The 247617-nt window shown below is 53.0% G+C and overlaps 25 protein-coding genes and 1 long non-coding RNA gene across 49 annotated transcripts; 15 read left to right on the forward strand and 11 right to left on the reverse strand.

Moving 5' to 3' along the window:
* Window positions 1-1519: 1519 nt before the first annotated feature.
* Window positions 1520-13307, forward strand: RNF19B (ring finger protein 19B; the record flags this gene model as incomplete). Its single annotated transcript, XM_083879661.1, has 9 exons — window positions 1520-2079; window positions 6934-7139; window positions 8735-8879; window positions 9284-9446; window positions 9896-10010; window positions 10467-10607; window positions 10769-10976; window positions 11947-12078; window positions 12512-13307. The coding sequence occupies 9 exons, from the start codon at window positions 1520-1522 to the stop codon at window positions 12993-12995; spliced, it is 2154 nt and encodes a 717-aa protein (XP_083735787.1). The 3' UTR covers window positions 12996-13307.
* Window positions 13308-16850: 3543 nt separating this feature from the next.
* HPCA (hippocalcin) lies at window positions 16851-18302 on the reverse strand (the record flags this gene model as incomplete). Its single annotated transcript, XM_083879612.1, has 3 exons — window positions 17853-18302; window positions 17177-17282; window positions 16851-16948 (listed from the first exon to the last, which is right to left on the reverse strand). Exons 1-3 carry the CDS (start codon window positions 18228-18230, stop codon window positions 16851-16853), a joined length of 582 nt encoding a protein of 193 aa, XP_083735738.1. The 5' UTR covers window positions 18231-18302.
* An 8552-nt stretch (window positions 18303-26854) lies between these two features.
* Window positions 26855-41155, forward strand: FNDC5 (fibronectin type III domain containing 5; the record flags this gene model as incomplete). 3 transcript variants are annotated; one of them, XM_083879559.1, is made up of 6 exons in its annotated part: window positions 26855-26933; window positions 35221-35336; window positions 35654-35852; window positions 37351-37443; window positions 39393-39526; window positions 40159-41155. In XM_083879559.1, 6 exons carry the CDS (start codon window positions 26855-26857, stop codon window positions 40198-40200), a joined length of 663 nt encoding a protein of 220 aa, XP_083735685.1. In that variant the 3' UTR covers window positions 40201-41155. The 3 variants fall into 3 exon arrangements, with proteins under 3 accessions (XP_083735685.1, XP_083735684.1, XP_083735686.1); XM_083879558.1 differs by lacking the exon at window positions 40159-41155 and having other exon boundaries at window positions 39393-39659; XM_083879560.1 differs by lacking the exons at window positions 26855-26933; window positions 40159-41155 and adding an exon at window positions 28206-28261 and having other exon boundaries at window positions 39393-39659.
* On the reverse strand, window positions 31627-54397 carry S100PBP (S100P binding protein). Of its 7 annotated transcripts, none has more exons than XM_083879551.1 (6): window positions 54294-54397; window positions 52721-53854; window positions 52433-52530; window positions 51643-51747; window positions 39666-39732; window positions 39239-39408 (listed from the first exon to the last, which is right to left on the reverse strand). In XM_083879551.1, exons 2-6 carry the CDS (start codon window positions 53744-53746, stop codon window positions 39352-39354), a joined length of 1353 nt encoding a protein of 450 aa, XP_083735677.1. In that variant the 5' UTR covers window positions 53747-53854; window positions 54294-54397; the 3' UTR covers window positions 39239-39351. The 7 variants fall into 7 exon arrangements, with proteins under 7 accessions (XP_083735678.1, XP_083735676.1, XP_083735677.1 ...); XM_083879554.1 differs by having other exon boundaries at window positions 39312-39443; XM_083879552.1 differs by lacking the exons at window positions 39239-39408; window positions 39666-39732 and adding an exon at window positions 31627-31811.
* A 1192-nt stretch (window positions 54398-55589) lies between these two features.
* YARS1 (tyrosyl-tRNA synthetase 1) lies at window positions 55590-60507 on the forward strand. The gene is made up of 14 exons (XM_083879324.1): window positions 55590-55637; window positions 55723-55787; window positions 56235-56381; window positions 56471-56646; window positions 56805-56934; window positions 57197-57277; window positions 57559-57651; window positions 57853-57988; window positions 58150-58235; window positions 58604-58739; window positions 59042-59136; window positions 59246-59439; window positions 59551-59692; window positions 59827-60507. The coding sequence occupies exons 1-14, from the start codon at window positions 55622-55624 to the stop codon at window positions 59935-59937; spliced, it is 1608 nt and encodes a 535-aa protein (XP_083735450.1). The 5' UTR covers window positions 55590-55621; the 3' UTR covers window positions 59938-60507.
* Window positions 60508-60674: 167 nt separating this feature from the next.
* On the reverse strand, window positions 60675-83400 carry NHSL3 (NHS like 3). 2 transcript variants are annotated; one of them, XM_083879584.1, is made up of 7 exons: window positions 82650-83400; window positions 66601-66756; window positions 66347-66402; window positions 65118-65235; window positions 64649-64765; window positions 61709-64561; window positions 60675-61490 (listed from the first exon to the last, which is right to left on the reverse strand). In XM_083879584.1, exons 1-7 carry the CDS (start codon window positions 83332-83334, stop codon window positions 61468-61470), a joined length of 4008 nt encoding a protein of 1335 aa, XP_083735710.1. In that variant the 5' UTR covers window positions 83335-83400; the 3' UTR covers window positions 60675-61467. The 2 variants fall into 2 exon arrangements, with proteins under 2 accessions (XP_083735710.1, XP_083735711.1); XM_083879585.1 differs by lacking the exon at window positions 82650-83400 and adding an exon at window positions 75744-75842.
* A 5427-nt stretch (window positions 83401-88827) lies between these two features.
* SYNC (syncoilin, intermediate filament protein) lies at window positions 88828-94479 on the forward strand. 6 transcript variants are annotated; one of them, XM_083879662.1, is made up of 5 exons: window positions 88828-88984; window positions 89363-89572; window positions 90263-91535; window positions 92726-92850; window positions 93906-94479. In XM_083879662.1, the coding sequence occupies exons 1-5, from the start codon at window positions 88941-88943 to the stop codon at window positions 93967-93969; spliced, it is 1716 nt and encodes a 571-aa protein (XP_083735788.1). In that variant the 5' UTR covers window positions 88828-88940; the 3' UTR covers window positions 93970-94479. The 6 variants fall into 6 exon arrangements, with proteins under 6 accessions (XP_083735788.1, XP_083735791.1, XP_083735793.1 ...); XM_083879665.1 differs by having other exon boundaries at window positions 90263-91440; XM_083879667.1 differs by having other exon boundaries at window positions 90263-91046.
* Window positions 94480-94871: 392 nt separating this feature from the next.
* RBBP4 (RB binding protein 4, chromatin remodeling factor) lies at window positions 94872-103101 on the reverse strand. Of its 2 annotated transcripts, none has more exons than XM_083879377.1 (12): window positions 102991-103101; window positions 101742-101889; window positions 101311-101456; window positions 100197-100370; window positions 99446-99561; window positions 99148-99308; window positions 98600-98726; window positions 98427-98504; window positions 97166-97242; window positions 96992-97049; window positions 96768-96878; window positions 94872-96012 (listed from the first exon to the last, which is right to left on the reverse strand). In XM_083879377.1, the coding sequence occupies exons 1-12, from the start codon at window positions 103004-103006 to the stop codon at window positions 95947-95949; spliced, it is 1278 nt and encodes a 425-aa protein (XP_083735503.1). In that variant the 5' UTR covers window positions 103007-103101; the 3' UTR covers window positions 94872-95946. The 2 variants fall into 2 exon arrangements, with proteins under 2 accessions (XP_083735503.1, XP_083735504.1); XM_083879378.1 differs by having other exon boundaries at window positions 101742-101886; window positions 102991-103081.
* A 195-nt stretch (window positions 103102-103296) lies between these two features.
* Window positions 103297-109342, forward strand: ZBTB8OS (zinc finger and BTB domain containing 8 opposite strand). Of its 3 annotated transcripts, none has more exons than XM_083879389.1 (8): window positions 103297-103687; window positions 104644-104826; window positions 106023-106047; window positions 106595-106716; window positions 106900-106982; window positions 107241-107293; window positions 107465-107501; window positions 108139-109342. In XM_083879389.1, the coding sequence occupies exons 2-8, from the start codon at window positions 104739-104741 to the stop codon at window positions 108223-108225; spliced, it is 495 nt and encodes a 164-aa protein (XP_083735515.1). In that variant the 5' UTR covers window positions 103297-103687; window positions 104644-104738; the 3' UTR covers window positions 108226-109342. The 3 variants fall into 3 exon arrangements, with proteins under 3 accessions (XP_083735515.1, XP_083735514.1, XP_083735516.1); XM_083879388.1 differs by having other exon boundaries at window positions 103297-103599; XM_083879390.1 differs by having other exon boundaries at window positions 103297-103529.
* Window positions 109343-110809: 1467 nt separating this feature from the next.
* On the reverse strand, window positions 110810-117034 carry LOC310919879 (zinc finger and BTB domain-containing protein 8A-like). 2 transcript variants are annotated; one of them, XM_083879458.1, is made up of 4 exons: window positions 116979-117034; window positions 114991-115982; window positions 113755-113924; window positions 110810-112216 (listed from the first exon to the last, which is right to left on the reverse strand). In XM_083879458.1, exons 2-4 carry the CDS (start codon window positions 115952-115954, stop codon window positions 111884-111886), a joined length of 1467 nt encoding a protein of 488 aa, XP_083735584.1. In that variant the 5' UTR covers window positions 115955-115982; window positions 116979-117034; the 3' UTR covers window positions 110810-111883. The 2 variants fall into 2 exon arrangements, with proteins under 2 accessions (XP_083735584.1, XP_083735585.1); XM_083879459.1 differs by lacking the exon at window positions 116979-117034 and adding an exon at window positions 116223-116317.
* An 18-nt stretch (window positions 117035-117052) lies between these two features.
* Window positions 117053-120722, forward strand: LOC310919882. Its single transcript, XR_014591871.1, has 3 exons — window positions 117053-117136; window positions 118350-118462; window positions 120615-120722. It is a non-coding gene; the product is annotated as an uncharacterized lncRNA (long non-coding RNA).
* Window positions 119217-125301, reverse strand: LOC310919880 (zinc finger and BTB domain-containing protein 8A-like). 2 transcript variants are annotated; one of them, XM_083879460.1, is made up of 4 exons: window positions 125261-125301; window positions 123270-124237; window positions 122483-122652; window positions 119217-122105 (listed from the first exon to the last, which is right to left on the reverse strand). In XM_083879460.1, the coding sequence occupies exons 2-4, from the start codon at window positions 124207-124209 to the stop codon at window positions 121773-121775; spliced, it is 1443 nt and encodes a 480-aa protein (XP_083735586.1). In that variant the 5' UTR covers window positions 124210-124237; window positions 125261-125301; the 3' UTR covers window positions 119217-121772. The 2 variants fall into 2 exon arrangements, with proteins under 2 accessions (XP_083735586.1, XP_083735587.1); XM_083879461.1 differs by having other exon boundaries at window positions 125237-125276.
* Window positions 125302-129939: 4638 nt separating this feature from the next.
* ZBTB8B (zinc finger and BTB domain containing 8B) lies at window positions 129940-138274 on the reverse strand. Of its 2 annotated transcripts, XM_083879325.1 has the most exons (4): window positions 138221-138274; window positions 136669-137586; window positions 134161-134339; window positions 129940-132768 (listed from the first exon to the last, which is right to left on the reverse strand). In XM_083879325.1, the coding sequence occupies exons 2-4, from the start codon at window positions 137582-137584 to the stop codon at window positions 132457-132459; spliced, it is 1407 nt and encodes a 468-aa protein (XP_083735451.1). In that variant the 5' UTR covers window positions 137585-137586; window positions 138221-138274; the 3' UTR covers window positions 129940-132456. The 2 variants fall into 2 exon arrangements, with proteins under 2 accessions (XP_083735451.1, XP_083735452.1); XM_083879326.1 differs by lacking the exons at window positions 129940-132768; window positions 134161-134339 and having other exon boundaries at window positions 136465-137586.
* A 73-nt stretch (window positions 138275-138347) lies between these two features.
* On the forward strand, window positions 138348-145065 carry BSDC1 (BSD domain containing 1). Its single transcript, XM_083879589.1, has 11 exons — window positions 138348-138393; window positions 138923-138983; window positions 139502-139618; window positions 140212-140382; window positions 140483-140537; window positions 140849-140964; window positions 141190-141258; window positions 141407-141488; window positions 141937-142467; window positions 142985-143088; window positions 143340-145065. The coding sequence occupies exons 1-11, from the start codon at window positions 138383-138385 to the stop codon at window positions 143370-143372; spliced, it is 1350 nt and encodes a 449-aa protein (XP_083735715.1). The 5' UTR covers window positions 138348-138382; the 3' UTR covers window positions 143373-145065.
* Window positions 145066-145682: 617 nt separating this feature from the next.
* KPNA6 (karyopherin subunit alpha 6) lies at window positions 145683-160462 on the forward strand. Its single transcript, XM_083879399.1, has 14 exons — window positions 145683-145742; window positions 151960-152069; window positions 152798-152893; window positions 153564-153663; window positions 153923-154017; window positions 155015-155146; window positions 155342-155430; window positions 155994-156093; window positions 156957-157120; window positions 157787-157865; window positions 157948-158073; window positions 158613-158740; window positions 159228-159406; window positions 160233-160462. Exons 1-14 carry the CDS (start codon window positions 145739-145741, stop codon window positions 160415-160417), a joined length of 1587 nt encoding a protein of 528 aa, XP_083735525.1. The 5' UTR covers window positions 145683-145738; the 3' UTR covers window positions 160418-160462.
* Window positions 160463-162357: 1895 nt separating this feature from the next.
* Window positions 162358-170572, forward strand: TXLNA (taxilin alpha). The gene is made up of 11 exons (XM_083879422.1): window positions 162358-162603; window positions 163582-163715; window positions 164442-164768; window positions 165503-165594; window positions 166206-166376; window positions 166795-166989; window positions 167068-167187; window positions 167348-167422; window positions 167766-167858; window positions 168097-168192; window positions 168650-170572. Exons 2-11 carry the CDS (start codon window positions 163607-163609, stop codon window positions 168926-168928), a joined length of 1557 nt encoding a protein of 518 aa, XP_083735548.1. The 5' UTR covers window positions 162358-162603; window positions 163582-163606; the 3' UTR covers window positions 168929-170572.
* A 194-nt stretch (window positions 170573-170766) lies between these two features.
* Window positions 170767-174063, forward strand: CCDC28B (coiled-coil domain containing 28B). Its single transcript, XM_083879495.1, has 5 exons — window positions 170767-171394; window positions 172032-172427; window positions 173299-173453; window positions 173565-173587; window positions 173885-174063. Exons 2-5 carry the CDS (start codon window positions 172049-172051, stop codon window positions 173934-173936), a joined length of 609 nt encoding a protein of 202 aa, XP_083735621.1. The 5' UTR covers window positions 170767-171394; window positions 172032-172048; the 3' UTR covers window positions 173937-174063.
* Window positions 174046-176134, forward strand: IQCC (IQ motif containing C). Its single transcript, XM_083879492.1, has 6 exons — window positions 174046-174135; window positions 174414-174557; window positions 174640-174708; window positions 175101-175386; window positions 175489-175598; window positions 176017-176134. Exons 1-6 carry the CDS (start codon window positions 174061-174063, stop codon window positions 176119-176121), a joined length of 789 nt encoding a protein of 262 aa, XP_083735618.1. The 5' UTR covers window positions 174046-174060; the 3' UTR covers window positions 176122-176134.
* Window positions 176135-177481: 1347 nt separating this feature from the next.
* Window positions 177482-181341, reverse strand: TMEM234 (transmembrane protein 234). Of its 2 annotated transcripts, none has more exons than XM_083879493.1 (4): window positions 180010-181341; window positions 178633-178699; window positions 178392-178484; window positions 177482-177614 (listed from the first exon to the last, which is right to left on the reverse strand). In XM_083879493.1, the coding sequence occupies exons 1-4, from the start codon at window positions 180253-180255 to the stop codon at window positions 177553-177555; spliced, it is 468 nt and encodes a 155-aa protein (XP_083735619.1). In that variant the 5' UTR covers window positions 180256-181341; the 3' UTR covers window positions 177482-177552. The 2 variants fall into 2 exon arrangements, with proteins under 2 accessions (XP_083735619.1, XP_083735620.1); XM_083879494.1 differs by lacking the exon at window positions 177482-177614 and adding an exon at window positions 177642-177909.
* A 178-nt stretch (window positions 181342-181519) lies between these two features.
* EIF3I (eukaryotic translation initiation factor 3 subunit I) lies at window positions 181520-187144 on the forward strand. The gene is made up of 11 exons (XM_083879561.1): window positions 181520-181584; window positions 181736-181828; window positions 181912-181999; window positions 182763-182828; window positions 183406-183555; window positions 184394-184521; window positions 185213-185323; window positions 185621-185710; window positions 186127-186200; window positions 186422-186514; window positions 186791-187144. Exons 1-11 carry the CDS (start codon window positions 181582-181584, stop codon window positions 186870-186872), a joined length of 978 nt encoding a protein of 325 aa, XP_083735687.1. The 5' UTR covers window positions 181520-181581; the 3' UTR covers window positions 186873-187144.
* Window positions 187145-187261: 117 nt separating this feature from the next.
* LOC310919817 (myotubularin-related protein 9-like) lies at window positions 187262-192703 on the reverse strand (the record flags this gene model as incomplete). The annotated part of the gene is made up of 10 exons (XM_083879363.1): window positions 187262-188121; window positions 188252-188403; window positions 188493-188713; window positions 188790-188931; window positions 189012-189173; window positions 190649-190866; window positions 191460-191633; window positions 191711-191836; window positions 192007-192442; window positions 192519-192703. 10 exons carry the CDS (start codon window positions 192701-192703, stop codon window positions 187958-187960), a joined length of 1980 nt encoding a protein of 659 aa, XP_083735489.1. The 3' UTR covers window positions 187262-187957.
* Window positions 192704-193935: 1232 nt separating this feature from the next.
* On the forward strand, window positions 193936-195571 carry FAM167B (family with sequence similarity 167 member B). The gene is made up of 2 exons (XM_083879327.1): window positions 193936-194646; window positions 195071-195571. Exons 1-2 carry the CDS (start codon window positions 194356-194358, stop codon window positions 195332-195334), a joined length of 555 nt encoding a protein of 184 aa, XP_083735453.1. The 5' UTR covers window positions 193936-194355; the 3' UTR covers window positions 195335-195571.
* A 772-nt stretch (window positions 195572-196343) lies between these two features.
* On the forward strand, window positions 196344-206157 carry LCK (LCK proto-oncogene, Src family tyrosine kinase). 2 transcript variants are annotated; one of them, XM_083879703.1, is made up of 13 exons: window positions 196344-196605; window positions 200417-200523; window positions 200635-200716; window positions 200801-200891; window positions 200978-201076; window positions 201199-201302; window positions 201379-201528; window positions 202234-202386; window positions 203409-203588; window positions 204023-204099; window positions 204200-204353; window positions 204696-204827; window positions 205478-206157. In XM_083879703.1, the coding sequence occupies exons 2-13, from the start codon at window positions 200422-200424 to the stop codon at window positions 205678-205680; spliced, it is 1527 nt and encodes a 508-aa protein (XP_083735829.1). In that variant the 5' UTR covers window positions 196344-196605; window positions 200417-200421; the 3' UTR covers window positions 205681-206157. The 2 variants fall into 2 exon arrangements, with proteins under 2 accessions (XP_083735829.1, XP_083735828.1); XM_083879702.1 differs by having other exon boundaries at window positions 200635-200891.
* A 428-nt stretch (window positions 206158-206585) lies between these two features.
* Window positions 206586-221513, forward strand: HDAC1 (histone deacetylase 1). The gene is made up of 14 exons (XM_083879423.1): window positions 206586-206680; window positions 209937-210049; window positions 210447-210564; window positions 211985-212059; window positions 213046-213184; window positions 213911-214052; window positions 214917-215009; window positions 215296-215404; window positions 215486-215626; window positions 215804-215912; window positions 216002-216132; window positions 216840-216986; window positions 217097-217172; window positions 217443-221513. The coding sequence occupies exons 1-14, from the start codon at window positions 206632-206634 to the stop codon at window positions 217468-217470; spliced, it is 1470 nt and encodes a 489-aa protein (XP_083735549.1). The 5' UTR covers window positions 206586-206631; the 3' UTR covers window positions 217471-221513.
* Window positions 221514-221748: 235 nt separating this feature from the next.
* MARCKSL1 (MARCKS like 1) lies at window positions 221749-223300 on the reverse strand. Its single transcript, XM_083879424.1, has 2 exons — window positions 223197-223300; window positions 221749-222633 (listed from the first exon to the last, which is right to left on the reverse strand). The coding sequence occupies exons 1-2, from the start codon at window positions 223257-223259 to the stop codon at window positions 222064-222066; spliced, it is 633 nt and encodes a 210-aa protein (XP_083735550.1). The 5' UTR covers window positions 223260-223300; the 3' UTR covers window positions 221749-222063.
* Window positions 223301-237916: 14616 nt separating this feature from the next.
* Window positions 237917-246466, reverse strand: TMEM39B (transmembrane protein 39B). 2 transcript variants are annotated; one of them, XM_083879624.1, is made up of 9 exons: window positions 246423-246466; window positions 244431-244618; window positions 242091-242310; window positions 241775-241858; window positions 240967-241121; window positions 239950-240286; window positions 238978-239165; window positions 238442-238562; window positions 237917-238243 (listed from the first exon to the last, which is right to left on the reverse strand). In XM_083879624.1, exons 2-9 carry the CDS (start codon window positions 244556-244558, stop codon window positions 238007-238009), a joined length of 1470 nt encoding a protein of 489 aa, XP_083735750.1. In that variant the 5' UTR covers window positions 244559-244618; window positions 246423-246466; the 3' UTR covers window positions 237917-238006. The 2 variants fall into 2 exon arrangements, with proteins under 2 accessions (XP_083735750.1, XP_083735749.1); XM_083879623.1 differs by lacking the exon at window positions 246423-246466 and having other exon boundaries at window positions 244431-246152.
* Window positions 246467-247617: the final 1151 nt, after the last annotated feature.

The raw sequence follows: 247617 nt of genomic DNA on the forward strand, positions 1-247617 counted from the left end.
CTGGCTCCTTGTCCCTTGTTCCCATCCCAGCTCTTGGAAGAATCTGGGTAACAATAATCATGCAAGCAGGCTTTGCTGAGAGAGATGATTTCAGGAATGGTGATAGCTGGGAGACAGTGATGGAGCCACACATGTCACATGAATAACCACAGTCTGTCCAGTCAGAGCTGACAGTCTAAGGCAAGGCAGCTCCTTCTGTGCTTATTTAAGAGGCTCTTCGTAGACACAGCAGATCTTTCTGCTTCACCTCCCCTGCATAATAAGAAGCAACGCCTTTCCTGTTAGTTTATCTGCCTTTGGATGGGATATGAGGCTGGCAGACCCCTCTGGGCACGGGGGAACCCTGGAAGGAAGTGGAGGCTTTTAACTTTCTGCATGAGTGCAGTGAGAATGTGGGTTGTAGTTTCAGTGCCTCTAAACCTGGCACTCGGGGAGGAGTTCCCAGCTGAGTAAATCTTTACCTGATCTTCAGAAACGTTATCAAGGAGCGACACAAAGTGAGGGACAAGGTCCTCCACTGGAGATGGATGGATTTAGAGGGGGCTCCTGAGGTTATAGACACCCCTCTCCAACAAGAGATATTAAAAAGCAAACTGCCCCAGGGTTGCGTTGGGTTTTTTAAAATAGAAACCTTTTTTTCTTGCACAATCCAGACAGAAGATTCACCCCATTCCAGGCCTTCCATGAAGCAGCCATGGCAGTGCTGAGTGAGGGATGTTGAGGAGAAGATGTAAAGCTGAAAGGAGAATAAGAGAATAAGAGAAGGAACCCATCAGGATCATCAAGTCAAACTCCTGGCCTTATGCAGGACACTCCATGAATGCCACCATGTGCCTGAGAGTGTTGTTCGAACAGTGAGGGAATGAGGGTGCTGAGGGGAAAACGGGAGCACTGAGGGGACCCAGGGACTGAGGAGAGCCAAGTGTTGAGAGGAGCCAGGAGGCTGAGGGGAAATAGGGAGCTGAAGGGAGACAGGGGGGTACTGAGGGAAGCCAGGGGTACTGACAGAACAGGGATGCTGAGGAGAGTTGAATGCTGAGGGGAGCTGTGGTGCTGAGGGGAGGTGCAGGCGCTGAGGGGAGCAGTGGCACCGAGAGGAGATGGAGGCACTGAGGGGAGATGGAGGTGCAGGCGCTGAGGGGAGCAATGGCGCTGAGGACCGGGGGGCACTAAGGGGAGCCCAGAAGCAGAGCGGAGGCTCAGCTCTACCTTGCTGAGATGCTTGAGAGACACAGGCACCGCAGCGGCGGGACAGGGACAGAGAAAGGAACAGGGACACGGGCGGGCTCCGCGGCTGCCCGGGGGCGTTGCCCACAACCGAAATGGCGACGGCGACGGCCGCGCCCGGTGCGGGGCGGGACGAGGCGGGGCTGCTCTCACCCGGCCCCGGCGCCGCTTTCGTTACAGCGCGGCCGAGGCAGCGCCCGGCGGGACGCGGCGCCCGGAGCCCCCCGGACTGATCCGCTGCCTCCACCTCGGACCCCGCCGCCGGTGACACCGCCGGGCCAACCTCGCCGCCATGGGCTCCGAGCGGGACTCCGAATCGCCGCGCTCCTCATCCATCCACTCGGCCGCCGCCAAGTGCCCCAAGCCCGGCCGCCGCCGCCGCCTCTCCTTCCAGAGCGTCTTCTCCGCCGCCGCCGCCTCCGCCGCGGGCGGCCGCCGCCGTGCCAAGGCCGAGCCGCCCCCGGCCGCCCCGCCGCCGCCCCCCGCCGCCCCGCCGGCCCCGCCGCCGCCGCCGCCGCCGCCTCCCGAGGAGGCTCCGGTGGTCCCGGAGGGCGAGGAGGAGCTGGAATGTCCGCTGTGCCTGGTGCGGCAGCCGGCGGAGAACGCACCGCGGCTGCTGTCGTGCCCGCACCGGTCGTGCGGGGCCTGCCTGCGGCAGTACCTGCGCATCGAGATCACCGAGTCCCGCGTCAACATCTGCTGCCCCGAGTGCAGCGAGCGCCTCAACCCCGCCGACATCCGCCGGCTGCTCCGCGACTCCCCGCACCTCGTCGCCAAGTACGAGGAGTTCATGCTGCGCCGCTGCCTGGCCGCCGACCCCGACTGCCGCTGGTGTCCGGCCCCCGACTGCGGGTGAGTGCTGGGGAGGGACAAGGGCTGGCGGTGGGATGCTGCCACTCCTTCCTGGGACAGCCTAGGCAAGGGGGGACCTGCTCGTGTCTCCATCCTGGGACACCTTGGGGAGGGGGAAAACCGCTGTCCTCTCCATCCTGGGACAGCGTGACTCCTGTCCCATCTATCGTGAGACAGCTTGTCAGGGGAAAGCTGCTGTCTCTTTAGGGTGCTGCCACATCTGTCTGTCCTGTCTTGGGGATGGTAGATTCCCACCCTGGAGGGATGCTGCCTATCGTCAACACGTGCTGGGATAGCCGGGTGAAGTGGAACCCGCTGTGGGCTGCTGCCTATCCCCAGCAGGTCCTGTGGATGGCATCCCAGCTGGGATGGCCCTGAGACTCGCTTGGGTCCCACGACAGCACAGGGAGAGGTGACTCACCCTCAGTGGGGTACTGCTGCTGATACACTTCTGGTCCCGCTGTGTCCCATGAGGAACCCTCACTGCAGAGCTTCTTTGCTTATCGGCAGTCTGTTCAGGATAGGTCTGGGGTACCAAAATTACATCTATCCTTATCATCTCTCTAGAGCACCAGGATTTGACCTTGGGGATTGTAAAAACACAGAGGAATCGAGTAGGAGTGGTATGACTTGAAGGGGGTTTTAGCAGAGCCATAGTTTCCCTAATTTAACAGAAACCTTTTTTTCTGCGCAAATGGTAAGTGTGGACTTTCCCAGCTGTGTGTTTCGCTGCCAGTCCCGGGGACAGTGCATGGGGACGACGTTGCAGCCTCCAGTAGTGGGGAAGAAGGAGCCGTAACCAGTCACTTTTTCCCAATGAGGACGTGAAAACACGGCAGAGAGGAGTGATGTTGACTCACTGTCTGTTGCCCAAGTGAGGAAACGTCTCTGTCCAGAAGTCAGCCCAGCCAAGCCTGATGACTGTGTAGTTATGGACGTGTTGCTTTCATTTTCTCTTCCCTTTTCTTTTAAACGAACTCTGTTAGGTTTCTGTTTTGGGCGTGACCAAAGCTGCCTGGAAAAGGGCTGTGTCGGGGAACTTAAGAGAAGTGCTGTGAAGTTGAGCTACAACTTAGCTTGGATGACAATTCTGGGTAGCAAGAACATGAAAGGAAAGTCTGACCTAGTAGTCAGAATGGAAAAGATGGTGGGAGGATTGTGAAGATTTAATCAGAGCCTTGTAATAGGCATCCTATGCAAAACAGTGAACCTAGCTCCGGTTACCCATTTCACGGCCTCTTGAGCATCCTGTATAAGGGTTTGTTCCTTCAGAGGGTGAAGTTAACAGCAAACAACACCTTTGCTCCTTTCTGAAGCCAAATCAAGTGCAAGATCTCGGTATTTCAGCAGCGCTGGGGATAAGATCAGGAAGATAGAGCAGGTTGTGCTGCCACGGAGGGAATGCCTCTGCTGGTTAGTGGCTAGAGAAAATCCGGTTCCTGCTCAGCGAATCTCAGCTCCTTGACTATTGTGATGTTATCTGTGCCCAGGATAAGGTGTACAAACAGCGACGTCACCCGGGCTGGCTGGTTGGAAGGAGCCAGCTCCAGCTCGGGGCCCGGAGGGCGTTTCCTCTGTGACAGCAACGAAGCCTGAGCCTGATCTCTTCCTCTGGGGGGGTTTGGGCAGGCTGGTGGCACACACGGCTCTTTCTCCGAGCTAAAGCATCTTCCCTGGTTAGTCAGTGAGCAGGATGAGCCAGGTGACAGTGCTGGCATCCTCCTCCCAGCTGCCCAGAAGAGCAAGAAGCGACCCTGAGGCTGTTGGAGAGGTTGGAGACAGCTCTTGTGGACCAGCGCTGCTGGTGTGTCTGTGGCGCTCGAACAAAGGCTGTTGGAATCAGCCCTCCGGCAGGGAGAGGAATTAATCACCCTATTCATTCTTCCCGGCAGAGCTTGTGTGGCTGTGCTTATGTAAAATCAGGGTATGAATTATTTACAGAGGGCTTTCCCCGCTGTAGTAGTGCCGAGTACGCGAGCGTAGGGCTGGGGGCACCGCAGAGTGATGCTTATCACTGGATGTCACCCACCACTGTCACCCGAATTAAAACTCTCCAACAACGTTATTTCAGTGTCAGGGAATCAAGGCGTTACTTTATTCTGGCCAGGATGTGCAACAGAAATCTTTTCATCCACACATGCCTGGCTTGTGCAGTGAAAATCCTTCCATCCCACCTGGTTCTTTACCAGACTTTTCACATATATGTTAAAAAACCCCAAAGAAATTGACATTCATTGCTCTTAAATTACACCACGATTTGATCTATTGGTTATTGATCCCTTTGATGCTAATTTGGCCCTCATTCTTTGGTTCTCTTATTGATCTTTTCCCAGACCTGGTGTCTCCAGCCTCACCAGGGGGTGGTGTTTGTTGATGTCCATTTATCTCCTCTTTTTCTTCTGGCTCCTCTCTATCTGTTGATATTCAGCTCATGAGGCCTCACCCGGGCTTTTGAAGAGAAACTTCAATTCCCCTCCCCCTGGGCAAAGGCGAACAAAACCCCTGAGTGAAATTACAACAAAAATTCTGAAAGTTGTATCATTTTCAACCGCACCAAGGTGGGCAGGGCTGGGGTATGGCCCTGGGTGTCACCCCCACCGAGGTGGTGGCATCAAGGGGCTGCAGGGCTGTGACAGGACCCTAAAAATATCCTGTGCCTTCTTCACACCCTGCAATGTTTCCTAAATGAAAGAGCCTGGCTGTGCTGCCCGGGAGGAGGAGGAGGACAACACAACACCGGTGCATGTTGCCAAGGAAACCCTGGTCAATTGATGCGCCATCAATCGCAAAACAAATCATTTTCTGTGTTTGCAGCTCCGGGTTTTTCCCCCCCACCCTCGCTACAATCAGGTGGTATTGCTGTCTAGTGTTTGTCACACTGCAGCATTCTCAAAAGCTTGGGAGAAAAACAGAACCTTTAAAGAAAACAGAGCTGTGTGGGCTGAGATCCATGAATGGGCAGGAGGAGGGATGGAGGAAACTCGTGGCCATCCAAGGAGGGGGCTGGAAGCTGAGCTGTGCCTTTCCTGGGGTCTCAGGAAGACACTCACATTGCTTTGTGGGGAAAGTCAGGGAGGAGAACTCAGTTTCCCTTCTTACCTGCTGGGGTTGAGCCTGAAAATGGCTGTATAAGCCAGCAATGTGTCAGGAGTCAGTGGAAGAGTAGAACCACTGTCCATCCAGGTCCTGCTATGACTATTCCTCAGCATTTCACTTCAAAACCCACTTTCTAGTTGACCTTGAGGTGGAGATGTGTTATTTCTTTCCCCACTAGACAAGTCCTGGAGCTTCTTTCCCCACAGCTGTGGGCTTGTGCATATTTCAGCTCCAGCAACAAAATATAAATGCTGATGATTTTAATTTCTTGAGTGTTTAAAAAAACCCAACGTTTTGAGTGAGGAGTTAATTTAGAGTGTGGGGTTGCTTAATATATTACACTGAGCTCTCCTAGGCTGTTATGGTTTGAAATAGCAGTGTCACAACACAGCTGGGCAGATGAAGGTTTTCTGTTCTACCAAGGGCAGGCCGGAGGGTAGTGGCAGGGGGAGGATATTTAGTGGGATATTCCTTAGACAAGGTGCAGAGGAATCAAATTCATCCCTCCCAACCCCCTGGGCCATCTGCATCACAGAATTATCATATTGGAACAGAGTGGTTTGAGTTGAAAGGGACCTTTAAAATTCATCCAGTCATGGGCTGGGACATTTCCAGGGATAGGGTTTTCCTGTCTGTCCTCCTGCTGGGGTCAGGTACAGGTGTGTGGATGCATAGGTAGAGCTGCAGTTGTGCCTGCCAGCCCTCAGATGCTGTTTCTTTGGCGATGCTGTCGTAGCCTGGCAGGATGAAGTTGCTCAAACTCCCACGGGATATGAATCATTGTGGTATGACACATTCAGTGGTTCTCACGCTGCTGCCTCGGAGAAGAAGAGGCAAATACAACTCCAGCCACACAAGCTCTAAATATGAAACCTTAAATAGGAGTTATTCTCCTCTGACCACTAACAGAAATACTGAGGATGAGCAACAAAAATACCCTTTTGCCATATGGATGTTGCAGGACTGGGAAGGCACTTCTGGAATTGCTCATGGCAGTCCCTGCCAATGGAAACAGCCTCATCCTCAGTGGCTGTCAGTCACATTTCTGCAGCACTGCTTGGTGATGCTGCTTAGGCTTCTGTGTACATAGGACACTTCCTTCTGGGCATGTGACACCACTGTCACAGTCAGTTGATGGAGCTTGGCCTCCCTCTCTTGCACAGTTGATCACTTTACTCCAATTTTGGCTTGTTCCAAAGGCAGGGCATTGTTCTTCACCACTCTTTGGAAAAGGAAGCTCCGTGGAGATCATCAGGAGCTCACTTGTTGGCTTAGCTACATATGGAACTGTTACTCCACTTTTTTAGAATCATTCAGTTGATAGAAGTGCCCGGGTCAAGCTCAGCTTTCCTAGACTCCTCTAGACCATAGAGCATCCACACATAGATCTGTCCTAAGGAAATGAGGGATGTGTGTGCCTGGAAAGAGCAGCCAGAGCCCGTCCTGGGAGGAAACAGCAAGGAGTCAGCTGGGCACACTGGGCCAGACAAATCTGGCCTCTGTGAATTGCCAGTGAGAACCACCAGCAGTTACTGGGGAAAGAACAACTCAGCATCTCAAGCTGCCTGCGTGAAAGGTCCCTGCCCTGAGTAACCCAATTAGCACTGCTTAATTTCAGGCCCTGCAGAGCTCAGGAATGTGTCTGGTATGGAGGCTGCTATGCCAGTGATCAGGAATGAGCTGGGGAGGTGGCCTGGTGGCTCTGGGTGTCCTGTCCTGCTCAAGCCAGGTAACTTTGTGTTTTAATTCTCCTCGCAGGTATGCAGTGATCGCCTATGGCTGTGCCAGCTGCCCCAAGCTGACCTGCGAGAGGGAGGGCTGCCAGACAGAGTTCTGCTACCACTGCAAGCAGATATGGCACCCCAACCAAACGTGCGACATGGCCCGGCAGCAGCGGGCACAGACCCTGCGGGTACGGACCAAGCACACCTCGGGCCTCAGCTACGGACAGGAGTCTGGGCCGGGTATGGATTCACCCATTTCTCATAAAATATCCCAAGTTGGATACACCCCCTAGGTTCCTTGCCTTGCACAGGACAGCTCCAAGAGTTACACCCTGATTTTTTAGTTGCTCAGCTGTTTGTGTGTGTGTGTGCTGAGAAAGAAGCACCTCTGTGCAAACCTCCTCCCCTCAAAGCCTGAGTGTGTCTCCAGCAGCTGTGAAACTCAAAGAGTCATTTCCCCTCCTCCTGTGTATTAGAGCACATCTGATCCCTTCCAGCAGCACGAAACAGATCAGTAGGTGATGATGTGCTTTGGGTCCTTTTGTGTCACAGCAACTCCCCTCATCCGCCTTGGCTCTGCTTGTGGCTCTTTTGATCTTGGATGTTCTTGCTTTTTTTGCTGATCTAAACCCTGAACAACAGTAAAAAAGCAGCCACTTCTTTACTGTTGCAGCTTCAAAGTTGCCTGGTGTGGTCTTGAAGAGCAGCATTCATGGCCAGCTGAGTGTGGGGAGCTCTGCTCTTGTGCTCTGTTAGGTCTTGGTAATGGCAGGTACCAAAAAAATGCCAACCCACAGAACTCCTGTGCTGCCTGGCAGGAGCTGCTGTGTCCGCTGAGTTTGTGTTCCTTAAAAATAACTGTATTGACTCTGGAAGTGGGCAGTGAGGCCATTTTTTTAAAGCCCTGTCCTACCCCCAAACAAAATACCCTGTTTTTCCTTCTGTGTGAGGAGTTTAAATATTAATTTGCTCAGTGTGGAGCTGCCGTGGGTGGTTCTGAGGTGGCTTAGTGGTGTGATGAGGTCCAACATGCCCCAGTTTGGAGAACCCTAAGAATGGACAGCATAGATACTGCCCCAACCAGCAGAAAAACACAGTGTATTAGTTTTTCTATCCTGTTAAAGAGATCCCTGCCAGGAAGGGCACTTGGCCATGGGAAGGGAGGTTTTTGAGACAGTGGTTTCTCCCCACCCCACCATGCTGGATCCAGCCTGGTGATTAATAAGGTGTGAGCCGGGCTCACAGCTGGATTTCATCTTGCTGAGCTTTGCAGAGGCCAGCAGAGCCCCGAACCACGGCACAGCCATTGCATAACCACGATCAGATGACGCCTGAATTAAGGAAGGGATGAAAGCCCCTTATCCTGCTCTGCCAGCAGCAGGCTGGGGCCTGGGAAACCTCTACAGCCGTGTGTGGCTGCAGCCCCATGTCCCCTAAAGGCCAGGTTTGGGGTTTCTCCAGTGCCTGTTCTCCCAGTTGTTGTGTTGTTCTTGGCCCATGAATCACCTCCGTGGAGCAATTCAGTAATGGCTTGTTGTGCTGGGCAGGTATGACTTGTTCCCTGTGTTTGAGCATGAATTCTGGAATACATCCCGTTCAAGATTAGAACAAGCTTTTAAAAGTGGCTGTTGTTCCCAGTCCCTGCTATTGGTGGGGTCTATCACATCCAAATTATCTTCTCTGAGATAAACTAAACACACTGCTCACCTTGGGAGCAGCAAAGGTGTTCTGCTGCACAGAAAACAAGGATTTCAATCCTTAATGAGAACTCCCCTGGTTGATTCTTCACTCTCCCAGCAGAGATCCCATCTGAATCCCTTGTTTCCTCCCCTCAGCTGATGACATCAAGCCGTGCCCACGCTGCAGTGCTTACATCATCAAGATGAACGATGGCAGCTGCAACCACATGACGTGTGCCGTGTGTGGCTGCGAGTTCTGCTGGCTATGCATGAAGGAGATCTCGGACCTGCATTACCTCAGGTGAGCAGGGCAGCAGCACGTGCCTCTCTCAGGCTGCCTGGAGGAGTTCACTGCCCCTGCTGGACTTTCACCCCCTTGCTTCAATGATCAGCCAGCAGGATTTTATTGTTTCAGAGTTCTGATAAACTCTGTCCCCACTTTACAGCATTCAGATGCTCTTTCCACACCAAACAAAGCTTCTGGTACAATTTTTTTTTGAGAGCTCTTGGTATACTGTGTATTAAACATAGACCCTATAGTGTGATATTCACCTTTTTGGGGGAAAAAAGACAGAAAACTTATTTGTGTTATCTACCTGCTTCCTAAGTTCTGGGTTTTATTCATGAGCAAGTTGAACATGGGGTTCTCAGGAGCTTATAGGAATTGCTGGAGTGCTAATGTCAGTTTTTTTCCCTTCCATGAAGTCCTTCTGGCTGTACATTCTGGGGCAAAAAGCCATGGAGTCGTAAAAAGAAGATTCTCTGGCAGCTGGGCACGTTGATCGGGGCTCCTGTGGGCATTTCCCTCATCGCTGGCATTGCCATTCCTGCCATGGTGATTGGCATCCCTGTGTATGTTGGGAGGAAGGTGAGTGTGGGGGACAGGAGGGTTTAGGGTGTTCTCTGTGCTGTCCAGAAATTTAGAGCTGATAGGAAGGGTGGATCTTGTCATAGAACCCAAATTCAGTTTTCTCTTCTAAAGCTTCTCTTATCTCCTGGGCTTTGTGTGGGAAGGTGGTGGCTGATAGCCCTGGTAGCCCTTCAGGCTCAGGTGCTCCCAAATGCATTTTGCATTTCTCTTGTGCCTCTTCCTTGACTAAGGAGCACTCAGGGGGTCCCTTTTGAGCCCATCAGTCCTGTACTTGTGGTTACTTCTTTTTCTTCAACACAAACCTTCCTGCTAGGTCTGCTCTCTGAGGAGATCTGTGTTCAAACTTAGTTTCTTCAGGGTTTCATGCAGCTGGCAAGGCTGTAAAATCACTTCTTCATGTCCTCTGGGTGTCTGCTGTTCTCACCCGGTGCTTTTCCTTCCATCAGATCCACAGCAGGTACGAGGGGAAGAAAACCTCCAAGCACAAGAGGAACTTGGCCATTACTGGTGGGGTCACCTTGTCTGTCATTGCCTCCCCAGTCATTGCTGCTGTCAGTGTTGGTAAGTGGGCTCAACCCTGTCCCTTCTGCTGGCCCACTGAGACAAGTGGGTAGCCCAGCCCTGTGCCATGGGGGAGGCCAAAGGACAATCTCCAGAGTGCAGCTGTGTATGGGTTTGGGCACAATGCTCTGTCTCACATCCTGATGTGCTCGAGCTGGCCCAGAGCCAACACAGGGCTCATCTGTAGCACCAGTTGGCTGTGCCACAGCCCATCCTGGAGTTCCTTGTCACACAGAGCTGTCTCCTGTCATGGTTTGGTGGCTGATGTCTTGGGGGTTCAATGCTCTTGGAGCTCCCCCACTCAGCACAAAGGGCTCCACCATTGTCTGTCTCCAAAACTGTGAACTGGGACCTTTAAAAGCAACAAAATCATGATAAAGAAGTCTTTAAAAAATCTTTTCTGTCTGCCCAACAAATCTTTAAGCTTCTCTTAACCCAGCTCATCCTCCTCTCCAGGAATTGGGGTCCCCATCATGCTGGCCTACGTCTATGGGGTCGTGCCCATCTCGCTGTGCCGAGGTGGTGGCTGTGGGGTCAGCACAGCCAATGGAAAGGGGGTGAAAATCGAGTTTGATGAAGATGATGGACCTATCACAGGTAATAACTGGTTTTGGGAAGGGGGTGAAGCAAAATGCTCATGTTGTTGCCTCTTGTAATGAAATGGTTTGAGGTCCTGATGTCTCCCAAATCTGAGATGAGACATCGCAGCTGAGCACTCCCACTGCAAATTCCAACCCTTGTTCTCTCCTTCCCCACAGTGGCTGATGCCTGGAGAGCCCTGAAGAACCCCAGCATTGGAGAGAGCAGCATTGAGGGGCTGACCAGTGTCCTGAGCACCAGTGGCAGCCCCACAGATGGGCTCAGTGTCATCCAGGGCAACTACAGCGAGACCGCTAGCTTCGCCGCCCTGTCTGGGGGCACCCTGAGTGGAGGAGTCCTCTCGGGGAGCAAGGGGAAGTACAGCAGGTAACTGCACTGTAGGAAAAGCAGAGAGGTACCCAAGGCCTGAGTGGGTTGGGTGGGTTTATTTTGGGGAGCTTTCCCAGGAATGTGAGTGAAGCTGTTTTGATCTAGGGGTTGTGTCGTGGTATTTTTGTGCCTTGGTCTGCTGGAGAATAAGCAGGTCTAGGAGATCACCTGGCATGATCTGGAACCCAAAGCCACCCAGGGTGGGAAGGCACTGGCACAGATTTCCCAGAGGGGTTGTGGGGTCCCCATCCTTGGAAGTGTTCCAAGACCAGGTTGGACAGGGCTCTGAGCAGCCTGGTCTAGGAGAAGGTGTCCCTGCCAATGGCAGGGGGTTGGAACTAGATGATCTTTAAGGTCCTTTCCAACCCAAACTATTCCATGATTCTGCTTCTGGAGTCAGTGCCAGTCTAGTTCTTGCAAGGAGGACAGATCCCCTGCTGAGCTCCTTGAGACCACAGAGCTGATACTTCAGCTTAATTTGGAACAGCATGGAGCTCCTGCCTGCCCTGCTTAGAGCTATTCCAGCCCTGTTATCCCAGCCTGGAGGCTTTGATGCTTCCTGTTCTGCAAGCAGCATCATGGCTCTCCAAGTCAGGAGGTTACAACACAGTTTTCCTCCCAACTTTGCCTGTGAGTCAGTTTGCTGGGTAATTAGAGCCACGTGTTGATGTGGCAGCCAGGATGTAATCAGGGCTCTGTGCGAGATCCATGGAAATCAGCTCTTCGCAGGAACCGTGTGAGTCATGGATGTAAACACAGCTTTATCTTCGTCATGGAAAACAGAATGGATTTGCCTAAATGGAGCCAAAAATGAGAGTAAACGAGAGCAACCACTGGGGTTAAACTCCTGCCACGCTCAGTTGTGCCAGCTCACAGGGATTCATGCTTTCCTGTGAGGAGCAAGGATGGGTTGATGCTCTTTGGGGGCATCTAACACATTTCTGAGGAATCCTCTTCTTTCCTGCAGGCTGGAAGTCCAGGCAGATGTCCAGAAGGAGATTTTCCCCAAAGACTCAGTCAGTTTAGGGGCGATCAGTGACAATGCCAGCACCCGAGCCATGGCTGGTTCCATCATCAGCTCCTATAACCCCCAGGACAGGTAGGAGGATGTGGAATGCTGAGAGAATTGTTGGTGGAGGGCGTCCTGGAAAAACACACGCTCTGTGAGCGCTGCTGTGGGTGGTGGGATGGCTGTGCTGGCACCAGGGATTCATCCTTCCCTATCTCCTTCTCTTAAGGAGGAGGGCTGGGGACAATTTGGGAGCAGTCTCCATGTGTGATGTGGAGGCTGCGGAAGGGATCTGCAGCCCAGCTCCCTCAGGGTCTGTTCTGGCAGTTTGAGAGGGCTCTGGAGCATTCCCAGCTCAGCCCCTGGCTCAGATCTTGTCTCTGTTAGGAGGATTCAAGGAGAGCAGCGAGTTGTGGGGTGACGAGCAGCATCTTACTCATGTTTGGGAGGTGTGATCCTCCCAGTACAGCCCAGTTGTACCCAGTAACTGCTCCCAGTAACGAGAGGCTGGTTGTTCTTGCAGGGAATGCAATAACATGGAGATCCAGGTGGACATTGAAGCCAAACCCAGTCACTACCAGCTGACCAGCGGCAGCAGCACAGAGGACTCCCTGCACGTCCACACCCAGATGGCAGAGAACGAGGAAGAAGAGGAGGAGGAGGAAGAGGAAGAGGAGGAAGAGGACGACAAGCAGGAGCAGACATGCAAACACCAAAACTGGGAGCAAAAGGACTGCATTGGCAGCCAGACGTGGGACATCACCCTGGCCCAGCCCGAGAGCATCCGCAGCGACCTGGAGAGCTCGGACAGCCAGTCGGACGACGTGCCGGACATTACCTCGGACGAGTGCGAGTCCCCCCACTGTCAGACTGCTGCAGGCTGCCCACAGACCCCCAGAGCAAGAGGTGCCCAGAGCCCAAGTGCCCACCTGAGCCACTGTGCCCAAGCCGAGGGCTGCCGGCTGGATGAGATGGTCCAGCTGGAATGCATCGAAGCCAGAGTGTGACCTGAGCACCACTCCTTGTCACCTGCAGCTTCTGGGCCAGGGTTGTGTCCCTGTTGGCTTCTCTTTGCTGTCCTCCAGCTGGCTCCCCCAGCCTCGCCTCGGGGAGTTGTTGTTTCTTACGTGAAAGGAAAAAAAAAAACAAACAGAAAAAAAGAAAAAAAAAAAGAAATCCCCACCCCAACACCCTCTTTTTGTTTTAATTTATTGGTTCAGACTCTGTGAGATGTGTAAGAGTGTAAATATGTATGTGTGTCTGTTTGTCTGCAACCATCCTAAGGGACTCTTGGAATAAAGACTCTCATTCGACCTGAATCCAGCTCGTCCTTTCCAAAGCTGCAGGGAAATCTTCCAGCTGCCTTTGCCCACGTGAATACTGTTCCCAAAGGCTTGGGAAGAGGAGAGGCGTCTCTTCTCCCTCTCCCTGTGCAGCAGGGCAGGGTATAGGTGAAAGGAGGGGAAGAATGGGACAAAAAGGCAATTTTCCAGCACTTTGGGGTATGTGGGAGCTGAGGATGATGATGAGAGCCATAGCTCAGGTGGGATGTTGGGGACAGTGCCTTTGCCCAGAGCAGTCCCAGGAACCAGGGCTGTCCTTGTAATTAAATTGTTGGACCCCACAGCCACCCCAGCAAGCCCCTGTCCCCATTCCAGTCCCTGGAACTTCCCTGGAAGCTCCCTGAGGGCGATGGCCACCAAACCAGCTCCTCTGAGTTATCTTTTGGCCAAGTCACCACCCACCCTGACCCTTCTGCTCTTCCCTCTCCCTGCAGGTCAGTCCCTGGCACCTGGCAGTGCTGCTGCCCTGTGGTCCTGCAGTGTCCCACCCCAGGGAGTGCCCCTTCCCCTCATCTGTGGCCTGGGACCTGCCTGGCTGGACTCCAGCCTGCTGCCATGGTTTTGGGGAGGTGGGAATTGATGGGGAGGGGGATGAGGAAGCGTGGGATGGTGTCTGGGCATGGCATGGCATGGCACAGCATGTCACAGCACGGCTCTGGCTTGGCAGCAAGGGGAGCACAGGGGTGGGACACGCAGGAGAAGGTGGAGTTATCCCTTTGTCCCGGGGAGCTGGTCTGACAGGAATTGGAGCAGCAGGCGGGTGGCTCCGGGTTGTTCCAGTGTCCTGGTCCCGCCCCGTCCCAGCCCTGCTCCCACCCAGACCCCGATGGATCCGACTGCGCCGGGGCTGAGCGCAGGGCGGGCCCCCGGGGCATCCAGGGGCTCTGCTGGTCTGATCCTGGCTCGGTGAAGATGTGCCGAGTGGGTGAGTCTGGCTCTGGCATGGAGATCACAACAGGAGGGATCCATCTCTGCCCTCCTGCAGGGGAAACTGAGGCAGGGAGGGAGAGGAGCTGAGGGACTCAGATGGGGTCAGAGAAGGAGCTGGGTTGAGCACTGGGTGGTGATGGGTGTGTAAGGGAGGGTTCCAGAGGGGGAACAGCCCACAGTCACTCCTCCAAGTGCGGGGTGCCGGTACCCAGCCCTGGAGCTGCCACCTGGGGACAGCTGCTCTCCCAGAGCTTCCTCATCACTCCAAGGAGCCCCAGCTCTTCCCAGCCCTACAGGGACCCTATCCCCATGGCTACTGGCCCTACACCTTTGCTCCAGTCCCACGAGAGCTGGCTGGACCAGTGGTTTGCATACCTGGGCTACCGGTGGCTTCCACATCATCTCCTGCCTCATTCCCCTGCCAGCACGGGGTACGTCCTCTGGGGCTGTCTCCAAATGCCCCATCCCTGTGCCAGGTAGGGACAGCTCACCCCACACCCTCCTCTCCCCTCGTCTCAGGCCACCTCGATCCCAGCAGCCACCGAAAGGTGCTGATGAAAACGGGGCTCATCCTCCTCATCCTCGGGCACCTAAACTTCATCACCGGGTCCCTCGTCCACGGCACCGTCCTGCGCTTTGTGCTCACCGCCCGCGATGCCACCTCCCTGCACTACGGTGTCACCAACAGCGCCTCTGTCGTTGCTGCACTGCTGGTACCGCTGGGAGCGGGGCTGGGGACACGGGGGGGACGTGGGGAGGGGCTGGGATGAGGGAGGGGTGGGATGGGGATGCAGGATGGGAAGGGGATGGGATGCAGGATGGACACTGCTCTGTCTCCACTTCCTCGCTCCAAACAAGCACAAACCCAGGGAATTAAACACTCGGGGACTTGTTACTGGGTTAGGCTGTGAGAGTTGAAGCACTGCCCCCTGGATGAGCTTCTAGGGACAATGCTAGCAGGGAAAGGGCACCGGTGTCCCTGGGGCAGGTGCTGCTCCTCGCTGACCTCCCTGTGCCTCCTCGCAGACCATCTCCTGTGGAGTCTCTGCCCTGCTGCTGTCCCGTTACCTCGGCCGTGCTGCCTTTGTAAGTACCCCCAGCCCCTCTCTCAGCACCCAGGGGGCTGCACCCCTTCCATCCCCCACAACCCCTCTTTGGGGTCCATCCTGGAAAGGGGACATCCCTGAGTCCCCGCTCTGCCTCTTCCCTCCCTCCTGCAGAAATGGGCTCTGCTCTGCCTGAGTGCCTGCAGCAGCCTGTGCTGCCTGTGCTGCCTGCTTGGGCTGCTCGTGGCCATCGGGCTGACCCTGGGCAACCAGGGCCGGGTGTTGCTGGCCCCGTGCTCCGTCACCAGCATCGCCCCCGCCCCGGGCTCCCGTGAGTGCCCCTTTGATCCGACCCGTGTCTACGTGAGTCCCCTGTGGGCTGGGCATGGGGATGTGCCGGGGATGGGGAGGATGTGCAGGGTGCTGATGGTCCCCCTGTCTCCCAGAGCTCCACGCTATCCCTCTGGGCCATCTCCTTCCTGCTCGAGGCCATGGAGATCTTCTTCAGCATCCACTGCCTCCTGCTCACCCTCGAGCTCCTCCGCCTGGGCCGCTGCTGCCGTGGGATGCTCCGGATGAAGGTGATTTCTGATTCCTGGGCTCAGCTCCAGCCCCTCCCCTGCAGGGCTGGGACAGACCTGCCTGGGCTCAGGGGTGACTTGTGTATCCAAAGCTTTCACCTCTCTGGTCCCATTCTCATCATCCTGTCTGGCTTCCAGGTCTCTTTGCAGGCAGCATCTGTGGAGAGCCCCAGCCCCGGGCAGTGGCTGGGCTTGCTGAGACTGGACAGTGTGGAAATTGCCCGGCTCTGAGGGATAAATGACCCTGTGGATGTGTCCTGGCCATTCCTGCCCCATTCCAGCACCACCCCAGGACCCAGCTGCCTCCCAGGATGTGTGGACGCATCCCCTGGAACACAAGCTCATCCCATGGCCTCGGCTTGCCTGGGGCTGCAGCGAGGGAGGAAACTGGGCTGGATCCAGATTCTGCAGGGAGGAACTTTCCTCAGAGGTTCCGTGTCCCCTTTCCCAGCACGAATTGCACTGACACAAACTTTATTCTTCAGGTATTAAAGACCAGAAGCACAGCCCCTCCTGCGGCCCCACCCCCTGCACTGGCCGTGGGCAGGGGGCTGACCCAGCCCTGCCCGTGAGGGTGTCTTCATGCAGGGCTGAGTGCTGGGCACCCCCAGCCACCGGGGCTTTGTCCCCTGGGTTGTATCCCCACAACTGCCAGAGATGCATCAGCGGCTTGGCCACCAGGCTGGGCTGTCCCCCTGCTCCAAACCCCGGGGCTGGGGGGGACTGTGCTCACTCAGGGCAGACTCTGCCTCCATCTCCCACCAGTCAAACCAGTGCAGGAGCCCCCCTCAGGGCTGGGGAGTGTCCCCTGGGCTCCCCTCACCCCAATATCAGCTGGTCTCCAGCTCTCATCCCACGAGGAGCTGTGGGGGCACAGCAGGGACTGCAGGGGCCGGGCAAGGGACAGTGACCATCTGCAGGGTCGGGGTCGGCAGAGGGGGGGCTCTGGGGGTCCGTGGGGCTCAGAACTGCATGGCCCCGCTGGGGTCACACTGCAGCAGGCGCACAATGGACGGGTCGCTCTTGGCCCCTCGGATGAACTCCTCCAGCGAGAGCTTCCCTGCAGGGAAGGGGACACGGCTCAGCCACCCCCCAGCACCAGAGACCACCCAGAGCAGCCCATGGACATCCCCCCACCCGGGAGGAGCACCCTGGGGTGCTCTGCACCCTGAGCCCCTCCACACTAGCAGACATGAGCTGTTTAATCAGCGTGCGTGCGGCTCCTTGTAAGAGCCCTGGATTTATCCATGAGACCTTTCCCTAATCCCCTGCAGCTCCTCTCATTTACCATCGTTATTAGTATCCATCTGTCGGAAGATTTTGTCCGTCCTTTGCTCCGGGGTGGATTCGTCTTCAGGCATGTTCATCACAGAGGAGACCATTTTGTAGATGGCCTGGGACAAGGAGAGGGGGTGAGGGGGTATGGGGTGGGCTCCTGGCATTGCCCACCTGGGACAGGGACAGAGCTCTGGGCTTTGCTTCCCTGGGAATGTGGCTGGTGGTTAACACTCTTCCATGGGATCAGGCTGTGGGGGGCTTCAGCTCCCAGCACAGCCAGGGGTGTAGCTGCTCCTGCAGGGAGGATTTGGCCACTGGGATGCCACAAGAACCACCAGCTTGGGATTTGGGCAAGGAGAGGATCTCCTGCCCATTTGCCAACACCACCAGGAATGCTGGGTGACAACTGCCAGCCCTGGAAGCACGGGAAGAGTCCCGGGATGGGGTAACAAGTGGACATCCCCAGGAAGAACTCTGGATAAAACTCAGGATAAAACGATCCCTGCAGCCAGAGCTACAAGCGGCAACGAGTTCATCCCTGTTACTGCAAAATCCTGTCTGGAGGGTCCCAGAGGGTGAAATCCTCAACCCACCCGCACCCAAGGGAGGTGACAGCCACCGTGGCCACCGCGGTGACACTCGGGAGCACTCAGCAGGAGCGGCGGCGGGGCGGGGCCGCCCGGTACCTGCACGATCTCCAGCATCTCCTCCCGGCTGATGTAGCCGTTGCCATCCAGGTCGTACATGCTGAAGGCCCACATGAGCTTCTGCTCCAGCTTCCCGCGGGAGGTGACGCTCAGGGCGATGATGAACTCCCTGAAGTCGATGGTGCCGTCGCCGTTGGTGTCGAAGGTGCGGAAAACATGCTCGGCGAACTTGGAGGCGTCGCCGTAAGGGAAGAAGTTGGCGTAGATCTTCTTGAACTCCTCCACGTCCAGCATACCCGAGGGACAGTCCTTCAGGAAACCCTTGTACCAGCCCTGCAGCTCCAGGTCGGAGAACTCCGTGTTTTCCCGCAGGTCCTGGAGCATCTCCGGGCGGAGTTTGCTGTTCTGCTTCCCCATTTCGCTGGGACTCGCCCCGAGGGGAACGAGCGCTGCAGGGGCAGAGGCCTGGCCGGGCTCGGGGGGTCCCTCTGCGCTACAGGAGGGAAGAGGGACGGGGCAGAGCTCCCTGGCAGCCCCCGGACACGGGGCCGGACGACGATGCTGCTCCCTCCATCCCCTCTGGCCGCTCTGAGCCGTCAGGGCCAGCCCCGGGGACCACCCAGCGCTAGGCAGCGCCAGCCCCCTCCTGTTTGCGTAATAAGGCCCTTATAGCTCATTTGCATAATATATAGGTGATATATAGGTGGGATCAGCAGGGCAGAGCGGCCCGGAGGAGGGGACGGGGATGGATTCGGCCCCGGCAGAGCCATGCCTGCGGTTCTGGGTGCAGCCCAGCTTTGGGGCTGGCCGGATCTGGGTCAGATCCCTCGGAGGAGGGTTATTTTCAGCTCCTCCGCTGTCTCGGTGAATATTTTATGGCTCCGGCGGGCACTGGAGCCCCAGGAAGGGCTGGGAGTGGCTCGGGGCTCTGTCCCTGCCCCAGGGTGTCCCCAGCCCGGCCAGGCGACCCAGCGGACCCCAGCAGGATCAGCCCCGAGGAGCTCAGAGGGGATGGTGTTCAACACCCGGGCACGCACCCCAGATCCCCACCCTGGGCACTCTGTGGTGACCTTGACCCACTGCCACCGTCCTGCGGTGTCCCCCAGGCTGTGTCGTGACCCCTCCATGGGAGAGGATGGGCTCGGGGGAATTCAGGAGTGCAGTGGGGGCTTCAGTGCCTGGAACTGCCTTATCCAGGGTAAGGACAAGCCGCAGCACTCCCAAACTCCCCAAAGATCCCTTTGGATCTTAGAGCAAACGGGACTCCAAGAGGAGCAGCCAGGTAGGGCTGGACCCCCCAGTTACAGGGGGATGGGACCCCACAAAATCTCTCCATCACCCTCCACCACAGCTCCCCGCCTCACTGCTCGGGGCTGGGGAAGGAACCCGTGGGGGGCTCGGCACCCCGAAAGAACCCCCCCCCCCCCCCCCCAAAGCGGACACCTCGACAAAGGTGGTTGGGCACCCCCAGGGAATCCTCTCCGGGGGTTGGGACGGGACTACAGGGGATTCCCCCAAACCGGACACCCCCGGATTGCCGGGGACACACCCAGGGGAAGACCCTCCCGTGGAGAGGCATTACCGGGGACCCCCGAAAGCAGCGTGGGAAACACCGAGCACCCCCGAAAGATGCGGCAGGGCGGGAGTGGCTCTGCAGCCGCCGGTGGGGACAGAGGTGTCCGGGGCTGGGTCCGTGCCGGTGCCCCGGGGCTCTCCGGTTCTTCAGTGCCCCCCGCTTCGGTGTGTGCGTGTCCCCCCCGGGTCCCTTGTCCCCTCCACCTCCTCCTACCTGCCCGGAGACGCCGCTGTCGCCGCTGCCACCGCCACCGCAGTCCGGGAGCTCCCTTCGCAGCGCCGGGAGGCGGCGGGGTGGGGGTGGGGGGGGGGCACCGGCATCGGGGGCAGCACCGGCAGCGTCACCCGGGACCCCCCACCCGCCCCGGGACACCGCGAACCCCCCAGGGCATTGTCCCAGGGAGGAGAGCTCAGGGTGTGGCCCCTGGTGCCCCCCGAGAAGGGGCTGGGGAGAGAGGGAGGGCTGAGGGGGCTCTGGGAGCACTGGAAGGTTTTCAGGCACTGGGAACACTGGGAGTGCTGGGAACACTGGGGACACTGGGAACACTGGAAACACTGGGAACACTGGAAACACTGGGGACACTGGGAGGTTTTCAGGCACTTGAACACTGGAAGGTCTTGGGGAATGGGAAGACTGGGAAGACTGGGAGCACTTAGAGCACTGGTAAGTATTCAATGCAATGGGAACACTGAGAAGGAGCACTGGAAGCACTGGGTGGACTGGAAGGTCTTTGGGCACCTGGAACACTGAGAAGTCTTGGGGGACTGAGAGTTCTGGGAGCTCTGGGAGCACTGGGAGCACTGGGACAGGCTGTCTCCACTGGCCCAAGAAGGTGCCAAGCCAGGCTTTTTGGGGCTAGAAAGGGTCATTTTAAGTTGAGTGTCCCCAGGACTCAGATGAGGGTAGCAAAGCATCCCCAGTCACTCCAGCAAGGAGCAAAGTGGCTTCCAGAGCACTGGGAAAAGGCTCCAGTGGAGACAGATGCTCGCTATAAGGAGGTGCCATTCCCAGCAGGTTTTCCAGGGCCCAGGATGGCCATGGGGAGCAGATGGCAGGGGCAGATGGGACCAAGAGCCACTCTCCTTGGAATTACACAGACAAAAATGCATCAAGTGATTAAATCCACGGCTCCACCCCTGGCCTGGGGGGAACAGGAATGCTCTGGGGTGGCTGTTCCAGGATGGGGAACTGGGGGAAGGAGCCAGTATGAGGTTACTTCATCCTAAAATCTCCTGGGTGTTAAAAACTATGTCTGCCCCCTCCCTGGAAGCGTCCAAGGCCAGGGTGGACGGGGCTTGGAGCAGCCTTGGACAGCAGAATGTGTCCCTTCCCATGGCAAGGGTGGCACTGGGTGAGTTTAAGGTCCCTTCCAACCTAAACCAGTCCCTGATCAGTGAGGGCGAGGGGTTTCAGGCACCCACTGAGGGAAACCTGGCACCTCCAGGCCTAAAACTCCAGGCTGAAGCAGGGCAGGAGACAGGGACCACTCCTGGCAAAACATCCAAAATCCAGAGGTGTGTTTGGGAATACCACTGGGCAGCTCTTGACCAAACAGAGCTGGAGAACAGGAGCAGCCCAGGCCCTGAGGACCTGGGCTTGACATACCACAGGAATGAGCAACTCCTATTAACAAACCTGGGAAGCCTCCCTGAGCTCCAGGTAGAGGGTTTGTGCATGGATATCAAGCTCAGTGGAGAGTTTTGGGAATGGGATTGGACTGGAAACATGGGAACTGGAGAGGGGAGATGCTGCAGTGGGGTTTTCTCATCTCACTTTTAAGAAAGAGATTGGGAAAGGGGGATGGGATGGGATTTGAGCAGAAAGGTGAGGAAAAGTGAGATGTTTGTGCCTTTGGGAAGATGTTCTGGAGGGCTGGAGCTGAACACCCCACAGGCAACAGAGCCAGGGCTGGGGGAGAGCAGGGGGCCCCAAGGTGGGGGTGCCACCTGCCCTCATATAATCTTCATATCTATTTTAATCCCCCTGGGCATGAGTTACTGAGGCACAACTGACGCAGGCTGATTTGAAAGCATCCCATTTCCGATCCAACCCAACCCTAAACCCACCTAATCCCCGTGCTGGAAGGGATTGTGGGAGGGAGAGGAGGATAATGCCTGTGAGGGGGGCAGGGGCAGGGACACCAAACCCCCAGTGATCCACAGGGTCCCTGGCACTGGGGGTAAACACCCCCCAGCTCATCCTGCCTGAGTCCCACCCCCTCCACCCCAAAATCTTGTGATTTTATGGCTGGAGCCCCTCCAGCACACCTTGCCATGGGGGTGAGCACCACAGCTTGTGCTCCCAGGGATCAGGATATTCTTGTGGTGCCAGGGCAGGTCCGGGGCGGGTCCCTCTGGCCCTCAGGTGCTGAAATAGCCACAAGAGCCGTTGTGGCATCATCCCAAAGCTGCTGGGGACAGACCTGGGGTGCCTGCCTGGGAGTTCCCCCTCGTTTTCCTCCTCTTCTTTCTCCTCCTCCTCCCTGCAGAGTTTTCTGTGGGAATTTCCTGCGTTGTCATGGCAGCCGTGAAGCCCCCGAGGCTTGGCTGCGGCAGAGCACGGTGGGGTGAGGCTGTAGGTGACACCTCGGGAGGGGAGGGGAGGGGACCCCGCGGTGTCCCCTGTGCCCCAGGGCGGGGGTTCAGGGCTGGTAGCCCCCCCACACACACACCTCTGTGTGTCCCAGGCAGTGTGTGATGGCCTCGGAGTGGTCCCCAAGCTGATGGGGCTCGATGATGCTCAGGGTGCCTCGAGCTCGGTGGTCTGGGGTCCAGCATCAGCCTCACCTCCCTCATCAGCCCCGAGTGCCCATGGGCGCACCCACACAGCCAGGGTGGCACGGAAGGAGCCCAGGTGTGTCCAGGATAGATGTGAGTGTGTCCGGGGAGGTTTGGTGCCCAGCACACAACAGGCACCACCCCTAAAACCTTCTGGGATACTGGGACAAACTGGGAGAGGGCAAAGCAAGAGGATCTCAGCCCAAGTGAACACAACCAGGGTGTCCCTAATACCCCACAGACCCCTCCCCGCTGGTCCACGCTGACCCCAAAGCATGTCCTTGTCCCCAGAGGGTGTCTCTGTCCCCACGCCCCGGCCCGCCGGAGGACACGGGGAAGGTGAGCGGGCCAGGGTGGGGCAGGGGCTGAGGGAATAGCCGAGGATTAAAAGCAAATACCCAGATAATGAGGATCTTTGGTAAAAAGCCCATTTGTATAATTTAAACCTCTAATAGGCTTCCTGGAATACAAAGTCCTTTGTGATGCCCCATCACATGTGGATCAGGAGCCACTCTCGCTAAATCTTGATTCTGCAGCGCGGGGATGCGGGGACGTTTCATAACGGAGCTGCTCCATCCCGTGTCCCAGTGTTTCCGTGTGCCCGTGTCCCCGCGTCCCCGTGTCCCCGTGTCCCCACGTGTGGTGCCGCCCCGCAGCACGTCCCCCTCACCTCGCCCCGCCAGCCAAGGTCGGGGCTCCTGGGGACACCGTGCCCGGTCCCCGTGGGGCGCTGGCACCTGGACACGTGTGCTCAGCACAGTGACGCCGCACTGGGAACGGGTTTTGGGGCACTTTGGGTACAGGCGTGACCCTGAGCCGAGCCCAGCCCTCGGCCAGGCTGTGCCTCAGTTTCCCCAGTTTGGGAGCCCAGCTTGGCTCTGCTGGGGGGGGGGGGGGCGGGTCGGGGCATGCCCAGGGTGGGCTGGAGGCTGCAGGTCTTCCCTGTTGTGTCCCAGCCTGGGGACTGAGGTAACACTGCCATCCTGGGAAGGTCATGGCTCGGCAGGAACGGATTAGACTGGGCGGGTCTGGAGCTGAGAGGGCGCCCAGAGGGGTCTGGACCCAGGCTTGTCCCTTGTTTCCCCGCTCTTCTTAAGGAACGGAGGGGTTAAACGCCATCATCGGTGCCACCAGTGCCACCTCTATCCCAGTGCAGCGGGCCCCGGGCTCCCTCTCGCGGCTTCTCGCCCCATCTCACGGGGCGGCAGCGGGACCTTCGGGCACGCGGCGGGGCAGCGGTGGCCGGGACAGCGGGGTCTGGGGGCCTGGGCGGGGGTCTCCGAGCCGGGGGATTCCGAGCGGGGGGACCCCAATATCCCCCTGGCCCACCCCGGCTGCCCCCAGTCCCCTGTGGCAGACCCCCCTGGGACGCACCTGGGCGCGGGGCCGGAGTGCGGATGCTGTCCCGGAGGAACAGGGGGGATGTTGGGGGTCCCGGGCTGTGCCCCCCATCCTCTCCCGGCGCTCCGCGGGGGCGGACCCGGCGCAGTGTCGGCAGATGGCAGCAGCGGCTTTCGGCAGCGCCGGGATGCGAGAGCTCTTCCCACTCCCTGAACCTCCTGAACCCCTGAATCCCGCATTCCTGGCACCTCCCGAACCCCCTACATCCCCTGTAGCCATGAATCCCGGATTCCTGTGACCTCCTGCACCTCCTGAACCCTGTACACCCCCTGTACCCCTGAATCCAGATTCCTGGCACCTCCTGCACCTCCTGAACCCCCTACACCCCCTGGATCTCACACCCTTTTCACCCCTTGAACTCCCTGTTCATTCCACACCCTACATCCCCAGCATTCCCTGTATTCTGCACCCCACATCACCCTGTCAGAGTGGCTCTCAGCACCCCCTGCACCCTGCCAGCACCCCCCGGGCAGGACCCCACACCCAGCACCAAAATTTGCGGGGTACCAAGACCTGAGAGAAGCTCCCAGTGGGTGCCCACGCAGGTGATGAGCTGCAGGGAGCCTTCCCCCCGAGGGTTTGGGGTGTCACAGGGTGACAGAGGAGGGAGGGGGGTGACCCAAGGGCACCTGGGGAGCAGCAGCAGATCTGCCAACATGCCTCTGCGCCACCACGACCCGCCCAGGGCCGGGACTGTCCCTCTTGAGGGACATCCAGAGCATCTCTGCACGCACCCGTTTCCCTCATGGGCTGCACGGAAAGGCCCCACACCATAACAATGATTCAGGGACGATTTTTTTGGTGTTGCAGAGCTGTGGGCTCGGTGCTCGGCTCCTGCCAGAGCCCAGCGCGGTGAGGGTGAGGTGGGGCAGGGCTGGGTGTGAGGGGTGGGACAGCTGGCGGCCTCCCAGGTGTCCGTCTGGTGCCGGGAGAGGGAAGAGGAGCGTCTGCCTGAGCGCGTAATTAGAGCTGGGACTTAATTGGCAGACGGGGGGACGCGTGATGGGCGTCGTGTGACTTGAATAGTGATGGGCTGGGGAGGTGCGGGAGGCTCCGCACTGCAAGGAGAGCCCAGAGGGGACCAGGACACCCAAAAAAAGCTTTGTCCAGTGGTGGGAAAGGAGAGGGGACAGGGAAAGGACAAGAACAGCATGAGCTGTCCCAGAGGCAGCCAGGACCTGAGCCCCTGGAGGGGACCTCAGTGAGGTGGTGACATCCCAGGGCACCTGCTGATGTCATAGGGTTGGAAAAGAGCAATGTTCCTCCTTTACTTGGAAAGGAGGGAAGGAAAAAGCCAAGGAATTGTGGTGTTAGCTGTGTTCAGCCTCTGGAAAAATACCAGGACACAGCCAAAACCCTCCTGGGAGGCAACAGGATGACAGGGACCAGGTTTGTCACATCTGCCAGGAGCCACTGGGACAAAACACTGCCCATCCCTTGTGCTGGGCCCCTGTTGGGGCAGGATGGGGTCCAGGCAGGCAGGGAATCCTTAGGTTTGTGTGCCAATCCCTCCATCTCACTGTTGGAGGACTTGGAATTCCCTCTGCAGAGATGGGAAAGTGCTGCTGCTGGCATGAAGGCTTTGCCTTCCTGGAACTGTTCTGGCATCACTGGTATCAGAATTTGGGGTTTGTGATGCTGCTCCAGGTGTGCAAGCCACGGAGGAAGCACCATCAGGAGCCTGAGCCCAGGATTGTCTCCTACCCAGCCTCATGTTCTGGTGAAGAAAGGCCCAGAAGAAGCAGCCCAGCCTGGAACCACCTCACTGTACCCAAATCCTGCTCCTTCCAGCCCAACCACTCTTGCATGGCTGTGCCCAAATCCTGCTCCTTCCAGCCCAGCCACCCCTGCAGGGTTGTGCCCAAATCCTGCTCCTTCCAGCCCAGCCACGTCTGGCTGGATTTGGGGGGCCCCCAACCCAGTGCAGGCAGCTCCAGTGAGGGGTTGAACCTCTGAGCTCCATCCCTGGGCTCCCACTCCTCCCCTGCACCTTCTCCAGTGCTGAAGTGATGAAATTTTAATCTGCTGCCAGGCAGGAGATGAAAGGGAGGCCCCAGAGGCATTTCTCTGGGATGAAGCATGGACACTGTGCTGGGAATTGTCATCATCCGGGCTCAGGTTTGGCAGCACAGGGCTGTCCCCTGGCTCTGGCAGAGGCTTTTTCGTTCACCCTTGGGTGCCCGTCACTTGTTCAGGAAAGATTTTTTGGGATTTTTTGAGGGGACTCCTCAGCTGAGAGATCTCTCACTGTGTCCCCCAAGCAGCAGTGAGGGAGGGTGGCAAGGGGATGGTGGCAGAGGCTGCCAAAACCCCTCACACATAATTCACTCCCTTCTTCACCCAGCTGGACGGATGAGCAGAGAAAAACCATCAGTCCAGAAACCAAACCCTAGGGACCAGGATTGCCATCAATGTGAGGACGCCACTGACTCTTCTGGGAGTCCCCAGCACACCCGGGTAGGTGACAGACAGTGAGGGACACACAGCCCTGCCCCCAGCACCTCCCCCCCCACGGCACAGCCGGGTGCTCCCAGTCAGAGCTGGCCATGGGTGCTAGAATCTGACACCCATGCCCAGTGCCGCCCACCCCATGTCCCCTCACAGGGCCAGGGAAGAGCAGGGTCCCCCCCTCCACTGTTGCATGATTTGGCAGCCGAACTGAGGACTTCTATTCCCATCACCAGCGAGCATCAATCAGAGGGTGCGGGTTAATTAACCTGGAGGCACGGCTAATTCCAGAGCCTCCTCGTATCCTCTGGCCACGGAATTTAGCGCCTGGTGGTGACACCCCGGCGGTGACACGTCCCCACTGCTGTGCCCCAGGGCTGCTCTCGGTTGTGCCCCCGGTGGTCCGAGCAGCCCCCGGGAGGGCTGTGCTGGGACTCCGGCGGGGGCGGGAGGAGCGGGACGGGGAAACTGAGGCAAAGAGCGGAGTCGTGCTGGGCGGGGGGCCCGAGCCGCCCCCGTCCCGCCGCCCTCGGGGCCGGGGGAGGGACCGGAGCGGGGCTGCCCGGCGCTGCAGCGGGCGGAGCCGGGGCTCGGCGGGGCCGCCTCCCGGTCGAACCCAGCCGTACCGTACCGAACCGAGCTGAGGCGAGCCGAGAGCTGCCGGGCTGAGCGGAGCTCCGCCGAGCCGCGCCGCACCGGGCGGCACCGGCGGTACCGGCGGCACCGACCCCGCCGCTCTCCGCGGTGCTGAACGGCTCCGCCGAGTCCGCAGGACGCGCCGCCGGCGGGGCCCGGCCCGGCCCGGAGCGGCTCGGCCCGGCCCCGAGCGGCCGCGGGGGATGGAGCCTTTCCTCGGCTGCACCGGCGCCGCGCTCCTGCTCTGCTTCAGCTACGCCGGTCTGCGCCCAGCGGAGGCAGGTACGGGCGGCCGGGCCCCTGGAGCGGCTGCCGGGGCTCTGGGGAAGGGGTTCGGTGCCAGGAGACACCCCAAGGGGGGAGCAGCGTGAGAGGGCAAGGCTGCGCCGAAGGGACGGAGTTTGGGGGCGCCGGGACTTTGGCAGGATTTGGGCGCGGAAGAGGAGGCGATTGGGGACACGCAGCCCCGCGGCATCGGGGCTCGAGCAGCGCCAGGCACTCGCCCCCGCCAGGTCCCAGCTGTGGGCGCTCGCAGCCAGGCATCCCTGGAGAGGGCGGCTCGTGGAGATGTGGAAACGGGGAGAGGGACAGGAGCCCCTCGTCCTGTGCTAGGGGAGGTTTTGGGCACCTGAGTAGCGGCCCCCATTCGTGTCATGAGGCTGAACTGGAGTGGAGGGGGCAAAGCCAGGTCTGCTCTGCCAATGCCTCTTCCCAGCTGTCCAGGGCCCAGCCAGGCTCTGCTGGGAGCTCTGTGAAGGCTGGGGAACCACCATGGCGCCAGAGGAACCATGGTGGCTCCAGAGGAACCAGGGTGGCCCCAGAGGAACCACCTCTCCAGGGGCAGTGCACATGCTGGCCATGAAAACCAGCCCCCTCTGAGCTGAGCAGGTCACCTGCAGTGGGGGATCTGTGGTGAAGGCAGAGGTCCCTTAAGCTGGACTTAATTTTGGAGCCACCAGGATGGACCCAAGTCCACTCTTGCCTTCATTGGCATCAGCACCCCCTGTGTGGGTGTGAATCAGGCACTGCTGGTGGAGCTCCCCAGTCCAAACCAGTCACCCTCCCAAGCAGTCCAGGGCTGTCTTCTTTGTTGGCTGCAAGACATTGGTGGAACAGCTGCTTTGATTCCCAGACTGCTGATTGCCAGGATATCTTGCATTCCAGGAGGCTGGGGGTGATTATTAGGGATGCAGAGCTCCAGGGAGTGGAAATGCCTTCGCTCCAGCCATCCCTGGAAGTTGCTGGAGTTACATTTGGCCTCTGTCAGGGCTGCAGCAACCCCCAAATGCTTTCAGCTCTGCCGCCCGTCCTTGGGCAGGCGTCGCCTTCTGAAGTTGCTGTTTCACAACTGCCAGATCCGGAGAGATTAATGAAACATTCCCAAAGGGAGGGAGCGATGAGGAAAACACCGAGGCACAATGGAGGCGTCTGCAATTGTGACAGCACTCGGGGTTTTCCGTAAATTAGGCCACTTCCCTGCTCTTCCCTTATCCTTGGATCACCTCGGCTGGCATCTCAGAGTAAACAGGGAGTTTTGTCCCTGCCCATAAACCACCTCCTGCTCCTGCCTGGGCCGGGAGGTGTCTGTGCCATGTTCCTGGGAGCTCACGGTGAGTTGTGTGACTTCGGTGTGGTGCTGCATACCCCCCACTGCCTCCTCCTTCTGTGTCACCCATGCCAAGGGTCCTGACAAGTTCTCCCTGCACGCAGGTGAGGCAGAGAACTTGTGCTGTCCCTGTTCTCCACAGCAGGAGCAGAGGGATGAGGGCACAGAGTGATTTTGCCAAGGTCACACAGAGGTAGTGGCAGCGTCACCACCAGCTCCGTGTCCCCAGCCCTGCCTGATGATGTGACCACCAGGCCACCAAGGCACTCAAGCCAAGAGTCATTGAAAAAGCCTGTGGGGAGAAAATCATTCCCAGGCAGGGATGGAAGCTCCAGGGTCCTTCCCCTTCAGACCCAGAGCTCATGTGAGTGAGTTTAAAATAATTCCTTTCATGAAAGATTAAAGCTGTCATTCTCAGGAGGGGAGTGGTGCAAATTCTTCCCTGGCAATGCCAGGGCAAGGGCTGGTGAGTGGCACTGAGCACAGGCCCTGCTCTGAATTCAGGGATTTTGGCCAGGCAGGGATTTTTTGCCAAGGTGATGCCAAGGTGAGTGAGGAGGGGAAGCAGGAGCAAGAGGATGAGGTGGCTGAGAATAATCTTCACACCAAAGCTCTTTGGCAACCCCCAAACCCTACCTGGCTGGGTGATCCCCTCTCATCATTCCCACTGCTTCAGAAGGTCCCTAAGGAAACACTCAGGATGGTTAGCAAGTCAGGAATAGGATTTAATTTTACCCTTGCTCTGCCAGCAGTCCTCTCCTTGTTAGGCTGAGCTAATGAAGAGAGGGGAGCTGGGCTGGGCTTGGGGCACTGCTCAGGACTCAAAGAGTAGTGGGGTGATGATGGAAGACCACAAAATAGGCCACGGCCCCTGTGACTTGCAAAGAGCCTCACTGTGAGGTGCCAGCCCATAGAGTAGCTCAGGTCAGGTTTATTTTTGGGAGATGGAGAGCAGAGGTGACAACACTGCTCAGGTAAAACCTCCCCTGCCAGCACAGCTCAGGACCAGCTCTCAGGACCTGCACAAGCTCCAGTTTGAAGAGCCCTTTCACAGCTCCCCCAGCTCAGCTGCCCAAAAAGCTGCCAAACCCTCTTGGCTGGATTCTGGTCTCTGCTCAGCTCTGAAGTGTGTTCTCACCCCCTGAGCCACAGCAAACCACCCTCACCCCCTCCCTAGGCAGCCTCCCAGCCTTGAAGTGGGAAAGAGAGCAAAGCAAAGGTGACAATCTGACTCCAGGGGCTGATTCCCAGCTTGTCCAAGCTCAGGGAGCTGGGATCACCCATGGATCAGGGTGAACAACAACCTCAGCATGCTCAAGAGAGCAGCAAAAGGTCTTTCAGCTATTTGGAAACAACAAACCAACCCATTCCAGCCCTTTCTCTCCATCCCAGAGGCCGGGGAGATTCCTGGCTGGCTGATGTGTGGCGTAAGCACTTTATTGATTTCTGCGTTGGGCGTAGGAGGGATTTAATTGGGATGTGGAGGTTTCTCACCCTAGTGTCAGGCTCTCAGCAGGGATTGTGCTGTGAGAGGCAGCCAAGGTTGAGCCATCCTCTTCCAAACTCTGTCTCCTGCTGGGAATGTGCTCGTGGAAAAGGGAGATTCCTCCCAGAGACGTGTGCTTGCAGTTATTAACCACTCACTCTGTGGCAGTGCCATCCATGTGCTGGTCCTGGATCCATCCTCACCCTTTGAATGTTCATTGCTAAACAAACTCTTGCTGGTTTATGAAGTGCCCAGAGGCTGAATTAAGGCCTGGATCAAGCATAATTCAGTTAAAAGCAGAAATGTATTGAGCAATGAAGCGGCAAACCTTGATGTGTGCAGTAAAAAACAGGATACAAGAGCAGAGCTGGGCTGGGAACACCAGCAAAATCCAGGGAAAGGTCTGGTGTCAGCACCCAGCACTGCCCAGGAAATTCCCAACCTTCAACCTCTCTGATTGCTCTGAGGTGTGGGATAAGAGGAGGCAGAAAAGCCCCTGTTCTCTGTGGATATTTGGATCCTGGATAAAACATGCCATGATGGGAATGACTCTGCTCTGAGTTGGCAGCATTTAAACCCAAATTGTGGCACTGGGGAGACCTGAGAGAATCCTGCATGTCTCTGGGACTCTCAAGGGTAGAAATATTCCTTCCTTCTGCCCAGAATTCCCAATGGCTGGCTGGCCACAGTCTCTGTGCTCCCTGAAAAGACTCCATGCTCCCTTGCAGCATTTCCAGCACATTTGGGCAGCTGCTCCCTGGAGAATCAGCCACAAAGCCAAGGGGTGGGCAGGAGGGGGCTGGTGGCCTATTAATATCCCATTTTTATAGGGAAGTGAGAGGCCAGCAGGAAATAATTGCCTCTTTCCCAGCTGAAGAACCACCAGTTGGCCTCTCTGCTCTTTGAAATCGCTGGATCTCAGAACACAGCTCCACTTCCTGTGGGGCTGGGAATGATCCTTGCTCCCACACGTTCCCCTGGGGCTCCCTTCATTAAAACCCTCGGGAATGCTGAGCAATGTGCCAGCCCTTCCTACATATCCCATAAAACCCACAAACAATTACATCCACGGATGGGATCCCTGCTGGGAGGGCACAGAGAAAGCAGCAAAAGCAGCTCTGTGTGAATCCACACTCGGGGAAAGGGTGGGCAGGAAACATCACATGGATTTTAAGGGATGCTCCTTTCAAGTTGTGTCCTTTCATCTCCTGCATCCCCAGGGAAGGTTGTGGTGCAGAAATCAAGAGCTACTAGGAATTAAGGCTGGAATTCACTGCTTCCTGCAGGAAAGGGCAGCTGGAAAGCAAGGAACGAGCTGCTTCAGAGCCTCAGCTCACCAGACTGTGTCCCTGGGACTCTGAGGCAGCTCAAGCCCTTCCAGCAGGGAAGAAGCTGCTTGGGAGAGGAGTTGAGTGAATTGGAAAGCGCTGGGAACACAGCACAGCCTCAGGATGCAATTCCAGGCACCTCCATGGAAGAGGTGAATTCAGGGGGTTGTGAGGGCCCCTTGGCTGGAGAGATAAAACCAGAAATACACTTTCATTTCAGACCTATGGCCTGGACTCAGCTGGCCTGAGGTGACCCCAAGGATGTGACCTTTCCACAGGTTCCTCCTCTCCTTTAGTGACACCTTTGTGGCCCAAGTACCTCCCTGATCCTACAAGACACCCCAGGGTTTGGACACCCCAATGTTCAGTATCCCCCCCAATTCCCAGGTGACAGCAGCAGTGGGATGGAACAAAACTTTTTTCCCTGCTCTTTCCCACCCCTCCCATCCATTCCACAGCTCCCATGGGGAATCCCCTTCCTAGAGCCCATACAAAGCCAAGAATTGTAAAGTGTGTATGTGGGGCTCCTCTCTCTCTCCAATTAAACTCCAACAATAACGAGGAAAACATTTAATGGAGGGCAGGGAGGAGTTCTCAGCATCGGGAAGGGATTAAGGATCATTTCCAGGGCTCAGGATTTTTTGGTGCACAGCGGAGGCTCCGACCTGCTCCTGCCAAAAGGGCCCCAGGTGCGGCGGAATCGGGGTGGGCTGGGCCTGGGGGATGGGACATTTCGGAGTCTGTGGGAAGCAAACGAGACGGGATTTTAGAAAGCCTCAGTTTTTAAGCTGCTACTCATGTTTAAAAGTCCTGATTTCAGCTGAAATCATCAGGGTTTCCCTTAATGAGAGGTGGGGCGATTTCTGTTGACATGAAAATGAGGGTGTTTTTCCATCTCAATTTGGGCAAATATCCTCTGCTAGTTTGCAAAGTGGGATTTGCTCCAGCATCCTGCACTGGGATGAAGTTAAAGTGCTAAAGCAGGAATCTTGCACCATCCCCTTATGGAACAGATAGGGAATGTGCTGCCCTCAGCAGCTCTGGAATTAACAGGCACAAAAAACCCCCTCTCGATCCACAACCCATTCCCTGCTATCCCTGCAGCATTCCCACCCTCTGTGCCTGCTCCCAGAACACCAGCAGCTTTCCCGGCTGCCATAGGCACAGAAGCAAAGTTTCCAGGAGTTGCACATGACTTTAGAAGGAAAGAAAAATTTGCATTTGGCACCTCGAAGCCCTGCTTGAGCTGCCGACCCCCTGCAGCCAGCTGGGAAATTACAGGAATTACACCTTTTCCCCTTGATCTCAGCCAGGCTGGGACTAATAAAGAGCTGCAACAGGGCCAGAGAGCCAAAAGTCATGTGGAATATCTTGGAACAGTGTTATAAGTCTTAGGAAGTCGTGATCTCATCATTTAATCTCCTGGGAATAGGGAGAAAACAACCTCATGGATGAAAAATTTGGTTCCAAATTATTCCCGCAGCTCTGAGAGCAGGAAATTAATTTTTCCTGGGTTTGTATTTCTGTCAAACACAGTTTAATTCTCTTTTTAGTGTTTTTATGCTGGTTTGGCACCACTTGGGTGTAGCAGTGCAAGGGAAGGCACATTGGGATCTGCTGTCCTGGGATTCCTGGTTTTAGAGCTGCTGACTTCACTACCCCATCCCTCTCTCAGGTATTCCTCCAAAGAAAGGTTCTAGAATGTTCCTGACCACCCACTCCAGGTGATTTCTCCCTCACCTCCATCCAGATTCCAGTTTTGGAAGCTTCAAGCTCTGGGTTTCAGCTTTGCTGAGTGCTTCCCTCCTGCCTCACAGCTCTCCACCCTCTCCCAACACTTCCCAGAAGAGTTTTTTGCTCTCCTCCAGCTCTTCAAGGTCTTCCCAACTCCCCCATATCTTATGCCATCAGGAAACTCAGACACTTTTTATGCTGTGCCTCCCTCAAGGTCACAAATTTCAAAGGGGACCTGAACACTCCAAGTGTTGTTCCCTTTTCCAAGCTTTTTTTCCCCGTGATCTCTGCTCTATGTTCCTGTGGGGTTAACTCATCTCTTTACAAAGCCCTTCTCCAACTGAATCTGGCTAAGTCAGTGGTAGCTCCTAAAAAAAAAGAAAAAAATTATATATATATATATATATATATATATATATTTAGCTCCTAAAAATACCCAGGGAAGACAACCACGCCAGGATTGAGCGGTGCAGCCAGGAAGGGTGAAGTGCTTGGCTGCAGCTGGAGACTGTTTTGTCTCCCATCCCTCAACTCCGTCATGTCCTCCGTATGTTCCAGCAAATTCATCAGGCATGACTCACAGACCTTCTCCGTGCACATTCCTGTCTGCTGACTGCCCCTTCCTAAAATTAGACTCGACTTTTGTTGCTTCAGTCACGGGGGAAGGTGAAGAGCTGCAGACCCACGTCCCTTCCTCGTGTCACAGCCGGCTTTGGAAAGGACTTTTATTCCAGGATGATCTGTCTCCCTCCTCGGCTTGTCATTGGCACTGCTGCTGCAGGGAGGGTGAGGATGGTGAGGGATTCCATCCTTCAAGAGGATGGCTGAGGAATTCTCCCTCATTCCATGAGGGCCAGGCCCTGGGAGATGAGAATGCTCTGGCTCAACACCATCTGTGTTGTTACTCCAGAAAGGAATGACATCCCTCGGTGGAATCACAGAGACTTGCTGCTCCTCCTAAAGTCCTAAATTTGTGTGAATTCAGCCACTCAGTGACTTTTTTTTTCTCACTGAGGGATTCACTAGATTCAGTCTGGCTTGAATTTTATTCCTGAGGGTCTCTCTGCTGGCTGTGAAAGGAATGAGGGATCACTATGCCAAGTGACCTTCAGCTGGGGAATTCTGTACTCCTGTTCTCAGGGGAACATTCACCAGGAGTGATGTCAGATCACAGCTTGAATATTTTCAGTCCCATCCAGGCGGCTGGGAATGACCATAAATCCAAAAAGTGTCACTGGAGATGGGCACAAGTGCACCTCTCTTATACTGGTGGTGACCTGTCCCAGCCCCAAAGGAGTGGTTATAATGAAATAAAAGTATTAATTTATCATAAAAGTTAGAATAAAATGACTCTTCCTCACCCTACTGACCTCCTGGGACTACTCAGAGAAAAACTGAAGATTGTGAATTAAATTTGACCAGAGGAGTGAGAACAGAGTCCAGCTGGAAGAGCTGTGCCAAGCCCAGGAGGTAAAACCTTCCCTCAAGATGCCAGGAAAGGTTTTTGACTGAGCAGTTCCCTTGGGAAGAGGCTCCTGGGGAGGTTGTGCAGGAACCTAGCTGTCCTTGGCAAGGCTGGGAGGATCCTGCTGGAAATTCAGCTGTGCTCTGGAACTGGGAATAAATGCAAAGCCTCAGGCTCCTGCTTTCCTGGCCTGCCCTTGTCACATTACAATATCCACTGTGTCCTGGCAGCTCCAAGTGGCTGCTCACTGGCTGTGCTCTGACACCAGCCACAGAACATTGTAAGGAAACATTTTTTTGCCAGGAAAAAGCAAAAGAAACTCTCTCAGTTACTCCACTCCTGGGTTTCAAACCTCAGAATGCTCATCAAAGCATTCGGTGTCTACACTTCCATGGCAGAGCTGGAAATTCCTCCCAGCTGTCACTGTCAGGGAACAACAGGGGAAACGGTGGCTGGGGAAGCTAGGATGAATGAGCTGCTCAGGGCTCAGATGTGGTGTTCAAGAAATTCTTCCCGAGGGTCAGATATTTCACACACAGAATCATGGAATGGTTTGAGTTGGAAGGGACAGGAAGATCAGTCAGTCCTACCGCTTGCCATGGGCAGGGACATTTTGCACTGGCCCAGGTTGCTCCAGTCTGGCCTTGGACACTTACAGGGATGGGGCAGCCACAGCTTCTCTGGGCAACCACCACCACCCTCCCAGGGAAGGATTTATTCCCTCTATGTAACGTAAATTTCCCTTCTATCAGTTTGAACCCATGTTGAATGTAACTCATATTCTCAGGTGAGATCTCCTAGCTCCGCCGTGGGAATTGAGACCTGGAGTAGATGCAATTTCCAGGTCACATATCCAAAATGGATCCTGAGGAATGGATCCTTTTGCACTCCTTTCCTTACCCTCACTGTGTCTCCTGCCCCTGTAAAGGTTCTGTTCTCCCTCCTTGCAGACAGCCCCTCAGCTCCAGTAAATGTCACGGTCAAACACCTGAAAGCCAACTCAGCTGTGGTCACTTGGGATGTCCTGGAAGACGAAGTTGTCATTGGATTTGCAATTTCCCAACAGGTACTGTGCCTAGAATTACCCAATTTCAGCCATGTCCATCTCCCCCTCAGGTCCCTTCAGTTCCCAAATCCTCTTGCTGCAGTTTAAGCCCATTCCTTCCCATCTCGTCCCTCGTGCTGCCGGAGGGGATTTGGCTCCCCTATCCCCTTTGCAGTGGCACTTTGAGCATTGGTGGCTGCAGAGAGGGAAGGATCCCGATGGTTTCTCCACATCCATGTGGTGGGCAGGGCAGGAATCAATGGCCTTAGGTGGCAGAAGATGCACACATGGCGGGGAGGCCTCTCCACCACTCTGTGCTCTCCTCTCTCGGCTTCCAGAAGAAGGATGTGCGGATGCTGCGCTTCATCCAGGAGGTGAACACCACCACCCGCTCCTGTGCCCTCTGGGACCTAGAGGAGGACACTGAGTACATTGTGCATGTCCAGGCCATCAGCATCCAAGGCCAGAGCCCTGCCAGTGAGCCAGTCCTCTTCAAGACCCCCAGGGAAGCTGAGAAACTAGCCTCTAAAAATAAAGGCAAGTGTGGGTGAGTTCCTACATGGCCCCTGGGACACAGGACTCTGCAGAGAAGAACCAGGATCCTGTGTGGTGAGAGGAGCTGGGAGAAACCCTGTGGGATAGACAGGATCAACCCTGTGGGATAAACACTCATGGGGCTGAGTGTCCTCACAGGATGTGCTGGAGAGGGCACAAAATGACAGGGAGATATCTGCTGCTGGAGGTGGCTGCTCCTTTTCCCCATTTCAGATGAGATTTAAGGAAGTGAGGAGGAAGTTTGCAGCTCTGTGTCCTGTCCCTACAAGTGGAGAATGCCAGGGGATATTCCAGGGCTGAACTCATGTGGAACCAGCCCCTCTGGATGGCACTGGGCACACCACTGCCCACAGGGCACTTGTGGCATTTATGGGGCCTCCTGTGCTTGGATTTCAGGGAAAAAAAAATACCCAGAGGCTCCCACTTTTCTTCCATTTTCACTATTTCTGCCAAATCACAGAGAGCTGAGGTTGGAAGATCTCTTGAGATCACCTAGGGAGGGTCAAGCAGAGCAGGTTGCCCACAATCACATCCAGCTGGGTTTTCAGTATCTCCATGGAGAAAATCAGGTACTTCCTCACTGGCAACTCCTTCACTTGTTCCTCTTTAGCCAAACCAGGGTATTGAGGGTTTTCTGTCAGCAAGAATCCTGCTCCAAAGAGGGTCTGGCAGTGCAGGGCTGTGGGGACACCTAGGTCCTTCCCTGCCAGCTGAGGGCCCAGCCTGTTCCCGGGCTTTTGGCCGTGGTTCTGAGGATGCAAGTCCTTGACTCTGTTTATTAAACTGATTTGGAGGCTGTAAATCCTGAATTGCTGTTTATCTGGAAGCACTAAGAGGAGCACTGTTCCTTTCCTGGGGGCCTGAATTGTAATCTCCTTAATGCTTTGAAGCCAAGGAGGCGAATTACACCCTGCAAAAAAGGCTCTGCTCCTTTCTGAATCCCAAGGCTCTGCTGAAAAACATCCTGCCAGGCTCTCCACGCTGCTAAGCTGGAACTGCTGGAGCATGCAAGGCTTTGTGACAGGTGCAGATGGCACTAACAGGGGACAAGGACAGCAGAGAGAGCAGCCATGGGGACAGATAACATTGCCCTGTCCCCTGCTCCTCCTTTCCCCGTCCCCTCAGGATGTCACAGCATGAATTCTGGAACTCCAGACTGGTTTGGGTTGGAAGGGACAGAAAGCTTATCCTGTTCCATCCTCTGCCATGGGTAGGGACACTTCCACTATCCCAGGTTGCTCCAAGCTGGCCTTGGTCATTTCCAGGGATGGAGCAGCCACAGCTTCTCAGGGAAATCCATTCCAGCCCCTAACCACCCTCGCAGGGAGGAATTCCTTCCTAAATCCTAATCCAAGCACCCTATCAGGACTTCCCCCCTGCTGGCTCTGCCCCTCACACACTGATTGGGGTCAGGGACACTCCTAAACCAGGCTCTGAGCTGGGTTTTGGGGTCTCACGGTGTCTCTTTGCCCTTGTGCAGATGAGGTGACGATGAAGGAGATGGCAAAGAAGAACCAACAGCTGCGAGCGGGGGAAATTCTCATCATTGTTGTGGTGTTGTTTATGTGGGCAGGTCAGTCTTAACTCTCCGTCAAAAGTAATATCCATGAGATATCCTTAGGAATGCCTGGGTGCACGTGGAACCATGGAAGAAACCTTTCCTCCCACAAAAAATACAGAGTTCTCAGCTGTAAGGGCATCTCAAGTTGGGCTTTGCAGCTCGAGTTTGGTCCAGTGGGAAGCAGAAAATGGATTTGATGGAAGCAATTGCCTATGGCTAATCCTGTAATCTCATTTTTTTTTCCAGACTGCCCTGATTATGATGCCCTCAGCCACAGAATCATGGAATGGTTTGGGTTGGAAGGGACATAAAGATCACTTTGTTGCACCCAACCTTCCACCAGAGCAGGTTGCTCCAAGCCCTGTCCTGGAATGTTTCCAGGGATCCAAATATCCAACAGGATATGCCTTAAGTACTTCAGATATTACAGGTTGCAGTAATTTTCTGGATATTATATGACTCCAATGCTCAGGCAAAATGGAGATTTAAGCGTCCTGCTCTCTACACCCACATATTTATATTTATTTATATTTCCCACAGAAATTTCCCCATCACAGAAGGGGATAGAAGAATCCAGGTGACACTGAATCAAATCAATGCATAATAATTTTCCCCCCCTTATTTGCATCTCCAGAGACTGGACAGCAAATATTCCTAAAGCCAAGAATCACATGAATACCAAAACGAATTTAGAAGATTTCCAGAACCTCTAGGCCATTATTTTTTCAGCATTTATGCCATGTTTTAGTTGTACACATCCCACTTCTAATGCTCTGCCAGGGAAAATAATCATGAATATATATAATTACATGGGGTGATTGAACAACTGATTCATCTCCCCGCTGTAGAATAATCTGAGACTTGGATCAGCTGGGAACAAAGAATTTGCTAATCCCACAATTTCCATTCCAGACAAATTACTTACATTTAAAAAACAAAAGGGGTGTGGGGAGAATCTCTCTACATCAAATGGGTCCTTTAAGAAGCCTCAATACACAAAAACCTCCTTCCAGCTTTTAACCCATCCTGTAGGACAATATTTGGGAAAATCCAAACGGAACCAATCCATGTCCAGGGCTCTGGACTGAGCCAAACCCCAGCTCTTGTGTTTCTGGGATTTTTTTCATGGCATTTTCCTTCTCTGTGTCAGTTTTACCCGCGGAAATCACACAAGGAGTGGCTCTGGCAGATGTTAACGCCTTTTCTCCTGGAATCAGCCATTTACCCACATTCCCAAAGAAAGAATTTGGGCCACTGTGTTTATCAGGAAAGCCTAGGGGCAACTGCCCAACTCGTTTTATAGAGCAGCTGATGATGTGATGCTGGAAGATTTAAATATAGTTGGCTATTAAGGAAGATTTTTTTTCTTCAGGGAGGGAAAAGCAGCATCTGCCTGGATCCACTTCACCTACGTGTCTGGAATCTGCAGGCAGAGACGTTATTTGGTGGAAACATCACATAAAAGCTGCTCAGACAGACATTTGCAGTCATCTTACGTGCCACGGCTGCCCCTGCTTCCCTCTCCACGTGCCTGGGTGTGTGTGGGAGGAAATTTCCACTCGCAGCTTTGTGCTGGTGCCTATTTGCAGGTGCTGGCAGGTTCAGAACCTCTCCTCTGCCAGCTCCAGCTCCAGAGGACAAGGGAGCAGAGGACACATTTTCACCAGGCAGAAATTCCAGGAGCTCCAGTGCTCGCTGAACCGCGGGGCTTGGTGTTGGTCCAGGTCCAAACGCAGGGCTTAAAACACTTCATAAGAGAGAGGCTGGAATATAATTAATCTTCTGTCGTCCTGTCTAACTAGTTTAGCGTGGAATCAAGGGAGGGAAGAGCCAGAGGGCTGCCCGGCTGTGCTCTGGGAGGAACTGGGAATGCAGCCGAGGCTGGCCAGAAGGGATCTGTGATCTCTGCGGGCTGCTGAGCTAGTTGGTGTGATCGCTGATGATGCTCTCTCTCCCGGCAGGGGTGATCGCCCTCTTCTGCAGACAGTACGATATCATCAAAGATAACGAGCCTAACAACAGCAAGGAGAAAGCCAAGAGCGCCTCGGAGAACAGCACACCCGAGCACCAGGGGGGGGGCCTCCTGCGGAGCAAAGTGAGTGCCCGCAACCGATTTGTGCTAAATCACCCCCCAAAAAAGCCTCTGTTAAAAATCCTTCCCCCTCCATAGCCGGGATGAGGGAAGGGAACACCCTCCACACCCACGGCTCTGCTGATCAGAGCTTTACTCCCACCTCCTGGATCCTGCGTGGCCGCCAGAAATCAGATTTCAAGCCACGTTTCTGGATGATCTGAGCATCTCTGGAGGAAAAAAAAAATTAGTTCCTTGGGTCCTCCCACAGCAGCACGTGGCAAAGAGGACACTGCTTCAAGTAATTAACTGGAGAGTTAATCAGCAGGAGCAAAGATGGTGACACACACGATGTCGACACATAAATAGGTCAAGCCTTTAATTTATCCCAACTTATTTCAATTAATTTAACTCCCTCGTGTTTCTGTTCACATCCGCACCCTATTTATTTAGTATTTTAAATCGTTATTATGGTTTACGATGGTTCAGAAGCAGTGATGAACCCTACAAGCCTAAAACCTCAACTCTGACCCTTTTTCATCATCATGAAGGGGTGGGAACGAGAATTCTCACACAACACGACCTGCGGAGTGCCCTGAGCTCTGATGTGATTTTTCCCTTCCACACATCCGTTTTTCCTTTGTTTTCTCTCCTAGTTTCCAAAAAACAAGCCTTCAGTGAACATCATTGAAGCATGACAACCTGACACCTGAGAGATGGACTCCATCCCTCACTCTCACTCTGCCTCTGAGCCGTGATGACTGGGGAGGTGAAACATTGTCTGAGCGATTTGCAAAACATGGCCTCGTGATTGTCACTTCGCTGGCATCCACCTCCTCATCCGTGTTCTGCAAAACATCTGGCCAGGAAGGGAAATCCTGCAAAAAAAACCAACAACAAAAAAACCCCGAACCAAACCCAAACAAACCCTGACACTCAAACAAAGAAGATGTAAAAGAATCAGTGACGCTGGAGCGATCCATGAATCACCTGGGTTGGAGCAATGCTTCCTTTCCACCCTCACGCTCCATCTTCTGAGACAGTTTTCCTGTTTTTATGGGAATGCACAAGGTTTTGTTGTGTCTTTCTCTGGTCTCACTGGCACTCCATCCCAGCAGTATTCCCAGGCATCAGGCACATCCCTCTCCAAGCAGGAATGGAGGGAAGTTCATGGCAAACACCACCGAGAAGCCAAATTTTGGCTCCTATGTGCTCGGGCATTGCTTCGTTCATTGATGTGTGTTGTGTAACACGTCTTGCAGGTGGGTTTTTCAAACAAAACAAAACAAAACAAAACAAAACAAAACAAAACAAAACAAAACAAAACAAAACAAAACGGCATCCCCCAGTTTTCATTCCCACCAGGAGAACTCCCCTGGTTGTTCTCCAGCCAGGCTGCAGCACATTCTCCACTGCTGCTGTCTCTCCTCTCTCACACTGGTGCTCTTCACCTCAGAAAAATTGGGGAACACTGAGGCATAGACCATAGACCAACACGAGGGGACACCAGAAGCTGTTATTTAGCTTCCAGGATAATTTCAACCATTTTCTTCGTGGTATTTTCAGCCTGGGCCTGAGTCCACCACCAATGGGATAAAAGGTCCATAAAAATGTAGCCAGTCAGAAAAAAAAAAAAAAAAAAAAAAACAAAAACCCACAAAAAAAAAACACCCACCTGATGATACCGGTTGCTATGCAAGGTCTCCAGGGGCAAGGGCTGTTTATTGTGGAAGGCTCTGGCCTGAGGAGCCTTTTCCTGAGGGCTTAAGTTCTTAAAATCCTTCTTTTAGTGAAGTTTCTGTGTAGGAAGGGCTGGTTGGAATGGCGGAATCTGCTGGAGACAGCCCTTCCCAAAAAGGGATGAGGATGGATGGGAAAGGGGCTGGGCTCCTCCTCTCTCTTAGGAAATGCTGGATATTTGTAAGCTGACAGGATCCCTGGGGATTGCTGGTGCTCTGGAAAGCTGGGAGATGCAGGACCATGACATGAAAAAGATTTACTCTTTGTAATGTGCCATGGGGTATCTGTATTTATTTAATTCCTCCACAAGACCACTCCCTATGCACTATGGGGATGAGGCAGGATCCGACTTGTTCCGTCAAATGCCAACAGGGGCTGGCCTGAGAAAGGTTTGGAGGACCTGGGGTGGGCATCCCTGAAAAGAACCAGGCTGGCAGTGAGGAGCTGCCATCTCTCCTCTTCCCCTGTCACCAGCTTTTCCCAAAGAGCTGGTTTGGGAGAAAAGCACTGGGAAGTTCTCCTGCAGATGTGCTAGTTCCAGCCTGGCCAACCCCAAAGGTGTCTCCAGGATCCTTTGCCTGAACATACTCTTCCATCACCAAGAAGGAGAGGTCGCGACCTCTGATACAGACAGAGCAATAAACATTTTATAATGTACAATAAAATATTAAAGGCATCTCTTGTGTCCTTCTAATGCCTGGATTTAATTATTTCATAATTCACCTGCTTTTAGCAGTACACACCCCCTAGAAATGGGGGTATTTTGTATTTCCCAGACCTAAAACCTAAACAGACCTACAACTTAAATATTTTTCTTAGCGTCTGGTGGAGAAATCCAAGGAGGTTCAGAGTTGGTTCTGGCTGCAGGACAAAAAAATAATTTGCACCATAAATAACACCCCAGCCCTACCTAGCAAAATTCTTCAGCCACGTCTGTTATCTCCTAAGGAAGAAATAGCATTTGGAATCCACAGCCCTACAAAGGGAGATTTAGGACAGATGGTACAGCATGTGCAAAATGATAAGGGAGATGCTCTCTCCTAATCCTGGAGCAGACAGCCAAGCAAGCAGCCCTCGGAGAGCTGCTCCAGAGGAAAACCAGCTTGGTAATTTGGCAGCCTGGGGGGGTGGGGGGGTGGTGGCTGTTTTTAAAGCCAGTTGTCCCTGGGAATTCAGACCATATCCCTTTTTTTCCCCCCACAGTTGTTGTTCCCTAGGGACAGGTTGAAGCTATTTTTTTCCATACATGGAGATGTGATCATTCATTTGGTAGAACAGAATTAAATTTAAAATGTCAGTTTGGGGCAGAGTTCAATATTCACATGTGGCAGGAGGTGTCAGGGTTATTTTGATAACCTGCATTTGATAATCCATAACTGCAGGCTTGAAGAGTATGGAAATGTTGTTTGTGAGGAGAAATAAATGGGGGGTGGCAGAATTCAGCCCATTCAGGGACTCCAAACGACTCAGTTCAAGTGATTCCCTTCAAGGAAAATTTTCAACCACTCTGAATTGAGGTGAAGGAGTAAATCCACACTTTAAGAAAAGGTTATACGAGAAGAAAGTTACTTATAATGCTGCTGTTCTGAGGGTCATAAACATCAAAGCTTTAAGTGCTGTCTGGGTATTAAATCCCACTGTAACCCATGAGAGTCAGCCCCTGCGTGAGCTCAATCCTAAACCCATCTTTAGAACAGAGACCTCGTTCCCATCAGCAGCTGCCAAAAGAGACTCCTGAGGTGTTTTACAGTCAATAAAGGCAGGAGATCAAGCAAAAATAAACTCAAGCCACACTGAGGGAAGTCATGCTGGGCCACAGCACAACACACCCTACAGCCCACCCACGTCCCCCCACGTGTTTTTGCCCTGACTGCTGATTTTGACTCATTGTTGGAAGCGGGAGCTGCAAAAGGGAGGTTTCAATAAATCCTAAAAAGCAGCAAGTGGGAGTGGGGCTGCTGTGCCAGGGATCCCAGAGAGGCTAATTCCCTGCTGATCTCTGGAAGCAAAGCCCTCCTAGCTGGTTCGGGATAAAACCCACTGATTTCCAAGAACCAACTGAGCAGAGATTCGGGGCACAATAGGAGCAGAGGGAGCTGCAAACAAAACCCTTTTGCCAGCACACCCAGGGCGTGTTTGGAGTTAAGCACCGCTCTTCTCCCTCCTTTCCCAGCACTGTAATATTATGCCTACAAGTACAATTTAACCAATAGATTCCTCCCCCACGAGTTTAGCAAAGAGGAGCCGCGGGAGGAAGTGTGGAGCAAACAAATCCTGCACAGCGTGTCCTTCCAACTCACAACACAGCCCCAGCCACTTGTCACCCCCTCCCCCGGGCCACCAGGCACAGGCACAGGCTCAGTGCTCCGAGGAAAATGAGAACACGAGGCGCTGTTTTTATTATTTTGATTCCCTGCCACTTCAATAGAAGCCGAGGAGGAAACACCTACACGGAGGGAAAAGTGTTAGCACAATCTCAGCTGGTAATGGCTTTACTGGAGGAGATGCCAAGGGAGAGAGGAACAGGCACAGCGTTTGCCAAAGACGTGAGAGGTGACATCACTCCAAAGCCAATGCCACAGCCGCCACATCTATTTTCCCCCAGCAAAAACACGGCACCTCTGCGAGGCCTGCGCTTCCCGAGGAGAGCTATGAAGATGACACCATATGTTCTCCACCAAATGTAATTTCCCCCAGATTTGCAGGGAAAAAAAAAAAAAAAAAAAAAAAAAAAAAAAAAAAAAAAAAAAAAAAAAAAAAAAAAAAAAAGGCGGCTTCCTAACGATGTGTAATGGGCTATTACAGCCTCGTCTGGAAGCGGAGCTGACCAAATTCAATTCTTCCCCAGTGTTTGTTAAAAAGCTGCCCGATCAACACACGCTTGTTATGTTAAAATATCTTCTGTTTCCTCCACAAATCTGGTATTGAATTGTTTGGTGACCTCAGGCATTAAAATGATGCGGTTCCCCCTCGGTGGTGCTGCAGCCCACACGTCTTGAGGAAGAAAAAAAAAAAAAAAAAAAAAAAAAAAGAACTGGATTCTCCTTCAGCCTCAATTTTGGTTAAGCCAGGAAAGGCACAGCTTGAATTTCAGATTCCCAGATGGAGGCAGCAAAGCTGGCAGCCAGAAAAATCCTCTTTTTCCTTGGAATCTGGACGTGCTGGAAGCAGAACCGTTGAGTGGCAATAACGACAGAGCTCCACGGTGCCATTTGACACTTTGCAGCATCGTTGTCCTTTTGAACTCACAAAACCCCCACCTTTAATGCCACCAACTGCTGAATAAAACCTATTTATACCATCCAGACCTGCTCTGCACCTAAATATCCTCTCAAACCAAAGGGAGAATATAATCAGCTTCCACTATTTCCCATTTCAGGATGTAATTTCTTCCTCCTTACAGGGAAGAGCTGGTTAGTTTTTGAGAGGAAGGCAGAAAAAAAAACCCCACATAGTGGTTTCATTTCAGTCTTGTTGTTTTCCAGCTGCTGTTGGCTGGCTGAAATACATTGATGAACACAAATTTTTAATTGTGAGGCATTTCATCAGTGCTCGCGCAGGGCTTGCACAAAGCCAGTTTTATTCCAGTTTTTATTGATATTACTGGGTTTTGTAACAGCAAAAATCATCAGCAGGGCCCTTGACTACTCTCTTACAGCAAACACACAGCAAAACACCCTGTCCTGCCATGAAAGCTTAATCCACAATCCCTCCCTCCTCTCTCCACCATTCAGATGTGAATCATTTGCAATGTCAAAGAGGGAAATTTGCAGCACTAAAACTGCCCAGAAGCCTCAATCCACCCCAAAGGGCAGAGCTGTGTCATGGCAGAGATTTACACTCACAAAGAACACAAAGCCCCTCCTGCCCGAGGGGTGGAAACACCATCAGCACCTCCCTGGTGTGGTCAGGAGCTGCTTGCTGAGAATTTCCATCCCTGGAAGTGCCCAAGGCCAGGTTGGACAGGGATTGGAACAGCCTGGGACAGTGGAAGGTGTTCCTGCCCTGACTGAGATGATTTGAATGATCATTATGTCCCTTCCAGCCCAAACCATGCTGGGATTCCATGGATATCAGGTGAAATTGTCCCCAGGGCATAGGTAAACGATTCTGTAGAAGCATCCGTGACTTACAGGGACAAGGTACTCTACAAACCTGAGATGTTCTAGAATATGTGGTTTTATTGCAAGGGTCGTGGGTAGAAAGGGCCTTCCCTTCAGCCACCAGCCTCGGCTGAAGGGAAGTCCCAGAGAGAGATTGAGAGAGAGCAAGAGGGTATGGGCTAAGAAGAGGAGAGAGAGAGAGCAAGAGGGTAGGGGTCAGAGCGCAGGGGGAAGAGAGCAGAGGTAAGAGCAGGGAAAGGAGAGCGAGGTCCAGAGAGAGAGAGAGCCAAGAGAGCGAGGTCTTGGTTACAATACATTATATCTCCTTTTGTGATGAATATTCTAATTTACAGTGACCAACCAATACAAGACACAAAATCCTATAGAATCTACATACAGCCTATAAGAACTACTACCTTAGCATGTGTTATATTTTAAACTCTAAAAACTACTCTTTAGACTTTTCTGTTTTGCTACATTGACCTTTGAATCCTTTAGCCAGCAGAAAGGTATTGTTCAATCAAAAGGGATTCTCCTTCAGCTGCCCAGGCTGTTGTTTTTAGGTTATAGAGTAACTAAGACTCGGTATCCTACAACTCAAAGTGAGCTTCCATTTCTATTTCGATTACAGGTTTCATATTTTCAGAATCTTTTGCTAAGCAATCATATTTATAAGGTTTCCCCGATTAATCTTTCCCAACATGATTCCTTTTTCAAAAAACCTAATTAGTGGGGTTCACTGGTTTAAAAGCCATGACCACCACATGCTGACAACTCTCATGTTCTTCCAAGGGATTTCTCCTCCTCCTCCAATGCAGAGCTCTCTGTAAACAAAATTTACAGAGGTAAAAATCACCTGAGAGGCTCTGGTGGCACCAAGGACCTGACACATCACAAAGCCCTGACACCAGCCATGCCCCAGCCCCAAAAGTGCTGTCCATGGCTTCCTTCTTCGATTCTGTGACATCTGGGCGTTTGTGCAGTCAGGTTCTGCTACAAGCTTCACTGCTGATCCTTTGGACAAATTATTTCCATTCTCCCTGTCTCAGTCCCTGCAAGTTCAGGGCAGGGAAAAACTTTGCCTGGTTTCCAAAGTCCTGTCCCACTCTGGGTGCCACAGAATAGAATCTATGAACCACTTAAAAAATCATCAGTACTGAGCGAAAAATTTGATTTCTTTAAGAACACATGAACCAAAAGCATCCCCAAAAATAGTCAGATTGTGATGATAAAAATATGAGACGATTTGCTGCCTGAATAAACTTAATTTGCTCTCCAAAATTCCACCTATAAATACCTAAAGGAGTCACAAGGCCCTGCTGGCACCCCTGGGAAGAACATTGGGAAGATCAACCTATCCACCTCCAACTCATTTGGAGCTGATCAGCAGCACAGGAAAGAAGAAAATGACATGTAAAAGCTGCAAAAAATATTTATAAACTCGAGTGCAAATCTCCTGAAACGCTTTTGCAGAAGAAGTTACAAATGAAACTTAAAACCACTGAAAACCAGACCAATTAACACCTCTAAATTCAGAACAAGAACCAGCACAAAAAGCAGCAAAATCCAATGGAGTTGCACTGGAAGTGTTCAGGAATTCTCTAGAAATCCTGGTGTTTGGCCAAGTTCTTGCTCACCCACTGGATATGGGTTAGAATTTGGGGAATTTCTGCAAAAAAAGTCAATCTAAAAGTTAAACACGAGAGGAGCATTTGGATGAGGCTGGAGCAGCAGCATCTCTGAAAAACAAATCTCCATTTCCTTGGTGCTTGCAGCTGGTACCTGATGTTCTTGGTAGGAGGTTTTCAAAGTGAAACCACATCCCAAGAAGGCAACTTTGAGAAGTGAGAACATCAAAGTTCCTTTCAGGAATTCTGCCTGGTGCTTCATCACTTCCTTTGCAAAGCTCCTTCTGCCTGGCCCACCACAAAGGCTGAAGGTTCAACTTCAAACAAAAAGTAAATTTTCCTCACAAAGTACTGTGCCCTCCTTAAATCCTCTCATTTGCACTTTCTGAAACAGCAAGACAAAACTCCACAAACTTTTAAGGCAGCCTCAGAAAAGCAAGATTAAAACCCAAACTACTTCAAGGGGCTTGGCTATCTGCAGGCCTCAGAGTGCTACAAAGCTTTGCCCCATCTGTGTTTCAAAAAAAAAAAAAAATCAACTTTGCTGTCTTATTTTGATCTTATTTATACACAGGGATGAGCCTAACTCAAGAAATCACATTTTTGAACTGCAAAACCATCTAGTTTTCAAAGCAAAATCCAACCATGGGGGTCACTCCTGCAAAACCACTGTCCAAACATCTGGTTTGGAGCAAAAACATCTGCCTGGCATAGGGTTGTCACCTCTGTCACAGCACAGAGAGTTTTCTTTTCACTGCTCAGCAAGAACAGGCAGTGACCAGAAAGGCTCCAGCTAAAGCAGCTTGGTCTGGATTCCACTCAGAGCTCAGGGAAAGGCCAATTCCTTGGAATTTTGCCCTTCCCAGGGTAAAATTCAGCACAGTACAGAGCCCAGGCCAAACTCCAAGGTTTTTCCATGCTGCAGGTCTCTGAAGAAGATCTGGGAAGGAGCTGTGATGGATGTGAACCACAGCTCCTTCCCAGGGAACACACAGTCTCCCCAGCAATCCCAGGTCTCCTTCAGACACTGCAGGATCAGCTCCTACTTACTCAAAGGAAAAACTTCTTGCCAAAAAATTTTGATACTTCTAGAAGGGATTTTGAGAAGTTTTCCTTGAGAAATCCATGGGTTGTTTGGGAGAAAGGGAGGTTCTCCAAGGCAAACTCTCACCATACACAGCAGTTCCCATTGTCTGCAACAAGTGTAGAAGAAAACACGATTTTTTTTACAGATTCTGAGCCTTCCTACATCTCAGTTCTATCCCTCGGCCTTCTGAGTCAGAGGTGAAATGGGTCATAAAAACAGAGGGAACATTTCCTACTGCCAGGGGTGCACTTTTCACCCCTGAGGAGAGACAAGGACTCGGACAAACTTTCACCCTGACTCACTCCAGGAAAAGATTGGAGCTCCTCTCCAAGAGGGGAAGTCCCAGAGGCAGATTAATCCCACCAAATATTTGGAGTGACTCACCATCCATCCCAGGGCTCAGAGGCCTTTTGGCCTGAGGAAAGGGGGCTGGATAAACTCAACTACCATGGAACAGTGCTTAAAACCTTTGGAGTTCTTTCTCCTTGGGCACATCCTCATTCCTTCCACAACAGTTCAGCCCAAACTAGAGATTTGGGATGAGGTTTTCAGGCAAGTTCCACTCATTTAAAAACCAGGAGCTTGGATTATTTTAGATTTGCTACTAGAGAAGCCCCTGGACCAGGAGCATCACACTCTGAACCCAGGTAACTTCTCACTCCCCTCACCATAAACTTAGAAATCCACTTTATCAATCCCTACCCCATCTCACATCTCTTGAAATTTAGGGTTTGGAGGTGGATTTCATTTGCTTTGAAGTGAAATCTCCCTCCTTAGCTCAGCCACTAAATGGAATTCTCCCTTTATGTCAGCACAGCCCTAGCTCTGCAACTTCCCTGCCTGCTCTCCAGCCAAGCAAAATTAATTTGGGCAGGTAAAAACTGCTTCAAGATTAAGGATTTTTCTTCCCCCAGCCAGCTCGGCATCAATCAAGAGACCAGAGTCTTTCAAGGCAGAGTCTGCTGGCAAAGAGTTCATTTGTATTTCACAGATTTGTTTCTCCATCTGTTCCCTGACACTGCTCTCCCTTTCCATCACCTTAAACACACTGTCTGTTTTTTTAAGATATTGATCTTTGTTATTACAGTAAAACCAGATGGTCTGTGCCTCTTTATAAGGTATTTCCTCCTCCTCTCCCTTTGATTCCAGGGACATCCAAGGAAATAATTTATCAGGTTTCTGCCAGGTTGTGAGAAGTCTGATAAAAATTTTAAAAGCATCAAAAACCTCTAGCAAGCATACCAAGCCTCAAGGAGAGCTCCTGATGGAATCTTGGTTGGGAAAAAAACGAATGGAGGTCAGGCAGGAGCCAGCTCAGCTTCCCAGAGGTGCCTGGAGCAGTGGAAGGTTCCCTGCTCATTGCAGGGGGTAGAACAGGACGATCTTTAAGGTCCTTTCCAACTCAACCCTTTCTGTGATTCTGCTCCAAATGACACAGTTTTAGGAGCCTCAGTATTTGTGTAGCTGATCCAGCCCCAGAATTCCCAAGGAGGATCTCATCAGGAAGGAAATAATTCCATTCACTGCTGGATAAAGGGCAATAACAAAGTGCAAACGCTGACAAATGGTCAGCTGGCAGAAATCTTGTGTGGTCAATTATCAGCCCCCCCCCATTGCCAAGCAGATGCTCAAATCACAGCTCATTTTTACATCTGCTCCAGCACAGCCTCAACAGCATTTAAATTCTTAAGGGAAGCTGCAAATAAATGAATATATTAGGATTTAACAGCATCTAGAAAGCAGAATGAGAGGAAGCACAAGTAGAGCCATGAGGTTGTCTCCCAACACACTGGAGATAGCTCAATGTGAGAAGTTTATTCTGAATAATCCTGAAAAGGATTTTTTTCCCAACTAGGCAGCATGACTTTTAGCATTCAACCACCCAACATAAGAACATAGATGAGATATATGCAGATATAAAAGTTATATACATGAAAAATGGATTTTATATACATGGAGGATGCATTTCTTGTATACATTTATATATATGAAAATTTTAAGTGCAAGCCACCGTGCAGATGAGGGAAAAGGAAATCTCTCCTGGAGCCAGCTTGGAATTCCCTTAGACAGCACAGCAGCAGGATCCAAGGAAGAACAGACAGATTACGTAAAAGATGGGATAGCAAAGCAAACACTACCCTGAGACAAATGCCAGGAGATTTGCAACTCAAAGCAGAGCTGAAGATTTGTAGCAGCAATATATTAGCAACTGCTTCCCAGAAGGAATTCCCTTGCTGGCTCTAAACCTGCTGATTTTTTCCTTCATGAATTCCTTGGGATCACTCAGCATTTCCTATGCAAATGACACACCCAGGACACTGCTGCAGCCGCAGGTGCAGAGGGACAGTACACAGGGCACTGCCAGCCCACCCAGCAGCTTTTCATCTGGGACAAACTGGCAGAACCCACGCTGTCTGTCAGGCTGGATTCCAAGCCTACAGCTATTTGGAATAAGAAAGGTTTGCACTAATAAGAAAATCAAATTGTGTGCATCACAGACAATGTTCCTCCCCAGAATAAGGGAGCTCGATTTCAACTTGCCAGCCTCACTCGTTTAGAGCTCCTGCCTGATTTTTTGTGACTCACAACATACGTCTTGCATTTTTAATTTGAAAGCAAGAGAAAACAGGCCATTTTAGCTTTCCCCGCCTCGTCCCCTCTGCATTACTTATGCTGGATTCATCTTCTGGAAGCAGCCCTGTGGCGATGCAGCTGTTCCTGCTGCCTGCCTAAGTGCAGGCTCCATACACACAACTGTCAGCTTCTTGTGACTCGCAAGAAATGGCAATTATTGCACCCATTAACACTCAAAATAACCACGGGGAGCCGTGGCTGGAAGCTACCAGAATATTTTGCCTCTCAGAACATCCAAGTCCTACCCATCAGCTGCCACCCATGAGCTGAAATCCAAACCTGCTCTTTGCAACACCTTCCTTTCCACACCCCCGCAGTCGGTGGCTCTTGGATGGCAACACACAGAGAAGGTGTCAAAAAATAAACCCAAATTTCAGCATTTGAGCTGAAGATTTACCCCAGTCTGAGCCCAAATTTCAGCATTTGAGGTCAAGATTTTCCCCCAGTGTGATTTCACAGGTTTCAAGGAGATGTTGGAGTCCTGGAGGTTTCAAGGAAGGACTGGATGTGGCACTCAGTGCTCTGGGCTGGTGATAAGGTGAGAACTCGATGTTCTGGGAGGTCTTTTCCAATTTTGATTATTCTGGGATAGTTGTGAACTGACAGGATCAAGTTAATCCCCAACAGAACAAGCCAGAGCTCAGCTCTGCTTTTCCCAATGAATACAAACCTGCTTTGGGAGCATCCCTGATTTTCCACACCAAACCCCCTTCACAATATTTCATAATATTTCATATATCTCTAAAACTCCTCTGAGCTAGCCCTGGAGCCAGGCTGATTCCTGTGCAGAAATTTAGTATATGGCAGTGCACAAAAGTGTCACAGGTGCTTTTTATTCCCCTCTGAAAACAAACACACTCCAAACAAAGAATTCAAGTCCAGCCAGCCAGCCAGGAGACCAATTTTTCCCTCCCCACCAGCCTCATGTCATCCCCACCTGGGGGTTACCTGAGGAAATAGCCACACTTTTCCTCACTTGGATAGGCACAACCTGGAGAGAAACGTTTCTTTTGCTCAGGCTGAGCTTCTGAAATGCAGAACCGTTGTTTCGACCTTGAAAATAACAAATCGTGTTAATTATTTCTAAGGTTATTTGTTAAATTAGGTTACAGCTGACAGAGAGGGCAAAGAGCCCTGCAGAACTGTGGCAGATTTGACATTCTTGTAGCACCGTTCTGGGATTGAAGGGAAAAAAAAAAAAAAAAAAAAAAAAAAAAAAAAAAAAAAAAGCATTTATTTGAGTAAAGCTGCAAAGATCAAACACGCCGAGAGCAAAGCAGCTGAGCCACCCAACCTCTCAGTGCCCCGCTGACCACAACGGGAACCCGCAGGGAGCTCTCAAAAAGCAGCTTTTTCACACAACAGCAACGCCCAGAATGGGGGGAAAAGCCCCGATGTGCCGCCTCCAGGAGCGGGGAAGAGCAGGACCGACATCGCGACCCGCTCAGCTGCTGCCACCTGCAGGGAACGGCCCCGGGAGGTGCAGCCAGGGAGCCAGAGCGGCACAAACATCCCTTCTCCTGCCTGCAGACCACGGCCCAAATCTGCCTGGCACACCTCCTTTCCCATTTCCCGACATTCTTCCCCCTTTTCCAGTATCTTACAGGGTGAAATGTTTATTGTTTCCCCACTATTTTCAGTGCAATTGAATTTTAAAAAATAGGAATAAACCCAGCAACGAAGTGGTGGAGGCAACAGCTGGGATGGTTTTAAAAGTGCAGATTTCCTAAGAATTTACCTTTCTTCTTCCTCCTGTGGGACTGGAATTACTCTGCCACTTTTCTGCCCACTGGGTGGCTCTTCCTGCCCAGTCTGGCCTACAGCTGTGCCACTTAACTGGAAAAGGAAGGGAAAAGGGGATTAATGTGGAATAAAACTTTTCCATGTAAGTTTTGCTTACAGAGTTATATAAAGATCCACTTGAAAAACCTCCCCTGTATAAACCCAACACTTGTGTGCACATGGACAAATCCAAAGGGATGGGATTAAAAACATTTGAGTGACAAGAATGAAGATGTGAGTTTACTTTAGTGCTGTCTGATGGCTGCTCAGCTCCTGTAGATTCCCTTTCAGCATCCTCTGGAGAGCCTGATTTCCTCGAGGAACAGCTCATGGCTGCTTTGGGAAGTTCTTTTTTTGGTGGCAACACAAATGCTGAGCCCTCATCCCCCACGCTCTGGCCACAGGGAAGGTTGGATTTTCCTGGGCAATCCTGACTTTCCCGGCCTTTAGGCATCACCTCTTCTGTGGGTTTTTCAGGAATGCAGCTCCCAGCAGCTGTGGAATACCCCAAGCAATCATCTATCATTGCATCCAAAGTTTCTCCTTCCAGGTTATTCTCCTCCAGAGCCTCATTGGTGCAGGCAGCGGTGAACGGGCTCAGGCTCAGCAGCTCCTGCAAGTCAAGGTCCAGCTCCTGCTGCAGCTGGGTCCCATCCAGAGTTAAAAAACCAGGATCACACCCAGAGCTGCCTGAGAGAGGCTCCTGGGCTTCCTTTGGTTCCTCTGTGACCTCTGAGGCCAATTCACTGACTGATGTCCCTGGGGTGCAGTTGCTCTCCGCCTTGTCACTCTCTCCGCTGGCACTTTGACTCAGGTGGCTTTCACCAGTGAGGTGCTGCTGCTGCTCAGCTTCCATGGAATCCTCAGCCAAGATCTCCTGGATCTCTTCCTCAGTATAATCAAAGGGAGAACTCCCTTTCTCGCTGCCTGACAGCTCCAGCAGAGAATCATCCAGCTCGCTGTCATCAAAGCACCTGCTGATGTCCAGGGAAATGGCCACGTCATTGTACTTGGACATGGAAAAACTGGCACCAAGCTCCTCCTGGCCACTCTCATCCAGGAAAAGGGAGCAGCCAGAGCCTGGGGAAGGGAAGAGAGGATGCCCTGCTGGATCTGGAGTGCTGCAGCCACGCCTCAGCACACAGGCTTTCTTAGCTGACTGCAGGGCCTGCACCTGCACTGCAGAATCCGACAGCCTCTTGGCCCTGGGGACTGGCTCCTGTTTGAACCCCTCACAGAGCCCAGGAGAAGGGGGGGAACTGTCTCCCATGGCTCTGTGGCTTCCTGCAGCTCTGCTTGCAGCTTTAGAGGCTCATCTGCTGCTGGTGGCCTTTGATCAGCCCTTGCACAGGAGGTATCAGCAGGAGTCAGCTCCAACCTGCCAGCAAAAGCAACATCCTCAGTGAAAGGGATTCAGCTGGATCCTCAAAATGCTGGGATTTAACAGAGAAGGCAAAACCACCACAATTTGATCTCTGTTCTTGGCTGGTTTAAGTCCCAACCAACCCTTCATCCCTGAGTGTTCCCTCAAACAGCACCAGTGGAAACCCCAATGATTGGAAACCCCCTCAGGCTGTGGCCTCTCCTCCCAAACTGCTGCCAGTCCCCCACAGCAGACCTCAGGAATCCCAAATGCCTTAAATTGCAGAACATGCCTGAGGCATTAAATAAAACCTCCAAGTGTCTCAACCTCCACCTCTGCCCTCCAGAGATAAATAAACACATCTAAAAAAATAAATAAATCTTTTTTTGGGGTTGGGAAAAACTGAGCAAAGGAAGAGGAACTCTGTCAGGAAATTAGTCACTGATACACTCACACAAAATCCTCATTATTATCCAAGATGACCAGATAAGGAACCTTCCTGTGAAATTCAATAGTTCCAAAGTATTCACACACAAACTCTGTTTTCCCCCAGTGAGGACTCATCTCAAAAGGGATCTTTGGACCTGAAAGCCCTGCATTTCACTCTCACCCAGCAGGAGAATTTGGACTAAGGAAAGGTATTTCCTGTCCTCTTGGAGCAAGGATTTAAAGGAATGTCTTTTATCTTTCCCTGTCTTTGATTGTTGCTTTAAAACAGGGAGGATTACACACTCCAGGAATGAAACCTGGGCAATTCTGCTGCTTCTTCTTGTCATTCTGCCTGAATAATGAAAATGCACACTTTCAGAATTGTGCTGTGGGAAAAAAAACCTCAGGAATCAGCTATGTGTGCACAAAACCCACACAAGAACACGGCTGGATTTAGTCCTGTGGAGTGTGGTAGTCTGATAATTCAGCTCCTAACCATGGAATCCCCGAATGGCTTGGGTTGGAAAGGACATAAAGCTGTGCCAGTGCCACTCCCTGTCAGGGCAGGGACACCTCCCACTGTCACAGGGTGCTCCAACCTGGCCTTGAACACTTCCAGGGATGGAGCAGCCACATCTTCTGTGTGCCAGGGCTTCCCCACCCTCACACAGAGGAATTTTTTCCCAGTACCCCATCTCCCTCTGGCAGTGGGAAGCCATTCACCCTCGCCCTGTCTCTCCAAGGCCTTTATCCCACGTCCCTTTCCAGCTCTCTCGGAGCCCCTTTAGGCACTAAAAACCTGCACTTGGGTCACCCTGGAGCCTTTCCCTCTCCAGATAAAAACCTCAGGAGGCGGCTCGCCCCGCCCGCCCCTCACCGAGAGCATCGAAGCCAACACCGACCCCACCTCCCTCCGTCAGGGACCGCCCGTCCCTTAGCGGGGACCGCCCAACCGGCGCCTCAACGGCACCGCCCCAAGGCGGGGCTAAACCCACCCCGTCCCCGGCTCCGCCTCCCTGCCCAGCCCAACACTGGGAGCTCCCCGAGCCCCGGGAAAAAAAGGGATAAAATCCCGCAAAATAAAGGAGGAAAAATTAGGTTTCGCTGAGACAAAGCAGCGGCCGCGGCCCGGTTGGGCCTGGCGGGAAGGGCGCTCACCCGCCGCCATCTTAACGGCGCTAAGGCCACGCCCCCACGAGCGTGAGGCGCCCTCTGATTGGCGGAGCGAGGGCTCCTCGCAGCTCGAGGCGCTCTCTGATTGGAGGAGCGCGCCCCCCGTTCCTCCCTCTCATTGCATCGGCAGCTCGGCGTTCGGCAGGCCCAGGAGTGGCAGACGAGCGCCGAGCGGGGCTGATGCAACCCGAGGCAGGTCGGTGGGACCGGGCGGGGGGACTGGGCGGGTTCGGGTACCGGGGGGCCCCGGGGCTCCGCTAACGGCATGTCCTACCCTATAGCCGCCGCTATGGAGCCCGCACCCGGCCCGCAGGAGAAGTATCAGCTCATCACGCGGAATCTGCAGGTACCGGGAGGCGGATGGGGCCGGGGCGGCGGGGTCAGGGCTCGGCCCGCGGCGACGAGCGGGGATATCTGGGCTGGATGTCAGGGATGAGCGGGGCTGGATCGGGGTCGGGAGGAGGAACTGGGGCTGGGCGGATTGATGGGAGGCTGGATCGTGGCCGGGGCGGGGGCGATTTGGGCAGGATGGGGTGCAGGTACCGGGAAGATCAGGGCTGGATCGAGGGGAATATGGCAGGATTGGGGTTCGAGAGGGGGAACAGGGCAGGATCAGGGCATGAGGAGGCCGGGATGAGGGGATCTGAGCCAGAGCAAGCCCCGGGGATCAGCGCCGGGACACGCCGTCTGTGAAGCCCCAGCGCCCAGCGGGATTTGTCCTGCCCAGCTCCCTCCCGGTGAGTTCCCGGCGAGGCCCGGCCCTGCCAGCTCTGTGTGTTCTGGCCCCTAACAGGAAGTGCTGGGCGAGGACAAGCTCATGGCCATCCTGAAAGAACGAGAGCTGAAGATTTACTGGGGAACCGCCACCACGGGCAAGCCCCACGTGGCCTATTTCGTGCCCATGTCCAAGATCGCCGATTTCCTGAAGGCTGGCTGTGAGGTGGGGCATTGTCACCGTGCTGGGTGACACCTGCAGTGAGCAGGGGCACTTCCCTTCACCCAGGTGACACCGCCTGTCCCCTGTGCTAGGTGACAATCCTCTTTGCTGACCTCCATGCCTACCTGGACAACATGAAGGCTCCCTGGGAGCTGCTGGAGCTGCGCACCCGTTACTACGAGCATGTCATCAAAGCCATGCTGGAGAGCATCGGGGTGCCCCTGGAGAAGCTCAGATTCGTCCGGGGCACTGATTACCAGCTCAGCAAGTGAGTCTTGCTCATCCAGGGAGAGCCTCAGCTTGGGCTCTGCTGATCCTGAGTCACTCCAGGAGGTGCCTCCAGGCTTTTTCCTCTCTCAGTGTGGCCAGGAGCAGCTGTCAGAGCTGTCCCCATGCCCCGTGGTGACAGTGCTGTCCCTCCCACAGAGAGTACACGCTGGATGTGTACCGGCTCTCCTCCGTGGTGACACAGCACGACGCCAAGAAGGCAGGGGCAGAGGTGGTGAAGCAGGTGGAGCATCCCTTGCTGAGTGGTTTGCTCTACCCAGGCCTGCAGGTGAGGCAGGTGTGGTGTTCAGGGAGGTGCTGGCAGAGCCGGGGCCACCCTGGGGTGTTTGGGGCTGCGTCAAGGTCATTGTTGTCCACCCCAATGTCACACCCGGCGGTGGCACAAAGCCTGGCCTGAGCACAGAGCTGCTGTTCCAGCAAACAGTCTGGAATGTTCCCATCCTTGCCTGGCTGGGAGTGCCCCAGGAGAGGCTGAAGGACAGGCCAGGACTGTTTTGGGTCTAGCCTCAAGGCTCTGTGTCTCTCCACAGGCACTGGATGAGGAATATCTCAAGGTGGATGCACAGTTTGGAGGGGTGGATCAGAGGAAGATCTTCACCTTTGCAGAGAAGGTCAGGAATGGGGGGATTTCTGCCAGACTGAGGCCTGAGGGAGGGCTTGGCCACTCCCAAACCCCTTGAGAGAAGTGTGTGGGATTTTGGTTGACGTCACAGCTCTCTGTGCTGCTGCTGCTGCTGCTGAGCTCTGTGCAGCCACACATTCCTGGCTGCAACTCTGCCCTTCCTGGGTGCTATCCCAGATCCCAAAGTTGCCTGGAGCCAGGAGCAAACAGGGATTGTGAGTTGAAGCTGAATGAGTCTTGTCTCTGATTTGCCTCTTTGTGTTTTCCCAGTACCTCCCTTCCCTGGGCTATGGCAAACGTGTCCATTTGATGAACCCAATGGTTCCTGGGCTGACAGGCAGCAAAATGAGCTCATCAGAAGAGGTTGGTCCTGGATGTGGCTGTGCTCAGGGGGCTCTGGGGGGACAGGTTGGTGGCTGGGAGCTGAGAGGGAGCCACCCCAGGGAAGGTGAGCTCTCCCTCCCCACTCTCATGGGGTTCTAAGAAGGTGCAGCAACTCCAGCATTTTCCAGAGTTTTCTGGGCAAAAGCTTGGGTGAAGGGCTGAGGGAATCTCTTGCTGCAGGACTCTAAGATTGATCTTCTGGACCGCAAGGAGGACGTGAAGAAGAAGCTGAAGAAGGCTTTCTGTGAGCCAGGGAACGTGGAGAACAATGGTGTCCTCTCCTTCATCAAGCATGTCCTCTTCCCCCTCAAGTCAGGTGAGGGCCTCGCCATACTTGGGTGTGGAGAAGAGGAGGGGACAGGAGTGTGTCCCCTGCTCTGAGTGCCACCTGCCCAGCCCCTGCTCGTGGGCAGAGTGGGGTGGGTGGTTTATCTGACCCTGGAGTTAATCTGAGCTTTAAAACCTGTTTTGTCTCAGAGTTTGTGGTCCTGCGAGAGGAAAAGTGGGGAGGAAACAAAACCTACACAGCCTATGAAGTCCTGGAGAAGGACTTTGCTGAGCAGGTGAGTCCTGGGAGGGACTGAACCTTCTGCCTGAAGTTCCTGTGAGTGCTGGGAAATGGAAATCTGCACTGGGAAGAGGTGTGGAGTGTGGCCTGGTAGTGTGGGATGCTCCCAGCCAGAAAAGCCCAGGGGAGAGAGGATGGGCGAAGGATGTGAGGTCAGGACAGCACCACATCAGCCAAATCTGGAGCAGAGCAACAGTTTAACCCTTCCCAGCTGTTCCCAGCAAAGGCTGGAGGCAGAAGTGTCCAGAAACTTCTGATGTCCAAGAGGAATCAGGTCAAGGGTTTGGGATTCATCTTCCCACTGTGTCTGGTCTCCAGTTCCCACCTGTGACCTCAGACAGGAACATCTTTGTCCTGACACAGGTTGTGCACCCTGGAGACCTGAAGAACTCTGTGGAAGTGGCCCTGAACAAACTGCTTGACCCCATCAGAGAGAAATTCAACTGCCCAGAGCTGAAGAAGCTGAGCAGTGCTGCATATCCCACCCCATCCAAAGCCAGTAAGGAGGGACTGGGAGCCTGGGGAAGTGGGGCCTTGGGGGCTCAGAAAAATGGGGCCGTGGCCATGCAGGGCTGAGTGGGACAGAGTCTCTCCAGGAGCTGAGGTCAGAAAAATTCTGAAGCTCCAGACTCAAAAACAGCCAGGGAGAACATTGGGAAAGGTGAGGAAAGCCAGCACAGGAGAGACTCTGCTCTCTGGTATGGAATTCCACGAAGGGAATTCCCCCCAGGGCCTGCATTTGGAGCTGACCACCTCCCTGGGTTTATGCTGAGTGTTGTGACCATTCCATTCACCCTGCAGAGCCTGCAGAGAAGGGCACTAAGAACTCAGAGCCCGAGGATGTGATCCCATCCCGGCTGGACATCCGCGTCGGCAAAGTGATCAGCGTGGAAAAGGTATGGAGACGGGAGCATCCTTCCCACGTGGTGGTGACATTTGGGGTGTGCCTGGAGGGTCTGCCACCCTTCTGTGCCACCCCATTCCCATCCCTGCTCCCCCTGGCAGCACCCAGATGCTGACAGCCTGTACGTGGAGAAGATCGACGTGGGCGAGGCCGAGCCCCGCACTGTGGTCAGCGGCCTGGTGCACTTTGTCCCCAAGGAGCAGCTGCAGGACAGGCTCGTGGTGCTGCTCTGCAACCTCAAACCCCAGAAGATGAGAGGGGTGGAGTCGCAGGGCATGGTGCTGTGTGCCTCCAGGTGAGGGACAGAAGGGACAGCAGGGCTGGACCACCCCTCCTGCCTCAGGGTGCTGAGGGGCAGCTGGGCAGCACTCTGGGATGACTCTGGTGTCTCCACACTTCTCCTTAGCGTGGGGGAGCCCCGTCAAGTGGAGCCCCTGGACCCCCCAGCTGGGTGCTGCGCCGGGGAGCGTGTCTATGTGGAGGGCTATGAGGGTGGGGAGCCCGACGAGGAGCTCAAGCCCAAGAAGAAGGTCTTTGAGAAGCTGCAGGTGAGGACTGGGAACAGCTGGGAGTGGCTGGAGTTCCATCCAGCAGGGCCACACTGTCCCCACCTCTGATTTGCCCCCTCGGTGTGAGATGAACCATTCCAGGGCTGACCCTGCCTTCCTGTTCTGCTCCCCAGGCCGATTTCCGTATCTCTGAGGATTGTGTCGCGCAGTGGAAGCAGAGAAACTTCCTGACCAAGCTGGGGACAGTCTCCTGTAAAAGCCTGAAGGGTGGCAGCATCAGCTAACAAGTGCCAGGGCTGCTCTGGTGCTTCCTGCCTGACTCCTGCACCTCAGCCAGGCTCCTCCCAGTCATCACCCCACCAGTGCCTCGAGTCTGGGGGCTCAGCCCTGGGGGCTCTGGGACTGGACTTGCAGCCTCTCACCTGGGGAGCTGCCTCCAGCATCCCCCTGGGCCTCATCTGTGCCAGCACTGGGGACTGGAGGTGCCACCACACCCAAAGGACCCATGTGACTCATCCCCATGGCCTTGGGGCCACACCTCACTCGCAGCTGTGCCACGGACTGCACTCCCTGCCCGCTGGGGTGGCATGTGTGGCTGCTGTGCTGAGGGCAGAAGGGAGAAGCTGCTTCTCCAACCTTGTGTTGCTGCTACCAGAGCTGGGGACAGCCTGGCAGGCCCTGTCCCCTGCTCCACCCCCAGCCCACCAAACGCTGTGGCCACTGGTGCTGCTCTTTGGCCAGGAGCCAGCCCAGGCAGTACTTGTGGGGCTGTCCTGAGCCCGTGCGGGGATGTGGGCCTTCAACACTGACTCGGGAACCATCTGTCTGTCATAAACCCAATAAAATGTCGAGCTGACTGCACATGGCTGTGCCCATCTGTTCAGGGGAGCTGGCAGCCAGCCCTGCCCCAGAGTTTTACTGGGCAGTTGTGCTGGGAGCCAGCCCAAGGGTGTCCCTGGAGCTCAGCACCACCCAGAAAGGACCTGCAACCATAAACCAGGAAGAACAGGAGGCAGCAAGCTTCGGTCATCATTTTTACCAGCCAGGTACAGAGCTCTGAGCAGCTACTCGGCGGCAGAGGGTTGGTTGCTTTTGGTTCAGTTTGGTTTGTTTTGGTTGGGTTTGTTGCTTTGTTTGGTTTTCGTTTTGTGGTTTTTTTTACAATCAAAGAAATCAAAATGTGACCCGAGGTTACAGAAACAGAATCAAGGCTCTACCCCAGAGCCCAGGGCCAGCTCGAGGGGCAGCCAGACCCTTCCTCCTGCCAGGCAGTGGCAAGGGGCCGAGGCCAGTGATGGCCACAAGCCCCTCTTGTCTTTCCATCAAGAGCCAAAAGCCCTGGTCCCTCCCAACCAGCACCTCCATCCCTTCCTGTTCCTGTTTGCATCTTCCCAGGCGCTGTTGTGGCCAAAGCTTTCCCATTCCCTTGTCAAAAGTGCTTCCATTCCTCCTGGGCCTGTCCGGCCGGCAGCAGTGGCTCTAGCTCCCGTGTCTTCGGTCCCCAAACTCCTCTGGGTGTGGCTGCTCAGCTCCACACACCCAGACCAAGCATCGGCTTGGCAGGGAGGAGGTGCTGGCTCTGGGCACGGGCCTCGATTCCAGTAAAAAAAAAAAAAGCAAAATAAAGCTGTAGTACTTAGGAAAGTGAAACCAACACCATTTTTGCATAAATATCATCAAGGCCGTGGAGGCTAAGGCTGTTTGCTTCCTGTATTAAGTTAGTTGCCAGTTCCACACTCGTCTGTTGACCTGCCCAGGTCCCTGAGAGATTTGGATTCCTGTCCTTGGGGGCTTCAGTCCTGCAGCGTTGTCCTTCAGGCCGTTTCTCCCCGTCCGTCTGCAAGGCAGGAGGGAAGAGCCCATCAGCCACCCTGAATCCCAGCTTCCCTCTGCCCTTCCAGGCTCCCTCCCTGCTGTCTCAGCTGTAACACAGCCCAGGAGCCGTGCTGGCTGTCTAACTTGGGAAGTTTATCACTTGGGGATATACAGTTTAGGATCCTGAGCAGCAAGCCTGAACCTCCAGCAGCATCACCCCATGGCTCCCAGCCCACGTACCTTGTGCAGGGAGGCTCTGAGCCGGCGGCTCCGTGGCGTTCCTGCCCTCCGTCCTCGCCAGCTCGCTCTTAGTCCTGTTCTCCTCCACGCTGGCATCCCCGTCAGGGTCAGGCACCGGGGAGCCCAACGCCTCTGCCCCCGGTGCCTTCGGGGCAGGAGCCGGCCCCGAGCTGAGCGAAGGCTTCTTGGCCACCGGAGGGGGGATCTTGCCGGGTTTTCGCTGGGTTTGTGCCTTCCCGGGACCCTGCGGGGCGGCAGCAGCTGGGGCTGCCGAGCGCTGCCCCGAGAAATTCATCAGCTCGGCCACCAAGTTCCTCTTCAGGTCGGCCTGTGCCTCGGGGGACGAGGCCGTCTCGATCACCAGCTTCCTGGAGCTCTTGGCGAAGATGAAGCTGGCGGTGGAGGCCGGCGATTTGTTCCTGGGGGAGAGCTGCCCATCCCCGGGCGGCCCCTCGGGGCCGGGCTGGGCCGCTCGGCCGCTCGGCGGCTTCTCCGCGGCCTCTCCGGAGGCCAAGGCGGCGGCCTTGAGGTGCACGGCGTGGTGGAGCTGGTTAGAAGGCACCGCGTCTTGGGCAGGAGGAGGCGGCTGCCGTGTGGACAGGGAGCGGCGGACGGGCTTCTGTGGGGCCGACCGCTCCTCGGGCCCGGCGCCAGCCCCGGCCCCGGGCTCCACGCTGACTGAGCGCAGCCTCACCATCTGCAGCAGCGAGGGGGTGACGATGGGCAGGCTGGCGTCCTCCTTGGCCGCGGGGCCGCTCTTGCTCCGCGACACCTGCTCCTTCTTCGCCTCTGCCCGCGGGCCGTTGGCCGCCTTCTTAAGGCTGATTTGGGGCGGCAGGGCCGGAGCCGAGGGCGGCGGCAGAGGCGGCGGTGGCGGGGGCAGGGCGGCCGTGGGAAGGGGCTCGGCGGGGCATGGAGGCTGTGGAGCCCCGCTGGGTGGGTCTTGATGCTGAGATGAAGATGCAGCCCCCGGACTCGCTGTGGCTGTCTGCCCGTCCACCGGGGCCGAGGGGGCATCGGGCAGGCTGCAGAGATAGGATTCGTCCGGAGGGGGGAAGTCCGCCATGGACAGGTCGTGTTCCTCGGGGGTCGGTGGCGGTGGCGGGGGCCAGGCGGTGTCGGTGAGGGGCTCGCCGCTGCTCTGAGGACTGCCCTCCACCTTCTTGGCCGGCGGGGGAGGCGGGTGGTAGGCAGGTGGCGGTGATGGAGGTGGGGACTTGCCGCTGGGCTTGGCCGAGGGCTCCTGGCCGGCAGTGCTAGGCAGTGCTGGGGGAGATTGTGAGGGCTGGAGGGGGCCGGCGGGGGCCGGGGGCTGCTGGGGCTTGGTGGGTGGCGGAGAGAAGGGAGCAGGAACCTTGGGGTGAGGCGGGATGATGAACCGGTCTGAGCGACTGGTCAGCACCTCAGGGGGAGTCGGGTCCGAGGCCGAGGAGGAGATGGAGGTGAGGGAGGAGGACACGGAGAGTGCAGGCGACTGCAGGGAGCAGACCCGATCCGGCTTCTGGGGCTGAGACTTGCCCGGGGACACAGCTGGGGGTCCCAACCCCTTGGTGGGCAGTGTGGGCGTCCCACTCTGGCTGGAGTAGCCGCTGGAGGGGGACATGGTGCGGTCAGAGCCATCGGGGCAGCTCCACTTGGCCTGAGCTTGGGGCTCCCTCAGCACCACCGTCACCCCGGGGCGGCCCCGCGAGGCCTCGGGGGAGCTGGTGCCGGCCAGGCTCTCCGAGCGGAGGCTGCTGGTCTCGCTCAGCGGTGGGGAGAACACCTCATCCTCACCCGTGGGGCTGAAGGGCACGGGGTGCGGGGACCAGGGCGCACTGCTCTCCCGCTGGAACCGCCGGTCGGGCCTGGGGGGCAGCCCCAGCACCTTGGGCTCCCCGTCAGCCTTCTGGTGCAGCGAGTAGGTCCTGCGGGGAGGGGCCGGGGGCTTCTTCATCTTCCTGAGGGAGACGCTGCGGGCGGAGGAGCGCTCGCTGGCCAGGCTGGCCGTGTCCGAGCCATCCGCCTGGCTGCTCGTGCTGTAGGCGGGGGATGTGCGGCCACTGCCCACGGCCAGGAGTCCGGGGGCCACAGGAGTGAGGCCGGCAGCGGGCTTGGAGCAGGAGCTGGCGAAGCTGGTGGAGCTGTAGATGCTGATTTGGTCGGTGTCGGAGCGAGCTGCCACATCTGCCTCACTGTGCGGCCCCGCCTCGGGCTGCCGGTGGTCACAGCCACCCTGGGAGGAGATGGTGGAGCTGTTGGACACGATGGTCTCCGTGGACTGTGAGTGGCTCCAGTTGTCACTGGAGGAGGAGGGCTCGCGGCTGCGGGTGCTGCGCTCCGAGAAGCGGGACAGGGAGCGCACCGAGGCCGGGCTGGATGACACAAGGCTGCAGCGGCTCAGCGTCCGCACACTGCTCCTCGTCAGGGCCACCACATCCACCATGGGTGGCAGGATGGCATTGGGGATGATCTTGGACATGTAGGTGCCCTGGGGCGAGATGGACATGACAGGGCCCACCAGCATCTCCGGGGGGTTGGTGTAGGTGGTCATGCCTGGCACGGCCAGCGACTTTGGCCTCACCATGGGTGACAGCTTGGCTGCTGTCTTCCTCCCCAGCAAGCTGTCGTCATAGTAAACCCTGTTGATGTGCTTCTGCAGGGCTGAATCTGCCTCCTCCAGCACTCCCAGGCAGACGCGGGCACCGCCGGCCACGGGCAGGGGCTGCAGCTTCCCGTCGATGGTGGGGATGCGGACGGCATCCCCGGACACCTGCCCCCCATTCAGCAGGGGCTGTGCTGCCTGGCTGTCCCCCCAGCCCGCTGGCCCATCTGCCTCGGGATGTCCCTTGGCTCCATGGCTGTTCCTGAGACCTGGGAGCAGGGAGAGGTGACCTCAGCATGATCCCAAGGCAAGGCAAACAGAAATCCTAAAAATCTCCCCTTGCCCCCAAAGCTTACCCAGCTCTTTATGGACGTGCTGGGGGATGCCCAGCACTGTTGTCCTCCTGTCCTTCCTCTTCTTGCCAGCCCTCTCTGACGATTTGGAAAAGGAGTCATGTGGTCGGAAGGTGGAACCTGCAAGAGGTGTGAGAGCGTCCAGACGGTGTGAGGGGCACCCTGGCGAGGGTGTCCCCATTATCCCCAGCACTTCCCACTGCCAGAGGTGCTCTGGGACAAGCCAGGTTCAGGCACTGGAACAGCCCAGAGAGGCACCAACCGAGCAGTCTGAGCAGGGAGGAGATGCTGTCTGTCTGTCCATCCCCCTTGCCCAGTCCAATGCTCTGACTCAGCCAGAGCTGCTCTCATCTCTCCCAAGGGCCCTGAAAGCCTTGCGCTGGCTCGTGGCCACACGAAGGCAGAGCTCAGCTCCATACCATACTCCCCAAGCCCCTTCTCGAGCCCCATGCCACAGCCTCCAACCGGGTACCTTTGCGCTGGATCATCTCAGAGCGGATGGACAGGGCATCCTCAGAGGTGCTGTCTGTGGCACAGGAGGCTGCCCGGCTCCGGAAGGACAGGCTGTCATCCTCCAAGGATGCACAGGACTGTAGGGACACAGTGGGCTCAGCAGACCCCGGGCTGAGGGGACAGAACTCCCCCAGCCCCGGCCAGGCCCCTTCCCGCCGCGAACTGACTCTGCAGCTGAGACAAAGCTTTTCCGAGGGCCAAAGGCTGAGTCAGCCACACCGGCATCCAGAGTCCTCCCACCAGGAGCAGGGCTGGGAGCAGCCCCTGGGACCCTGCATGGCTCTGCAGCCCCCCAGAGAGCAGGAGAAACGGGCTCTGGTGCATGCAAGGAGCACCTGAAGGAACTGCCAGGCTCGCCCCCATGCCAAGCCCAAAACGAGTCCATGGGTGTTCCCAGCCCTGCTGGGAGCCCGGGGCTGGAGGGCTGCCATGGCTGGGAGAGGGGTGTGGGACAGGGACAGGCAGGATCTCCAGCACTCCCTGGACACAGCCAGTGGCACAGCCCCATGCTGGTCACGCCTTCCAGTGTCCCCATCCCTCCAAACCATCCCTGGCACGGGCAGAGGTTGGGGATGAGAAAATTCAGAGTTAACCTGACTCCTCCACCTCACTGCCCCCTTGGTTCTGCCCATCCTGCGGGTTCCAGTCCCCCAGTTCCAAGGGGTTAAAGGGGCTGAGAGCCAACAGAGACAACAGCTTGAGCAAACACAGGTGGGCGAGGCACTGGCAGCAGGGTCAGGGATTGCCAAAGCAGAGCTTGGCCAAAAGAGGAGGAGTTTCTGCTCGTCAGCAGCCAGGGAGGGGCACAGACACTGGGACTGGATATGGCCAACAGTCCTCATCAATCCACCACGTCACCCCTCTTCCGTCAAGGCTCCCAGGGAACACCAGTGAGGGTGGGACAGGGGGACAGAGGGATGCAGGCACAGGGGGGACCTCGGCAGAGCCCCGCAAGGTAGAGCAGGACATGCCAAGGCTGAGGGTAGGGAGAATGGCTTGTCATGGGGCAAAGGGGACAACACCAAGGGACATACAGCCAGTTCCAACCCCACAACCCCCCTGGACATGGTCCTGCCACCTCGGCAGGTTGTTTGTCTGCCCCCAAACACCACCCAGGGAGGACAGAAGAGCCACCCTGTGTCCCCTCATCCCCAGGGCACCCCAAGAGCAGCACTTGACAGGGCTCACCTGGAGGCTGCTGGTGTCTCCGTGGTCCCAGGCACTTTTGGTCTGTTTCTGCTTCTCTGTGGAGGGAAGACAGAAGGTAAATGCCTCCAGGGGCGCTGGGGGAAGAAGCTGCCGAGCTGCCCCCTGCACAGCCCAGCCACCAGCACTGGGCTCCGGTCAGCCCCGTGCACCGCCCACACCGCCTGGCCAGCCAGGAGCTGGGGACAGCCCTTCCACCGTGTCCCCAAGGCCACCCTGGGGCTGGGGACACCTACCCTGGTGCTGCAGGGACTTCAGCCCCTGCTGGGCCTGGTTGTGCAGCTCCTCCAGGTGCGGGGGCCGTGTGCTGGGGAAGAAGACGTTGTCGGGACATTCCTCGCCTGCCGTGTACTGCACACTCAGCCGCTTCTCACCCTCGCCCTTGGCAGCACCTGCGGGGACAGCGGGGTCAGCTGGGCTGGGGGCACACGGCCACGCTGTGTCCCAGCCCACAGGGGATGAGTGCTGGGTGGTGACAGCCACCCTGGGATGACGTTATTCCGCTCAGCTCCGAACCGGGTGCTGGAAACACCCAGAGAAATCCCATCCTGGCCGGTCGATATTCCGGAGTCAGGATGTCTCCACTGGTTTTCTCCCCACCACCAGAGCGGTGCTGGGATGTGGGACTACTCTCCTTCCCCAGCACCTTCGTTAGGAGCTAATGAGGTGGTGAATTGTGTGGGGCTCAGGGCAGCTGAGCAGAGAATGGTCAGCACAGCAGGGGATTAAATGTGGATGGAACAAGCATGACTTTCCCTTCGGAGCATTGCGTCATTCCAGGCTTTGCTCATCACCCCGACAGCAGAGACTCCCCCCATGCCCAGGCAGGCTGGGAACTGCACAGAAGAGGGAAACTGAGGCACATCCAGCGGCAGAGATCCCAAAGGACTCAAATGCTTGCTCTAAACCCCATTGGATGTTGAAAACCCCCTCTGCCACCCGTGGGGCAGCACAGAGCCTTCACTCCCTGCCTTACAGCCCCCTCCTCACAGCCACCACTACCAGCACCCTGCGGTGCCCACGGCCAGGGGCTACCCTGGCATCACCCAGCCCGGGGACTGCAGCACGGTGCCACAGCCCTGCCCTCTCCTGCCCACACGCCTGAGAGAAGCCTCAAACTCTTCCTGCCCAGAAAAAAAAACAAACACAATTTTGAGGAAGGGAAGGGTGAACGCAGGAAACCGTCGGGGCTGACAGCGGCACCCCGGGGCCACGAGCACCTGCTGCTCAGCATGACCAGCACCACACAGCACCCCTTGTCCTCCGTGTTCCCCGTGTCCCCGGTCCTCTCAGGGTCAGCCCAGCCAGGCAGCGAGGCAGCCGTGCTCCGACTCCAGCACACAAAGGAGCGGGCCTGGAACAATGGAGCCTCCCGCCCTGCCGCCATGCCGGCCTCTGCCTCCGCCAGCACCCGCGGTATGAGCGGCCACCGGGACACGGCCAGCCCAGCACAGCGGGTGCTGCCACTCGGGTCCCCTGTGCTGCTGCAAAATCCCTGCAGGGGACACAAGACACCCACAGCCCCCCGCAGCATCATGTTACTAATCCCCTTTTCTCCCCCGGTTTTGGCAGCCCCTCGCCTGACACCCCCCCAAACACGCTCGGAGCTGCCTTGCGGAGACAAGAGCGCAGTGATTTATTCCAGGAACTTCGCGGCGGGAGGGGCCAGAGCTGGGGTGACCTTCCCTGCCCTCCCCCGGGGATGGCAGCCCCCCTGCTCGCCGCGGGTGGGTGAGCACCCCGGGCCGGCCCAGGAGGGGGGGTCTCGGCAGGCAGGGGTTGTGTAAGGACAAGGCTCTGTTCCCTGTCTCCCTCCCTGCCCGCTGCTCACTCACCCTTCTTCTTGAAGAAAGCCAGAAGCGAGGAGAGGTTCCTGCCCATGAAAACCACCATGGTGGCCAGGGAGAGGGTCCGGTCCCCAGGAAAGGGGGGCTCTGCAGCCCCCCGAGGAGGCTCAGCCTATTGTGCCCAGGCTGCTCTCACCCGGCGTGTGCCAGCGGGGCGGATGCCGGCAGCCCCCAGCTCCCTCCCTCCGTCCTCATCCGCACGGGCGGGAGGATGCTCGGCCAGGCGAAGATGCTCCGGCGCAGCTGTTTGCGAGCAGGGATCAGCCTGAGCCGGGGACGGCTGCGCGGTGGCAGGAGAGGACAGTCCCAGCTGCACCCACTCCGCTCCTCGACCGCGGCAGAAGGAAAGAAGGGGCCCCTCCTCTGGCCTCCGGCTCGCTCCCCCTGGCCCTCCCGCCTCCTCCCACGCACGGCACAGACCACGGGGATCTGTTCTTCCAGGCTCAGGGCCAGCATTTCCCCTACTCCTCCCTCTTGGACCCCTGGGACCCCCCAGGACCCTGCTGGGCACAGCACCACTGCAAACCAGTTGCTCGTTTCCACAATAGGGTGGCCAAATGGGAGGAACTGAGAGGCTTTTCCACCTTGGGCTATGACACAGCACAGGTAGCAGTGTCACACTCCCCATCCTAGCCTGTCCCCAGTGTCCCCCCCAGGGCCATGCCCCATTCCTGGCAGGGAACACACGGGGCAAAGGGTGTTTGTCCTTAGGGACGAGGCCACGTCACGGTCACAAGGGCTGGCAGCACTGGGGGAAAACCAGGTCTGGGACCAGTCTAACCAGTAGCTCCAGCTGCTGGTGCGGAGGCAGGTGAAAGCAGGGGCAGAAATGTCAAGCAATCACAGAGTGGCACTGCCCTGGCACTGTCCTCACCATGGAGGTGCTCCCAGGGCAGTGGGTGGCTCTGGGAGCTCCATCCCCCCTATTTACAGGTGTTTTACCCCAAAGGGTGAACAGCACCCGGTTTTTACCCAGCAGGCAGCCCTGTCCTTGTGCCAACCCATCTGCCCCTGCCCTGCATCTCCCCACAGGCTGTGCCCAGGATTTATGCCAGCACGACACAGCGTGAGCTGCAGACAGAGCAGAGTCACCCAACACAGGGTCCCAACAGGCCTTGGGCAGTGACTGAGCAGCCTAAGGGACACTTTGACCTTGTGAAGGGCATCTCTGTGTCCCCAGCCAGGCAGCTCTGGGCTCAGGCAGGATTTCTTCCCTGGAATTCCAACACGGCCATGGCCCCAAACACCAGCAGCTCCCTGGCTGTGCCTGGCCCTGCAGCTGCTCCAGCACGGACAGGATGGGCCCTGCTGCCCAGACACTCCCCCAGAAGGTGCCGATGGCCATGGGCAGATGTTCCCCAGCTCTTTCCACAGCCCAAGTGGGAAAAGGACATAATGAAAGGGCTGAGGATGCACAAAGCAGGCAGCCACATGCTGCGCTGAGCACTGCCCTCTGCTCTGGGCAGCCTGTCATGAGCCCAGAAAGGGCCACAGGTGGTGACAGCCGAGAGGGACACTGCTCCTGGCTCCACAGGGAGGGGTCCAGCCTTTCAGCTCTGCCCACAGAGATGGGGCTGCAACAGGCCCTCCCTTCATGGCACCAGGAGCTTCCCCAGCAAAGGGAGACAGCCCCTCCTGTGCTGCTGGTGCAGGGCCCAGGCACGGCAGAGTTTGGCCCTGAAGGTCTGCTGATGGCAGTGCACATGGAAGCTGCTTCCAGGGCTGTGAAGACATTCCCAGGTGCTGGCAGACAGCCTGGCCCTGCTCCACCTTCCTGCCTGTGGCCCACTGCCCACACTAAGGACCTGGAAAACATCCCTCACTGAGGGAGACGTGTCCCTCTCCCGAGTGTCACACCGCTGTGGAGGAGCTCAGCATGGGTGTCTGCAAAGTCCCAAAGGATAACCCAGGGCTGAGCCAGGGAAGGCCACAAAGAGCAGCCTCCCCTTCTCCCACTCCCTGTGACCTTCGCTACCTCATCATCCTCACCCGGCCGGCCTCACCCCGGCTCTGTCAACACAAGGTGAAACCTGCTGGAAACAGGAGGGGGAATCCAAGAGGGAGAGAGCCCCGATCCTGCAGCAGAGGCTGCAGGTCCCGGTGGGCTGGGGAAGCCGCTGCAGCTGCAGCCTCTGCCGGTAGCAACACGCCCAGTTGGAGTCGGTGTCCCGGGCCCTGCGCATTCTTTGCGGTGCATCCTGGATCACCCCGTGCCCTCGGGGCTCAGCTGACACACGTGCCTTGGCCACACGTGGCAGCGGGATTCTTCCAGATAAGGAGCCAAGGAGCCGGAGGGTTCTCAGCAATGGGATCTCACCCTCTCAAGAATGGGCTTGGAGCTGGTACCTGCTGCTGCCAGGACCAGGGATGGTCGGGAAGGAGCAGAGCATCCCTGGAGCAAGGCATGATGACAGGAAGGGCAGGGAATCTCAGGCCTTCAGCTCGGCCTGAGACAGGTACCAGAGTGGGAATGGGAAGGGCTGCACAAGGGCTGAGATCCCACAGGAACACGGCCAGGGCCCCCCTGCCCAATGCTGCAAACAGAACTCACACAGAATCACAGAATTTCTAGGTTGGAAGAGACCTTCAAGATCATCGAGTCCAACCCATGCCCTAACACCTCAACTAAACCATGGCACTGAGTGTCACATCCAGTCTTTTTTTAAACAGCTCTCATGCTGCTGCTCTTCACCTGGAGAGAGCCAGGGGAGAAAATCCCAGCTCAGCTCCTGTCCCCGTCCTCGCCAGGCACAGCAGGTTTGGTCGGGCTCGGAGGCGAACATCCATCTCTGCCTGCTCGGCACTGCCCCGACTTGCCTGCTCCCCGCACGGCGCGGGTCCTGCGGCGGTAGCGGCTCCCTGCCCGCCCCTCCACCGCCACTGACTCATCGCACAAAAATGGGGAGGAGGGGGAGCTGCCAGGCGGGCGGGAAGGGGCTGCGAGGTCCCCAGGGGAGCCCTCCTGCGTCCTGCTGCTCAGAGGGATGGAGCCTTTGCCTCCCTTCTCCTGGCAGAGAGCCTCCCTGCCCACGGGCTTGGTGCTCTCCAACCACTCTGGGGGACCCTGCCAGCACCATCCACGCCTGGGGGCTGCTCTGCTCCCCAGCTGCCTGCAGAAGCCACGGGCATGGATAACACCAGTGGGGTGCACCATGAACCCCATTCCTGAGAGCTCCACGGAGCTGTCAGGACATGGATGGACCCTGACACAGCTGTGCTCCAGTATCACAGAATATTCTGATTTGGAAGGGACCCTATCCAGCCCCTCTGCTCCAGCATCCTGTCCCTCCCCTCCCTTTGCAACCTTCAGCTCTTTAGGGTGTCTGGGAGCCCCTAAAGACAACCAACCAGTTCCCCAAATCCTTGTCTCAGCACAGGATCCATGCTCTGGGACACACCACGGGGCCCTGGGCACTCCAGGCAGGGCAGGAACACAATAATATTTACGGTGGCTCTGGCCACACAGCCCCTGCTGCCAGCTTGCCCCGGGCCACACCTGGGGGACTGCTCCAGCCAGGAAAACATCTCCACCAAGCAAATAAACACCACCCAGTCCACGCGGCTGGCTCGCCTCTCAAACACATTCCCACGCAGAGGCTGAACTAAAACTAATTTCAACTGGGAAAACAAACTTGGATCGGTATTTTTTTTTCCTTCCTCTAAATCACAGCGGGGAAAGCTGCCCGGTATCACCTCGGTGAGCCAGCAGGGCCTGGCCAAGGAGCTGCTGCAGGGTGAAATCCTGCTTAGAGTAGAGCCGTGGCTCCAGTCGCCTCCAGCCACGGCTGCTGTGATGACAGGAGCATACGGGGTTGTGCAACGGGCCCTGACCTCACTGCTGGCCCTACAGCCAACCCTAAGGTGACACAGAGTGTCTCCTGCTCCCTGAGTTATCCCAGATCAGGCTGGCTGCACACCAGAGGGGGTCCCGGGGCAGGACCACCCCAATGCCCGGCTGTGCCTCATTCCCGGCCCCTGCAACAGCCCAGAGAGCCTCCAGCCCACCACGTCCCCACCCCACGCTCGTCCCCTCCCCGGGAGAAGCCACCAAACAGGTTTGAAGGTAAATAACAGCCTTCCCCAGCCAGGAGCCGGATCCAGGCGGGAACATCCCAGCTGGGGAGCAGAGCCGCGGGCAGGGAGGGAGAGGGCCGCGGGCAGAGCCTGGAAAGACACAGAGGGTGACACCCACGTGTGACCATGAATGGGCCACCAACATCTCCTTCCATACTCCAGAGCTTTGTCACTCCTGATGCCCGTCCCTCGGTGTCCTGCAGCTCTCACGGCGCTCGGGGCTGGCTGTCCCCGGCCCGTGCCGTCATGCCCGGCGTTGTTTGCAGGGCATCCAGGTGCTCTTGCCGCGGCAGAGGCGTTGCCTGTCACAGCAGGCACCTGACTCCACGCAGGAGCAAACCCAGCACAGACGGATTAAGGGCAAGACGTTGCAGGTTTTTTTCCGTGCACGGATCTCCCGTCCTTGCAAGCAGCACCCAAGCCCGCGGGGCTTTTCCAAGGAAACAATGCGGAGGTGCCGATCCTCCCTTTGACATGGACACGACCGTGTGGGAGCAGGGAGAAGAGCTGCCACCGAGATGGGGTGGGGGATAACCCAGAGCCACAGGGCAGGTCCCATCCCTGCCTGTCGGTGACGGGAGCGTGCCAAGCTGGCACGGCATGGCACGGCACGCCAGAGCCCAGAGCTGCGGCAGCTGCCTGCCGGGGACACCCGCGGATCGCCTCCTCCCCTGCTCCGGGAGCAGGAGGGGGCACCGGGAAGGGCTCAGATGTCCCGGGCACAGCGGGATGCTGGCTGGTGCCTGGAGAAAGCGCCTGTGTAAATCTCGGCGTGTCCCCCGCCGGGATCGGCCTCTGCCCTCATCCGCCTCCGCGGGTGTTTGTGGAGCCAGCCCAGCGTGTGTCTGGCACGGAGAGAGGCTGAGAAGGAGCCCAGAGCTGCTCAGCCCACACCGGAGCTGCCCCGCAGGAGCCGGGACTGCCGAGGGGCTCCGTGGCTGCTGCTGCTGCTGGGGCCGCTCACAGCCACAGCTCATCCCTGGGGCATCACCCCATCCCTTCGAGAGTTCCAGGCCAGGTTGGAGCAGCCTGGGATAGTGGAAGGTGTCTCTGCCCATGGTGGTCCCTTCAAGGTCCCTTCCAAATCAAACCATTCCATGATTTTTTATTTTTTTTTTCCCCCATGGGCCACCGAGGGTGACCCCGCACCCAGAGCTCCGCGTCGGCCGCAGCCTCATCCCCGCTGACTCCGCGGGGCGCAGCCTGGCCAGCAGCCACGTTCCTGCGCCCTGACTCAGCAGGGCCCGGCGGGGAGTCCCGATAAGGAGGCGATAAGAGGCTTCGGTTCTCCCTGAGGCTCAAGGACCTTCCCCGGCATGGACGAGCCCAGGAGAGGCTGGAGGTGCCCCCCGGATCGAGCCAGACCCTACTCCGGCATGGGGAAGTGGGCACGGGGTGCGTGGGTTTGGCACTGGTGGGGCAGAGTGGGTGGGCTCGGGCAGGGAGCAGCGGCAGAGCCACCCCGGAGCCCTCAGCTGTGCCCACCCTGTCCCTGGGGACCCCTGCTCTGTCCCCTCAGCACCCAAAGGCGCTGCCCACTCTGCTGCACACATGGCACAGGCACAAAACCCTCTGCCAGTGCCTGGCGCACCAACAACGGGCGCGGCAGGACCAAATTAAACTTCCAGTCACCAAAGAGACAGCGACACTGGGGACACTGGTACAGCTACCTGCAATTCTCCTCCAGCCCCAAATCCAGAGGCACCCAGGGTCTTGCAGGGGGAGACGGGAGGGCCCGGAGGGTGCCGGCACACCCTGCCCCCAGCCGGTGATCCCGGCTGCACCCTCCCAAATGCTGAAGCGACACAATGCAAATTCTTTGGCTTTGTGGCCGCCGCGCCGTTGCCATGGAGCCGTCGCAGAGAACAAACACAACTCGCCCCATGTTTTCTCAGCACCTTCCACCCCACGGCCTTCGGCCCCAGCACCAGAGCTCACCTCCCGGGATCTGCCCTGGCTGTGCCAGTCCCACATCCCGCCCATTCCAGGGAATCCGAGATGGAGCAGGGCTTGTCTCAGCCGACCCTGGGGAAGGGCGGCACGGTCCTGGTTCAGGGGATTGACAAGGGACACTCAAGGCTGGCAGGGGATAGAGAGAAGACGGAGGTTTGGACAGGAATGCCACATGGAAAGGTGAGGATGTGCTGAGGATTGCACTACAGCCAAGCCTGGCCAGTGACACCCAGCCCTTCCTGCATGGAGACCTTGACAAGAGGACAAGTACATCAGAGAGGAGCCTGCAGCCACCCGGGGAGGAGAGGTGGATGGTGGAGGGCCTGCAGTGAAGGATATGCTGTCCCTGCACGGCCATGGGTGATGTGTGACCCTCCTGCCTCAGTTTCCCCAGGCACTGAGTGGATGTTCTCAGCCAGGACATTCTGGAACTCTCTCCCTGTCCACCTGTGGGGTCTCTCCATCCCAGGCCCCACCTCTGGGATGGTTTTGCTCCGAGTGGTGTCCCCCAGCCTGGGCAGAGTTGACTCCAGACCGTGTTTACCCTGAGGACAGCTGGGCTTACACACCTGGGGGGCTGCTGCCTGTGAGGACCGAGGGAAACAGGGGAGAAGGGACAGGAGGATCCCACAGGGCTGGTGTGGGAAAACCTCCCAGTTACCACCCCTTGGTCCTGCTAACCCTGTTCCTGTGATCCTGCCCACGCTCCTGCCAGGTCTCCTCCTTGGCTCAGGCTGGGCTGGGGACACAGGGGCAGTTTAATGACCTCAGTGGGGGAGTCAGCAACCCCGGGATGGAGACGATGGCACTGCGAGAGACCTCCCCTGCTGGCATCACCCTGCTCTGATGGAGGAGCCACGGAGGGAGCTCACGGCATCCCACGGGGCTCATTGTTCTGCCGGTGGGTCTGGGCTGCCGTGGGACCTTTTCCCTGCTCCTCATCCCTGCAGGAAAGATCTCGGCCTCTGCTTCCTCCTGGGCTTTTCAGTGGCATCCATGGAGACGGAGCATAAAGCAGCGGAGCAATTGGTGTGCAGACAGACAGACAGACAGACGCGCAGAGCGAGGGGACGGCGGCGGGGAGGGAGCGGGGAGCAGCCCCTGCAAACACTCCCAGATCCCCGCGGCACAGCCAGAGAAACCGAGGCACGCCATGGGAGAGCAGGGGGCCAGGGAGGAAAGCGACGCTGGCAGCGCTGGGATCCCACTTGGAAAACAAATCAGTAACTAATTCAGCTGATCCCGTCCTGATAACGCGGCCAGCCCATGGGGCTGCTCCCCGGCACAGCCCTGCCTGCAGCCAGGGGAGGCTCCCCCAGCTCCCACCCTGGAATCGGGGGCTCATCCTGCCCCCCTAGCACAAGGAGGACAGAGAACGAAGCCTCCCCCTCATCCCCCGCTCCTACCCAGCCCGGCTGAACACAAGCAGCGAACTTTCCCTTCAAACTCCCCCCACGCTGGGACCACCCCGTTCCCCATCCCCGGGGCATCCCCAGGGCTCCTACCTGCCCGGGGCTTCCCGGCTCGGCCGAAGGGCCAGGAGGAGCCGGGCTTGGTGCCCGCCGGGCTCCTCTTGCGGTGCGCGTTGCCCATGAGGCCGCTGTTGCCTCCACCGCGGCCGGGTGGAGGTCACCGCGGTGCTACATGGCCGAACCGAGCGGGCTCCGGCGTGGCCCGAGCGGCCCCGGCAGACGACGGCGACGACGGATCTCAGCCGCCGGTTCCCATCCCTCCGGCCCCGGCGGAGCTGAGCGCTCGCAAACCGGCCGTGCCGGAGCCAATGGTACGGGCAGAGAGGAGGGGCCTGCCGGGATCCCACAGCACCCTCCCAGCCCCATCCCTCCGCCGGGGATGCCTGGGTGATACACAGAGGCTGAGCGGGCTAAAAGGAGACGCCCCGGTGACCAAACATCCCCGAGCGCTGGTGGAGCAGGGCAGGGATCTCCCCTCCGCACCTCCCGGGAGTTTGCCATCACTTCTGGCTGGCCCCAGCTCCAAAAACCGCGGCTACAACCCTCCCCTCTTGGCGGGTTTTGGGGAGGGGGACACCACACCCAGCCCGGCCGAGGTTAGGACAGGGTTACCAAGGCTGGAGCAAAGCGCCTGAGGCCACGGGCTGGGTCCGGCTGCTGCCCAAAGTCAGGGCGAGCACCCACACGCCAGCGCCACGCAGCCCGGGGTGGGAGGGAGCCCCTGGCCGCCCTCCCCGCGGCCACTCCTGGCACTGGGGCGAGTCACGAGCACCTTGCTCACACTGCCGGCACCTTCCCGTGCCCTCCCCGGCTGAACCTCGGCCTCTCCTGCCTCCAGCCCCTGCTCCACCAGCAGCAATTCTGCACCAAAAGCTGCCCACACCGCCTGGACAGGCCCCTCCACGGCCCCTTCCCGAAGGCCACTTTTCCCTGCTAATTTTTAATTAGAACATTAAATGCTACGAGGGCAGGGAGGGGTCAGCCAGGCAGGCAGTGGTGGGCAATTCCTGCTGGCAATGTTTATGTTCCTTAGGTGATTCGTCAAAGGCTTCGATAAATAGGAAGGAGGGTTTTGTGGGAAAGGCACAAAACCGGGGAGGTGGTGCAAGAAAGAAAGGGAAAAAAAAATAAAGATCAACCACCAGCTTTGTCCTGACCTCCCGAGGTGATCACACTGAATTAATCTTTGGACTTCAGTCTTCTCCTCAGCATTGGAAATATTGATGGTTCAGCTCCTCACCAGCTTGGTAGGGTGCCCAGGGCACGCTCAGCTGGGCAGGGATTGTCCTTGTGGCTTTGCTGCCCCATCTGCTGTGGGAGCTATTAAGGAGATGAGGGGATCCAATGGGAAAATATTCCATTTTTGGATGTGCGCCATTCACAGGACAGCCCTTCTACCTTGGGACAGCCGGGATGAGACAAGGGATGGCCACAAGAGCAGCAGATCAGAGGTCTCTCAGTGACTGTGGGACATGTTTTCTCCTCTGCTCAGCCAGGGGCATCTCCAGGCTGGGGGTGAAGCTTCCTTCCACTGCCCAGCAGCTTCCATCATTCCTGGGATGTCCATCCCAAAACATGGAAAACCCCCTTGTGCCATCCAGACCCCTCTGCAGTGCCCCAGGGGACTCCTCTGCAGCCACACAGGACAAATCTCGTGGTGCAGCTCTTGTGTTTCTCTCCCTGGGAGGATCAGAGAGGCTGGAGCCTGCCCCAGATCCAGGGAGACACTTCCCCTCCACTCCCAAAACAGATGCCCTCCGTGCCAGCACTTGCTCAGCGAACGCGGCCACCGCCAGCACCGAGGCGTCACCGCCCCCAGGCACCGCCTGGGATGTGCCGGCAGAGCTGCGGGAGGGAGCCGAGCCCTGGCACCCCGCGGGGCCCACGTGTGCCAAAAATACCCAGTGTGGCTCCTCGGAGCTGCAACAACTGTGATGGGGGAACTCACAGCCACGCCGAGCTAAGCTCCACCTTCTCCTGGGCTGAATTTTGGGGAGGCTGAGAGCAGCATGGGGGGCTCCAGCAGCCCCACAGACCCCACTGAGCTGCCCCATTGCTGCTTCAGGGCACAAGCCCCGCTGAAATCTGCAGGCAGGCCTGCTCTCATCCTGCATCCCAGACATGGATTTTGTTGCTGTGAGCAGAAATCCAGCTCAGGGAGCCTGGGGAGTGGGGACAGCTGAGCACCCCAATTCTTTGTTCTGTGTTAAAACCTCAGTGCAGCCTAAACGGGAGGGGAGGAAAAGGAGGGGAAGAATTTGCAGCCACCCCAGCACACGAGGGATGTGTGAGAATAGGGACCTGGGGGCCAGAGATGCTGATTTCCAGGCAGAATCTCTTCTCCAGGCCAGAAATCCCCAGTTTTATTCACTGAGAGAACTCCTGATAAGAGCTTGGAGCAGCATAGAAGCTGTTCATGAGATACAGATCTGGTCAGCACAGCGTGACTGCCCCAAGCACATCTGATCTGCCCAAAGTCACACATTCCCTTGGTCAGAGCAGCCAGTCCAGGCATGGGGACGTCTCTGTGCTGTCACAGGGGACAGATCTGTCCCTCCTGGTGCTCTATCCATCCCCCCTGGTGTTTCACCCATTCCTTCTGGTGATTTCTAAACCCAATACCATCTCCAAGCAAACACAGAGCAGGAGCTGAGCAGCCTGAATGAGAAAGGAATTCAGCCCTTGTTCCCTTCACGGGGAAGTAAAGCTCAGCGAGGCAAAGGTAACACAAAAACCCCACTTGAGATCCCCAATCATTAACAGAAATACATAACCAGGAGGGTTTCAAATGATTTCCTGCTCCAGCCGGAGTCCAGGCCGGCTCTGCTGATGACAGGTCCAGCTCCAGCCCACAGAGGTGGAGGGAGCTCAGCTCCCTGCTCAGGGTGAGGTGGATTTTATCCCAGCAGAGCAGCCCAAGGCTCCTGCTCCTGCTGCTTGGCAGGGAAATGGTTTTTCACTTCATCCTTGCCCAGCTCTTCACCTTCCAGCGGGTTGTGTTCCCATCACTGCCGGAGTCAGAGTCAATGATGATATTGTCTTATGAAATCAGAGCTCCCTTCCAGGGGGAAATATGACCCCACTGAAATCGTTTTATCGGATCTTATGGAACGTTATTCTCAGGAGTAATTCTCCCAGTTGTCTCCAGGTGGAATAGCTGTGGTTGCAGACACACCTCTCTTTGTTCACCGGTGCCAGGCCAGGCCAGCCAGGGGATTCCTGCTGCTCACATTTTCTAAGTGTCACTCTCTGCCTCTGGCAGATTAACAAACTCATTCCCACACACACACAGAGAGGAACAATCCCCGTGCCTCTCCCCTCTCCTTTGAGCTGAGAAACTCAAGGCTAAACTCAAGCCCTGTGTTTACACTAAACCGTGTGTGGCAGCAGAGGATGGAGGAAATAATTGTCCAGGGAGATTCCACAGCTCAGCCCCACATTTCTTTGAGGGCTCACGCACACCCTGTGGCATCAAGTGTCACCAGCACAGAATCACAGAATTATTGAGGTTGGAAAAACCCTCCAAGATCATCAAGGCCAATCTGTGATCAAACCCCACCTTGTCAACCTGCCCAGAGCACTGAGTGCCACGTCCAGTTGTTTCTTGAACACCTCCCAGTGCTTAAAAACCCTTTCCATGAAGGAACTGAGCACGATCCCCACCACAGCCCAGTCCCTCCACCCTCTGCTCACCCTGCACATGGCAAATCCCCAGTCCCAACAAGCCCTCGCTGCTGTTACAAAGCAGCTGTGAGCATTGAAAGCTTTATTTTTAACATCACTATCCCTCTGCCTCAGTCAGGAAATCACTGCTGCCGGACTAAGCTGGCATAAAAAAAAAGAAGCCAATCCTAATTTAATATTTCTGGAACATCAATTCCTTTACTTCATCAAGGAATTAAGAAGAACGTTGCGAAAGCTGGATAAAGCAGCAGCCAAAAAAAAACAGACTAAAACCACTGGACCCCAGCACCAGCTCATCTTTCATCCCAGAGCTGTGTTTACATCTCTGCACCCAAAAGTCCAGCCCAGGCAGTGGGAATAGACAGACACCCCAAATCCTTGCTCTGTGTCTGACCTTTGGCACGACCCAGCTGCTCAGCTCCCATTCCAGGCCTTAATCACTCCTCTGCCTCCAAAGGTTATTGTGGAAATAACCACACTTGGAATGGCGAGGAGCTGGGATCCCACCTGCAGCCAGCAGGGCCCATCCACCCAAACAGGGCCGAGCATCCCAAGGATGCAATTCCAGCTGGGATCAGCCATCCTCCCAATTCCAGAGCTGTCCCCTGCAGAGGTGGTTGATGCTGGCCCAGGAGTGGGATTATAAAGCCTTTCCTCTACACAGCTCAGCTGTTTGGGCAGCCAGAGATGGGCTGGCTGATAGCTGGACCCACGGGATTGATCCAAAGTGGAAATGCTCTCATCCTCCCGCTGCCGTGATTTCAGTGCTGAGCAATGCCGACCTCACCAGCACTCACAGCTCAGGAACCAGCCCTGATCCACATGCCCTGTGATGAATTCCCTCTCTCCCATCTCTTGGAGCCATTCTACTCCCCCTCCCCATCACCAGGATGGTCTGACATGCCCTGTCCCAAATCCATGTCCAAATCCACCTGCAGGGAGGGCAGGGTGATGGGGAACTGCCAGGTCACGGGCCTGAGCTAAAATCCCCCACACAGGGAAAGCTGAGGGCACTCAGAGCCTGCTGCAGCTCTCCCCTCTCCCCCTCCCACAGCCCCCAGCTGATGTTTGGAAAAATTCCCAGCTGGTCCTGCTGCACGAAGGCTCGTGATGCCGGGACCAGCGCTGCCTCCAGGCAGGTCAGAGCCGCGTGTGGCGCAGCAGTAAAATACCCGGAAAACCCCAGGGGCTGACACTCCTTCCCTTCCCACAGCTCAGCCCAGGATCTTGAGGCGTCCCGACCCTCATCCTCCAGGGAAACGTTATCCCCCATCCCACAGGGATGGATGGTGCTAACCCCGAGGATGCAGCAGAGCTGGAGGCACTGAAGCAGGGAGAGGTTCCTGGTGTGCTCTCCCTGCTGGAATTGCATGGGGAGGGTGATTCAGTCATGCAGGCAAGCTGCAACCACTGCACAACTGCACTGCTTCTCCAGGTGCACTAGTGGAGAGGTGAGGGAATTCAGGGAAGCTCCCATCCCATGGGATGGCAGCAGGGAAGAGTCCCCCCGGCTGGGGCACTGAACAGCCCCTCCATCACCATCACGAGCTGTGGGCACTCAGAACAGCTCTTCTGGACATATCTGATGGGACAGCAGGGTGGCTAGTGCAGTGACAGAGCCCTGGCTAGCACAGGGAGCAGCACAGCGAGCAAGCAGGAGGTCCCCAAGATTTGACCCTGACAGGCCGTGACTTGGCATTTTGAGGATTAGCTGGTGAATGGTACAACTTCAGGGAAAGGAAAAAAAAAAAAAAAGGAAAAAAAGGGCTGGCAGAGCTGCTGGGGGCGTTTCTGCCGTGGAGAGGAACATCACATGCTCCAGCACATCTCGTTTTTTCTGCTCAGGTTTCAGTGCTGGGCTGTGGCAGCAGCGTCCACACACGGAGGGCCGGGAAGGAGCCACCAGCAGGGAGCTCAGCTCTTCCCAAGCCTCTTTTCCCTTTCCTGTCCTATTACAGATCTCTGTGTGCTTCTCCATACAGCAAATGTGCCTGTGTGCGGGCTTGGATGCCTGGAAATTCACTCCCTGGAGCAAACTGAGGCAGAAAGTCCCAGCTGACAGCATCCTGGTGTGCTTGGGTGCCACAGAAGAGGCCTTTCCCTTGGCAAAAGAGCCAAAACATCCTTGCCAGAGGTGCCTGCAGGGCGGGCAGGGGTGTGACACAGACAGTGTCACCGACAGTGTGGGGTGGGAGAGGCTTTTGGGGTGATACCTGCCTTGTTGGGACATCTACTACTGCCAAAAAAGCGCCAAGGAGAGGAGCATGACCAGACAAGCCGGCACCCATGGCTCTGCCAAAGCTCCCTGAGCCTGTGGATCCCCAAAACATGGCTCCAGGATGGTGAAGAGAGGGGACCCAGAGCAGCTTCCCCTGAAGGATTGTCCGGGTCAGGGTGGCAGGGACGTGACAGGGCCATGGAGACAGCACCCATGAACGGGCCGGGGTGAGGGCCATATCTGGGACAGGAAGGGCCACACCTGGAGCACGCAAACACCCAGCCCAGGAGGAGGAGGAGGAGGAGGAGGCAGTGGTTGGCACCCCTCCAGATTTCCCTCAGCCCCAGTGACCTTCTGACTCAGCGCAGGGAGAACCTACCCAGTGAAGCAGCACCAGCCCTCGGGGCCAGGGCGAGATTGTGCCAAGGACTGCTGGATCCATCCTGCTGCCACCACGGCCACCATGGCCACCACAGCCATCATGGCTGCCACCTCCTTCCCCTGCAGCCACCTCTGCTGCCACCATGGCCAGCAACTCCACCCCACCTGGCCACCACCATGACCAGTACCTCTGTGTCCCCTTTTTAGCCACGTCCATGGCCACCACCACTTCAGCCACCATGGTGACTCCTCTTTGGCCACCTCCAGGGTCAGCACCCTGACCCTCCCTGGCTTCCACTGTAATACCTCCATGGCCACCACCTTGACCTCTCCTTCACCACCTCCGTGGCCAATGCCACAACCCCTCAGCCTCCACCCTGAGCCCTCCACAGCCACCAACCTTATCCCTCCTTGCCCACTACCTCGGCCATCATTGTGAACACCACCCCAACACCTCCCTGCCCACTCCCGCAGCCACCACTCAATGCTTTGCCATCACTCCAACACCACCGTGGTTACCACCGTGAGCCCTCCTCAGCCACCACCGTGGTCACCACCTCGACACCTCCCTGAAATTCCTCGCTCACCTCCACTGCGGCCACCACCGTGACCCCTCCTTAAGTGCCACCGTGGCCACCTCCCCGCCCGCTCCTCACCTGTTCCCTCCGTCCCTCCCGAGGTGCTGCCGTCCTTGGGCGGCCTCCGCCGGCCCCGGAGCCAGCTGAATGCCCGGCGCAGCGAGTTCGCCCGGGCCTTCTTCCTCCGGGGGGGAGCCCCGGTAACCCCCGCCGAGCCGCCGCCGCCCCGCTCCGGGTCCCGTTCGCCGCCCGCCGCAGGTGCAGCCCCGGCGGACATGGCCGCGGCGGGCAGCGCCCCGCACCGCCCCGCACCGCCGGGCAGCCGCTGCCCATAGGGCCGGGCCCGCCCGGCACGGCTCGGCTCGGCTCGGCTCGGCTCCGACTGCAGCCGCGGCCCCGCTCCGGGCTCCCGCCGAGCGCCCGGCGCCGACGGAAAGTTTCTGTGCGAGGCGGGGCCGGGCTGCGGGAGCTCCGCCCGCACCGTCCTCCGCCCCCGTGGCCCGCAGGTGGCCCCGGAGGCGTGGGGACAGGGGACCCTCCCCTTGGTGCCACCGGCGTCACCCCCGCTGCTGCCAGGGTTCCTCGAGATGTTCTTGGCGTTCCCGGGTGGGTCCCGTCTTTGTCCCCTCAGAGCGCGCTCTCGGGGGTCGATCTGGGAGCCTCTTTTTCCCTGCTCGAGGTGCTGAGCATCAGCGGGAGGAAAGTGGAGGAAAACAGGGAAACACACGAGGGGGAGTGGAGCGCGGAATTCCAGCACGGTCATGGCCGGGGCGGCGTCCCGCACATCCCCGGGAAGCTGTCCTTGTCCCCTGTCCCTTGTCCCTATCCCTGTCCCCTGTCCCTGCCCCTGTCCCTTGTACATGCCCCTGCCCCTGTCCCTGTCCCTTGTCCCTGTCCCTATCCCTGTCCCTGTCCCCATCCCCAGGGAGAGAAGCCAGAGCTGGCAGCTGTGTCCTGCCCTCCCATCCCGCAGCCACCACCTGACAGCCCCGGGGGTGACACTCACCCTTGTCACTGCCAATGGCAGCACCCAGGGGGACACGGGCACACCTGAGGCCGCCAAGACGCTGCCTGCAGCTTGTGCCACGCTGCTGCTTGTTGCTAATAACGAATCAGCTCCTGAAAACGGAATGACCCGGGGCGAGGGGGGAATGCCTGAGGCCGGGAGAGCAGCAGGAGCTGCAAGGAAGGGCAATGGCTCTCGGGAAGGATTTCACCACACAGTACAAGCTGGCCTTGCTCAGGAGCATGACCACACGGATCTGATTTAGATTAGATTTCAGGAAGAAATCCTTCCCTGGGAGAGTGGGGAGGCCCTGGCACAGGGTGCTCAGAGAAGCTGTGCTTGCCCCATCCCTGGAAATGTCCTAGGCCAGCTTGGACAGGGCTTGGAGCAACCTGGGATAGTGGGAGGTGTCCCTGCCCATGGCAGGGGGTGGCAACAAGATGAGTTTTAATTTCCCTTCCAACACAAACCATTCCACGATTCTGTGATCCAGCTGAGAGGGGACAACAGGATGCACAAGGACTAGGCTGGAGCAGCAGCAGGTTGGTGACAAAGCCAAAAGGATGATTCTAAAAAGAACACGGGTGGTTTCTGCTGCATTTCCACACTCCTGGCTCCCAGGGGTTTGGGTCCCTGCATTTCCTGCTGGTTGTGTTGGAGCTGCATCCTTCCCGGATGCTCCCAGGGCTTGGCTGCATGCCTGGAGGAGTTTGCCAGCTGCTGGAAATGGCTGGAAGGATTTATAAAACAAGGAGCCTGTCCATCCCTCAGGCTTCCCAGCACATCAGCGTCTCCTGTGGGATTCAGGCACTAGCACTTGTATCTTGTGGGTGGTGCAAACCTGAGCATCCCGCTGCCTTCCAGCAGCACCAGTGACCAGGGATGGGGGCCAGGGATGGGGAATTCAGCTCCAAACCCAGGGTGACACCTGCAGAAAGGCCAGGAATTGCTCTGCTTTTGTGTCTCTGCCTCACATCCCCCCTTCCTTCACCTGTCTGAACCCAAACTCGAGGTTGAAATGAGCACTGGAAGGAATTAGGCAGAACTTTCCTGGCACTTCTGTTTCCCTCCATGTTCCCAGGGGATTGATTCCTTTCCAGGATGAAGGTGGAGCATGTCACTGCTCTCCTGGGCTTTGCTGACCCGTTGAGCTGAACCACGCTGAGGAGATTCTAATCCCCAATTAAGGTGTTTGTGTTGACTTTCTGCTGCCGGCGCAGACTTCCGAGTCATTACCCTCAAAAAAAAAAAAAAAAAAAAAAAAAAAAAAAAAAAAAAAAAAGTCCCATTTTTCTTCTTTCCCTTCCTCATGTGGCAGCAGAACCAATTTGAAAAATATTTTTGCACAGGGTAATGGAACATTGTCTAAATAATCACAATGGGAGAGGGGAAGAATATTGGTTACACTGCAGGGAGAGGTCCCATCAGAGGGGAGAGGGAAGCAGAGGAGGAAGGTGAAGAGGAAGGATTCCAGGAGCTCCCTAAAGCATGAGTACTTTGTGGAGGACCCCAGAAAACCCTCAGAGAGCTGCAGGGCCTGTGGGGTTCCCATCTGGGTAACTCATTTCCACCTGCAGGGCCAGGATGATCACAGGATACCTGGATTCTCTTGGGGACAGCAGCTCCCACAAGAGCTCAACTCCCACAAGACCCAGGCCCAGGGAAGGGGAGGCAGAGGCTCTGCCACGTCCCCAAGAGCTGGAGAAGTGAAATCCAAAATAAAGAAGCCAAACCATCGGCTGCCAGCCATGGCATCACACACTCAAATAGCCACAGCAGCTCCTGCTGCCCTGCCAGGGTGCAGCCGGTGCCTTGGGCTGTGCTCATCCTGTCCCCTGCCCCCATTTTCGTCCCCTCGCGGGGACACGGAGCCCTGGCTGCTCCCTCATTACTCATTAACGCCTCCGTCACGCACAAGCGGCCGGGACAAGGTCCTCCTGCATCCCTTTGAGCCCTGTGAGTGTCGCTTCCCACCCCGAGCAGGAGCTGCTGGCCCAAAACCCCTCCTGCAGTTTTTCCTCGCTGTTGCTTGCCCCAGGGTATGGAAAAAGCCAGCGCGGAGCCCGGGCCGCGGTGACCCCGCCGGAGATCGTTGGGACGCGGGGACTGTCGGTCGTGGTGCTGAAAATCAGCTCAGTTGTAAAAATGGGTTTGAAAAGAGCTTCTGGACCACAAATGGGAAGAGGGAGGCACTGATCTTGCTCAGGCACGTGGGATGGGATGGATAAAGAGCAGTGGTCTCTCCCTTCTCAGCTCTCTCATGCTGGAAGGGACAGCTCTGTCACAGCCCAGGAGCATCACCCATGTGGTGGTGACAGGGACAGGTGGCCACAAGAGGCATCTCCTGCTGCTGTGTGAGCATCCCGAACCTTTCCTGAAAGAGAAAAAAGCCTGTGGGAATGTCAGCACAGCCTCGGTGCTGTGTGGGATGTCAGGAACACATCAGAGCTGCCCCCAAGGGTTGGCACAGGCATGATGGGGCTGACAGTAAGTGCCAGCCCTGGCTGTGGGGTGTGAAATCCCCCTGGGGGTGACACAGGTGACACCCCGGGGAGCTGAGGGAGCTGCAGGGACAGGCAGCCTTGAGGCAGATGTTTAATCCAAATTTCTGGGCCGGAAGAGCGGGATGTGGGAGCGGACACACTCCAAGAATCCCCACAGCTGGAACTGCTGCTCAATCCCTCTGCTCCCCGGGCTGTTTCTCCCTCAAGAGTCGCTGGGATGTTTCCTCATCCTCCTCCCCGCAGGGAAAGCCGGACCCAGCGCCCAGATAAACGGGAGCCGCTGGCCCTTGTGGCACCGGGACACGGTCTGGCTCTGCTCCCGCAGAGATCCCAATGTCCCCGCGGGGCAGACGGCGCCTTCGGGCTCCCCTTTCATCCCTGCCCCACCTGGGCTCATGCCCACCTTTCACTCTTCTTCCTCTTCCTCCTCCTCCTCCTCCTCCTCCATCCCTGCTGGGCAACCTCCCCTCCTTCTCCAGGGGCTACCCCTGCTCTCAGCTGAGGAAACTGAGGCAGGAGGCGGAGTCATGCAGGGACCCCTCACCCGGCCAGGGCGGGGCAGGGCAGGAGTGGGCGCTGCCCTCAGAGCCGGGATCCTTCCTTGGGTGCGCTCCCAGCCAGGGATGAATCACACATTCCCCCTGGGATCAGATTGCAGCTCCTACTCTCGAGGGGCCGGATCTGGCAGCGCTGTCCCCGGCACAGCCCCGCGCCCTCGGCAAACAGACCGAGCGAGGCCACAGCGCCGGCAGCGCTGCCCGGGATCGCCGCTCCTAAATCCCGTCTACGCTGGTGTGGGGACTGCATGGGGCTGGCAGGGCCAGGCTGGTGGCAGTGGTGCCACGCTGGGTCCCTGCCCTTGGGGCAGACCTGCGTGCGTGACGGGAAGGAAAAACCCACCAGGAAGTTTGACACAACCCCAGGGCACCAGAGAGAGTGTGAAGAGCCCCACAAGCTGCTCTTTGCTCCCCACGACCCCTCTCAGCCGTGTCTCAGCCGCTCATCCCGACAGCCCGATCTCCAACGCTCCGTCTCTCCAAATCTCTCCTGCCCCTTCCCTTGCCTCTGGCAGCGCCGGTAACACCCCGCCGGTTCTGTTTACCGGAGCAAAGTCCACGTTGTTGGCTGCCGGCGGCGTCTCCCTGCGCGGCCCGGCCCCGGCTGTGCCCAGGCTGTACCGGGGACACCGGAGCCGGCTGTTGCCTGGTTATATCCACAAAACATCCCTGTACCGGGGCCTGGGCCGGGGTATCCGCTTACGGAGAGGGGGAACAGCTGAGTCTCCTCACTCCCCACCCCGCCTTTGGCAGCTCATCACATAAACCCCAGCCCGAGCTCGCGGCTGTCATTGTCCCCCCCAGGCCCTACAAAGGCTGTTGGGATCCGCAGGTTTCTCCCCTTGGCAGCTCTGGATAGATACTTATACACCCAACTTGTGCGAATTAACAGCATTCCTCTCTGATTGAGTCAAAAATAAAGGCGCTTCATGGAAAAAAAAAAAAAAAAAAAAAAAAAAAAAAAAAAAAAAAAAAAAAAAAAAAAAAAAGAGGTGTGTCTAGCTGAAAAAAGTAACGAGATCCCAAAAAAGAGAGAGAGAAAAAAAACCCCACTCAAATCTCCCTTTTCCTTTTAAAGCTCTGTTACCGAACGATGAACCCATCGCCGTTATTTTAAACTTGATTTCTGCAGCCCCGTGGCCAGCGAGCCATGGGCAAGGTGACGGTGATGGTGACAGTGGCGGGGTGGCACCGGGCGGTGTCGCAGGCTGTGGTATGCTCCGCTGGCTGCTTTTGGGGCACCTAAAGCAGAGACTTCCTGAGAGGCGAGTGCCGACTTCCTGGGCACGGCAGGAGCAGGAGCGGGCTGAGGTAGGCTCGGGAGGCACCACACCAGGGGTGGCCAGGCCAAACGGTGACCCTGGAATGATCCACCCATGCCCAGGTGGCAAAATATATCTAAAACTGGAATTTTATATAGATATTTGTTGGTGATGTGATGGGCAAATGTGGGTTTAGGATCCACGGAGTGAAAAGAATGAGGATGGGCACCGCGGGAGGGATGAGCTGTGGGTGGTCAGAGATGGGGAACCAGGTGGGTGAGGGCAGTGTGGCTGTAGGACAGCCAGGAGTGTGACCACGGCCACCACGGGGCTTTGCAGAGAGAAACGTCAGCTTCTCCATCCCCAGAACAGAGGGAAAAGGGTGGCAGGGGTGGGTTATGGGCGGAAGAGGAAGCAGAGGCTGTGCTCTGCCATTACTGGGGTTTGTGGGTTTGTGGGCCGTGGAAAGGCCCCCGAGATATTGGTGTTTAAGTCGATGATAATCAGTGCAGCACTGTGTTACCAGCACCCTCACAAATCCCATTCCATCCTCGGGATGAGGCCGTGGCATTTGGGGGCATGTTCTGGCATTGCCCCTCCCATCACAACCAAACCCCACAGCCCCAGGGGGACCCCACCGAGGCACCTCATTATCCCCATCCCAGCCCTGCCCAGAACCCCGGCGGGATGGGGACCTGTGGATCCAGGGAAGGAGCCTCCAGCGGTACGGGAAAGGGACCACAAAACAAAATAAATCGCCCATAAATCAGGTTTGGGAACAGCCGGGGGCCGCGATGGGGATTGATCCCCAGGGATATGGGCTGGCTGCGGCCCGTCCCTGCGGCTGCCTCTGCCAGGGATGCAGAGAGCCGAGCCTTCCCCGCCCTCCTCCTCCTCCTCCTCCTCCTCCTCCCCGGGGCGGAGGAAGGCAGCGCCCGCAGCTGGCACTGCGGGCGGTGGCCGGGGGGAAGCGGCTGCTCCGGGGAGTCTGATTTCCAGCCCTGTTTATTAATAACCCCTCTCCGCCCCATGCTAAGCCCATGTGCAGCGCAGAGCCGGCGGCGCTGGGCTCCAGGGGAGGAAGGTAAGAGCCCACCCGGGCCAGCAGGGCTGGGCAGGAAGCGGTTGAGGTCCCCCAGGGGGGTCCCGTGGGTGCGGGATCCTCGGCGAGCTGGGGAAGGCGAGAGGGCAGGGATGGGATAGGGGGATGTGAGGATCAGCATTCCTGGACTCTCAGGAACGATCAGGTGCGGGGGGGGGAATGTCCCCGTGGGGCACGTAGGAGTTTTGGGGGGCCCTGGGGTGGGAGAGACCCCCCCCCGCCCCGCTGGGGAGGCAACACGGAGCCCTCCCTTCCCGTGCTGCCCATGCCAGGCGGATCCAAGAACTTTGAAAAACAAGCACTGGCAGAGGGGAGGGCATGGAAAAACGGGGCAGAGGAACCCTTTCCCCACCTTTCCAGGGGCTGCCCCTTCTCCAGCCGCCCGCCGTGGAGTCCGAGGCTGCGATGTGTCAGCAGTGCCGAAAACTGCCTTATTAGGAGAGAAAGTATCGGTGAAAATCAGTTCTTTGCTGAAAGCCGTTGCTCCGAGCCGAGGGCTGCCTGTGAGTGCCAGCCTGCGCTCATTCCTTCGGGAATGACTAGACATGAGATCAGCAGCGTGGCCGAGAGGTGAGAGCATCCTCCCAGCGATCCACCGAGCTCCTGGCAGCATCAGGAAAAGCCCCGGCTCGTCCCCGAGTGTTTTTGTCTCCATCCTACCCCAAAAAAGCAGCCGGGAGAAGGCGAGAGCCGGGGTTTGGTGGTGACAGCCGCAGGTGCCGTGGCTGAGGGACAATGAGGGATCGGATGACTCTGCAAAGCGCGGAGCTCGCCGGCTCCTGCTGCAGACGCTGCCGGCTCGGCTCGCCCCGGGGCTCTGCGTGTGGCGTTCGCTCCATCTCAGTCACCCCCGAGGCTGTCTGTGCTTTCCAGCAGCGCATTCCCTTGCCGTGAGGTTATGCCACACCGCTAAAATCCCAGCGAGTTTTCCAGGGAGTGCTCACACCACACGGGGCAGGTCAGTGTCTCCGGGGAGACACTGGCAGGTTGGCACTGGAGCAGCTCTTGTGTTTGGGGTCTGCGTTTGTATCACTCACTCCTCCTCCATGGCGGTCAGACACTTTAATAGGGTTTTAATAGGGTTTTCTTTCCTTATTTTGGACAGTCTGGGCCTAAGTTGTCACCAGAGCGTTGAGCCCTGTGGGTGACACAGGCATGGTCACAGCGGGACCCCCCTGGCTCTGGGGTCTCACCAGGTGGGGAGAAAGGCTGAGACCTGTTACACTCATTGCTCTGCTTTATATCCCCTCTCCTTTCCAGGGACCTGATGGCACAGCCTGAGCCCTCTCCAGAGCTGCAGCTAGATGAAGCTGGAGCATCCCCAGCCCCACAGGGAGCAGCTCCACACCCAGAATGTCCCCACACTCCACTGGAGCCAGCGGGGAATGGATCTAAACCCCTGCACAGGGGTAGCCCAGACCCCAGCCAGGAGCTGCAGACTGCCAGCAGAGATCCGTCCTTGGAGAAAAACACACCAGGGATGAACACCCAACTGGATGAAAATGTAGCTGGGACTGGGATCCCTCTGGATGTGGATGTGGCAGGAATCCCGCTGGACGTGGAGGCAGATGGAGTAGAGATTCCATTGGATGTGGATGAAGGGGGGACAGGGATTCCACTGGATGAGGATGCAGATGGAGCAGAGATTCCACTGGATGTGGATGAAGGTGGGACAGGGATCCCACTGGCCATGGATACAGACAGGGCAGCGATCCCAGACAATGCAGACGGGGCAGGGATCCCACTGGACATGGACACAGAGGGAGCAGGCAGCCCTCTGGATGCCGACGCCACAGAGCACCAGTGTCTGACCCTGGAAGAGCTGGGGAATTATTTCCAGGAGTGCATCGAGATCGTGGAGCAGCTGGAGAGGGAGAGGGACAGCCTGATCGCTGAGCTGGCCCAGTTGCGGGAACCGGCACTGCAGGAGATCCGCCATGCCCACGAGGAGATCCAGGCAGCCTGCAGGCTGCTGGCCAAGGTGGAGCTGGAGAGGGACAACCTGCGGGACGAGATCCGACAGATCAAGCAGAAACTCTTCAAGGTGACCAAGGAATGCGTGGCCTGCCAGTACCAGCTGGAGAGCCGCCGGCACGACCTCTCCCAGCATGCCGCCTACCAGGGCGAGCTGGAGAGCCAGGCCGGGCAGCTCTCAGGGGAGCTGTCCCAGCTGAAAGAGACCTGTGAGAAGGAGAAGGAAGCCCTGAGGCAGCGCCTGGAGGCTCCTCCCTGCCGCCAGGACAACCTGTACCTGCAGGAGAGCCGCCGGCTTTCCGTGGAGTTTGAGAGTTTCGTGGCTGAGAGCCGGCGGGGGCTGGAGGAGCACTATGAGCCCCAGCTGCTGCGGCTGCTGGAGAGGAGAGAGGCCGGGGCCAAGGCGCTGCAGGAGATGCAGGGAGAGATCCAGGGCATGAAGGAAGCCCTGAGGCCCTTGCAGGGTGAGGTCAGCCGGCTGAGGCTGCAAAACCGCAGCCTGGAGGAGCAGATCGTGCTGGTCAAGCAGAAAAGGGATGAGGAGGTCGGGCAGTACCGGGTACGTGCCCTCAAAGGGCACCACTCTGCCCTCTTTTGAGAGTGGGAGTTATGTTCTGTGTCCAAGGGAGTGTGGATGCTGCAGGATTTGCTTCTAGTGCCTGGAGAAGGAGTGGGGTGGGTGAGGATGGGGAAGATGATGTGGAATATCTCCTGCTGGTTGGAGTTAAAATTATCCCACACCCTGGCTTGGGCCAGGTGAAACAGCAGCCCCTGGGCATAAGGCAAACCCAGAGAGGTGGGGGGAAAGCTTAGGGCTTCACCCAGCTTGGAAAATAGGATTCTCCTGAATATTTTCACTTGGTTTTGGCCCCTCAGAAATGGCTCTAGGGATGAGGTGGAAGGGATGGGGGATTTCCTTCCCAAAGCTCAGATGAGCACAGGCACCATGCACCCACAGCTCCTCCAAGCACAGGACTGAGCCAAGACATTTGGAAAAGCCAGTTTTAAATACAGGTGGCTTTTCTTTCAAATCTCTCTCCTGCTGGAGCAGGTTCTGCCCTTCCTGCTGCCAGGAAGGGTCTCACCCATGTCCCCACAGCTCCGGGGCCAGGCCAGGCTGCCTCCTGGGAGGGTTATTTCTGGCTGGGCTAGGCATCCCCTCGGCCTGAGGGACAAGGCAATTCAATATCTCCAAGAGCACATTTGGCAAAGAGGCTCCACAATTAATCTCCCCCCTTTCAACAGCCTCTGTTCTCGGCTCGCAATCGCTGCCTCCGCCCAGCAGTTTCTGGAAGCTGCCATTCCCCTTCCATCACGGGCTCCTCCCTGCTGGGATGGGGATCAGAAGCACCAACATCCATGCCATGGCTTGTCCCAGATTTTCAGGGTCTCTTGGACCCCTGGTGTGCTTCCACATTTTCCTTTTCCCAAATTCCTTATTTATCTCCCTCTGACTCATGGGTTTCTACAGCTCTGGCAGCTTCTCAAAACACACACGAAGATGTTTAGGGGACAAAACCAAGCACCCAGGAGAAGCCTAAGGACAAAAGGCAGCCCCAGCCCAGCCCAAATTCCCACCTTTGTATTAAAACCACGCTTTTTTTTGCAGAGGTTTTTAAAGAGGGTAGTTGGGCAGGGAGAGCCTTGCTGTGCTTGTCCCGACCAGCACCATCCACAGGGAGATCCCTGAGGAGAGTGAGGGGCACTGCTCATCCTCCCTCAGCTGATCCACTCATTTTGTCCCTGCAGGAGCAGGTGGAGGAGCTGGAGGACAGGCTGAAGGAGCTCAAGAACGGGGTCCAGCTCCAGCAGCGCAAGAACCAGGAGCTGGAGGAGCTCAGGACCAGCCTCCACCGGGAGCTCTCCATCTACAAGTGGGTCTGGGTCTCACCCCTGCAGGGCAGAGGGGCTGGGAGGAGGAAAGGGATGGTGGGGAAGAGCCCACAGTGGGGTCGCACAGCTGGGGGACAGCACTGGGTTTCCTTCCTGGTAGCACAGCAGGATTTCCAGCTCCTTTGCCCAACAGCAAAGACAGATTTGCTGGGAACTCCTGCAGTGGCTTCCCAAGAAGCAGGTGTGGCAATTTAAGTGGTGGTTTCCTTAAGAATATGTGGAAAGGAGCTGAGGTTTGGCTTTGGGAAGCCACACTGGGGGTGTTGGAACTGTCCTCTCCTGGTTTCACTCAGCTCTTCATTGCACATGAATTTCCAAAGCTCCAGAAAATATCCATGAGTTTGTGGATTGTTTTACTCACTCAAGTTGGAGCTGTTGTTATTCCAGCCTCAGCTGGACACTCTCCTTAACATTTTCTGCAGCCTCACTGCTTCTTTAGCATTCTTTTTTCCCCTTCTCCACCCAAACCTCCTCATTCAAACACACCTCAGGAGGACATTCCCTACCCCAAAGTTTTTTGTTTGGTGGTTTTTTTTTTTTTTTTTTTTTTTTTTTTTTTTTAAATCCAAGCACAATGATGAGCTCTCAGGGGACAAACTGCAGTTAGGATTCAGCCCAGATCCCAATACCACCCTGGGGTTCTCCTATACCACAGCCCAACATTTAATCCCAAATACAGCACTGGAGTCTCTTAACTCTTGGAATATACAAATTACCATCCATGGGAGTGAGTTTCACTCACTTCAAATGAGTTTTCACATTTGCTCCGGGGAGCTCAGAGTTAAGTGCAGCTCTGAGCTGCCTTTTCCAGAAGCTCCCACCAAAAAATGACATTCCCTTCTGTTAAATTCTGTTTGCCAAGGGCTCTGGAAGGGCTGGGCTGCGCCCACACTTTCAACACTATGGACTGAGCTTCTTGAAGTGTTTCCCTATTCCTTTTTCTTCCATTCTACAAAGACATTTTTTTCCTTCTTTTCTCCAGCCAAAGCATTGCTGTAAATATTCCATAGCCTAAATTTCCTTTCTCCCTTCACAGGAGCTGCTTAGAAATCTACGGCCACCTCTGTAAATCAGAAGAAAAAGCAGAGCAGGACTGTTAGAACCACAGAATTTTCCTCTTTGTAGCAAAAACCGGAGGACAGGGGACACAACGGATGTCTCCTCATGCTGCTTTAACCCTGCCTGATGGGCAGCAGCTGCCTGGAGCTGGGAATACCAGACAATCCTTTTCCCTGGGTATTTCCCCAGGTGCTGCTGCTGCTCTTGCAGTAAAAAAACCTGCTTTTCCCCAGAGGAGCAGAACTAATCATCTTTGTACTAAACAATGGATATGGGCGAGGAGTAACTGATTGATGTTTTGCTGTGTTTGGAAAAATGTTGTCTTGTTCCACATTGTTTAAGCCTGCACAGAAAGTTCTGGAAGCTGTTGTTAAGGGGGGAAGGATTGACTTTTAAAGTTTACATGCAAGAGAAGCTTTCTCCTTTGAAGAGGATTTTCTTTTGTATTTCAAGAGTTTCTGCTGTACTGGGACATGCTCCACAGAAAGGAGGTGGTGGGGAAGAGGTTTCCACTTTATATCGAGTCTCACACTGAAAATAAAAGGTCAGAGTTTAAGGAGCCTTTTCACTCTCAGAGCTGCGTCTCAAAAGCCCAAATTCGTCTGCCAAACCGAGGTGTTTGTATCAAATTCATGCTGCAGGATAACAACAAAACCATTGTGGAGAGGGCTAAAGGCAGAGTTAAAATGCAGACAGCAGCAGGGCTTGAGGGGAAGGACAATTCAGTGATTTGGTGGCTGCTTGAGGGCTCAAGTGCTCATTAATTTATTTCACAAAGCAGAAATGAGAGGGGGAGAAATACCCAATTTGATGTCTTAAAATTTTTTTAAAAAATCTCTACCAGCACTTCATAGACACACATAGGTAGAAACCACATTCAGCTCCCTGAAAATACCCTCAACAAAGTAGTAAAAATGCAGAAACAGCACAAAATTCCCCAAACTTGGCAGCGTTTACGTAGAAAAACTTTATTCCAACTGAAGAACTTACACGCAATTAGTCATGAGGAGATGGAGAGTAACAGGCTGCTGGTGGCACTGGACACCCGAGTGGAAGACGTGCAGGACCTTGTGGTCAAGGACTAAACTCCTAAAAAAAGTAGTCCCATCCATATTTTCATTTGTTTTCCACCAGCTGCCAAGGCTGTTCAGGGCACCGGGGTCATCCGTTGGTACAAACACCTTTTAACAACTTGAGGGCTCCCTCGAGTTTTTAAAAAACCATTTCACAGAAAGGAAAGAAACATTATGTGAAAACACAGCTCAAGAAACACACAATAGAGCAAAAAACATGGGAAGTGAAGGAGGCTCTGCAGGAATAGCTAATGAATCCAAACCAGCAGGAGGGAGGAAAGGGAAAGGAAGGAATGAAAAACCCAGAACTGCCAGGACAGACAGAAAAAAAAAAAAAAAAAAAAAAAAAAAAAAAAAAAAAAAAAAAAAAAAAAAAAAAAAAAAAAAAGAGAAACTTCAGTTCAAGTTAGAACTTGCAAGTCTTCTATCTGCAAAGGCAGAAAAAAGCCACAAGGTACAGATAACTAAAAGAATTCCAAGGCTTCTGAGTTGTACTGAGGAGGACAAGATCTTCCACACCATTTCGGAGCTGTCAGGGGATTAACACTTGGATCATCTCTGTTGGCTCAAGCCCACTTGGGCAGCTCTGCCAATTTAACTTTTGTTTAAATTAGGTAAAAGCCTGTGGCTGGAGCAATAGAAAGAGAGAGAAAAAAAACTAATCCCCAGCTTGCTGTGTGATGAAGGCAGTTAAAAAGGGACAGCAAGACCAATAAAGGTGGCTCCTGTAGGAATTCTGTCAAGGAGACACAGCAGGGACCTGGCTGAGGGGGGCTGAGCCCTTTTAGTTTTTGGGCGCTGGTTCTCAGTGTGTGGGTGGAAAAGCCTACAGGAGGATGGCTGAACACAAAGTCTACATGTGTGTCTCAAAACCAGTGTTAAGTCAATATCAGGGCTGAGAGGGAAGAGAAGGAGAAAAGACTATAAACAGGGAGAAGTTGCCATCTAGGATCCTTGACCTTCTGGATCCACGCTTCCTTCAGGATCTTCATCGTTGTAGATGTTCTCTGCCTGCAAGACAGGGATGGAGACACTGAGGGAGCATTTTGCACCCCTCTGGACAGATTCCACCCCCAAGAAGTGCTGCTCATTTTTATTATTTGCAGATATGGATCACCCATCCCTGATCCCATTAATATTAAAGCAGCAACACAACCTTATACATAAATCCAAGTCTCAAAAAACATCCTGTAAAAAGGAATCTGCTAAAGGAGAGTCCACTGCAAGACTGAAAAAAGCTTTTCAAGTATTTATTTTGTAGATCCTCTACTCAGCAGCACTTTCTAAAAGAACTACAGAGAAAGCTGCCAAGAACAAAACTTAGAGATAAACAAACAAACAAACAATTTAAGAAAATGGTCTTGTAGAAGGTCAAGATTGTTTTCCAAAACCTCCAACAGCTGGAAATGTAGGGGTCAGCAAACTGCTCCTGTTTAGCAGCACCCTTTTCATCTTTGGAGTATGAAATCTCAAATATTCTTTAAGACAATAATACAGAAACCTCAATTTCATCCTTGGTTCTCAAACACAGAAGGGAAAAATTTCCTTCTGCACCAGCACTTCCACGTTTTGGTTTTTTTTTAATACAAAACATCTGAGAATTTGGAAACAATTGCCCTGGCCAAAGCTAAATGGGATTTCACTGCCTCTTCAAGATTTCAGTAGTGCTTCAAACCTGGGTAATTCTGAGGGCTGTAAATAAAAGCAGGAATGCTGAAATCCAGGAATTTCAACACCATCACCCACCTGCACCTCCCCAAACTCACCATTTGCCAGACTTGCATGATATTATCTTCTGATACAGAACAAATGACCCAGGGCTCATTGGGATTCCAGGAGAAATCCGAGATCTTTGCAGTATGACCACCATGGATAAACTGGGATTGGCAAAAAAAAAAAAAAAAAAAAAAAAAAAAAGATGAATGGTTTGAAATTTGCACTGCAGGGTGAGTAATAGGTGAAAATAATTAGTGAGAGTGAAAAGACTCACCAACAGCTCTGGGGGACCATCCTCAGCATCTTCAGGGGATTGCTCCTCTCCAATTTTACTGAAAAAAAAAAAGTGGGGATTGGTTTGGTTGTTTGATTTGTTTTTTGGGTTTTTTTTTAGGTGTGATGAAATTAACCAGTAATTTAGTAATTTTTTGAGGAATTTGGGATTTACCTCAAGTCCCAAACATTTAGCCTGCGGTCTGTGCCACTGGAGGCCAGGATGGTTTCATTATGGGGAGACCACTGAACCTGCAGACAGGGATAAATTTAAAAGTGGGTTTTGAGGAGCTTTATAACATTCCCAACACTTCACTTTGTACCCTGAAAGAACCCAACCTTCATTTTGTACACAAAACCTCAAATTGATAACAAAGCAAATATGCGTAAATAACATTTATCACAGGAAGAACTGTGAATGTTCGAACACACAAAAACAAGAGACATTTCACCAAAAAGGTGCCACCTGGAACTTTCCCTCTAACAAAACCCACGTGTTTCCAAGTGCAAACAGCTCCCAAGGGTACTGGCTGCTCCTTATCTTAATAAGGATTGCACAAATAGAACCCACGGATTCCTTCAGCAGTAGGCACAGCTCTCACATGAAAAGAAATCACTGTAATTAAGCTTAACTGCCCAAAAGCTCACATTTACTGCTTCTGCTGGAGATAAAGCTCTCCAGAACACACCACTTATAATAGGATCACAGGATTAGGAAGGAACACAGAATTCTGCACACTAAGGTGGTATTTCAGGATTCCAAAATTTTATTTAGACATAACACAGTCTGAACTGATAATCCCTCCACCAAAAAAAACCAAAACAAAAAAAACAAAAAAAAACCAAAAAAAACCCAAAAAAAAACCAAAAAAAAAAAAAAAAAAAAAAAAAAACACCAAAAAAACACCAAAAAAAAAAACCACCAAACAAACAAACAAACAAAAAACACCACCTCTACATATTTTTCCTCTTATTAAGGCACAAGTTGGAGATGGAAATATTTAATCTGCTAAGCAGGTGCTGCCCATGATGTGAACATTCTCTATTTACAGCAGTAAAATCAGCAATTATCTTTTGTCAGAGAGTGTTAAAAGCTTCCTGCAGGACCAAGCTGAGGAGATGGAAACACTGCAGCCATTTCCCTGGGCCTCCTGCTTCAATGTGCTGTCATGAATAATTTAATGGACTCTGCACTGCTACCATTTCATCCTTCTACTGTGGTTAAAGCTCCGGAGCATTTCCCTGATCCTTTTCTGGAGTCTCTTTCTGTACTGGAGCTCTGCAGCCCCACAACAACACACAGAGAAGTTTAAGCAGATAAAAGAATAGAACATGAGTCTAAGTGCAGAAACATTGTGGAAAAATTACTTTTCTATTCCAGGCTACTGACTAGAACTAAGTCTGTGAGGATAAAAGATAACAACTTTTTTTTATACCTGAAATATTTCATCTTTATGGGATTCGAAGGAGTGCAGCTTCAGTTTTAGGTTCCTCAAGTCCCATAGAGCAACAGTCTAGGGAAAAAAAAAAAAAAAATTTGTTAAAGTAACCAGTATCTACATCACCCCAGAAGGTGAGCAAGGACCTTCCAAGAGGCAGGCAGAGATACCTTATCAGCTGATCCTGTGGCCAAGATGAACTCACTGTAGGGGTTGAAAGAGAGGCAGTTCACCTCAGCTGTGTGAGCATCCACGGAATGACTGGGTTTGGAGGTGTTGTTTGACCTGGTGTCCCAGCTGAGAAGGGAAAACATGGAATTAAAAAAGGTTTATCGGTCGCCCTGATCTTTTTCAGCCTTCTGATGTTTGTATTTTTTTTTTGTACTGAAGTTTTTTGGGGACTTTAAGATAAACAAAAAGTGATGTTTAGAAAATTGTGCATTCTTCTTTGAAAGAAGGACAATTGATAGAATTCTAGTTTGACCAGTGGAGCTGGAGAGGTGGCAACCTTCATTCTCTAATCCCAGGCCATTGTCCAGGGTCTATATAAACCAGAGGAAAAAATAAATCCTCTCCTTTTTTTTTCTCTTACAACCTGGCTGTATGAGTGTAGTTCTCTCATGTCCATCTAGTGACAGTTTATATCCCATTTCACTTACTGTGGAGATGAGAAAGTCTGAGGGGCACAAACAATTTGTGAAAGGGTTCCTACACTTACATCATGAGCTTCTGGTCATCAGCAACAGATCCAAATAGGGATTCATGGAGCAGGTGCCAGGATACATCCTCCACCACTGCTGTGTGTCCCGTGAAGATGGTCTTGGCATCCACCACTTTGCCTTCTTTGGGAACAGCGCTGATATCCCACAAGCAAATGGTCTTTAAAACACCAAAAATGCCAAAAAGTTACATCTTTAGACTCTCTTTCCCTCCTCTCCCCTCAAAGCAAGGATGTTTTTAATCTTCCCAAGGCACAGCAAGTGCAGGTTTAGCCCAGCTGTGCTCCAAGCACTCACATGATCATCAGAAGCACTCAGCAAGTGCCCACTGAGGTTTGGGTTCCAGGACAGCCCATATCCCTCCTTCTGGTGCCCACGGAGACGCAGGTCCGGGTTGCACTCTCCAGAAGGATCTGGAACAAGGCAGGGCAAGGATTCCAGTGGCTGGAATCATTCCCAGCACATCCTGCAATAGCTGGCATTAAGTTTATTTAACTTTAGTTTAACCCAGTTGCCATTTCCACGCTTTGGCCTGAGTTGCAGCTGGAGGGAGGAACAGCAGCTCAGCTGTTACTGCTTAAAAAACTCCTGAACACCCAGAAACAGAAGGTGGGATATTTTTCTTCCTCTCATCAACTCCCAGCTGCACTTTTAAAGCGAGGAAGGCGCTCCTGGTCCTCCTCATGAGTGGCAAAAGGAGTTACTTTAAACAATCTCGAGGAGTTCATAGGTAAATGACTGTTAATATATTTACAGGGTATCAGGGGAATAGCTCAGCTACCCACCAAATCAATCCTAGTTTCCAAAAAATCCATCTTCTACCACCTCAAACACCTCACAGTGAGCTGACAAAACAAGCAGTGGAAATACAGGAAAAGGTTTCCTTCTCCAAGGATGCATTTGGACACACCTGTTTAAACTTCATACAAAACAACCTCTTGAATAAACACCCACTTGGCCCTAAAATCCCAAATAAGGGGCAACCCGCACCATTTTTTAACCTCTTTAACCCTTGGGGAATGAGCTGGGTGGTCTCTGAGGCACAGACCTGGTTTGGAGGGGTGTTTGGTGTAATCAAAGACCAGGACGTCGCTGGACGGAGTCTTGGTGGCGATGATGCAGGGGTTCTGGGGCATGTAACGGGCTCTGTTCACCTCTCCCTCGTGGTTTATCTTGATTTCAATTTCAATTTTTCCACTTACTGAGCCAAAGCCTCCAAACTCTAGGAATAAGAGAGTTGTGAATGATAAGTCAGTTTCAGAACAAGGCACAAAGAGTTGTTTCAAGCTTTGCTAAAAAGCTCTCAGAATAGACCAAGTTGTGGTAAAAATTCCAATTTTAGGATTGTGACACAGCTTGTCCTCTATTTTCATACATAAAATAACTGAATAATTCATAAAACTGCAAATTTGGGGGAAAAAAAAGAGTTCTGGATTATTTTAAAATTAATTTAAAATCTTTTTGAGAATTACTAAAAGAGAATAGAAACAAGTATTTATTAGACAGCCCTGTGCTCATAAATAACTTTACAAAGCCCAAAGATCAGAATACTCATTGCACAATCCAAACTTCCTGTAAAATGAAGAGCAAACATTGGATCATGAAGGACTTTCACCAGGTGGAAAGACTGATTCAGCCAAGCAAACAGGAGAAATGTCTAACTTGAGACAGCCACAATGATTACCAAGCATCAAATTCTAGTCTGATACATGGAATAAAACACAATTTCACCCCAATCAGGCAGCAGAACTCAGAGACAAATGAAGAATGTTTGAAATGTTACACTCCTCTTATAGAAAAAACATTCTTTACACTTGCGTAAAAAATTTTTGCATGACTTTACCAATGTGGTAATAAAAATACCAAATAAAAGCACTGCTGGGAATCCTTTGGGATTCAAGGTCAGTTCCTGAGAAATAGGGAAGGGAGAGGTTTTCCCACACAAAAATATTTTTGCAATTAACCTCCACCTTCTGTTTCTATCATTAGATTATCAAGACATTCAAGAAACAGACTATTTGTCTATTAAGGAGGCTCCATTTAGAAATAAATTATTTTAGAAGTAAAAACTCAACTTTGCTGCCTGAACTTTAGGGAAAGACAAATTTTCTGTTGAGAAAGGATGGGAAAAAAGGTTAAAATCCCCTTTTTTAGGCTCTCACCTCCTTTCTCACTGTCATAGTGGGAAGCATCAAACTGGGCATCGTCATTGGGCAGCTGCACACTCGCAATCACCAGATGGTTTTGTTCATCTGAGGTGTGGGTGCCCAGCACCAACCTGTGGATGCTGAAATCTTTGCCTTCAGGTCTGCAGAGGAAGAGAAACAAAACAAAGATCACAAAATTTCTTCCCTGTGAGGATGGGGAGGTCCTGGCACAGGAGAAGTTGGCAGCTGCCACATCTCTGGAAGTGTCCCAGGTTGGACAGGAATTGGAGCAGCCTGGGATAGTGGAAGGTGGCCCTGGATGAGATTTCAGGTCCCTTTGTGCCCAAACCAGTTTGGGATTCTGTGATCTCAACCTAAAAGGCTCAGCATAATCCTGGATTTGCTGTTTATTCTGCTTTAAAAAGAGAGCAAAAGGGTCCCTTTACCTTGTGACATCAGGAAGCCACTGAGCAGTCAAGCTGGGCCACTCCAGGGCATGGGTCATCACCAAATCATACAGGAAGGGGGTGTTCTTTTTCCATATTTTATATTCCTCGTTGATCACGCGCTCTTCCACTGCATCATCAAAGGCTGCTGAAATGTTGTTTTTTTGTTTGGTTGGTTTGTTTTTAAGAAATACACACAATTAATTATTTATAAATGTATTCACAGACACACAGCACTGTGGGCAGGGAATGGATTAGAGTCAAGTGCATCAATCACACCCCAGTTTGCTACTTGCTCTATTTGAATAGTTATTAAATAGTTTTAAAAAATCTCCTGTTGCACATGTTAATCCTTTTCTCTGGATATTAATATTAACTATGTCAAACTTCATCCCTGGAAGTGTTCCAAGGCAGGCTGGACAGGGCTTGGAGCAGCCTGGGATAGTGGAAGGTGTCCCTGACCATGGCAGGGGTGAAATGGGATGAGTTTAAGGCTCCTTCCAGCCCCCAATCCATTCTGAGATTATTTGATGATGATATTGTTAGACAGCACAATAAAATTTGAAGACTTAGTGCACAGGGAGGTAAAACTCGGACCTGTAATGATGTTTAAACGCAGGAGATCCAGCAATTGCCGTTTAACAGACCGGTCTGGGTGCAGCCTTGAACTACTTGCTCCCAGAATCCAGTTTTCCAAGGCTCCTTATGCTGCCGTGTCGTTCTTAAACACTTTCTCGGCCCATCTGTCACCAGCCTCCGGTGTAGAGGAGAAGGCGACGGGCAGACGTGGGGGAGCTCACCCACGGAAACGGGACGCCCCCATGGAACGAGGACACCTCTAGGGAACGGGGACACCCCAAAGGAACAGGAGCTCGCCCACGGAAGGGGAGAAGCCCCACGGAACGGGAGCTCACCCACGAAACGGAGGCGCCCCACCAAACCGGGGGCACCCTCAGGGCAGCGGCCGGTAACACCTCTTTGTCTGCCCGCTCCCCTCGCAGGGCACGACCCGGGCCTCCCAAACCCCCTCCTAAGGCTACAGGACCGGGCAGAGGGTCCCGGCCCGGGCCGCTCTCCCCGATTGGTGCCGCGGGCACGGGGAGGCAGCGGCGGCCATAACCGGGGGGGGCCCTCAGGCCCCGCGCGCCCCCTGGCGGCACCGCCCCGCTCCCCTCACGCCGTAACGGGGGGGGGAGGGGGCACCCCGCGCCTCACGGCGGAGGCCGCGCCGCCCATACAGAGCCTTTACCTTCCTTGTCCGCCATGGCGAGGCGGGGGGAGCGCGGCGGCCACGGGGAGCGAGGCGGGGCGGGCTGGGCGAGGCGGACGGACGATTCCTGCGCTCGCTGCTCCGACCCCTCCGGCCGCAGCTCCCGTCTATTGTTTCCTGCCCCCGCTGCGTGCGGCTGCCGGCGCCGCGCACCCCTTCGCGCGCCAACGCCGCCCAATCAGCGCCCGCCGTCGGGAGGAGGCGGCCAATCGGCGGAGGGCAAGGGGGCAGGGATGGGAGCGCGCGCCGTAGTCACGTGGGCAGGTTCCCCCCCCCCGGAGCCGCCATTTTCCGGAGCACCCTCAACGCGCTCTTAAAGGGGCCGCGCCCCGCTCGGAGGGGCGGCGGATTCGGGGTCCGTTCCTGGTCTTTGCTCCCGGTCCCTGATTTGGAAGAACCGGTGGTTGCGGTTCCTCTTGTCACCACAGCTGTGGGCAAGGCGTATGGGGGCGGGACCGGACCGGACCGGTGCATGTGTGGGCCGAGGTCTTCTTCCAGGGCCGCCCTGACACCATCGGGTATCCTCGGCGTGTTATTAATTATCTGTAATCACGAATATATTCCCTTTTTCCACAATCCAGTGCCGCGGTGAGTTTTAGAGGCCGAATGTTTGCTGGTTCTGGTCGGCTGCTGAGGGTAACCTGGGACCTGACTGTCCACAATTGAGGCTTAACAGGTTTAAAATCAAATATCAAATCAATATTTGAGTTTATTCCTCAAGAGGTACCCCTAGTTCTCAATTTCAGATTTCTCTTTGCAATACGCCCCGATATTTACCTGAAATTACAAACTGGAAATGTTTTGTTTCTAAGCCTTGGAGTAAGAAACAACTCTGTAAAAATTAAAGGACACCTTTAAATTATTTGCATTGTTTGGGGAAACGTTGGGTTCAGCTGTGGATAAGTCTCATAATGCACAAAAAATATTGAGGAATGGTTATGATGTCTGGAAATCTGGAGAGGAAAATTAATTAGCCTGAAGTTGATTGGGTTCTTCAGTTTGTGTCTGTTGGATTTACAAATGAACAGGAAAACAGTAATTTACAAGATCGGGTGTGAGAATCTGACTTTTAAATGGGGGAGTTAATACAATTCTTTAGGGGTTTATTTTTTATTGTTTTATTTTAAAAATCAGCCAGAAAAGGACCACAAGACCCCCCTTGCACTCAGGTGACAGCTGGATTTGCCCCATACTTGCTTTGATGTCTGGAGGTTTAAATGTAATCTTTGTCCTGAGAGAATACAAGCTTTTTCCTGAAAAAAATCCTTTCTAAGGTCATATCAGGGGTTTTTGGGAGCAGTGACACTTCAGATGGATGGTGTACCCTCAAAAAATAATTAGAAAATTCAAATTAACTTAAAGGATGGGAATTTAATTCACTCTACAGCTGTTCCCATCAGGGCTGTGTTTGATTATTTGTGAATTAACAGAATGCTCAGTGTATACAAGGAAGAAGAAACACAGTTCCTCCCAGAAAAGGCCAAAGTCCACAATTCCCATAAGGAATATTTTCCCTTGGGTCTGCTGGCTGTGGGATTGAACTCCCAACTTCCTCATCTCCCAGTTTGACACAAAACAATTGAAACTACACGAATTTTTAGCACTGAGAGGAATCCTCCCTGTTCTCCACAGGTTGAATCACTCCGTGGGGAAACCAGGAAGTGAGGGAGAATTCCCGGATCGTCCCCAGCACCGGGAAGGGAGGGATTCCTGTGGAGCCCTCAGCGATGGCAGCCGAGGACAGGGATTACAACCTGACTGAGGAGCAGAAGGCTGTGAAAGCCAAGTACCCCCCTCTCTGCAAGAAATATGAATGTGAGTATTTTTAATATTTTTTAATGTTACCATGATGGTTGTGATAGTGCCGTTGTGAGGGCAAGGAAGGTAACAGGAAATAGAGAAATGAGAAACCAATTTTGTTCATCATTCTGAAAAAAAATCATGATGGAAATTAATTATTTAAGTCTCACCCTGAAAACATTTCCTCTTCTGAGCCATTTCTTAGCAATTTTTCTGCCTCTCATGCAGGAAGAGACATTCAAAAGTGTGCTGGTCTTGTATGTGGTGTTTTTACTCTACTTAAAGATGATGATCTCTACCTTTCCCCACCCCTGGAATGTCTCCTAAGAGGATGTGGGGGCCAGTTTTTGTGTCACTGGGGTCTGTCTGGAGGGACTGTGTCTGTTATCTCTGTTAGAATTAATATTTTCAGGCTGTGTTCAGATCTTTATTTGGTAGAAGTGCAGTAATAAGGTGACACACCACAACAGCCATGCAGTTTGCAGAACTGGAGGAGGTTTTATCCCTCTTTTGCATCCAAAGGAATTTGTTTGCTTTAGAGACCGTTGTTGAGAACCCTTTAATAGTCTGTGATCTCGTTAAAAAGCACCAGAACAAATTTTCAGTTGAAGTGAGCATTTATTTCACATCCCAACTTAGTTCTGCTGGAATTTTGCATCGCTTTCATTCCTCTGAATAAATATAAATGAGGTTCATGTACAACCGGATAAATGGGATGTTAATCATGCTTCAGGAGTAAAGTTTGCCTTCTATTTTATATTCCATCCTATGTTTTAAATTCTTCTCTTTGCATAATGGCTGCTTTTGGGTGTGGACAGGTAGATTTCCTCACTGAGCTGGAAGTATTTGCAAATCTCATCTTCTGCATGAATAATTTTCAGTCCTGCAGACTTCAGCACAAATTCTTTACTCCTGGTGAAAGTTTCTTTTTATTGCTGTTAACTTGTGGAAGCCTGTTGGGTTACAACAGCCAAACCCTGCACTGACATAATCACATCAAACAGGGGATTTTTGGGGGGGGGGGCAGAAATAATCCAAAATTTCACTTGTGCCAAGTTTTTTTAATATACAACAAAATTGATTTATCACTTCTGCACATGAATGCAAAAATGTTTTGTTAGAAAATCAGATATTTATGTTATCTTTTTTTCAATCCTCATGTTATAAATACTTTTGGTGACATCATTCCTTTTCTTCTCGCTTCCCCTCAGATTTGGATCACACAGCAGACGTGCAGTAAGTGTGGGCAGCTGGGATTTCTCAGGGTGACAAATTGGTTATTTCTTACACTGCTTTAAGCCTGGGGTAACAGCCAGGGATACTTTGCAGCTGTAACACCTTGTGGAGCTCTGAAATGTCACTCACTGAGTGCTTTGGTGGTGAATTTTGTTCCTGCTTTTGGGACACCATAGAATTATGTTTAGTTTCCTTTTTAGTATTTCTGTAGTGCTTCTGACTAAGCCCCTGTGTTACTTGGAAATGTCTTTTGAAATCTCCTTTTAATCGCATCCTTTTAAACAAAATTTCTTCTGTGTGGTTTACTTTTATAGACACCAATTAACCAAGTTAGGAAAGAACTTTCTTGCTGGCTGGTAAAACATTTAATTTTCCACATTCTCCCACAAAACTCTTCTGACAAACTTCTCCTAGAAAAACCAAGTGTTTTTTGCTTGTTCACCTCCTCTGCCTGAACTCCCATCTTCTGATTGCTCACCTGCATGTGGCTGTTTCTTTTTGTTGTGATCCAGTATTACATTCCAGTGATTATTTCATGTGTTTTTAGGCTCCATGCCTGGGGAGACACGTTGGAAGAAGCCTTTGAGCAATGTGCCATGGCCATGTTTGGCTACATGACGGACACAGGCACTGTGGAACCTGTGGATACAGTGGAGGTACAGGCAGAAGGTGAGGACTACACTTCTGTGGAGTGTTATGAGGGGGAGAAATATACAAAAAATCTCAATCTTTAGACCCTGCCTTAGTGCAGTTAATTAAAATATAATTAGGCATCATTACCTGAATCTCCTGTACATCTGAGGTGTTCTTAAAAATGTTTTTGTTGAGACAATCTCTGATTCTGCCACACAGGGCATGACCTGTTGTCTCTTCTCTTCCACTTTCTGGATGAATGGCTGTATAAATTCAGTGCTGATGAGTTTTTTATACCCAGGGTAAGTGTTCTGGTTTCAACTTTTTCCATTTGTAGGACAGAGCTGTTCCCTGATAATCCCAGCTCTGAATGCAATGGTATTTTAGGGGAAAAAGGAACACAAAATATACAAGGCCAGGTTGAACAGGGTTTGGGACAACCTGAGCTGGTGGAAAGTGTCTAAACAGTGGAAAATAATCTTTGTAAGTGGGATTTACTGGGAATTTCTGCCTGAAGGTAGAAGGTGTGACTGACACATTCCTCTTCCCACTCTCTGCAGGAAGTGAAAGTGCTTCACATTGACCGAATGCAGTTCAAAATAAGATCCATTGGGTGAGCCCAAACTATTGTCTGAAAATGGATTCTGCAGTTTTCTTGCTTCCTTTGAGGCTTTAAAAGAAAACCTCACTGTTCTGTGCTCCTCACTGAAACTAATTATAGCATTTGGTAAATATTACCAAAATTACAACACCTCTTCTATTTTTTTTTTTTTTTACTTTATAGGTGGGGAGAAGAGTTCTCTTTAAATAAGCATCCACAGGTAGGCAGTGGTTCCTCTTTTCCATTTTAGGGGGAGGTGTTGTGTCCTTTAAATGAGACCTCTGAGTTCTGCAGGGATCAAAATATAAACGTAGCTGAAGTACCACTGAACTCAAAATCTCATTTCTTGCTCGGTTGTCTGAATGTGTCCCTGAAACTGTTGGCCTGAGCATGACATTTCCTCAGCACTAGCAAAACTCAACAAAGTAACTCAATTGGCTTCATTTTTGTGATGTTGACAACACAATCAATCTATATTCAAAATTTGTGTTTGGGTTTCTCACTATTGGTACAGATTTCTGCTTAGTCAGTTTTTGCTTTTTTCTTCTTTCTTTTTTTCCTAAAGAACTGCTAGAAGCAAAAACTGATGTCTTGATTTGTGTCATTTTTAGCATAGCAAATGTTGATGGTCTGTGAGAGATAAGAGGAGGAATTGTGGTATTAAGGGAAGAGTTCCCTTTTCACTATTTGGCCTGGCCATTAGTGTGGCAGCTTCCTTATTCATCAGAACAAATATAGTTACAGCTTTTTTGGGGAAAAAAATGGACAGCATTTGAGGAAAGTGATGAGAACTGTGGGTTCTGAACTGGTCGAAGAGATATAATTTAGAAAATCTATGGCTTGTGTCTCTTTTCTAGGGCACAGAGGTCAAAGCCATAACTTACTCAGCAATGCAGATCTGTGAAGATGAAAAGCCAGAAGTCTTTGTTATCATTGATATTTAAAACAAGAAGAGTGTGGTCAAGTGGATATTGGTCATCATCTGGTGAAAGCCCCTTAAAACTAATCCCTATGGAAAAACTAAGGAATTAGTTAAAATCAGAAATTGAAGGGAGAAATTGCAGGGAATGTCAGACTGTTTTCACTGAGACAGAGAATAAGAAGAATTAATTGGGGTTTTGAGGGATATGGAGAAGGAGAGGTTTATACAGGTTGGAAGAAATGCTGGCAGTGAGCTTTTAAGGCTGATACACGTGCTAGGGGCTGTAAGAAATACAGAAATTTGAACTGTTAACTAAAATACTCCCTTTTTGCAGCATGGCAGGAGATAATGTTCATCTGGATTGATTTCATTTGCATATTTCATGTTCTAATTCTGAGCTGATGTTCCTCCTCCATATTACATAAACCCAAAATAGCTGCAGTGGCTCAGATGCAATGTGGGAGAGAAATCTGAGTGTTTAAAATTAGACACCTAAAAATTATGCTATTTAAGCAAACAAACCACCACATCTTTTAAACTACTTAAAAAAGAAGTCATGCCAGCAGGTGGTGCTGAGTTGCTGTAAATAAATTGCCACGTGAAATCCTAAAGCATGTGATTGTCTATCTGGAATCCTCTTATCACCTATAATAACTCTAAAAAGTTGGCAGCTTTGCTGCTGTGGTAGAAGGGAATCGAAAGGCCCCAGGTTCTCCCTGGGTTCACTCCCAACTGTATCATATGAAAACTAAGTCTTTTTTAAAAAGCATTGGTTGGATCAACCTAATTGTCTTTTTAAAAGAACAATACAGACAATCCTTAAACATCAAAGGATTGTAGACTTGACTGAATCAAAAGTAATCAAAAATAATCAAAAGTGTGTGTTTGGGTTTTTTTAATCACAGGATGGAAATTGTGCATTACCTGCTGTTTTAATTTAATTTAAACATGAGGAGCATAGGCCTGGCCTGCTCTGTTACTGTAAATGCTCCAAATGCCTCACTGTGGTGTCTCATCAAGTCATCTTAAATAGTTATGGTTTTATTTCCTTGTTGTAAAGACTGAGGGATAAAACCCCTCTTATTTTTTAAGCAAGCCTCAATGCTAAAATAAAACTTGGACTGAAACAATGGCTTTGTGAGTGGTCTTGACCGGTCAATTTGGACATAAATGAATTGTGCTTGTACTTTGTTCCAGGCTAAGGAGAACAGACTGTCTTTTTATCCGTAAGAATTGCAACATGCCAGTTTAACGGTACAAAATAATGTGATTTTGACAACTTGGGATTTCTTTATCTCAGGTAGGGCCCAAAGGCAGGGACGGCACCGCCATTGCAGCCCCTTAGAGCCCACTCTGGGACATCATTGGCTGGCTGGGTCACGTGTCTGCGGTCATCCAATGGGGCATCGAGTTGGTGTGGCATTTGTTCTCCACGGCCTGATGGGAGGTGGGTCAGTGGCTGTGGGGAGATGGACACTGAGGGACTGAGCTGTGGGTCAGTGGCTGTGGGGAGATGGACACTGAGGGACTGAGCTGTGGGTCAGTGGCTGTGGGGAGATGGACACTGACTGAGGGACTGAGCTGTGGGTCAGTGGCTGTGGGGAGATGGACACTGAGGGACTGACCTAGGGCTGTGGGGAGATGGGTATGGGTGCTGAGGGGTTGTGGGGAGGTGGGTTCTGGGGCTTAGGGACAGTTTTGGGGAGTTGAGCAGCATGTGGGGACTGTGAGGAGGTTAGTGAGCGGCTGGGCCTGTGGGGAGGATTGATGTAGGAACTGAGGGCAGCCTTTCTTTAGCCCAGCTCTCTAAAAGATGAGAAAATAAATTTATGTGGTTAAATTTTAACTTTGCAGGCAAATGCTGAATTATCAGTCTCAGGCTATAGTAACACACTGAAGTGCTCTACTTATTGAAATGCTGACAGGAGTTTGCTAGGAAAACATTTGGAATTAACTAAGTGTTAACTCATCTATTTTTTTTTTCAATATTTATTAAGTACTTACTATAAAACAGGCCTTAAATTCACCTTGTTCCATTTGCACAGCTGTGGCAGTGGCAGGTCTCAGCTCACACTGCTGCTCTCCCAGGGCTTTACAGGAGGCCACTGAGAGCTGAAAGAGGGTAATTAAAAAACACCCTCAGACTGCAAACCCTTCTGGGAGTGCCAAATGATCCTGTTGATGTAGGAAGTTTAGGGACTTTGGAAAAAACCTGCATTGGTGGTTAGTAAATGTACAAACCTCAACAAGAATTGAAAAAGGCTGGAGATTGGGAGAGCATTAGGGAATTATTACAGAAGCTTGCTCTGTTCTCACTTTTGCCGAGTTTAATGGCAGCTGTTGGAGGCAGAACCTGGATGTGGATCAATATGGCTGTTCTCAAATTCTCTGTGGGGAATTTCTGCTTTCTTGGCAGGAACCTCAGACTACAGATGCTGCTAACAGGAAAGGAAGCACAGCATCAAATGAGACATGAGACCAAACAGTGGTTCTTTATCAGGAGTACTGACTGGGAATGCCATTCTCTGCTCTCAGGCAGAAGGTTTCTTCTATGCACTCCTTGAGCTTTTCTTTTTTAATCATTTTATACTGAGCATTTTTAGTTTCTCTACCAAGTACAGGTCCCTCCTGACTAGGGAAATAAATATGACTAAAAAAGCTTAAGAGACTCCAGAATTACAAAGGTTGCTTAACCTCTGAGAGAAATTGTGCTCATAAAAAAAGTTTTTATGCTGTCAGGCACCCTAAAGTTACACAAGCAGGAGAGCCTTTCTAAAGTAGCTCCATGATCTTAAGTCACAAATGTCCCACTGAAATTCAAGAGACTTGGCCTCTTTATTCCTAGAGTAATACAGATGGGTTTAAGCAAATCTTGCATCAGTCCTAGGAAAAAAAAAATAGAAAAAAACTGACAAATGTACTTCCAGTGATTGCACTTTTATTTCCTTGGAACCACGTTGGTGTATCTTTCTATAAAATTCACAGTACAAAAAAAAAAAAATAAAAAGGCAAATTCATACTATCCAAGTGCACTACAGACTCTACTCTGGCTGTGGGAGTTCCTAAATCATGCTTTTCTCAACTACAAGAAGCTGTAAATTCACTGAGAAAACAAAGCTCTGGTAAAAAGTTTCTTCAGTGAGTAGAACTCCACTTGTTTCCTTCTCTCCTTTCGTAGGAAGTTTCTGATGTGTTATGTACAAATTAATTACAATATCAAAAAAAAAAAAGTGGTTTAACATTTCTCAGCTGTTCACCTCAGAGTTCTTCCAAAGCAAATTAGCAATATTTGGTTTTTAAAAATCTGTATCGTACCTTTGTAGAACTGTAAACTTCTTCACACTTTCACAACGAGCAGGAACTCTGAGCATGTCTTTGATAAAATATAAAACAATTCTCCAAAATAGTTTCCAGATAATAAGTGAGCAGTTGGACTTTGATGTTCCTTGTGAGTCCCTTCCAACTCAGGCTGTTTTATGATCCTCAGTACTTTCTGGATGACATTTGGAAGCAATTACACTGCTCCATGTGGGCAAAACAACTTGTTCTAGTCCAAATTTTGCTTCTCAGAACAGAATTTTAGCAATACTTCATTTTATTAAAAGTAATAAAACCAGCATTAGTTGGTAGGACATGAGCCATTTAATCTTGAACGGAACAATAACATATACACAAAAGCTCTACCTAAGATTTGGCTTCACCTTTTCCTTCACCTCATCTGGAGCATCATCGTTACTGTGCCGAACAACCAAATTATAGGGCTCCTCCTCCACTGTCTCTCCATCTGATTTCTGCTCCTCCTCCAAAGCCCTTTTAGGGCGTTTGTTCCCCAAGGAGGAGACAGGAGAATGTTCAGGTGCATTGAAATCCTCTGGGATGCTGTCAAAGTTGGCTTCTGCCAAGCACTTGTGGCACAGTCTGTAGCGCCGCGTCCCCTGCTGCACCACGCAGCCCGTCAGCTCCGTCACGTGTCGCTTGCACTTCCTGCAGATCAGTTTGCCAGCTTGGTGTATCTGAAAGGGTTTAAAAATTTTTTAAAATTTAAAAATTCAGCTGTTGCCAGACGGATACGAAAAGAAGGACGCTTGTCGCTCTGATTTTCAGCCTTCTGATCATTTTTATTCTTGGACTGGAGAGTTCTCATGCATTGCAACATAAACAAAGTAGATTGGTTTCACATTCCTCTCTGTGATGGACTGCTGGTTTGACCACTGGGGTCAGAGGAGTGTTCCTCTCGTCCCCTAATCCTTGATCAAATCCCAAAAACTATATAAATTGAGATTCCCAGATAAACTTCCCTTTTTTCCTTTTCATCTCACAACCTGACAGGTGAGTGTGGTTCTTTCGTGTCCTCTTGCGACAGACACTCACACAGCCAGCATTAGGGCAGAAAATAAGAAAAAGAAGAAAGATTATTTTGATATCAGGGTTTAAATAGTTTTTGGGGTTTGATCAGGGATTGGGGGATGAGGTTGACACCTCTCTGACCCTAGTGGTCGAACCAGAAGTCTATCGATTTGTCCTTCCTTGTGGAAGGAATGTATGATTTACAAAACATCACTCTTTGTTTATATTACAATGTGTGAGAAAGCTCCAGTACAGAACATAAACATCAGAAGGCTGAAAAATCAGAGCGCATTCAGCCTTTGTCCGTTTTTTTTTTTTTTAAGACAAAAAAATGTGCTAAAAAATTTAATTTTAAATATAGTTTGCTGCACTGAATAATGAATAGTTCAAGCTAATGCACTGCTTTTCTGATGTTGGGTTTGGAGATGCCTCTCAGGGTTTTTACTCAAGATTCAGGTGGTTTTGTTTTCTAAAAGGCCCCATGCCAGACGCAAGAATGGACTCTTTAAGTTCTTGTTTCTCAAGGTTTCTTGCTTTGTTTATTATTTCTGATCAGAAATTGTGATTCTGATCACAATTTTCTCTGTGCCCGGCTGAGGTTTGTTCAGCAGCGCGGACACAAGGCAACTCCCCCCAGATGGGGAATCGCTATCCTCTTACACAGATAATTAAGTGTCTCTTACTTACAATTACATGCTAATACTTATCATTTATACTAAAAAGGTCACCCCTACTCTGACCTAATCTCCTTGAACTACTTTGTGCCACCATCACAGCAGAAGATGGAGACCAAAGGAGAAGAACTCAGGGTACCGCCCTAAATCTTCTATCTTGTCCCCATTCATCTCTATTCTAAAAACCCAAAATTATATAATTTTCCACCCTGTGTTAAGCTAAACTACTGGCTCTTACACTTTTGTGACTTGTAATTCCTCTCTCAGTGTTGGAAGCCTTTTCCATGGGCTGAAATCAAAGCCAGTGTCTTCCTGGGCTCTGTGCCAGGGTCTCCAACCCCCCTGGACAGGTTCCAGACTACCCTGTCCAGGATTCAAACCCTCTTATTCAGGTCCCAGGGCACCCAAAGGGATGCTCTGGACTCCGACAGCTGCCCACGCAGCAAATTGGTTCACAACGAGCAGCAGCTCTGAGCAAGCCTTTAATAAAATACAAACCAATCCTTCTAACCCCTGGGGGGTTTTCCTACCGTTTGGAAGTGGTTACGGAGGTGCTCCAGGCGGGTGAACCTCTTCCCGCAGGCCTCGCAGGGGTAGGGCCGCTCCCCGGTGTGACACCGCAGGTGGCGCTTCAGGTCTGCCCGGCGCTTCACCGTGTGAGTGCAGAACGGGCACTTGAAACGCATCCGGGGCAGGTCACCTGGCAGAGACAGGGCACACGGCACAGCTTTTGTTGCTGCACTTTCATCAGTTTTCAGCTTAAAACGCGTGACAGCTCGAGTTTTCATTAAATAGGAAAAATCCCCAGTATCTGGGATATTTGGATATAATACTATATATAAGTATATAATGATACATAAAATACAGGCTTTGGGGGATGTAGGTTTGTTAAATTTATATATCTCTCTCTATATATATCTATATATCTATATATAGATATATGTACATATAGCTGTATCTTCCCCACCTTGGATTTTTATTCTTATTTAATAAATAAGAATATTTATAGATAGACAGATAGATTTAGATATATATCTGTATGTATCTGTATCTTCCCCAGCTTGTGTTTTTATTCTTATTTAACATGTTAACTGACCACTTGATAGTGTTTTCTTACTGACAGCACTTTTTAGATATAAAGGTGATCATAAATATGCGGCTGTTTATATATAGCCATCATATCTGACTCCTTCACCAGCTAATGGTTCATAGTTTTGACATTTATAATCTCTGTGTGATATATAAAAGCGTCTTTAGAATATTCAGTTATGATCTACAGATATGTTCGTTTCCAAAGGAATGCACATGGGAATAAACCTGTCACCTCCCAGGCAGGTGATGTCAGAAGTTTGGGCTGGTTGGACCCCAAAATGCAGCGTCCCAGGACCTCTCATGTCCTGGCAATCTCACTTGGATTGGGTTGAGGTTGAACACCTCTGTTATTGCCAGGTATTGGAGAAACACAGTCCTTCAGGTCCCCAAGTCAATTACAGCCCTTAAAGGCTTCATTAAACTCCACTTGGGCCCAAATAATCAGGCATGTTTTGGTTGAACTTTACAGAATACCTGGGTGAGTCCCATTCCAATTCCCATGCCCTGTTCTGGCTTCAAAATCTTAATGTTAGCAATAAAATTGAGTAGATAAAATCATCTATAATTCCAGGCACTTTTTTTGGTTTCCATGCAGCAATACAAACTCCTTCCAAAGCATCACCTGAATTCTCCTAAATAAAACCTAACTTTTCCAAGCACTTTATATTATTTACCTTCATTCCAGCTGCTCATTACCCCTAAAATTGTGGGCATTGAGGTATACAGTTCTTCTGCCTTTAACTCCATGAACTCGGGATTTCTGGAAAGTTCTTGTTCTAGCTCAGTAACCGACCACCTCTTGCGTCCAGCCTCTGCTCCGGGATGAAATCCAAAATCATCCTGATCCACGTCGTTCTCAGCATCAAACTCTGTCTCAGACTCGGCCTCCTCTCCCCCGCGAGAAATGTGAGCGGGGTCCGAGGCTCCGGCTCGTTCCGCCCTATCCGATTTGCACCCTCCCAGCTCCCGGCTCTGCGACAGCCCCAGGTGCTTGCGGCGTTTCCTCGTGGAGGAGCTCTGTTTCCTGCCTCTTTTGGACAGCTGGGTCTCTGCCCGCTGCAGGATCACCTCTGAGGACAGGCAGCTGCTGTAGCTGCTCCAGGAGTTTTCATTCCCGTTGGGTTTTTCATCCGGGATCGAGTAGGAACGCCGGGGGTTGCTCTTTGCTTTCCTTCTGGAGCGGTAAAGAGCCGGGCGGGCAGGGGTAGGCTCAGTGCTCGCACTTTTGGCCGAGAGGCTGAGGTAATGATCCTTTTCCTTTTCATTAATATCCAGTGAGGACTTAATGAAGGTCTTGCAGACGTTTAGGATATCTGTCATCTGCAAATAGCTGGCGGCTGACATGACTTCGATGACATTCTGACCCGTTAAAGACAATATCCCTGAATACACAAAGTCGAGGATAACCATGAACGTCTCTGGAGAGAAGACCTCAAACGTGGCTATTGTTGGCTGACTCGTCTCCTTCGAGCTCTGCGAAAGGAGCATTTTGAAGTAGCCACTGCTGGCGAACAGCACATTGCGATGGGCTTTGAAGACCTTGCCCTCCACCAGGATATTGCAGTCACAGAACAAGTCCTGCTTCCGCTGCTCGTTCAGCTGCTCGAGGAGGTGAGACTGGTGGGAAGAAATCTCCATTCCAGGCGGGGAGTAAGAGGAAGATTTGCTGTAAAGGAAAAAAAAAACATCCTCATGACAATCTAAATCAATGATGCTGAATCCTAATTTAAAAAGACGAGCCCTCGTTTTAAAAAGCGCTGTCACATTCCCAGTGTATCTCCAATCTCCCTGCGGCTGCTACTCTACATAACAAGAGAGAAGAAACTTAACAACTCTGAAAGAGGTGAAAAGATGTCCCAGCGGGATCGCTCCGTATTCCAAAAGAACGAAAATTATGTCGACCAACCCATGATGGTTCTCAGCCTCTGGAAGAGAACTTGGCCCTCCCGCCGTGGGCAGAGCCGCGGCTGACGCGGGTCCGCGGTGGGCGCAGCCTCTGCCCCGGCGCATCGGGGCCGCTCGAATGCGGCGGCAGCGCCCCGGGGCCGCCGCCCTCTCGGCCCTGGCCCCCCGGCATTGGCTACGGCCGCCGTCACTCACCCGCTAACCCGGCCGAATTGGCCACCCGGTCCCCAGCAGCCCGGGACGCCCGACGGCGCCGGAGCCGCTCCGCCGGCGCGGAGGCGTCTCCCAGTCCCGCTCCTGGTGCCGGTCCCTCCGCGGGGACTGCAGCGCCCGCCAGTCCCGGCCGGCTGCGCGCTCCCCTCCGCCCGCACGGACCGCCCCGGGCCGGGCGTGCCGCCCGCGGGAACGGAGCCGGGGCTGCCGCTCCGCCAGAGCCCCCCGTGTCCCCGCCCGGTGCCCGACGGCCGTAGTTACCCCGGCCTGTTCCGCTCCCGTCCCGCCGCCCGCGCCCCCTCCTCCGGCAGCGCCCCCGCCTCCCCCGCTCCCGCCGCCCGCCCCGCGCAGCCCCTTTGTGTCCGCGCCCGGGGCTGCAAATGGCGCCCGCCGGGGACGCGGCACCGAGCGGCTCCGGGCGGCCCGAGGCGCCCGCGGCCGCTGCAGAGCCCCGCGCCCTCCTCGCCGCCTCCCGCTCGCAGCCGCGCCGGCCCCGACGCCCGCCCGGTCCTTCCCATCGGCGCAGAGCAGAACGGCCACTCACCGGCGGGGTGCTGCGGGCGGCTGCCGCCGAGCCGGGGGGAGCGGGCGGTGGCTGCGGGATCCCCGGCCCCGCCTCGGGGCTCGCCGTGCCTGGAGGCGACGCGCCGCTGCTCCCGCAGCCCCGAGCCCTGCGAGCCCGAACCGGGAGAGAAACAAAAGGTATTTGCTGACGTGGGCGTTGGACACAGACGCCCGAGGGCTGGGGACACAATTAAAGGGGCAACGCACCGATTGCAGCCGCAGCCCAGCGCCTGCCTCGGCCCCAGCGCCCCGCGGCCGCCGCCGCTCGCCGCTCCCCACACCCACATGCTGCCCGGGACCGCTGCCCTGCTCACACAAGGCTTTGTTGTCGCTACCTTTGTGTGTGTGGAGGGAAAGCGCCACCTGAACGGTGGACGGCAGAGATCTGGAGCTCCGCGGTGTAGGATTAATGATACTAACTCGATACAGCAGCATTTTTATAACGGGATTTTTTTTTTTTTTTTTTTATAATTCGAACAATGAGGATAATCCCAAAGCAAAGCGTTGCACGTAGTGGTGCAATACACAGATTGTCCTGTTTTCCTTTCTGGGTGGAAAATGGAATCAGGATGCCTGGTAGAAGACAAGACACTTTCAAATTCGTGCCTGTTAGATGAGATTCTTTCAGTCTTATTCCTCGAGATCATGAAATGATTTGGAGAAGGAAGCTCTGCAGTCATCGGTACAATCCCCTCCTCAGGGCAGGCTGCAGGAACCTGGCCAAGAACAGTTCCCATTTCCACAGTCAAGCGTCGAGTGAGATCTTCAATAGTGTTTAATTTATTCCATCAGCTAAGCCAAGATAGGGAAGGTTCTTTCCAGCCACTCCTCCCAATTTTCCTTACAAAATCTCTTGTTCTATGTTCTTGTTCTGTTTAAAATTCTTGATGCATCGAATAAGCCTCCTCTTTACATTTCATGAGTTAAATAGGATGAAAGGTTACGCCTCCAATGTAGAAAGGTTTTAAGTTAAACAGTATAGAAAATATTTAACTAAATGCTATTATAAGCTTTTCTTAGTAGCCTATCAACTTATACCCAGCACTCAACAGACAGTGTTGGCACGGATTTAAACGTAACGGAAAAATTCTGCAGGCAAGGGCTGGAGGGTTAGAACATCCTTTTTTTCAAAACTCAGTCTTTTGGACAAAATTGGAGATTTTTTTTTTTCCTTCTATTTCATTTTTGTACTTGTTGCCTCCAACCCACAGTGATTAAAATATAAGAAAGGTAGACATTGGCGTGGCTCTGTAATGGGATGACACTGACAGTGACCAGATGCTTCAGGGAAGAAATGTATATTCCATCATTTTATATCCAACAGAGTGTTTTGTGGTTTTTTTCCTTGAAGTTATCATTGAAAACTTCAGATGGATCCCAAAATCCTGGTGGATGGAACATTCTGCAGAGCCAGGAGTAAGGGAAGGATACCTGGAGCAGACTCAGCTCTCTGTGAGCTTTCAGGTATTTTCAAAGCCACCCTAAATCAATATATTTGCTTTTTTCCCTTATGTCAATTCTTTAGAACTGGAATAGAATCCAAATTACAAAAAGTTGGAAAGGGAGATTCATTCTGAAGTCAGTTTTTGGGGTCTTTTTTTGTTTAAGAAGATCTACTCAACCATTTAACCTTTAAAATAAGGACAAAGTGACTTTTTTGCATAGTAAATAGGGATGTTTAGGTAATTTAATGGCAAACAAAAAAAAAAAAAAAAGGGAAATTATGTTAAAGAACTAATCAAGCATCACACAAGTCATAGTTTTTTTGGGACAGAGATAATTCTGTAAGAAACACCTGAAAAGTGGGATTTTTTAAATTGAGTATTTCAGCCTTTGAAAGGATGGGAAGATATTGTCAGAAAATAAGGATAGTTAAAAGGTGAGACATTAATCAGAGGATGATGAACTTTGTCTTCACTCTTGACTGTGGTTTTGTAAACACAAACAAAGCAAAAAAAAATCACAGAATTCTTGGAAAAGACCTTTAAGATCAAATCTGGCACTCAACCTTGTCCTTAAGAGACATAAAGATGAAAGAAATACAAGAAAATAAATCAATTCAGTGGGAATATCCCTATATGGTCTTTACTTTCCTCCTTGAAAAGAAAGGAAATGTTCCTTGTGCTGATGAGGGGCATGTGATCCTCACAGAAATATGTAGAAGACAATCAGAGGCAATGGAAGGAGAGAAAAAGAAAACAAATACTTTCATTTAGAGAAAAAAAAAAAAAAAAAAAAAAAAAAAAAAAAAACCAAACCAAACAAGGAAAATACGTGACTGTAAAATGAAGGACGTGGAAAACAGAAGGCACTTAACATTTATCTCATCTTGCAATACAAAAATAAGGAAACAACGACCAAAATTAAGGCAACAAATGTAAAAACGATAACTTTTTAAAAAACAGAAAAAACACCATTGACCTGTGGGAATTGCAGCCTTGAGCTAAACCTCCAAGCTTAACGAGATACTTTAAAAATGACTACAGGTATCTAGTTATGGTACTGAGAAAAACAACATATAAATCCAGAAAAAAGCGCCCTTATTTCCCCAGGAAATCAACAATTAATCTGCCTGTGTTTAAAAAGTAAAAGTCTTCCTACGGACAGATTGTTCCATTTGCCCATTTAGAGCCACTTCAGATCTGGTTCTGAAGCATCTGGTCCTAAATATTGTTGGATTTATGATCTCTAATTAAATTGAGTATTGATCCAAAAATCCCTTTGCTTCTAAAAACACCCCCACTATTAAGAAACACTTAATAGTCTGACCTTTTCAATTGGCAGTTAAGATTTCAGGCTTGGAGAGAACGCTTTATTTTCCCGTCTCCTTCATCCATCCCCAAACACACCCAGACCAATTCCAGCCACTTCTTATCCTGGGACAGCAGGCACTGATACCTGAGATTTGTTGTCAAACTGTTTAATGGAAAAGGAAACATCGATGAACTTCGAACAAAGTTACTCCATATTCTTTCAAATATTTGTTGTTCTGTGTATTTGATTTAGTCCATTTTGCTCAGGAATATTTCTTAGCCATTTAATAACAGGCATTTTAGGAGTTTAAAAGCACCAAGAAATTAAATGTCTGTTGTCACATCAAGCCCATTTTTGGGCTGCTGCCCAAGTATCCCATAAAATAGAGTGTAAGTCTTGTTTAAGATGTTTTCATCTGGGTCATCACAAAGATTTTTAAGTCACCCCCTCCCTAAATCTAAAGCAATAAATTATAATTTTTGTAGGAACAATAAAACACCATTTCTTGTGTCCTTGGGATGCCTCCAATGGAGAGGACGGTGCTTAATGCTTACACTGAATTTAGCATAAAGTTCTCAAGTTGTCATTTGTTGGTCAAGTTGGTCACCTGCAGCCTGGAATGAAAATGCTGCAGTCCCTGGTCATGATGATACAAGAAAGTTATACAGTTTTTATACAACTAAAAATAAAATAGTGACTTTTTAGCTGTCCCTGTGAAAGATTATATAGTTTATATATACATACATATATATATATATATATATATATATATATGTGGGATTGTTGTGTAAGAAACCCCAGGGTTCAGCCAAACATGCTTACAAAGCTGTAAAAAAGAAAAAAAAATATATACTTTTCTAAGTCTACAGCCATTGAGTTCCATGATCCCAAGAATTAGAGTAACACTCCAGTCTGTCCAAGGAATACAGAGCAACAGGACCCCAGGAGCATCTCCTGCTGACAGTGCTGGGTAAGAGAAACTCACTAAGCAACAAAACGAGTAGCTCTTTGTTAGAGAAGTAGAATTTTTTTTATCCTTACGCATCTCTGTAGCCTAATTGTGGGTGAAATGACCCAAATACAGTGTCTAGAACTTCAGTACATCTTGGTCTCACTGGTACAGACTGGAAAAGGTACACAGAATTCAATATCCTGAGCTGGAGGAGACCCACAAGGATCATCCAAGTCCAACTCCTGCTCCTGCACCCCAACAATCTCACCATGTCTGGGCACTTTTGAGAGGTTTCAAAATATAAAAAAAGTATTTTAATAGTGCTAATTAAAACAGCCCAGTCTGAGATCCTAATTTTGAGACTAAAACATCTACTGGCATCAATTAATGATCCAAATTTTTAATCATTTTGTCAGATGTGTTAAGCATTTATGTGCTCATTTTCTTTTAAAGAAATAGGTCTTGAACATATGATCTACTAAAGATTTACCTCATCCTAATAAATTTTACAGAAGTCCTTTTCCAGACAAAAGTGCCAAAACATTTTAAATGCTCTTTCTTAATTAGCTGCCTTTTTCCTTATCATAACATGAAGATTTCATGAAATTTCATGGAAGATTCTCTTCACTTCTGAACACTCAAGAGAGGTTGTCTGGTGTGGGGGTTCTTTATACTTTGCTTATTGCCCAGTGATATAAACCCCACCTCTCTAAAAGTGTAAAAAATGGGCAATTTACAATAATCTCCAACTAAATAATAAGTATTTAGACCTCATTCCCTTGCAAGAGGCTTTGAGATATGCCCCATTGCCTGCTACAAAAATTATCCACGTAATATTGCAGTTTCCTTGTTTATCCACAATTTCAGGATGGATTCTTTTTAACAAAACAACATACAGGGGTTCTGCTAACAAACCAGCACGGCCTCAATGATGTGTTCATAAATACATGCAAGTCTGGACCTGTTCAACCACATGTCTCTGTGTAGGATCACCACCAGCTGGCAGAGGGCATTTGGTCCCAGTACATTCTCCCTCTTCCATGGAATTCCCAATCCCTCGTCTTCCAACTACCTAATATTCGGTTTCACTTCCTTCTCCTCCGCTTCATCCTCACTGTCATCCACTTGCTGGATGACCAAGTCGGTCGAGCCGTCCTCCACGATCTCCACATCGGACCTGTTGTCCTCCCCGTAGTGCCACCTGGAATCCTTGTCCCCATCCTGCGGGAACTCCAGAGGCGCCTCAGCCTCCAAGTCAATGCGGATACTGTCAATTCCAGCCTCGGCCAGGCACTCATTGCAGAGTCTGTAGCGCCGGGTCCCCTCCTGCACCACTTGTCCCGTCAGCTCGGTCACATGGCGCTTGCACTTCCTGCAGATGGGCTTGCATGCCTGGTGGATCTGGGAAAATAGGAAGAGATGGATTTGTAAAGCATCCACCAATTTTTTGGGAGATGACAAAAAAGCAGCGTAGAATGGCAGCGTTGCCTCGATTTGGGAAACATCAAACGCTGAACTGCACCTGCCCAGGCACGGTAATTGCCCACTGGAGCTCTCACAGGCTGCAGACAGCAGAACCTCTGCAAGCCATCATTTACCCAACAAATTCCTCCCCTTGCCTGCAAATTATCCTTCAGTTCGACTGCAACCAAACCCAATTAATTTTCTCTTCCTCTCTTCTTTACAGGAGTCATTAGATCAACCAGATACACTCACACTGTGTTTAATTAGCCAGATTTACACGTTAAATAAATCATGTCGTTGCTAAAAATACTCACAGTTCGAAAATGGCTGCTGAGGTGATCCAGCCTGCTGAATCTCTTCCCACATGCCTCACAGGGGTATGGCCGCTCTCCTGTGTGACAGCGAAGGTGACGCTTGAGGTCAGCTTTTCTCTTCACCACATGGCTGCAGAATGGACACTTGAACCTCATCCTGGCCAGGTCATCTGTCAGAAAATAATGGGATTAAAAAAAAAAAGAAATCAAAGTTGTGTCACGTAACGTAATGCTCTAGGAAAAAGTGTTTTATGAGAAGAACGGCACGTCGCTTTTATTAAAACAGTATTCATGGGTTGTTTCAAGCACAAAGATTTTATGTTTTCCTGTAGATTACATGGGAGTGCAACAAAGGAGGAGTGGACCATTGGCTGTATTAACACAGTCCTGGCAAAGCCAGCTTGTACAGGACTTGGAGCAACCTGGGATAGTGTGAGGTGCCCCTGCCCATGGCAGGCAGTGGAGCAAAATGAGCTTTAAGGTCCTTTCCAACCACAGAAACCATTCTGTGATTTAATGAAAAATGAACTTAAAAATATCCCAACTTACATTTATTTTTAAATTTAATACCTCAGGTACTTCAAGAACTCAAAATCATTTAAAAATCAAGAGTTAAACTTTCCAAACATCCATTTCTGGAGGATATGTCTGTCTTTTTGGCAGTTGTGCTTTACTCTTGAGTAAGACCCATTTTCTCAGGAGGATTCACAGGTGTCTGGGAATCAGAATTCAGACACAGAATCATCCTGATTCTGTAAATCAGAATTCAGCACTAAACCCCACTCACCTTCAGCCCAGCTCCCCATGACTCCCAGGATGGAGGGCATGCTCCCGTACTGCTCCTCAGCTTTGGAGGACTTCGATTTACTGGAGGAGCGGGGTGACTCGTGCTCCTGCTGGGACACTGCCAAGCCCCTGGGCATCACCTCAGCCCCTTGGCCAAACTGGAAGCCCACGTGAGGAGCTTCAACCTCCGTGTCGATGTGAACTTGCTCCTCGGCCGGCACGGTGTGGCCAGCGGGCTCGGCAGCCCTGTCCTCCAGCTTGCTTGATTTATAGTGGGGGATGTCAGAAGGCTGCTGCAGCCCCAAGTGCCGGGATTTCTTGATGGAATCCTGCCTCTGCTCGTGTTTGGACAGCTGCTGCTGGGGATTTCTTTGAGAGGTGGGGTAATAGTTGAAATTGCTCCAAGCATTCCCACCCATCATACAAGTCCCAGGGTCTGGGCTCGAGTGGGAATGCGGGGGGCTGCTCTCTGCCCTCCAGCCTCCACTGTACACACAGGATCGGTCCACGCCGTTGGAACTCACATCTTTGTCTGACAGGCTGAAGTAGCGATCCTTCTCCTTCTCACTAATGTCCAGCGATGACTTTATGAAGGTTTTACACACGCTGATCACATCGGTCATCTGCAGGTAGCTGGCGGCCGACATGACTTCGATGACATTCTGACCAGTGAGGGACAGTTTGCCTGAATACACAAAATCCAGGATAACTGTGAAGGTGTCAGGAGAAAAGGCCTGGAAAGTGGCTGTCGTGGATTGACTCGTCTCCTTCGAGCTCTGCGAAAGGAGCATTTTGAAGTAGCCACTGCTGGCGAACAGCACATTGCGATGGGCTTTGAAGACCTTGCCCTCCACCAGGATGTTGCAGTCACAGAACAAGTCCTGCCTGCGCTGCTCATTTAGTTGCTGCAAGAGGTGAAACTGGTGAGAAGAAATCTCCATCCCAGAAAAGGTGAAATGAAACGTTCCTCTAAAAAAAGGAAGAAAAATTGTTACACTCTAGACTTCAATGCCAAGTGTAACTCAGCCAAAGATGTCAGACCAAATTTTACGGCTATCTTTACAAATAATCTCATTTCTTTAAATCTATAAATATATTTAAACCACGATATGCTCAACCACAGATTCATTTTCCAACAGGACGAGGGATGACAAAGCCAAGACCACGTTATTTGGCAGAGACGGGTGTGCTACAGCCGAAAACATCTCCATCCCCAGGCTGCGGGGCAGGATGCGGGGCCGGACTCGTGCCGCCCGCTGGAGCTGCGCAGCCCCCACGCAGCTCCGGGAGGACGAGGAGCCAACAGCAGCTGCGGCTGCGACCGCGGCCGTGCCTCGAACCGGCGATTCCACCTCGCCCCGTTCCGCCTGAGCTCCAGCCCCGCCGCCGCCGAAGTCTCCGGGAGCGAGACTCGGCGGCAGCGCCCCGACCCCCCCGGCACTGGCCACGGCCGCCGTCACTCACCGGCCCGCCCGGTCCCCGGCGGTCAGGGACGCCCGACGGCATCGGCGCCGCCCGGTCCCGCTCCCGTTCCGACCGCGGAGAGCGCGGCGCCCGCCAGTCCCGGCCGGCTGCGCGCTCCCCTCCGCCCGCACGGACCGCCCCGGGCCGGGCGTGCCGCCCGCGGGAACGGAGCCGGGGCTGCCGCTCCGCCAGAGCCCCCCGTGTCCCCGCCCGGTGCCCGGTGCCCAACGCCCGGTTCCGCTCCCGTCCCGCCGCCCGCGCCCCCTCCTCCGGCAGCGCCCCCGCCTCCCCCGCTCCCGCCGCCCGCCCCGCGCAGCCCCTTTGTGTCCGCGCCCGGGGCTGCAAATGGCGCCCGCCGGGGACGCGGCACCGAGCGGCTCCGGGCGGCCCGAGGCGCCCGCGGCCGCTGCAGAGCCCCGCGCCCTCCTCGCCGCCTCCCGCTCGCGGCTGCGCCGGCTGCGAGGCCCTTCCGCCGCCCCAAAGCCAGCGCCCTGCCCGGCCTACCGGCGTGCGGGAGCCGCCACTCACCGGCGGGGTGCTGCGGGCGGCTGCCGCCGAGCCGGGGGGAGCGGGCGGTGGCTGCGGGATCCCCGGCCCCGCCTCGGGGCTCGCCGTGCCTGGAGGCGACGCGCCGCTGCTCCCGCAGCCCCGAGCCCTGCGAGCCCGAACCGGGAGAGAAACAAAAGGTATTTGCTGACGTGGGCGTTGGACACAGACGCCCGAGGGCTGGGGACACAATTAAAGGGGCAACGCACCGATTGCAGCCGCAGCCCAGCGCCTGCCTCGGCCCCAGCGCCCCGCGGCCGCCGCCGCTCGCCGCTCCCCACACCCACATGCTGCCCGGGAGGGGATGGGATGCCCTAGATGCCTCCTTTTCCCACCTTTATCTATAGCAGGGGCCTCGATGACCCAAATCCTTCTCCTTTCTCTTGCAGCATCCTCCAAAGGAGATGTGACATCTTCTTTTCTCTGTTGGTATCTGTTATCTTCTGAGGAAAGCATGGCTGAAAGCGAAACCTGAACCTCTCACCTTCTCTCCCTCGAAGTTTAGTATTTTTCTCCTTCCTATTCTTACCACCAGGGTCTTTTCTGTGATTTTGACGCCCCAGTTATTTTTCATAAATATTTATTTTCCCATGGAAACCATTCTTCCTTAACTGAGCCCTTTGTGTCATTTTTGGCCTTCCCTTCTCTTACTTCAGACGTTCCACCTTGAAACAATTCATCTTTCTTTCCCCACTGTAGCAAAATTGACTAAAGACTTTATCTAGAAGATAACAATCCAGCGACTCTTTCCTTTGATCATTAGAGCCATTCTCCCACTAATTCATATATGTTTATTCATCTCTGATTTATATCCATTCATATTTTGTATATATAGATATATATAAAACAATATTTTTTCCAGCTTAATTCCCCCTTTTTCATAAACTTTCTTAGGTTTGTAGATTCTCCTTTCCAACCCAGGCCATGCTCCTAAAATCTTCAAGAGACCCAGTCTGCTTCTATGAGATTCTGCTCTAAATTAATAATTCTTGAACGTGAAACAACTGGAATTCCCACCAGCTTCTCACGGCTCTTACCACTGAGAAATACCTAAATAACCAGATTGTTTAATATGTAAACCAGAACATTTATTTGTAATATCAGGTTTTAATATCTCTTAAATTCATTCATTTCAATTTTATTTTTGCCTGTCAAGCCATCTAAGTAGCACCTCTTTTTATTTAACATGGATTTACAGAATCCAAGGATGGTTTGGGCTGGAAAGGACCTTGAAGACCATGGGCAGGTGTCGTGGTTTGAAAGCAAAACGAGTGAAAGGCTCCAAGTCAGAAATACATTTAACAAGAAAAAAGGTAAAAAAGTAAAATAAAATAAAATAAAATAAAATAAAATAAAATAAAATAAAATAAAATAATACAAAAGACCACTGACAGACTCAGAATACAACCCAAGCAGGGTGGTGGAAGAGATGAGGTGCTCTTCCTGAAGCAGTGATCCTGTAGAAAGGTCTAGGAGCTTTGCTCCTCTGGGAATCCAGTGGCTCAGGGCTGCTTGTCCTGTCCCAAATCCCAGATTCTCTCCAGGTGGGAATGCTTGGCTCCTCCCCCTGGGCATTGGGAGCATCTCCCAATGGGATGAGGAGTCGTGCAGTGGCTCCTTGATGGCCCATTAAACAGAGAGAGCTCCTGGAGGGAGTTCCCTGTGAGTCCTGGGCAAGGCATTGATGGGCCATGAGCAGAAGAGCCCAAAGGAGGGGCCTGGGAAAACACTGCCCCACCTGGTTCCAACAGCTCATGGGGATGGGGATGGAATAAATACTGTGTGCACATCCTACACCACAACCCAGGACAGCAGGGACACCTTCTTGCTCAACATTCTACGTATTTTTTTCCACATTTCTACCCAAATTATTTCATCAGCTGGAAGCTTCCCTTGGAGAAGAATTATCTGGAGGTATTTGTTCTGTTTGACTTGCCTGGGTGGTGCTTTCACTTGTCTGTCAGTGGGGTTTTGTATCAATGTCAACAGGAGCCTGAGGGTTGTCCTTCTGCCAGGAACAGGCAAGAGAATTTAAAAAATATGGGGGAAAATTTCAGTGTTATCTGGAGTAGCTTAATTAGAATTTTTAAAGGTGCTGCAAGTGCTTTCCTCAGAGCACTTCCTGCCCACTGCTCTGTGCTGTGGATCCAGGAACAGCCACAGAACAAACATTGGTTTTCTCATCCATGGGGCTGATTTCATCCTATTGTGCACAATGATACATCCCAAACAATCTCAGACATGCAGAGAGTTTGTTGGTTTGTGTTTCTAAACTTTAGAGCCAATTTCAGCTGAGAAAGTTCCTCTTGAGATGCTGTTAGGAGAATTTATCCAGAGGGAATGTGTTTGGCAGCTATGTGAAGGAGGTGAAGGAGCTGCTCCTCACAACCAGAGTGTGAAGAGTCTGATCTTCAGAGAACTGCACTGCACATTACATTTTTCTTGCTAATAGAAAAATCAATGTACATTTCTCCTTGGGTTTGGTAACCAAATATGATTAACAGTAAAAAAATATATAATAATATAGTGTATTATATTATAATAGTTTAATTAACAGTGGCACCAGTTAAAAGAGTTCAGTTTTTCTCAAAATCAATGTTCCTTAGGAATCACAGCCTTCAGTGATGGTGCATTTTCTAACTTTAATTTTCCAGGGATACTTTTTACCAAGGGAAAATTCGAGAGCTTATACTATAACAACTTAAGGAACTGTTCAAAGCCTAGAAATTAATTAGGAATGAGATTACAATTTTCATGTGATCGCTGCCAGCTTGGATTTGGGGTTTCTTCATTTGCATCGTTGTTCTTGTCCTCAGCTTTCCCAATGACCAAACCAAGAGAGTCGAATCTCCCAGGATTTGAGCTCCACCTTCTCGTTCAAGCACAAATCCGAATTTACCAGTACAAATCCATGGAGCCTCCGGGGCACCAGGAGATTGCTTCCTTTTCCAAAATGAGCAGGAAATCGGGATGTCCTGTCCTAAACCTCCGAGTCCAGGGAGGAATCTTCCCTCTGGCAGCAAAGGTCCAGTTTAAGAAAAGCCTGAGATTTGGTGGAACCGCAAATCCTAATCCTGTTATAGGACAATTAAAACCCTCGTGAAACCCTTATCTTCACCCGGTTTCCGGGAACACCAAAATGTCCCATATTTACATACAGCTCACGTTTATGATTTAGGGCCAGATCCAAATTCTCCTCCCCAAATCATCAGCGAGTTCTTTGACACCTTCTGATGGCCTTTAACTGCCCTGCTCCTGCTTTCCTCCTCCCACCCTCTCCCCCTCACCCCCCCACAAAGAATCCTTTTCACCTTGAATAGAGAAAACCACCCTCATCCTCTCTTGAGTTCTTCAGCGTCTCACATCTTTCATGGAGAAAAAAAACCACAAAAAACCAAAAAAACCACAACCAAAAACTGGAAAATTGTGTACTTGCAGTGAGATTTTTTGTGAAATATTCGATATAATTTAAGATTTTCTGGAAAGGGTATTTGGGATGCTGCCCTCCCCATCCATCCATGCATTTCCTCCTAGCTGGGATCAGTGTCTGCTTCCCAACAAGAAAAATGAGAAGTTTTAAAAGTTTAAAAAGTTGTATTGACATAAAACTACAAAGACATTTTAAAAAACCAAGTCAGTGCTAATAAAATAAAAGATTTTCTAAAAATCTCACTTGGCTGGGGTTTAAGAGTACAGGTTCCTTTTAGTCCTTTCCTTCCAAAAACCTGATTTTTCTTGCAAACTAGCTGTCCCCAAAAATGGATTTATTGATTTTAAAACCAAATTAATTAAATGGAAATATTAATTATTTAATTTTAATGCCAGAAATTGAAATGTGAGCCTCAATCTAGACACTTTCAGGTTTACTCAGTCAACATTTGAACGGTAAAAAAATCAAAGCAACCCTCTCAGAGAGTTTTATTTTCTAGACAATCAAAAAACTCCAGAATGCTTCAAGAGCCACAAATATAGTTCAGTCACTTCCACAAATAAGGTTCAGTTAATAAGAATTTGTCATCGTTACTGGACTAAAGGACTTTGGTTATGAAACTCTCTTACAAAACATCAGGAATTCAACTACCACATTTAGAAGATTTACAAGGGCCTTGCACCAAGAGGTTAAATGCACTACAAATACCAGTGCAGCATGTATTCCTTCATAATGTGAACTACAGTACATTTCTGTGGAAAAAATACATTAAAATGTGTATTCCTAAACAAAGTCAAATACAACGAGTTAAGTTTTAAGATGTGTCGTCTTCATGGCCTTTAAAAACCTTTGAGAAAGGGAATCTATTAGAAATAACTCCCCTAAAAACATGACTTTTGATTCTTCATCAAGCACCATAGGAAGGTTTTTAAACAGCCAACATCGTTTTCTCAAAGCTTGTAGAGGCTGGATCTACAAATAGAAGATTTCAGGAAAAAACATCCAGAAAACAAAGTGGAAAGCACAATCAAACGGATTTACATGAACACCCTGGTCACAAGAACGTGGATAAACTCCATCCTCTTCTACATCCAAAGGCTGAAAAAGACTCCACATGGAGAACAAAACAAAGCAGCACAAAAATGACAATTTAACAGGAAACACCGAGTTTAGGGGAACTTTCCCTGTGGAAAAGCCGCCCCCCGCCCACCCCGGACCCCTGACAGCTCCATTCTCTAGGCACAAACACACAAGGACAATCTCTAAGACCAAAGACAGCAGGGTGAGGGGAAAGGTCTCTGCAGCCATTCCTGCAGCTTCCAAAGGGTTCATTTTCCCTGCTCCAAGTATCTCCATAGGCTCAGAGTCAGCAGAGCTCAGCTACGCCAGGAACTTCCCAACCTTGTGGAGCACGAGCCAGACTCAGGCTCAGCTGATATTCCAGGTCTTGGTGGCTTCTACCAATATTGACAACGAGGTGGAATCTTCATGACCACAGCTGAGGGTGCCTGGTCACTAAATATAATTGGGTCCCTTATTTACGTTTCTGCCCCACTTCCGTCAGCGAGTGTCCCAAAAAAATTCAGATTATCCATGGCTCTCAAGTCAGAAAGTCCCTCCTTTATCACCCTTTGGTTTTGAGTGGACTCAACAAAAATCCAGCAGTCCAAAAGACAAGCCCTGGGAGGCTGGAAAGTGCTTTTCCAAATATTCCAGCAAGATTTACAAGCCCCACATTTTGCTCCGGTTTTTAAGAGCACCAAGGAGCCAAAAGCACAGCAGGATTTTCAGAGGAGCTCAACTCCAATGTGGCACCTCCATGAGTTGTCCCTTCAATGTCCCTTAATTCAGATTGACTAAAACAGGAGCTCTAGAGCAGGGAAGTTCATAAAAGTCTTGTCCTGTGTTCCAGCTCCTACAAACTCAAATTTCCAGATGACCTGGAAACTTTCCAGCTGACTGAAACTCATCCAAATTAAGGGACAGAAAATAAAACCAACACATTTCCTGGTGACACTCATCAAGAATTTGGACCAGGCCACTCCAAAAGAAGTCTCTTTACCTTCTGCTCTTTTCAGCAGTCACCAGTAAAGTGAATTCTTTAAAAAGAATTTTGTTTCTTCTTTCCTTACCCTACCTGGTGTGGCAATGAACCCTTGGCTGCACTTGTGAGAGCAGAATCACCTCTCACAAATAAATCTGATGTGACGGGGACTGTTCCACTGCTGGATGAAGCAGAGGGAGAAGCTGAACTGCTCTTTTTCAGTGTGTACAAGAAAAGCACGAGGTATGCAGAAAAAAACCCTGGTTAAATTAGAAGGTTCTTGGGTTTTTTAGGTTTGTCAAGTGGAAAATCTTTACGCCAAAAACCCCTCAGGAAACAGCACCAAGTGGGAGGAACTGCTCACTCTTTGTCAGCCAAATCTGTCTATGGAATTCTGCTCCAGCCAAAAAGACTCATCAGATTTGCCTTTTCAAGAAACACTTACGAACAGCAGAGTGAAGCAGCATTAACAGTCTTATTTCACAGTATATTTCAGTTTTGTCCCTTGGTTAGGGAACAGGAGGTCAGCCCTAAGCAAACAGGCTTTCTGGTGGTGCTGGGTTTTCTTCTAAAGCTTCCCAGCCTGAGTTTTATTAAAACTTGCTGCTGGAAAAGTGACAAAATCTCACCTCCTTTGAAAACCTTTAGCTGCCCTGGCAAAGAGACAGGAGGTCTACAAAGGAGGATTTAAAAAAAAAAAAAAATTGGATAAAATCACAAAATATAAATCATGAGAGGATCCCCAAATTCTAAAAGAAATTACAGTAAAAGAGAAAGAAAAGAATTCTGAAAGGACATTCAGAGCTCTTTTATAGCATAGCTCAGATATTTCACTGCTCCTCAGCTACACCAGGTGTGCATCTGGTTATTCAATCTGCCACAGTCAGAATTCCCAAGGAACCCTCTTGAAAGCTTTTAACTCCTATTGTAAAAAGCTGAAAAGCATTTGGGCTTTTCTCTTAGTCCTGGCCACTAAGACACCATTATTTGTGCTTAATATTTAAGCCAAGATTACTGATATCTGAGTGACAATAAAGACACAGCTGAAGATCTACAGCATGAGCTTTTAGGAGAGAAAGATGCAGTAAAAATTCAGAAAGAGAAGCTTGATCTCTAAATTCCTGCAATTAATTGTGTGAAATAGATTTATTCTTCCTGTCTATCCTTTCAGCAACAGCATATTTTGTTTGGGTTTTAGTTTTTTTATCCTGGTTTTTCTGCCCTGGTTTCCAGGTCAAATCCATTCTCAGCAAAACATTTATGGTTCATAATTTCCATAACACTGTCCTAAGACAGAAGGATCATGGATTAGCTTGGAAAAGTCCAAGGTAAGAGATGTAAACCACATTTCATGTCATCTTCAGAGAAAAGATGGTGTCCCTTTCAGATCAGGGATTAAGGACCATGACTCATTATTTGAAGAAACCTGTCCCCAAAATAACCCAGAGGTGTTCCACCTGCAAAACCAAAACCAGGAGGCAGAGAAACTGCTGAAGTCCAACCTCTGTGAGCCCCAGACAGAAGATTCTTCACAGGCTTTCTGGTGCACAGCACTGAAAACTTAAAAAGCATTAAAAATTCCAATTCTCCCCGCAATTTAATTAAAAAACCAGAATGATAAAAGCCAGCACAGTGTCACTGATTGAGCAAATGTGCAGTTTTCTGCCAGGGAAAACTCTCAGTGCTCCCCCTCTCCTCTCACTGCTACATCAAAGCCTCTCTGTCTGACAAACTCCGGTGGATCTCCTGCTTGTCATCGCCATCCTCATCCTCAGCTGGGTCATTTTCCTCTCCAGACTCCACATAAATGGGCCAATCATTGTCAGCATCTCCTTTTTCCTGCCCTTCTGAGGCCGTTTCCACCAGGCTGAGGTTGATGGGCATGGAGTCCTCGTGGGTGGTGGTGACACAGGTGCAGCTGTCACACAGCCCAAAGCGCCGCAGCCCCTGGGACAGGCTGTTGGTGAAGGTTCTCCTGCAGCCCTTGCAGATGATAGGCTTGTTGGAGCGATGGACCTGCAGGGAAAAGAGCAAATTTAAGGGGGAAAAAGGCAATTTGCTGATGTGGTTGTACACCACAACGGCACAAGACTCCAGCTTCAGAAGGCTGAAAATTACTCTTTTATTTTTGGGATGTGTCTCCCTTTTGTACTATTCTACACAGACCAATTTGATTGGTGAAACAAAGACAAACTTCTTCAATCACATTGGTCAGACCAGAAGGACATCAAGAAGTCCCTCCTAGGGAAAGAATGTAAACATAGGTACATTTACAAAAACACTTCTCTTGTTTACAGAAAATTCCCTGGGAAAAGAATTTCAGAAAACCAAAACATCTCAGGAACAAAACCAGGGCTACAATTTGCTGCTTTGGAGAGATTGTCAGAGCAGGGAAATGGCCACGCTTCAGCTGAAGAGGATCCAACAGAGATTCTGGACATAAAGATTTGGGCTATCCAAATATAAAAATCATGGAATGGTTTGGATTGGAAGAGTCTCAGAGCTTGTTCAGCCCATGGAAACCTTCCACAATCCCAAGCTCTGTCCAACCTGGCCTGGAACACTTCCAGCAATGGGGAATCCACAACCTCATCACCCTTGCAGGGCAGAATTCCTTCCCAAAATCCAATCTAACAGATTGGGAGAGCAAAACACCCAAATCCTTATTGTCCAGGTCAGGAGAAATATCAAACATCCAATAGACCAAATCAATGAACCAAATTGAAATCATTAATTGAAATGCTTCATTAGCAACACTCATTCCGTTCAGAAAATACAACTGGAAAATGCCAAGAAAATATTTGAAATAAGGTCCCTGGTGGATATATTATAAATAACTATGTAGTTATTGGATTTTCTTAAACACTCTCAGGGATGGTGAATCCACCACCTCCCCAGGCAGACCATTCCAGTACTTTATTATCCTTTCTGTAAAAAACTTTTTCCTACTATCCAACCTGTATTTCCCTTGGTGCAGCTCAAGGCTGTGTCCTCTCGTTCTGTCAGTGCTGCCTGGAGAAGGAGACCAACCCCACCTGAGCACAACCACCTCTCAGGGAGTTGTAGAGAGTGATCAGGTCACCCCTGAGTCTCCTTTTCTCCAGGCTGAACAATCCCAGCTCCCTCAGCTGTTCCTCACAGTGTTTGTGTTCCCAGCCCCTCTCCAGCCTCAGGGCCTCCTCTGGACACGCTCGAGTGTCTCAATGTCCTTCCTAAACTGAGACACCCAGAGCTGGACACAGCACTCAATGTCCTTCCTAAACTGGACACAGCACTCAATGTCTAACCTAAACTGAGACACCCAGAACTGGACACAGCACTCAAGGTACGGCCTCACCAAATCCTTTAAAACTTTTCAAAACTTGACAGAAGGAGCTGTTTGTGGCAGCAGTGCCCGGGGGGACTCACGCTGAGGGCATGGCTCCGCAGGTGCTCCTGGCGGGTGAAGCGCTTCCCGCAGGTCTCGCAGGGGTACGGCCGCTCCCCAGTGTGCGAGCGGATGTGGCGCTTGAGGATCCCCTTCTGCTTGGCCGTGTAAGGGCAGAACGGGCACTTGTGCAGCTTGATGGGCACCACCAGCACGTCACCTTGGGGATAAAAACACACTGGGTTAGCTCGGGCGCATTCTGGGCTGCTGGTCGGGCTCCTCGCTGCCGATCTGAGGGTGAGAGCTGCAGTTTTCCCCTCTCCCTGTGCTCGGCTTACCTGGGATTTCCTCAGCCTGTGCCATTGCAAAATTCATGCAGCTGCAGTGCCCTGGAAAATCAGCCTGACTGTTGCTCATGACAGCAAAACGTTCACTTTATTTTAAGAAGCTTTTTAATTAAGTACCAAAAATCTGCTTTTAGTGAAGTGGGGTCTCTGCTCCATCTCAGCCACTTCTTTTTTAAAAAATATTATTAAACCATTAGCATTAAACAGCATCAGAAACTAAAACCTTTAGCACAAACTGCAGGCAGGAATAGCACATTTTCTCCATGTGCATTCATATTTAGATATGAAAATATGACTCTGTTTCTGCTGCCTTCCTGTTGGGAATAACAAGATGAAGGAGTCCAATATATTTCCTGACAATATTTTACTGTTCCTAAAACCAAACCACAAGTAACACACAATTTATGGAGTTGGGTGCAAGAACAGAATTCAATTTGAAGATCCCATTTTACAGAAACCTGGGCACTGCCAAGTTTTTCAGCACCAGCTCAGCTTCCCTTCCAGCAGAAAGGTGGAGACATGATGCCAAAGGAATAATTTTCCCTGTTCCAGGCCCTGATTCAGGGCAATGTTTTGTGTGTCAAGCAGGTGAGGCTGCAGAGCATCCTTTGTATTAAGGTTTATCCAACCCGCTATCAAAAAAGGTGTGTCTGGTATTAATGATGTGAGTGAGAGACAGCTCACCCCCATTTTGGAGCTTCACAAGGGATTACAAATCCCTGTTGGGCATTTAGACCTTCATTAAAACCCCAACCAACCCAGTTCTTAGTTTTGTTTTGCTTCCAGTGCTCTACAGGTTTTCTGTTTCCTCTCCTTCTGCTGTGAAGGATGACTGGAACAGAGGTGGACACTTGAAGTGATATTTATCTCATCTCTTAACCTGAGCACACAATTCTTTTATCAGGAATTTGTATTTCTCATTTCTGGTGCCTTGTGAAGAAGCTGAGGCAGCAGCACCACAGAAAGCTGAGAAACTCCCACTTTCCTCACTGGTACAAAGTCCTGCTTTAGCACAGAAACAGAAGGAATGGAAGGTTTGGTTTCTTTTCTCTCACTCCTAGTTAAACCCTATCTCCCACTAACATTTCTGACACATTGCCAGGAGTCCTGATGTTCCCTATCAAACTCTGGGAGCATTTCCATTTTAATGACTCATGAACAGCCTGGAGATGCTGGAAAAAAAGAAGTGAAATTTGTGTGTAGGATGTTCTTGCCTGGCCACATGTCAAAAAGCACCAGTGTGAGTGGTGACAGCCCTGCTCTGAGAGGAAACCTGGATTTGGGATTTTATCAGTACCCTGTTTGAAAGCAGTGAGAGGAATTGTCACTTTTATTAGCTTTAAGGTCATACAGGCAGCTTGAGCTGGAGCTGACATGAAAATAAATTTGCTGGCTCCAGTCAGTGCCAGCCCTGTGGCATTTGTCACATCCTCGGCACCTGTGGCACTCACAGTTTGTCAGAGACACCTCCTGTCCTCCTAAAGGATGTTTGGACAAGGCACTTATGAAAAAAACCAGGTAAAATGCCCAAATCTTTATTGTCCACATCAGGAGAAATGCACACGGGCATGATTTTCTTCTTCTCCAGGTGCCTGACAGTGCTGCTAGGAAATATTCCTGAGATATTCCAACTGCTGCTGGGCTCGGGGCAGCTGAAAAGTGAAAAAAGCCTCATCTTTTTGCTCTACCACAGAGCTGAAAGCTTTCAGTGCTCCTAAAGGACTTGTAGGAATCCCTCAGTGTTGGATAAAACAGATTTCTGCCCTCTGAAGTTCCAAGCAGGAGCAAACAGAGCAGCACTGGCAGGAGCTGTGATGGGATGAGCTCCTCCTGCTGCAGCACGTTCCTCCTGTGGCAGCTCAGCTCCTGTTGGATTGCTTTTTATGACCATCAAGAGGGAAAAAAATCTTTTATAAAACACACCTGCCATTCAATGAGGTCCCAGTGAGTTTGTTTATTAAAGAATCACCCCAAGTAGAGTCTGGGGGTGATTTGGGAGCTACAGAGCTGTCAGGAATACTCACCTGCCACGGGCTGCACTGAACAAAACGAGTACAGCTGCTTTAAAAGTGCACAACAAGGGTTTATTTCACCGTGCCAAAGTATTCAGCAAAATATTCTTGAACAAGAACAACAAAATAAGTGGCGCAACAAAGCTGTTCCTTGGTCCACTGCACAGCCTGCATCCCCGAGTCCTCTCACCTGTGTCCTCACCATACCAGTCGCTGTGAATGTCCATCATGGAGCTCATGGCTACTCCTCCATCCTCAGCCCTACCCTCAAATCCCCGGACAAAGTGATGCACCACGTCCTCCTTCCTCGGGGCCGAGCTGTTGCGCAGCAGAGCCTCCAGGAACTGCTTCATGTGGTAATTATTGCAGGCCAGCTCCACAGGCTGCCCCTCTTCCATCTGCTCCAGCGACATCGGCGCGGGGTACTGCGGCAGCCGCCCGCCCGCCTCCACCTCGTCGGGGTCGAATTCTACCTTGGGTTCCACCCCTTTGGGCAGCGAGGAGGAGCCATCGGGGGAGTCGCTGCTCAGAGGGTCCCTGGCCACCAGCTCCAGGGGCTGGCAGCTGCTGCAGTCCCCGCAGGGAGGGTCCCGCTGGCACTCCGGAATCCTCTCCTTCTCCTGCAGGGACGACACGGAGGCCGAGCTCTTGAAGGTACCCAAGGATGTGCCTTCCCTGGCTGAGCTCCCGCTGTCAGCCTGGTAAAAAGCCGCTTCCCTCTCGATTTTCCTGCAGATGTCCAAGGAGGACCTGATGTAGGTTTTGCAGAAGTTCACCACGTCGGTCATCTGCAGGTAGCTGGCGGCCGACATCACCTCGATGACGTTCTCCCCGCACAGATCCAGCTTCCCCGAGTAGAGGAAATCCAGGATGATGGAGAAAGCCTCGGAGGTGACGATGTCCAGCGAGGCCGTGCTGTGGCGGCCGCTGTCCTGGATGTAGTGGATGAGCAGCGCTCGGAAGTAGCCGCTGTTGGCGAACAGGATGTTCTTGTGGGCTTTGAAGATCCTGCCCTCCACGATGATGCTGCAGTCGCAGAAGAAATCCCGCTTGCGCTGCTCGTTCAGCTCCCCCAGCAGTTTGGTGTAGTACGACTGCACCTCCATGGCTGTGCCGGGAACAGAGCGAGGCGTCAGCACCGGCACCGCGGGGACACCGGCACCCCCGGGACACCGCCACTGCCACTCCCTCCCAGCGCTGCGGGGACACCGTGGGTACCGGGACAGGGGGAGCCCCGCCAGCGCCCTGGAGACACCGCCAAGGATCGTCCTGCCCGGCCCCGGGGATCTGTTCCGCCCGCTACCAGGAGTCCCATATCCCACCAAGGTCCGTCCTACCCGGTATCAGCATCCCCTGGAACGCCAAGGTACCCCACCGCACCAAGACCCATCCTGCTCGGTACCGGGATCTCTCCCTGCTCCAAGGACGGTCCTGCCCGGTACCGGGGGTCTCACACCCCGCCAAGGATCGTCCCACCCGGTACCGAGGGTCCGTCCTGCCCGGTACCCACCGGATGTCCCGGAACACCGAGGAGCATCCCCTAGAACGCCAAGGACCACCCTACCCGGTGCCGGGATCCCCCTCCGCGCCAAGGACCGACCTCCCGGTGGCGGCATCGCCCGTGAACGCGAAGGACCGTCCTGCCCGGTACCGGGACCCCTCCCTGGTCTGAGCACCGGTCGCGGGGTGCCCCGGAACGCGTCCCCGCCCACCCCGGGGAGCGCTCGATGCCCATCGCTCACCTCCACCCGGCCCCGCTCCCGGCGCCGCTCCCGGTCCCGCCCGGCCGCCGTACCCGGGCCGCGCCCCCAAGGCGGGGCAGGAAGTGACGTCAGAACACCGGCTCCGGGGTGGAGCACGCGGGGTGAGGGGTCGGTAAATATTGGTGACGTCACACCGCCAAGATGGCGGAGGGGTGAGCTGGGCACGGCCGGGGGGCGGCGGGACCGGGAGCGGGACGGGAACGGGACAGGGACCGCGATGAGGACGGGCGGCGGCGAGGGGCGGCCGGGGCGGGGCTGGGATCTGGGGTCGGGATCTGGAGTTGAAATCTGGGTCTGGGGTTGGAATATGTGCTCGGGGTTTGGATTTGGAGTCGGGATCTGGGGCTGGGATTAGAATCTGGTCGGGGTCTGGATTTGGGATCTGGATCTGGGGCTGGAATCTGGAGTCGTGGTCTGGATCTGGGTTTGGGATCTGGGACATGGGGCTGGAATTTGGGGTCGGGGTCTGGACCTGTGTTTGGAGTCGGGATCTGCGGTCGGCGTCTGATGCTGGGGCTCTGGGCTCTGGGATCAGAATCTAGGATCTGGATCTGCGGTCTAGCTCTGGGTCTGGATCTGGGGTCTGGGAGCTCGGTCTGGGATCCTGGTTTGGGGTGGGGATCTGGGATCGGGGTGTGGATTTGGGCTCTGTGTCCTGAGGCCGTGCCCTGTCCCGCACAGGGAGGAGGGCGGCTGGTGGCGGAGCTGGCTCCAGCAGAGTTACCAGGCCGTCAAGGAGAAGGTGCGAACCACCGGCACCGGGCGGGACCGGGCGGGACCTGCGGGGCGGCCCTGGGAGCCCAGTGCGGCCGCGGGGCTGGAGCACAGCCCGGGGGGGTCTCCCCAAAGTGGGATTGGGATGGATTTGCTGGAGATCTTCCAGCTCTGGGTCATGCTGGGCTCTGTCATGTGAAAATCACCCTCTGAGCACAGGGGGTTGTGCTTCCAGCATGGCTTTGTGGTGTGTAATTTCCTGTCTGTGACTGTGTTGCTTGTGTTAATGATACACAAAACTTAAACCCAGGCTTTTCCCAACCTGTGTTTTTTCTAGTCTTGGCTTAAAAACCTGCTGGAATGTGTTTTGGGCATAGCAGATGCTGTTGTTATTCAGGTTATTCTGGTCTTACTCATTGCCCAGGTTGGGATGAAGGCTGAGCTGGGCTAAACTCTCACACTTGAGTTTCTGTAATGTGCTGGGAGTCATCATGGCTTTGCTGGGGAACCAAAAGCCTGGAGAATCCATCTGCTGTCTCCTTGCAGTCCACAGAGGCTTTGGAGTTCATGAAGAGGGACTTGGCTGAGTTCACCCAGGTGGTGCAGCATGACACCGCCTGCACCATCGCTGCCACAGCCAGTGTGGTCAAGGACAAGCTGGCAGTGAGTAGGGGCTGGGAGAGCTTCAGCATCATCCTGTCCCACTCCTGCCATGGGCAGGGACACCTTCCACCATCCCAGGGTGCTCCAAGCCCCATCCAGCCTGGCCTGGGATAATTCCAGGGATGGGACAGCCACAGCTTCTCTGGGAATTCCATCCCACCACCCTCACAGGGGAGGTTCCTTCCCCAAATCCCATCTAACCCCACATTCCTTCAGTTTAAGGCCATTCCCTGTTGTTCTGTCACTCTGTGCCCCTGTGGATGAGTACAGGAAGGTTCCTGTGGTTCCCTCTCCACTGTGTTGACACTGGCAGTGTCACTGCAGGGTGACACAGGCTCTCCACGTTAGCTATGTGGAGCCTCAGCCCTGCACAGCTGCTGCTGCTGCTGGGACAGTCCCACCCCAAACCAGCCCCAAACCTGGCTGTGTCCTTCCCACAAAGCCTCAGCTCAGTTCCTCCCCTGAAGCAGGTGCCTCCCACTACACCCTTCCAGCCCATAGCACTTTCCTGAAGGGACAGATCCTGCTTCCTTAAGGATCCTACCTAGAAATTCTGGGATGTTACTGACACTGTGCTGCCTCTTCCCTTGAAGAGGGCAGAAGGCTCCTCAGGTGCCACTGAAAAGGTGAGGAAAGGGCTCTCTGACTTCTTGGGGGTCATCTCAGACACCTTTGCCCCCTCACCGGACAAGACCATTGACTGTGACGTTATTACTCTGATGGCAACACCCTCAGGTACCACTGAACCCTACGACAGTGCCAAGGTGAGTGTGCCACTCTGGCATGTGGCATCCTGAGGCCTGTCCCCATGCCCTGCTGCTGTCCCTGCCCTGACAGCTGTCCTTCCCTGTGTGTCTCCTCCAGGCTCGTCTCTACAGCCTCCAGTCTGACCCAGCTACCTACTGCAACGAGCCTGATGGTATGGGAGGGTGCAGGGGGGTCCAGGGTGCTGCCCCTGGGGGGTCTGGGGTCCAGCTGGAATTTCCTGAAGCCTTTGGCTACCAGGGCTGGCTTGGCTGTAGTTCTTCTCTATGAAGAGCAGATCTGGCTCTTACCTCAAAGACCAGCTTAGGCTGAATTTACTGGCCCAGTTTAAATCAGTGCCACATGGCCTTGGGCTGGCAGAGGAGTTCTGAGCCCTCTGTCTCCCTCTTCCTTTGCATCTCTCCAATGAAACTCCCCCAAACTGTTACCCCTATGGATTGTTATCCTTGTTCTTGTCCCATATAGGCCCTGCTGAGCTGCTTGAGGCCTGGCTGGCTCAGTTCAACCTGGAGGAGAAGAAAGGGGAGATTGCAGAACTGCTGGCAACCAGCCCTTCCATCAGGGCACTCTACACCAAAATGGTGAGACCCTGCCTGGGCAGTTCCTGACTTGGGGAATGCTGCAGGAAAGCCCTGAGCTGTTTGTCCCCTGCAGCTGGAATGGAAACAGCTGTGGTTGCATGGCAAACTATGGAAAAATGGTTGCAATAAAATGGGAGCTACAAGCTTTGGGAGGAGAGAGGGGCACGGCAGCAGCTGCAACTCTGCCTCTGAGGGGCTCATCCGTTTCCCTGATCCCTTTCCCAGGTCCCTGTGGCTGTTTCCCACTTGGAGTTCTGGCAGCGCTACTTCTACAAATTGCATCGCCTGGAGCAGGTGGGTCAGGCTGGGGGTGCTCCCTGAGGGTGCTTTTCCTGGGAAAACAGAGAGCTGGGCTGACTCCTTGGAGTCTGTGATGCTGAAATGCCTGGGAGAAGAAAGGGATTGGGGCTGTGAGCAGCTGCTGATGCTGAATTCCCTGCAGGATGAAGCCCGGAGGGAGGCTCTGAAGCAGCGAGCAGAGCAGAGCATGCACCAAGAGGAGCCAGGCTGGGAGGAAGATGAAGGTGGGACAGGTTTGGGAGCTCTGGGAGGCTTTGTGGAGAATCTGTGGGGTGGTGGCTCTTCCTCAGTCCTACAAATCCCAGTGGGCAGTGAAGGGGCAGCTGCAATCTCTGCTCAGTGACCAGTGATGGGATCTGAGGGAATGCCTGGAGCTGTGTCAGGGGGGTTTAGGTTGGATGTCAGGAAAATGCTCTTCCCCCTGAGGGTGCTGGGCATTGACCAGGCTCCCTAGGAAATGGACACAGCCCCAAAACTCCCAGAGCTCCAGGACAACACTCTCAGGCTGGCTGGGATTGTTGGGATGTCTGTGCAGGGCCAGGGGTTGGACTGGATGATCTCTGTGGGTCCTTCCAGCTCAGGACATTCTGTGATTCTGTGAAATCCAGCTCCCAGCCCAGCTGTTGCTGCACTTGCTGAAACATCTCTCGCTTCTCTTCTGCCTCCCTACAGAGGAGTTCTTGGGGATGTCCCCCCTGCCTTGTGCAAACATCACATTTCCAGGAGCAGCACAGAAAGAACCTGCCCCGGCGGGAAACCACCCCACTGCTCCCAAGGGCCCCTCAGGGGAGAGCTGGGCTGTGCTGCCCCCAGAGCTGGTCCCAGTGGAGCAGAGCCCCTCAGAGAGCAGCGAGAGCATGTCCCTTGTGACTCAGATTGCAAACCCTGCCTCTGTGCCTGCCACCCAGCTACAGACTGCAGCTCCACCCCTGGGCACCCAGGACCTCTCCCAGAGGCTGGAGGAGGCCACTTTGGAAGAGCAGAGCTCCCTGCCAAATCCCCCAGAAGCTGCTCAGCCTTGTGCACCTGCCGAGGAATCAGCAACATCCTCAGAGCCAGCAGCTGGAACAGAGCTCAGAGAGCTGGAGAGCAAAGGCCAGGGCAGGACAGAGACTCTGAGGGAGGAAGGACCCACAGATCTGCGAGTCTTCGAGCTCAACTCGGACAGTGGCAAATCCACCCCTTCCAACAACGGCAAGAAAGGTTTGTGTGGGGCCTGGGAACCATCTGGGAGGGGCAGCTCTTGGGAAAAGGGCTCTGGGTTTATGGTGCTCAGGGAAAGTGATCAAAGGTCTGCTGACTGAGCAGAGCAGGCCTTTGGTGCCTGGATGCCAGGAAAGGCTGTGCTCTGTGGAGGGAATGCGGTGATTCCTTCCCTCTGCCTGTCATCCCTAGGAATGTCCCAATGACAGTGCCCAAATCTAAGTCCCTACTGTTGTTCCTTACCTGCTGCATTTTCTGTGTGACTGGAACCTGACACATCCCAGTTCTCCCATAGGCCAGAGAAGAAAATGTTTCAGCATCCACCTCTTCCACTTGTGCTGCACCAGCCTTGGCTATGAAGGAAGCAAGCTCAGTCCATCCCAACTCAGTCAGGGAGCTGTTCCTGGGAATGTAGAGGCTTTCCCTCCTCACATAGGCTGTGCTACCTCTGAGCCTGGAGAATTCCAGGGCTTTGGGGCCAGCTCTGGTGGCTCAGTGAGGGTATTTGTGCTTCCAGGCTCCAGCACGGATATCAGCGAGGACTGGGAAAAGGACTTTGATCTGGACATGACAGAAGAGGAGGTGCAGCTGGCACTCTCCAAGGTGGAAATATCTGGGGAGGTGAGTCAGGGGAGGCAAAACTGTCCCCCAAAAGCATCACCAACCCCTCAGGGTGGTGCTGCATAAACAGAGAGGGGCTGGTGGGATGAGTTTGCAGGCAGATCCCTGTTGGGAAGGTGTGGGACTGTGAGGATTCATCAGGCTTTTTGTTGGCTCAGGTGCCCTGAGCAGGAGGAGCTGTTGAGTTACAGAAACAAATGGTTGAAAACAGCTCAGAAACAGTTCAGAAACGAATTTCCTCTTGTTTGCAGCTGGAAGATGAAGAGTGGGAAGACTGGGAATAAAGCAGCTGCTTCCAGTGTGTGTCACAGGCTCATTTCCACCATAGAATGTGAATTCAATCACGGATCGGCTGTTCCTTTGTGTGTGACTGTGCTGGGGGTTGCAGTTCCAGGCTGGAGGAGTTCCATTCCTGCTAAAACCTGTGGGCAACTCGAGTGACCCCTTCAGATCCAGGAGGAGGAAGCAGGAGGTCACTGGACACACAGGAGCCTGACTTTTGCATAGGTCATAGAGACTGGCCAAGCCAAAACTGATCCTGATGTGTTGGGAGGAGGCAGAGTGAGGGGTCCCTGGGGCCAGCTGGGCTCTCAGAGCTCTGCCAGCTGTGCTGGGTGCTGCCAGGCTGCCAGCTGGCTCCTTCCTTGCTTGTGTGTGCACGTGCAACCCACAGCTGAGAGGCTCCTGATGTGGCTGTGCCTGCTCCACTCACTGCTCTGCAATTCCCACCTGGAAGACAACACCCGGGGGGGCGCTGAGGGCTGGAGGTGCTGCACAAAAAAAGGCACTTGGCTCGTGGCTTTGATCCTGGAGGAGCCAAACCCCCTGCCAAACCCTGAGCTTCTGCCTGGCTTTTTGTCTTGGAAGCTTTTTCTCAATGGAAGCTCTCATTTCCAGCAGTTCCTCAAAGAGCCAAGGCCTGCTGCTCCCCTCCCTTTGCAGCTGCATCACCTTCCTGCACTGGGTTTTGTGTCTTTCTAGTTAAATTCTCCAAGCAAAATCCTTGTGGCTTGCTCTTACTTGAGCCCTGCTGGGCTGGCAGTGGTTTTGGGTCACCTGGGAACAGAACCCTTTGTGCTGGTGCCCAGTTCAGCCCTTGCAAAGGCCCAGCCTGACCCACTGACCACTTCAACCTGTGCTTGGCCAGCCTGTAGAGAGGCCTGGGAGAGAGAGGCTCCCAAATGTGGGTGCTCCCTGCTGGCTGAGGCTGTGTCCCTGTCTGAGCCTTGTCCCACCCAGCCAGGCCCTGCAGACACCACAAGCTTTGCTCTGCTCATTTGGGTTCTTTCATCTCAGCCCCCTGTGACCGCTTGTGACACTTCCTTCAGCCCCACGGCCTCTTTTTGGGGCAGTTCCCTTGTTATGACATGAGATGTTGCTGATGCACAGTTATCCCAAGGGGATAGTGCCCTCACTGCCCTCCCTGGCCTTTGGGGTGGCAGAGTGACGCTTTTTGCCTTTGTCCTACCCCTTCCACCGGGGTTGGGGGTTTCTTGTCGGGTCTGGACAGCACTAAACAAGGTGCACTTGGAAGAGTTGGGGGTTTTGGGGTTGTGTTTTTCTCCTTTGGGGTGACTTTGGAGCATCCCTGTTCTGCAAAAGCCCTGGGGACAGCTCTGCTCCTGCCTGGGGTGTGGTGGGTCCAGCAGAGCTTCACCTTGTCCTGGTGCAGATTATGGTAGGCAGGGGACACAGGAGACTGTGGGGACCTGGGGCTGGCGTGAGTCCCTGCTGATCCCACAGCAGAGCTCGAGGGTGCAGCATCTGTGTCACTTCGTTTTCTTTAGTCAAATTAACCATTGGGTTGGTTGTGCAATATTCTCTGTTCTTGAACTATTCTGCATCTCCCTGAGCCCTTTTCTAGCTGGGGTGACAAACAAGGAACAATTCTAACTGCTGGTAGTTTTGTAACAATGACTTACTCCAAACCTTTTACAGACTTGCAGTTAACAGCAATTAAAGGAGTTCTCAAGAGTCTCTGCCTGTTCTGGGTGTTCTCATTTCCTTTGGGTGGGGATGACATGATTTTTCTTTCTTCCCATCTCCCTCAGGAGAGGCAAAGGAACCCCCAGTGCCCCAGGCTCCTTAGGCTCTGTCCCCACTTTTCAGGGCTCTGAGTGACCCCATAAAACCACCCAGAGCTTGTCTCTGCCTAGATAGATAGCAAACACCATCCAACAGTCCCTTCCAATGGGGATATTCCAGGATTCCATGACACCACGGGGCTGCTGGCACTGGAGGGATTTTGTCCTGAGGATTCTTTACAGCCTGACACCATTGCCAAGGGATGCTGCGTGTGGGGGAATGCTGGGCTCCACCAGCTCTTTTTCCTTCTTGGAGCCAAAGAAATGGGACATGAATGAGGGGACAGGAGTGATAAGATGAGTGACAGGACAGAGGAACAGGACAGCCAGAACCCGAGTGTCAGGACACAAGTGTCGGGACACGTGTGACAGGACACGTGTGACAGGACACGAGTGACAGGACACGGCCGCTTGCTGGGGGCGCCCGAGCCCTGTGGCCGCGCCCCGCGGCCCTCCGCGCGCACAGGTTTGGCCCCACGCGGCCGCCGTCCGGCCCGCGCCCCGCCCGGTGCCGCCATATTTTGGCCGCCGCCGCCAGCCCCGGAGCCGCTGCCACAGCCGCCGCGATGGGTGAGGGCCCTGAGGGGCGGGCGCGGCCCGGGGGGAGCACCGGGCATGGCCGAGGGTGTTGGGTGGAGCCGGAGGAGCTGCCCCGATCCCGGGTAGCAGGCACAGCCCGTCCGCCCCGCTCTGCCGCCGCCCTCGCCTCTCACCGGCGTCCCGGGCGCTCCCGGGGCTGAGGGCGGCGGGCCCGGCGCGGCCGCTGAGTCATCCCGGGGCCGCTCCCGGGGGGTCTGGGGGCGCGGGGAGCCTTCGGGGGGCTCTCGGTGGGAGCGGCCCAGGGGTTGTGACCGCTCCGGGCAGCGCCGGCAGCGGCTCCGGGGAGCTGCGGGGTGGGGCGGGAGCTCCGGGGGTTTATGGTGAAATATCCCGGGTTTGGGGCTGTCAGTGCTGCGAAAGCCCGGCTTGGATTGGGAGAGCTGTAAGAGTCCTCTTTTGGGGTGGCAGTGCTGTAACTTTGAGTTGTTTGGGGCTGTTCTTGCTGTAGTGGAAGCCTCACCAGGCTGTCAGATCTCTGCTCCCTTTAAATTCTCCGAGAACTGCTCGATTTAAATTCTGACCTCTCAAGCGAGAATCCAACAAACCTCTCCGCGGTTCTGATAACCCAGCAGGGGAGCTTTGGTTGTTGGGACTTTTATTGAAATAAAGCTTCGGCCCTCGATGTCACCGTGCACGTGCGGGGCTGTCCCGGTGTCCCCGCGGGTGACGGGCACTGGTCGGAAGGAGCGGAATCTGCTACAAATAAATCACGGCGCGGTGACAGGACAGAGGTGACAGAACCCGAGTGACAGGACGCTTTTTGAATCCCTTGAAAAGTGTTTTAATTCCAGCAACTTTTTGTTTTGACGTGCCTGATGTGGGAGGCCCCAGCTCAGGGAGGGGAGGTGGCTTAAAAAAAAAAAAAAAAAAAAAAAAAAAAAAAAATTATGATTCCTGTAGGAAGACAGGGTTTGGAAGGATGAGGTGGAAAAGCCAAGCCTGTAGCAGCCGTGTTTTCCTTAAAATTGAGTGAGGATCTTTGGGAAATAAGGATGAAAATGTTTCCATTTTCTACCTGCAATATAGTCTTTTAAGCAGAACTGCTTCAGAAGCTAAATGGCTTTAAAGTGGCAAGTTTAGGTTGGCTATTGGGATGAAATTCTTCCCTGTGAGGGGCTGGGATGAAATTCCCAGAGAAGCTGTGGCTGTTCCGTCCCTGGAATTATCCCTGGTTGGGGCTTTGAGCAACCTGGGATAAGTGGAAGATGTCTCTGGTGGGACTGGATGAGCTTTCAGTTCCTTCCAGATTAGAGATTCAGTGAAGCTTCAAAAATGCCCCGTGAGGTGGGATCTTGCTTGTCAGGATCTCATCAGGAACTTTTCTGCTGCCTCCAAACCCTCCTGTGGTGTTCCAGGAGAAGTCAGTGACCACGTCTGTGTGTGGCTGCTACACCTCCCAGCCGTGAACAGCTTTGAAATCTGAATTTAGGGCTTGAGGTGTAAAACCTGGACTGGCAGCTCTGAAGAGAAAAATGTCCTAGGCGCTGGTGGGAATGTCTGGAAACTCTTGGAGCAGTTTTCTGTGGAGCTGAGAAGTTTGTGCACAGAGCTTCCCCTTCTTCCCACCACTGCAAGAGTTTAATATCCCTCTTGTTTGAATTATCCTTGCATAACTTTATTATTTTTTAAACATGCTGAGGCTGTTTTTTTTTCATTATTTTAAGTTAATGATACTGTTGGAAATTGTCATCAGTTCATTCCTCGTTTCCCATGCGGATGAAATCTTTAAATGCTTTTTTTAGTGCTTTTTAACCAAATGGAGCAATATTTATGCTCATTTCTTAATAAAACTCCTGTGGCTGATGAATTTAAGAGTTAATTGGCTGATTTGCTTTGTTTGCTTTCGTTCATGAGAGCAAACATGAACTTTGTCAAGGGGGAAGAGTTTCATCATCAAAATCCTGCAAGAGGGAAAGTCCTGATTCCTTCAGGCTTTCACTTCTGGGGCTGGTGAAGTCCAGAGAAATCTGCTTAGCAAATCACACAGTCCTGTTTGTTTCTGAGGCAAAGCACATGTCGGAAGGGATGGATTTATTGGAATTTTGTATCCCTTCTAATTATCTCTGAGTATTTCTGGTTGATTTTAGTCTGTAACTCCCCTGGGTCGAGTTTGAATGGATTCAGTTCAAGTTTCCCCCTGTTTTAAGGACTGTTCCAAGCGACTCTCAGCTGCCACTTGTGCTTCATCAAGTTCATTTTTAAAAGAAATCTGAGTGTTCAGAATGGATAAACCAGCTTGGAAAGGACTTAAAGTCCTCACATTTTGGGACGAAAAACTCAAATCAGGAGGAGGAAGGATTGAGGAGTCGCTGAGTTCTTTTTCCATCGGGGCAGGGACATTCCTAAAGGATTCCTAATCTCATTTTGGGAATGAGAAAGCGAACTCTGTCTGACAGCGAATTTCCCCCAAAGAGAAATTTTTGTCTCTCCCTCCCCCCTTTCACTGCTGCACATACCAGCGGTGATATCACATCTCCGGGAGCTGAACGAGCCAAAATAACTGCGAGGATCAGGGATTGACCAGCACAGCTTGTCCTAGAGCCCGGGGACAGTGGGGCAGGGACAGGGACACAGGGACGGGGCCAGGCTGCTCCAGGACAGCTCTGCGAGAGCCTGTGCAGAAGTTTGGTGATGCCAAACACTCGAATAAACCCTTGGAGAGCAACCCAGACCTGCCTCAGTGTCAGCACAGCAGAATTCCTGCTGCTTTTCCAGGGTTTAACTGCTCCTGGGGGAATTCTGGGGTTGTAGGGACAGCCCAGACTTGTGGTTATCTGACAGGATTTTTTTTTTTTTTTTTTTTTTTTTTTTTTTTGTGTGTGTGTGGTTGTTCTCCTGTTTAGCTTCATTTGCTCTGTATTCTCAGCAAACAAAGTAAATTTTTGCCTTTTATTTTTTTGCTATTTATTCACTGCAAAACTATCAGTGACAGTGAAAAAAATGTGGTTTTGACTGATTTCTGGTAGCTCAGACACATTAATTACACATTAATTCAACTACTTTTATGTAGTTATTCATAATATTTATATACTATATAAATATATACGATATACTACTTTATCTATTTATTAGTTTGATTTGTATTTAAGTGGTATAGATGATTTAGTCTTCTTTTTTCTAGGGTTTCAACTCACTTCATAAAGTTGTCCTGGACACATGTTATTTTTTTCTAGGAGAGTCCTCTGGAGATATAAATTATGTTAGGAAGGGAGGATCCTCTGGGATTTCAGGGCAGTGGAGAAATATAAGGAATGAGACTTGTCCCCTGAAACTCAGCAGTTCCCTCCGTTTATTTTGCTGCAATTTGTCTAATTTAAGAGGAGTTGAAATTGTAAATCTCCAACTTTATCCCATCCCGGGGAAAACTTGAGTGGAAAGGGCCTTTGGAGGTCACCTGAGAGCGGGGAATGTCCCCATCGGGCACTAATTGGCAGATTAGTGCTGGTGAAGTTCCTCAAGTGGTATTTATTTACACTTGCATAATTCCTCAAGCCTTCCCCACTGCAAAGAGCAGCTGTCAAACTCTCCTGGCTGGGCTGTGTGATCACAATCACCTTTGGAAGATACCCGGTGGAATATTCCCTGTGGGAAAGGGGAGTTTTGGCTTCAAAAGAGCCATGTCAGGTCTGGCTGTGCCGCCTCCCTGACTCAGCAGCACAAGTCCTGCAGTGACTCAGCTCCCAGAGTTTAATAAGCAGCTGAATAAAAATGTTGGAAGCAAATGCTTCTTGTCTTACAGAAAATTGGGAAGAGGCAGGGCTGGATTCCCCATCCAGGAACATCCAGAAGTCGTTATAGTAACAACTCTGGGATTAAAGTTTCCTGCTGTAGCCTGTGGTGGATTTGAGTTCCCTGATGAGCCTTCAAAGTTAAACTTTCACCCCGTTTTTCTTTTCTTTTAAGTGGAAAATACCTTCTCATCCTCCAATTTATGAGTGTGGCAACCTGGACTTGTAATTCCTTGACAGCTGGAGGATTTTTTTTCCCTTCAGTGAAGCAAAGAGGGGCCGAATTTCTTCCATCTCCTGAGGGGATTTCCTTTGCACAGGAAATTGGGAAAGTGTTCAGTTCGGTTTCATCCTTAAGTTTGAAATGCAAATACTGGTGTTTTTTTAATTTTTTTTTCTGGAGCTATGAATGAAGTTCACTAATCCAGGGAGATAAAAAAGGCACAACTTGGGGAACTAAAGCAGAAGGGATGCTTTGTCCAAGCTGGATTAGAACTTTTTAAAATGGAATGAATCTTGAAAGATTTGTTGTTTTCTTGAGTGAACTCTCTGAGGTTCTGAGTTCAGTGCTCACTGGCACTTCTGTAAAAGCAAATCTTTCAGAGTCAAGTGAAAATCTGGGGCTGGAATCTCTTCCCTTTATCACTTCTTTAGGAGCAGAGGATTCCTGCCCCATTCCTGACAGATCCTGATTAATGAGTTTGGGGATATTCCCACAGATGGAATTGGAATTTAGAGTTAACACAAAGGAACTAGATGTTTGGCACTGAAACATTCCAGACACAGAATTTCTCCTGCTGTGTTTTATTCCCTGAGTTTGGTCCTGCTGCAGTCCAGAGCTCACTGTGAGATCCTGATCCTGCATTTCTCAGACCCATTGCCATGGAAATGGGGTGGAATGTCCCAAATCAGCATTTCATGCCGTTAAAGCATTGCCAGAGATGATGGACTGGGGGAAAAAAATCAATGGAAATCGTCTGCAGGGATAAACTGTGGGAGAAAAAAAACAGAGAATTTTGTAACAACCAGCCCTGAAAAGTTATTTTTGGGGTTTCCCTGCAGGATGCCAGTTCTTGATGCTCTGGGACAAAAACAAAAACAAACAAACAAACAAACAAAAAAAAAAACAAACATAAAAACAAACCCAAAAAACTTAAAGGACAAGGTGCTGAGTGTTCCTGAGTGCTGAGTGTGGCCCAGCTGAGTTTGGAGGCAGCTGAACTGTCATGTGTCACTTGGCTATTTATGTGACTGCCTGCTAATCCTATGTATCCTCACTTTTCCTTCCTCCTTTTCTTCAAAACCACCTTCTAATTGGAGCCTTTGCTTTCCAAAAGGAGGATTAAGAGTCTTAATTTGTTTGGAGATCTAAGCTGTCAAACTCTTACTCTTCCCAGTGTCTGCATGAGGCACATTGGGGCGGAAATATCAATAAAAACACAAGTGGTGCTTAAATACATTTTCTGAATTAAAATCTATATCTAGGTGACACCAGATATAAACCCCTAATGCCTGTAGATTTCTCTCTTTTTTGGTGTCTTTTTAGCTGGTTTTGGAAAATCATAGAACTGAAAGTGTTTTGTGTCCTCTCCTGTTAAAATGTTATTTTTTTTCCCAGTAGTTTTCTCTCTCCTTAGTAATGAAAAGCTGGATATTTGTATTTAGTAGGTGTTTTTCCTTGTGTTGGCTGTGGACTTTTGGGTCTGACACTTCTCCAGTTGATCTTGGAAAGGCTCCAAGAATGGCTGGAGGCAGTTGATAAGTGGGACTGAAACTTTGTGTGAGCCACGGGGCTGAGGGTGCCTCAGCCCTGGAATGAGGAGGAGAAGAAACTGCACAAACTGCCACACAAACAAAAAAACCCCAAAAATATTTGTTTTCAGATGAGTTCTGAAGGAGTAACTTGGTTCAGGGCTAGTTGGTTTATCCTGAGAACAGCACAGGTGTGTAAGTAACGTCAGAAATGGGAGAGTTTTGGGAGTTTTTTCCATGTTTGAAAGCAGGAGGTTCCAGCTGGAGCAGTGAGGGATTTCCATCCTTCCCTAGTTCAGTTACAGCTTGGCCCTGGTTGCCTTCAGCTGTGCCAAAAACTGGAGTGTCCCTTCCCTGACAGGGAGGGAAACTCTGAAGGAATCAGGTTGGAATTGCTGCCTTGATCAGCTCTGAAACAGAAGTAGGTCAGGTCCTGAGCACCTGGTGGGACACACATGGCCTGTGCCTCACCTTCAGCTCTGCTCTGTTCTTGTTATAAACTCAAAGCCTTCATTCTGTTCAGTTTCTGCTCTCTGGCAATAAATGTCTGGGGGAAAAAATCCCAAATAACAATTCCTGCTGAAAACCAAAGGCACTTGGAGCAAATAAATGTATTTCATCTGGTTATTCCATGCGTTGTGCACATGGGAAGGACACCCAGGAGCAGTGACAAGAGCCCTGAGGTAGAATTCCTTCTGTTTTCACAGAAAACTATCGAATGAAGAGCTACAAGAACAAAGCCCTAAACCCTGAGGAAATGCGCCGGAGGAGGGAAGAGGAGGGGATTCAGCTTCGAAAACAGAAACGAGAGCAACAGGTGATTGTCACCTTCAGTGGGTTGTGCTCAGCCTCAACACAGGCCAGATTGTGCTGCTGAATAATGCAACCTGCAAGGATCTGTGCTTTAAAGTTTCTTGGCAGTCCTTATTTTCCCTGTTCTGAGATCTTCCGCTTTTCCCTCCTCTTTTTTTCTTTTTTTTTTTTTTTTCCCTGAACCCAGCTCACATGGAGAACTTTTCAAGCATTTTATTCTTGGGCTACTCGAGGCTTTTGAGGGTTTTTTTGTTCACAGATCCTTGATTTTAAAGGTGGTGGTGGTTTTTTTTAGCTATAATTAGTGAGTGGGATTATTTCCTGGAGAAACAGGAAGAGCAAGTGAAAGTATGGCTTGCATCTATTTCTTAACCCTGGGTGTATTTCTTTTTTGGAAGCACGAGGTAATTAATTCCCAAATGATTAGTGTGGCACTAAATATTTGCTTTATTAGCACCTTATCCAAGCTGCTTTTTGCTGAAGTTTCCTGATTTTGGTCAAATTCTGCACTTACCTGCCTTAGTGGCTCAGTGATTTGGGAATTTGCATATCTGGGGGCAAAACTTAGCAGGTTTGTGTGCCAGAGAGTGCAGAGGTGCTGTTAATGACCACCTTTTCCTCAGATTCCCTTCAATCCAGGCAGGATCTTGGTGGAGGAACAAGAATGTACAGTTGTGGAGCCTGTTCATCCTTCTTTTCTAATAACAGTCCCTGTGTTTTGGTCCCCACCAGCTCTTCAAAAGGAGGAATGTGGAGTTGATCAATGAGGATGACTCCATGTTTGACAGTCTCCTGGTGGATTCCTATGTCACTTCCACAACATGTGGGGTAAGGTTTAGACAGATTGAATCATTTGGGGGTGCTGAGACCCTGCAGAGATTCCCAGAAAAGCTGTGGCTGCCCCATCCCTGGAATTATCTCAGATTGGACAGGGCTTGGAGCAGCCTGGGATAGTGGAAGGTGTCCCTGCCCTTGGCCGGGGTTCGAACTGGATGAGCTTTAACCTCCTTCCAACCCAAACCATCCTGGGGTTCTGTGATTGCATGGAACTGCCCAACTCCAATGGTTTTATTTCCTCACTTTTAAGAATACTTGTGTAAGTTGGTGCAGGCAGGTGGAACAGCCATAAACCCTCAGCTAAAATGCAAAGAGGAAATTTATTCCTGAGGGGAAAATTTAATCCAGTGGAGCCACGAGTCCTGCAAAGCTCAGCCCATGGCCAGGGAATCCCCATCCTGCTGCTCAGTCTGCTTTATCAAAGGTTATTCCCAGCTGCAAGATCAAAAATCCTCCTTCAGTGTGCTCCCCTTTAATCCCATTCCTCCCAGCAGCCTTGCAAATGTGAACTGGGAGAGTTTCCAGCTGTGCTGGGACCCCCAGTTTGGAATCTTTGGACTTCTGAGCCCAAATCCTGGTAGGATGTCACGTGTGTGATGCCTCAAAGAATCTCAGTCTGAAATGAAAGCATTTCTCTGTTCTCCTCTCTGCATCTTTTCAGGAGGGATTGATCACAGGAGAGATGGTAGAGATGCTATTCTCTGATGACCCTGACCTACAGCTAGCAACCACTCAGAAATTCAGGAAGTTGCTCTCCAAAGGTAAAAATAACGTCCAACAGAGCCTGCCTTTTCTGCAAGAGTTTGTGCACAAAAGCTCTGCAGGTTGGGAGGGGGGAAATTCATAATCTAGAAATGTGATAATCTCTTGTATTGCTGATGGTTGCCAGAATCAGCAAATGATTCTGCCAAGCTGCCCTGATGAGTTCAGGCCAGTTTGAGATAATTAAATGAATATTTCAGGCTTGTTACTCCCCTGCATGAGGCCTGTTCATTCCCTGACACTGCCTTGCTGTTTCAGAGCCAAATCCTCCAATAGATGAGGTGATAAACACTCAGGGAGTGGTGGAGAGATTCGTGGAATTCCTGAAAAGAAGTGAAAATTGCACATTACAGGTAAAGGAGATTCTGTTATCAATTATTCATGGTGTGCAGCTGTTTAACTTCTGAACCCACAGTTGCTATCCAGGGGAAAAATGAGATTTTGAACCCCAAAAATGCAGGTCAGGTTATCTATAGAAGAAGACAAAACTAGTCTGTAATGCTCAGGGAAAAAAAAAAAAAAAAAAAAAAAAAAAAAAAAAAAAAAAAAAAAAAAAAAAAAAAAAAAAATTGTAATTTGCTCTGAAATAAATTATTGGAGTAATACTGGCAAAAATCACCTAATTCAGCTGCAGCAGAAGAGAGTTTGGCCTTCCTGGAGCTGATATTTCTTCTGGGAGCTGGTGGAACCATGGGATAAATCTGCAGGAAGAAACTGTGTGAGGAAAAACCTCCATTGCTGGAGGTTTTTAAAAGCAGAGGCCAAGAAATGTTAGAAACGGATTTGTCCAGTGCTGCTCCTGCCTGGGGCAGAAGGAAGGCCTGGGTGGCTTCCTGAGATTCCTTCCAGCTTGGTAATAAGTCCTGGTTTCTTTGGAGGGGTTAAAGAGACTTCCATACATGGAATTTGATCCAAGTTGATGACTGCTTTCCTCTCTCTGCCCTCTGGCCCCAGGCCATGGACATTAATTTCCAGAACTGGATGGAAATCTGGTTTTAAACCAAAAAAGAGAAGTAAAACCAGGGAATTTCTGCTCAACTTTCCTTGAACTCACAGCATCTTGGGGATGTTGGATGAAATATAGAAAATTTTCTATTTTGTGTGTTTCTACACTTGTGTGCCTTCACTTCTCTTGCTGGGAAATGGTTGTGGAGGAGAACTGATGTGGTGATGATATCTCTTGCTCATCCTTTGAGCAGCTCTTTTATTGCTAAAGAAAACAAAATCATTTGACTATTGAGGCATTTTCTTCCTTTCACAAAACCTTTGTAGCAGAATTGGAGCCAGAATGTCAAGAGAGTTATTTTGCTGGATCAGGTGGTTTTATTTCTATTTTATCCCTCATTTCAGTTTGAGGCTGCCTGGGCCCTGACGAACATCGCCTCGGGGACTTCCCAACAAACCAAAATTGTCATCGAGGCTGGGGCAGTTCCCATTTTTATAGAGCTCTTAAACTCTGACTTTGAGGATGTTCAGGAGCAGGTAAAGATCATTCTTCACTTTGGGGTTTTGGGGACAACCACATATTAAAAATGCAATGTTTTAAAACTGAGTGATCCCAAGTGGCTGCAGAGCACAGATTGTTGCCTGGAATTACAGGGAAATTGTTTTCTCAGCAGATTTCCTATTTCTTCTTGATAGAAAATGAATGCTAAAGCTGTTGCTGTTTCCTTCCAGGCTGTCTGGGCGTTGGGGAACATTGCTGGAGACAGCTCTGTGTGTAGAGATTATGTCCTTAACTGTGCCATTCTTCCTCCCTTATTAATGTGAGTAGCAGTTCTGGTAGTCCTCTTGTACCAGGGTAGCAGATTCCCTGGCAGTGTGAGATCCCTGGGAATCACACCTCTGGTTCAGAGGAGTGGGATTCTCTGGATAAAATTCCTTCACACTGCTCTGGGGGTGAGGCAGGTGCTGCTCCTTCACAGGGTGTCCCTCTGCTCCTGCTCTCTGCTTGGGCTGTGGGGTTTTTTTTGGGATTGGAGTAGGATCAGGTCTCTCACACCACCTCCCTCAGCACTTGATAATGTGATTCTGTCAGGCCTGAGCTCTCGTTGCTCTGGCAATAATTAATCTTCATCCCAGCCCTGGAAAAGTCAGGCTTTGTCCCAAATGGCTGATTCTGCTGCTCCTGGTGTCAGTCAGGGCTCAGCCTGACTCCTCACCCCACAGGACTCTGAGCTCAGACTGAGCACTTTGTGTCACTTGATTTCTGATGATGGCTGAGAGTGTCCTCCTGGGCTGAACCGGAGCTAAATGTTTTAGTTTTAATTCTTTTGGTTCCCTCTGCTTCCATGTCAAGGGTAATAATCCCTGGTAATTCTCTGTTCAGGCTCCTCACCACGTCCACCAGGCTGACAATGACACGAAATGCTGTCTGGGCCTTGTCAAACCTCTGCAGAGGGAAGAGTCCACCTCCTGAATTTGAGAAGGTGAGAAGAAATGCCTTGTTGGCAGCCAGGTGATGGGGAGACACCCAGTTAAGATCTTTGTCTGGGTTATTTTGGGCTGTTGAGGAGAGGGCACAGGGTGAGGTTTTTGCTGCTGAGGTTGATCTGGATGTTTAATTTTTCCCAACCTTTCTGCTGGACCCCTCAAATAAGGGACCAGGCCCAAGCTTTTCTAGAAAGTTTCTCTAAATCATTTATGAACTCTGGAATTTTGAGACTTCAAATGATGACCAACAACTATTCCGAGACCTGAAAATGCTAAAAACCAGGACTCCTGTAAGCTGTGATACCTTCCCTTCCCCTGTCCAGGGAACCTAAATAAAAGGTCCTGCTGGATTTTCAGGCATCCCATCCTCCTTTGGCAACACAAAAATGTTTTAAATCGGCGTGTCTTCACTTTTTTAAAGTGAAGCCTCACATATCAAAGCTGGGAAGCCTGTGGTGAGGGGTGAAATCTGAATGGAGTGTAAATATAAACCCACTTACAAATGAGATCTTGAATCTCATAATTCAATATTGATTTATTGCTTCACTTATAAATTTATTCAATATTATTTTTTTGGGGACTTGGTCTGAATATTGAGAGTCAGAAACAGAGCAGAGCTCTTTTACAGGAACTCCCAAAGCTCAGTGGAATCTCTCAGTGTAATATGAGTGCAGCACCAAAACTCTTGAGGTGGCTTTAGATGCTGATGAGGAGCTGTGGGAAGCTGCTGACTGGGAGGAGGGATCTGTGCCCATTCAGGATTTTACCTGAGCAGAGTCAGCAGGAGCAGGAGGTGTTTGCCTGCAGGTGTGGTGGTCCTGGACTGGTGACTAACCCTGGGTGGTGGCTGTTGTTGCAGGTGTCTCCCTGCCTGCCAGTGTTGTCCCGATTGTTGTTCAACAGTGACTCTGACCTGCTGGCAGACGCGTGCTGGGCTCTGTCCTACCTGTCTGATGGTCCCAATGAGAAGATCCAGGCTGTGGTGGACTCAGGGGTGTGCAGGAGGCTGGTGGAGCTCTTGATGTGAGTATCTGTCAGGAGGCTGACTGGGAATCCATCTAAATCCCATTAGGGCACTCCAAACCTGCTGTGCATGCGGGATCCAGGCAGCTGAGTTGACCTGGGATGATGTGGGAGGATCTGGAGCAGGTTCACAGCTGGAATTTGCTGGCTTGGCTTCCTGAGCTGAGGATTTTCCAGTTCTGCTCTACGCTATGGAAAGTCACCTGTGTTGGTCTCAACATCTGCCCCAAAATTTAAAAATTCACTGATAAAAGAAACGTTATCCCTACAAATTTTGGAAATTTAACCATTGTTTGAGTTAGGTTCACAGCTGGGAAGAACTTTCTCCTTTCCCAGATTTCCTTAATGATTGCAGAGTGTTGTGTGCTCTCAAACTTCAAATGGGAGCCTGGTTATGAGGCAAATGAAAGAATAAAGGCTAGGAGAAATCAGCTTGGCTTTGTTTCTCCAAAATGTGTGTTGGAAGGGGGATGGAGTTGAGGTGCAAAGGATGAAACTGTGTTGCAACTTTGTTTTCAGTGGCTTCAGCTTAGCTTCCCCTGTGTTCTGTACGGCAGGGGGTGGAATCCTAAGGAAATCATGCAGATGGGATAATGGGGAGAGAATATACTGAATATCCCAGTGATCTGATGGATTTGAGGTTATCTTTGCACAATTTTCCTGCAGGCACAACGATTACAAAGTGGCCTCTCCAGCTCTGAGAGCCGTTGGCAACATCGTAACAGGGGATGACATCCAGACCCAGGTGAGAGGAGTGGAAAATTATTCCGGCACGGAATGCAGTGCCTGGCACTGGTGATCTCATTTCTCCTTCCTTCCTCCGAAAGGTGATTCTAAACTGCTCAGCCCTGCCTTGCCTCCTCCATTTATTGAGCAGTCCCAAGGAATCCATCAGGAAAGAGGCGTGCTGGACCATATCCAACATCACAGCAGGGAACAGAGCACAAATCCAGGTACAGTCTTCTCCAGTCTGCCTGCAGTCATCCCAGATTCCAAGCTCAGCATTAAGGATTTGCAGCTTCTTTACCGTGACCCTCAGAGACTGGATAGGTTCACATCTCTTATTCTGCAGTCATTTGCAAATTTGCTGCTGCCAAAGTGAGCTAAAAAAATGGGAATGGAAATTGGGAATGGCAGCAGCACATGGACTGAATCCCACAGATTGGATCATTGGAATTAGAGGAGATACAGCCCCTATTTCTCCATCCTCAATCCCTTTGAAGATCCTTCCTGGATCCTTTTCCTGACCTACATAGGGAAGCAGAGCTTTCAGCATTCCCACAGTATTGATGCAATTCCAGGGATTGTCTGCCGTGCTGCTTATGGAATATCTGCTTTGAATAGGATTTGCCTGAGGAATAAACCACAGGAGTCACTGCAGGTGGTGCAGCTTGGGATGTTTCTCACTTTGAGATATGGAGGTGGAGGTTTCAGGTGCTGGGAAATGTTTGCAATCCCAATCCTAACCCCTGTCCCTGCCCTCTCTTCCTAGGCAGTGATAGATGCTAACATTTTCCCAGTGCTGATCGAGATCCTGCAGAAAGCGGAATTCCGCACGAGGAAAGAGGCAGCTTGGGCCATCACCAATGCCACCTCAGGAGGAACCCCTGAGCAGATCAGGTATTTCCGCACCTCCTCCTCCTGCTGCCTGAATTCCTGGCAGTTTTGCCTTGAGGGGAATTTCCAGGCAAAGGAGGAAATTTGGAGAAATTCTGGAGAGTGACTGAGACAGGCAGAGCTGGATTGTAATTTGGAATTTCTTTCTGGATGAGGATAATTCTGGATGAAGATAATCCCAAGATTTCTCCATCCCTCTTTGGATAGCTGAGGCTAAATGTCCAAACTTAATGACAAATTAAATTCATGTGGACTTAATTTGAGCAGTACATTTGATTGCAAAAGCAGCTTGTTTTCTTTTTTTTTAAAAAAAAGAGATTTCTGAACATAGGGCTGCTTACAAATGCAAATAAATGGATCAAAATTAATGTCTACTTTAAGGTAAATTTCTGGATTTCAGTTGGACTCATCTCCTTTGCTCTCCAAGGAGCAAAGGTGATGTTTCCCAGCTCATGAACACTCAGTGATGTGGATGCTGCCCACTCTGCAGGTACCTGGTGAATTTGGGTTGTATCAAACCTCTGTGTGACCTGCTGACTGTCATGGACTCCAAGATTGTTCTGGTGGCATTGAATGGGCTGGAAAACATCCTGAGGCTGGGAGAGCAGGAAGCCAACCAGAGTGGGACTGGCATCAACCCCTACTGCAGCCTGATCGAGGAGGCCTATGGTAGGTGGGGCTTTGGGCACTGCAGGGGTCTCTTGGCTGCTTTTCTGCTATGTTGAAGGGGTTATTATATTCCAGATCAGCCAATATTTGTTCCAAAATCTTTTCAAACTCATTTAGTGGGTGATGAGAAAATACTTGGGAGTAAAAACTCTGATCCAGAGTCCAAGCTGAAAATCGTGGCTTGCACCAGGTGGGAATATAAAAGCAGAAATGAGCTGAGCTCAGTAAAAAGTGACAGTTCTGAGTCTACACTGAGTTTTACACTGGAAATCCAGAGAGACTTTGCTTTTTGCTTTTCCCTAGAGTGACTTAATTTGATGGTGATGGATTTTTTTTTTTTTTTTTTTTTTTTTTTTTGGTCCTGCTCTTGATTCTTTGAGGAGGAGCAGGTTCCTATTTTGGTCTGAAATTCCCTGTGAGCTGCGAGTGTCTGCTTTGCCCTCTCATTACTCTGAGTGTCCTGATTCTCCCTGGAAGGATAATTCCTGGAATTCCTGAGGGTGCACAGTGTATGGATGCTTTCTGTGCAGCGCTGGTTTTAATTGGGGCAGCGAAAGCTGGAGGTTCCTGGGACAGGCCCTGCTCCTCCCTACCTCCTGAAGTTACCAAATTCCTCCTTTCTAATTCCTCTGGGATTAACTTGGAGCTGGGAGCACATCTGAATGAACTGCATGGCAGGGATGAGATCCAGGGCCAGCTTTAGAATAGTTGGATTTTAGTGTTCTGCATTTCAGTTCTGCTCACACAATTCTTTTGAGGATGGAGGGTGGATTTCTTTGTTTCATCCCATTCATTCCACTTTTTTTTTTTTTTTTTCTCTTCAAAGGTTTGGATAAGATAGAATTCCTCCAGAGCCACGAGAACCAGGAGATCTACCAGAAAGCCTTTGATTTGATTGAGCACTACTTTGGGGTGGAGGATGACGCGGCCGTGGCTCCTCAGGTGGACGAGAACCAGCAGCAATACATCTTCCAGCAAGCAGAGGCTCCCATGGAAGGATTCCAGCTATAATCCGGGGGGGAAACCCTAAAAAAAAAAACAAAAAACAAAACAAAACAACAACAAACCCAAAATAACCCACCACAAACTTTCTGGAAAGTTTGGGGGAGCAGCTGCTGGTCCTGGCTGGGAAGGCTGGACACCCACTCCACCTGTTTAGGAAAACTCTACAAGTACAAAGAGCACTGGGTCCTCCAGGACAGAAGGGGAAATTTTCTCCTCCTTGGTTCTTTGGGCTGCTGCTCACATTGTCTTTAGAGGCAGGAAGGACATGCAGGTGACAACCTGGCACCTCTTGGTGGCTTCTTCTTTGTGGTGGTGTCTCCTCAAAAGCAGTTTTTACCTCTGGCCTCGGGTTGGGTGAGGACACACAGAGAAGGAGGGAGCTGTTCTGGCCACAGTAATTCTGCAAAACGTGGGTTGATCTATTTAAATTTTCTTTTTTTTTCTTTTTTTTTTTTTTTTTTCTTGCACATGTTACTCTTTATTCAAGACTCTTTAATATGCCAAGAGCAAAATTTAGCCCTGGCCTTCCTCCTTCAGGTGGACAATCCTGGTGAACCCAGGACCAGTTCCCTGATGAAAAGATACTGAAAATGGACAGAAAAATGAGGAGTTCTCTCACTGCTGGGAAGTTGTATTTTTTTTTTCTGCTGCTTCCCTTTGTCTAGATTTTTTTTGTTTGTTTGTTTGTTTGTTTTTAAACTAAAAAAATAAGCAACAAGAGCCCAAAGATGAGAACTGGGGTGGATTTTTTTTTTTTTTTTTGAGCAGGAAGCACAGCTGCTGTTGCACAGGTTTGGTTTGCATTGTACTGACTGATCTCAGAGCTCTGAAATGCTGAAACCCACCATCATCTTTACTTGAAATACTTTATTTTCCATGAGAAACATGGCCTGAATTCTGGGTTTTTCCTGCCTTGGGGTAGTTTGAGGTGGATGAAGATTTCACTCCACCTGCCAGCGGTGATGGGAGCTCCAACAGCACCAGGTTTTCAGGTTTACCTCCTGCTCACAGTCGGATAATGCACATTTTACTTCCAAAAATAGCAAATCTCTGTATTTTTTATATTATAGATAGGGGAAGTATTTGTCTAATTGGGCCACAGAGAAAACTAGATATGAAATTTCTGTAATTCCTGTAAATAAACACTGTGAGGCAGGCACACCTGGAAACCCTCGCGCTCAGGGGTGTCCTGCTGCTCCTTCTGTGGGTGAACACGGAGCTCCCTGGGACCCCTCGGCGCCTTTGAGTGACTTTGCCGGTATTTCAGTAAAAACCGAGGAGCGAACACCCAGTTCTGGGGTGCGGGGAGGGGGAGCTGAGCCCTTGTTGTGGAACGAATAAATTCCACCTGTGCAGGTGCCCGGCTGTGCTGTGATCGGGTTGCCGGGGCGTGCTCGGGGCTGGCTCGGGGGCGGGCTCGGTGACCTTGGGAGGCTTCCCCGGTAACGGCGGAGTCGCGCGGGGCATGCTGGGGGTTGTAGTCCTCAGGGCGGGCATGGTGGGAGATGTAGGCTACAGTTTTCCCTTTTCCTCCTCCTCGCCCCCTTCCCTTCCTCCTTCTCCTCTTCCTCCTTCTCATCTGCTTGTCCCCGTTTCCAGAGGACTAGGGCGGCAATTACTGTCCCTAGGGCATCTAGGTATGGCGGGAGTTTTAGGCCACAGTTGCCCTTCTTTCTCGTCGTCCTCTTTTTCCCCAACCCCGGGGCACGGCCGTAGATGTAGGATACAGCTTCCTTCCCTCTTCCCTTCCTCCTCCTCCACCTCTTCTCCTTCCAGGCCGACAGCGGAGGCCGGGACTTGTAGTTCCTATGGCGACTCCCGCGCTGAGCACGCCGGGAGCTGTACTGTGTGTGGCCGCTCTTTCGCGGGGCACGCCGGGAGCTGTAGTCCCCTCAGCGCCTCCCGCCGCGGTTGCCGCGTCTCCCCGGTGCTTCCCGGCAGCACCCGCGCGGCGGGCGCTGATTGGGCGGCGGCACGGGCGGGCGCACGCGCGGCCGTTGGAGGCCCGGGGCCGAGCCGCTCCCTCAGCGCCGGTACCGCCGGAACCGCCACAACCGCCGCCACACCGGCACCGGGCGGGCACCGGCACCCACCGCTCCGCCGATGCGCCGGGCCGCCGCCGGGCCGTGCGCGCCCGTTGGCTGAGGAACGAGGCGACACCTGCGTCAGACCGCCGTCGCTGACGTCACGGGGTGCGCGCGTGACGTCACCGCGGTGCGGGGAGGGGGCAGCGCGGGGCTGCTTTAGCGGGGGGGGTCCCCGGAGGGGGAAGGCGGAGGCTCCACCAGGGGCCGGGCCGCGCCCGGGGCGATAACGGGACTGGGGTGGGGGGGCCGGGGCTGCCGGTTCCCGGTGTAACGGGGACACCACGGGCGGCTCGGGCCGTGCCGCGGCGGGGCAGCGGGGCTGGACCGGCCGGGGCTGCCAGTGCCAAGGCAGCGATGGGCCGGGGGTCCCGGGGTGCTGTGGGGCCGGTGCACTCCCCAGGTCCCGGTTATCTCCCCCCGAGCCCTGGTTGTCGCCCGGGAGCTGCGCGGTTGCGGTAGCAGCGGAAAAGGAGCGCCCGAGGCGCGGGGCAGGTGCGGGTGAAGGGCGCTGCCCCGCTGATCCCGCACGTGGGTGGTGACACGGGCCGGGCTCTGCCGCCGCTTTTCCTTCGGGTTTTCCTTCCCGGAGCCCCAGGCAGGGCTGGTCCCGGTGCGATCTGGGAATGGCCCCTTCTTTCCCTCCGGACCAGCGGCATCAGGATCTCCAGCTCCTAATTAGCGTGATAACCAGAGGCTGGGAAGGCTGAGAACATTGGAAACCCTCGGAGGTAGAGAGGATGAGGATGAGGAGCTGGGATTTCTCCTTAGCCGGGGAATTCAGTAGGAATTGACCTCTGTGTTCTGATTTCTGGGTCAGCTTTGAAATACAAGAGTTGGGAAGGGCAGAAAAGGCTGAGGGGGTTGTGCCCAGTGGGAAAATTCTGTTGTCTGTGGGTTGGGAGGTGCTGCCTTGCTCCGGGAGGGGATTCTAGTAGGAATTACTAGACACAAACCGGGAATCAAGAGATGCTTTCCTCAGCACTGAGCTTCTGCTGAGAACATGCTCCTTCCTTCCCAGCCAGGGCTGATGACTCCTAAAATCCTTCAGATGTCCTTAAAGCCTCTCCCTTTCTGTTCCTGCAGAGTCTGAGAGGGTGGAAAGGCTGTGATGAAGAACCAGGGAGTGGAGACCAAAACAGCTCCACGTCCTTCCAGAACGAGCACCGGGATGGGGCTGGAAGAGGGAGATTCTCCAGATGCTGCAGCTCCCCCAGAAGGTCGGGGGATCCCTGGGGATTCTGGGGGCTTCTGTCCCTGCCCATGGCTAGGGGCAGTGCTGGCATTCCCTGGAATGTGTGAGGGCGGGTTTGAGCCTGGCAAGAGCCAGGGAAATGCTTTTTCTGCTGGAGGCTGGGCTGCTGTATCGAGCTCTTTGTGGGAACAGAAAATCCTGGTTTTCCAAGGCAGAAATCCTGAGATTTTTTCCCTATTTCTGTGTGTGTGCAGTCCTGGAGGAGTTCCCCTTCTCTGTTTGATCCCAGGGATCCAGCTGCTCTTACCCAGGTTTAAAACCCATTGTCCTGCTAAAAAGCCCAGCCCTGAAGATCTGAGCTGCCAGTTCCTCTGGGGGTGTCTGGGGGTGGAAAAAAGCTCACACACAACCTGCTTTCCTTAAAAAAAAAAAAAACAAAACAAAACAAAACAAAACAAAAAACAAAAAACAAAAAACAAAAAAAAAAAAAAAAAAAAAAAAAAAAAAACCACAACACCAAGAGGGGAGAGAGGGGAATTTTCCCTCTTGACAGTTGTCAGGGGCTTGGTCATGCTCTGCTGATCAAAGGAGAAGCTGTTGGGAATGCCCTGCCATTGTCAGGGCAGCTGGGCTGGAGACAAAAGCAGCTTATCCTCCTTCAAGTCCAGCCAGGAAAAACCTCCCCTTCCCAGTGAGAGAAAGAGAAGGGAGGGAACCTCAATGCTTTGTGTTCCCCTTTTTCCCCCCTCAGCTCCCCTCACTCAGGAGGATCCCAAATCCTCCCGTGACGTCTCGGAGGAGCTGAGCCGGCAGCTGGAGGACATCCTCAACACCTACTGTGTGGATGCCAGCCAGGAGAACCCGGGGGAGGACGGAGGGCAGGGAGAGCCCCCTGAACCTGAGGAGCCTGAGAAGGGTCGCAGTGAATCCCCCAGGAACGGGGAGCAGGAGCCGGGCGGCCCCGAGATGAACGGGGAGAAGGAGAACACCAAAGGGAATGAGGAATTCCGGCCTGGAGAGGAGGGCAGCGAGAGGGATCAGAAGAAAGCTCAGGAGAAGAAGAAAGCCAAAGGTTTAGGTGAGGGATTCCCTGCTCTACAAGGGTTTAGGATTCCCTGCTTCACCAAGGGTTTAGGATTCTCTGCTCCCGAAGGGTTTAGGTGAAGGATTCCCTGCTCTCCAAAGGCTTAGGTTAGGGTTCTGTGCTCCCCTAGGGTTTAGGTGAAGGATTCTCTGCTCTCCAAGGGTTTAGGTGAAAGATTCCCTGCTCCCCAAGGATTTAGGATTCCCTGCTCCCGAAGGGTTTAGGATTCCCTGCTTCACCAAGTGTTTAGGATTCTCTGCTCCCCAAGGGTTTGGGTGAGAGATTCCCTGCTCCCCAAGGGATTGGGTGAAGGATTCCCTGCTCTCCAAGGGTTTAGGTGAGGGGTTCTCTGCTCCAGCTCTGCCCAAGGATATCAGTGCATGGATAAATGGATTTTATCTGACACTAATCATCCTCAGAGAAACACATCAGAGCCTTGGGATGTGTTTGGGATCATCCTCCTGTTCTGTGGGGATGAGGAATGCACCCAGTGCAGCCTCTCAATTCTGTGGGTTTCTCTTCTGGGCACAGCTGGCTCCAGCCAGTCCAGGAATGGTTTTCCCCTCCAAAATCCAGCTGCTCCAGTTGTTCTCCCATCATGAGGAAATCCTGGGAATGCTCTAGGTGCCTGCTCAGTCCCTCCTTTTCTCACTTTTCCAAGCCAGAACTCTGTGCAGAGCCATTTTATCCTATTTATTGCATTATCCCCATTCCACGCCTCCTTCCAGGCAAGGAAATCACTTTGCTGATGCAGACCCTGAACACTCTGAGCACGTCAGAGGAGAAACTGGCAGCTCTGTGCAAGAAATACGCTGAGCTGGTGAGTCCTGGGGCTGGAGGAGGATGTGGCAGCTCAGGGTGGGAGGAGAGGGACATTCCAGGGCCACACTGGAGCTCTGTGGTGTCCTGGGCTCTCTGCAGTGCTGGATTTCTGGGTAGGAAGAGGGTAGGTGTTGCTGGTGTTGTTTGTGAAGCGCGGACAGAAGGAACTTTGGCAAATCTGGGTGCAGGAGGAGCTCAGATCTGTTTTCGCACACACAAAGCCTGATCCCATGTTTAAGGTGGAGTTCCAAGTATGGATCTGTAACTGGAGGAGGTTTGGGGCTGCCTGTGCATGTCCAAAGTGTCTGTGGGTGGCTTTTCCCTGTGCTCACCTTTCCCTGTGCTGAGGTCACTCACAAATTTTATATTTTTAGAATCTCATGCCAAGCAATCATACCTGTAAGCTTTTCCTGTCTCCTCTTTCCCAACACTGGGGGAACATGGAGCTCTTTCCAGTCAGGGTGGGAATTCAGGAAGGGCTCTGTGTAACTCCTGCTCATTTAGAAGTGTCACAAACCTCCTGTCCCTGGGGGTACAACAAGCTGGTGTCTCCTCAGCGGGGCACAGCCCTGCTCTGCTGCCTCCACACCCTCTGCTCCCCTCTCCCAGCTGGAAGAGCACAGGAACTCACAGAAACAGATGAAGATCCTACAGAAGAAGCAGAGCCAGCTGGTGCAGGAGAAGGATCACCTGCAGAGTGAGCACAGCAAGGCCATCCTGGCCCGCAGCAAGCTGGAGAGCCTGTGCCGGGAGCTGCAGAGGCACAACCGCACCCTCAAGGTGACTTGATGCAGCCTCTGCTTCTTCCCCAGCGCCTGCATCCCTCTCCAGGAGCCATTTGGGCAAACTCACCTCCCCCCCAGTGGTTGTCCCCACTCTGCCATCAGTCCTAGTGCTGTTATTTTGTGATTTTGTAATTTTGTCCCTTGTCCTAGTGCTGTAATTTTGATGTTTTGATCCTCACCTGCAGGATGAGGATGTTGTAGATTCAAAGTTGTCAATTCAAAGGAGATCACCAGTTGATCCTCACCATCTGTGCTAAACCAACACAGTATCCGAGTCGTTATTTCAGGATTTATCCCCTGAAGGGAGGGAAGCGGGAAGGCCCAGATGGACATAAGGATTAATGGGAGGCTGGATGGGTTGCAAACATCACTTTGGAAAGTTTTCTGCCGTACCTGACACATCCCTCATGCAGGAGGAGGGCGTCCAGCGGGCCAGGGAGGAGGAGGAGAAGAGGAAGGAGGTGACCTCCCACTTCCAGGTGACTCTGAATGACATCCAGCTGCAGATGGAGCAGCACAATGAGAGGAACTCGAAGCTGCGCCAGGAGAACATGGAGCTGGCAGAGAGGCTCAAGAAGCTCATCGAGCAGTATGAGCTGAGGGAGGAGGTGGGTCAGGGACAGGGGAGGCTGTTCCTGAGGGCTGTTCCTCTGGAGCTTCCCTGAGCTCTGGTGTTCCCCCCACAGCACATTGACAAGGTGTTCAAGCACAAGGAGCTACAGCAGCAGCTGGTGGATGCCAAACTGCAGCAGGCCCAGGAGATGCTGAAGGAGGCAGAGGAGAGGCACCAGCGGGAGAAGGACTTTGTAAGTCTTGGAGCAGTTGCTTGGGACACTTTTTTGCCTCTTACAGGGTGTTATCCCTGATCTTGGCATGTCCAGTGGCTGCTTAGCCCTGCTGTGCTCCTTGTGCTTGCTCAGGGCTGTGCCAGGAGTATTCCCACATAACTGCTTTGCTCTTCCCCAGCTGCTGAAGGAAGCTGTGGAGTCACAGAGGATGTGTGAGCTGATGAAGCAGCAAGAGACACACCTCAAGCAGCAGGTGAGTTCCCTGCTCTGTGTGCTCAGCTTGTTTTGTTAGGGTTTTTTCCCCTCCCTGAACATCCCAAAGCTCCTTAATCTGGAAGAGAAAGGGGCAGGATCCCTCCTGGGTTTGGTTTTGGTGAGCTGAGGCTTTGTTCAGGGATATTTCCCAGCACTGGGAGCAGTCATGGGATCACCCTGCTGCAGCCAGGAGGTGTTTGTAGAACACTCTGCTCTCAGGATGTTTCCCTAGTACAGAATTTTCCTTTGGCAGAGCAGCTCCTGCTGTTTGTCCATGTCCCAGGGCAGCAGCTCAGCCTCTCCCCTCTGCAGGCACTGACTCTCCCTGTCTCTCCCCACAGCTGGCTCTATACACTGAGAAGTTTGAGGAGTTCCAGAACACCCTTTCCAAAAGCAGTGAAGTGTTCACGACATTTAAACAGGAGATGGAGAAGGTGGGTGACCTTTTCCCCTCCATGCTGCTCCGTAATTTCAGTTAATTTTGGGTTTACACCCAAAATCTGGGGTGACACATGAGGGACCTGTGGGCTGTCATTGCAATATTCCCCCTGAGGTTTATTTATTTTGGTGTGTCCTGAGCAGGGCCAGGAGGTGCACTTTGATCTCTGTGGGTCCCTTCCAACTCAGGCCATTTTGTGACTCGATTTTTGCCCCTTTTCTGTGATTCTGTAGATGACCAAGAAAATCAAGAAGCTGGAGAAGGAGACCACCATGTACCGCTCCCGCTGGGAGAGCAGCAACAAAGCCTTGCTGGAAATGGCAGAAGAGGTGAGGGGAGGCTCTGGAGGAGCGGGGGAGGGGTGGGATAAGGACAGGACAGGCCCTGCAAAGGGAGAAAGAAGCTCCTTGGTGCTTTGAGTGCTGAAGGTTTGCTTGGTCATGGGGATTTTCCCCTCAGGCTTCCCTAGAATCCCCCTAGAATTCCCTAGAATCAGTCATGGAATGGTTTGGGTTGGGAGGGACTTTAAAGCTCACCCAGTTCCACGCTCTGCCATGGGCAAGGACACCTTCCACTGTCCCAGGGTGCTCCAAGCCTGGCCTTGGACACTTCCAGGGATCTGGGCTCCCTGTGCCAGGATCTCCCCATCGTCACAGGGAGGAATTTCATCCCAATATCCCACCCAACCCTGCCCTCCCTCTATTTAAATCCATCCCCCTGCCATCTTACTATCTGCTCACATCCTTTTGGGGTTTCATCTCTCCTTTTCTACCTCTTTCCCTACAGAAAACCCTGCGGGACAAGGAGCTGGAGGGGCTCCAGGTGAAGATCCAGCGCCTGGAGAAGCTTTGCCGGGCGCTGCAGACAGAACGCAACGACCTCAACAAGAAAGTGCAGGACCTGTGTGCCCACACGGACCTGCTGGAGCCTCTGAAGGAGCCACCACCCCGGGACAGCTCTGAGGCAGCTCCAGATTCCCTGGGAAGGGCCAGGAACAGCCCAGATCCTGCGGAAATCCCTGCAGAACTGAGCGGGACTGAGGAGGGGATTCGGGGCACTGATTGAGCTCCCCAGGGCAGGGCACACACAGCTGGGGTGAGGGAGGCTGAGATTCCCCTCTCCCCTGTCCTGGGACAGGTGGGAAAAGGACAGGACACAGCCCTTTTGGGGATGTGAGATTTCCTAGTTTAGGTTTTTTGGAGGATTTTTTTTTTTAAGATTTTATATATATATAAGATATATAAAAAATGTGCAGGGCAACACTTTTATCTATGGATATCCATGAGAAGCAGAAGGGCCCACCCAGCTCCCTGCCTGTTTTGTGAATATTGAAAATATGGAGCCTCAACTGATGGTCCCTCTCACTAAAGGACCTTTGTCACTGGCAGGCTCAGGAGAGCAGATCCAGGGACAGCACAGGGACAAGGGAGTCTCCTCCACTGTCACAAGGACTCTACGCTGGAGTGAAAGCAGAGCTGGGAGAATTCCAGAGCATTCCCAGCCCTGGCTTCTCCCTCTTCCCTCTGCCAGGCAGGAGGGAGCTCCTGGACTCCTGGAGGCAGTTCATGTGTGAGCCTGAGGGCACCAGAGGCTGTTCCCCTCCTCTCTGTGGGTTCTATGTCTGCAATGGGGACCAGGAGAAGCAGGAAAAGGGGGTGCCTGGTCCCACTCCCAGGAATTTTTGCTCTTCCCAGACCCTGCCAATGTCTCAAAACCGCCTTACGATTCACAGTTGCCTCTTTGCTGAACGCACACGTGCACAAAGTGTATTAAACAGTTAATCCAAAGGTCTAATTCCCAAGTGTTTGTGCACAGGGATTGGGGAGGTGCCCCAGAGGCATCCAGGGAGCTGGGACTGCAGGAGGATCCGAGCTCAGAGCTGTGTGTGCTCCTGCATCTGCTGCTCCAGCCAGATCATCGGGATCAGCTCCGGGACTGCTCCGCTCCTTCCAGCCTGGGGATGCCTGTGGTATCCCAGCCACATTTGTTCCTTTCCCTCTCTGCTTGGAAGAGCATCTCCCCCAGTGCTGCCTCACACCATGGGGCCTGGATGTGCTGGGAGGGAGTTTAGGGACCTGCTGGCGCCGGGTTTTGGGATTTTTCCTTCATTTCTCAAAACCTTTGTCTTTTTGACTTTTGTTCTTTTGGAAGACTGGACTCGGTTCAAACCTCGCTGCAGCTTCTCTTTGTTACAGACTTTATTCCCAGCATTGCCTTCCTTGTGCTGGAAGCTGAAGCCAAGATGTTCCCCCCGACGTGGATGTATCCAGTGGATCAGTTTGGGATTCTCTTCTGGCACCACAGCTGCTCTCACATCTTCCCTCCATGAAGGACCTGCCTCTGTGTCCTCTTTTCCTCCAGGGGCGTTCCAGGGAATCCAGATCTAAGGAAGGCAGCAGGGAATGGGCTCTGAAGTTCCAGAGAGCCGTTGCTGGACATCCACTGGGACAATCCCTGGAGCTGTGGGTGGTGGCTGTGTCTTCCAGCCCCTCGCTGTCAGAGCGGTTCCTCCGGGAGGATCCATGAATGTAACCCCGCCCCGTTCCCGGCAGCCGGGCTGAGCGGGGGCTCTGGACTTGAGTAAACGGAAAAAGCCCTTAGAAATTCACCAAACTCCCTTTTATTTCCGTCTTTACCCTGTCATGGTACAGAAACCTCCGCGGGGGCTGTTGTGTGTATCCTGTATCCAATAGAAACACTCCCGACCTCGCTGCTGCCTCTGGTGTCTCTCGTTCTTTATACCATGGGGAGAGTGAAGATTTTGGGACTTTGGGGTGGCCACATCAAACCTCTGTGGGACACAACTTCTGAGTGCCAGACTCCTGCTTTTCCAGTGGGAATGAGGCTGGGAGGGGCACTGGAGATGGGATGTCCCTGCTCAGGGGGGACATTCGGGGTGTCCCCAGCACCTGTCCTGTGGCTCTCCCTCCCTGGGCTGCTGCAGCCACCGAGAGCCACCAGCCCTGAGGGTCCCGGCCCGGGGGGCATCAACCCTACGCTCCCGGCTGGTCCTTTGTGCCCTCATCGGCTCCAAAATGTCCAAGATAGGTTTAAAATCTTGCCGGGATTTACAGCAGCAGCCGCGCTCGGCCTGGAAGGGGGGGGACTGGACTTGTTTAATCCCGTCTCTGCGCCAGGGCTGGAGAGGCCCTTCCCGGCTCCTTCCAGCAGGGACGGATCCCGCCATCGCGGCACTGCGGTGACACCGGAGGGGACTCGGGGTAAAGCGGGGGGGTGGCAGGAACGACCCGGGGGCTCCGCGGGTTCTGCTGCCGCCAACACTGCGCGGGCTCGGGGGACGGATCCCGCCACATTCCCGATCCTGGGGATGCTGATCCCGGGGTTGAGGCTGAGGCTGGGCCCAGGACCGGGGATCCTGCTGGCAGCCGGTGTCCGGCGGAGCCTGGAGGAAGTTCCCTTTCCCTTTAAATGCAAATCCCAGGCTGTGCGGACGGTGTCCGGCAGGATCGGGGGGTCCGGCAGGATCGGGGGGTCCCCCGGCTCCCGGAGGCCGGAGCGGGCCTGGCGCAGGTCAGTCCCGGCCGTGGCGCTCTGGACAAAAGGGGACAAAGGGGACAAAAGGGCTCTACAGCCCCCGGAGCTGCCCCGTCCCGGCGCCGCGCGGGGCCCGGGGCTCGAGGGGCTCGGCGGGACAAAGGGGTGACGGTCCCCACGCGGTCCCTGCCCCGCTCTCGCCGGGCCGGTTCGGGGCCCAAATCCTCTTTTCCATCGAGAGAACGGGCCCGGCCGGAGCTGCGGCTGCGGTTCAGGCCCCGGCCGAGTTCCTGCGGGGATGCTCCGGAGCCTCCCCGGGAACGGGGCACGGAGCTCCTGCTCCGGTTCTTCCGCCGCCACCGAGCCCGGCTGCGGCTCGCGGTGGCCGTGGGTCACTCCTTAACCTCGGGTCCCGGTGCCCGCGGCTGTTCTCCCCTTATCCCGCGGGTCCCGGTGTCCCTGGCTGTCCTCTCTCGTCCCGGGGTTCCGCAGCCCCTCTGCTGTCCCCTCCTTGTCCCGCGGGTCCCGGTGTCCCTGGCTGTCGTCCCCTCTTGTCCCAGGGGTCCCCGAGCCCCTCCGCTGTGCCCCGGCCAGCCGCCTGCTATCCCTGATCCCTCCTCCGCCCAGCGAAGGAGCTCCAAGGGCCGTGTCCGTCTCCCGCAGGGTCCCGCAGCCCCCGCGGCGTCGGCCATGGAGGAGCGGAGGAAGAAGCGGAGCCCCAAGACGTGCCTGGCTCCGCCGCTGCCCGCCGGGGCCCCGCGGCCGCTGCCCCCGAGCAAAAGCACGTCCTTCGCTCTGCCGCTGCCCGCTCTGCCCTCGCCCCGGCAGCGGCCGCGGCCCCGCCGGTCAGTGCGGGCCCGGGGGAACCGGGGGAGCCCGACCGGGGCGATGCCAACGCCGCGTTCCCCCCGCAGGACCAGCAAGGAGCGGGTGCGGGCGGGCCCGGGGGGGTCCCGGGGGGCCCCGCTCCAGCACAGCTTCCTCACGGATGTGTCCGACGTGTGCGAGATGGAGGGCGGGCTGCTCAGCCTGCTCAGCGACTTCCACTCGGGAAAGCTGCAGGCGTTCGGTGAGGGTGGGGTGGGATGGGGTCCGGTGGGGTGGGATGGGATGGGATAAAAAACGGGGATAAAAAGGGAGAATAGGATGGGATGGGGGGAATATGAGGGGGTGGGTTGGAGATGGGATGGGGGGAAATGTGGGAATGGCATGGGGGGTGAAAAAAAGAGGATTAAAAGGTGGGTTGATATGGGATGGGATTCAAAGGGGGAATGTGATAGGGATGAGATGGGGTGGGATGAGGTGGGAGATTAAAAACGGGGATTAAAAGATGGGATGGGATGGGATGGGATGGGATGGGAAGAGCTGAAATGGGAATAGGAGAGAATAAGAGGGGATGGTACAGGATGGGAATGGGATGGGGCAGAGGGGATGGCACCAGACAGGATGGAATGGGATAGGATGGGACAGGAAAGTTGTGGGATGGGACAAGGGATGCAATGGGGCAGGGATAGAATGGGACAAGATGAAATGGGAATGGGACAGAATCAGAGGGGACTGGATAGGATGGGATGGGAAAGGAATGGGATGGGATGGGACCAGACAGGATGGGATGGGCCAGGATGGAACAGGAATGAGGCAGGCTGGGCTGGGATGGGTATGGGTATGAGGAAAGAGCAGGCTGGAGAATTTTGGGGCTGGGGGATTTTGGATCCACAGGGAAGGGGTGGGATGGGGAAAATGTTGGATTCATAGGGAAGGAATGGGCTGGGGGATGGATGGACCCAGGGATGGATGGATGGATCCACAGAGAAGAAGGGGATTGGGTTGGGATTGATCTACAGGGAAAGGCTGTTCTGCGGTCTCTGCTGGACCTTTCGCACAGATCCTGCGGAAGGAATGGGCAGGGGCTGCTGTGGAATGTTCTGGATCTCTCCTAGGGAAGGAATGCTCCTTCGAGCAGCTGGAGCACGTGCGGGAGATGCAGGAGAAGCTGGCACGGCTCCACTTCGGCCTTGACGTGTGTGTGGAGGAGCTGCCTGAGGAGCAGAAGAAGGTGGCAGCTGACAGGAACCTGGACCAGCTGCTGGCACATGTGAGTGTCACCCACACCTGTGACACAGGAGTGTCACCCCTGTCCCCTGCCTGGGCTGGGACACCCCCAGGGTCCCCTCTGGTCCCCCAGCCTCTGCCTTTGCTCCCACAGCTGGAAGAGCTCAGCAGCTCCATGTATCCTTGGCTGGGGGTGGCCTGGTGACAGTGGCAGTGGTGACAGTGACAATGGCAGGGGTGGCAGAGATGGCGGTGGTGGGCAGCAATGGTGGCAGTGGTGAAGGTGTGTGGCAATGGAAACAGTGGCAGTGATGGAGGTGGCAGTGGTGACAGTGGTGACGGTGGTGACAGCGATGGCAGTGACAATGGTGGCAGTGGTGACAGTGGCGACGGCGGCACTGGTGACAATGCCAGCAATGACAATGACACTGGTGACAGTGGCGGTGCTGGCGCTTCCCCTTGACCCGCTCTCAGACAGAAGCTGCACCTGGCCGAGAGCTCGGACCCCGAAGACGCGGCGCCCTGACCCTGCCCCCGCCCCTACCCCTGCCCCCGCCATCCCCGGGACTCCAAACCGGGCCGGGCCGGGCCCCCCCCGCCATGGCGGCGACGGTCGCGGTGCGATGGCGTCAGCAGGCGGCGCCGGAGCCATGGCGGCTGCTCCGGGCCGGCGGGCCGGGGCTGAGGCGGAGCGGCGGCTCCTCCGCGCCGTGACCCGGCTACAGGTGCGAGACCGGGCCGGGAACGGGGCTGGGGGTGCCGGGAAGGGAAGGGAAGGGAAGGGAAGGGAAGGGAAGGGAAGGGAAGGGAAGGGAAGGGAAGGGAAGGGAAGGGAAGGGAAGGGAAGGGAAGGGAAGGGAAGGGAAGGGAAGGGAAGGGAAGGGAAGGGAAGGTTGGAGCCTTTGGGGGCACATCTGGAAAGGGCCACATCTGGAGGCGGGGAGGATGCTCCAGGCGGTGCGGGTTCCGGCCCCGGTCCCAGCGGTGCCCCGGGCCGTGCCAGGCCTGTGCCAGGGGGTTCCTGCTGCGGCGGCGGCTCCGGGGCCTGCGGGAGGAGTTCGAGGCCGTGGTGCTGGAGATCGAGGGGGACCTGAGGCACCTGCGCTGGACCGGCGGCGTTCTGCAGCGGCCGCGCTTCGAGCTCGAGGTCCGTGAGCAGCAGGGGAACATTCCCGGGACTCGGGAATTGGAGCCCACTGGAAGTGCTGAGCGCTGCCCCTACCCTGTAGGATTCTCCCGACCCTTCCCAGCTACGATTTGTCACTCCAGGTGCAGCTCAGTCTCGAGGCCGTGCCCAGGTGATTCCCTTTGCCCTGCTCCCCTCTGTCCTGACCCCATGAAAAGTTTGGGTGGCTCAAAGGAGAGGAGGACTTTGTTAACAGCTGGGACAGCAGAGCCACGGCCCAGAGCTTTTTATTTTCTTTTATATTTTTTCTTTTATATTTTTTCTTTTATATATTTTCCTTTATATTCTTTCTTTTATATTTTTCTTTTATCTATTTTAATATTTGCTTTGATATTTCTTGATAATTATTTTTTTCTCTATATTTTCTTACTATTCATCTTCATATTTTCTTCCTATTTCTTTCATGTTTTCTTTTAGACTTTCTTGGGTTTTTTAAAAGATATTTCTCATATTTTCTTTCCCTCTCTGTATTTTTTTTTTAAATTTCTGTTTTCCTTTGGGCAGCTCTCCCCAGGGAAGCCACTGGATCCAGAGGAGGCTGCAGAGAACAAGACCATTCCCAAAAAAAACCCAGAGAAGCCAAATCCCCCTGGAGCAGAGCGGGCTGGGAGCTTTGGGAACATCCCCCTCTCAGCCCCTCTGCCTAGTGGGACAACCCCAAAACCCCCAAACCCCCCAAATTTGGGGTCTGGTGCTGCTAAAACCCTGGGAAAGGAGGGAAGAGCCCTGGAGTGGGACAACGACAGTGTGACCTCAGAATGGGACAGCAGTGACCTCACAGCCAGCCCAGGTGAGGGACACAAAACCTCAGGAATATCTTGAGAAAGTTGCAACAGCTCTTACAATCCAGTTCTTTATGGTTTTCCCATTTTTGGGGTTTTTTTTTTGGCAGCAATCCCAGAGGATCTGCGGGGCCTGTCCCGCTCGGAGCTGTTATCCCACAGGAACCATCTCCTGATGGAGCTGCTGTGGATTCAACAGGCCATTGCCAGCAGGAAACATGTGAGGGGCTGATCCTGCCTTTTCCCAAACCCTACTGGGATGGGCTGGTCCAGTTATCCAGGGATTTGGGTGGCTGTGGCAGGGATCCATTTATCCAGGGATTTATTTGGGTGGATGTGCCAGAGATTCAGTTCTCCAGGGATTTATTTGGGTGACTGTGGCAGAGATTCAGTTATCCAGGAATTTAATTATCCAGGGATTTGGGTGGATGTAGCAGGAATTCAGTTTTCCAGGGATTTGGGTGGATATGGCTGGATTCAATTCTCTGGGGATTTATTTGGATGATGTGGCAGGGATTCAGTTCTCCAGGGATTTATTTGGGTGAGTGTGGCAGGGATTCAATTATCTAGGGATTCAGTTCTCCAGGGATTTGGGTTTTTGCTCTGGGGTTTAATGCTTGGTTTTCTCTCCCTCTCAGTTCCTGATGCTGAAGCAGAAATTGGGAATTCCTGAGCACTCCAGCAGCATTCCCGAGTTTTTGGATTGGTGTGGGGAAGCCCTGGAGCTGCAGCACCACTCCTGATGTGACAGTGGCAGCTCAGGGGGAGCTGCACCTCCCTGGGATGTTTTTTCACTCCAGGAAAACTTTTTGTGGATATTTGATCCCAGCAGGATTAAACATCATCAGCCCAGGGGGGTTGTGGAAGGATCCATCCCACTGGATCCCTGTTTTCCTTGGCTGAGCTGGATGATCCAAGTGGGAATTGAGGATTTTCACTTCCAGCAGGTGCTGTTGTGGAGCTGGAATGGCTGAAGGCAGCAGGAGCTGCAGGAATGAGCTCTTCTCACTGAGCTGAGTGGATTCCACGTGAGAATCCCTGTGTTTGGGATGGCTCTGCAACATCCAGGATGTCCAGGTGGTAGATTTTTGGGAACGCTGAGTGGGGAGGAGCTCCCTGACTGTGCTGTGCAGGTGGGGAGGGTGGGCCCATCCCCTAATCCTTGGGCTGAGGCTCATTCCTGCCTTTCCTCTGGCTCTGGGAATTTTCTCCTGGAGCAGAGCCAGGACAGGACCTGGTGCTTTGTCAATTCCTTCAGCTCAGGGACGTCCCAGGTCCCCCAGAAAAAGGGACTTTCCATGTGGTGCTGTGGATCCCTGACCCCTGTGTGGACACTGCAGATGTGGATCCTTCTCTTCTGCAATTATTTTTACTCTTTGGGAATAATAAAAATAACAACTTTTCCTGATTCTGAAGCTGTTGCTGATTTCTCCATGGCTGAGGGTGAGGTGTCCAGGACAGGACCTTTGGGACTTCCCAAACCATAACAGGGGGGTGACAACACCTGGGGGGGACACCAGCTGCTGCCCATGGAGGTGCTGATCCTAAAATCCTGATGGGAACCTGGTGGCTGCTGCTGGACCTGGATCAAATCCTGGAGGATCAAATCCTGAAGGAACAAATCCTGGAGGATTGAAGAGCCCTGTGGTTCCTGGTACTCTCAGGGTGTTGGATGTGGTCACAATTTCCTGCTGCTGCTTGGTTTGCATCCGTGGAAACTGGGCTGGGAAGGGGCTGGCCTCAGCAGGGAGGTTTTTGAGGTGCTCAGGAGGGTTTGGGGTGCTCAGGAAGGTTTTAGGGTGGCTGGAAGGGTTTGGTTTGGGCTGGGCAGAAGGGTTTGTGCTCAGTGAGGGGCTGGTTGAAGGGTTTTGGGGTGCTCAGAAGAGTTTGGGATAATCAAAAATCCATCAGTGCCAGGAGGTCCCATTGGATGATTTATTCACCATTTCTTTTCCCTTCAGTGCTGAACAAGACAACTCAATCCTTCAAACAACCACCAACGAGCCCTTCAGACTGTCCTTGCAAGGGGCCTGGTACCACCCTAGTGCCTCAGGGAATGCAATCCATGGATTTTGCCATCCCAAAACACCTTTCCCATGTGTGACTGAGAGCCAGGAGTCCCCTCAGCCAGGAGGGGAGAGGTTCTGATCAGGTTCTGCTGCTCTGCTTCTCCTTCATGACCCAGCCATGCACAGGGAGACTCCCAGGATGGTGAGCAGCATTCCTGCCACAGCTCCTGTGGGGATTCACAGGGAATAATAAATAACTTGGGAATCTGCCTCAAAAAACAACCTCCAGCTGTTTTTCCATGTCATGGAGTTATAAACTTTCCAATTTCCTTCTTTCTCCTGAATTCCCAGGATGCTGAGCAGCATTCCTGCCACAGCTTCTGTGGGGATTCACAGATATAACCTGGGAATCTGCCTTAAAAAACACCCCCAGGTGTTTTTTCCAGGTCCTGGAGTTTTAAATTTTCTAAATTCATGCTTTTTCCTGCCCTCCCAGGATAGTGAGCATTCCTGCCACAGCTCCTGTGGGGATTCACAGGGAATAATAACTTGGGAATCCACCTCCAACAATAACCTCCAGCTGTTTTTCCATGTCCTGGAGTTTTAAATTTTCCAATTTCCTCCTTTTTCCTGCCCACCTGAGCAGGGCCGTGTCAGGCTGGGGGTTGACATTTAGGGGCTTTGGGGCTACTCCTTTATCCATGGTGGGCATTTTATTCAGTGTTTCTCTCCTGAGGGAAAAGCTCAAGCCTATAAACTCTTTTTAGCTTGAAACAGCCAGTTCTGGCTTTAAATTTAGCAGCCCTGCCCAAAAAAAATCTGTTTCAATTCCCTTTCAGGCAAAGCTGCTCTGACCCAGTTCGAGCCTTGTGGGGTGTTTGGTATCTTCATAAATAAATACATATAAAAATAAAATAAAATAAAATAAAACAAAATTGTAAATCAAATAATCTCAATGAAATAAAAGCTGATTTCTTTGAGGAAATGCTTGAAGTGGAACTCACTTTTCCCACCAATGTCCTCTCCCAGGATTTTCCCTGTCACCAAGGTCACGATCAAAGCCAGGGAGTTGCAGAGTGGCACAGCCAGGGCCAGGTCTGAAATACAAGTTTAAAGTGCAGAAATTTGGTTTATTTGTGATCATTCGAAGGGAGCTGTTCGGTGTTTGGCTAAATCACTGAACCACAGCTCTGCTCCTGCCAAAAATCCCATAAACCCACCTCCAAAAAAGCACCAGGGACTGACCTGTGGAGGCCAAGGTGAGGTAGAAGAGGAGGGATCCAGCTTGGTTGAGCAGGAAAGGCACCAGGTACTGCAGGAAAACACAAACCTGGGTGAGGGGGCCCACCCTGGCACCCCAAAATGGGGCAAATCCCTGAGCTCAGCCCAGCCTGTGGGAGTATCAGCCCCAAATTCCTCTGGCTGGAAATATCAGCCCAAAATTCCACTGGCTGGGAATATCAGCCCCAAATTCCTCTGGCTGGGAAAATCAGCCCCCAAATCCACTGGCTGGGAAAACAAACACCAAATTCCTCTGGCTGGGAATATCAGCCCCAAATTTCACTGGCTGGGAAAATCACCTCCATATTCCACTGGTTAGGAATATCAGCCCCAAATTCTTCTGGCTGAGAACATCAGCCCCAAATTCCTCTGCCTGGACACTCAGAGAATGTTTCTGCACCAGATTAAAAAGAGATTTTTTTGAGACAAATACCCCTCAGGAAAGGCAACTCAGAGCCCAATTATTGCCATTGGGAAATCCCACAACTTTCCTGTGAAATGGGGAAAAAAAGGCTCCATTTATTGCACTTAAACAACTTTTTTTGTCCCTGCTGCCCGTGGAAGATCTCCCCAAACATCCATGGAAGCAGCACAAATCCAAATATCCATTGGGATGTTATCCCAAATATCAGCAAGAAAACCACCCAAAACATGGGAAAAGAAGAGGGAACAGATGAGTTAAATGAGAGAGGAATCGGTGGGAATGCCAGGACTGGTATTCACACTGTGTCACAATCAGAAAATACATTCAGCACCTTTCTAAACTCTATCAACAAAACACAATACAGTACAATTATACATATAGTAATCATTCTAATAGTTGCGAAAAGCCAACTTTATAATTGTCTTTATTGTACTTATATTTATATAGTATTTATAACAGATATTTATATTATATAAATTTATATTATATATATTTAGAAATATACATTAAAATAAAATTATATATTATAATAGACATTATATATGTTATATAATATGTTTATATAAATTATATAAATAAATATATGTTTATAAAGTATGTATTATGTAAATTTATATAAATTATATAAATTATATATTATTTATTTGTATGTTATATTTTATATTTATATATTATATATTTATATATGAATAATATATAAATATATATTTATATATTTATATAATTTATACAAATTATATGAATATATATGTTTATAAATCATATATATTATGTAAATATATATTATATAAATCACATTATATATTATTTATTTATTTATTTATGTATTTATTTATTTTTATATATTTATGTTTATATTGTATTTATAACCAAAAGAAACGAAAAATGTCAGGCAGGAAGCAGAGGCACAATCTCACCCTGCAGTTGAGGCTGAGGAAGAGGAGATCAGTCAGGAGCTGCCCCAGACGCCCCCGGCTCTGCCGCTGCCGCTGCTCCAGCCCCGCTGCCGCCACCCTGAGGAACGGGGCGCTGCCGCCCCAGAGCGCGGCCACCAGCGCCAGGGCCGCCCCCTGCCCTGAGGGACGGCACAAATACACCTTAGAAAATCGGCTCTTTGCAAATATTAGGATGAATACAACGTGTATAATTGTATTATATTTCATTAATAGAATTTAGAAAAGTGATGGATGTATTTTCTGATCGTGACATAGTCTAAATAGGAAAAAGACTGTTTTTTTTTTTTTTCTCTTTGTAACATCTAAACTGACCAAACCAGAAGGTATAAGGGAAGGGTCGTCACCTTGTAGCACTCCATAAAGGCTGCTAACTTTCTGGGTTTTTTATCAAAATGAAAACAACCAAAAACCTCAAGAGAAAGATTTATAAGACCCACGTTACCAGACAGAGTAGAGCCACCCACAAATAAATCTATCACATAAGATGATTTGGGGTACTTGAAACAGATAAAAACTCGAAAGGAATCTATTAATATCTATTGAATATGTAAAACAGCAATCCTTAAAACACAGTAATTGAAAGAAAAGTGTCTGCTTTCTGGTGAAGCACTCGAGCTGAAGCATTTGCCTTTCTGTCTCCCAATTGTCTATTTTCAATTTTTATTAAACTTACAAATTTTTCTAAGAGAATAAAACTCGTTTTTCACAGGGACAACGCCGCCATCAGCGCCCTGAGGTTTTATCTTTGATGTATTTCAGGTTCTGTGGTGCCCAGGGGTGCAGTTCTGAGCTCACAGTCAGTGTCACTCAGCTCTGCACACAGCAGGGACACAAAATAAATCCTTTTCCTGCTGCACACCAAGGACAACAGGGACAAGTTTTCAGGCCCAAAAGCACAAACAAGGGTGGCTGAAGGGAGAAAACAAGAAGGATGGGACTTCCTAACCTGGAGCTGGAATTGGACAATTAAACCCCAATATGCAAATGGACCAAAACTTATAAAAGTGTGAGACCTCGTGACCATTTGTCCATTTTGCGACCATTTTGGGTCCACCGTGGGTGCAGCCCTGGCTAGGCTCTTGTCCTGCCCAAGGTGTACCCTAAAGGCCTTTTAATAAATATCTACTTTATTCTCCAGCTCTGCCCAGTCTCTGCTCTAGCGCAGCATTCCCGAGGCACCATCGGCATTGACCAAGGCCGGGCTGGACGGAGCCTGGAGCAGCCCGGGGCGGTCTCGTCTGCGGGAATGGATGATCCCGAATTTCCTTCCCATCCACGCTCCCATCCCCGCTTTCCCCCTCCACAACTTCCCCACACTCCCCCTGACCCCTCCCACCCCCTCAGGACGCCCCCGAGCCGCCTTTTCCCCTCTCCCCGCCGCCATTGCTGTCTCCTCACCCGCGGTCGCCATGGCAACGCGGCGGCGCTTCCTGGTTCAGCAGGAAGTCGCGCCGTGACGTAATAAAACGCACTTCTGCCGCGCCGCCGCCAACCCGGACGTACCGTCCCCCCTCATGCCTCAGCGCGGCCGCCATGGTGAGACCGGGATGGCCGCGGGCTCGGGGCTGGCGATTGTGCTCGCCACCGATGGTTTAACGGCTCCACGGACCGGGGGCCACGCTCTTCCCTTTTGCTTCACCCCCTTTTCCCTCCTGCCGCTCATTAATTATTTAATCATTAATTCCAGAAGCCGATCCTGCTGCAGGGCCATGAGCGCTCCATCACGCAGATCAAATACAACCGCGAGGGAGATCTGCTCTTCACCGTGGCCAAGGATCCCGTGAGTGCTGCCTGCCCCCCGGTAATTACCATAATTAACGCGTCCATCGTTAATTTTAATCGTTTTTTTCTTTTTCCTCGCAGATTGTCAACGTTTGGTACTCGGTGAATGGTGAGAGGTTGGGCACCTACATTGGGCACACGGGAGCTGTGTGGTGTGTGGATGCCGACTGTATCCTTTGATCCCCCAAAAAACCGGTTTTATCCCATATTTTAGTGCCTGATTCATTCCCGGTTGCTGCTCCTCCTTTTCCCCTCCGAGAGGAGCATTTAACTCATCTGTTCCCTCTTCTTTTCCCATGTTTTGGGTGGTTTTCTTGCTGATATTTGGGATAACATCCCAATGGATATTTGGATTTGTGCTGCTTCCATGGATGTTTGGGGAGATCTTCCACGGGCAGCAGGGACAAAAAAAGTTGTTTAAGTGCAATAAATGGAGCCTTTTTTTCCCCATTTCACAGGAAAGTTGTGGGATTTCCCAATGGCAATAATTGGGCTCTGAGTTGCCTTTCCTGAGGGATATTTGTCTCAAAAAAATCTCTTTTTAATCTGGTGCAGAAACATTCTCTGAGCGTCCAGGCAGAGGAATTTGAGGCTGATTTTCCCAACCAATAGGGTTTGGGGCTGGTATTCCCAGCCAGAGGAATTTGGGGCTGATGTTCTCAGCCAGAAGAATTTGGGGCTGATATTCCTAACCAGTGGAATATGGAGGTGATTCTCCCAGCCAGTGAAATTTGGGGCTGATATTCCCAGCCAGAGGAATTTGGTGTTTATTTTCCCAGGCAGAGGAATTTGGGGGCTGATTTTCCCAGCCAGTGAGATTTGGGGCTGATATTTCCAGCCAGTGGAATTTGGTGTTTATTTTCCCAGCCAGTGGAATTTGGGGTTAATATTTCCAACCAGAGGAATTTAATTTTCCCTGACTGGTGGCCCAGGGGACACCAGGCACGTCCTGACTGGCTCTGCAGACAACAGCTGTCGGCTCTGGGACTGTGAGACAGGTGAGGCCATTCCCCAGTTCCCCTTGGGGACACAGCTGTGACACACCCTGAGCCTGGGGGACATCCTCAGTGGTGGCCACAGAGCTGGGCTAGGGGGAAGAGGAGGATCCAGGGAGAGCTGGAGAGGGATTGGGGACAAGGGATGGAGGGACAGGACACAGGGAATGGCGTCAGAGTGGAATATTGGAAGGAATTCTTCCCTGTGAGGGGCTGGGGTGGAATTCTCAGAGAATCTGTGGCTGCCTCATCGCTGGAATTGTCCCAAGGCAGGATTGGGTGGATTTTGGAAGGAATTTTTCCCTGTGAGGTGTTGGGATGGAATTCTTAAAGAATCTGTGGCTGCCTCATCCCTGGAATTGTCCCAGGGTAGGTTGGAGCCACCTGAGACAGTGGGAATGTCCCTGCCCGGGGCTGGGTGACCTTTAAAACTTTTCCAACCCAAACCATTTTGTGCTTAAAGCTGGGAAAGCCTCCGGTGACTCCTGGGTGGATCAGCAGCATTCCCGCTGTCCTTGCCATCCCTGCCCTCCTCTCCCTCCTTTTCCCAACCATCCCTGAGGTTCTGTGGTGTCCCTAGGGAAGCAGCTGGCCCTGGTGAAGACCAGCTCTGCTGTCAGGACGTGTGGATTTGACTTTGGAGGGAATATCATCATGTTCTCCACGGATAAACAGATGGGATACCAGTGCTTCGTCAGCTTCTTCGACCTCAGGGACCCCAGCCAGATTGGTGAGGATACAGGGATTCCCCCTGGGATCACCCTAGAATTCCCCCTGGGATTTTTCCCCCCTGGGATTTTCCCCCTGAGTTGAGAGTCCCCCCTGAGATGCATCCCAGAATTTCAGAATGATTTGGGGTTGGGGCCACCCTCAAATCTCACCTCATTTCCATGAACAGGGATTCCTTGTCCTATCCCAAATAAAACATTAAAGGTTCTGTGCTTTCCAGGTTTTAGGATTTGTCAGCCTGGGCTACAGGAGCAGAGCAGGCTCTGGGAGTGGCTCAGGAGTTCCCAGTCTCTGGGAATGGCTCAGGAATTCCACAATCCAGTAGAATTCCAGGGTGCAGATCTTTAACCTCGCCACTTCTCACCCGTGGCCTCTGCAGTGGGATGTGGCTGCTGGGATTTGTTCTTATGGAATCCTGCCAGGGAATCTCCCTCAGTGATCCTGGGATGCATCCCAGAACCCCAGGATGATTTGAGGTCAGGGGCAGCCTCAAATTTCACCCCATTCCCATGGGCAGGGATTCCTTCCCCCATCCCAAATTGCTCCAGGCTGGCCTGGGATGGAACAGAGGAGACGCTTCCCTAAAAAATTACTTTGCTGAGCAGCTGGGGGGTAATCATATCAGCAAGGACACAATTTCCCCATCCATGGGATTCCTTTGGGAACAGCAAAACGCTTCCCCTGAGAGCCCTGGAAATCTGAGCCCCGTAAATAAAAATTACAAAGGAATTTTGTCCAGATCCCACCCTTGAAATGCAGGAAAAGCCCAAAGTCGAGCTGAGCACGGGATATAAAAGATAAAAGCTGGATGCAGTCCCTCTTTTTCCTCTTTCTCACAGAGAACAACGAACCCTACATGAAGATTCCCTGCAGTGACTCCAAGATCACCAGCGCCGTGTGGGGCCCGCTCGGGGAGTTCATCATTGCTGGCCACGAGAATGGGGAGCTCAACCAGTTCAGTGCCAAGGTCAGGGCCTGGGGAAGGCTCCAGCAGCATTCCCAAGGGAATCAGGGCTGGAATGGGAGATTCGGGGCTCCAAACAGCACCTTCTGAAGGGATCATTAAAATATTTATTGTAATATTCAGGAGGCTCCCCTGAGAGAGGCTGGAATTGACACGACAGAGAAACGTGGAACTAAGTCTATTTCCTAATCCAATCCCAAATTCCCTGCCCACCCAAAGCATTCCAGGAATCTATTCCATGATCTCCCAGGTTGTTTTTAATGAGGGAATCACTTCCCAGCTCCCTGAAAATTCCTCTTCCCTCTTAAAATCTCTTAAAATTTCTTAAATTGAGGTTCCCCCAAGCAAGGCTGGAAGTGACACCTCAGTGCACGGACATGAAACTGAGTCTGTTCCTTAATTCCCTTCCCACTCAAAGCATTGCAGGATTCTATCCCATGATCTCCCACATTGTTTGGAAGGAGGGAATCACTTCCCATCTCCCTGAAAATTCCTCTTCCCCTCCCCTGTTAAAATATGGGGCTCTCCCAAGCAAAGCTGGAAATGACACCTCAGTGCAGGGGTGTGGAGCTGAATCCATTCCTAAATTCCCTTCCAACCCAAAGCATTCCAGGATTCGATTCCATGATCTCCCAGGTTGTTTTTAATGAGGCAATCACTTCCCATCTCCCTGAGATTTTCTCTTCTCCTCCAGTCAGGGGAGCAGCTGTCCAATATCAAGGAGCACACCAAGCAAATCAACGACATCCAGACCTCCCGGGACATGACCATGTTCATCACTGCTTCCAAGGATAACACAGCCAAGGTGAGCTTTTCCAGCAGCCTGTGGGGATTTTGTGGCAAGATCTCTGCTCAGAGGGGGCTGGAAATGTTCAGTGAGGAAGGGCAGGTGCTAAATGAACAGCCAGACATTGAAATATTGAGATATTTTGGTAGTTCTGCAGAATGTTTACAGTTTACCACCTTCTGGAAGGCCAAAGATTTCCCATTCTGAGAGAATATTTTTGGGATTTGAACTTGCACAGGGAACATCCATCCAGGCAAGGCCCAGCAGCTGGAGCTGGGTGAGTTAACAGATGAATTTCTCCCTTTTCCCTCCCAGCTCTTTGACTGCACCTCCCTTGAGCACCTGAAGACATTCCGGACGGAGCGGCCGGTGAATTCTGCTGCCCTTTCCCCCATTTTTGACCACGTAAGGATGAGCTTCCTCAGGGCATCATCACTGATCCTGGGATTCTTGCATTGTGAGCCTTCCCAGTCTAGCCTAAAAGCAGGATTCTGGAATGAGCCTGGGAGATTTTGTTGGGTCTGGCACTGGGAACGAAGTTTTGTGTTGTCCTCTGATCAAATATGGCAGGGAGGTGGGAATTCCTCTGAGGATTTTTGGGATTTGTGGGATCAGTGGGAAGAGCTGGAGGCAGTCACCACCCCTGGAGGTGTCCAGGGAATCTCTGGACCTGGCACTCACTGCTCTACTGATATCAAGGTGGGGATCAAGGTTGGGCTCAATCCTGGAGGTCTTTTCCAACCTCAGTGATCCCAGAATTCCCTAAAACCCAGAGGGGAGCACTGAAGGGTTGTGATTCCTCTGGTTTCTCTCCCCTGCAGGTTGTGCTGGGTGGAGGGCAGGAGGCCATGGATGTCACCACCACTTCCACCAGGATTGGCAAATTTGAGGCCAGGTTGGTCCTTTCCTGTGGGAAATGGATTTTTAGAGAATTTTTCAAGTTTGATAGGTTTAATCTGACACTTTTCCCTCACCCAGAGCACTCCTGATATCCCAAAAGTTACACTTTCCTTTCTTTTGGGAAATTGGCAGTGCTGGAGAAGCCCTTGAGGTGTTTTTGTTTGTTTTGTTTTGTCCCTTCTGGGCTTGTGACAATTGAATTTCTCCTCCTGCCAGGTTCTTCCACTTGGCTTTTGAGGAGGAGTTTGGCAGAGTCAAGGGGCATTTTGGGCCCATCAACAGCGTTGCCTTCCACCCTGATGGGAAGAGGTGAGAGGCTCCCTGGAGATCTTGCAGTGTCCCAAATGCCACTTTTTAACTGGGATATCACCAGACTATTGGGATTTCTGTGGTGGGAATGGAACCAGCACCTGAATTCTCCCATTCTGAGCCAGCCCATGGGGTCACTCACACTTCGGCCACATCACTGATCTTTTTTTTTCCCCTTTGTGATTCCTGTATCAGTTTCAGGAGGGGGTGGTGAGACCAGACTTGCCATTCTTTGTTCCCAGCAACATTCCTGACTTTCCCCTTTCCTCCCTGCAGCTACAGCAGTGGGGGTGAGGATGGCTACGTCCGCATCCATTACTTCGATCCCCAGTACTTCGAGTTCGAGTTTGAAGCCTGAAGGAGAATTTCCCTCTCCTCTCCTCTTCTTTTCCCTCCTCCAACCCCTTATCCAGTCCACAGGACTGTTGGAAAGGCCTGAGGTTATTCTTGGCAGGGATTTTGGGGGCTGTGGGAAGTTGGGGAAGTGGGAACTTGAAGGGCAGGAATGGCTTTTACTGGAAAAAGGGTGTGCAGGGTTGGCTGCCTGCCTGCTGGGCATATTTGTAAACCTAGGGAGGGAAAAAAAAAGAGGAAATAAATAGAAATCTTTTCTAAACACAAGGAAAAGCACCTCTTATGGAGTTTTTTTAGATGTTTTTTTTCCCCCATCTAGACGAAAATTAACGCAAGGACTTTGTTTTCTCAGCTCTGTTGTCAGTGTTTTGTTCCAGTGCTGCTCCTCCTGGGACCTCTGTCCATCCAGGAACTCCTTCCCAGAGAGGCTCCACAGCCTCCAGCCCAGCCCTTAAGTGTGAAAAGGCTGGAAGTGCAGCAGCCAGGAATTGTTCTCCAGCTGCCACGCACGCGCCCGGCCCCGCTGCTCTGTTTATCTGCTGGACTGACCCTGAGCCAGCTTTCCTCATGGAACAGTTATTTCCTGCCCCAGGAGCTCGTGCTGCAGATCCTTACCCTCCCACCCTCCTGTCTCTCTAAAGGGGTGGTTTATTTTTCCTGTTTTCTTCCTCAAAACTGGGCCCAAGGGCAGAATTCCCAGGCTGGCTCCTGGCTCAAAGCCACTGGCACGACACTGAGGTGATTTTGTGGGGAGAGTGTTGGTTTAGTGTGTCCTGTTGGGGTTTTTTCTGTGTGATCTCCTGTTTTTTTTTTTTTCTGTTTGATCTCCTGCGTTTTTTCTGTGATCTCCTGCCCTTTAGCTCCAGAGCCATCCACAGGCACTGCTGAAATCCCAGTGGGAAGGAGCAGCTTCCCTATGTAAGAGCAGGACTCAGGCAAGGGCTGGGAGAGAGATTTACTGCCAGGAGCTCAGGCTGGGAAAGGGAGGTCTGTCCCCTCTCCTAGAGCTCTCCATGGGGTCTGTGTCCTGCACAGCTCTTCCCATGGGAAAATAGTGTCACCTTGTCCCAAATCCCAACTGTCCATGCTTCATTTTCCATTCTCTGTCCCAGCAGTGGTGTCAGGGAGGGTCTGGCTCAGCCTTTTCCCCGTGCTCTCCTTGCTCCAGTTGTTGTTTCCCTCCACCAACCTCTGGATCTCCTGCCAGGCCTCATCCAGGTGCTGGGAAGGACGGATCCAACGAAGGAATAAACCTGGGAGAGAAGGGAGCTGGGAGTTATTTCAGCCCTGGCAGAGAGGGAAAGGCAGAACAGCTCCCTCTGAGGCAGCCCAGCTGGGAGCTGAAGGGTGGATTTTGGGGAGGAGGATATTTTGGGAGCTCACCCTGCCAGAGCTGGATGCTCTGGGGCTCCACCGAGGGCCAGATCACCAAGGGGTTGTGTGAGTAGAGAGGGTTCAGGTACTTGTGCTTCTCCTCAGGCTGGTTCAGCCAGACCCAAAGTGAGTGTGTACTTTCCTTCACCTTACACAGCCTCCTGTGAGAGACAGTGGGACATGTCACAGTCCCCAACAGTGTTTTGATGTCACCTGAGCTGTGACAGGGTGGGTTTGTCCCCACACCCACCTCTCCTTCTCGTTGTTGCACAGGAAGGTGCCGTAGGCGGAGGCGTAGGCATTGTCGAAGAGGGTGAGCAGCAGCTCCTCCCCGAATTCCAGGGAGAAAGGGAACTGCCGGCTCAGCTGCCACACGCAGTCGAGGAAGAGGAGGAAAATTGGCGCCTCCTGCTTCCCTCGGACATGGGAGGAGGCGGAGTGGGCGCAGCGCAACTGGAAGGGGTGCCCTGCCTGCAGGAGGGGGACACTGGGACATGGGGACACCCAGCCGGGCTGGCAGCCCCACCCTGCTCCCAACAGCTCTCACCTGGATCCATTCCCGCTCCAGCAGCCCCTGGAATCCCTGTAGGCTGCGGCAGGATGGATCCAGGATGAGCTGGGCCAGCGCTGTCACCAGCAGCGTGGTGTCCGTCCCTTCTGCACCGTGTACCAGCACCTTGGAGTCCTCCCTGTGATGATCCCAGGGGTGACACACAAATTTTGGGGGGCTTGGGAAGGGGAAAGGTGAGCGAGGGACAGCCCAAATTACCTGTCCAGGCACTGAGCAGCCAGGCAGGCCGTGCTCAGGGCAGCTTTGATGTGGCTGAGCCAGCGGCTGCTGTCCAGCCGGGCCAGCCAGCGGTCCATGCTCAGAGAGGGGTCACTGCAGGCCTCCACCAGCCTGATGAAACTCTCCTGCAGTGGGCGGCCCCTGGGAGAGGGGACAGAGCTGTGGAGGGGCTCACTGACACTGTCCCTGCCTAATTGACCTCATCATAACACCTGCTCAACACCTACAGTGCAGATTTTTTCCACTGTATTGCAGGTCTTGAGTAGTTATGATGTGTTTCAATTACAAAAAAAACCCCTAAACTCATGAAGAAGAAAGAAAAAAAAATCAAAAAATAACAGACAACACCCACAGCCCTCTATTTTGTCTCACATGTATTACTATATACTAAAAATCTAAGGTTTTCACCCTGTGAAATCATGCAGTGTTGTTCAAACTACATACCCACAACCCCCGTGCTGTTATTCAATCTCAAAAACCCATCCCAAAATCTTGAGTCAGATGTGGTGCTTGCTTAAAAGTCAGCACCTTTTTAACACAGAAAACCTAAAATTTTCAGCCTCCGAGGTTCCAATGTGTCCCCAGGTCCCATGGGGGAGATCCCTGTGACCCCAGTCCTGGTTTGGCTGAGCTGCAGGTGGCTAATGATGAGATGGAGAGCTCAGAGAGAGGATTTGATGACTGAAGGCAGCACTCAAAGACCAGGAGTGTGGTTAGCCTGGCATTTTATAGGGTTTTACCTGGGGGTAGGTGTCCAAATTTGGGTACAGGGCAGGGGCTTGACCTAATAAGTCTTGAACCAATGGGGCTCACTCTGTTAGCATCTTCCTAATTAATATCCCACTTCCCAAGGTTTTAGCTTTAATGAAGGAGATGGGGACAATGGAGAGCTCAGAGAGAGGATTTAATGCTGCAGCATCCAAAGATGAGGGGTGTGGTTAGCCTGGCATTTTATAGGGTTTTACCTGGGGTAAGTGTCCAAATTTGGTTATAGGGCAGGGGCTTGACCTTAAAATTCTGAGGTCTTGAACCAACGGGGTTTACTCTATTAACTCCTTCCTAATTAATGTCCCACCTCCCAAGGTCTCAGGTTTAATGAAGGAGATGGGGACAATGGAGAGCTCAGAGAGAGGATTTAATGCTGCAGCATCCAAAGACCAGGGGTGTGGCATTTTATAGAGTTTTACCTGGTGTAAGTGTCCAAATTTAATTATAAAGGCTGGGGCTTGACCTTATAAGTCTGCAGTCTTGAACAGGGCTCACTCTATTAGCATCTTCCTAATATCCCACCTCCCAAGGTCTCAGGTTTAATGAATGAGATGGATATGTCTGAGAGCTCAGAGACAGGATTTAATGCTGCAGCATTCAAAGACCAGGGGTGTGGTTAGCCTGGCATTTTATGGGGTTTTACCTGGGGTAAGTGTCCAAATTTGGTTACAGGGCATAACCCAAACCTTGTAAGTCTTGAACCAACGAGACTTAGTCTATTAGCACCTTCCTAATTAATGTCCCACCTCCCAAGATCTCAGCTTTATTCCCTCCCTGTAGGGAACCTGGACTGAGCTCGGCTCCGTCCCCGGTGATTCCACAAGGGGACAGCAGCCGGCCCTCCTCACCTCTCCAAGGCTCGGTGAATCCTCCTCCACTGCGGGTATGAAGATTTGGGCTCGGTGCCCCCGCCGCTCATCCGCGCCTGCTTGGCCGCCTGTGCCGAGCGGGTGTCGATGATGAAGCCCCGCTCGCCTTCGTCCAGGATTGTCCCCAAAATCTTCTCGTCCTCGCGGCAGCGCCTGCGGTTGTGGCCGGTCAGGGGCTGGCTGCTGCGGAGCAGAGCCTGAGGGAGAGGGCGGGACAGCTGGGAATGGCCAGCCTGGAGAGAAGGCTCCAGGGTGATCTTAGAGAGCGTCAAAGGGTCTAAAGGGGCTCCAGGAGAGCTGAAGAGGGACTGGGGACAAGGCATGGAGGGACAGGACACAGGGAATGGCTCCCAGTGCCCAGGGCAGGGCTGGGTGGGATTTTGGGAAGGGATTGTTCCCTGGGAAGGTGGGGAGGGGTTGGAATGGCTTTCCCAGAGAAGTTGTGGCTGCTCCTGGATCTGTGGAAGTGTCTAAGACCAGGCTGGACAGGGCTTGGAACAACCTGGGACAGGGGAAGGTGTCCCCATGGCAGGGGTGGAACAAAATGACCCCAAAAATGCCTTCCAACCCAGTCCTGGAATTCTATGGAGATGGAATCCCTAAAATTCCTCCCAACCCAATTCTAGCATTCCAAGAAGGTGGAATCCCTAAAATCCCTTCCAACCCAATTATGGGAATTCCATGAAGATGGAATCCCTAAAATCCCTTCCAACCCATAGAATCCCCCTCCTGCAGCACGGGAGGCTCTCAGCCCCCTTCCCCCGCCGGCAGAGGGGCGGGACAGACTCACGGTGCCGTTTCTGGGGTGGAAGTAGCTGAGCACGGGGAAGCGCCCGCCCTGCCGGAACCGCGCCGCCTTTATCACCGTGTCATCGCTCACGGCCGCCGGCACGATCACGGCCTCAGGGTACGAGGGGCAGGCGCTGAAATCGCGGTTCACTGTGCTCAGCCGCCACTGGCTGGTCTGTAGGGACAGGCGACATCAGCGACGAGCCCGGCAGGGTGCGGGGAAGGCTCCGGGTCCCTCCCGGCCGGGCTCACCTGCGAGCAGAGCCGCTGGAAGAAGCGCCCCAGCGGGAATTGGTGCCAGCCCTGCTCCAGCCGCAGGCTCGGCGGGCGGTAGAAGAACGGGTACATCATCATCACCGAGTCCACCGAGGACAGCGCCTGCCGCGGGGACAGGAACACCGGCCATGTCCCCGTGTGCCACCCCTCGGGCGGTGCCAGCGCTGCCAGAGCCGCGTGTTTACCCAGCTCAACGCCAGCCCCAGAGCAAACACCGCCGGCAGCGCTTTCCCTTCCCCCGGCCAACCCTTTGCTCGCCGGCCGGGGCTCACCTCGATGGAACTGGCGATGTTCAGACACTGCTCCATGCCTGGGATCTCCAGCTGCAGCACCTTCAGGTCCTTGCAGCGCAGGGTGATGGTGCCCGAGGAGCCGGAGACCCTGAGGAGAGGCGACACGGGGCGGTCAGTGGGACACACGGGGACACACGGACAGCACCGAGCTGCCCCCGGGGCTCCCTTCAGGCTCTCCGCGATCGGGGCATGGCGGGTGGGTGACAGAGCCAAAAAAAAAAAAAAAAAAAAAAAAAAAAAAAAAAAAAAAAAGAGCCAAACCTGGTGTCCCTCAGGGAGCCGCCAGTCCGGGGGGGCTGGTACCAACCCAAATTCTGCACTCTGAGGAGGAGAGGAGGGCAATGCCCGCCGCTGGGCAGGGAGGAAGAGGAAGGACACGGCTGGGCGGTGCCCGTGGGGACAGCAGAGGGGGATCCTTCAGCTCAGGGCGGGGGTGACACTGCTAGCGTGGGGGGGACAGCCCTGGGGACAACCTTGGGGACAAGCAGCACCTTTTCTCCACGGCGTCCACGTTGCGGATGAGCAGCCAGAGCTCCAAGTCGCCGCGGGGGCAGGAGGAGAGCAGCAGGTGGTGGCTGGTGATGCACAGGGTGCCCCTGACCGGGGCCGCCAGCCCTGGCCGCCACAGCAGCACGTTCTCCACCGTGGCCGTCTTGATCAACTCCGAGAACTCCATGGGCGCCGCCGCCTCTGCCCGGAGCCAGGAGGGAGGAGGAGAGGGAGGAAAAAAAAAAAAAAAAAAAAAAAAGGGAAATCCTGCGGCTCCAGGCCCGCCTGGAAACCCCTGCCCTGCGCGTCACGCGGCGCTGTCCCCTCTCCCTCCGTGTTGACACTGTCACCTCTCCAGCACGCGCGGGTGCGACATTCCCACCGCCAGGCAACGGGGAAACCGAGACACGGGCTGGGGAGGGGGGGCTGAGCTGGTTCCGATCTCCCCACTCCTAGAGGGGATTTTTTGGGGGGAATTGGCATTGTAGGGAGCAGCTGCCGGTCCTTCCCTGCCGCGTTGGGGCTGAACCCGGTGACTGGCCCCGACACAGGGTCCCCAAGGGCTCTGCTGTCCCCAAAGCTACCCGCGGGGCTGGGGACGGGGCAGGAGGAGGAGGAGGAAGGTGGGTGGTCATGCTCCTGTCCCGACCACCCCTCTGCTTACCTGCTCTGGCTGGTGGCAGCTGGGGACCTCGAGGGAAAAGCCGGGGTGCAAGCAGGGGACCTCAGAGTGTTCCCAGGGAACTGCTGGCCATAAGGAGAGGAGTTTTGGGACGCCAGCTGGAATTTTGGGGTGCAAACAGGGGCACAAGGAAGAGTCTCGGGGTGCAAAGAGAGGACTGGGGAGGGCACCAGCAGTGTCGGGGTGCAAGGAGGGGACCTCGGGGTGCCAGCGGGGGAGCTCAGGGTGCTAGGGCGGGGATTTAGGGGTGCAGCAGGAGGAGTTTTGGGGCAGCTCGGGGTGGAAGCGGGAGGGCGGCGATGTCCCCGCACAACCCGGCCCGGCCGGCGGATGTCGCGTTTAAGGTGGCCCGGTCCGGGGGGACGCGGCCGTGCCCAGGGCTGGCGCTGGGGTTGGCGGGGGTCATAGCGAGGCTGTGACAGCGAGGGGACACCGGGGGGGGGGCGTGGGAAGGACACACGAGGGGACAGCGGGACACCAAAGCAGCGCGGGGGGAGCACGGGGAGAATTTGTGGGGAGGCTGGAGGGGACAGGAGTGGGATCTCACGGGGCAGGTGAGAACCGGGGGACACAGGTGACGCCCCTGAGCCACTTCCGCTGTCCCTGACCCCCTCCGGGCAGCGAGGAGGTGGCATAGGACAGATCTGGACGCGGTTCCACCTTAAAGTCCCGTCCGGGTGCGGGACCCCGGCTGCCCCCCGTGGGCACCCCCCGCCTCCCCCCCCGGTTCTTTTTCCTTCCTTGGGCTTTTTTTGCCCCCCCCCCCCCCGCCAAAGGGCGGGGAGGGGGGCGGCTGAGGTCGAGGATAAATCATTCCCGGTCCTCCGTGCCCGGCGAAGGCTCCGTCCGGGAACGGTTTGCCTCCTCCCAGGCGGAGACAATGATGTTAAAAAAAAAAAAAAAAAAAAAAAAAAAAAAAAAAAGACAACAAGCCAAAAAAACACCTCCCCCTCCTTTGCACTCCTCTGGATAAGGAAATTCCTGCCCATTGGACTCGTCCTGAAGGGGTGGATAAATAGCCGAGAACCGGGTGCAGCTGGGGCACGGAGTGGGTGGGCGGCCGTGCTCAGCTTGGGGGGCTTCACTTCCCCGGGGGGAGGCATTGAGGGGGGTCAGAAATCAGGGGATTTTTGGGGAGGGCTCTGCTTTGTTCCACCATGGCCTTCAGCCGGCTGAAATTCAAGGAACTGGGCGAGGAGGAGCCCACCTGGGAGGAGGAGAACCTGGACAGCGTGAAGGCGCTGACGGCCAAGCTGAAGCTGCAGACCCGCAGACCCTCGTACCTGGAGTGGGAGGCGCGGGTGAGGGGACAGCGCTGGAGGACCCCCGGGGACACCTGTGGGGCACAGAGGAGCCGCGGGCACCCCCAGGAGCAGCGAGATGATGATGGTGGCGTTGGTGGCTTCGCCACCGTGGAGGCGGCTCTGGAGTGGCTCAGGACGGAGCTGGTGAGTGGGACACGGCAACAAGGACAGGGGTGGGGTCACCGTGCTCGAGCTGAGGTCGGTGAGGTGCAGGAGGGTCTGGCAGGGCACGAGAGAGGACAGCACAGGGACCCAGGGGTGGTGGCAGCAGGTGACAACGCCCTGCCTGAGGGTCTCGGCTCCCCTGCCCTCCTTGCTGGTTGCACGCGGGTTTTTCCAAGATTTTTTAACAAGAATTTTCCTGCCCCTGACCCTGCACAGCACCCGCGGGTGGTGACCTCGTGGGGGTCAGCGCTTGTCATCCCCTCCTGCTGCTCTGGGGGTGGCACATACAGCACAACCCGCGCTGCCCCCGCGCTGTCCCCACGCCCACTGTGACAGGATGGGGTCGTGCCCTGGCTCAGCCTCATCCCCGATCCCAAACCATCGCCATCCCTCCTCCCCTCAGCGGGACATGCAGGCTGCGGACCAGCGGCTGGCTCAGCAGCTGATGCGGCTGCGGGCGCGGCTGTACCGGCTGAAGGTGGAGCAGGCCTGCCACCAGCACAAGGAGATGCTGGACGACGCCACCTTCGGCCTCGAGGGCTGCGAGGAAGACTCGGACCTGCTGTGCACCATCCCCCCCAAGGCCGCCTTCCTGCTCTCCACGCCGCTCAAGCACATCGGCGTCACCCGCATGAACATCAACTCGCGGCGCTTCTCCCTCTGCTGAGCCGCCCCCGGGAGGCTGAGGGGGAGCCCTGAGGGCACCCCGAGGTGATTCGGGGCTCGGAGATCCCTCCCCAAACCCCTCAGGGCTCGGGACAGCTCGTCCCAGGGCGATGGTGGCACGGCGATGGTGGCACGGTGATGTCACCATCCCCACGGAGTGTTTTGGGCCCTGAGGATGGGGGGGTTAAACCCGCTGGGAAATCTGGGGGAGCAGCTCTTTGAGAGGGAATAAAAGGAGGTGAGGGTGAGAGCTGATTTTTTTTTTCCTTCCACATGTGGCTCCTGGCCTTTTTTGGGGGAGGGAGGCAGTTCCAGGGGATGTGACTTTCACAGAGCCCTGCGTGCCACCAGCACCAGGGAAGTTGCGGGATCATTTGGGGGATCATTTTGGGGGTCGTTTTTCCTCCCCAGGACACGAGGAGAGCCCCAAATGTGCCCGCCAAAGCTGCCACAACACCCACCCCCCCCCCCCCCCCCCGACACCTCAGGGCTTCCTGCCTGTGCCTCTCGGAGCTCCCTGCGGCTTCAGCGCCGATCAAAGCAGCCAACACAATGCTGCTGTGGTTGCTGTGCTCTCCGAGCTGCCTCCAGAGCGGCGCTGCCAGCCCGGCACGGCCACCGGCGTGTCCCCTCAGCTCCGGCCCTTTGTCATCGCGGCTCTCGAGCCATCGGTCCGCGGTGGCACTGCGGTGACGGCCCAAAGGATGTGTCCCCGCAGCGCTCAGGGGGACAAGGAGGAAGCTGAGGGCGCCAAGAGGGGATTTGGGGGTGCAGGAGGGGATTTGAGGGGAACAGAGGGTCTGGAAAGCATAGGGGACCCCAGGGGTGGTGGCAGCAGGTGACAACGCCCTGACTTGAGGGTCTTAGCGTCTCCTCACCCACCCTCGCCGGGGGCCGGGGCAGGAAGCCACCGAGGGTTTGTCACTCGCTCTTGCGGTCGGGAGCGAGCTGAGAGAACCGGCTCCTCTTGAGTTTGCTCATGAGGCAGGAAGCCGGGGCAAGGCGGGGAGAGCAGGAGCGGGGCGGCGGCGGCGCGGCCGGGCACGAGGGGCTCCTCTGGGCACCCCAAAAAAAATCCCACCCGGGCTCGGGGGGCTCCTCTCCTCATCCCTGCTCTCGGGGAGCTCCTCTCTGCACCCCACAAAGCCCACCCCGGGTTTGGGGGGCTCCTCTCCGAACCCCACAGGGTCTCGATGGGGAGGACGTGACGGGCACGGCCCCGGCGGGACATGGGACACTGAGAGCGGCCGGTCCCCACCTCGCTGCCACCAGGTGAGAGCCGGGGGAGAGGGGTCTGAGGGTCCGGGTGGGATCTGGGGAGCAGCTGTAGGGTTGGAGTGGAGTGAGCTCTCCTTGCAGGGATGGGAATGGGGGTGCGGGCTCAGTTTTGGGGGAGATGAGAGCGCTGGAGCCCCCGTTGGGATGGGGCTCCCCGTCCCTCTGGGGGCTCCCAGGTGGAGGAAAAGGCGCTGTCACCATGTCCCCTGCCCGCCTCGGGGTCCTGCCAGGGGTGGCAGCGCCCGTGGGCTGACAGGGCTGTCCCCAAACCCGCATTTCCAGGGCGAGGCAGGAGTTTTGTCCCCAGGACAAAGCAGGAGTTTTGTCCCTAGGGCTGTGCCTGAGGGACAAGCAGAGGTTTGGTGTGGGTCCTCAGGGTTGGTGCCCAGTTTGGGGGATTCAGGAACTCAGAAATTCTCGTTTTTTGGTGCTGGCTCAGTGCAAACCCCTCCCTGCTGTAGTGGCAGCCTTGGGGACACGGTCCTTGATGTCACTGCCAGCGCTCGGTGTCCGTGCAGAGGGCTCACAGCTGGCTCACAGCTGTCTCAGGGACACCCAGGTGACCCTGAGGGGTCAGCCCAGATTTCAGAGCTCCTCACGCCCTCCCACACTGGTGACAAACCACCAGGACCCAGCCAGGCCCACGTGGGACAGCACAGGACAGGTAGCCAGGGGTTCCAAATCCACAGAAAAAAATCCAAAACAAAACAAACCAACAAACCAACAGGGAAAAGGGGCCACACCTGGTGAGGACACCCGTGCACACCTGAACACGCTCAGGGGGCACCTCCACACCCCTCCCTTTACGCAAAGAAATTCGGTTGCACAGATGCAGCCACCAAAAAAAAAAAAAAAAAAAAACTTCAAACACCCTTTTTGGTTTTGTGTTTCTTTTTTTTTTTTTTTTTTTTTTTCATCTGTCGTGGCCCTGGGGCAGGTGAAAACGGCTGCTGCTCGGTGGAAATTACGCTGTGGCTTGGGGCTGTAAGAAAAGGGGAAAAAAAAAAAAAAAAAAAAAAAAGCACAATAGCAGCACCTCCCTGCTCAGCCTGGGAGGAAAAAACAGCTCCAGGCACTGCTTGGCTGTGCTGGGAGTGTTTGAGGAGATCTGGACAGCTCCTCTATGGGGTCTGAGGGATGGATTTGGGATTTCTCAGCTGTCCCTTTGCTCTGGCTGAGAAATGTGAGCACTTTGCTCTTGTTCATAAAAGCTGGGTTATGCTCAGAAAGGCCCTCAAAATGTTGATGAATTTTAGATTTTATTTTTTTTTTACTCTTCTGGCTGCCAGCTGAGATGTAGGAAGTCTTGGTGGGGATTATAAGGAAAGAGTCAGCAAAAGAAAATCTGTTTGAAAACTGTCAGCCTGCCTGCAGTGTGGCCAAACCCCTTGTCTGGGTGCCAAAATGTGTCCCCAAATGGGTGTCCCCAGGAGCTGGAGGCACTGGGGTGGGTTTTGAGTCCCCAGAGCAGTGTTCCAGGGTATGGAGACCTCACTCCTGGGTGTTCTCCTCACCAAAATCGCCCCTCACCTACTCCTCTGGCCACTGTGGGGACAGTCCCTGTGTTCCAAGCAGCAGTTCCTGGGGATCCCAAACCCTACTTAGGGACCCTTAAACCCTCTTTAGGGACCTCAAACCTTCCTTAGGGAGCCCCAAACCCTCCCTGGTGACCCCAAACCCTCCCTGGGCACCCTAAACTCTCCTTAGGAACTCCCAGTTCCTCCTTAGGGACCCCAAACCCTCCCTGGGGACCCCCAAAACCTCCTTGGGGATCCCAAAACCTCCTCAGGGACCCCCAAACCTTCCTTAGGGAGCCCAAAACCCTTCCTGGTGACCCCCAAACCCTCCCTGGGCACCCCAAACCCTCCTCAGGGAGCCCCTGCAAGCCCCAAACGAAGCCCCCACTGCTGTGCTCTCCTTGTCACTGTGGGAAAAAGTGGATTTTTGAGCGTGCTGATGAAAACCAAAGCTTCCAGACAGGAAAATAAAGAAAAAATCGATGCCAGGGTCCCACAAAGCCTCTCCCAGCCCAGCTGGCACTGGTAGGGATGGGGACCTTGGCAGGTGTTGCTACTTCAGAGGTGGCAGACACACCTGGGCTGGCTCAGGGTGACAAAACCCCTGAGGAAACCTCAACTAGGCCCCTAAAGAGCCTGGCAGAGAGGGGCTGGAGGTAAACCCCAGCATAAATTTTAGAGGACTTAAACTCACGATAATTTAAAATTAACCTAAGCTTGACAGGGCTCAAATTTAACAAAACTTTAAAAAATTTTAAAAATTCATAATTTAACTCAGCAATCCTTAGCCTAAACTTCAACTAAACCATTCAGAAATCAATCTTAATATTAACAGAGTATTAAAACATAACTCAGACATATAATTATAGACATCAAATATAACAAATGGCTCCAGTTAAAAATTTTACTCCCCATTTGTGCTGGTAAATTTTTCCCCCATATTGTGATGGGTTTTCTGTACAAGGAAGGGACAAATCCCTCGTGGGCGTGGGGGATTCTGAGGAAGAGCTTTTTCCGGGGGGCCCCCGCTCTGCTCCCGGGTTTGTGCCACACTCAGCATTTTTGGGAAGGCCAAAGGGGCCCGGGTGGTTTTGCAGAGCCCACACAGAGCTGCTGGCAGAGGTGCCCACGCTCTGGTGGCACTGCAGTGACAGGGACATGGGTGTCACCATGGCTGAGTATTGAGGCTGATGCTTTGGGAAGGCTGAGCTGGAGGAGAGACTGGACAGAGCTGGAGAATAAAGTAGATATTTATTAAAAGGCCTTTAGGCTTGGGCAGGACAAGAGCCTGGCCAGGGCTGCACCCACGGTGGACCCAAAATGGTCACAAAATGGACAAATGGTCACGAGGTCTCACACTTTTATAAGTTTTGGTCCATTTGCACATTGGGGTTTAATTGTCCAATTCCAGCTCCAGGTTAGGAAGTCCCATCCTTCTTGTTTTCTCCCTTGTGCTTTTGGGCCTGAAAACTTGTCCCTGTTGTCCTTGGTGTGCAGCAGGAAAAGGATTTATTTTGTGTCCCTGCTGTGTGCAGAGCTGAGTGACACTGACTGTGAGCTCAGAACTGCACCCCTGGGCACCACAGAACCTGAAACACATCAAAGATAAAACTGAAGGCATCAGAGGTCCTGGGTGTTCCAGGGTTTGGGGGTTTTCGGGCTGGTTTTTTTTTTTTTTTTTTTTTTGTTTTTGTTTTTGTTTTTGTTTTTGGGGGGGGGGAGGAGGGGGGGGTTGGTGGGGTTTTTTGGTTCCAGGAGTGTCCCTGATCGAGCAGGAATGGGGCTGAGGATGGGGAGAGGATGGGAATTTGTCGGAAAAGGAAGTGCCCACAGCCAGCTGGGAGCCCAGGAGCTGCTTTTAGGATGGAGGAGGTGCTTGCCCAGCCAAACCTCTTTAAAGCCGAGCTGCAGGAGTGTATTAATTGTTAATGAGATATTAATGATGAGGTTGTTATGTGCAGGGAGAGCAGAGGGATCAGCCCCAGAGCTGCATGGTGGGGAGGAGCTGGCACAGGACGCAAAGGAGCCTCAGGCTGGGCACTAATTGCCTTCAGTGGTTTTAATTAATGAAGGCAGGATAAATTAGGAGGAAATAAGGGCTGGTGACATAGAGTCAGGGAATGTCCCCAGCTCAGCTGAGGAGCTGGGGTGGGAAGGTGGATGGATGGATGGATGAATGAATGAATGAATACATGCATGCATGCATGCAGGGATGGGGATGCACTGGAGCAGGAGCAGAGGCAGGCATGGGGGTGCCAACGCTCCCTGTGTCCCCTCTGTCCCCACAGCCACCATGGGCTGCTGCTGCAGCTCGGACTATGACGAGGACTGGATCGAGAACATCGACATCTGCGAGCACTGCAACTATCCCATTGAGCCCGACAGCAAACGCCAGGTGAGGAGGGGCTGGCAGAGCCCAACCCCAGTGGCCAAACATCCCCAGATGCCCGCAGGGGTGGCCAAATCCCTCACCCTGAGGGCTCACGGGGTCCCTGTCCCCTGGCAGGGGCTGATCCGCAATGGCTCCGAGGTCCGAGACCCTCTGGTGACCTACGAGTCCTCGTCACCTCCCTGCTCCCCCATGCAAGGTGAGGCACGGCTGTGGCTGTGGGGTGGCTGTGACACCCCCAAACTGGTCACTGCCACCCCTGTCCCTCTGTTTGTCCCCTCAGACAAGCTGGTGGTGGCCCTGTACAACTATGAGCCCAAGCACGACGGGGACCTGGGGCTGAGGAAGGGGGAGAAGCTGCGTGTCCTGGAAGAGTGAGCGAATGCCAGCGGTGTCCCAGCGCCCCCGGGGGTCCGGGCGGGCTCAGGGCAGGTCTCACCGGCCTGTGTCCCCTCTGCAGGAACGGGGAGTGGTGGAAGGCGCAGTCGCTCACCACGGGCCAGGAGGGGCTGATCCCGCACAACTTCGTGGCTTTGGTGAACAGCCTGGAGCCCGAGCCGTGAGTAGGGAGAGAGCAGCTGTATCCCGGTGGGATCTGAGCTCCGGGAAGGAGCCTGGAGCATCCCACAAAACCCCGATGGCCACGTCCCCTCAGCCCTAAAGCCCTATCTCTGTCCCCAGGTGGTTCTTCAGGAACATCAGCCGCAAGGACGCCGAGCGGCAGCTCCTGGCCTCGGGAAACACCCACGGCTCCTTCCTCATCCGGGAGAGCGAGACCTCCAAAGGTGCCGCCGCGGCCCCCTCGAGCTCTGGGAGGGGCACGGGAAGGGTCTGGGGTCCGACGGGTGTCCCTGTCCCCAGGCTCGTACTCGCTGTCCGTGCGGGACCTGGACGAGAGCCAGGGAGAGACGGTGAAGCACTACAAGATCCGGAACCTGGACAGCGGCGGCTTCTACATCTCCCCCCGAGCGCCCTTCGGCAGCCTCAGGGAGCTGGTGCAGCACTATACACGTGCGGGATGGGAGGGGAATGGGGCGGGATGAAGTGGGATGGGGATGGGATAGGAAGGCGGTGGAATGGGGAGGGAATGGGATGGAACAGGAGAGAAGGGGATGGGACGGGATGGGACGGGACAAGCTGAAATGGGAATAGGAGAGAATAAGAGGGGATGGTACAGGATGGGAATGGGATGGGGCAGAGGGGATGGCACCAGACAGGATGGGATGGGATAGGATGGGACAGGAAAGTTGTGGGATGGGACAAGGGATGGAATGGGGCAGGGTGTTATGGGACAAGTTGGAACGGGAATGGGACAGAATTAGACGGGATGAGACTGGATAGGATGGGAAAGGGATGGAATGGGATGGGACAGATAGGATGGGACCAGATAGGATAGGATGGCATAGGAATGAGGCAGACTGGGATGGGACATGACTGGATGGGATGGGATAGGGACAGGACAATATGGGACAAAATGAAATGGGAATAGGAGAGAATTGGATGGGGTAGGACAGGATGGGAATGGAATAGGATGGGACAGGATAGGATAGGATGGGACAGGATGGAATGGGGATGGAATAAGATGAGGATGGGGATGGGAATGGAATAGGATGGGACAGGGATGGGATGGGATGGGATGAGCAGGATCCACTGCTCCCTGTGCCCAAGCCCTGGCTGGTGCCCTGCCCTGGCCCAGCTGTGCCTCCCCTGGCCCAGGCAGCTCTGATGGGCTGTGCTGCCGCCTGGGCAAGCCGTGCCAGACGCAGAAGCCGCAGAAGCCGTGGTGGCAGGACGAGTGGGAGGTGCCACGGGAGTCGCTGAAGCTGGTGGAGAAGCTGGGAGCGGGGCAGTTCGGAGAGGTCTGGATGGGTGAGTCAGGGTGAAACTGGGGCACCAGTGTGAAGGATCCAGCTGGGATCTCACACGGAGCAGCCAGCACAACCCAAGGTGTGGCACTGTGGCTTTGAGGGTCTTGGAAGAAGGGAGAAGCCATCCCAGACTTCCCTTTTCTCCCATCCCTGCTCTGTTGGTGGACACAGGGGGGACATGTGGGATCACAGAGCTGCTGGCTTTGTCCCCACTTGGGAGTGTCCCTTGTGGCTGAAATGCTGGAGCAGTTGGGAGGGCTTGGAGCAGATCCAGCCACAAAAACCCCTCCTGCTCCCTGAGTGCCGTGGTGGGGAAGCCACTGGGGCTGCCCTGCTTCCCTCCATCCCTCTGCTTCCCTCCATCCGAGCCTGCTTCTCTCCATCCCTCCAAGCCTCTTGGCTTCTCTACATCCCTTCCCTCCCCTGATTCCCTCCATCCCTTCCCTCCATCCCTTCCCTCCATCCCCCTCTGTTCCCCTCCATCCCTTCCCTCCATGGCCCTCTGTTCCCCTCCATCCCTCCCCTGATTCCCTCCACCCCTTCCCTCAATCCCTCTCCCGATTCCCTCCATTCCTCCCCACTGCCCTCCATCCTGCCCCACAGCCCTCTGAGGTCTCTGCTCCTACTCCCACAGGTCCCGTCCATTCCCCCCTTGTGCTCCCAGCACTGCCCAGTCCTTCAACCCTGTCTCCCACTCCAAACCCAGCTCTCCACACCCCTCTTTTCCTCATGGGGGCTGAAAACCACACACAGAAACATTGGTGCTTGCCGCTGGGTGTGAACCTGGCCACAACCTCACTGAACTGTGACCACCCCAAAACCCCTTCAGCCACACCACAACAGCATTTTGGGACATGAAACTCCATCCTCAGCCAACCTTTCCACCTCCCACCCAACTTTTGGATCTTCTAACATCTCCTTATTTTGGGATGCTCTGTGGAGCTGCCCCTCCTCAACTGGCATCGCTGTTATCACCTTCCCAATGTCCAGATCCCATTTTTCCCTGTTTTTTCCCCCCAAAAGGCTTCTACAACGGGCACACCAAGGTGGCAGTGAAGAGCCTGAAGGCTGGCAGCATGTCCCCCAGCGCCTTCCTGGCCGAGGCCAACCTGATGAAGAAGCTGCAGCACCCTCGGCTGGTGCGGCTCTATGCCGTGGTCACCAAGGAGCCCATCTACATCATCACCGAGTTCATGGAGAAGGGTGAGCCCACTCCAGACGGCTCCAGGTGCTGCCACATCCACGGGGATGTGTGACCACAGAGCTCTGGGATTTTTAAGGTTGGAAAAGGTCTTCAGGATAAAGTTCAAGCTGTGAAAAATCCCCACCTAAATCGGCCCAAAGCTCTGTGCTGGTCATTCATTAAATGCCTCCTCCAGCACCTCTCAGTGCAGGCTCCAAAACCAGTAAAAACTGAATGATTTCCATAAGAAACATGGAAATTTGTTAATTTTAGAGATTCCTTTGCCTCCAGCCCTGGGGATGCCTCACCTTTGTTCTCTCCCACCTCCAGCTTGGGGAAAAAGGATTGTCTGTGTTCTCCTGCTCACATTCCCAGAGAGGTTTTTTTGGGGGGACAGTGCCCTTGTGACCTCCCCAGGGCCCCCAGGAGCTGAGAACTGCTGCTTTCATCACAGGCAGCCTCGTGGACTTCCTCAAAACTTCGGAAGGAGTCAAGCTCAGCACCAACAAACTGCTGGACATGGCAGCACAGGTGAGGGGGGAGAGAAGAGAAAATGGGGATGGAACTGGGAGAACCCTGCCGGGCTGGAGCTGCTCATTAACAATTGCTCATTAATTGTTACAAATTACAGATTGCTGAAGGCATGGCCTTCATCGAGGCCAAGAATTACATCCACAGGGACCTGAGGGCCGCCAACATCCTCGTCTCGGATACTTTGTGCTGCAAAATCGCCGATTTTGGGCTGGCCCGGCTCATCGAAGACAACGAGTACACGGCTCGGGAGGGTGAGCCCCGCCCAGCCCCGCGGGCCACAGAGCTTGGGGACATCGGGAAAGCGACCCGCAGCCAGCCTGGACCTCTGGGGAGCTGCAGGAGAGTGGAGCAGGGCGTGCAAGGATTTCTTCCCACCCCCCCCCCCCCCCCTTTTCCATCTCTCAGCCCGAGGGGGATGAGGGGCTCCTGCTTTGGGTGGTTACCGGAGGGTCAAGGGGCTCAGCCACCAACCTCAGCCGGTCCCCAGGCAGTGACAGAGCCCGGCTGGGGGTTGTCACATCGGATTCAACCCAGCGGGCTGATTCCCAGCTCAGCCAGGGCGCTTTATCCCCTCCTCTCCCGCCGCTTTCCAGGGGCGAAATTCCCCATTAAATGGACAGCACCCGAGGCCATCAACTACGGGACATTCACCATCAAGTCGGACGTGTGGTCCTTCGGGATCCTGCTCACCGAGATAGTCACCTACGGCCGGATCCCGTATCCAGGTCAGGATTTTCGTGCAGCTGCGGGGCTGGCACGCCCACGAGTGTGTGTGTGCATGCAGTGCCGCACGCACACTGCTGCCAGCCTGGCTCCCTGCCCTCTCTCTCGACATCCAGCCCGGCCTGCCTTCATCGAGCACGGTCCCCAAAGCCACCCGGGGAGGGGTGCAAGGGGATGGAAAGTTCCCCACCGTGGGGTTTGGGAGGGTGGGGAGACCCAAACTGGGTCCTGGGCATTGTCCTGGTGGGAAGCGCTAAGCCTGGGGTGGTCCCTGAGACCCAAACTGAGTCCTGGGCATGGTCCTGGCAGAGAAGCTCAAGCCCTGTGAGGTGGGGATGACACAAATTGAGTCCTCTGCATTGTCCTGGTAGGAATGAGCAACTCCAGGATGGCACCTGTGACATGGTGATGACCCAAACTGGGTCCTGGGCATTGTCCTGGCAGGAATGACCAACCCTAGGCTGGTCCCTAAAACCTGGGGGTGACCCAAATTGAGTCCTGTGCACTGTCCTGGCAGGAATGACCAACCCCAGGGTGGCACCTGTGACATGGGGGTGACCCAAACTGGGTCCTGGCAGGCGTGACCAACCCCAGGGTGCCACCCACACCACGGGGGTGACCCAAACCGAGCCCCACACGTGTTGCCCTGCAGGGATGACCAACCCAGAGGTGATCCAGAACCTAGAGCGGGGTTACCGGATGCCACAGCCAGATAACTGCCCTGTAGAGCTGTACGAGCTGATGAGGCAGTGCTGGAAGGAGAACCCCGAGGAACGCCCCACCTTCGAGTTCATGAAGAGCGTCCTCGAGGATTTCTTCACTGCCACTGAGGGCCAGTACCAGCAGCAGCCCTGAGGGCCCCACAGCCCCGGTTTGGGGTGCTGGGGGTGCCCCACGTCCCCACAGACTCCATAAAACTCTGCCTGCAACTCTTAGGGAAGATTTTAAGCCCTCCAGAGCTCGGAAGCAGTAGATTTCCTCCTGAAAGGGATGGACAACCAAAGCGGACCCCCAAAAGTGGGGGATGGCACAGGGAGCTTCAGAGAGTGCCCACCCTGCTGATCCGGGCTCCAGCCCCACAGGAGCTGCCCTCACCCCTTCACGCCCCGGTGATGGCAGTAGCCCTCCCAGCAGCGCTGGCCATTGCACCCCTCGGACGGGGGATGCTCCTTCTCCCCTCACGGTGTTTGCTGGACCCCTCCCATAATAATTTCGGGGGAAATAAAGACCTTTTCAGCTGCGGGGGCCTCGCAGGGGCAGGCAGCCATGGCATGGGGTGTACGAGCTGATGCCCACGGCGGGTGGACCCCACTGGGTGCTACCCCACGGGAGATGGACCCCGCTCGCCTCAACCCACCCCAGGGAGCCCCTGGGACCCCCCTGACCCCACCCCAGCCCTGTGAAACCCCCCTGGCCCTTCTCTGGCCCACCCAAATGGGGTCAGCCCTGCCATGGGGATCCCCACCCTCCTCTGGGATGGTTCGGCCCTACCTGCCCCCCTCCCCTCAGGGAATGGTTCCTCTCCGCCCACCTGGACCCTCTCCTTTGCTTTCCCCCCCCCACCAGCGATGGTACAACCACCTCTCCCCCGTCCGCCGCCGCAGTGGTACAGCCCAAGCGCCCCGGCGCTCAGCCTAACCTGCTAGGTGCCGCTGCGGCTTGCGATTGGTCAGTAGGCGGGAGGGGGCGTAACAGAGAGCTGCGATTGGGCGGAACGGGGCGGGAGGAGGGGCTGCGGGCCCGGGGCGGGCAGGGTTGGTTGCGCGGCGCGGCGGCGGGTCGGGCGCTGTGAGGGGAGGCAGGAAAATGGCGCTGACGCAGGGGACGAAGCGCAAAGTCTGCTACTACTACGATGGTGAGGAGTTGCGGGCACCCGCCGGGGCGCGGGGGAGCCGTCCTGGGGTGGGAGGGAGTGGGGGGCTGAGGGGGGCATCGGGGACGGAGGAGGCGGGGTTGAGAGGCGAGAGGAGAAGGGGGAGGAAATGGAGATTACGGGGGGCGGAGGTGAGGGGTCACTGAGGGGGTCATGGCGGTCACTGGGGAGGCGAGTGGGGTTGTCTGTGGGGGTCACTGAGGGAGGATGGGGGTGCTGGGGATGGGATGAGAGGTTGGGAATGGGGGATCATTGGAGGGCAGGGAAGTGGGGCGGGTTAAATGTTGTGGGGGATCACTGGGGGCACTGATGGACAGGGGCAATCAGGACCTGGGGGTCAAGGATTATGTGGGGTTTTTAATGGGGTTGAGGGGCATAGGAAGTACATGGGGGGTATGGCAGGGATGAGGGGAGCACTGGAGAGGAGAATGGGAAGAGTGGGGGAGGATCAGGGGGGTGAAATGGGAGGGGAATTTGGAAATCTGAGTATTTGGGAGATGGGAAAGCCTGGGAAGGGTCCGGGGTGCTGAGAGGGGTACTACGCCAGGAGAGGCTCGGAATGCTGAGAGGAGAAGGATTTTGGGGGAGCGCTGGAGGAGGTGCTGGGTCTCTGAGGAGGAAGAGTCACTCCCGGGATAGCGTTTTGGTGTCAGGAGGGAACAAAAAGGCTCCGGGAGCCAGGGTGGCTGCGTGGCTGTTTGCACGGAGCTCCTGTCCAGCAGCATCCTTCACTTCTGGCTCTGGATTGTGGATTTGTGGAGTGGCTCCTTTTGGTTCTGCCTCTGGGGCTGCTTCTCTGTACAGGAGGGAAGGGACAAATCCCAAATCCCTCACTGGGTGTCCTGTGGGGGAGAAATCCCACTCCTGGCCCTCTCCCTTTCTCTTTAAAGGGCTGACTTGGTGCCCTGGCTCATTTTTTACAGGCTCTCTGCTCACCTTGTGTGAGAGGTGTTGTGCAATTCTCTGTTCCACCACGGTTTTGTAGCCTGAAATCCAATAAAAACTAGTTCTTGCTACTTTTTCCCCTCTCAAAGGATGTTCCCAGTGCTGGAGGCTCTTCCAAATCGTGTGCTGAGGGGTTTTGTTCCCTCTAAAAATGTGAAGGTTTTTTTCCTCAAATATGAGGTTTTCAGCCCTGCTGGGTTATAATTTCTAAAGGCACTAAATTATATCTGAAATATGAAATAAGCAGTTGTTTTGTTTGAAATGCTGCTGCCCTGCAGGTCTTTTTGCTGCACAGGAATTTCACAGAATTTGGGTTTCATACTCTGTGGTAAGGTTTTAGTGCCTTTTTTTAAATTTATTTTTTTTCCTCACTGTTCTTTTCTGAGCAGCTCTCGAACATCCACAGCTGAAGGGGTAAAAAAGCTGCTTTCACTGAGAGGAAATAAATAATTTGTTTATTCCAGCCTTTTTATTTTCCATGCTGGGAGGTTGAAGCAGCCCAACCTGACTTGGGAATTCCCTGAATTTCGTGAGGATGGTATCCAAAGGGTCTTTTTGGAACCCTGAGGGGCTGTGGAAAGATTTGGATGGAATTTCTTCCTTCGAAGCTCCCCGTGGAGGGATTTGTTTAACCCCAGCAGAGCCTGCTAAGTTCGCGCTCCTTAATCTGCTCTGATGCCCAGGAGCAGCTGAGCTCATCCATGGGATCCACAGGGCTTGGGATATGCTCAGCACAGGGAACAGGAGCTCAGGGTTGGCCCAGGCCATTCTCCTGGACAGCTGAAGGTGATTTTTTAAAAAGCTTCACGGAGTTCTGTGCTTGTATTTTCTAGGCAGAGTCTCAAATATCACTTCCAAGTTCCCCAAATCTTGATTTAGACAGTAAAATACATCCCTAAAATCTGTCAGGTTGGTTGCCTCAGGAAAACAGCAGAATGGATTTCTAAAATTTCAGGAAATGGAATTATTTTCAGTGAAAAAAAAAAAAATTGACCTGAAAAAAAATCCATTTCCTGAAAGAACATTCCCCCAGAGCTCCACAGACAGGTAAATTCCAGCAGCAGACTTGCCTGGATGTGGGATTTGCACCTCTGGCATCTCCTTTTCCTGCCTGAAAGTAGATCCATGTGCTCAGGAAGAAAAAAACTGCTTCTGCTGGAGGTGGAGATGAAATATTAATTCTCCCATCTGAGTCACCGGCCAGACCGGATTGGATCTCCTGCTTCCCAAAAGGATCAGGAGTTGTTCAACCCCAGGAACAACTTGGTCTGGTTTTGGTCTGGAAAATGAGGCTTGGGAGAGGTTTCAGCTCCCTGCAGCCAAATCAGGGCAGCAGGCACAAATCTGAAAGTGAAATTCCTGTAAATTTCAGGGAAATGAGTTCCCCCTGGGAAAGGAGGTGGAGTGAAAACCCCAGTGAGCAGTGAAGTGTGAGCTCAGTTTGGAGGAGAAAATCCACCTGGGGAGGAGTGACTTTGTTCCCCCTGGTCCCATGAAATAATTCCTGAGGGGTGGCTGGAAAGGCCTGGGAGTCCTCAGGAGGATTTCAAGGAATAAAAAAGTGGTGAGAACAAGTGTGGAGCTGTAAAAGCAGAGCTGGGTGGTGTTTGCTGAGTTCAGAGTTCCCTGGATCCCGTTTCCCTTGGGTAAACGGGAGGAAAGTGAGGCAGAGGCTGGGTGTTCCTGGGCTGAGTCACTGTCTGAGCCAGGATTAACTCCTGTGGCCCCTGGGGATCCTGCTCCCATCACTCCCTGGAACCTGCGACACATTCCTGGCACTCTCCTGAGCTCCTCTGGCCCAAAAAGCCCTAGAGATTCTTCCTCTGTGCTGACAGAACCATGGGGTGCTTTGCGTTGGAAGATGATCTAGCTCAAATGACCCAATTCCAGTCCCTGTGATCCAATCCCAATGACCAAATCCCAGCCCCAATGATCCAATCCCAATGATCTGATCCAGCCCCAATCAATAATCCAATTCCAGCCCAAATGATCTGATCCCAGCTGATTCATTTCCAGCCCCGTGATCCAATCCCAGCCCCAATGATTCAATCCCAGCCCCAGTGATCCATTTCCAGCCCCTTCCCAAGGGCAGGGACACTTCCACTGGTGCCATTCCAAATTCCCTGCCTCAACTCCCACACTTCTGTCTTCTTTGAATCCATGGATATCCCTGTGCTGGGAAAAAGTGCTGGCACTTTTCACCTCCCACTGCTGGTGGAGAAATCAATCCCAGAGGAGCTGGGCTGGGATTCCCTCTGCAGGGATTCATGAGAAACTCGTTTTCTGCTTCCAGGGGATGTTGGGAATTATTATTATGGCCAAGGACATCCCATGAAACCCCACAGGATCCGCATGACCCACAACCTGCTGCTTAACTATGGGCTCTACAGGAAGATGGAGATATATGTGAGTGTGGGGCTGCTCATTTATAGATGTTATAATTCATGTTTCAGGCTTTTAATTGTGGAGCTTTTCTCTGAGAGGAAAGGCATAAACCCCAATCAGTTGTGTTGATATAATTCTGGTTTCTTCTCAGTGTTGAAGTGAGGGGTTCTGTGCTTCAGAGGGGCTTTGGAGACTGCAAAACTGGTTTTTATCTTTGAAATTAAATATATTTCCACATCTGTATATGTAACACTCACCAGCAGCACCATCCTCGCCTTTCAGATTCAGTTTTTAGTATTTAACACTGCTGGTTTGATAGTTTCCACAGCTCCTGGGGGTGAAATCCGGGACTGGAGATGAGAATTAGGGAGGGGAGATGAATCCCAGAGCAATCCTTGCTGTGTTGGTGTCCTTGCAGCGTCCTCACAAGGCTAATGCAGAGGAGATGACCAAGTACCACAGCGATGATTACATCAAATTCCTGAGGTCCATCCGCCCTGACAACATGTCTGAGTACAGCAAACAGATGCAAAGATGTGAGTGATGCTGCAGCTGAAAATCTCTGAGTGATGCTGAAATCTGAAAATCTGGGAATCTCCAGGAGTTTATCCCAAACTTCTTTCAGTTGGAAATCCCCTGACTTTGCTTTTCATCCCAGCCCAGCTCCAGAAATTTATTCCAAACTTCTATTAATTGTCATCTTCCTGACTTTGCTTTTGAGGGGTTTTTGGGTTTTTTTCCCTGGTGAATAAAGCATTTTAAAATCCAGGTCCCTCTCTGAAGCTAAAGGAGCTGAGGGAAATCCTTTGGCCTGGTTGTATTTTGGGGTGGGTTTTTTTTGTTGTCTAAATTCCCTTCCTGGCTTGGAGATGACAGAACTACTCCATTTCTGGTCTGTGTGGGATTTGTGTTAATGCTCATCTTCAACCAGAAGAGTTTGGGCATTTAAAACCAGCAAATTAAAAAACCCCAACTCCTCAATTCTACCCCAAATAAAAACCCAACTCCTCAATTCCACCCCAAATCTAAAGGATTTTCAGGGCAGTGGCAACTTGGAAATGGGGCAGGTTTGAGATTAACTTATAAAATATATAAAATTATAAAATCAATTAACCTGTAAAATCATCAATACCTGATGATTTTATAGGTTAATTGTGAGCTGATGTCTTTTTCCAACCTTTCCAATCCATGGAAAAGCTCTTTAATGGTACAAAAAGCCTTGGATTTGGGTCTCAGCCACTCTGAACTGATTTTTTTTTTGGCAAAGTAGATTTCTAACAAGTCCAGGCAACCAGTGGGAAAAGCTCAAGCTTCGTTTAAACAACATTTTCCTCTTGGAAACCCCCTGTGAGCTGAAGGGGACAGATCTTTCTGCACAAGGTTCATGATTAATACACACTGAAAACCTCCCCTCAGTCCATGATACTCTTTAATCCACCAAATGACATCTAGGAAAAGTGCATTTTTTACCCAAACTGACCTGTTTACCCCTGGAGCAGCCACAGCTCATGAACACTCGGCTCTCTCTGGTGTTTTCTGCACTGTGTTTTATGCCTGAAAAAGCCAAAAAAAATGAAAATTCAACATGCAGAAGACAGAGCTTTTCTTCAACAAAACCTGCTGGAAAGGCAATGAGCAGTCTCTTCATTCCATTTTTTGCATGCCAGGCTTGGGTAGAGTAAATCAAAGGGCCTGGAGTTTAATTTCTTGTAATGAGCAACTAGTTTTTATTAGTGGAATTAATTACAGTAAAAAATGATTCCAGTTGTGCTGAGGACCCAAAACTGTGTGATTTGAAGCTAAAGGCTTTTGCAAAATGTCAGCCACACATTGCCATTTTATTGTCTGATCACAGCATTTCAACACTTTTAGCCCCTTTCCAAATCCAGGTGGTGGTGTAAGATTTGGGTTTTATTTCTGCTTTTATTTTAATGGTTCTTTTCCATTCTCTTCCAGTTAATGTTGGGGAGGACTGCCCTGTGTTTGATGGGCTCTTTGAATTCTGTCAGCTCTCTGCTGGAGGCTCTGTTGGTAAGATCGCAAATCCTGTGTGGTTTTTATTGTGTTCTGTGAATTTATTGCTGGTTTAATAATTAAATCCAGATTTCTCCAAGCTTTGCCTGTTGAATCCTTTTCTATTTGGGTCACCTCAGTGAAGGTGTGAATGGCTCTGGAACATCACCAGTGACAGAGTTAAAACCAATAACTAAATAAAATATAATAATAATAATAATAAACAATATATAAAACATCAATCTGAATTAAAAAAAAATCAACCTGAATTTTACATTCAAGTAAAATTTGTAAAAGTCTCACAACCTGCAAAGGAAAAACCAGAGGTGACTTAACTGCTGCTTTTAAAAAGCCACCAACTCTGGACATGAGGCAAAGCAGAAACTGAAAGGTTTGAGAGCTGGAACATTGAAATTGTTTTTTATTTTTCTCACAATTCACAGGAAAGCACAGCCTGAGAGCTTTGTGGCTGCTGCTGCCACAATGACACCTCCAGTCTGTATTTCCTGTGCCAGCAGCACCCCAGCACTGAGTGCAGCAGTTTTTGAAGCAGCTCTGTGCTCTCTCTGCTCTCAGGGCTGGAGAATTCCACAGGATTTATAATTTATTGGGATCCTGGGAGATTCCAGAACGTGCAGAAAGTTGATGGAAGGGGCTGGGGGAGGAGAACTCCCCTTGCCTGGATGCATTTTCACTCGATGACCTGAATATATCTCAAATAAAACCTTGATTTGATGTTCAGGGCTCTGAAAAATCCAGATTTTCTCCATTGTGAGCTCAGCTGGGTGCTGGGGACTGCTTTGTGATTTTTGTGCTCTGAGGCAAAAGTGGGAAGGGATGAGAAGCAATTCCCATTTGCTTTTTGGGGACACCTAGAACCAAACCCTTGAGCTGGAGCTTTGTGAAGCCCCCAAAAACTCCAGGGAGGGCCTGGAACTTCACCTCAGGCTCTATCAGAGAGGTTTTCACTCCTGATTTAAACCCTCTGTGCTCTCCTTCCCCAGCCAGTGCTGTGAAGCTAAACAAGCAGCAGACAGACATTGCAGTGAACTGGGCAGGAGGTCTCCACCATGCCAAGAAGTCAGAAGCTTCTGGGTTCTGCTACGTCAACGACATCGTGCTGGCCATCCTGGAACTCCTCAAGTATGGGCAGCACCACTGGCCTCTCCTCCTCACTGCTTTTTCTCAGTGGTTTTATTTTATTCCCTCGTTGTTTTGGGATTATTTTATTTTATTTTGTTTTATTTTATTTTATTCCCTATTTTTGGGGCATACTTTATTTTATCTTATTCCTTAATTTTAGGGGGATATTTTATTTTATTTTATTTCCTATTCTGTTCCCTATTTTGGAGGGATATTTATTTTATTCTCTATTTTTTGGGATATTTTAGTTTATTTTATGCTGTTGCCTATTTTTTGGGGATATTTTATTTTATTTATTTTTATTTATTTTATATTTTAATGCCCTGATTTTTTGGGCTCTCTCCCAACATGGATTTGTCCAGCAGGAGGCAGAGAATTTTTGGAGCTTTTTGGATGTTACTTTTTTTTTTTTTCCTTGCTGCTCTTTGTCCCTCCTCTCTGCCACCCACCTGTGGCTGTGTGACAGCTCCTGGCTCCAGGCAAACCTCACTGGGGGAGGCTTGGGCATAAAAATGTGCATAAAAATGCACTTTATTGGCTGAATCTGACCAAACTGAGCTGAATCTGAAACAAACTCAGCAGCGAAAGTCACTTATTATCTGTCCCTTCTCTGCAGCTCCTTCCCCTGTAAATCCTGGCCTGAATTCCATGCTCTCTTCCCAGTCCCCTCTGCTCTGGAGGCAGTTTTTCCTTGGAATAAATGCAATATTCTGATTTTTTTCCCAGATACCACCAGCGGGTGCTGTACATTGACATCGACATCCACCACGGGGATGGGGTGGAGGAGGCTTTTTACACCACAGACCGAGTCATGACCGTGTCCTTCCACAAATATGGAGAGTATTTCCCAGGAACTGGGGACCTGAGGGTGAGAGCCACAAAATTCCCAGGAAATTTGGGGTTATTTCCAGATTTCCTGGCTGTTCCTGCTCAGTGTGACATCAATTTTCTGAGGGTAGAGATGTGCATGTCCCTGATGATTTATTAACGCCAAATATTTCCTTTCATTCTCTCTGGTGGGGTTGTGCTCACAAAGAAAATGACATTTTGGTCACCTTGCAGACCCAGCTTGGTGACACAAACTCTTTGGGTGAAGGTTTCAGATGGAGTGGATTTTTATTGGCATTTCCTCAGTTCTGGGTCACTCCAGGTGTCACCTGGTGACATTGCCAGAACTTCTGTTCTCAGGGGTGGAAGGGGTGGAATAAAATGTAAAAATTACATTTTATTACATAAAAAGTACATTTATTACATAAAATAGATAAATGTAATTAATAAATAAATGTAATAAATAAATTACATTTATTACATAAAAATAAGTAACCCTATACTTATTTTTATAGGAACTGTGGGGGGGTTTTTTGGATCTAAATCATCTTTCACTTGGGATTTGTATTTTTTTCAGCCCTGCCAAAAGCTTGGTGCTGCACCTTAAATGAAACAACAATTCTTAATAAACAATTTGGGTGTGAGAGTGATAAAAGAAATGTTTAATATGTATTATTTCAGAGTAGAATATTTTATTTTTAAGTGACTAAGTAGATTCAATGACCAGTCTGGCCAGCCCACATCACTGCTGTGCATCTCTGCAATAAATCATTAATAATTAATAATATTAATATCATTAAATATTTGCTCTGGCTTGGATTACACTGGACGCCAAGCTGCCTTTCCCAGTTTGGGAGGAGAATTTGGATTTCTGGTGAGCTCTGGGCTCCTCTTTCCCCCACAGGACATCGGGGCAGGCAAAGGGAAATATTACGCTGTCAATTACCCGCTGCGGGATGGCATTGATGATGAGTCCTACGAAGCTATTTTCAAGCCTGTAAGTGAAGCCTCCCCTGCTGAGGGATCCTCTGTGGGTCCCACTTCGTCCTCGAGGATGTTCTTTGAGGGGTTTTATTGAGGTTTTTTTCTGTGCCAGCACTCACCAAGAGCTCTGTTCCACCCCCGAACAATTAGGGTCTGTGCGAGACCTGCTGGGCGTGAGAGCCCCAGTGTTGACAGGGCAGCTGTGGGAGCACCGGGGGTGGCTTCATGTGCCTGGCTGTCACTGTGCTGCTGTGACAGTGGCCTATGGGCAGGGGGTGACAAGGCCTTTTGTTGTTTAGGTGATCTCCAAAGTGATGGAGACGTTCCAGCCCAGCGCCGTTGTCCTGCAGTGCGGCTCCGATTCCCTGTCTGGGGACAGGCTGGGCTGCTTCAACCTCACCATCAAAGGTAGGGGCTGGGCTGCCACAGGCACAGCAGGACATTCCATGGAATTTATGCCATGAGTGTGACTCTTTTTTGGCCCTGCAGGCCATGCCAAGTGCGTGGAGTTTGTGAAGAGCTTTAACCTGCCCATGCTGATGCTTGGAGGAGGGGGGTACACGATCCGTAACGTGGCCCGGTGCTGGACCTACGAGACTGCTGTGGCTTTGGACACTGAGATTCCCAATGGTAATTCCCCCCTGGAGCCCTGAAACAGGATTTAGCATCAGTGATCATCCCCTGAGAGCTCGGGGAAATGGTGCTGCTGGGCTTCTGTTACCTCTGCATGATCCCTTGTGGATGCATTAAGTGCTGGAGCTCTCCTGCTGATAATTTGGTCTTAATTATCATTAATTATCCCTCCAGAACTTCCATACAACGACTACTTTGAGTACTTTGGACCAGACTTCAAGCTCCACATCAGCCCCTCCAACATGACCAACCAGAACACCAATGAATACCTGGAGAAAATCAAGTGAGTGTTGAAGGAATGACCTTCACCATGGGGACTGGTGGCCTTGGGTGACCCCTGGTAACAAAGTGTCCTTCCCTCGCTGGCTCTAGGCAGCGACTCTTTGAGAACCTGCGGATGCTCCCTCATGCTCCTGGGGTCCAGATGCAGCCAATCCCTGAGGATGCTGTCCAGGAGGACAGTGGGGATGATGAGGAGGATGATCCTGAAAAACGCATTTCCAGTAGGTGCTGGGAATTGAACCGTGCTGGGGATTCTGCTGGGAAAAGCCCAAAGCTGAGCAGGATCCATGAGCTCTTCATGAGGAGGATGTTTGGTTTAGATCTAGTTCTGACTCCAGCATTTAGGTTTGTGGGGACATCCAGAGTCAAACCCTTGGGCTGGAACTTTGTGGAGCCCCCAAAAATTCCAGGGAGGGGCTGGAGCTTCACCTCAGGCTCTGTCTCAGATTTTCTCTCTGATTTGAATCCATTCCCACCTCCCTGCTGGATTTTTGCAGGACAAAGCACTGCAGGATCCCTCCTGCGAGCTGTTTTCCATAATGGGAAAAACTTTCGATTTTAAAGGGAGAATTCCAACAGTTGCTGAGTGCTGGGACAGAATCCTGGGTGTGATCCCACCAGTGGAAAACTGAGTTTTCTATCCAGCTTGGCCTTTGGGATCTGGCAGACAGATTTGGCGCTGGGAGGCTGGTTCTAAACCTGCTGTCAGGTCTAGACATCCCCCTGTGTCTAATCCAAGCTGTCCATGTGATGATCTTGGAGCAGTTGGGAAGGGATGAGTTCAAAGATGCGGCAGGTACCAAAAAAAAAAAAGTGGTTTTATCATGGCCTAATCCTGCTTTATGTGAGTTCCACTCAGAGATTTAATGCTGGGAGCCTCCTGAGTTGGAAAATCTGCTCAGCCAAGCTCTGTCCTCTCCCTTCTCAGTCCGAAATTCCAACAAGAGGATCTCCTGTGATGAGGAATTCTCTGACTCCGAGGATGAGGGTGAGGGTGGACGCAAAAATGTCGCCAACTTCAAGAAAGCCAAACGTGTGAAAGCAGAGGAGGAGAAGGAGGAAGAGGAGAAGAAAGGTAAGCAGCAGGGCTGGAACTTCCTGGAATTCTGCCTGGAATTCTCCTATCCTCCTGCATTGCTCTGCGTCTTTCAATTTTTTTTTTTTTTTAAATTTTTTTCCCCCCAGATGAGAAGGAAGAGGATAAAGCAAAAGAGGAAAAAGCAGCAGCAGCAGCAACAGCAGCAGCAGAACAACCCAAAGGGTAAGCCTGGCTCAGGAAGGTTTGGGAGGGGGTTGAGGGGCTGATGTGATAGTTTGGGTGGGTTTTTCACAGGTTCCTCATTGGAAGAAGCTTACAGGTTTTGAGAGGGCTGAAAAATAAAACCACTGCTCTTTCCTTCAACAATATATTAAACTTTAGCTGAAAATGAACCAGATAAGCAACGTTTTTAAGCCTTGCTGTTAGATCCAAACCCAAATCCTTGATTTTAGCCAAATCGTTTTTTTTTTTTTTTTTTTTTTGCTTCCTCAGGGTGAAGGAAGAGACAAAATCCACCTGAGTTGGCTGCAGCTGGCCTGGTGTTGTCGTAGGTTTAGCTCCTGGGTTGCCTCCTCCCCACAGGATTTCTATTTTATATATGTTTTTCTGTATATATTTCTATATAATTGTATAAATGACTGGAGAACTGTAAATTATTCCTTGCTGCACTCCACTGGGAGCAGGCAGGGGAGGATTCTGCTGAGCAGCCCAGGCTTGGTGACCTGGGGGGAATTTCATTCTTTGCCTTCCACTGCCCCTCCTTGGTGTGGCTTTAAAAACAAAAACACACAAAAAAATCACTTCCTCCCCTTGGCTCTCTCCTATGAAATAACCTTGGAAAAGAATAATTTAAGTAGAAGTAGTGTCTGCTTTTCAGGTTAAGTAGAAAGATGGCCATCAATTCTTGGTTTTCCTTGAATTTTTTTTTTTTTTTTTTTTTTTTTTTTTTTTTTTTTTGGGGTGTTGGTTTTTAAAGGGAGAATTCCCAAATGAGGCCTGGGACAGACCTTTGTGGTCTTCAGCTGAACTGCACCACGACAAAACAAAAACAAAACCAACAAAAACCTGCAAGCTGGTGCCACTTCTCAGGGTCAAAATTGTGCAGTTCTTGAGTAGAGTTGGCTCCTCCCTGCAGCAAACTTGCGGAAAGAGATGAAGCAGCTGAAAAAAAAAAAAACACCTGGAAAATCCTTTTTTTTTTCCTTAATTTTTTTTTTTTTTTTTAATGAATCAGCCCCAGAGCCCAGATCTGGAAAATGTAAAATTAAAATCACCCTTAGGGGTGGTGGTTCAGTTTTCCAGGATCTCCTGGATCCAGGGAGTGTGGCAGCATTTGATGCACCTCGAGGGAGGGCAGGGATTGGATTTTTTACCTGATTTTTTAATGCCCCTCTCTGGGTGGGGAGAGAATTCCTCCCCTTTGGCTTCACTTTTCTGCTGAAAAAAATCCCCTCAAAGCCAGCCCAGAGCCTGGCTGACAGCTTTTCTCGATGTGTGTCCCTAAAAAAACAAATTTTCCCTTATTTTTAAGTGAAGTTTTCCAGTTAAATTTCCCTCCTGAGGCCAGTAAATCCCAACCTTTTTATCCTGTTGCCTTCCTGAGGGAACAGCAGATGGGGCTCTGAGCGTTTTTCCAGCTCCTCTCCCTCCTCCTACACATCCTCACCCCCAGATCTCTTTTTGTGACCTTTTTTGCCTCTCCTTTTATACAGCTGAGCTTTTTTGGAGAGAGGGAAAAAAAAAAGGCAACTTTTTTGAGGAGGGGGAGAAATTCGGATTTTTTTTTAAATTTTAAAATTTTTTTCAGGCATTTCCCACTGGCTGCTCTCCTTTCTCAGGGGGATCCCTCTGGAATTCCAGAGGCTCTGCACCCTCCCACAGGAGCACTTGCTGAGGATTTCAACTCCAATAATGCTGCTAAAACTTTCACACAGGTTCTTTTTCAAAAGGTTTATTTTTTTAACTCTTTGTTCCCTCCCCCCTTTATTTTTTCTCCCCTCACCGTTGAGGTTTTTTTTAGTCTCTTTTGGGCTCCGAGTGAGGTTTTCACTCTGATTTTCAGTGTTTTTATGTGAAGCAAAAAGAGATCAGTGTAACTTTGTGTCTCTGGGGAATGGTGGGAGGGATTGGGAGGGGAAAATCTATTGTGGTTTTTTAAAGATGCGTTTATTTTGAATTTTCAAAACCTTTGTAATAAAACTGCTCCATTTCTATGGTTGGTGTGAGCCTGGCCTGCTTTTTTTTTTTGCTCAATTAATTCATTTTCAGAATTGGTCTTGGATCTAATGGAGATCCCAACAAAAAAAAAAAAAAAATAGAGGTGGAATTAGGGTTTGGGAAGAAAAATAAGGCATTCATTCACTTCTTATTTCAGGAATGTTGATTTAATTCCATCCACCAAAACATTTCATTTATTTATTTATCATACACCTGAAAAACTGCTTGAATCTCTTTTGTAAATAGTTATTTCCTTTGTAAATTTTTTTGGGTTTGTTTAGTTCCTTTTAATTTTTGTCCAAGTGTTTTTACAAAACAGCCTTGAGATTCTCCCGCTGTCTGAAAAAAAGAAATCAAAACGTGGTGGGTTTTACGGATTTGGGGGGGGGGGAGGAGGTGTTTGTTCACCTGGGGTGGTTTTATTCCCAAATTCCAGCTGGGTTCTCATCTCTGATCCTGGCTGCTTTTTGTGGTTGGAGTGGAGCAGTTTGGGAATAATAAAGTGATGGGAAGGAATGGACTGAATTCATCTTTGGGCTGAACTGAAGTGGTTTCATCCAGAATCCAAGAGGATGAAAACTCCTGAATTTAATTAGGAGGAGCTCCACTGTGGAGCTAAGTGTTGCTCACACCTGAAATGGCCACAAAACCCCAAATCTGCTCTTTTTGGTGCCAAAAAAAAGCATATTTGTGTGAGCTCAGCGGACTTGGGGTGCTGGAACAGCCCCGGGAAGTTCCATCCTCCCTCCCAACCATTAAATCCTCCCCTTTTTTTGAACAAAACCCCTGGAATTTGAATGGAATCACTATTGAATTCCCCCTTTGATGAGCCCTTCCCTTTTCCAAGAGTCCTAAAATGGCTGCCAGGCTGCAGCTCCACCAGATGCTCCCAAATCCCACTTTTCCTTCAAAAATGGGTCAAAAAACCCCAAATTTATCCCACCCCTCTGCTCAAAGAAATGAATCCCTTTGGGAAGCAGATCCCTGGTTTTGTTTTCCTTGCAGAAAACCTGGGATTTTTTGAATATACCCACCTACCTCAAGGATGCGCCTTGCCCTCGCCAGGGTGGCGCCTTGTTGGGGCAAACAATGGTTTGGGGGGTGGGGTGGGGTTATTTTATATTTTATTTTAATTTCTTTTTTTGCTCTTCTCCAGCCAAAACCACAGCGAGAGCAGGTGCTGGGAAAATGGGAGCACAAGGCCATGAAATGGAGGAGCTGCAGGGATTTCTTTGGGATAAACCACCCTGAGATCCCGGTGACAGGAGCAGCTTCCAGGGTTCTGCTCCTTCCTCCTCCCTCGGGAAAAAAAACCATCCCGGAGCCCAGTGCAGGTGACAGGAGCAGGGATAGAGGTTCCATTGTCGCCTCTTTTTTTTTTCCCCCTTTGTTCAGGAAATCTTCGCTCCCAGCCCTCGCCTCTTTTGTGCTCCTTTCAGCCCACAGGAGCTAATCCCGCTTAAAAAAAAAAAAAAAAAACAAAAAAACACAAAAAAACAAAACAAAACAAAAAAAAAACCAACACACCACCCCCCACCTCCGATTTAAATTAAAAGAAACCAAGCTTCAAATGGGGGGGAATTTCTCCTCGTCCTGTGTAAAATCCCGAGGGTTTTTCCGCAATGAAGAAAAAAACCGAGACTGGGAAGAAAACAGGTCCGGAGCAGGCAGCTGAGCAGCGCTGGGGGGCTGGGGGTGGGAAAGTCCTTTGTGGCCGGGGCTCTGCATCTGCTGCCAGTCAATTAACGGCGAGCGCTGATTAAACGCAGCAGCTGTTGGGGCTAAATAAGCAACTGCCATCTCCCTCCGCTGGCATTGAGGACAAGAAGGACTCGAGCTCTCCCATAAAGGGGGTCACCATTTATTCCTTTCAAATATTACAGCTTTTGTTTGGTTTGGATGTGTTGTTGTTTTGGTTTTTTTTTTTTTCTTTTTTGGTTTTGATTTTTTTACAAGTTAGAAAATTGCAAATCAAGTGGGGTTTTTGTGGGGTTTTTTTGGTTGGTTTTTTGTTTGTTTTTTGTGGTGGTTTTTTTTTTCCATTAAAAAATTATTTACAGAGAGGAAAAAAAAAAAAAAAGAAACAATGTTGAGTTCACATTATACAGCTGGCCGGGCCCCCTCTCTCCACCCCACAACCATAAAAGTTATCCCTTAAAGCAGAATTAAACACAGCGGACTTACAAGCTTTATGGTTTTAAGCCAATAGAAGACATTATAAAAAACTAACCAGATTAGCTTTTTAAACCATCGATTTCTATATAAAAAGCACGAAAATACTTGAAATGAAAAGTCAGAACCAGGAATGTAAACTGAGAAGAAAGAAAGAAAAAAAAAAATCAAAAATTCCATTGAACAGTCAGTGGGACCGGGAGGAGAGGGGACAGTCTGGAGGCTGGAGAGATCCAGAGCAGGATTTGGGATCCGGGTTCTTACAAACTGTAAACTCCGGTGGTGTCCAGGACAAATCTTCCTCCCCAGGTTTTTTTTTTTTTTTTTTTTTTTTTTTTTTTTTTTTTTTTTTTTTGTTGTTTTTGTTGTTTTGTTATTTTTCCCAAGGAATTCAGCTCAAACTACTCCAAGTGGCGGTGGTGATGAGAATCCAAACCAGCTTTTTTTGTGTCTTTTTTGTTTTTTTTTTTTCGTTTCTACCAGGAACGAGGAGGGGAGAAGAGAGAGAGAAAAACAAACAAACAAACAAACAAACAAACAATCAAACAAAAAAACTGCAGGGGAGGGAGGAGAGGGATGTGCGGGGAGTGCTGTCAGTCCTAGAGGGGCCGGGGCGGTGTGGGCGAGTCCGTGGAGATCCGGGCCGGGCAGGGAGGGGACAGAGGGCGGCGTGAAAGTCCCCGGTGAGGAGAGGACGATGCCCCGAGCGTTTTTGTTTTGTTTTTTACTCTTCTTTCTGCTCCGTTGTGGGCTCCAACCCCGCGCTTTTCGAGGGCTCCTCGGGTTTGGCTGTGTCTCCGTGGCTCTCCCCTCCCTGCTGCTTCTCCTCCTCCTGGCTCCCCGCGGCTTCTCCTCCATCCTTGGGCTCAGCCCCTTCGCCGCCCTCCCCGGGGCCGCTCTGCTGCTCCTCCTCCTCGGGGGGAGCCGAAGGCTGCAGCCCCCCCGGCGGGGTCTCGGCGCTCTTGCCCTGCTGCTCCTCGGTGGGCGAGGAGCCGGAGGAGTCCCCAGCTTCCTTCTTGTTCTTGCGGAAGGAGATTCCGCTCAGCTTGAAGGATTTCTTGAACGAGAACTTCTTCTTCTTCTTGGGGGCGTCCTTAGGGGCAGGGGCTCCTTCGGGTTTGGGGTCGCCGCCGTCGCTGGTGGCGGCCGGGGCGGGCTCGATGGTGTCCGCGCCTCCCGCTTCGCCCTCGCTCTCCTCCTTGGGGGGTTCCGCCGAGCCGTTCCCGTTCTGGGGGGTCACCTCGATCCCCGCTTTGGGCGTCATGTCCCCGTTGTAGATCACATGGCCGTTCTCCTGAGGGGACAGCGCGTTAGGCACGGCCGGGACCCCGCGCCCCCTCCTAAAAAAAATCCCCCACAAAAGGCTCCAAACGGGGGGCACCGAGCACCGGGGGGGATCGAGGGGGGCACCACGGCGGAGAGAAGGGGGGGTTTGCAGCCAGTGGGAACGGGGAGCACCGGGCACAGAGCGGGGCTTCCCCCGAGGGCAGGGAGCGCACCGGAGGGTACCGAGCCACAAAAAGGGGGTGCAGCGGGGCTGGGTGGGGGTCTCACGGGGGGATACGGTCAGTGGGGGGGGGGGGGGGGCCAGCTCGCTACCACCGGGAGGCGCCCGCGCTCCACTCCCGGTACAGGGGCGCGGCGGCGGACGGGACCCGCCCGGTGCCGAGGTGGAAAGCCCGAGGCGCGGCGCGGGCGGTGCCGCATCTCCCGGTACCGGCAAGGCAGGAGAATCCCCTCGGGGCAGGAAGGATCCCCTGGGCTCCATCACCGCGCCCTCCCCACCTCGCCTTTGTCCGCGCTCCCGCCCCCCCTGGCGGGGCGCACGATGCCCCGCCGGTACGCCCCGGTACCCACCTGCCCGTTGGCCTTGGCGGTGTCGGGGTCTCCGCCCGCCGCCTTGGAGCCCTGGCTGCCCATGGTGCGGCACTTGGGGAGGTGCCGGCCCCGCCGCGGCGGCTGCGCTGGGCGGGAGTGGGGCGAGCCCCCCGCCGGCCGCTGATAAGGCGAGGGGCGGGGGCGGGACGGTGCGAGCCCGCCCCGGGGGCGGGGGGACCACGGTGTAGCCACCGCCCCGCCGGTACCGGGGGGGTTCTGGTGGCTGCCGAGCCCCCTCCCCGCCTGTGCGCCCGCCAAAGGTCGGGGCTGCCGAGGTGGGGTTGGGTGGGGGGAGATGGTGGGGGAACCTCCTTCTCTGGGTGGGGTTTCACGGCAGCTCTATCACCTTGGGGTGCTGCTAACTCCATCCCTGACAGTTTTGGGGTGTCCCTGCCTCCAACGCCATCACCTCGGGGTGCTGCTCCTCCCAGCCTCAACACCCCTGGGTGCCTCTGGCCCCATCACTAACACCCCAGCAGTGCCTGTGCCCCCAGCCCTGTCACTCTTGGAGTGCTGCTCACCCCGTCCCTGTCACCCCATGGTGCCATTTGGGCCTTTCCCATGCCCCCCAGGGCTGTCCTGGTGCAGGCAGCCTCAGTCCTGTCACCCCATGGTCCTGTCACCCCAGGCTGTCTCATCCTGGGGTTTTGCTCATTCCAGGGTCCTACTCATCCCAGCCCCATCATCCCTGGGGTGTCCTGCTGTGGGGACAGGACAGGCTGTGTCACATGTGTCACACCCTGGCTCCCTGCCTTGCTGAGCACCCTGGCACATGCTCAGGGAGGTTTTTCCCCTCTGGGTGTTCCTCGTCTCTGATTTCCCAGAAGAGGAGAATTGAGGAGAAAGGAAAATGGGAATAAACTGATGGATTACTGATGCTGGTGAGGGGCCTGGAGCATTCCTGCCAGGGATCCAGGGATCCAGCAATGCCAGTGGGGATTCGCCCCCTGCAGCACCCAGACACTGCTGCATTTCACTAGGGGCTCCCAAAATCTAGACCCTTCTATCCCAGCCCACCACCAACATTCCTCCAGGAAAACTCCCAAGCATCCTATCCTCTGGAGTTTTTCCAGGCATGCTGCTCCAGAGCCACTGTGGGTGACAGAACCCCCTGTCCTCAGCACGAGCTGTGCACAGAGCCCAACAGCATCCAAGGCCAGACTCAGAGGGAAAAACAATGTCCCGCTGTGTGAGCTGCACCAACAAGGTCATGTTTTGTCTCCAGCCTCCCTCTCCCTCCCTGCTGGCACATCAGCTCACCCCCCATCAGAGCGAAATTGCTGTTAATTAAAACAGGCTGCATCCTCCTTATTGACTTTTGGGTGCCAGTTGATAAAAAGCCCTTGGACAGCTGCTGGGTTGGCTGGGAGGGCCAGAGTGTCCCCAGCAGTCATGGGACATGGGCAGGGTGTTCCCTGCTGGGAAACAGTGCTTCCAGGGAGAGTGTTGGGTTTGGGATGAACCAAAGTCCAAGAGAGTGTGGAATTATGGACATATGATGATTGTTCCCAATCCCAGCTCCAGGCTGGGGAGGAAATCCGTGGCTGGGGAGCCCTTCCTGGTGTCCCAGCCTTGGGAAATATCCATGTCAAATCCACACTTCTCACCTTCTGGGAGCGATTTTCAACCTTTGTGCTGGAGGTCATTTCATCCTGGCTCTTCTCTTCAGGAATGCAAACAGGCTGTGTGCTGCTGTGCCATCCCATCCCATCCTATCCCAGCCCAGCCCAGCCCAGCCCAGCCCAGCCTCCCTCATTCCTATTCCAACCTTTTCCCTTTCTATCCTGTCCCATCCCCTCTGATTCTGTGCCATTCCCATTTCATCTTGTCCTGTGACACCCTGCCCCATTCCATACCTTGTCCCATCCCACTCCCATTCCATCCCACAATTTTCCTGTCCCATCCTATCCCATTCCATCCTGTCTGGTGCCATCCCCTCTGGCCCCATCCCATTCCCATCCTGTACCATTCCCTCTTATTCTCTCCTATTCCCATTTCAGCTCATCCCATCCCCACTCCTGAGGGGCTCTGGGGATGCTGGTGGCAGCCCCAGTATGGCTCTGGCTTTTGGGTTGGGGACACCGATGTGTCCCCTGTGAAACAGATGCTTGTGGGGAGGGGTTTCCTTTGATTTTAGGGAATTTATGGGGCTGGGGTCAGGCCTGGAGTCATGGGGACTTCAATTCTTTTCCAGGTTTTGCCAGAGGGGACAGAGATTTCCATCTCTGTCCCAGAGCGCCAGGATGTGGATGTGATGTGTAAACCGGGGAGGACAAGAAGCAGAGCCAGGGGGTGACAGTGACAGCCACAGGAGGTGACAATGATAGCCCCCCCTGCATGCCAGGCCCTCCTGGTAGGAGTTTTCCCAGCAGTTTTCCTCTCCCAGGAATTCTCGTGTGTCCCTGCCCATCCCGGCTTTTCCTGCAGCGCTGCGTGAGGGCTGTGTTTATAAATAACCCCATTCCCCGCAGATCCCGGCCCTGCCTCCTCTTCCTCGGCACATCCCTGTCCTCCCCTGCTCCTTCCCAGCATGGATCCAGTGCCTCTGGGGAGGATACGTCCTGCTGTGGGGACAGGAGCCGCTGTGGGGACAGGAGCCACTGTGGGGACAGGAGCTGCCTTGGGGACAGGTCCTGCTGTGGGCACAGACAGATCCTGCTGTGGGGACAGATCCTGCTGTGGGGACAGGCTGTGTCACACGTGTCACACCCCGGCTCCGTGCCTTGCTGAGCATCCTGGCACATGCTCGGGGAGGATTTTCCCCCTCTGGGTGTTCCTCCTCTCTGATTTCCCAGAAATTTTTCCTCCTCCCTCTAGAGCGGCCCTGCACCGAGCCCTGCAGCTCCGTGGGGTGACCCTGCCTGTCCCCAGAGCACATCCACAGACGGTTTTTCCAGGTCCCGGCTTTTCCTCCTCCGTGTGTGGTTGTAGTGACACAATGATGAAGGACACAAACCAAGAATTGGTGAATTCCAGCACATCCCAAATTTTCCCAGTAGAAAGCAGCCCCGTGGTGGATCCCATCCCTGCCCCGCTGCCTCCTCCACCCCGGGCAGGGAACCGGAGAGGGACAGGAAATTCTCCAGCTCCACCAGGGGCTTTGGAAGGGGCAGGAATTTTCAGGATCCCCGCAGACGAACAGATTATGGTCTGGCTGCTCCTCCAGCAGATGGACAGGCAGACAAATCTCTGCTGCTCCTGCCCGCCAGGCCGGGGGGACGCCAGATCCTTGCGGATGTTGTTTTTCCACTTTCCAGACCTACTTAAACTGCGGCTGATTATTAATTTATTGGGTGTTAAGCGCTGGGAGGCTGCATGGCAGAGCAGGGAGCTCAGCCTCGGCAGCACCGGCGCTGCAGAGAGGCAGGAGGGACCGTCCCCAACCCCTGTCCCCAACCCCTGGTCCCGTCCCACATTCCCCCAGCCCTTAACGAGGAATTAAGGCAATTATTTATTCATGGACCCGGATCATCCGCTCCGAGATGAGTTAAAGGGGCCCAGCCAGGGCGACCAACAGAGCTGGGAATAAAAACAGAGGGATTTCCACACTGATTTATAAATAGCAAGGGAATTAACTAATTCGATCTCTCTGGGGAGAGAATTCCAGCAGGGAGAGTGCGGGGTTCGGCTGGATGGATGGGGGAGGCTTCTGTCACCACGGCAGGGATGGGGGCAGCCCCTGGGGACTGCCCAGAGCTGTTTTAGGGTCTGAGGGTTGTCCTTGTAGGGTCTGGGGGCTGCAGCACTTTGTTCGTCACAGGACATGGATGCTCACCTGGGGATGTTCTGGATGCTCATCCCATGGGATTCAGGGTGAAGGGACCGAGCTTCCTCAGCTGCAGCAGCAAAATCCGCCATGCTGGGGGATTCCTGATGGGAACAAAGCCCAGCAGGAGGAGCAGGGAATGCCTCCCCTTTACCAGGCAGAAATTGGGCACAGCTCGTGGTCAGTGACCTCTGACGTTCACCTGGGAAAAGCCTCCAGGACCCAGCTAGGCTCTCCTGGAAATGTCACAGGCCCCAGCAGCAGTGTCCCCAAATCCTTCCTGCCCTGGGCAAGGCTCCAGCCCGGGAGGCTGTGGCAAGGCTCTGACTTCCCCTAGAAACACATGAAAGGGCCCCTTCTTGTATTTGCCAGAGCCTCGTCATTTTTTGGTTGTGAAGATCCCATGGCAACCGGTGCCTCCTGCAACTGCACTTTTGCTATTTCTGGGCTGGATTCTCCCCTCTTGTGGGATCATCCTGTGGGATCAGCCCCAGGCCTGGGCCTTTCCCAGCCCAGCACCCCCTCCCCTGCTCGTGCTGAGGGTCAGGGAGCAGGGAGGAGAGAGGAATCTCCTCATCTTGGAGCCCACCTGCCCTTCCATAGTGTTAGCACTTGGGATATTTGCAAACACAGTCAGGCCCCAAAGCCAAACCCTTCCAGCCTCATCCTGCGCAGCCCCAGGGTGACAATGGGGACAGTGGTGGGATGTGAGAGTCGCCACGAACATGATCCCGGGGCAGTTTTGGCATTTTGGGGATCAGCACTCCCACAGGACCTTTCCCAGACTTGTGGATCCCTCCTGGCAGAACAGGAACCCCCAGAACACCCTGGCCCGGGCATCCCACTCGTCCCACACTCCTTATCTCCTGTATCCCGGCCTCAGGCTGTGTCTCAGGCTGATAAAGAACTGCCTGACCCTGAGCACTGTGAGAGCAGGAGGGCTGCCAGGGGCTGCCTGCAGGAACCCGGGAATGCCGAATCCAGCCGGGAGCAGCCGGGTGGGGCCACCCCGGGCTCTGCTGCCCTGACCTGGGCAGGGTCCCCCAGCCCCGGGGCTGAGCAGGGACGGCTTCCAGAGCATCCTTCCTGGCCCAGAGGGAAGTTTATAATGGAAACAAAAGCCAGGCTGGCTCAGAGTGCACCTTTTACCATGCTGTTTCCTGGCTCCCGCACGCCACAGACGGAGCAGCGGGACAGGAGGGGTGTGTGTGTGATTTGGGAACCCAAAATCCCACCCAACCCATCCTCTGGCAGCGGGGAACCATTCTCGATACTCCAGGCCTTTGTCCAAACCTCTCTCAGACCCCCTTGAAGGGGTTTTGGGCTTTCCCTTCTCCAGGTGGGCTCCCCCACAGCTCTCCTAGCCCTTGGAGCATCTCCATGGCCTCCTCTGGGCTCTCTCCAGGATCCCACACCATCCCAGGATGCCACATCATCCCGGGGTCCCGGGGCTGCAGGTGCAGCCTCACCTGAGCAGGGCATACAGGAACAGATCCCTCAGCAGCAGGACACAACCTCCCACCACCTCCAAGCCATCCCCGGAGCTCTGTGACCCCTTTTGGCCATGTCCCCGGGGCCGGTGGCCTCTAGTGGCCGGCACTCGGGGCAGGGAAGCGGGGCCGGGACGCTCCGGGGCCTCGGTGCTTCCCCAGGGAGCAGCGGGATGTAAAGGGCCCCTTTCTCCCCGGCAAGTCAATGTGGCTTTTTGTTGCTCTGCCGGGGCTGATACCGCCGAGCGGGGACAGACAATACTTGCCATTGTTCCCTTTCTCAGCAACATCTGACGGGCCCGGGAGGAGAGAAGAGGCCACAGTGTGTGTATGCCCGGGCTGAGGGGGGAAGGGACCGGCACGGACGGACAGACGGCAGGGAAGACACAGGGACACCCGAACCAGTCGTGGATGTCGCGATAGGCACCGCCAGGAGGATGCTGAGGGCCTGGGAGGCTGTAAAATCACCTCGGTTTGGGTTGGAAGGGAGTTTAAAGAGCGTTTTGGATGATGGGGGTGTTGTTTGTGGTGCCCGAAGAGTGTGGAAAATCATCCCCCAGAGCCACAAGCTTCCTGCCCCGCTCGTCCGTATGGAATATTAATTATATAAAACCTCATTAAGAGCCTGCCAGTGTCAACACCACCAACGCTCCCGTCGCTGCTCACTCTCCCCCAGGTCCTGGCTGGTTTCTTGGGGTGCCTGAACCCCCGGGAAATCCAGGGAAAAACCTCTCCCCAAAAAATCTCACAAGGGTGGGGTGGGGAGCAGAACCCGGCGGGGGAATCCCGGCCATGCCAGGGCTGTTCTGCAAGTTTCCATCAGAAATCCCCTCCTTCCCTTTATCCCGGGTTGTCCCTGGCCGGGATTGTTTCATCGCCAGCAGCAGAATTCCCCTTCGGCCTCCGAGCAAACCCCGAAGTGTCCTCTGGGTCGCACGGAGACCTCGGGGGTGGCTCCCGGGGGGGCCGCGCCGAGCCCTGGGCTGGGGCTGCGGGTTTTGGGGAGCTCTTCGGCCCCCCCTGGGCATTCCAGCTGTGCCAAAACTCCTTGGGGGGCCGGCGGGATGCGCTGGGAGGGGGCACGGAGGGATTTTGGAGGTGCTGTTCCCACCCCCCCTCACTCCTGCGCGACTTTAAGGGGGGGGGTCCCCGCTGGAAAGGGGCTCGGCATCCTCCAAATCCCACCTCCGGGAAGGATCTCCGGGCGGTTTTGGGGTCTGTGGGGGGCGGTGTGGCCGCGGCTGGGGGGGCAGCGGGGCCGTCCCCGCCCCTACGGCTCCGCTGAGATGCAGCGGCGGATGCGGCTGGGCCAGACTTGCATGGCCGTAACCATGGCAACGGCGGCGCGGAGGGATGCGGGAGAAGCGGGGGGACCGGGGGAACCGGGGGGAGAAGGGGGAACCGGGGGAACCAGAGGGGAGCGGGGGGGAGCGGGATGGGGGGGGGAGCGGAGCTGCAGTGCTGCCATCACTCCCTGGGACGGCTTTTCCCAGGTCTGGGGTCACCCCACATCTGGATTTTCCCAGGTCTGGGTTCTCCCCCCATCTGTATTTTTCCGTGTCTGGGCTCATTCCACATCTGGGGTCACCTCACACCAGGATTCCCCACACATCTGGCTTCTCCCAGCTCTGGCTTCACCCCACATCTGCCACCACCCCAAACCGCCTTCACCCGTCTCCTGTGTCCCTCCAGCTCTGGTTTCCCCTCAGGAGGGCTCCCCCGTCCCGCAGCCGCCGGACACGGGGCTGTGCTCCCTTTCCCCGGGGTTTTTGGGGTGCAGCACCCCGGGACGGGCGGGCGGGGTGCGGGGGACCATAAAAAGCCGCCGCTGTTTGTTTTGGCGTGGCCGAAGCGTTAACTTTGAACCGCAGCCGTTTTCCCTCTCCCTCCCTCCCCGCCCGCCCCTCCAGGGCTCTGAACCTCGAGGTGCTGCTGCCCAGCTCCCCCTCAACATCACGGGGGGCTGCAGAGACCCCCCAAAATCTCTGTTTGCCGGGAACAGGGCGGGTACCGTGCTGGGAGCATCCAGCTCCTCGCATCCCTCTGGGGACAGCGGTGGGGACACACAGGGGACACTGAGGGGACACTGAGGGGCTGGTGCTGCCCACCTGCCCGCCCCTCCGGCCGGCCCAGCCCCCTCGCCCGCCAGCCCGGCCGGCGTTTGGCAGCTCAGCAGCTCAGCTGGAGAAAAGCCTCGCGGCGCTGGAGTGACCCACTAACCTTCTTCTCCTGAAAAATGCATGAAATGCAGGCAGCCGCCGCGGCACCCGCGCATGCACAGGGGCGGGGGGCTCGGGTGGGCACGGGGAGGGAGGAGATGCGCTGATCTGGCTGCCCAAATTTTGAGGATTTTGGAGGTGTTTGAATTCCCCGGCCCTGGTGAGGGGTGGCCGGCGGGATGTGGGAAGGCCGTGATGGAGTGAAATCCACCGGATTCACATCAAATCCACCCGGAATGATGTAAGGAGGGAGCTGCTCGCCCGGTGCTACCCTTGGACTCCAAGGACCCCACACTGAGTCACCCCTGCTCCTGTCGGTGTCACCCCGAGTGTCCCGCCGGTGACACGGGCGGGTGACAGGGCCCTGGCAGGAGGGAACAGCCTCGCCTCGCCTCGCCCGAGCCCTGACCCGGTTTCTCTGCAGCTCCTCCACGCCTTTAATACACCCGGAGCAGATGGCAGCGAGCCGGGGGCGGGGGAGGTGGGTGGGTGCTGGGGACAGCGAGGGGACGGCGGCTCAGCCCGAGGGACATAGACCATCTCCCCAAGCACCCCGTGTTCCCATGGGGACCCTTCCGGCGCCGGCAGGGGTTAACAGCTCCTGTGGCATGCGGCTCACTGAATTTCGGTCTCGTTTGCATGGCTGCAACACCTCCGTGAAGAGGCGGGGATATTTTTAGCTGCTCCGCGGCTCCTCCTGAGCCACCCCCGGGGCAGTCCCCGGGCGGTGTCCGACCCCGGAGTCCCCTCGGAGGGGGACAAACACCCTCGGCCTTCCGTGGGAAGAGAGGAGGATTTGCAGGATTAAAGTTTTGCCTTTGTTTCTGCGGTCGCGGCCCTGTCTGGAGAAGGAGAAACAACCCCAGGAACTAACAGCAGCACAAGCTGGATTGAGTAAACAACGGAGCCGCTCCATGCCTGCCCGAGAGGGGCTCATTCCTTGGCTGGATTCGCATTTCCCATCCTTTTCCCTCCCGAATTTCCCAGCTTGGCCACCGCGTGCTGCTGCCGTCACCCGAACTGCCTCAGAAAGAGGGAGGAAATCACAACCCCCGGGGGGTTTCCGAGGCGTTTTGGAAATTCCTGGGGCTTCCTCCGGGGTCTCAGCCCTGAGACTCACCGAAGGAGGGCTGGGAACACCCTCAGGGAGCTGCCCGGACACCTTCAGCCCCACACGTGTCCCCCAAGCCCGGCCCTGTCACCCCAGCGCCAGCCAGGTGGCAGAGCCGCCAGCGTTTCCCACTCCCCGCAGCTAATTAACATAAATTGGCACTGACTAATTAACCGTCCCGCCTCATTAGAGCCCGGATACCGCATCCCTGGGAACAGCAGGCAGCCGAGCCGGGGCTATCAACGCATGGTGGCCACGGCAGCCACCGGCCATCCCTGTCCCCCCCACAGCGGGAGCGTCCCTATCGCTGTCCCCACCCCTGTCCCCATGGCTGTCCCCACCCCACAGTCCTTGTGAGGCTGCCAGCAGCGATAACGAGATTGATTCCTAATCCACTTATTCCTGGCTGGAGCAGAGGGGCCGACAGCCTGTTCCCAACACCCGCGGGGCACCGAACCCTCCCGGGGTAAAAAAACCTCCCTGGTTTCGGCTGTGGGGCAGGGAATGACCCCAGGAGGGGGTGGTGGAACACAGGGAGAGCCGAACCCTCGGGGGAAGGTGACACCATCACCAGCGCGGCCTTGGGCGAGCAGCAGGATGAGCAAATCTTGCATCAGCCTGGAAGGGAGATAAGAAGCCCTTCCCACCCTCAGCCGGAGCCGGCAGGGAGCGGCGGGGGGGGCACCTGAGGCAGTGCAAAGGAAGGTCACCCCAACCGCGGTGACACCCAGCTCGGCTCGGGAGGAAGGAAAAGGAAAATTTTTCACTTCCCTGTTCGCTCCGGGAAGCCGCGGGGCCCTCACAGGTCCCGTCCTGCCGCTGCCCGCCTGCCCTGAGTCACGGCCCCGCACGTCCGACCGGTTTTGGGGAGACACACTTCGTGGGAGTGTCCTGCCCTCAGCAGCACCCCCGAGCCGGGAGCAGCCCCGGGATTCTCAGCTCCCCAAAAACAAAGCTCTGGGGGTGGGGTGTGGATGCTCCTGGAGAGTTTCCGCTCATTCCCAGCGCCATGTGAGCCCATTCCCGCCGCCCTGAGCGCTGGATTATAAACTAGGTCAGCGGTAGATCCCCAAAAGTGATTGGAACCGGGGAATCACCGCTCCCTGGGGTGAGCCCCGGGGGCGGATTTGCTCCGTTCGATGCTTTTCCTACTGAGCTGGAAGGAAACTACGAGCGGAACGGGGATGGGGAATGGTCCCGTGTGGGGCTTTGGGGACATCGAGGAGGGCATAGAGTCCTGGGACAGCGGCTGGGGACACTCATGGAGGGCAGGACCTCGGAAAGGGGCCCCGGGGAGGACGGATGGTGCTGGGAAAATCAGGAATGCTGAGCGCGGAGCAGGCAGAGCTGGCGGGCAGGAAGTGGGGCCGGGGCAGGAAAGGCAGCCCCGGGCTCCGGGCTGGGCGGAAAAGCAGAGGAAGAGCGGAGGAAAGGCTCGAGGCCACCGCGGTGACGGCGGGAGGAAGCCTGGCCCCGGCCAGGAGCCGTTCCGGTGCACGTCTCCGTGGGGAGGGAACGGGACCGAAACTCGCCCGTTCCCGGCAGAGCCTTGGGCTGCAAACGGCCCTGGTGGGGCTGCAGGTCCTGGCGTGCCCCGTGCCGGCCGCACCTTGGCACTCGCAGCCTCGTGGGAGATCCCAAAAGTGGGGAACGGGACTCTTGGAACACCCCTTAGGTGGCCCTGGAGATGGCACTGTCACTCGCGGGGTGCCTGAGCAAGGATGCAGAACCTCCAGGGCTGTGGGGTGGGTTTGCAGTTTTTTACGTTCCTTTGGAGTTCTGGGAGGGCTTTTTGGGGCTCAGCCTTGGGTGGGGCCACCCCAGAGCCTGACACCCACCTGGGGATAGGCGACATTCCTGACACCTCCCTCCCTTTTCTCAACAACTTTTTGGGAAATGTCCCAACACTCTCCAGAGCCTCCATCCACCACCTTCCAGTCCTCAAAGCTCAGATCCCGGGAATATCCAGCTCAAACTGCGGTGGCGGCAGTGTCCCCCACGCCGGGGATGTCACCCGGGTGTCCCCCACGCCGGGAATGCCACCCCGGTGTCTCCGCAGCCCGGAGAGAAGGATCCGAAGCTCCAGGAGCGGCCGTGGCTCCTCCCGCCGGCTGGGGAACTGAGCTGTTCAATATTTATAGCGGCTGCCGGGGAAAATGGCAGCGGAAGCGGAGGGGGATGGGGGGCGGGAGGGTCCATCTGTCCCCCGTGCTCGGTGTCACCATCTGATCCCCGCGGGAGTCCCGGGGTGCTGCGGGCGCTGTCCCCTCTCCCCTGCACCAAGGCCACAAATTTGGTGGCCTCAGGTGGTGGGAGAGGCTTTGGGGGGTGGCTCTGGGGTCCTTCTCCATCTCTGAGTCCCCATAGTGGGTTCGTTTGAATGAGGAATTGAGTACGCGTGTGTGATTGTTAACGAGGATGCTCGTATGCTAATTAAGGGATTGTAATTACGGCAGGACGGGCCCACGTGGGCCGGTTTTGGCCAGGTGAGCCCTGGGGAAGGTCGGGGTTGTTGTGGTCAGCCCGGATCAGTTCAGCATCTCCAAAATTTGGCTGTCCCAAGGGGACCCCGCGGCTCTGGGGCTGGACCCAGGGGATGCTCAGGACTCCCCCATCCCGGGGGTGCTGACAGGATCAGCACTGGGATATTTTCCCTCCCTAATGCATTTTCCCTCCTTGATCTCACCCCAAACCTGCTGAGGTGTGAGGTGACAGTGAGCAAACAAATCCTTAATTAATCACTTTGGGGATTTGGCTTTATTAATGTAAAAAAAAAAAAATTATGAGGGAAGAAATAAAGCTGGCAGGCTCTGGATACAGGGTGGCACAACTCAGGTGGGATCACCTTTGGTTTTGGGGGATGCTCCTGTCCCTTCCCATTCCTTGTCCACATCAGGAGCTTCTGGATGCTGGATTTGGCTGTGAAGCAGCCAGAGATGGGCTGGGGGATTGGGGTAGATGAAGAGGAGTTGGGACGTGTCTGACAGGGCCCAAGTGGAGCTGCAGGATCACCCAGAAATCCGGGATCCAGAAATCCAGGATCACCCAGAAATTCGGCATCCAGAAATCCAGGTTCACCCAGAAATGTGGGATCCAACAACCCAGGATCACCCAGAAATCCGGGATTCAGGTATCCCTCATCTCTGCTGAGCTGGGCTGAGACCAGGCAGGAATTTGCTTGGAGGTCCCAGGAACTGGTATAAGGGTGGGAGACGCGGCCTCCCAGGTATGTTGGGGCGGGCTTTTAGGGGAAAACAACCACTTTCCATCAGCTGCATCCGCTGGGAAGCGGGAGGGGATTCCGACTGAAGGAGGGTGAAGCTTTTTGGGTGTGCACAGGGAGGGCTCAGGGAGAATTCCTGCCGGGAATTTTGCCCCAGCGTGGCTGCTGTCCCGGGGTTCTGCGCTTGGGGACACCCTGGGATGTGTCCTGGCAGATTTGAGCTGGGGGACCGCAGGTTGGGGTGGGACTGGCCACAATTCCCGCACTTTGATGTCATCACCTCCATCCCGAGGGATCCTCGTCACCTGCGGCAAACCTGCCCCCGGCATCTGGCTGCTAATCCCGGGATTAGCGGGCGTGGGGAGCATGGCAGATGGAGCCCGAGACCCCCGGGGTGCAGCCCGGGGCCCCCGGGGTCACCGAGGCAGCTGAGTCCCCGTCGGAGCCACCTCCTCGGTGCTCCCAGGGGAATTCCCGCCGGGATCTCCCCCGGGACATCATCCCTGCCCCCGAGGGCCCTGGGAAAGCCCCGGTAGAAGGGAAATGAAACGTGGCGCTGCTCCCGGTGACGGCGCTTCCCAGCTGCGGGAACGGCGTTTCTGGGAAAGACAAGAATGCCCCGTGTCCGTTTTCTTCGCAGGCCCCGAAATATCGGCAGCGCTCTCGGGGGTGGGAAAAAAGGGAAGGAGAGGAGGAAATGGCTGCGTGACTCCATCCTGTGACTACCCCCCCGCCAAAAAAAAAAAAAAAAAAAAAAAAAAAAAGAAAAAAAGAAAAAAAAAAAAAAAGAAAAATCCATCTCCCTCATTCTCGAGGGCAAAAAATCCACCTCCTTCAATCTCGGGGTCCCGGCCAGGAAGAGGGGAAGAAAGGAGGGTTGTTTCGGGAGTCTCTGCCCACCAAATCCCAGTGAGGACCCTCCGTCCTGTGGCCGGGTGCCCCCAGGGCTGCGTGCTAACCCCAGGGTCCCCGCTCAATGGGAGGAAGGAAATCCTCATCCTCGGGAAAGGCTGGACACGGCCGTTTCCTCCCGCCGTGCTGGGGAGGGGGCCGGGGCCCGGCATCACTCCCCGGCCCAGCCCGGATGGAAAACCCAGCCGGACACCGGGTTCGGTCCGGGTGGGGTCACATGGGAAACGGGGACAGGCTGAGGGGCCGCTCGGTGCCCCCCAAACCCGCAGGAGCTGCCGGGGTCTCCAAGCACAGCGCAGCCCCGCGGTGTCCTCGGGAATGGGGGGTGTCGGTCCCGGTGTCGGTGCCGGTGCCGGTTCTGGTGCCGGTGCCGGTGTGGGGTTGGGGGTGACGGAAGGCACAATCCCGCGGGCTCGGCCGCCTCTGGCTCTCCGCCAGCCTTCGCTGTTCCCGCTGCTCCTTCCTCTTCCTCGCCCTTCGCCCCGCTGACGGCAGCGCTGGGAAACGGCGGCGGCTTCGCTCCGGTGGCCTTTGGTCCCGCCGTGTCCCCGCCGTCCCTCGGGGCTCTGAGGGCACCGACGCCCCCTTTCCCCTCCCCGGTGTCACGGATGATGCTGCTGCATCAGGTCTCGGTCCTGTCCCGGTCCCGATCCTGATCCCACTCCCGGTTTCGGTTCCCCGGACCCGCTGCGGTGCTTCATCTCCGCTTGGAGTGGCGATAAATCCCCGGCGTGGTCGGGGCTGAGCCGGGAGAGGTGTCAGAAGCGGGACCGGGATCAGCACTGGGACCGGGATGGGAATCGGGATCAGGATTGGGATGGGAATCGGAGTCGAGATCGGGATCAGGACAGGACGGAATCCAGATTAGTGTCGGGATCGGAATCGGGACTGGGACCTGGATGAGAACTGGGATCAGGCTCGAGACCGCGATCGAATTCGGGATTGGGACCGAGACCGGAACTGGGACCCCCCGGGACCGGGATCAGGACCAGGATGGGAACGGGGATCAGGATCAGAATCGGGACAGGGATCAGGATCGGGTCCGGGGTGGGAACGGGGATCAGGATCAGGATCAGAATCGGGACAGGGATCAGGATCGGGTCCGGGGTGGGAACGGGGATCAGGATCAGAATCGGGATCAGGATCGGGATCAGGATCGGGACCGGGAGCGCGCGCGCCGGGCGCCCCCTGGCGACTCTGCGGCGCTGCCGGAACAAAGACCGAACCCGGGACCCCCCGAAACCCCGGAACCCTCCCGGGACCCTCTTTAGCACCCCGGAACATCTTTTGGTCCCCCCGGGACCCTCCCGCGGGCAGGGGGAGCCCGGAACCCCCGAAGCCGCCTCACGGGCGCTGCTCCCGGGCCGGTACACTCGGGGATGCGCTGCGACCCTTCCTCTTCCTCCTCTTCCTCCCCTCGGGCAGGTTGGGCAGGAGGAGCTTGGGGGTAACACCCGACCCGCGGGTAAAGGAGCAAATGGGAGCGGCTGGGATTCCCCCAAAGCCCCTCAACTGCCCCCACGTCCCCCTCAAAGCAGGGCAATGCCAGCTGGGCGCTGCAGCAGTTGGGGCTCAGCAATTTGAAAATAAACATTTTAGAGAAATAACAACTTTCCCTACACACAGCACCGGGAAGGGGCACAGGAGCTCCTGGGGACCCCCAGAATGACGGTATGAGGGTTCAGCCCCTCCTAAAGGAACCCAGCTGGGAGCTATAACTCTCACCTTTCCTCTTCCCACCCCACCTGTGTCAAACCTCAGCACCAAAAAAAATCCCTTTTCACACTCAAACAGCAGCAAACCTTTTGGTGAAGGAAGATTCAAACGAGAAACACACAAACCAACTTGTTGGGAGTAAAAAAATATGGTTTTTTTTTCTCTCTCTCTTTCCTTTTAATTACATCAGTTATCAAAGAAAACAATGAAAACAACAACAACAACAAAAAAGCAGTGGTAACAAAAATACAAAGCTCTGAGGGTTTCTCTTTTTTTTTTTTTTTTTGTTTTGTTTTGTTTTTGTTTTGTTTTGTTTGTTCTGTAACAGGCTGAGAGCATCAGTGCAATAGTTTTAATTTAACTTCTGCTCTGAGTCCCTGCTGGCAGCATAGGAATAAGCTTTGCCCAGCACCAGCCGGTCCCGCAGCAGCTTGAAGAAGGCGTAGTAATTGCTGAAGAGGATCAGAGCCAGGGAGATGGTCTGGTGCCACTTCTCTGAGGAGATCAGTGAGTAGAGCTGGTAGAAGATAACAGCTCCTTCCAGTAGGATCAGGATGTTGAGGATCCGCAGTGGTTTGCTGAAAAAGAACTGTGGGAGAGCAGGGTGAGGCACCAGGCAGGAAGTGGAACCTTGGGGTGAGGGCTGTGAGAATTCCTCTGGCACCTGGATAGAGTCTGAACCCCAGCAACTCCCCCACTCTGGGCTCCATCAGCCTGAGCTGTCCAGCCACCAGCACCACGATCCTGGTGTGTTTTCCCTGCTCCCAGGAAGGAGAGAGGAGCTTACGTGGAATCGGAAGTGGGAGACATCCGAGGGCACGGCCACATTGTAGTGACCCACGGCCTTGTAGACGTTCTTGCTGTGCTTCACCAGCACCCCCTGAGGCCACATGCACTCCTCAGTCCACCTGCAGGGAACAGGAAAACCCTTAATCCCACCAGCAGGGACCAAGATATTTCTAAATCCCATCTGCAAGGAACAGGAAAACCCTAAATCCCACCTTCAGGGACCAAGGGATTCCTAAATCCCACCTGAAGGCAACAAGGGTTAATCTTAAATCCCACCTGCATAGGGCTCTGGGTTTTGCTGCCTGCCCAGCAGCAGTGAGGAGTACAGGAATTCCGCTCCCAGCTTGGAATTGTCACCACAACAGTGACAAACTGCAGGTAGCTGTGGGCCAGGAGCAGCAGGGCACCTTGCCAACAAATCAGCTCTGCAGGGTCTGTGCCAACAACTCCGCTCTCGCTTTTCCCTGGTTTACTTTAAGGCTGAGCTTTGCACCCACCCAGCAAAAAAGAGAACTCCAGGAGAGAATTTCTTACTGATGCTGCAGCACGTTGGAGCAGAGGGCTGGGTCCACCTTCTGCCAGCAGCCCAGGTGTGCAGCAGCTTTGTGCAGCAGGTCACAGTAGCGGGCAGGGAGCAGGTACTGCATGAGGATCACTGAGGTGCTGATGGACACCAGCAGGAAGAGCTCACAGGACCAGCGTTTGTCGTAGTACTGAGTGTTCTGCGGGGGACAGGAAGGTGTGACGGTTTGGAGGCTGCGGGACAGGTTTGGACAGCCTCACCTGCCCCAGGTATCACAGCACAAAGCACTCGGGCAGGCAGGTGAATGGAGGGCTCTGCGTGATCCTGCCTGGAAAGGAAGAGCCCACACAGGGTGGGATTTGGAGAATTCCTGCAAAATATTTGTGCCATCATCACCCAAATTGGGCAGGCAGCTCCTGATGCTCCCCACGCTCAGCTGATGGAGCACCAGCCCCTCAAGGGACAGGGCCAGCCTCATCCCTGAAATCCATTTCGCAGAATTGCAAATCACAAAATCACTGGGCTGGAAGAGACCTGCAGGATCATCAAGTCCAACCCAACCTTAACCTCAACTAAACCATGGCCCCGAGTGCCACATCCAATCTTCCTTTAAGCACATCCAGGGATGGTGTCTCCACCACCTCCCCAGGCATACCATTCCAGTACTTTATCACTCTTTCTGTAAAAAACTTTTTCCTGATATCCAACCTGTATTTCCCTTGCTTGAGGCTGTGTCCTCTCGTTCTGTCAGTGCTGCCTGGAGGAGACCAACCCCACCTGAGAAGCGCCACCTTTCAGGGAGTTGTAGAGAGTGATATGGTCACTCCTGAGTCTCCTTTTCTCCAAGCTGAACAACCCCAGCTCCCTCAGTGGCTCCTCAATATCCCACCAGACATTCAGAATTCCATCAGCACAAGGACAGACTGCCCTCCCTCCTTGTGCCTCCTCATCCCAGGCAGTGTCACCTCCCAGGCAGGCCTCACCTTGACAAACCACACAGGCACGAAGGCCACGTAGTAGGCACTGAGCATGGAGCTCACCAGCACCTCCTTCATGCGCCAGTTGAAGTCCATCTTCAGGAATTCCACCTCGTTGCGGATCAGGTCTGGGGAGAGGCAGCAGGCGTGGCTGGGCATGGCCTCCATCCCATACATCTGCCTTGTGTGCTGCTTCCAGGTCTCCTTGAGCACTGTAAGGTAGTCCCTGCCCCTGGCTGTCACCTCTCCTGTGTCCCTGGGGCCAATGTTGGCTACCTGGGCCAAGAGTCCAGGCTTGCGAAAGTCACAGTTCAGCTGGAGGAAGGGGATGTACATCCCAAACCTGGAAAAGCACAGAGCTCAGAGGTTGCATCCCATCCCGTCCCATCCCACCCCACCCCACCCCACCCCACCCCATCCCATCCCACTGGAATCACAGCCCTGGCCTAAATCTCCCTCTGGGGTTTAGAGCTGGAGGAGTTCACGGCTTGGAGCAGCCTGGGATAGTGGAAGGTGTCACTGGCAGTGCTGGATGAGCTTTAAGGTGTCCCCCCCACAACCCAAACCAGTCTGAGATTTCATGATTCCAAAGGGGAACTCCTAAAAAGAGCTCCATGATTCCAAAGGGAAACTCCCCCCAAAAAAACTGGAGCCGTTTGAATCCCTCCACCTGACACAGGAGCCCAGGAACAAAGGCAGAACAAAGCCCTGAGTTCTGTGAGCACCACGAGAAAACCACACAACCCCTTTCAGAAGACATTAGTAGCAATAATGAGTGTAATAATTAATGCTCACATGAAGCTGAAATAGGGGTCAGTGTCACAGATGAGCCCTGCCACCAGGGAATGTGACACAGCAGGAGGGAGCAGCGCAGGATAAATTTTGTTTACGGGCAGGGACACTTTCCACAAGCTCAGGCTGCTCCAAACCTTGGAGACTTCCAACTCAGAACCCCACAGGACTGCAGGATCCTCCTCCCCCTGGATTTGGGGTGGCTCCCAGCCCTGACCCAGGGATACTCACGGGTAGCACAGGAAGAGGAGGTTGAGGAATGAGTAGGTCCTGAAGAGGTGGATGATGGAGCGACACAAACTCCAGCCCGTGCCCGTGAGGACGGCAAAGCGAGTGACCACCAGGAAGATGGAGCGTGGCAGGGAGACTTTGCCACTTTGGGAAGCCTGTGGGGCACAGGAGGGAGCTGGGCAGAGCTGGGCATTCCCTCTGCTTCCAGGAGAAAACTCAGTGTGTTTTTATATAGAATATATAGAATTTATGTAAAATCAATTTACAGAAATGATTTATATAAAAAAATGATTTATGTAAAATCACAGCTATGAAGGAAGTGCCAGTGATGACACCAGGACAGGGAGGATTTCTGTGGAATCTGGGCTCTCCAAAACCTCTGGAATCTGGGCTTCATTTCTCAAAGTGAGAGGAGTTTCTAGTTAAAAGTCTGGTAGCCATCAGTGCCCAGCACACTCTCCTGGCACTGTTCACCACGGGATGCTTCCACAGTGAGCATCCCTGGGAAAAGCTGGAGTGCTGGAGAGAGCAGGCAAAGAGCCAAAAGGGAGGAGGGAATCCCAGTCGCTAGGATTCAGTCACAGTCAGTGTAGCTGAGACAGAAATTCTGAGTCAGAGAAGGACACAGAGTCAGCAGGAGCTGATCTGGGGAGCTCAGTCCTGTTCTCTGCTCCTCCCATTGGAAACCACGACTGGGATCCTGACCTGGGAATATCACAGAGGTCTTTAGGGAAGGATGGAGGAGTTTGGAATGGCAAAAGGGACACAGAGCTTTACAAATCTCCTGGCAGGACAGCTCTGACTTTACCTCCTTGACGACAGCACCGATGAGTCGCCGTGCCAGGACGATGGTCGTCACTGTCAGCACGTTGAAGTCGATGAGGTGAAAGTTCTGTGGGGACAAACCCAGAATTATTCCATTTCCATCATCAGAGGGAAAAAAAAGTCCCACATTATTCTCTTCTCTTCCAAGAGAATGCTAAGCAGGCAACCAGAGCCCAAAATGTGGGGAACAGGAGTGACAGGTGCAAACCCTCAAGGGTCAGCTGCAATTTTTACTCATCATTATCTCTAAAACTTCACATTTAGTGATCCAGCAGCTCCAGCTGCCTGTTGGTGCTTACCAGGGACGTATGAGAAGGAGGGTGGGAAGGTGGGTACCACCACACAGTCTTGTAGATGTTGATGTAGTGGACGAAGAGGGCAACCAGGTGGCAGAAGAAGAGCTGCAGCTCAAAGAGCACACTCCTCTCCACAGGCAGCTCGGGGATCTTGCAGTGCCGCAGGGGAACCACGGTCTGAGCTGCCAGAGGGGGGCTGGACAGCCCTGTCCCTGAGCCACTCCTGCCAGGGGAAGCCAAAGAGCCAGGGGTGAACAGGGGAATCTCCTACAGCTCATCTCCATCTGGGAATTCAAAGCTCTCAACACCTTGTCCCTGTAAACTCTGAGTTTGAAATGAACCTGAGGCTGCGGAAAAAAAGTGTCACCCTGATTCTTTCAGCCTTCTGAGTTTACATTTTTGATGCCAATTTTCAGCCTTCTGATTGTTTTCATTCTTGGACTGGAGAGTTCTCATGCATTGCAACATAAACAAAGTAGATTGGTTTCGCATTCCTCTCTGTGATGGACTGCTGGTTTGACCACTGGGGTCAGAGAGGTGGTCCTCTTGACCCCCTCAGTACTTGACCAAATCCCAAAAACTATGTAAGTTGGGATTCCCAAAATAAAGACCTTTTCCTTTTCATCTCACAACTTAACTAGTGAGTGTGGTTCTTTTGTGTCCTCCTGCAACACATTTTCTACTGGAGCTTTCTCAGCCATTGTAATATAAACCAAGAGTGATATTTTGTAAATGATACATTCCTTTCCAGGGAGAAGGACAAATTGATGGACTTCTAGGTTGTCCAGTGGGGTCAGAGAGGTGTTAACCTTGTCCCCCTATCCCTGATCAAATTCCAAAGACTATGTAAGTTGAATCCCCAAAACAAACTTCCTTCTTTCTGCTCACACAACTGGACAGTATGAGTGTGGTTCTTTCCACAGGTTCTTTCTTTGGTGACAGAAAAAGCTTCTGTAGCAAGAATGTTTTAAGAACAAGCATGTTAGGTTAGACAGTAGAAGGTTTTGAAGTTTAGATATAGAAGCAGTTGTAAAACTAAGAAAGAAGTTTTAAAATGTAGTAATATAGAGTTGTGTGTTGTTATAAAGCCCATACTGTGGTAAGACATGTAAGACAGTTTAATTAGCCCTTGGTGTGACAGTTAAAACAGTATGTGTGGCAGTAGTTTGTTGGCTAATAAACCTCTAAAACCCCTGGTAACCTGTGGTCCAGTGACCACTGATTATTGACCACTTTACTGTGCAGACATTCTTTAAACCTGAAGTGGTCCCATCTCTATCAATAATCCTGATACCCCCAAAGGTCTGAGACTGATTGGGAAACTCCAGCCATCAGTGGCTGGCACAAATCACAAATTTCAGGCAGGTTTGTGTGATTTCAGCAGGGATTTGCCCACACAAATGGACCCAGGACATTTGATATCAAACCCCCTGTGTTGTTCAAACCCAGGGTTGTGTTGTGCTGCTCAGTGGCTCTCTTAATTAACTGGAAGCTTTCAGAGCTCAGGTTGGTGTTTACATATCTGAAAGTGCTTGGAGATGAAAGGCAGAGCAATTTACACACGAGCCCTTGTTCATTCTTCACCTTCTGTTCACCTGAGGAGGAAAAACGAGTTTAGCCAGAGGTGCCTCCTCCTGTGTGAGCACACGATCCCAGACTGATCCTCTGGATCAAGGGGAATTAACATCTCCCAGATTGAGCTCTGCAATCCCTAAATAACAATAGGCAAAGGAATCTGGGTGTGGGCCTCCAAGGAAGGGCAGAGCACAAAGTGCAAATCCCCAGATGAAATCCCAATGGTGGAGCGCGGCTGTGGATGTAGGGGGAGGCAAGGGGATCAGGCTATGGTTTAAAGCAGGAGATGAAGAGCCTAAAACAGGAGATGGAGAACCTAAAACAAGAGATGGAGAACCTAAAACAGGAGAGGGAGAACCTAAAATAAACCCATGAGTGAGGGGGAAACCTGAGGAGCCTGAGCTGTCTTTATGAAATGCCCACGTTGCCAAACTAATTTTTAAGGTCAGGGAATGGGATGAACTTTAGGATCAGGGAATGGGATGACCTTTAAAGTCAGGGAATGGGCTAAGGTTTAAGATCAGGGATGGAATGAGGTTTAAGGTCAGGGAATGGGATGAGCTCCAAGGTCAGGGAATGAGACGAGCTTTAAAGTTGGGGAATAGGATGAGCTTTAAGACTGGGGAATGGGACAAGTTCTAAGGTCGAGGAAAGGGATGAGCTTTAGGATCAAGGAACGGGATGAGTTTTAACACCAAGGACTGGGCTGAGCTCCCAGGCCTCCCCCGAGCCCGGCAGGGCTGTCCCACCCCCGGGGCGGGGCCGTACCTGGTCCGGGAGCGCACGCCGGTGACGGAGGAGCCCGAGGAGTGTCCCGCGGCCCCGGCGGCCCCGGGCTCGCACAGCGGGTTCCGGCAGTAGGAGGTTCTGTTGGGACCCCGCCGTCCCCCGGCCATCCCCGGGGCTTTGGGGAGGATTCCTGGCTGCTCACTGCGGGCTGGGCTCGGCCCTCACCACTGCACGGAGACATTGAGCAGGGATTAATTAGCATTTCTTAATGACCATTTCATATTGAGCATTCCAGGCCTCTCCGTCACCAAATTTCTCCAGGATTTTTTTCCCTGTCTCCCATGTTTCCCCAGGCCAGGGATGCAACCCCAGGGAGCTGCAGCCTTGCTGAGGTGCTGGGAATTCATCACTTTATTCTATCAGGAATTCCATCTGCACCCCTGTGCTGTCATCCCTGTTTTCCCAGCTCAGGACATGCTCAATAACCAGCCCTGAAAATTCAAAAGTTAGGTATCATTTTGTGTTGGAATGGAAGCTGTTTAAATTTTTAAAATGATTGTTTTATTTTTTGGCTTTTTGAGATGGGGGGGAAAAAACCAAGACATTTTTTAGGGTATTTGTTGTTTTTTATGTTTTTAAGGCACTAAGTTCAACTGCGTCAGCCCGAATTCAGCTTTTCCACACATAAAAACTTGTTTGCCACACAGAAAAACCCATCCCGAGGTTTCTTCAAGCTTCCTCTGGATTCTGTTAACCTCAGGAGAACCCACACAAGTGACAAACCCCCCCTATTTCCGAGTGAAATCTGAGCTGTGAGGGAACTCGGGGCAGATCAATGACTGCACATTCCTTTTCCAGCTTGCACCGCTTTGGAATTTGCATCTGGTGCAACAAAAGATGTGCTGAAGGTTTAGAAAAGGATCTCAAAAGGAGTTTTAAGGCTGATGCTGAGCTCAGGAGTTCTCCAAAAACCTCATCTTGGAGCTGGATCTTGAGGGAGTTGCTGTTTTTGGGAGCTGCTGGAGCTCTGGGAGTTCCAAGGAGACTCTGAAGGAGCAGTGGAAGCTCTGAGGGCACAGCCTGGGGGGAATTTGGGGTCCGGAGAGGTGCGGGAAAGAGCCACAAAGGCTCCAGGACGGAAATTGGAAATGTGGGGGCACAGTGGGAGCCGCAAAGAGAAAATTTGGGGTAAAATTTGGGGTCAAAGGGGCTCTGGGGGAGCAGCTGGGGCTGTAAAAGGGAAATGTGGGAGCACAAGTTGGGGCTGCAGGAGAACACTGGGCGCCACAGGAGCTCTGGGAGAGCTGTGAGAGAGAAATTTGGGGCACAAATGGGGCTGCACAAAAGCTGAGAGAGAAATCTGGGGACACAAAGTGGGGCTGCACAAAAGCCGAGAGGGAAATCTGGGGACACAAAGTGGGGCTGCACAAAAGCCGAGAGGGAAATTTGGGGCTGCACAAAAGCCGAGAGGGAAATCTGGGGACACAAAGTAGGGCTGCACAAAAGCCGAGAGGGAAATCTGGGGACACAAAGTGGGGCTGCACAAAAGCCGAGAGGGAAATCTGGGGACACAAAGTGGGGCTGCACAAAAGCCGAGAGGGAAATCTGGGGACACAAAGTGGGGCTGCACAAAAGCCGAGAGGGAAATTTGGGGCTGCACAAAAGCCGAGAGGGCCCTGGGCGCTCTGAGGGCCCGGGGGGTCCCGCCAGAGTTGCAGCGGGACCCTCGGGGGCTTTGAAAACCCGACCGGGGTACTCAGAACCCCCACAAAATCACCATGGAAGGCTCCCAGTAGTCTCTGAGCAGTCTCCGACGCCACGGCGCTCCGAGGGGCTCTGAGGGGTTCGGGGGCTCCGGGCGAGGCCGCAGCGCGGGAGCCGCCCCCCTCACCGGGGCGGGGCGAACCGCGGGGCTCTCCCGCGCTCCGCCCGCCGCCCGGGCCGCTCCCCTCTGGCTGCGGGCGGGTTCCCCCCTGCCCGTTCCGCCCGTTCCCTCCCGGCCGCGCTACCCCCGGGCCCGGCTCCCCTCACCCATCGCTGGCCGCCGCTTCCCCTGCGCCCAGCACAATATGGCGGGCGGGGCGCGACGGTGGCCGGCGCGGGACAAGCTGCCGCGGGGCGCGAACGAGGAAACCACGCCCCTCCTCGTAGCCACGCCCACTCTGACCACGCCCAGCGGGATCTCCTGGTGTCACCTCCCGGGAACGGGAGGAATCACAGCCGCCAGCGTTCCGTGAGTGCAGGGAATGAGTATTCGCTGACTCCGGGCTCCTCTGCGCGGTGTTTCGCGGCTCTGATTCACCTGGAGGGGTTTCAGTGTCTCCACGGAGCGCCCTCGGTTTTGTTGTGTTTTCCACACCCCCCCCCCCCCCCCGGATTATTTGAGATTTTGTGGGGGTTGATGCTTCAGCACAGATGGTTACACAAAGCTGAGAGCTAGCGCTGCATGGGCTGGAGGAAAAAGCGGCCCTGGAATAATGAATGGACTTGCACAGAGCCAAACATTGTTTCTTTTCTGGTCTTTTTGTGGCTGCCCAGAGAGGATTGGAGTGGCCGTCCCTGGAGGTGTGCAAGGAATGACTGGTGAGGATGGGGATCACAGATCTTGGAGGGCTTTTCCAACTACAATTGATTCTGGGACTGTGTAAAACCATCAAAAATCGGGAGTGGCCAGACACCTGGTGTTTAAGAAAATCCTTTAAAGGTACCAGGACATCCCTAAAAACACACCCAGGGTAAGAAATATATCTGGAATGTGATGGGTGAACCTTTTTTTAGTCATGTCTAAGTCTAAATTCACCAGTGAAATGAACACCTCCATCAGGAGGCAGTTTATATTTCAGCTTTCCAACAGGCAGCTGGAGATCCAAGGGAGTCCCCGGGATCCAAGAGAGGTTCTGGTGTTCTCCAACGCTCCCAAAAAACCTGGCAGATTCTCATTTCCCAAAAAACCCTGGCAGATTCCCATTTCCCAAGAGTGTTTGAACTGATCCTGTGCAATCAGCCCCTGGGAGATTTATCCTTCTTGGCAAAAGGAGCGTGGAAAAAACATTTCCCAGGAAAACATATGGAAGGTTGAGCTGAGCAGCACAGCTCTGCTCACACCAGGGACTTTCCCCAGGAGGAAAATGAAGGAATAACATCTCCAGCCCAAATGGGAGCCCCCGTGGACACTGCCTGAGCTGCAGGAATTCCTCCCCCTCACCAGCTGAGGTGTTAGGAGGTT

Source organism: Zosterops lateralis, assembly GCF_965231275.1.
Source record: "Zosterops lateralis genome assembly, chromosome: 28".
In the NCBI taxonomy this organism is placed as follows: Eukaryota; Metazoa; Chordata; class Aves; order Passeriformes; family Zosteropidae; genus Zosterops; species Zosterops lateralis.

Coding starts and splice junctions, on each gene's coding strand:
- S100PBP (XM_083879550.1), bottom strand. CDS start 53,746: ATGGGAGACAGTTCCCCCCCTTCTCCTGGGCTCTGTGAGGGGTTCAAA. Junction 51,748..52,432: donor CCACAGGAGGAAGAAGAAAG/GTAAATTCTTAG, acceptor GTTATTTTCAAG/GTCGAAACAACGGTTCTGCA. Junction 39,409..51,642: donor AAGTGTGGCTATTTCCTCAG/GTAACCCCCAGG, acceptor TACTGTCTGCAG/AAGAGGGCGATCACCCCTGC.
- YARS1 (XM_083879324.1), top strand. Junction 57,278..57,558: donor TCTTCACCTTTGCAGAGAAG/GTCAGGAATGGG, acceptor GTGTTTTCCCAG/TACCTCCCTTCCCTGGGCTA. Junction 59,137..59,245: donor AAGTGATCAGCGTGGAAAAG/GTATGGAGACGG, acceptor TCCCCCTGGCAG/CACCCAGATGCTGACAGCCT.
- NHSL3 (XM_083879584.1), bottom strand. CDS start 83,334: ATGACCGTGCTGGAATTCCGCGCTCCACTCCCCCTCGTGTGTTTCCCT. Junction 64,766..65,117: donor TGAGATGATCCAGCGCAAAG/GTACCCGGTTGG, acceptor CACCTCTTGCAG/GTTCCACCTTCCGACCACAT. Junction 61,491..61,708: donor TCAGAGCCTCCCTGCACAAG/GTACGTGGGCTG, acceptor CCTGCCTTGCAG/ACGGACGGGGAGAAACGGCC.
- SYNC (XM_083879662.1), top strand. CDS start 88,941: ATGTGCAGCGCAGAGCCGGCGGCGCTGGGCTCCAGGGGAGGAAG. Junction 88,985..89,362: donor CTGGGCTCCAGGGGAGGAAG/GTAAGAGCCCAC, acceptor CCACCTTTCCAG/GGGCTGCCCCTTCTCCAGCC. Junction 91,536..92,725: donor AGGAGGTCGGGCAGTACCGG/GTACGTGCCCTC, acceptor TTGTCCCTGCAG/GAGCAGGTGGAGGAGCTGGA.
- RBBP4 (XM_083879377.1), bottom strand. Junction 98,727..99,147: donor GATGACCAGAAGCTCATGAT/GTAAGTGTAGGA, acceptor TTCCCTTCTCAG/CTGGGACACCAGGTCAAACA. Junction 97,050..97,165: donor CTAAATGTTTGGGACTTGAG/GTAAATCCCAAA, acceptor TTTTTTTTTCAG/TAAAATTGGAGAGGAGCAAT.
- ZBTB8OS (XM_083879389.1), top strand. CDS start 104,739: ATGGCAGCCGAGGACAGGGATTACAACCTGACTGAGGAGCAGAAGGCT. Junction 104,827..106,022: donor TCTCTGCAAGAAATATGAAT/GTGAGTATTTTT, acceptor GCTTCCCCTCAG/ATTTGGATCACACAGCAGAC. Junction 107,294..107,464: donor TTCAAAATAAGATCCATTGG/GTGAGCCCAAAC, acceptor TTTACTTTATAG/GTGGGGAGAAGAGTTCTCTT.
- LOC310919879 (XM_083879458.1), bottom strand. CDS start 115,954: ATGGAGATTTCTTCCCACCAGTCTCACCTCCTCGAGCAGCTGAACGAG. Junction 113,925..114,990: donor AATGAGCAGCTGGAATGAAG/GTAAATAATATA, acceptor TGTCTCTGCCAG/GTGACCTGCCCCGGATGCGT. Junction 112,217..113,754: donor TCCGTAACCACTTCCAAACG/GTAGGAAAACCC, acceptor AAACCCTTTCAG/ATACACCAAGCTGGCAAACT.
- LOC310919880 (XM_083879460.1), bottom strand. CDS start 124,209: ATGGAGATTTCTTCTCACCAGTTTCACCTCTTGCAGCAACTAAATGAG. Junction 122,653..123,269: donor CATGGGGAGCTGGGCTGAAG/GTGAGTGGGGTT, acceptor ATTTTCTGACAG/ATGACCTGGCCAGGATGAGG. Junction 122,106..122,482: donor TCAGCAGCCATTTTCGAACT/GTGAGTATTTTT, acceptor CTATTTTCCCAG/ATCCACCAGGCATGCAAGCC.
- ZBTB8B (XM_083879325.1), bottom strand. CDS start 137,584: ATGGAGGTGCAGTCGTACTACACCAAACTGCTGGGGGAGCTGAACGAG. Junction 134,340..136,668: donor CTGGTATGGTGAGGACACAG/GTGAGAGGACTC, acceptor TTTATCCCCAAG/GTGACGTGCTGGTGGTGCCC. Junction 132,769..134,160: donor TGCGGAGCCATGCCCTCAGC/GTGAGTCCCCCC, acceptor TTTTCCCTGCAG/GTCCATCGCTCCAACAAGCC.
- BSDC1 (XM_083879589.1), top strand. Junction 140,383..140,482: donor AACCCTACGACAGTGCCAAG/GTGAGTGTGCCA, acceptor TGTCTCCTCCAG/GCTCGTCTCTACAGCCTCCA. Junction 143,089..143,339: donor AGGTGGAAATATCTGGGGAG/GTGAGTCAGGGG, acceptor TCTTGTTTGCAG/CTGGAAGATGAAGAGTGGGA.
- KPNA6 (XM_083879399.1), top strand. Junction 155,147..155,341: donor TTGAGGATGTTCAGGAGCAG/GTAAAGATCATT, acceptor GTTTCCTTCCAG/GCTGTCTGGGCGTTGGGGAA. Junction 158,074..158,612: donor GGAACAGAGCACAAATCCAG/GTACAGTCTTCT, acceptor CTCTCTTCCTAG/GCAGTGATAGATGCTAACAT.
- TXLNA (XM_083879422.1), top strand. CDS start 163,607: ATGAAGAACCAGGGAGTGGAGACCAAAACAGCTCCACGTCCTTCCAGA. Junction 163,716..164,441: donor TGCTGCAGCTCCCCCAGAAG/GTCGGGGGATCC, acceptor TTCCCCCCTCAG/CTCCCCTCACTCAGGAGGAT. Junction 168,193..168,649: donor TGCTGGAAATGGCAGAAGAG/GTGAGGGGAGGC, acceptor CTTTCCCTACAG/AAAACCCTGCGGGACAAGGA.
- CCDC28B (XM_083879495.1), top strand. CDS start 172,049: ATGGAGGAGCGGAGGAAGAAGCGGAGCCCCAAGACGTGCCTGGCTCCG. Junction 172,428..173,298: donor GGGAAAGCTGCAGGCGTTCG/GTGAGGGTGGGG, acceptor GATCTCTCCTAG/GGAAGGAATGCTCCTTCGAG. Junction 173,588..173,884: donor GAAGAGCTCAGCAGCTCCAT/GTATCCTTGGCT, acceptor ACCCGCTCTCAG/ACAGAAGCTGCACCTGGCCG.
- IQCC (XM_083879492.1), top strand. CDS start 174,061: ATGGCGGCTGCTCCGGGCCGGCGGGCCGGGGCTGAGGCGGAGCGGCGG. Junction 174,709..175,100: donor AGTCTCGAGGCCGTGCCCAG/GTGATTCCCTTT, acceptor TCCTTTGGGCAG/CTCTCCCCAGGGAAGCCACT. Junction 175,599..176,016: donor CCATTGCCAGCAGGAAACAT/GTGAGGGGCTGA, acceptor TCTCCCTCTCAG/TTCCTGATGCTGAAGCAGAA.
- TMEM234 (XM_083879493.1), bottom strand. CDS start 180,255: ATGAAATATAATACAATTATACACGTTGTATTCATCCTAATATTTGCA. Junction 178,700..180,009: donor TCCTCAGCCTCAACTGCAGG/GTGAGATTGTGC, acceptor GTTTTCCTGCAG/TACCTGGTGCCTTTCCTGCT. Junction 177,615..178,391: donor AGAGGACATTGGTGGGAAAA/GTGAGTTCCACT, acceptor GAATCCCCACAG/GAGCTGTGGCAGGAATGCTG.
- EIF3I (XM_083879561.1), top strand. Junction 185,711..186,126: donor TTTCCCCCATTTTTGACCAC/GTAAGGATGAGC, acceptor TCTCCCCTGCAG/GTTGTGCTGGGTGGAGGGCA. Junction 186,201..186,421: donor ATTGGCAAATTTGAGGCCAG/GTTGGTCCTTTC, acceptor TCCTCCTGCCAG/GTTCTTCCACTTGGCTTTTG.
- FAM167B (XM_083879327.1), top strand. CDS start 194,356: ATGGCCTTCAGCCGGCTGAAATTCAAGGAACTGGGCGAGGAGGAGCCC. Junction 194,647..195,070: donor AGTGGCTCAGGACGGAGCTG/GTGAGTGGGACA, acceptor TCCTCCCCTCAG/CGGGACATGCAGGCTGCGGA.
- LCK (XM_083879702.1), top strand. CDS start 200,422: ATGGGCTGCTGCTGCAGCTCGGACTATGACGAGGACTGGATCGAGAAC. Junction 201,303..201,378: donor GGAGAGCGAGACCTCCAAAG/GTGCCGCCGCGG, acceptor CCCTGTCCCCAG/GCTCGTACTCGCTGTCCGTG. Junction 202,387..203,408: donor GTTCGGAGAGGTCTGGATGG/GTGAGTCAGGGT, acceptor TCCCCCCAAAAG/GCTTCTACAACGGGCACACC.
- HDAC1 (XM_083879423.1), top strand. CDS start 206,632: ATGGCGCTGACGCAGGGGACGAAGCGCAAAGTCTGCTACTACTACGAT. Junction 210,565..211,984: donor CAGCAAACAGATGCAAAGAT/GTGAGTGATGCT, acceptor ATTCTCTTCCAG/TTAATGTTGGGGAGGACTGC. Junction 216,987..217,096: donor GGAGGAAGAGGAGAAGAAAG/GTAAGCAGCAGG, acceptor TTTTCCCCCCAG/ATGAGAAGGAAGAGGATAAA.
- MARCKSL1 (XM_083879424.1), bottom strand. CDS start 223,259: ATGGGCAGCCAGGGCTCCAAGGCGGCGGGCGGAGACCCCGACACCGCC. Junction 222,634..223,196: donor CCGCCAAGGCCAACGGGCAG/GTGGGTACCGGG, acceptor CTGTCCCCTCAG/GAGAACGGCCATGTGATCTA.
- TMEM39B (XM_083879624.1), bottom strand. CDS start 244,558: ATGGCCGGGGGACGGCGGGGTCCCAACAGAACCTCCTACTGCCGGAAC. Junction 242,311..244,430: donor GGCGTGCGCTCCCGGACCAG/GTACGGCCCCGC, acceptor TTCCCCTGGCAG/GAGTGGCTCAGGGACAGGGC. Junction 241,122..241,774: donor TCGGTGCTGTCGTCAAGGAG/GTAAAGTCAGAG, acceptor TGTGCCCCACAG/GCTTCCCAAAGTGGCAAAGT.